At 53.3% G+C, this 283,833-nt stretch overlaps 2 protein-coding genes and 1 long non-coding RNA gene across 12 annotated transcripts in view; 2 read left to right on the top strand and 1 right to left on the bottom strand.

The window, feature by feature from the left end:
* The window catches only part of LOC131811714 (uncharacterized), a 15,575-nt gene extending 11,732 nt beyond the window's left edge, over window positions 1-3,843 (top strand). Inside the window, exons 4-9 of one of the 4 annotated variants that reach the window (XR_009346087.1) lie at window positions 155-448; window positions 604-731; window positions 1,355-1,531; window positions 1,690-1,815; window positions 2,001-2,148; window positions 3,065-3,843. This is a non-coding gene — a long non-coding RNA (uncharacterized LOC131811714). Of the gene's footprint in view, window positions 1-154; window positions 449-603; window positions 732-1,354; window positions 1,532-1,689; window positions 1,816-1,997; window positions 2,149-3,064 lie in introns of all 4 variants that reach the window. The other 3 variants (XR_009346088.1, XR_009346083.1, XR_009346082.1) reach the window with 3 other exon arrangements.
* A 69,834-nt stretch (window positions 3,844-73,677) lies between these two features.
* TP53I11 (tumor protein p53 inducible protein 11) lies at window positions 73,678-90,237 on the top strand. 2 transcript variants are annotated; one of them, XM_059140500.1, is made up of 8 exons: window positions 73,678-73,926; window positions 83,873-83,946; window positions 84,697-84,856; window positions 85,459-85,517; window positions 85,755-85,803; window positions 86,168-86,264; window positions 87,249-87,350; window positions 87,868-90,237. In XM_059140500.1, the coding sequence occupies exons 3-8, from the start codon at window positions 84,728-84,730 to the stop codon at window positions 87,999-88,001; spliced, it is 570 nt and encodes a 189-aa protein (XP_058996483.1). In that variant the 5' UTR covers window positions 73,678-73,926; window positions 83,873-83,946; window positions 84,697-84,727; the 3' UTR covers window positions 88,002-90,237. The 2 variants fall into 2 exon arrangements, with proteins under 2 accessions (XP_058996483.1, XP_058996484.1); XM_059140501.1 differs by lacking the exon at window positions 73,678-73,926 and adding an exon at window positions 74,471-74,611.
* TSPAN18 (tetraspanin 18) lies at window positions 90,161-268,395 on the bottom strand. 6 transcript variants are annotated; one of them, XM_059140438.1, is made up of 11 exons: window positions 268,088-268,395; window positions 237,337-237,415; window positions 146,551-146,688; window positions 117,378-117,460; window positions 109,603-109,675; window positions 106,830-107,024; window positions 100,532-100,606; window positions 99,270-99,368; window positions 98,673-98,855; window positions 95,475-95,558; window positions 90,161-93,408 (listed from the first exon to the last, which is right to left on the bottom strand). In XM_059140438.1, exons 5-11 carry the CDS (start codon window positions 109,663-109,665, stop codon window positions 93,361-93,363), a joined length of 747 nt encoding a protein of 248 aa, XP_058996421.1. In that variant the 5' UTR covers window positions 109,666-109,675; window positions 117,378-117,460; window positions 146,551-146,688; window positions 237,337-237,415; window positions 268,088-268,395; the 3' UTR covers window positions 90,161-93,360. The 6 variants fall into 6 exon arrangements, with proteins under 6 accessions (XP_058996421.1, XP_058996439.1, XP_058996428.1 ...); XM_059140456.1 differs by lacking the exon at window positions 268,088-268,395 and adding an exon at window positions 267,992-268,087; XM_059140445.1 differs by lacking the exon at window positions 268,088-268,395 and adding an exon at window positions 267,130-267,255.
* Window positions 268,396-283,833: the final 15,438 nt, after the last annotated feature.

Here is a 283,833-nt window from a genome sequence, read left to right as displayed (position 1 = left end):
CATAGAGCTCTGTGCACAGCAAGCACTTGGTTGGTGGGGGCTATTGTGAGAGCTGCACATTCCTGATTCCAGCCCACCGTTCAGGGACCCCTGCATCTATGCTACCCTACTCAATGCTCACAACAACTCAATGAGGCTATTTGATTTTTCACAGGAAGAGAAACTGAGATTCAGAGGTAAAGAGACGTGTTCAAGATCATCCAACCAGTACACAGAAGAGATCCAATCCCGCTGCTCTACCTGCATCCACTCCTGGCACTCATGCACACATAACTGGGTGCCTAGTGTGTCCCCCACTTGATTCTGGCAAGGACTGGCTTCCAAGCTTTTTGGTTACCTTCTCTTCTGTGACAAACACTGGAGCTCTATTTCCCACCCCCTCTTCCAAGCACGCCTCTGCCATAGGAGTGAGAAAGCTACACCCTCCACTGCGCAGACTCTCTACTAGGTAAGGATGGATCTGAAAATCTGGATGGGGGAGTTGGGGGAAGCAGTAGTGGGAAGAAGATTGGCCCCTCAAGGAAAGCTTTGAATTCCTGGTAAAGAGCTCAAACTCCACTAGTTCACGGATCAACTTCTACTCTCTTCCTTCTTTAAATGTAGATGTGAGCTCTGGAGATGCAGCAGCCATCTTGTGACCAGGAGACCTCAAACATAAGGATGAAAACCAATAAGCGAAGCATGTCCAAGAAGACAGGTTGGAATTCCAGGTTCCCTGTGGCATTATTGAGGTTGGAACTACCGCTTAATCTCCCTACCCACCCACCCCAACCCCTATATGTTTAGGGGCTAAGTTCAAGCCAGTGGTTCTCAAAGTGTGGTACTTCCTTGAACAGCATCATCAAGATCACAAAGGAATTTGTCAGGAAAGCACATTCTTGCCTTTCCCCCCTAACGCCCAGATCTGCTCAGTCAAAAACTCTGAATGATCTGGGTTTCTAACAAACTGAGTGACTTTAATATTTAGGAACCACTGGCCAAGAGCCTTGTTCATTCAGAACCCGTTTACTCGAATCTGAGTGCAAGCCTCCTTGATACCACACCTCTGAGCTTCGGCTCAAAGTCTTTTCTCTGCCTAGAATGCCCAGTTTCTTCTTTCCTCCCTCTCTGCCAGTCTTTTTTATGAAGTGAATTAATTTTAATCATAGAAATCCAGAATGGCAGAAAATTCTGCTGTTGCAGTTTGGCAAGGTACATGACTAGTTTTTGGATTAGGTCTCGACCGTCTCGGAGGGCTGGAGAAAAGCAGAAAGCTATAAAATTGTTCCATTAAAAAAAAACATGTCCGCTTCCATCTGGAAAACCCAGAATCGGTGTTTTATTGTTTCTCTCTCTCTCTCTCTTTCTATATTAGGCCGGAAGGAGTGATCGGCAAGCCCCAGTATCCTGACTTTCAGCGATCATGGACCCTGAGGTCCCCGTCCTGACGGGGCCACAGTCGGAGCCCGGAGCTTGTCCACTGTGGCCGCCAGCATGTGGGGGCAGATGTTGTCGTTAGACTCTGCTGCATGACAGACCACACCAGATCTTGGTAGCTTAGACTGACTATTTTTTTTCCCCCAGATTCTGTAACTGACTGGGTAACACCACTGCTGGCTGTGTCTGTGGTCAGCGGAAGGCCACCTGGGGCCTGGGCCCTGCCAGGATGGTGGCAACACCACTTCCTCCTCCCTCTACATGGTCTTTCAGCCCAGATATCTTCAAGGCCTGGTCGGTGTAGGGCACAGTCCCAAGAGGGCCAAGACAGAAACCCAAAGGCCTGAGATCCTATGCCTGTGCTTCTGGCAGATTCTGTTGGTGGTAGCAAGTCCCAAGGTCAGTTACGTGCAGGAGGGTGGATTACCAGTCTCTATCCCTGCTGGGAGTCCATATCCCTACTGGGAGACAGGGCCGTCATGCAGAGGGGTGGGTACCCTGGCCTGGGAGGAATTTGCATCCTCCATAAAGAATGTTCACATCTGTCTTCCAGCCACAATTGATTCACTTTCCTTCCTCAGCAGGTCCTGTGTGGCCTGCTCCCAAGACCCTCAGGGTTTCCTCCAAGGGCAGCATCAGGTTGAGCATCTGGAGTCTTGTGGTCTAGGTCAGGTCCGGATGTGGCTGGTGCTCCACTTCACGCCGGGCAACTGATCTACCCTCACACACCGGGTATGCAATGCTGAGACAAGATAGACTATTTCGTTTTGAAAAGGCAGGAACAGTAGACGCATGGCGATGGCTGGTCTGTAACCATCGCCATGTTCTGGAATCCAGCCAGGCGCTTGTGATCAAGATGCTCTGCTCTGGGGACAGAAGACAGTCCTTGATTAGGGCCTGGTTCTGCCCCTGGGGGTGGCCCTGGGTCCATCATTCCCTTTGGCTGTTGGCTCCAACCCTGGGCTCTGCTGTCTCAGAGGGTCTCCCTTTCCAGAAGAACTCTTTGCACTGACTAGCTTTCTTGGTCTGCTTCCTGTGTGTAAAACTCACAGGGCTCTTTTCATTTAGAACTGTTTCAGGTTTTTTTAGTCCAGACTAGGGGTACTCTGCTTAAGACGATTCTCTCAAATGTTGTGGGTTTCTCATGAATCACACCTGGGGATCTTCAATGCCCCAGAAGCCACTTCGTTCTTTTTGAGACAGATCTCTACCTTGGGTGTGCCATAGTTCAGCATCCATAAGATTCTTAGAAACTCTTTCCTACAGCGGAGAAGGCTACACAGCACTGCCTTAGACAATTTTAAGGTCTTAATAAAGGGTTATACAAGAGTGCCTGGGTGGCTCAGTCGGTTAAGCATCTGACTCTTGATTTTGGCTCAGGTCGTGATGTGAGGGCGTGGGATGGAGCCCCACATGACGCTCTGTGCTCAGCAGGGACTCTGTTTGGGACTGTCTCTCTCCCTCTGCCCCATCTCTGCTCACACTCTCTCTTTCTCTCTCTCAAATAAATAGATTAAAAAAAAAGAAGAAGAAATGGTTTTATTTTTCAATGCACTACCTTCTGATGGTTTCCTGTTGTCTCTAAATTCTGCTTGCAAACAGAACAGAGCTCTCTTAAGCTCATCTCTCTCTTCTTATATCTTATCAGGAAGGAAGTCCATTGGCAGTCTCCTCCACATTTGGCTTGGAAAACTCTCTAGCCAGACCTGTGAGTTCATTTGGTGCATGTTCCATAATCCAAGTATCCGCAGGTAACAGTCTTGCCAATAGTTCTGCCACAGTGCAGCACGTCCCCCTTCCCCAGGCTCCAAGAGCAATTTCCTCCCCGTGGTTCCAGCTCCCACCGATCATTCCGTGACTGTCCTTCCAGCCTCTGCCCATCTCCGGGGCCCCTGGACCCGTGCACATGAATTAGCTCTGGGTTTTGGAAACAGCCCAGGCACTGGTATTGATTTCTATAACTGGTATCAGCTTATCAGCATAAAAAAATGTGGCCCGCAACTTAGCGATTTAAAACAAAGATCTAGGCTAATTCCTGACTGTCTGAGGGGACTCTCTGCTGTGTCTGCTGGGCTCGGGCACACAGCTGTAGTCCACTACCGGCTCAGCGGGGTCGGAAGGGCCTGGGCGCTCACTCCTGCCACTGGCCCTGGCGCCGGCTGTGGGCTGAGCACCGCGGCCCTCGGCGTGGTCTCTAACTAATCCTTCAGGAGGCCAGCCCAGGCTTCTGGACAAGGTGGGCTCAGGACAGAGTCCCAGGAGGGCAAAGGCAGAAGCCCAAAGTCCTCTCGATGCCTGAGCTCCGAAACTCACATGACCTCACTCCAGCCAGACTCCGTTGTCTCAAGGCCAGCCTCGATTCAAGGGGACAGAGAAACGGGCTCTCCCTCTGGCTGGGACTCAGTGAGGTCATACTGCAGAGGGGCGGACACACTAGCATGGGAAGAATTCGTGGCCCTTAAACAAGCTACCACAGGACTTCGTTTCTGTGGGCGCTCACGTTGCTTCGATGCCACAGATGGCTTCGTGTCTCCTCGGAGACCTCATTACTGCAAGCCCGTGCTTGGCTCCTATTTTTCTGTCAGGAATTGTTTAGTTGCGAGGAGTGGAAATCACTCAAAATAGCTCAAAGGAGGCCGGGGCGATACAGATATCATGGAAATGACACAGGGTTGGGCCATAAAACCTAGAGCAGGCAGGGAGAGAAAGGGATCGTTCTCTCATGTACTTTATTTCTCTCTTTTTTCCCCAGGGTCTTCCTCCTTCTCCTGCTCCTCCTCCTCCTACTGCTTCAGGTCTACTTACTTACTCTGCATCCTTGTGGCTTCTTTCCTCCCCTCTAATTTTGGTCCCAGACATGGAAGCAAGAGTCCGCCCATCTGCGGGGAGAGGAGGCACGAAAGAGAACCTTCCCGACTTTGCTTCATGTGGGGTACAAACTGGCTCCAATTCCACAGGCCCCTACAGACCCAGAGCCCAGCGCTTGTTAACTGGAGATTTCATGTCTGTTGGCTCCTATTTTTATGAAAGAAAAAAATGGGTCTCTGGCCCCAAAGCGAGCTGACTGCCCTGGAGTAGCTCTCCAGTCTTCGTTCCGTCCATTACAGATGTCAGTAAAGACATAATACAAACGTGGCTCCCCAGACGCACCCACACTGTCGAGCAGGGGCTGCTGGAAATCAGTCTCGACTTATTTCCCTGGGACCCAGGAGAACCCTCCAAGCTGTCTCCTGGAGACCTAAGTAAGGGGCCCTCAAGGAGACACAGCTTGCCCTGTCAGCCCACTCCTCCTCCCCATGAGGACCTTTTCCTCCAGGTCACCTCAGAAATGGCTGTTTTGCTCCTGGAAGGACAAACCATCGCTTCCTCCCGTCGGAAGCGCTCTCCAGCCAACATGGAAAAGGTCCTCCCTTTCGTGAACCGCATGACCATCAGCCTCCATGTCTCCGTCGGCGGGGTGGGTGTGGCGTCCCCACCTTACGCAGTGGGGGAGGGTCAAGGGCAGCAAATGCCTAATACAGGTCATGGTACTGGAAAAACTAAGAAAGAAATAGCAATATGATAAGGCTAATAATGAATAACATATATGAATAGTAACTAAACTCCCTTGGCCTGAGTTTTGAGAGCTTGGGTAGAGGAGTAGGATCCCCTCAGTCCTGGGGACACGATAAAGGGTATCAGGTATGTGGTGACTCAGTCAAGTGACTCGATGCTGTGCACGTGTGTGGGGGGGGCAGAGGTGTGGACAGCAGATTCCTGCGCACCTACAGCTCCCACCATCCCAGCTCTTTAATCTGCCATGGCCTGGGGCGAGGGGTTCCCAGAGCAGGTTGTAGCAATGTCCCCGAAGCAAGGTTTCCCTGGGACCGTGCCCCTTCCTCTCGAGGTCAGCTGGGTCCCCGTGAGGCCCAGGACCCGGCAGCCTAGTCCGGGGATGGTCCCGCTGAATCCGGGGACAGAGAACCCCCTGATGGGTTGTGCGGGTCTGTTTTCCCTTTGCTCGGCTTTCTGCTTTGTGGCTGTCGTCTGCTTGGAGCACCTCTGTCAGAACACGAGGTCAGGATTGGGAATGGTGAAATCCAAGTCTGCGAACCCAGTTCCCAGGCAGGGCGGCTGTGTACAGCCCTGGCAGGAAGCTGAACCCCTCACTTGCTGCTTTCGAGTCTGGGGAGCTGAGCTGGCAGCCCTTGACCATCCTTCCTGAATGAGATTGGCTTTCTGCCCTTTGTTCCCAGGCCTGGTGAAGTCCCAGAGCTTCTCCTGTACAGTTGCTAATTCCCAGTGGGGGACTGGGACACTCCTTTAAGGGCCCTCTGGAACGTCCCTCACTCACCCTGCCATGGAATTGGCTCGATTTGGAGAAAGGCAGCAACGACACACGCATTTACAAAATACTCGTGAATCCAGGATCTTCTGCTGAAAATTGTTTGGAAAACCTGGGGAAGGGGAAGGGGAAGGGGTGGGCGGAGCCTCATCCCAGAATGCACAGTCCCACACCTTTCCCCTCTGCCTCTCTCTGCTCTGACAATGTCGCGCAGCGTGGATCTGGAGCAGACTGCCTGGGTTCGAACCCCAGCTTTGCTGCTGCTTCCTAGCCTCCCAGTCAGGGGACACCTTCCCCGCCTCCCAGTGTCTCTATCAGATGGGGGGACTAAGGTGCCTGTTCCTGGATGTTTTGTTTTGGGGCCAAGACAAGTTAAAAGGGTCTGTAGTAAAGTACTTGGAGGAATGCCTCACTCAGAGAAAGTTTGGTAGCAGTGGACGGCAAAGTTTTACCCCTGATTCCTAAAGATCGGGGCGTCACGGTGCTGATCTCAAACAGTGGCTCTGAGAACAAAGAATCGACCTTAAGTGGGTGGTGGACTGTTTTTTTGTTTGTTTGTTTGTTTGTTTGTTTGTTTGGCTTTTTTGGGGGAGGCTTGCTTCCAGGCATCTAACTTGCATCTTCTAAGGGGAGGAATTCTCTCTTTTGTGGTGTGGGTAGACCAAGTGGTCCTTTCCTTCCACAAAAGCCCTTGGCCATTGACGCCCAGGCTCCTGACTGTGCCTCTGCCAAAGGAAACCCTCCTCTCCAGATTCTGATGCCACAATGCAAGAACAGATGGACAGTCCTTCCCAGCGGCAGCAGTGGAGACAGGCTCCAGCCAGCCTGTCCCTTGGCTGGGACGGGGACTGTGTCCACTGTGATGCAGGGCCACTGTGGGCTCCGACCAGTTTTCCAAGCCTCCCCACCCATCCTATTTGCCCCCTAACTTCCGTGTGCGGCAGAGATCCGCAGCTCCCTCCAGGAGCATGGCCTCTGAGCCCGTACTGCCAGAGCATTTGGCTGGGGCCATGGCTGCTTGGAATTTAGCTGTATTGCCCAGCCCCCGTTGAGACTGGGGTGATGGTGGAGCAGGCTCTGGGCGATGGGCTGTGAGCGGAGGCGACATGTACACCTTCTAGGAGGTGTCCCTTCAGTGAAAGGACAGTCCTCCCCTCCCCTCATTCCCCTTCCCACCAGCTACAAGTCCGAGATGCCAGTAAACCTTCATGCATTACATGAGAGACTCGCGCAGAACCACCATGATGTTCAGGGGGTCATGAAATTCCTGACTTATCCGAGCCACCGTTGCTTCTGGTCTCCCCTTTCCAGAAGCCCCACATGCCTTCTCTATAGCTAATATACCTTCCAGCGGGTTGTCTGCTTGGCCTCAGGCAGCCCCAGATGCTTTCCTGGTCTCCTCTTGTGTCTTCTCACCCACCTTCTCTTTACCTTTAATCCTTTTGAGTTCTTTCTCCCTCTATCTGTTCTTTCTCTTCTGCTTGGTAAGCAAGCACCTTGCTCGTTGAAGAAGGTGGAACAGAGTGTGCCCATTCCTCACGTTTTCTGGGCAGATCAGGGCATCAACTAGGATTCGTTACGATTCTCTCCGTGGCTTCTCCCCGCTGCGGTCCTGGATGGCCTGGGAGCTGCGAAGTCTCCCTCCTCCCGAGGCTGTGTCCTTTGGTGCTCTGAGGCTTTGGCCCCTGGTCAAGTTTTTACCTTCCTCTCCAGCACTTGTCAAAATATTTTTTTCCAAACAGTGTTCCATTTCCTCCTACGGGGAGCCCTGGGGCCAGCTGGGAGGTTAGTAAGAGTTCCTCGACTCTGGTAGGTTTGTTCTGTTTTGTTTTGCCTGCGAGCCTAGCATCCAGTTCTTCCATTTGTTTGATCTCAAGCTGGAAAACAGAACCCAAGGATTCTGGATGCACAGCCCATGGAGAGAGGCCTGTGGGGTCAAGGTCAGCCTCCCCTGAGTGGAGCTGCAGCATCGAGTGGCAAAGCAAGAGGTTGTCAGCTCTGGAAGGGCCCTGAAAGGCCCAGTGGGGTAAAGTGAGGCTGTTGCCGGACACCACGGGTAAGCCAGAGGCCACAGCAGGGGTCCTGTGTCTCTTGGGTCATCCCTGTACGTGTGCGCTCGAGACCCAGAAGAATCACTTACGGGTCCTCCTGGGTTCCTAGTGACTCACAGCTTCATAGAGTTGGCTCCCCAAAGTCAGTGCCCTGTGGCAGAGAGTGACCATGACTAAGAGGTCTGGGGGCATTCAGGAGGGGGCCTACTTTTCTCAGAGGGAGCCCAGGGAAGCTTCCTGGAAGAGGGGGGATTTTAGTTGCTTCTGGATGAACAGTGAGATGAGGACCTGTGACCAGAGAGGAAAGCTTTCCAGGGATAAGTATGGCTCATGCCACGAAGGTTGATTGTGTGTTGGTGTTTCAGGGTTGAAGGGTAGAGGTGATCCTGCTTCTAGCAGCTTATTATCATCCAGCAAGGGAGACAGGAAGTGAGCCTAATCCCCCAAGTTAGTGTCTAGTTACAACCGCAACGGACGCTGCAAAGGATAGGATCGGGAGGCTGCGGGATGGTCTAGTGGGCTCTGATCTGGTTGGGGTCTTCGCTGTCACCTCATCTGAGATTGGGGGAGTGGGGTGTCAGAGAGGGGAGTAGGAATTGTTACAGCAGAGATGGGGTAGGATCTCAGGGAGACATCACCAGCACAAGCACAGTGTGCAAGAGGCTCCCGAAAAGGAGTGTGGGATGCCCAGAGTGCAAGGAGAGGAGAGAAGGTCCCGGGGAGGCAGAAGGAGGCTGCCGTGTGTTCTCTGCAAGGGTATGAGGGCTAGAATGTCAACTCAAATGTTTGGGCAAGAAAAAGGATGGCCAAGCCTGCCGGTTGCTCCTACTCTCAGTTCTCCTTCTCTTAGCTGAACTCAGAACTTCAGTTTTTCTGCTGGGCCTGTAAGCACTCAGAATAAACATACTTCCCAGTCTCCCTCCTAGCTACGTGTAGCCATGTGACTAAGCTGTAAACATCAGAGTGTAAACAAAGATAGAATGTGCAAGTTTAAGGAAATGTCTTCAGATGGAGTGAAAGAGGACTTCTTTCTAACGGCTGGAGGGGAGACATGATGGCTGGAGCTCAAGCAGCCATCTTCAACCATGAGTTGGGAGCCCCATGTTAAGAGCAGTGAAGTAACAAGGTAGAAAGAGCCTGGATCTTTGATGATCATGAGTGTCATGGATTTGCCTCTAGAGAAAAACCAAAAACAAGCAAAGAAAATTTTTTCTTATTTAAACCACTTAAAACTGAATAGGATCTATGTTGATAACATGAATTTATTAGAGATGCTGGGGTAGCTCATGCAGTCATAAGAAGAGCTCAGAAACTGGGGAATCTTCAGGGAGAACATGCTAGGGAACAGTGGAATTCAAAATAATTCTAGAGAATTCTGTAAGGGGGCAAATTAACTAAAGGGGCACCACAGGAACCAAGAAACAAGGACCACAACAATTATTAGCTCTAGAGAAAACCAGAAAGTCCAAGAATGGAAATATAACCACAGCACTCTACTTGGTCCAACAGTGAGTAATATTTATTTGATCACAATTATGAAACTCTGATTATGGATTTAATTGAAAATGGAGATGAATTATTTTGGTGGTAATGTCAGAACGAGAAAAGGGACCAGAGCTGCCCCTAGTTCTTATAGTACCTCCGGACAATTAGAGAAACAGGCCTCTTCCTCGAGAAGCTTTGCTGCCTACTGGAAGGAAAATTGTCAAAAGAAGAATGCAAATCCATAATGCTTACCATATAAGGGAAGTCTCCAAGAGATGTGTTGGGGGGGAGTCCTGCAGTGGGGGTGTCTGGGAGCAAAAGTCCTATCTAGCATAAGTCAAGGGGTCGGGTCTAATACAGATGAATCAAGAGATAAAACATGGTGCAAGTATTTTGAAGTACGGAAATAAATACCCCCAAAAGTAACCAAAATGTTCCAAGTAGTTGCTTCTGAAGGCAGGGATGAGAGATGGGGAGGAGGAAGCCAGAATTTGCCTTTTTTTTTTTTTTTTAAAGAAGCACTATTTAATTTTTTAAAATTATACTTTGAAAATATAAATTTAGGAAAACCCTGACTTCTCCATGGTTGCTCCCTCTTTTAAAGCCTCAAATCAGGGCACCTGGGCAGCTCAGTCAGCTAAGTGTCTGTCTTTGGCTCAGGTCATGATCCAGGGGGTCCTGGGATCGAGCCCCACGTTGGGCTCCCTGCTCAGCGGGGAACCATCTTCTCCCTCTCTCTCTGCCTGCCACGACCCTTGCTTGTGCTCTCTCTCTCTCTTTCAAATAAATAAATAAAACCCTCAAATCACCAGGAGAGTATTCTCTGCAGGTGTGTCAGAGTGGCTGGCTGTGGTTGGCGTGACATTGGATCCTGCGGGAGTGACTGTGTGAGCCCCCGTGTCTGCATCCGTAGAATAGGTATATGAGTGTTTTTCCACATGCTGCTGGTAGAACTGCTGCAGGAGGAGGGTTGGCTTGTGTCTGATACACAGTCCTCTGGGGGCCGTTTGCCACACTTGCTACTTTATTTGTTGTGCATCAGACACTCACGAACTTGCCTTAGCTCCCTCCTGCAGTGGTTCGCAAACCAACGCGGGCATGAGTCACCTGGGGGCTGGGGAAACACTGCCAGGCCTCCCCCCTCCAGAGTTTCTGATTCAGTAGGTCTGGAGTGAGGCTGAGAATCTGCATTTCCAACAAGGTCCCAGGGGATGCTAAGGCTGATACTGCCGGCCCAAGGACCACACTTTGAGAACTGCTTCTCTAGAGCATACGCTGCTTTATGATGGACACAGAGTTGATCTTGGCAAGCAGATGTGAGAGAAGGGAATTGGAAGAGCTCCAGCAAGGCTTCTTATGGGAGAATCCAGAGCTGGCGGAGCAGGGCCTTTGCGGGGCTTAGGATGGAAGAGGGATGGGGGAGGGTTTCATAAAAGATGTAATATTCCAGCTGAGCCTTGAAGGAGCAGGAGAAACGTGCCAGGCTGATGGGACAAAGAGCACCCCCAGCGAGGTAGGAAGGCAGGAGCATGACAGAGAATAAAGCACATTTGAGAGTCGGTGCCCATTTGTGCCAAGTCCCATGACATCCTGAGACAGTGCAACAGAGTCAATGGGGCTGTCGTGGGTGCCCTTAGAGATCCGAAGGGCTGAAATGATGAACGGCACACCCCGTAAGGGGCAAGAGGGTCCCAGGCAGGAGATGCTGCTAGAACCTTCTAACGGCTGCCTTCATACCCTCCAGACAAGGCATCTTGGATGACGCTTACAGATCTCAGTGATCTCACACACACAGGGAGAACATCACAGAGACCCATAATGAAGACTTTCGTCCCAGGACTGCCCGTTCCAGGGATGTATTTTCACACCCTTGTGGGAGACATAGTTGGCCTTTCCAGGTTGTGCTTGTGGGGAGCAACAGGGCTGATGATCTAAAACGAGGCCTGGACCGGAAAACCCCGGTTGCAAGCTCACGGGGGACACAGACTTCCTCTTTGGAAACCTCCTCCCCCCCCACCCACTACCCCCAGCCCCTTCTCCTTCTGTCTCCATCATGCCTATCACCGCTGGCTGTTTCCTGCTCTGTTCTAAATCTCATCCCAGAGAACCCCACCACTCGCCAGTAGCAATTGCCCGACGGCCGGTCAACAGGTGATGCACGCAGGGCGTTTCCAGGTGTCTGAAGGTGGCCACACCGAGCTCAGGGTCCCCAGGGGCTGCCGAGGCCTCACACCTCCCTGGGGGAACAGCAGGTTGGAGGTCCCGAACCGTCTGCATCCATGGCCCAGGTGAGTTCAGCCCTGACTGTGGACGAGTCTCCGGGCTCATTGCCGCAGGGGTGGCTCTGTGTACCCCACGCAGTGACCTCTCCTGTCGCATGCCCATGCAGGGTCCAGGGTCCAGGGCGTCGCCACACCTTCGTGCTCTCATCTGTTCCTCCGATTTCCTCAGGTAAGTAGGCACTGCTAGTACCCATTTCATAGAGGAGAAAAGTGAGTTGCTATCAGCTTACACAGGCGAGAAAGCCAAGGGGAGGGTGGCGTAGGGGTTGAGAGACCAAATGCTGGAAGCAGCCTGCCTGGCTCAGGTCTCGGCTCCAAACCTGCCAGCCATCGGACCTTGGGCAAGTCGCTTAACTCTCCGTGCATCTGTTTCCTCTGCTGCAAAATGAGAGTCTCTTCGAGGGTCACGTAAGTCAGCATATGTCAAACACTTAGAACAGCAGCGGCCAAGTACATGTCCGGTCTTACTGTTGTTAAGTGAATTCCCAGGCACCAAGTGGAATGAGCCAAACAGGTTCTAACCTCCTGTGCGCCTGGCTGCCCCGAGGCTGGTTTCTGGGAGCCGGGGGAAATGAGACTGTGGGGGCTCCCCCTGGGGCCTGCACCCCATACTCCAGACTCACACTGACAAGGGTTTGCGTGACCTTGGTCAATGTCCTGCCTCTCTGAGCCATCGTTTCCGTATCTTTCAACTGTCAGTTCACGAAGTTGTTCAAGGAGTAAACAGGACAATGGCAGCTAAATATAACAGTGTCAGGGTGAAGAGCCAGGCTCTGGAAACTTGCCACCGGCCAGACATTCTCTCTTCTAGCACATTCCAGCTGCGTGACTTTGGGTAAGTTACTTTCTCGCTCTGTGCCTCGGTTTATTTACCCGTAAAATGCAGATGATTAAATAGTTCCTACATCATAGAGCTGTTGGAGGGAGGAATGTGCTGTCCCTCGAGGATACACTATCCAAGTGTGTGCCAAGATCATGCTGCACACCTCCGCCCTGGGTCTGGTATACAGTAGGCGCCCAGTGAACAGCAACAATGAGGAGGGGAGGAGAGGCTGCAAACTCAGCCTTTCACCTTACTAAACTGTAAAGTCGCCGGGCCAAGAATTCTCATTCCTGAATACACATTAGAACATAGTGAATTTTTTAAGACCCCAGCACCCAGGAACCCACAGAGATTTTTACTTAATAGCCTATACAGGGCCTGACAGCTAATGATTATTTTTTTTAATTCCCCCAAGTGATTCTAACAAGCAATCAGGATTGAGAACCACTGAGTTAGAAAATGGAAGGAGATATTTTAACTAGGTAGATCTGTCTGGGCCTCTTTGAGGAGGTGATATGCGAGCTGAGGTCTGAATGGGGAGAAGGAGGTTGCCGGACAGTGACCTGGGTGGGGTGGGAATGTTTTAGACTGAGCACAGAGTAGGTGCAAAGGCCCTGAGGCAGGCATGAGTTTGTTATGTTGGAAGAAGAGCCAGAAGTCCAGAGGAGCAGAGAGGTCCACGTGTGCAGGGAACAGCTGAGGACCCAAGCCCAGGGCAGCAAGGAGGGGAAACTGAGTTTCCCTCTGGCCAGAGGGGCTGAGGTTAGCCTTTAGCCTGGGCAGAAAGCAGTAGGAGGTATTCACCACTCATGTCCATGGCCAATGTAAGTCAAGTGTCCTCAAATCAGAGAGCTAGGAATTCCTTGGAAATCTCTGTTGATCCTAGCCTCAAATTCCTGAATGGGTTCCATTCCTGGCACCCACACCAGCTGGCCATCAGCCTAAGAAGGATCCTTTAGGACAGTGAAGTGGGGAGTTGGTCCAGGGTCTATCGAAGGAGGAGGGAGAGAGAGGCTGGGCCAAGTGCCCCCTGGGGCCCATTATAAAGGCCACCAGGACTAGCTGCCACACGGCTGCCAGGAAAATGCCAGCCTCCTGTGAAGGCTTAATTAGTCTGCTGCCCTCATGGCTGAGGAACAGTTCCTTCTCTTCTCAGGTCCTGTGATGCAGACAGTGAGGGCAGGGCCATCGGTGGCAGTGGTTTCTGAGCTCTGGGTGTTTGCTATAGGGAGCATCTGTTGTCTGTGGGATGTGCCCGTGTGTCCCCTGATCGCGTCCAGCTGTACAATCATGTGTCACCTTCTCACAGGGGAGAGCGTCCTGCTACCTGGTACATGTCTGTGTGTCTGCGTTTCCTTCTGTCTCAGCCATAGCAGAGCACGCGATGTCTGAAGCTGTCTTCACCAGGTGTGGTCGTGCTTGTGTGTGTGTGTGTGTGTGCGCACACGTGAACACGTGTGGACACATACGCATCCACATGGAGGACGGAATTTGGCTCTCAAGCCCCCAGTCCCCCCTCTGCAGTCCATGACCTCTGCTATCACCCGGGGCCACAGATCTCATTCTTCAGGAACCACACAGCACTTGCTGCCGTGGGGAGCTCAAGAGGAACACTTCTGGCCCTGCTCCTTTGTGGGCAGGGGGACTGGCCACTCCCCACCGTCACAGTGGCTGAGACGCTTCCTCCTGCGGGGACCGGTTGTGGGGGTGGGCCAGCTGCATCCCGGGGCCGGGGCTCTGACGTGGGCTAGGACCCCAAGGCCTGGCTCTTGGCCGCCGGGGCCGCTGTGAACTGTCTGTGCGTGCGTGTGTGTACCGCCCACACACTCCTGTGGCTTCCCCAGCAGCTGGGGCTCAGGGAAGGGGCAGGGGAAGAGGAAGGAAGTGACTCTCCCCACACAATCATTCTCAGCCCCTCCCCCTCCAAGCCAGGACCCGAGGATCTGAGACCTTAGGAGCCTCTCTGCTTATCCACAGGGAGCACGATGGGAAGAGCTTATGCCTGAGCCCCTCCCTCATGGGCCACTCTTCCAGCAGAAATGGAACATCAGCTCTGCTCAGGCCTCAAACCCGGGCTGATGTCAGCAGCACCACCTCTCATGATGGAGTGGGCGGCCGCAGACCCCTCTCCCAGCTCGCAGAGCCTCTGGGATCCCCAGCCTCACCCGCCTCAAGCCTTTGCAGGAGCTGTGCCTTCTTGCTAGAACACCCCTTCTCCTGACTGCCGGGGACTGGCACCTTCTCTGCATCCAGGTCTCCACTTGGAGGTCACCTCCCCTCACCGAGAGAGGCCTGCCCCGCGTCCCTCCGTGTCACACTTCAGTAGCTTCCTGTCACCTCGCAATCTGGAACTTGTATGACCATCTGCCACTGTGTCATTGCTGACGTCTCTTCTGTCGTCCCCTGTGTGCACAGAAGCTCTGGGAGGGCAGAACCCCTGTTGGGCTTACGTAGCCCCAGAACTCCAGGATCAGGGCCATATCCAGGAAGTGTTCACTAACCATTTATGGGGAGTTCAATAAACACATTGGACACTCGCTGTGTACCGGGCACTGAGTATTACTACTGTCTCATTTCAACCCCTCAATAACCCATAAGAACCCCTGGTGCGAATTAGTAGCCCAGCCCTGTCTTACTGATAGAAGACTGAAGTTCAGAGAGGTTAAGAAACCTGCCTACAGTCACAAAGCCAGTACGTGGGAGAAGTAGGACTTTTGTTCTATCTGATGTTACCGCCCACTTTTAATACTTTGTCCTGTCGTAATCAAGAGACAGGAAGAGTAAGGAAAGTCTGGTCAGGGAGACAGACAGACAGAAAAGTGTATTAATTATCTCTTGCTGTGAAAAAAACCACCCCCAAAATCAGGGGCTTAAAACAGCAGCCATTGATTACTCCTGACTTAGGGTTTGGTAATTGGGGCAAGTTCAGCTAGGAGGGCTCTTCCTCTCTGCTCTCTGTGGGACAGATTTTAGACGAGAAGAAAGGTCAGCCAACAGGCAGGTTGGAAGCTGACTGGTGCCAGGCGGGCTCCCCACTTGTCTGGCCAATGGCTGGGGCTTTCAGATGGATGCCTCAGTTGCCCTCCGTCTGGCCCCTCCAGTAGGCTAGCTCCAGCTTCCCCTCGGTGGGACCCCAAAAGTGGAGGCTGCATGGACTCTTGGGAGAGTCAAATGTCATTTCTGCCACATTTGCTCGATTCCAGAGGCAGCGAATTCGACTCTGTCTCTTGATGGGACATGCCACAAAATTTCAACTTTAATCTACCACAGTACCCCACTTTGACCATAAGGGTTATTCTACAGGCAAAATGCACTTACCTTCTCCCAGGACTTTCCTAGTGTCTAACCATGTGGGTCATCGGAGCCCAGGATACTGCGGGGCCTCACACTCCAAATCCTTCCCTTCTACCGAGGACGCCCAATGAGACCAACAGCAGACATTCCCTCGGCTTCTGGTTTTCAGGCATGAGGCCTCTCAGTCCCGGTGTGGGACCCCATGCTGGAGTCCGAAGTCAGCCACCCCCTCCAGACGCCTCAGTGCTGGGCGGATGTGAGTTGTTACTCCTCCCCTCAGCCTCCTTGGAAAAGAGGAGGGGGTCTTCCTTCCTTATTCTACAGCTGGGGGGGTCCCCCGAAACACAGGGTTTGAATGACATCCCTGAATTAACAGGAACATTCTCACAGGGATCAGAGTAGAGGTCAGGAGGGCCAACATCTCCGCAGAGATTGCTTGGGTAAAACCAAAGTGTTCCTGAGGGCCACGCAAAGCCCTTGTCCCAGAGAAAACATGAAGTGGGATGAAAAATAGATACTCATTCATTCATAAAATTCTTCAGTTACAAACTTGATTAAGCGCCATTGATCGCAATGTACCAGGCCTGCTACATGTCTTATGAACCGAGTTGAGGGTCCCTGTTCTTTTACAACTTCTAATCTTATGAAGTAGACATGCATTAAACACAGAATGAAAGAATAAAGATGGGATTTGAAGGAGACGAAGGGGATGCTACACGAATGGCTAATAGGGGTTAACACAGCCTGAGAGCTAGTTCTGTGATGAAGTGTTGTTTTAGCTGAAGCTTGAAAAATGAGTAGGAGTTTTCCAGATTTAAAAGGGTTTGGGGGGGGGGGGGTAGTGTTGTAGGCAGGAAGAACAGCAAGTGCAAAGGCCCTGGGGTTGGGCTGTGTTTGGTATATTGGAGGAGTAGTACAGCAGCCAGGCTGATCACATAGGCTGTGGCAGGAAGGCTGGGCTTCATCCGGTGACAGCAGCAAAGGCCCTGCTGCTTTGCTGCTACTGAACAAATGCCATGTGCCAGGTGATTCTGGTATATTACCTCACTTAATTTTTCCCACCAGCCTGTGCAGTGCATTCCATCAGCCTTGCTTTACAAACTTGGTAAGCAGGGCTCAGAGAGACTGAGGCCCTGGATCACTCACCAGTGCCCGGTGTCTGAAACAGGGATGAGAAGTCGCTGTCCCCCTTCCTCCGAACCTCACTGGACAGGAGCAGAGCCGAGGAGGTCATCTCCTCCAGTGCCTGCTCCTGGTTTTGCAGGCCTGGGAGGCAATCACTGCCCTGTGTGTGCAGACCCATATGGGTACATACTGACCCGTCTCCTAGGCCTTCCTCCTTGGGTGGACTTGACCTCCATCTGTAAACCACAGTGAGCCTGCCTCATCAGCTGCACCCACAGGGAAGTGCTCCTTCCTTCCTCCTACACAGACATATCTGAATGGCCCTTAGGTCATTTTCAGTTTCATCTCTGTGTCCCTCTGTAAGCTCCCTGAGGTTAGGAGCCATATCTGCGTGGTTCTTCATTATAACTCAGACCAGACCCATAGCCAGCCTCTCATGATTGCTCAGTAAATAGATGTTTCTGTGAAGCCTGGAGGATAGGAAGATGCCCAAACATTAAAACTAGAGCTACCCCTTAGACCTCACTAAATCCAGCCTCCAAATGGGTCAGAGGAGGAGACTGGGGCTCAGAGAGGGCAGAGTCTCACCTTGGGTCACCCAGCAAATGAGCAGCAGGAGGGAGGCCACACTCCCAGTCCAGTGTCCCTGGCTAGGCCAGGAATCAGAGAGTGGAAGGAGGGACCCCATGAGCCAGATATCCATTGACATCTCAGGAGTGTCCCCCAGGCCCCTGCAATCGCTTAGGGGCTCTGGGAAAAAGAAAGACTCAGTCTCATGACCTCTCCAGCGGTCCCGGTCTGTCCAGGCTGCTGTAACACGCTATCACGCACGGGTGGCTTACACAGAAATATATTTCTTCCCCATGGTGCTGGAGGCTAGGAGTCCAAGATCAGGTGTAATCGCGGTCAGGTTCTGGTGGGGGCTGCCTTCAGGGCGACCGACTGCCCAAGTCTCACTGTGCCCTCACCTGGTGCATGGGCTGAGGAAAGTCTTTCTGGGGCCCCTTTATAAGGGCACGAATTGATGGCCTCTCTGCTCTCATGGCCTCATCACCTCCCAAAGGCCCACCTGCCAATGCCAGCAACCGGCTGCCAATATACACATTTTAGAGGGACACAAGTGTTCGATCAAGAGCAGTAGCCTCTAGCTCGCTCCGCTGAAGACCAGACTGGCCCTGGGCTCAACCCCACACCTGCCCTCGTCCCTCACAATGGTTGCAGGTGTGAGTCCAGACACCACCGGAATCCAGACCCCAGAGGACCCCACCCACCCTTCCCCCACCTCTAATCCCCTCCGACTCAGGATGCACTTGGGTCCCCCTGCTAGACGGTGAGGCCGCTTCTCAAAAGTGCTCCACGGGCCTGTCAGGCGACTTTCTCACATCAGATCTCTCTCGTCGTGTTCATGCCGATGGCCGTCTCCCCTGCTGGAGCAGCGACTTCAACCCATCTCTGTGCCATCGGCTTCCACCTTGACACGCGGGCTTGGCAAGTGGTCGGTACTCAGTGAGGATCCGGGAATGTCCGATCACACCCCGCAGTACTACGGCAAAAGCTGGAAGGACTTGGGTTTTTTTTGTTTGTTTGTTCGTTTAATTTAAATTCAATAAATTGGCACAGTTCATTATTTGTTTCAGAGGTAGAGTTCAGTGATTCATCAGTCTTATATAACACCCAGTGCTCACTCCATCAAGTGCCCTCCTCAATGCCTATCACCCCTCTACCCCATACCCCATACCCCCCTCCTCCAGCAACCCTGTTTGTTTCTTATGATCCAGAGTCTCTTATGGTCTACCTCCTTCTCTGATTTTGTCTTGTTTTATTTTTCCCTCCTTTCCCCATGTTCCTCTGTTTTGTTTCTTAAATTCCACATGAGTGAGATCATACGATAATTGTCTTTCTCTGATTGGCTTATATCACTCAGCATAATACCCTCTAGTTCCATCCATGTCATTGCAAATGGCAATATTTCATTTTTGATGGCTGCATAATATTCCTCTCTCTCTGTGTGTGTGTGTGTGTGTGTGTGTGTGTGTGTGTGTGTGTGTGTTAATACCATATCTTCTTTATCCATTCATCTGTTGATGGACGTCTAGGTTCTTTCCATAGTTTGGCTATTGTGGACATTGTTGCAATAAATATTGGGGTACAGGTGCCCCTTCGGATCACTACATTTGTATCTTTGAGGTAAATCCTTAGTAGTACCATTGCTGGGTCATAGGATAGCTCTATGTTTAACTTTTGAGGACCCTCCATACTATTTCCCAGAGTGGCTGCACCAGCTTGCATTCCCAGCAGCAGTGTAAAAGGGCTCCCCTTTTTCCGCATGCCTGTGGAAGGGCTTGGTTTTTTTTGGCGGAGCCCCACTCCAAACCCACATTGGCAGTGTTCCCAGGCCAGCCTGACCCCTTCCCCGCTGTGTGATCTTGGGCAAGCTGCTTCACCACTCTGGGCCCCCGTCCTTCTCATGTCAATGTCAAAGCGGCGGGGGCTGACAGTACATTGATTTCCAATCTTCACACTAACCTCCATCTTCTGGAAGAAAATGAGTCTCAGGAAGGGGGATCCTCTTGCCCAGCCACAGTCTGAAGTAGATTTGGGGTTAGGCTGCCCTACTATTGAAACTCAGAAGGGTCTGATTCCAAATCCAATTCTTTCTGCCTCCTTCCTTCCCATATTTCTGCCTCAGTGTGGGGAGGACTGGACGAAAAGATAAGGCAGCAGGCACCACTCAGCTTCTGGGCCTGGAGGTGCCCCACTCTGGCTTTCCCACCACCCCAGCTTCCCGGGAGAATGTCAACAGAACAGGTTGGGGGGTGCCTTTGCCAGGTGCTGCTGCCGGCTGCATGATTATGGCTCATTGTCCCCAGCAGGGACTGGCAGGCATTCATCTCCTTTTAAAAGGACAGTGTCAGCGGCATATTTATCATTTAATTTTTGTTTTCTCCTCCACGGCTCCCCCGGAAACTGCTGGAGGCGAGAGAACACATCAGTGCTTGCCTGCCGCCTCCTTTCCAAGTGACCAGGCAGACATCTCCTAGGGGCTCCGGCTCAGGCTCCCATGGTCTCCCATCTTGCAAGCGTCCTGCTTCCTCGCAGAGAAGGGCTGCGGGCCTGGGACCCCCAGATCTGCCACTGGACCCAAGTAAAGATGGCCCTGAGGGTCCTTCCTCTGCCTGGGGTGGCTTCAGGGACAGCGTCTTTGCCTACCATAAGGGTTGTTTGTTTCCGGCACTTTTTCACCAGAAATTGTTTAAGACACATGAAAATAGTGCTGAGTTCCCAGACCCCTTTTCCCCAGCTTCCACTGATGATAATATGTAAAGTAACCAATGGACGTGATCAAAATTGGGGAATGGCATTAGCACGATCTCAGTAACCCCGGGGGCACACTTCCCTCAGCTGTCACCAGTATGTATGTGTCTTCCAACTGTACTGGTTTTCAGTTCCAGTTTGTGTCAGTCAACCCAGCTCCTGGTTGAGGGGGTCTGCTGGTTTAGGGAGTGAGTTAAGACAAACTGTGTTGACACCTTCTTCTCCAGAATCGGCCCCTTTCAACTCCTTCCGCCGTGACTGCTGCTCCCCGTGGCTGCTTGGTGGCTGCGCGTGGCTGTGCATCTTTCAGTGTTAGGCGTTATCCTTTGCTTTCCTGCTCTAGGGGGCACAGTTTTTAAGTCTCTGTTCCTCTGCCCTGGCCCCACACCCTTCCACCCCTCCCGTCCTCTTCAAATAGCCAGGTCATCATTTGGTGAGATTGGTATTCAGTGCTACAACTCTTGTGATTTCTTCATTTGCTTAGTTTTCTGTGCACTGATATCCATATATATATATATATATATATATATATATATATATATATATGGTTTAGGGAGAGGAAGAGAGAGAATCTTAAGCAGGCTCCATGCCAAGCACTGAGCCGTACGTGAAGCTTGATCTTGTGACCCAGAGATCATGACCTGAAGTCAAGAGTCAAATGTTTAACTGACTGAGCTACTCAAGCACCCTGATAATTTTATTTATTTATTTATTTATTTATATTTCAAACACTTTGGGATGCCCGAGTGGCTCAGTAGGTTAAGCATCTGCCTTCAGCTTAGGTCATGATTCCAGCGTCCTGGGATGGAGTCGCACATCGGGTTCCCTGCTCAGCAGGAAGCCTGCTTCTCCCTTCCCCTCTGCCTCCTACTCCCCCTGGTTGTGCTGTCTCTCTATGTGTCAAATAAATAATTTAAAAAATCTTTAAACCTCAAACACTTTACTAAGTGTCCAAAGCTTCCCAGGTACTGTTGTTCATAGCTGACTTTCTATCAATTCCATCATCTTGAAAGCAATCTCTCCAGAACCTTCTAGCATTTCCAAAAGGAACTCAGTGCCCTCCATGGTGGGTATTCTGGGCTCTCCCTTTCCCACCAGTCTGAGGATCCGTTCACTTGTCTCCTGAGCCGGATTTCCTGCTTCCCAGATTCCACATCTTCCTCCTCCTTGATCACTCCTCATTGCCTTGGGTATGGCTTCTGGCAGTTTCCAGAGGAAGAGGTGATAGGTAAATTTCTCCAGACCTCACATGTCGAAGGATATCTTTATTTTTTGAAGTAGAACTCTAGGTCAGAGACATTTTTCTTTCAGAATCATGCAGTCTTGCTTTTTTGTCTTCTGGCTTCCAGAGCTCCGTTAAGAAACTGAAAGCCACTCTGGTTCCATTTCGACCTCTCTGGAAGTTCATTGGCTTTTCTCCATGCTGCCATGTCCTAAAATCTCCCCCTGATTTCTCCTGATGGAAATCTGGCTTCCAGCACCATGCTAAACACCTGTGGGTCCTTTCGGTCTTGAGATTCATGTCTTTCAATGTTCGGGAAATTTCCCTCAACTATTTTACTGATCTGGCCCTCTCCCCACCATCATGTTCTTTCTTGTTCTAGAATGACCATGATGTGAGTATTAGAGCTCCAGCTCTCTAATCTTCTTATCCTTCATCTCCTGTTCTCAGTGATTTATTCTGTTCTACATCCTTGAGCAATTTCCTCAATGTTCTCTCCCAAATCTTCCACTGAGTTTCCTATTTCTACTGTTGAATTTTTTTTTCTCCCAAGACCTCTTCTTGTTCTCTGTGTTCCCTTTTTATGGCTTCATGTTCTTTTCTCATGGATATATTATCTTCTGTTCTCTCTCTTTGGATTTAGAGGATTTTGTTTTAATTATTATTTTTTTTTAATGAATTTTCTCCATGCAGGCTATCTTTTCCACTCCAATTCCTCTGGTCTCTGCGTTCACATTAGAGGCTTTCACCAATGTCTCATGATCCTTTGTTGTCTGCTGTTGATGAAGAGCCAACACCACAGTAGCTGGGAGTGTTGAGCATCTGGGGTTGGGGGGGGGGTAGGATGGGGGGTTGGATAATGGATGTTGGTACCTAGAGATCTTTCCACTTCATCTGTCAACTCCCCAGAGAAGACTCTTGTATTCTCCTGTCTGGAAAATAGCGGTCTGGCTGCTAATACTCTTGATGATAAATTCACTTAACCCCCTATTTTGAGGATGGTGTCCCAGCCTCCCTTGTGCTTGGAGCTCTCCAGGGCAGGCACTCCTGCCTCATAGTCACCAGGAAATAAACATGGAGTCCTGTGTTGAGTGGGGAGGGACAGTCATCTCATAGCAAGGAACCTGGGAGAAGATCTGGGAGTGTGTAACAACTTCTTCAATACTTTCCCTGACTGCCTTTTCCTCTCCCGGGATATCCCTCTGCCCCTTGCCTCCACCCCCAGGAGCCTAGAAGGATGTGTCCATTTCTTCCTTCCCTCTCTGTTCCCCAGACTCGCCTAGATTAGGTCCAAGAAGCAGAAGAGGCTTCTTGGAGTGCACCAGGCCAGAGAGGGAGCTCCAACCCCAAATGAAGACAGGCTTCCTTGAGCCTCACCCACATGTCCTCAGGCGCAGGGAGATCTCAGGTGCAAGTATGAGACCTCTGGGGCTTTCCTGAGTCTGTAAGTCCCCCACAGTGCCTCCTATCTCCACTTAATGGGAAAATATTAAAGGACAGACAGAATCAGAGCTCTGAGATTAGAATCTGCAGCTCTGGGCACGAGGATTCTCAGTTGTGGGGAGCTGCCCACTGAATTGTAGGGCACTTGGCAGCCACGCCAGTCTCTACCCACTAAGGCTATTACTCTGCCTCATCCCCGTTACTACAACCCGCAATTCTCTGCCTAACATAGTGCCAGAGAGAAGGAAAACAGTTGTGTGCATGACATGAAGATTTTTGCAGGAATGTTCGTAGCAGCATTGTTCAAAATGCACCAAAAGTAGAAACAATCCAGGTGCCCGTCAATGGATGAACAGATAGAAAAAAATCATGCTATCCCTATACACGGGACTATTGCTTGGCGAAAAAAGGAACAAACTTTGGACACAAGCTACTGTGTGGATGAACCTCAGAAACATGATTCTAAGTGAAAGAAGTCAGATGCGGCTTACCACACAATGAGTGATTCCATTTATGTGAAATGTCCAGAAAAGACAGAGCTATAGACACAGAGAGTTCATGAGTGGTTGCCTAGGCTGGGAGGGAGGGTGCTGGTGAGTGACTGAAATGGACACGTGGGATCTTTCTGGAGTGACAGAAGTTTTCTAAAATTCTCTTGTGGCAGTGGTTGAACAACTCTGTAGATTTCCTGAAAGCCGTTGAAACAGACATGTAAACTGGCTGAATTGTATGCTGTGTCCACAAACCTCAGTAGAGCTGTTCAAGTGGACTGTGAGAAGCAAAAATAATGATTACGTGTTGTAGGGTAATGATATATGGAAATGAAATGTTTGACAAGGCTATGATGCATTGAAAGAGTGTAAAATAGAAGTATAATACTTAAAAACCTTACTTTATAACTGAAAATGCATACTATCTTCTGAAGGTAGCCCACGGTGATTAAGGATGCACGTTTTAGGGGTGCCTGGGTGGCTCAATAGTTAAAGCCTCTGCCTTTGGCTCAGGTCATGATCTCAGGGTTCTGGGATCGAGCCCTACGTCAGGCTCTCTGCTCAGCAGGGAGCCTGTTTCCTCCTATCTCTCTGCCTCTCTGCCCACTTGTGATTTCTGTCTGTCAAATAAATAAATAAAATCTTTAAAAAAAAAAGATGCACATTTTAATCCCTGGAGACACCCCTAAACAGAAATAAAACAAAAACTATAGCTTGAAGGCCAATAGATGAGATAAAATGGAACCCCCAGAACAACATGATTATAAAGAGGAGACAAATAGTAAAATAGTAATGAAAGAATTAAATTCAACTTACTGAGCATTGTAATTACATTAAATGAGCTCAGTGCTTCCTTAGAAGCAGAGGTTGTCAGAACACGTGCAAAAAGCAAGACCCGCTGAATTCTGTCTGCAAGAAACCTATTTGAAATACAAAGACAAATAAGGTGTAAGTAAGAAGCAGAGGAGTGCTACCATACACAAACATGGAGCAGAAGCAAGCTGACTGTATTCAGATCTGACAAAGTACAACATAAGACACGTCTGTGGGATACGGGAAATGGTAGCAGGGGCATTTCTTAATGATGAAATGACCCATTATCAAAAAGACAGACTAACCCTAAATGATTATCACCTAGAGACAGAGCTTCAGAAATGGACAGAGTCAGAGAGAGAAATAGGGAAAACCGTAATTATTGCCGGGAAATTAACACTCTTCTCTTAGTGACGGCAGAGTGTACATTCTATGTCAAGGACGCATGGAACAGTTATGGAGGCAGAGCCTGTGCTGGGCCAAAAAGTCGTCAAGAAATAGCAGGGGATTATAATTAGTTCTTATAAAAATTTTTCACAATAATTCAAATTACACAGACACTTTCTTTATGATGCAGCAATTGTTTTAACTAGGTACCCAAGAGAAATGAAACATTTGAATGATCTATACATTTATTTCTCTGTCCATGAAATATACCTTGATTTTTAAAGAGTAATCATAAAAATAAAATTATCAAGCATTATTAGGACCAGGTACAGACCCAACTGGTTTATATGCATTAACTCACAAAAGCTTCACAAATCTTACAATTGAGGAAACTGAGACACCAAGAAGTTCTGTCACTTGCTTAAGGCTCTACAACTCCCCAACGGCGCCCAAATACCAATAAAGGGTAGCTTTGTTATCAACAACTTCATGAAGCAGGAATCATCAGCCCCATTACACAAAAGAAACTGAGGTTCGGAGAGTGACCAGCTGACTTCTAGAAAGTGATAGAGTCGGGATTTGAACCCAGGTCTGTGTGACTTCCAAGCTTGGTCTCTCAAGCTTCCTGTGTGCAGTCACTCCCCTGCCCACTCTTGGGAGGCAGGTGGGATCCATGCGCAGCCCCTCACACACAACCAGGTGAGTTTTAACTTTACACCTGCTCCTTTGGGTGATGTTCCAACGCTCTCTCCAGGACCTCGCCTCCTATCATCCCATACACACTTGCGGTGTAAGGGTGAGTGATTTCCGCGAATATGGTGAATTTCAGGGTAGGGAAATTTAGGATTTCTCAATTTTTCAACAGTTCATTCATTCAGCAGATCTTTGGAAGTAGCCGTGATGGGGCTGTGGAGGCAGCAATGAACAGAATAACAGAGCTTACATCCTGCCGGGATGAGAGAGACTATAAAGGCGATGATGGATACATCATATAATTTCCAACAATGAGATGAAAAATAAGAACAAGGAAAGAGAGATGGGGTCAAAAATGGCCTCTCTCAGGAGGTGACAATTGATGGGGTGACCGGGGAAGGCGCTGCAAGCAGGATAAGTGGGCAAGACCACACCGGGGGTAGGGGAGATACTCACAACATGCCCGGCTGGGAGGATATATCATCCTGACCAAGTTCACTTGAGGTCTCTAAGACAATAAGGGGAAAAGGAAGACATCAACTCTGGTCAAACCAAAATTAGGTCATGACTGAGAAAGGACCAGGCTTTCTGTAACAACGACAGAGAGACTTCCTTCCCTGCTGGCCCTGAGCACTTCTGAGAGCCCAGGGCTCCCTGCTCTCTCCCAAGCATAGAGCACTCAGAGAACTCTCAGGCATCAAGCAGGTCATCGAGACCCTACTTTGTTCTAGGCACTCCACCAGGGGTTGTACACACTACTTCACTAAATCCCCGCAGGATCTGTAGGTAGAAAATGCTGACTACATCTTACATTTGAGGAAAATGAAATCCATTCATCACTGGAAGGGGTCAGAATAAGAGCTTGAGCCCAAACCTATGCAGAAGGCAGGTTCTCTGTATTCCATGGTGATAGAAAGACCAAGAATTTCAAAAGGAATTACACAGGCTGCAAGGCAAGAAGGCCAGAGCCTCCTGAGCCTTTGTACCTACTGACTGATGGATGGATGGATGGATGGATGGATAGATGGATGGATGGATGGATGGATGGATGGGAGAGAGATGGATGCATAGATGGTTGAGTGGATGGATGGGTGGATGAATGTGTGGTTGCGTGGAGAGATGGTTGGATAGCTGGGTAGATGGATGGATGGACGGATAGTTGGATGGATGATCACACAGACACAAGTAGGCAAGCAGACCTTTTGCTGTAACTTATGTGCATGCGTTTTCAAAACTTGTATTGCTCCTTTCTGACCTTCAGGGTCTTTATCTTGACATTGAGAGGAATGGACTTGAGCGGTTGTTTTCAAACTTGTTCTGGTAATAAAATTCTATCTTCAAATGTTACCTAATGCAGAGAGTTAAGCATGATAAGAGAGGAAAAGAGGATAGGGAAACAGGTGGGCAGGGTGCCAGAAAGTCTTGCCCTGCCTCTCACCCCCATTCTCTGTAGGAGCGCCAGAGACAACTTTGTTTAAAACCAAGGAAGGCCTTGGACCAAGGTGATCCAGAACATTCTAGTTTCTCAAACAAAGACAGACCTATTAGGGAGGGGTGGAAGAGAAATAGGAGAGCTTGGCTAGCGAAGAGCCAAACCCCACGCCTTTCCTGCAGACATCAAATTGCACTACCTAGTGGGCTTATGAGGGTCCGCCCGCAAAAGGGGTCCAGGGGAGCACAGGGCTGCTTGCTTCTAGCTCTCCTGAGCATGTACAGATCGGGGAGCTGGGTGTTATCTGAAACCCTGCCCAGTCACTCACTCAGCCCGCAGGGGTGCTGAGAAGAGCAAGGAAGTCTGAGCAGCCTCTGCCCCCATCCCGTGTCCTGTTTGTGGATCAGACCAAGGGTGGGAGCTGGTCAACATGGCCCATGTCACTCATGAGTGATGGGTTTCTTTGGGCTCCCAGACCACAGGCCTGGCCAGACCAGGCAGAACACTCATTTGGCCCTTGACAGAGCCCCAGTCAAGGTGGGATGACATTTCTGCCTGTTGGCCGGGACCTGGTGCCAGGAGACAGGACTCTCGGTTGGAGTTGGTCCCAGAAAACTAGAGAGAAAGAGTCCAATCTATGGCTACTTCCATAGAGTTCCTGGGAGATGACTGAGTGTGTCTGTTGCAACATTGCATTGGAAGCGTAAGGCTGAATGCTTAGGGCAAGGGAGGCAGCAAGACCCGGGCTCCAGTCCAGCTCTGTGTTCACCAATCAGATGCTCCAGCAAGCTACCCATCTTCTCTGAGCCTTAGGACACAGAAGGGGACCCCTGGGGCTGTCTGGGCCAGCTAAGCCCCGAGTTCCTTGGGAGTCAGTCGCAATTGCTTGGCAAGGACAGAGCCTCAGGCTACCCCCACCCTCCCCCACCTGCCCTCACTCTCCTCTTGCTGGAGGCTCCCTCTGAAATGCTCTTCTCCCTTTCCCCTCTCTTCATGGGGTGGATTCTTTAATGAGCACCCTCGGCTGGAACAGATGAACTCCCCACACCCGTGGCTTCAGGTGACAGAACTTTATTTATTGTTCTCGGGGCAGTTCAGAGCAGGTGCTCCTGCCGTGCGGGCGGCTCTCCTCCCCGCAGACTCACAGAGTCGGAGATCCAGACTCCTCCTTCCTGTCTGCGGCTCAGCCACCCCATCCGCCTCTGTGTCCTGATGGGGGAGGAGAAGCTGGAGAAAATGGAGAAGACACACCTGCTTCTTAAAAGCCTTAGCTCGGTGACAGCACATGTACCTTCCACCGACGTTCCACCAGTGAGCTCTTGTGGCCGACCCACCAGTGAGGGCAGAGTGGGCTGGAGGATGCAGCCCCTTTCCAGTGACAGCTCTACAGCATCCAAGGGTGTGTGTGTGTGTGTACATTTTGAGAGACAGCTAGCTATCTCCACCATATCTGGCTCACTTCCCTTCATCCTTCAGGTGTTCAGTGAAATCTTGCCTCCTCCAGGAAGCCTGCCCTAAGTCTCCAAGTGTGGGGATTAGGTGTCCCTCCTTTGTGTAGTCAGCATCTCTGGCCTTCTCTGTATCATACTGGATTATTTTCTTGTGCCTGAAAATAGAACAGAAGCACCTCGGGGTCAAATTACATACTGACCTGTGCATCCCCGGGGTTCCTGGCACACAGCGGGTACAATAAATTTGGGGGTGGGTGGATGAATGAATGGGCAGACAGGTCGTTCTCGCACAAGCCTTCAAGCTCCCCATGCCTTAGCCGCTCCTTGGTGCTCTGAAAGCTGCCAGCGGGTTGGCGAATCCAGGCTGCTCATTCTGTGGCAGCCTGCAAAAGCCCTCTTGCCGAAGACTGCACCTGCCACGTCCCTTCTGCTCTGAGAGCCCCGGGGGGTGCGGTTGCCCCTGCATCTCAGCCTTGAACCTGCTGCACCTCACAGGCTGGCTCCAGTCCAGATAGGTTCTCGAACACCTGCTTCCTTTGCTCTCTGCATAGGGAAAGCTATGTGAACACAACCAAATCACGCCCTTTTTGCCCTCAGCTGCTTGTTTCTCCTCCTGGTTCAGCCAGATCTCCCCAGTGCCGTACTAGGCTCATTCTCAGAAAGAAACAGTGTTGCCTCAGCTTTGCAGTGTCCGGTCTGGGGGACCAAACCCCCACAGTAAGGAAGAGGCAGGACTGCACCTGAAGACTGGGGTCATTCCTGGGGACAGGGACCAGGACCAAGTCATGGCTCCTCAGACCCAGAACCAGGAAGAAGGGATGTGGACTGAGGGCAAGGGCTGGGAGTGCTCTCATCTTGTCCAAGCCAGCGAAATGCCCCAGATGTGGTGAGCATTGAGACAATGTCATCCGAACAGAGATCATGCAGGGGCTAGGAAGCTGAGAGTCCAGGAGTAGGCATGCAGGGGTTCCGAAGGACAGATGGAGCCCTGCGCAGAGCTTGCTCTGGGAGGTTCAGACCACCTTGGGGGAGCCACCTGGTGTTTATTTCCCTGTCCTCTTCCTGTGGGGTTTGGTGCTTTTAAATATTCCGAGTTTCAGAGCTGCTGGTAGAAGTGTTCGTGTGCATCCTGGTACCGCAGTGTTAAAGGGGCTGGATAGCAGTTGTGAGTCGTGGAACTTGGGAAGAAGAAAAAGAACCACAACCACCACAGCAGCTAAGATTTATTGAGCACAGGGGCACCTGGCTGGCTCGTTTCATTGGGCATCCGACTCTTGATTATGGCTCGGGTTGTGATCTCAGGGTCCTGGGATTGAGCCCCATGTTCAGCTCCACACTCAGCAGAGAGCCTGCTTGAGATTCTCTCTCTCCTTCTCACTCTGCCCCTCCCCTGCTCACACCTTCTCTCTCTCTCTAAATGAATAAATAAAATCTCTTTGAAAAAGATTTATTGAGCACCTACTGTGTACCAGGCAATACTATTCTAAGCTCTTCACTGGACTAACTCATGTAGTTCTCACAAGTACCCCATGAGGCAGGCACGGGTGACATCCCCATTGACAGATGAGAAAACTGAGGCAGAAAGATTTGACAACTTGTCCAAGGGCACCAGCTGGTTAGTGGCAGGGCTATGATGTTACCCCGGATAACCCCATTACCCAGAGGTGGGTGAAATTCAGGCCTATCTCAGTGTCTGGCCCTTCCCCCCTCAACCCCAGGAGGAATCCTTCCTGGAGTGCTGGAAGTTCCGGGTTTTGTTGTGTTAATGCAAATGGTTTTCCTTTCAAAGCCTCGCTGCTTCCCCCCTCCTTTTTTTTTTTTTTTTTTTTAATTGTTGAAGTATAATTTAGATGTAATAAAAGGCACAGATCTTGAACTGCAGGTCAGTAACTTTTTAACAAACCTGCTTTTAAAACACTGCAATCAAGATATGGAGCATTCCTGGGGCACCTGGGTGGCTCAGTGGGTTGAGCCTCTGCCTTCGTTCGGCTCAGGTGATGATCTCAGGGTCCTGGGATCGAGTCCCGCATCGGGCTCTCTGCTCAGCATGGAGCCTGCTTCCCCCTCTCTCTCTGTCTGCCTCTCTGCCTACTTGTGATCTCTGTCTCTGTCAAATGGATAAATAAAATCTTAAAAAAAAAAAAAAAAGATATGGAGCATTCCTCACCACCCCCATGATGCCCTCCAGTCGAGCCAACATTGCTAGAAGGGACCACAGTCTCATGTTGCCTGTTCTGAAAGTTGATCTTAATGGGATCAGACAGGGCACCCTCTTTGGCTCTTCTCCCTTCATCCCTCCTTCGCCCCCTCCCTTCCTCAGGTCAATGTCTTCCTGTTCTCAGGGCTTTGTTTCACACCTAGCTGTAGGGAACTGAGCACACAGCCAGTGAGAACCCGCTCCACAGCAGACATCACTAATCCATTAACACCCTCATTCTCCCCGGGCCCACCTAAGGCTTCCGAATCCTTCACGCTGTGGATTGTGATCTGGAGACCCCCCACCAAAGGACTGCAGTTGGCACAGGAGCTGAAATTCACAAGAGCCAGCCCAAGATGAAAGTCAATCCCTATCTCCTGGCAGGAGCTACATTTTTTTTTTTCCACTTTTTAGTTTGAACTAAATGGAGACTCACAAGAGGTTGCAAAATTCACACAGGGTCCCCATATACCCTACATCCAGCCCCCAATGCTAATAACTCATGGAGCCATAGTCAATTTTCAAAATTAGGAAATTGACACTGGTATCATCCTGTTACCTAAACAACAGATCTTACTTGGATTTTGCCAGCTTTACACGCCTATTTGGACGGGAAGTGTGTAGTTCTATGACATGTTACCACGTGGACAAAGAAACTCCCCGGTGCTTCCTCTCCCCAGCCACACCCGTCTCCCCACCCCCACACGGTTCTTCCCTATGTCTCCGTGTCTCTCCCTCCCCTAGTCTTAGTCCATCTTGATGACTGTAGCTATGAAATAAAAGAAGCATATTTTAATTAGAATTCAAAGATTGAGCTAAAAGGAAGAAGCTCTAATAGTGAAATTCTGTGAAAGCTGCATTCTAGGCTTGACTCTGCGTGACCTTGGGCAAGTCACTTCACGATTTGGAGCCTTATTTTTTGGCGAGTAAACTAGGGATAATAATAATGATGACCTTTATGTTGTACAGCTGAAATGAAGAATCCAGGAAGTTATAAATAGGAATATTATTTGACCTGTCAGGTGTTGGGGTTGTTTTTGAGGGGGCTGAGAAATGTCTCCTCTATTCTCTGAATTCTGAACCGATTGAGAAATAAGACAGAAATGTTATCCTTATTACAGTTAAGACTGACAATGGGAAATGGAGCTTCTCTCCCTGGGAAAAGGAGCTTGCTAACGCTGAGCCCCAGAGTCAACGGTGCGCCCCCACCCGGGAGCTCTGTGTTCTAGGCCCCCTTTGGACGGCTTGGGCTAGCGTGTCAGGGCTGACACGCAGACAAGCGGGCGATGCTGGGATGACTGGAGGAGAAGCTGACAAGTTTGCTGATGGATTGGATGTGGGTGGTGAAGAAAGGGAAGGAATCTCCTAGGTTTGCAGCCTGGGGAATCAGGGAAGTAGGGGAGGTCGTGTCATTTAGGGCGATGGGAAAAATGGTAGTTGGAACCAGTTCCCTGGAAGGGAACACACCAACTTAGCCACAAACTGAGTGATAGTAACAGCTCACCCCCTCCTGGATAGGCCACAGAGGGGCATCGGCCCTAATTAATTGGCCCCTAACCCGGTCACTCTCTGAGTCCTGTCTCCACTGATGTCCATGAACTTGCTTTGGTGTCTGAGGGTCCATGGATGAACCAGCTGGAGGGGGCGAGACCCCAGGGGCACCATTCATGCCCCTCTGAGAGGTCAGCTGGGGCGGGGGCTACACTCGTCATAGCCCTGAGCGCCTCCCTACCCCCCACACTCCATCTTTCCAAGGCAAGGACACCGCCAGGGCTTCCAGTGCTCCAGGCCCTCTAGCAGGCCCCAGGGACCACAGACAAACAGAACACTGGTCTTGCCCTTCAGGAGGGGACAGCCTGCAGGAGATGCCCACCCATGCTGCAGTCACCTTGTCTCAAAGGAGGCTGAGTGACCCAAACACAGGTGTCCTGACTCCCCATCCAGTGCTCTTTCTATCCGCCTCCCATTTGGCCTGGTCCCCTTTCTGGCCAAGACAACGCAATTCCCAGGCCGTGCCCTCTCTCCTACCAGAGGGGGCAGTTGTGACGATAGCCCTCTGGGGACCTGGGTGATGCTGACTGTGATTTCACTGTGCTCTCGGTCTCATCCCAGGCAAACTGTCCCAAGGTCAGCCCCAGTCACATACAGGGTATGCTTAGGAAAACATTGCTCTCTCCCAGTGGGGAGCCTGGTGTGCGCCGAAGGCTAGGGTGAATGGGGTGGGGTGTGGAGGGGCTTCCCGCTCTGTTCTGAACTCAGCCCTAGGGGGCAGAGGGAACTTCCTGGGCGCTGAACCACCAAGGACAGAGGCCCTGCCCCCACAGGAGGAAGAACAGGTGGCCCTTGGCCACCTGGTCCCCACTTTAGCAAGCCCAACCCACCCAGCTGGCAGGGAGGAAGGTCTTGTGAACCGCAGTCAGGAAAAGCAACTGCAACAAAACCAGAGAACCACCTGGAAGGTGCCCTGAACGTGGAGGGAAATGAGTCCAAGTTCAATACCTAGATGGTTCCCCGTCTCTCACCTGCTCTGACCTTGCCCAGCCCAGGCTCCAACTGGGAAATTGCACCAAGGTCCCCACAGTCAGTAACCGGAAAATGCAACAGACTCTCTGGGTGCATGAGCCAATTAACAATTTATTTGCTTATGATTGTTTTTAGTGAATAAAATAATGTCACCTGTGGAGAGCTTACTCTACTCCAGGCGCCATGCTAAGTGCCACTTACGCTTCAGCTCACTGAATTCCCTCGTCCACTCTGGGGCCATTATTAGCCTTGGTTGACTGTCGTAAATTTAGTGGAGATAAGTAGATAAGCCAAGGTCTCACAGCTGGGGGTGGGGGCCGGTGAGACTGAACCACGTTTCCCCACGCGAAACCCGCTCTGTTTTCATTACTGTTGCTTCTTGGCACGTTTTGGTATCGAATGAGGTAAATCTCATCACTGTTCCATCATTATGCTGGTCCAAAATTTTCTCAGGTATTCTCAAGCCATTAGTCTTCTAAACGAACTTCACATCCCCACGGCCTTGGTCCCGGGAATGCCACTATGCTTATTAATTGTGTCAGCGAGAGTTGACATCTTTACATTTTGACCTCCTTTCTAGAAACAGGAATGTGTCTCTATTTCTTCCGACACTCTTTTGCTTCGCCCCTGCAGGAGAGCATTCATAGTTTCCTCTGAATAGCCCTGGCGGCCCTTTATATAGAGCAAATTCCGGAGAAGAGGTGTTTCAGCTTTTTGTTGCGTTTCTGCATGAGACCCGTCTTTGAACCACACTTCGAAATGAAGCCTGGAGACCCGATGTGTGAGTTACTCACTTTCACCCAGTTCTTGTACCGGGTTCTGTTACCAAACCCTGCCGGTGCTGCTCGGTCCCACCCCAGCAGAGCTGTTTGGATTTTTCGAGGTAGGAAATCACATCATCAGCAAATTGTTATCATTTTTGCCTTCCTTTCCAATGTTTATCATTCTGATCTGTGTTTTCTTGTCCGTGGGACCACCTGGAACATTCTCTCCTGTGCTGAGACAGGGGCCGGGCCACAGTGAGGTCAGGGCCAAGACCGCCGTGTGTGTTGCTGGCTGGATCTTCACAGCGGTCCCTCAGACGATCAGTAACCGTGTGCTTAATGACTCCCATGGACCAGGGGACGCGAGACATGCGTTTCTCATCTCGGTGCCCTGCACAGTGTAGTGGGAACCCAGGAAGCCAATAATCACACAGACTTATAAGTAAATGAAACACAGGCCAGAGAAAAGTATAAAGCACCACCCCTTCCATCTCACAGATCAGAAGTCAAAGACCAGGATGGGAAAGTGACTTGTACAAGATCTCACAGCAAACAGGCAGCTGGGCCGAGAGGCAAAAGGCAAATCCTTTTTTTTTTTTTTTTTTTTTGCACCTAGAGGCTAGAAACGACCTCCAACCTTTCTCCAGCCTGTGAATATGGGTCTTGGGCCCAGAGGGCCGGCTGTCCTCCAGGAAGGGTCGGTTCCCTGGCAGAGCCCATTCCAGCTGGCTGAGGGCCGGGTGGGGACAGAGCTCTCTGCTTCCTTTGACAGCTGGCCAGGGAGCAGAACGTTTGGCAGGGATTCCTTTAAGCCCTGCGGCCAGCCTGAAAAGCCTTGAACCCCACAGCTGTTGCCACTTGCCTGGCACTCCCCACCCTCAGGGTCTGCCCCGAGGCTGAGCTCTGCTTCCCTTCCTGGAAGTCTCTGCCCAGGAAACGGAGGTCAGGCTACAGGTTGTGACCTGGTCACGGCACCTGTGGCTTCAGGCCCAGCTGAGAACGGAGACAGGCCAATGTCAGGCCTTCCAAAGTGGGAAAGAGCATGGCCATTGCCAACGAGGTCTCATTTGTCTGCAGACTCCCTGTGACTCCACGGTGGCTCAGAATATGGTGGCTGGGATAGAAGCTTCTATGACTCCACTTACAGAACTCGTTCTAAATGTCCCGCCCTTTGGGTCTCCTCCAGCTGGTCCAGGCTCATCTCACCCTCTGCCGTCTTCACGTTGAAGGCCACATGGTGCTTTTCTTCCCCAGCCCACTCCCTCTGTGTGTTTTCCCACTCTGTCCCCTCCTCCAGGAACTCTGCTCCCCTCTCCCATGAACCCCCGCCCCCATCCTAATGTTTCCATGGCCAAATCCTCCCCCTGCCATTGTGCCCAGACTTGGGTGCGCCCCTCTCCGGCCAGCTGTCTCAGCCCAGCCCTGCTGGAGGTGACTCTGCATTCTCAGAACTCCGTGTCAGACAGTGTCCAGTCGTCCCAATGGGGCAAGTTGCCAAAACTCTCTGGACCTCAGCTTCCATAACTGCAAAATGGGGAACCTGGTCCAATGACCTCAGGAAATCAGAGGCCTCGAAGATAAAACAAAGACAGCCGTGGACACACACTGCCTATACTCGTGCCGAATACTGTGGGAAGTGCTTTACGAAGGTTGGTGTTCTTGGTGTCCCCAGTCCCTGGAGAGAGAACAAAGACATAGGGAAGTGAGGGGACACGCTCCAAGCCTAATTGGCAGCCAAGCAGGGGACGTGCATGGGCAGCTCCTCGTGTTCGACTTCTGGGGATAAGCATGCATCCCTGGGGGTATGCGTGTACCCGAGGGTGCCGGTGCCCTCGTGCCTGTGCGTGCGTGAGAAAGCTTACAGCACGGTGTCTGACACAGGGGGGGAATCGCTCAGGGAGCATTTCCTTTCTGTAGCCCTTTATCTCTGCCCCCATGAACTTGGCCCTTCAGCTTGGTTTTATAATTCCATGGCTCACTGCCTACCAACTGTGAGCTCCTGGAGGCTGGGGCCTGACCCTCAGCCGAGTCCGAGTTTCCGGAGCCTGACCCGTGGGACCCGGCACCTGTGGTCCCCTAGCAACTCCCTCTGACTTTCCTAAGCAGGCACACCTTGCTAGCCCGCAGGAGGGGTCCTTGCTCGGCATGCAGCCCCCCTCCCCAGCACAGGAGGGCCCCTGCTGCAAGTGCCTGTCTCCCATCACCCAAGGGCTGCTTCCTCCTCTTCCTTCTGTCTCAACCCCAATGTCACCTACTGGGCACTCTTCCTAAAATGGCCCGATTCCCATTGCTCTGTTTTAGTTCCTCCATAGGACACAGTCATTGGAGAGTGTCTCATTCTGGTGACTTATTTGCTTGTTTCTGTCTCCCTCCCACTGGCATCTGAGCTCCGTGAGTCACAGCTCCTTGTCCCTGGGGTGGTTTAGAGCAGAGCTTTTTACGCTGTGCTCACAAGTCACCTGGGAATCTTGCTGACGTGGTTGATCCCTGCACTTTGAGTGGCCGAGCACCAGTGCTGGGGTTCTCAGCTCCATGGAGCTGGAAGACTGGGGGTGACTGGGGCGTGGGCTCACGTGTGCACACCTCTCTTCGAGAGCAGGGTTAGGGTCCCCAGCCCTGGAGCCAGCGCTGCCTCCATCAACTGTGGCTACACTCCCTTGCACCTCTGTTTTTCCAGTTCTGGAATGGGACAGATGGCAGTCCTTTCCTCCTAAGTCTGTTTGAAGACTGACTTCACAGAGGTAGCTCTCTGTCCCTGCCCAGGCCAGTGGCCTGGTGAGTGCTTGGGCATCAGCCAGAAGCTGTCAGCAGGAGACAACGGGAGGGGAACCCAGAGACGGCACCAGGCCAGGTGTGTCCTCCCCAGCCAGCTGTCTTCTGGGCTCACGAAGATCCCTGTTTTCACTGACTCCAGAGCTCCAGCAAGACTGGTGCACAGCTGACCCAAGCACTGAGCTTCACCTGCTTCCCAGCATTTGGGAAGGGCCTGCCATGTAGGAACCAAAAGGTCCTGGGTGGCCTATGATGACCCCTCTTGGAGGCTTCCTGCAAGGATGCTGGCTGGGGATTTCTCGGGTCTCGGGGCAGCATGAGAGACAGCTCCATCACCAGCACGATGCCCCACACTTCACTTCCATGCTCTTCTCCCGCCAGCCTCCCTTAGACATGCTTTAGCCTATGTGCTGGGCCTCATTATTCCCATTTTACAGACAAGAAAACCAAGACTCTAGAGGGCTCTTGGGAGACTCTGTGAACAGAGCTACCTGGCCCTGAAAAATGGGGAGTTTAGAAGGTCTTGACCCAGAAGAAAGGAAGGTCCACATCCCCTACCCTAGGGATCACCATGCTTTGCCCATTAACCTTTGCAGGCTCAGGGATCAAACCCAGGGCTGCCTTACCACCTTGTAGCTTACAAAGGACCACAGGCCCGGCCCTGGAAACCAGCTGAGGACCATGAACAGTCAGACTGAGACTTATTGGCTTGAGAAGGAGGTGACCCAGGCTGTCACAAGTGGTCGATGACATGGAACCCTTCTCCCAACCCATCTGTCTGGTGAAGCCTGCAGACCCTTTCTCACACATTTGTTTCTAATTCATAAATTACAAGAGTTATAAAGAAGCCCCCAAATGGTGCTATAAGAATATACCAGCTATGTTATTGACTCATTGAATAGCAAGATCTAGTGGCAGATGTAATATCAATGTGATTTCAAAGTAGCGATGAGCCAGAATGCTCCTTCAAGATGCCTACCATGCCAGAATGTAATCTGAAAATACCTGTGATTTCTCTTGGCAACAGAGTCACAGGTGCCACTAATCACTGTGTTTGTTGCCTACACACGCTGGAAGGAAATGCTCAATTTCAAAGAATAAAGATGCAATTCTTTCCCCCCATTCAAATCCAGGAACCTCAGTCATGTGCTCAAGTAAGAGGGAGGCTGGAGCCCGCAGTAGAGCCCAGGGAGCGATGGCCAGGTGGAGCTGCGCTTTAAGTGGAGGGAGACAGAGCTTTGGGAATGCCCTCTGCCCTGGACTGTCCCCTGTGTGCCCGTCCCAGGCTGAGCACCGATCCTCAAATCCTGTATTTCCTACGGCTTAATCGACTATCTTCCCACTGTAGTCTTAGAGGCCTTTGAAATGTCCATCTGGGGAGAAAGGGCTCCCAGGGAGAGTCTACCCCTAGGTGCATTCCCAGGGTTTTTCTCTCCTGGATTTGCACAGGCTGCCTAGCCCCCACTGCCAAGGCCACTGGCACCTAGAAGGACCAGTGGGTGAGGCAGAGAGAGCCGATCACTGTACTGCTGACTGAGCCCATCCTTGTTGTTTATGGGGCTTTCCTGCTCAGGATCCCATTACATCTTCACCATCCTTCTGTCCGGGAGACCTGCCGTCTCCGCTTCGCAGGTCAAGCTCAGAGAAGCGGAACATTTGCCCAAGGTCACAGAGCCAGGAAGGGGGACTTTCCTCTGTGGCTGCTGTCCTTTGTTTGGAATCCCTATTGCTCTGAGAAATAGAATGCGAGTCTCCAGTATGGTTGTAGCTGGCTGGCTGGGAAGCTGGAGTTTGTATTTTGTATCTGGTTTGTTCATTCTTCCATTCATCCTTCTATCCTTCTGTCCTTCTGGCTGACAAATAGGTACTAGACCCTGTGCTAAGTAAGCCCAAGAAATGTCACAAGAGCTGGTACCACCGGGCCCCCGGAACTTACGGTGTGGGAAGGGGAGCAGAAGGGGGAGTTTCCTCAAATAATGACACAAAAGAGTGGAAATGTTGAACAATGCCCAGGCTCTGAGGCAGAGATGTGTAGCGGGGAGGGGGGATGTCTGCTGGGCTTTAGCAAAGGGCAGGGAGGGCCTTCCAGAGCTGAGATCCGAAGCATGAGCAGGAGACCACAGGGGAAGAGAAGAGGGGCAGCGGGACCCGCTGGGGGAGGCTGGGTAGAGAAGGGGCTAAGGTCAGCCTGGGCTTGTGATCCCGGGGGAATCACCGACCAGCTGTGCAAACATGATAAGCCCTTCATACTCGGAGCCTCAATTTCTTGAAAAATCAGGATTATAGTAAGAATCCCCACTTCTCAGGAGTGCCGGGAAGATTTATTGAGATGAAGTGAGTAAAGCTCTCAGCACGGCGCCCGGCCTCCCGGCCCCAGGCTCTGCCTCCATGCTTCAGCTCCTCGGAAGGGCGGACAATGAATAAACCAACCCAGGAGTGCACTTAGGAGGAGAGCTGGCCGCCGCCCGGACTGAGGGGTTGCGTGGTTCACCTGGCTATGACCTCATCTCAATGGCTTGTTAGGATCCTGTGGGGGCCTTGGGCACATTGATTAAATGACCAGCTCTCTGAGGGCGCGTCTGGCATCAGCAGACTTTAAGCCTCCCCAGGGGAATCCGACATCCAGCCGGGACCAAGAGCCATGGTCTGCGGGGATGGTTTCGCTAGCAGGGTGCAGCGGGGAAGGGTTCCTGGGGCACTGGGTGGTTGGGGCACCCCTAGAGCATGAAGATTTAGATGCACAGAAAAGATCAGGAAGGGAATTCCAGGCTGGGGAACAGGCGGAATGAAATCTTGGAGATTGAAGTGGAGCCTGGAGTCGGGGAAATGGGAGGCAATGAAGGAGGCCGGAGACTGGGAGCGGCTGATGGAACAGGGCGATCGCACAGAGCGGCGGTCAGCTGCTGAAAAGCCTTGAGGGTTAAGAGGGGCCTTTGGTCTGGTGGGACTGGGATGTGGTTTGCAGGTGGATGGGTTTGGAAAACTCTCATCTGCGGGGCCGGATGGCAAAGGGGTGTCATCTTGATTAGAATAGCTGCTTAGAGATTTTGTGTTGAGAAGGATTCAGAGCCCCGATCTGAGTGTGGCAAGTGACCGACCATGGCAGCCGAGGCCAAAGGTGTGGGGGCTGACATGGCAGCACCCGTGCCAGACACTTCCTGTCTTGGCTGGGACCAGGCGGAGGCTGCTGCAGATGGGCGGTGAGGGTACAAAGTAGGGATTGGTTCTTCCTTTCCTTCTGTGGTGGTTTCCCTGAAATTGCTTCAAGAAAGAGGACTGTCCCTACACCTCGATGATTAAGAAGCCAGCCAGAAAAAGGGAGCTCAGTCTGTACCAGATAAAGTACAAGGCAGGAAAAAGGTCAAGAAAAAGGGGCGGGTGGGCTTAGAGATTCTTAAGATCCCTTCAAGTTGCAATACTCAGTGGAGAAGAAGTCCCCCAAAGACCTTTGAGAGGTAGTGAGAATCTTGCCACTGGAGGCATTCAAGGAAAGAAAAGCTAGAAGACCAGTGAACTGGACAGCAGAGAGACTCACATCTCCAGGGCTGGTTGAAAGTACCTCTTCGGGGTTCTTAGCGTGGTGAGTCTGTGATACGACACAGCTGATAGGGGCTTGGGTGGGGGGTGGCTGTAAACATGACTCCTTCCTGAAGGCATAAGCGAGGACTGCATAGAGCTGGGCCTGTGCTTCAGAGGCCAGAGACCAGAAATTAGGACCCAGAGGGAGAGCAGGGAGAGAGGAGGAGAGCTTCTGGAGCCCACAGCCTAAGGAAAGTTGGGCACACTGGATTCACCCCCTGTCCCAGGCAGACTACCCAGTGATCCCCAAGTGCCTTCCTCTCCACCAGCTCTTGCCTTGGAGCTATTTGGGGCCTGGGCTGCTCTCCCAGGAGTCTGTGTCTTGGAGGAGAGGCTTGTAGACATATGCTCTCATCTGCTGTTCCAACAAACACGTCCTAGGACAGCCAGCTCCACTCTGCCTGGGTGCGTTTGCAGAGCCGATGGAGGAACGGGAGAACAGAAAAGGCAGTGCTGCCTTTGGGCTCTGTTGGGGTCATGATGACCTTCCAAGTCCTTTCTGCAATGGATTTGGGGAGGCCGAGGCTATAAGACAAACGTTGACCACTCAGTGCCGTGTGCACACTTTGAAGCACGAGCTCAGCCCTCCAGCCCCGGGATGTCCCCTCCGCTCTGTACTTCCTCCCCGGGACAGCGGAGAGCAGAGGTGAAGAGGAAGCATGGATAGAGCCACCTTCTAGACAAAACCAGACTGCACGCGAGGGCGCTAGCTTCCCACTCGGGTAAAGCAGACATTTTAAATACATGTACGCTCATGTACACTCTATCTCTGGAAGGGTATCTGAGAAGCAAATATGTGTGCTGAGTACTTCCTGGCAGGGATCTGAGCTGGGAGGGAGATGGGATTTTCTTTACTTAACTTTTTGGCTCTTTTTGAGTTTGGGACCATCATGAGTTGACTCTTCAAAATGAGATAGATTAGGCACCGTCCTGCAGGGAGACTGTCTGGGTTCAAGTGTTAGTCTTGAGCATGTTACTTAGCCCCTCTGTGCCTCAGTTTCCCCTTCTGTAAAAGCAGGGAGGTTGTCAGCACCTGGCTCGGGTTGTGAGAAGAGCCGGGCTAGTATGGCGTGGTGACTGTCACGGTGCCTGGAGTGCAGGAAGCTCTGAATGGTCAAGAGCTGCCTGGACGACAGTTTCTGATGGGGAAACTGAGTCTCAGAAAGGTTAAGCAGCCTCGCTGTCAGGAGCCTGTTCTGCATTTGGGGACAAATGGCACGCTGTCCCCTCGTGTGTTGGAGGGGGTGTGTGTGGCGGGAGGTGAGAGGCTGGAGGGGACACACACACACACACACACACACACACACACAGCTGCACCCCTGCCAAGTAAGGGCTGAGACAGAGAGGAGAGCCAAGGGCTATGCAGATGCAGAGAAGGCAGCCACTCATTCTTCCCAAGGCAGGGGAGGCCACCAAGGGAAACACAAGAGGGACACAACTGACCTGCAGGTCGGCAGGTGTTTGTCACCGGTAGGCAGGTGCTCTCCATAGAAGACACAGCAGGAACAAAGGCTCAGAGTCCCTCCAGTTCGGAGAAGGGTAAGCCCCAGAGATGAGGGTGAAGGGAGGTGGAGAAAGAGAACTGAGGACCTGTGGATGCAGAGGGATTAGCCTGGGTGGAGCGGGGAGGAAGCCAGCAGGAGGGGAAGCCCAGCCGAGCTGCACAGGGTCCAGGTCGCTGGAGAGGAACTGAGCCAGGGCAGAAGGACGAGAACATCTTCCTCTCCTCTGTGTCCATGTCCCTCCCTCCCCCACCTCGGAGGGAGGAGCAGGTGCTCCCCTTTGCACATGCACAAGGCTCGCGTGCACAGACGCACACTCGGCCTTCATAGGTATCTCGCCTGGGGTTTGAGAGCCAGCCACGATCTGGCGCTGATTTTATTGAAGCAAATTCAAGGACATCATCCACACACGGGGAGATGAAGCAGGGAGGGGACACTCAGAGACCAACGTCACCACCTCTGCAGGGCCGTCCCTGACTGAAATCTCAGCACCCTCTTCCACAATCCCATCCGGATCTAGGGCCTATCATTGCGTCTATCATCATCCAAGCTTCCGAGAATCTACTTATTGTTTATTATCTATCTCGCTCCTCCAAAATGAACCTCTGTGAAGGTAGGGTGTTCGTCTTGTTCTCTGGTTGCTGCCCAGTACCTGGACCTGGGCCTTCTTGCACACAGCAGGTGCTCAAATAACTACACTCACCATTGGGGGGGGGCAATTACCACATGCGAAACGCTTCCCTTGCATACTTTGTTTTATTAATTTTCACAATCCTAGACTGCCAGGTGGGCATTATTATTTTTTATTTGTTTTTAAAGATTTTATTTATTTATCTGAGACAGAAAGAGAACGCGTGAGGTGTGGAGAGCAGCAGAGGGAGAGGGAGAAGCAGGCTCCCCACTGAGCAGGGAATCTGATACGGGGCTCGATCCCAGGACCCTGAGATCATAACCTGACCTGAAGGCAGACGCTTAACCAACTGAGCCCTCCAGGGGTCCCCAGCTGGACATTTTTATTCCCATGTTACAGAAGAGAAAACTGAGGGTTGAGAGCGATTCAGTAAGCCGCCAAGCTTTGATTCCAGTTCGCTGGGAGCATTTTCATGCCGCTCAAAACCTGGGACAGAAGTGTTCATGCCCTTGAACGGGCGTGCTTCCCTCACCCCACCCAACCTGGGCTCAAAAGCCTGTGACTAGCCACCTTCAGTCCTGCTGGGGTGACTCACCTCCACCAGGGGACCCCTTTATCCTGGCAGCAGCCCCCTCCCTGAGAGGCTGGAGGCAGCAACCCCCTGGGTCGCCGCACCTTCTGCTTGAGTGGGAAAATGGGTCATAGAGAGGTAGGTAAAATAACCCATCACTGTTTCTGACATATACGGGTCATGAGTCAGGATCCCACAGGAAACACAGGGCACGTGCAAGGGTTTGACGGAGGAGAATTTAAGGGAAAGTGTATTTGCAGGGGTGTGCTCTGTCTGTTCCCTATGGCTGTCTCACAAATGTTCGTGGCTTCAAACAACACAGACTTACTCTCTGGCCCTGGAGGAGGGAAGTCCAGAATGCTTTTTCCCTCTGGAAGCCCCACGGTGCAGGGATCTGTCCCTTGACTCGTCCCGCATCTAGAGGCTGAGGGCTTTCCTTGGCTGCTGGCCAAACCTTTCCACCCTGTTTCCATTATTGCATAGCACCTCGGCCCTCCCGATTTCCCCTTACAGGGACTCTAATGATTGCGTTATTGTGCCCACCCAGAGAGTCCAGAACAATCTCCCCATCCCAAGATCCCTTAGTCACCTCAGCCAAGTCCCTTGTGCCATGTCAGGTAACATATTCATGGGTCCCAGAGATTGAGGTATGGACATCTTGGGGGCTGTTATCCAGGCTACCACTCGTGGAAGGGGACAGAGGGTGGCCAGAAGTTAGCATCAGGGGGAGCTAATCACTGCCCCAGGCCTGAAGCATGGGGGAAAAACAAAAATTGACCTCTCTCCTCCTGCCCATGCCTCCCGCCTGCTGGAGCCTGACCAGAAGCCAGAGGTGTGGAGCAGAGCATGGTAGGAACAGGGATAGACAGAAAATCAGCAGCACATAACTGAGGCCACTGCATTTGAGGCCTGGCCTTCTGGAGAGGGTCCAGGAGCCAGGGCTGCCTGCCTCTGTCCCTGGAAAAGCCGAGCCCTCCCACGCCATCCCAGTGCACTGGGATCAGAGTCTGTTCCCCCCAAACCACCCTCTCAGGATCTGGGGCAAAAAAGCTGCCAGGGGAATTTCAAAGCCAAAGAGCCAGCTGGCTCTTCAAAGCCCTCTCTACAACAAAGGACAGGAGAGGAGGTGGGAAGACAAAGACGCTGGCCAGCAGGAGGCCAGCTGAGCAGCTGCTGGAACAGCCCCCAGAAAGGTGAGCTGCAGGAGGAAAGCAACCAGAGCTGCACAGAGGGTCTGATCTTCCAGAGAAACCGCCTCCCTCACTCTGACCACTGCTGGTTCTTAAACAGACCCCTCCAGCGAGCTGGAGCCTAAGCAGTGAGGAGCAGGGAGCCCAGGACTGGCAATGTAAAGACTAGGATCTGATCTGTCACTGACTCGTTATGTGACCTTGAGCATGATAGTCACCCACCCCTCTGCACCATAGCATCCTCATCTATAAAATGGGAATAATGGGACCCAGCGCCCTAAGATCAGGTTCTCTAGATGCAGAGCCTGAGACAAGGATTCTGGCGTGCATGTGATTTATTCCAGGAAACTTGGAGAGGAGGAAAGGACACAGAATAGGTGAGGCAGAAGCCAGGCAAGGCTGTGGGTGCGGTTGGAGCCCCCAGAAAGAGCCTCAGGGTTGTTCCCCTTGAGGACAAGCCAACAAAATGGGGGAGGCACATGTCCAATTCTTTCCCTGCTCCAGTAGACTGAATAATGATCCCCCTGAAAGATGTCCACATTCTCATCCCCAGAACCTTCAAATATGTTACCTTCTAGGTAAAGGAGGACTTTACAGGTAAGGCTGTTGAGAAGGGAGATCATTCTGGGTTATCTAAGTGGGCCCCCTATTATCACAGGGTTCTTACAAGGGGAGACAAGAAGGTCAGAGTCAGTAGCTGGGGTGGGGGTTGACAAGGGGAGCAAGAGGGTGGAGTGATGTGAGGGAGAGGCCAGCAGCCAGGGAAGGCAGGTGCCTCCAGAACCTGGAAGAAGCAGGAAATGGATTCTCCAAAGGTCACCAGAAAGAACTCAACACAACAACCCCTTGATTTCCAACATCTGACCTCCAAAACCATAAGAGAACGCACTTGTATGGTTTAGAGCCACTGAGTGAGTGGTATGTTGTTAAGAGCAGCAGTAGGAACCCAAAACTCGGGGCTCCGGGACAGCTCTGTCGCTTAACTCAGTCGCTTAAGTGTCTGCCTTTGGCTCAGGTTGTGATCTCAGAGGCCTGGGTTCAAGTCCTGCCTGGGGCTCCCTGTTCAGCGAGGAGTCAGCTTCTCTCTCTCTTTCTTCCTGCTGCTCCCCTGCTTGTGCTCACACACTCTCTCTTCCCCCCCTCAACCAGGCCGAGTAAATGCGTAAAATTATTTTTAAAAAAAAAGAAGCCATTACACCTGCTGAGACGGGGCGGTCACACAACTGGCCTGGGCTCAGGGGCACAAGCAGTCACTGCTCCTGTTCAGTGAGCACCTTCTGTGTGTCATGAAGGTGACCCCAATCCCTTGGATCCTCTCCCTGATTCTGGGTGCCCTGCCCCACCCCCAGCTTCTCTGTGCTGGGGCCTTCAGCAGCCCTTAAGCCTGGAGCTGCTTTGACCTCGGGTCCAGAGAGCCAGAAGCTAGAGTGACCTTCAGCTAGTGACTGATGGCCTTGCCTTGAGTCTGACCAACTCGAAGCAGCAATTCACACAGGAGAGCCCCCAGGCACTGGGTTCTGGCTGGCCTCCTCCCTGGCCCTCTCCTGCCCTCCCCTGCCCTGCCCCCAATCCCTCTGGTTCCCCTGGGAGAGTGTCCTTAATGTTACAGGAACCCTAGTCTCAAGGCTCTGCTTCTGGGGGCCCAGCCTGAGGAATCTTCTCTATCTGGTCCCCACAATTAAGCCCCAAGGCGGGGAGTATGCGGATTCTTTTTGCAAAGAGACGCAGAATCTGAGTCGCTCGCAGTAAAAGGTTAAGCTGAAATCTGGATCCAGACACGGGATGGTACTTTTAATTCCCAGACACTCATGACGGCCCCCCCTACCCCCCCCCCCGCCTCTGGGCCCCTTCTCCATCCCTCAGGGATAATCATCTGCATTTCCTGGGGGCAGGAAGTGGTTGGAGCAGAGCTGGGCTCTGTCAGTGATCAGCCTCCTGGATCCCCAGCCATCTCACACCTCAGGTCCCAGCCGAAGTCCCCACAATGGCATAGTGGGTGGGCGGAGGCCTGGGAAACCTACTGGACCCCGAAATGTGGACGTCAAAACCATGGCTCGCTGAGGTCATCCATCATTGAAAATCACACAGGTTTTGTATTGATTCTTAAGTCAAATTCTGGCAAATGACTTATCCCCTCTCCCCTCATATTCCTCCTCTATGAGACCAGGATAATAAACCTGTGACCAGGATGGAAGAAATAACAGATGGGAACTTGGCTAGGACAGAGCTTAGCCCAGAGGGAGGGAGTTCCTTCCTGCTTCATTAATCTCACAGCCTCAGTTTCTTCATCTGTGAAATGGGAAGAATCACACCCCCCGTGCAGCCGTAAAGAGCACTGTCCCTAGAGCTTCTGGGGAAGGGGCGAGGTTCTGGTGTACAGACTCTGGGGTCCCAATCCTAAGCGACCTGGGACTAGTCACTGAACTGCTCTGTGCCCCCTTGTTCCTCCTCTGGTTAGTAAGAACTGTGTGAGGGAGTAGAGAGGAAGACCTGTGAACAGAGCCCCACACACAGTAAGTACCATGGTAGCTCCCATGAGAAGGCCTTGGCCAGTACCTAGTGCGTTGTAAGCACTCCGTAAACAATGGCTGTTTTGTTCTAGTAAGGAGGGTCACCTCCACACGCCTCCCCAGCCCTCTGGCTTCAGCCTCCAAGATACAGCCCCACCGGTCTCAGGTGAGTTGGATGGAGTTGACCTTGTAAGGAACGTGGGCCCCGTAGGACCCCCGCCCCACCTTTGGGGGCCTGTTCAGGCCTCCAGCTCTCCCTCCAGACACACCCCTTCCCTCCTCTTCCCTCCCCACCTAAGGGCCGGTCCTTCACCCACCTTGCTCCCCACCCGCATCAGCTAATTGGCGATGACTCACGGTGTTGCTGGGGCCGAGGCTGCGTGGGTGATCTACCCTTCTCCGAGCCATTTCCCTTCCCACAGCCCCCGAGAGCATGGCGCCTGCCGTCTCAGAATGCTTTCCAATCCCTGGCACCCCCTTCTCTCTAGAGAACTTTCTGACATGGCAACCCATTCCAGGAGGCCAGACATTCCCCCAAGATGTCCCAAAAGTCCTCCCCTGCTCCCCTAACTCCGCGTGTTGGCGTCCGTGCATTCCTGCCTAAATGGGAAAAAAGCAGCTTCCAGTATTCTGTCTGATGCCTTCTATAATGAGAACAGCAGCTGTGGGGGCTTTACCTTGCTTTTTCTGGACTGCAGGCTTCCTTTGCCTCCCTGCCTGACGCTCAAATGCCCAGGACAGACAGAGCAACCTGGAGTGGGACCGAGTGCCATGAGCAGGGGGTTCCTTCCACCCTCTGGCCTCTGAGCAGCCGGCCTGGGCTTATCCTCCCTCCCATCAGATAATCCAGAGGCCAGGCCAGAAGCCCCTCATGGGGCCTCATGGCTTCGTGCGCATCCAGGAACTCAGCTGGGCTCTGGGCTAACCAGTGCAGGGACCAGAGGCCAACCCATGGTCCATTTTCAAAACTACAACTGGGAAGGCGAGGACGTGGGTCTACACCCTAGCCCGCTCCTTTGTTAAATAAAACAAACCTAGAACACAGAGTGCACACCTCCAAGCCCCTGCACGGAGCTCGGCCAAGCCCAGGTAGAGTCCGAGCAATGCTGACGACCTCGGCAAGCCCTGGGCTGGGCCTGGCCTCTGGGGCGAAGCCATACCCCCCCACCCCTGTGACTGTCACAGCCCAGTGGGGAAGAGAGACTGAAGGGACTCCAGTTCTGGGTGAGGGTAGGGGTGGCTCAAGGCGCTGTGCCAGGGAGGACCCGGGACCCAGGGTACAGACACACAGTGACGTTTGGCTGATCCCCCTTCCCCTTTGGAACCCCCTCTGACCCGTCACTTTTGCCGGCTTCTCCCGGAACACTTAGGGTCCTATCTTTCCTCTCCCAGTCCTGGAAGCAGCCCCCAGACTCACTGGCTGCAGAGTTCTCGCCCCTAGATCCTGCTCCCCAACACTTCTACACCCCACACCCGCCTTGCATGACTTGTTACTTAAACATCCCGCTTCCCCCCACCACCACGCCCCCGCCCCCCAACCTAGGGACCCAGCTAGGTGCTGTTCCTGAAGGGGTGGGTCATCACTCCCTTGCAGACAGATTACCCAGGCTCAGTTTCAAATTAAAAGCAGCTCAGCTTTATCAAGGGCTAAACTGATACTGCAGGTTTTAAGCTCAAACGCAAGGCTTCAAAGGCATTTCCTGCTAATGAGATTAAATGAGATAATGCGTGTGGAGCCGGGTGGACTTTCAGGAACAGCACGGGGAATCTCGTTGGCTCTTCTTTGATGTTAGGCACTTGAGAGGGAAAGTTCCCAGAGCTGTGCTGCTCCGGCATGGAAGGGGCACCAGGAATGAGGTGAGCAGCAATCTCAGGCACCAGTGTGTACAAGGGGGTGCATATGAGAGCATGAGGGCACATGACTGAGGGGCGAGCTCGGAGATGCGTGTTGTGGGGTCCCGCCATGTGCCACTGGATCTCCTCTCTCCCGTGGGGTCTCACTCAGTAGCTCTGTCTTGCTGCCTCCGCCATGTTGGCCTCACCGTGGTCAACACAATCCCTTCTGGCTTGGCCTGAGCCCCTTACCCTGAGTTCCCTCCAACTGAGCAGAGACTGATTGCCATTTCCAAAATGATTTTGCAGGAAGAACCACATAGGGCCTATAGTGATGTCTTAAGGCCAGATTTCAGTTCCAAGAAACTCCAAGGGAACAGCAAAGACTTTTTGAAACTCTGATTCGCCACTTACGTTAGCCACACGACACGACAAGTGCCCATCTGGGCACACAGGGATTGTTCTGGACTCTCTCTGCTGCCTACCGGCCAACTGTGGTCTCACCGAGCCAGGCGAAGGGGACTTCGTACCTCCTCCCTCCTACTCTGTTCAGGACGGTGCTGGGGGCTTTGCAATGTTAACTTACACATTCTGAGTAATGACTTTGGAAACACAGGGCCCAGAAAGCTCAAGTGCTTTGTCTAAGGTCACAGAGCTAGTAAAAACAGCTTCAGTTACGGAACATCCTCTGTGCTAGGGGAAAAGCCAGTCCGCATTGCATACGGGCCATCACTGGACCCTCCCAAAGGACTAGGACAAGCTCAGGTGCTAATCGCTAACCATATTGTCCCCCTTTTACAGATGAAGAAATAGATGTTAGAGAAGGGAAGTGATTACTCCACTGGGACCCTCCTAACTTTCTGAGGGCTTTGCCCCGGTCACTCCAGCAAATTTAAGGATTTTCAAGCAGTCACACTCCATCGGGGCAAGAAGCAGGGGCTTGGGGGCCCAACTCTGCCTGTGTCCCCGTGGGGCTGTGGGGTCGTGGGGCCCTGACTCCCTTTCTTGGACTCAGCTGGAGAAGGAATTTTGCATGCTGGGGTTCGCTAAGCCTGTGCCAAGCCCCCTTCCCCCTCCTCCTCCACCAATCCCTGAGTACCCCCTTTCCCTCGCAGAGGACTAGCTCCAGCAGAGTTCCTGGGTCACTTCCTGGGACTCGGGGCAGCCCTCCCTCCTGGTGCTGAGTCCCCTTTTTCTAGCACCCAGCAGAACCTCCGTTGTCCTCTCCAGCAGGGTGGGCTGGCAACCGTCAGGGGTCAGGACCCTCGGGTTTTAATCCTGTGTGACTTCAGGTGCCATAACTCACCTCTTTGAGCCTGTTTCCCTCCTAAGATGCAAGTGACGGGAGTACTCCCTTCAAAGAGATGACTGAAAGCTTTCTTTACCCTTCCCCTCCTTTTCTTGTTCTCAGTTTTCCCGTTCAATGATCACTATTTATACAGCATGTACTCTGTGCCAGGCACGGTTGTAAGCACTTTGATTTCTTAATTGAATCCTTGTAACAGTCTTGTGAGGGAGGCACCGTTATTCTCGTATTTGAGAACTCCGAGGCACAGAAAGGTAGCAGAACTTGCCCAAGGTCACACCGCTTTAAAAGAAAAACAACAACAATGAAATGTAACTGATGTATAGCATTATCTGATGCACAGCTTTTAAGAGGCAGAGGCAGGAATCAGACCCAGGCAGGCGGGCCCCAGAATTCACAGTTTTCACTTCCTCCTCTCCACCGAGATAACATGTATAGCTTTTGAGCATAAAACGCAACCGAAAGGAAATGCTTCACAAGCAGCCACTAGAGTCACCGTGTGAGTTCAAAGCCGGTCATCGTACTTCTGTGGGTCTCTGTGTTTTTCGTCCCTGCCATGGGACCTGTGACAACGTCCCTGACAGATTTCCATAGGATGATGGGTGTGAAGCGCCCACCACAGATCTAACACAGATCAAGCCACGGGCTTCCTCCTTTCCAGAGGGGACAGGTAGAGAGAGCTCAGGAGGGACTTTAGTTAGACACATTCATTGAACCAGCGAGTGCAGGTGTGGAAAAACCTTGTTGGGGGGGGGAGGACAAGTGAAGTAAGAGATGATGCAGCAGATGTGCAAGAGTATAGAACACCCGGGGGTACAGGCCAGAGAGGGGGAGGGCAGGGGGTGGGGACCACGAAGAAGGCTTGTGAACTAATGGGGCCAGCTAATTCTCGCACTGAACCCTGAGCAAACCAAAGTCTCAGGGAGGAGACACAAAAAGGCCAGAGCTCAAGAAAGAGGGGACAATGGGATTTGCATCCAGGACAGGTAGGTGGTTCCTATCTCTGCCAGACTGGCCTTCCTCGGGATGATGGGGCCTCAGCTATAAGGTCAAGGTCCAGGTAAGGAGTTAATGTTTCCTACAAAGCTCCAGCAGAAGGAATGTGAGAGTCCTTCCTGAACGATGGTCCTAAGTAAGCAGGGGCTCCCTTGGGACATGGGGCTGAGGAAGGTGAAGAGGCCTGGCTTAGGACAGGACAGGCAGGACAATGAATCAGGAGCAGGGATAGCTCAGTCCTGCAAGCCGGCAAGGATCCAGCTGGAGTTTGAGGGGGAGGATCCCTGCTGGAATCCAAAGAAGGGCTGAGAGTGCACCCCTGCCGGAGAAGGCTTTCCCCAGGCACAGGTCGCAGAGCCACCTGTCCTGGGACCCATGGCTAGAGGGTGACAGGAGCCCTTTCCAGGGAGGCTGTCCTTTGTCCTCAGAGGCAGGAAAGCCACTTCCCGTGGGCCCAGCCATCCCTTGAAGAGCCAGGCCAGGCCCAGCAGCCTCTGTCCTCACTTGAAACTGGAGGAGGGCTACAACAGACTCACCCAGAGCCATGACCCCAAGGGGGCAGATTCCTTTTTTTCTGGAGAGCTCCTTCACAGCGCCTCCATTTCCTGTCCAGAGGCCCCACAGTGAGGTCACCCCCGTGAGGTCTGACCTCAGTGTTGCCATGGGGACACTACCGATGCCACCGCCACCTGCCGAGCTGCACCTTTCTTCCAGAAGGAGTGGGAGGGGCAGCGACTGATGTTGACTATGTGTCACCCTGCTCCTGGTCCGCTTGCTTCCCGCTACCCCCCCTCCCCGGACATAAATGGTCACAGTGGAGGGGGTGCAGGGAACGCATGTGGGGCCTGCTGGCTTCATTGTGTGTGTGTCTGTGTGTTTGGGGCATGGGGAGAGGGATTTATGAGCCCTCCCGGGGTGCCTCGTTTTCTTGTTTTCTTGTCTCCCTGCCCTGGGCTGGGATGCAGCTCACTGAGCTCCTCATGGGCCCAGCCTGTCATTCACAGCAACCTGGTCTCCATAGCAACTGGCTGTGACATCATGAGGAACCTACAGACCCTGTAGTTGGGGCAGAGGAAGTGCGAATGCATCTTTTGGGCGAAAAGCTCCAGCTTCCCCATCGGAAGCCCCTCCTGTGATCGAGAAAGCGGGCGCAGAGAACATCAAGTGGGAGAGGGTTTGTCCTCGGAAATACGAGGTTTTTCTGTGAGAGGCAAACTGAGGCTTCTCTGGAGGCTTGTGTGGAGTCTAAATGAAGTCTCCTCCCCCACTTCCTCCCCTCTCTGTCTCATCCCTGCAAAATTACGTCTCCATTTCCTCAACCGTAAAGTGGGGATAATAGAAGTCACTCTTCATTGAGTGATTATTATGCGCCAGGCGCTGTGGACTTTCTCATTCGCCTCGTGACAACCCAATAAAGTAGTTTTCCTTTTAGAACTCTTCCTTTTATAAGTGGAGGAGAATGAAGCACTGCAAAAGGATTTGAACTCAGACAGTCTGGCTCGAGAGAGTATTCACAGCCTCCCCGGTGCTCAGCGGCACCTCTATTTCCAGCCACGCTCTGCCAAACGGTTCCACTCGAGCTTTAACTCACTTTGCACTGCCAGCATCTCGCCTCGTGTGAGCACAAAGACTTTTTTCTTTTTTTTTTTTTTGCCCTGGAGTTTGTGCAGTGCCCAACATGGACTGCTGGCAGGAGCGTGCTCAGCGTAAGGACATGCTGAGGGGGGTGGTTAGCTTCCACTGCGCCAGCCTCCAGCGGTGGGGCATGGGAGGTTATAAATGGGTGCTTCTGTCAGTCTGTCATCTGGCTGATAAGCCGGAGGGTCCTTCTATTTACCGTTGGGAAGGTCCTGGTAGCACTGAGCCCCAGTCACCCACAGCTGTGACCTGGAGATACCCCGTGACGTTAGTTTTTCTTTTTTCTGCTTTCCTTTTCTTGCTTGTGTCGGTCCCCCATTTCTGTTCCCTGGGATCACCTCCAAAATAAACTCCCTATATACATGTCCTTGCATCAGGTTCTGATGGTGAGGGGCCCCCAGGACAAGACAGTCGGCGCTGTCACAGCACTGTGAGCAACACCTCAGGGCGGCATTCCCGACCTTGACTCCTCGCTGAGATCCCGTGAGACCCCTGTTGCGGGGGATGGGAGGTGGGGACAAGCTCGGGCAGACAAGCATCACATTTATCAAGACTGTCTCTCCCGTAGTGAGCTGGCACAAGGTGCAGGTGGACGGTGAAGTATGGGGTTCTGGGAGAGCTCCAGCATCTGAACGACGTGGGGGCAGTGGTAATGACAGTGGGGTTGGCCGGCTGCTGTGAACTGCTTTGGCATCCTTAAAGAAAGAATATATCATGTTTGGGTGCCTGGCTGGCTCAGTTCATTAAGTGTCTGCCTTCGGCTCAGGTCATGATCCCGGGTTCCCAGGATCAAGTCTCGAATCAGGCTTGTCCCCAGCTTGGGAGTCAGGGTCCCACACTTGGCGCAGCGGGGCCCTGACCTTGCTTAGGTCTGTCCGGGCTGTGCCTTCCTCCCCTTTGCGGCCCCGCTGCACCAAGTGTGGGACCCTGACTCCCAAGCTGGGGACAATTGGGTGGAACACAGTGACCCTTCCTGGAGGCAGCCCAGACTCGGCGCCTTGCCCCAAAAAGCCAACAAGTGCTTTGCTGGGTGGATGGTTCTGAAGACCCTGGAGGCCCAGGGCCCTCTGAAACTTGAAGCGCGGGACTCCCAAACTCAGCAAAGCACTTGTTGGCCTGTTGGGGCAAGGCGCCGAGTCTGGGCTGCCTCCAGGAAGGGTCACTGTGTTCCTCCCCTGGCCTGTCGCCTGGTCAGGGCCTGCCTGAAGACAGCCAAGGAGACCCCAGGTCCACGGCTTGCCTCATATCCAAGGAGGAGGAGACTCATTGAGTCTTGAACAGAAAGACAAGCTGGGCAAGTGGGGACTGCCCTCAGCCTCAGCTTGGCTGGCTCTGGGTTCTAAATGCGCTCGGAGCTGAAGCAGAATGCCGCCCCGACCATGCCTTCCGTAGTTGGGACCCTTTGGGGAAGTTCATGGATCCAGAACACACCATCAGTAACTGAGAGGGCATTTCCACTGGGCACTGCTGCTCTTGCTCTTGCACAGACCAGCGTAAGACAGATACGTACAAACCAGCCAACTACCAGTCCTGAGTGCTTTTGGAGACATCCCTAAATGCTAGGCTTTGTGCTGAGTTCTTCTGATACCAAGTGTGATAAGATCCATCAACCATCCCAATGAGGAACTGTGGCACTCCCATGGTACCAAGGGAAATGGGGCAGGGTTGAGATTTGTACCTGGCTTACCTTACTTTGAAGCAGGTGCTCTGCCCTCCTACTCGGTCTGTTTGGAGTGGGACAGCCCGAGCAAAAGACCTGCACGGCTTGATGGGGTAATCCAGGAAAGCTTCCCAGACTGGTGCCAAGGCCATCAGCACAGCCAAAAAGCAGAATCAATGTCAACTGCGGTTAGGTCATTAGTAAGCATCGACTGTGAGGGCTCACATTTTTGGAAATGACTCAAGACAACCCCGATCAAAGCCAGCATGCGCTTGAGCCACTGCCCTACCCTCAAATAGGGAGGGAGCCCCGGCAGCTCCCCGGGTTCCAGAGCCCCACCTCTGCTCCCAGGATCCTGGGACTCCCAACACTTCTGGCTCAGCTTTTCCTCTCTCAAAGCCTTTCTGACGAAGGAGGCCTGGAGGATGGGAGTCCCTATCGAGGTGTATTTTGGCCTGGAGGGAGGTGGTACCATATGGTTGGGTTCCAGAGATTTGCTTTGGACAAAACCACTCAGGTTGGGTTCAGCGACAAACAGGGACTCATTTATGAGACCCGAGCAGTGTCTTCCAGATTACTCACCCCAGGCTGGCAGGAAGGGGAGGATCTGGGGAGACTAGAGCTGAGGCTGGGGGCCACTGGCGCTGGCTCTCTTTCCTCATCTGGACTCCTCTCTGCCAGCTGGCTTCATTCTGCTGTCTCTTTGCCAAGCAGGGCCTTGCATTCTTCAGAGGCTGTGGCTGCCCAGAGCAAGCGGATCCACTCTCCTGGCTTGGGCCCAGCCATGTAAGAGACCAAACGGCTGTGTCCTGCCTTTCCTCCCCTTCCCAGAGCCAAATGTTTGAGAGAGAGAACTGACTGGTCCAGATTGGGTCACGTGTCCAGCTGTAGTCTAATCCCGCATAGCTGGAGTGTAGTGAACTTCTTGGAGGGAGGAGTCACCATACATAAAGGCCTTTGGTTTGTAGGCTGCACTGACTTCCCCCAAAGTAGCCATGGCCAGGGACCTACCTCTGCATCTACCTCCCATCTTCTCTCCTCCCCACCCATGCCTGATGCCTGCAAGGAACTTTATCTATCTCTCTTCCTTCCCTTCCTTTCCCTCCCTCCCTTCCTTCTTAGATTTTATTTATTTATTTGTCAGAGAGAGAGAGAGCACAAGCAAGGGGAGTGACAGGCAGTGGGAGAAGCAAGCTAAGCTCCCACTGAACAAGGAGCACGATGTGGGACTCAATCCCAGGCCCCTGAGATCATGACCTGAACCAAAGGCAGACACTCAAGTGACTGAGCCACTCAGGCATCTCGCAAAGAACTTTCTTAATGTTCCATTGACCCTTACTGTCAAGCAATCTGTAGGTCATCAGCTAAAGCTCTCTCCCAACAATAGAGTTAATAATGTTTCCATCCTTATAATTGTCATTATCATCTATTACTTATCGAGGCTTTCCTATTTCAGGCAGTGGGCATTGCCCTTTATTCTTACTACTTCATTTAATCTCTATAAGGACTCTATGAAGCAGATACCATTATTATCCTCACCAAGGCCCAGAAAGGTAAGGCAACCTGCCATTGTCACCCTGAAGTGGCAGAGTTGGAATGGAAGTGGTCTGCACTGATGAGCTCAACTCCAGGCTGGAGGCTGTGGGGACATGTTGCTGTGTGGCTTCTGGTTAGTTCCGGAGGCCTCCCCTCCTTCCCCCTACCACACACAAAAATCTCAGGGCCAGGACAGATGATAAGAGGTTGTGGCATGGCTGGAAGGGATCACAGGAGAGGGAGCGCAAGTTTCCTGCAAGGTTGGACTTGGGTCTCAGAGGACAAGTCATATCTGGGCAGCAGAGATGCAATCAGGAGACAAGGTCAGGAAGGATGAGGAAATGTCTGGATGGTGGCCCAGGCTGGCTGTGGAGCAACATCATCGGCTGAGGTTTGGGTGGGTGGGCTGACACCAGATGCCAGTGGGCCTTCCTTCCTGCTGTACCCCTGGAACTAGCGCTGTTGAGCACACGTGGATGCTCCTATCACCAGTTGAATTGAATTGACCTGAAACAGCAGGTCAAGTTGACCCAGAGTCAACAGGAAGGGGATTTAAGCTGCACCTGAGCGAGACCAAGTCCTTCTACGTCTGTGCATGTAATTGCTGTCTGGGTGGGTCCCCACAAAGTCAGTCATGTTGACAAGAATCATTCTTCGTCACTTCCAGATGAAGAAACCAAAGCACAGAGAGGTGGAGCAAGTCGTGCCATGTCACACAGCACGTGGAAGCTCATACTCAGTCCTTACTGCAGATCCCAGATTCCCAGGAGGAAGGGGTTTGGAGCAAACCTGGGGACAGGTTCCTCATGTCTAAGATAAATCATGAAACACTAAAACACTGGCCTTTAGAGGCAGAGGGAAGAGTTTGGGATCCACACACACCTGTATTTGGATCCTGGCTCTCTTAGTTCCTGGGTGACCGTAGGCAAGTCAGTCATCTTCTCCACGAGGACAAAAGCTGTGCCTCCAAGAAGACTTTGGAGGACTGGAGGACTCCGTGGATGTATGTGACCCTCACGGCAACTAAGCACTCAGTAACTATGAACTGTTGCTTATTACCATGAACGTTGCCAAAGTTGCTTAACCTCTAGGTCTCAGTTTTTTCAACTGGGAAATGGGGGTGATCTTCAGGAGGGATCTGAACAGGGCGGTTGGGAAGACAAAATGAGACAACACACCCAGGTCCCATCGCGATGCCTGGCTTAACACGCTTTTCTTCCTTCCTCCCTTGTGTCAAGTCTATGCTCGTAGCATAAACGATGTGCCGGTCTAAGAAAAGCACCACTTGTGAACTTGAACGCACAGGCGTGAGCTGAGGAAGCAGAAAGCACTTTCGCTCTCCCCCGGTGCGAGAGCCTCCATAGGCTTCAAGGTAAAACAGTCGTGTGCTGAGTGGGTGTACTTGGTGCTAGAGGGATCGTACTGGATTCTGCTTCTAAGATTCCCCTCAGGGCCTGGAGATGCCGTTCAATGGGGCAGAAGCAGCCAGGGCCGGCCTTACATCTGGGCAGTTGGGGCATGTCTGCAAGGAACTCCTTTAGGCTGGGTTAACCAGAAGTAGAGCAGAATGTTCTGTATTACAGGACAGGAACCACATTCCCTTCCCGAAGACTGAGCAACAGACTTGAACCCCCATTTTTTTCCTTTTTAAACAAACCACCAATTAAACAAGTACTAATTATGTTCCAGGCACTGTGCTAAACAGTTTATATCCACCCCAGCCACGGCATTCTGTGCAGCCTTGGGCAAATTACTTAACATCTCTGAGCTTCATTCTCCTCATCTGTGAAATGGTTTTAACAATGCGCCCACCTCGGGATGGTGACGAGGATGAAGTGAGCTCATACGGTAGCCGTCTTGGCAAAGGCCAGAGACGAGTTCTGCTGTTGATTCCATATGCTCCGCAGTGTAATCTTCCCAAAGACTCTGAAAGTAGGAACGACTGTCCTTTTCCTCTTCCTCATCTCATGTCTGTGTGTGGGAGGGCAGGGGGGCAGTGGTTGGAAAAGGAAAGCCGAGGGGTTAAATTAGTGGCTCCTGAGGGCTAACCTGAGCACGTGCAAATGCCCATGGAAAACGTGGTAAGTCAAGTTCTGGAGCCCGAGTGTGCAGAGAATGGCTCCATGAGTCCAGAATGGACAATGGACCCAGGTGATTCAGAAAAGAGGAATTGGTTTGGGTGACTGGGCAAAGCCACCCCGCTTGTGAGGGGCAGAGGCAGGGTTTGAATGTAGAGGGAGGACCCTAAACGAGTATTATTTATACAAAAGAATGCTCCTCACTCTCTTCTGCCCCCTACGGCTGAGGTGGAGTCATGTCCTCATCTGACCCTCTCTCTGAGGAGGAGGGCTGGGGGGACTCTCTTGAACCAGGTCCTCCAAGAGACCATTGCAGGCCATACCCACCCATCATGGCTTCCTTTCCCCAAAACTGACAAGCGATCCAAAACCGCATTTGGCGGGTTCTGGAAGGTCTCAGCAACAGCCAGGGAAGCAGGCCCCGTTGGCTCTCCCCTGACTTCCTCTCCAGCGCTTGTCTCCACCCTTGGGTGCCACTGGGCATTCAGAGAGCCTCTGGCAAACCTCGGGAGCTGCCGAAGCATTTAGTTCCTTTGATCATTTTATTAATAAATGTGTACCGATGCCAACAACATAGAAACGGCTGCCTGGGAACAGGAGTGGAAACACACTCTGGGGAGTTTTCTGGCTGGATGATGGCGACATGAGAAACAGCCAGGGATCTATGGGGAGAAGGGAGCCAGGCAGCCAGCTGGCCCAATTTAGGGCATCTCAGGGCATTCAAGGACCTCTGAGGTTTGTGAAGACCTTTTTGGGAGAAGGAGAGTTGAGAGGAACTAGTTGGGAAGGAGCCTGGTGTCCTGACCCTCCAGCCAGAGGACTTCGGAGCCCCTTGGGGCTGGGAGACTTGCCTGACCCAGCTGGAGGCAGCCAGACCCACTTTTTCCCCTAGGGCCAGCTAGCCCCTGGGTGTGTGGGGGAGGGACAGGGGTAGGTGGCACTCAGATCCCACAGAGGATCTGAAACCGCAAAGCTACGGGAAGGGCAGGGAGATACACGCCCCTGAGGGGCGGCCACACTGATGTCGGGCTCCGTAGGAAGAAGTCTGAATCGTACCTAGGAAGTGGGGGGCCCAGGGGCCAGGCACACAGCAGACCCTCCGTACACACGGCTAGCATTATCAGCACCTTTCCAGGATGTGGTCAAGAGAAATACTCAGAAACGATGTGCCCAATAATGACAGGCCAGAAAAGTGGGTCTTGGTGTAGAAGTAGCTGGCAGGTAATGTCACGGAGGGCAAGCTCCAGGCCTCCAGGCTCAGCCCGTGTGTGGGCACCAGAAGAGTCTTCTCCTCCAGCCGGGGTGTGTGTTCCCTTCTATTACTGGCCAGTGAATAAATAATCGGAAAGCCTTGCCAGGACCTGCCGTTTACCCTTTAAGGGAAAGAACTTCTGTTTCATTTGGAGAGTTAAAAAAAAAAAAAAAAAAAAAAATCCTCCCCAGACAAGAATCTGGGTTGGGGAGAGTGTTTCTCTCAGTTTCTGACCCCGAGTGATCCAGACAGATGGCATGGATGGTGATGGGAACCTGAGGATTCCCGGGACAGGCTCCCCTCACCCCTGTGGCTACCCCGCCCTGCGCAGCTGGCACCACCTGGACATGACCTTCTTCAGAAAGCCAGCACTGCGCATGCGGGACTGAGCGCACCCAGGCCCTTAAAACAGCAAAACATGGAAATACACTTACTCAGTATACACCTGACTCAGTGTGTATAGATCACTCAATATGTTCATTCCTTCACGATCATTCCTCACACGTTCATGCGTTATCGAGTAACATACTATGTTATCAAACACAACACTATAGATTAAAGGTAAATTAAATTAGAGTAAAGTAACATTCAGAGTCGAGTCGAGTTATTACGGCTGGTTTCCTGCCTTCATTAGCTATGATCTCCAAGCAGAAAGCCATAGTTAAGGTTAGGCTCATTAGTTACAATGGTAGATATAAATTTTTCCAATTGTCTCCTCACACCGATGTGAGACTTGGAGACCACGTTCTTGTCAGACCCAACTGGACAGTCACTGTCTTTGCTTCGCCTGCAATGGTCTGACCCTGCCGCGGGGATCTGAGTGGCCAGGCCACGCCTTGTTCTGTGCCTACGCCCTGTTCAGGGTTTTCTTACTTTCCCTTTTTTCCTCTTCATTTCCTGCTCTTTTTTAAGTCCCTTGTCCATTTGGCGAAAAATCAGGTAAAGGATATTATCTTCTATAAAGCTGCTGAACTCTACTCACTTGAAGAGGAAAAATTCTTTAAAATGCTAAAAACCAGGGCAAAGGCCTGACGGCAAGCCTCTCTGTGTGGTCCCACTCCCACTGGTCCCTGGAGTAACATTTGACATAAAGACCAAATATGGGCATCAGCATCTATCTATAAATATGGGTGAGGTTTGATTCTTTTTTTTTTCTTTTTTTATAGATTTTTTTTTTTAAATATTTTTGACAGAGATTGCAAGTAGGCAGAGAGGCAGGCAGAGAGAGGGGGGGAAGCAGGCTCCCTGCTGAGCAGAGAGCCCCACTCGGGGCCATCCCAGGACCCCAAGATCATGACCTGGGCCGAAGGCAGAGGCTTTAACCCACTCAGCCACCCAGGTGTCCCCGAGGTCTGATTCTTAATTCTATTTCTAATATTGGAGATAACAATGTCTAACATCCCTTTCCCCTCGAGGAGCTGCCTTGCACACTTCTTGACATCACTTTGGAGATTTCTGTGTCAAGCTTCTTACTGTCTCCCTCTCTTCTTCTTCTTTTTGTTTTTAAAGGATTTTATTTATTTGAGAGAAAGCATGAGTTGGGGCGGGGAAGAGGGGAGGAGGAAGAGAGAGAAGCAGAGGAAGAGGGAGAAGCAGACTCCCCACTGAGGGAGCCTGACACGGGGTTTGATCCCAGGACCCTGGGACTGTGACTTGAACCAAAGGCAGATGCTTAACCAACCGAGCCACCCAGGTGCCCCCTTTTCTCTCTCTCTTCTTAGCCAGTCTGTACTACAAACAGTTGCCAGCAAGAGTTTATGAAAATGTGGAAAATGTAGATGTGATTAAGCCACTGTCCCTCGTTGCTTCCCATGGGACTTGGGGGAAAAAGTGAAGCTTCTTACCAGGTCTGGCTGCTCGCAGCTCACCTGTCCGCCACCCTCCCATCCTCCCCTCCTCCACCAAGTCCCTCAGGGGGACCTCATGAGCTCCTCGGTCCCCTCCTGCGCCTCCACCCTGTATGACCTATGACTGCCTTCCTCTTATCCTTCAGGTCTCAATTCTCACGTTACCCCTCAGAGAGGCCAGGGTTGGCCCTTCATCTAAAGAACATCCCCTCCCCCAACTATCCCCTATCTCAGTACCCCAGCAAGCATCAGTCACATTTTGTCACAATGTAAATCCATTCGTCTTCTCTGCTGTCTCCTACCCTCAATGACAAGCTTGGGGACCCCTAGGTAGGACCCATGTCTGCTTCTTTCACTGCTGTGTGCCTCGAGTCAGGTACTCAGAAGGTGCTCAATAAATGCACGGATAATGAAAAGAATGGGTCAGATCGGAAAGGATCTACAGATGTTTTCTTGCACTGGACTCACCTCTTGGCCACAGCTAGAGGCTCCTGGATATGGGGAAGCAGCCTCCCACCTCCCAGGGCTCTGACCTCTCCAGCCTCCCTCACACCAGGGAGGCCACAGGTACCCGTCCAAAGTGCTCAGAGAAAGCCTGGAGAGGTTTTCCAGGTGTGGAAGAGGCTGTGGAGAGGGAGATGTCCACACCCCTCCTTGAGGGCTGTGAACCTAGAGCGTCAGAGAGGGATAGCATTGTACCTAAAGATACACAGGACGGTCAGGACAGAGAGCTCGGCCAGGAATGCAGGTAAAGAGACAAATTGGGGTTTTCTTGGTCAAATGGACTGAGCTGCCTAGGGGGCTATGTGGTCATGGGGGGCAGGAGGGCTGTCACAGGGCTGGGTCTCTGAGGGGGCAGGGCTGAGGCCTGACTTCACCCTCTCCGGGTACTGGAGTCTGGGCTCCCATGATCCTCTCAGGGCCCTCTTGGGGTGTTCCCACAGCCGGGTCCAGGAGGCACAGATCCCACTGAGAGACTGGTCAGAGCTCACACAGGTAGTGAGCAGTGGAGGTGGGGTCACATCTGGGTCTCCCATGCACAACGGGCTCTCACAGCGGGCTCTCATCCCCCTCCCCCTCCTTCCCTCCTTCCCAGCCTCCTCCCTCTCCTCTTCCCACTCCCCGAGGCCTCCCCTGGTTCAGGTCCAGCACAGTTGTGAGGCACTTTGCAGAGCTTGTTCACCCTGTGATTACTGGGATTCGGGGAGCAGACAACCACTGGTCTCATCTCGGGCCGGGGTGGCGAGGGGCGGAGGAGTGGTTGGCAGGTGTGGAGGCTCCTGGGCTCCAGCCCAGCTTCTCCTGCTCCGTGTCTGCTTCTGAAAGCAAATGAAATCTGACCGTGTGAGAAAGACTGGAGAGAAAGCAGGAGAAAAGAACTCATTTCAAGGACGGGGCCCAAAGGGAGCCTGGTTTTACTAGATTCCTTGAGCACCTCTGTGAAGTGAAGCTTTTAAATAAATATATATAGACAGACAAATATAATATATATATTTATATGTATATATAGTTTAAGATTATTTGTTTATTTATTTGACAGAGACAGATCATAAGTAGGCAGAGCAGCAGGCAAAGAGAGAGTGGGGGGAAGCAGGTTCCCCGCTGAGCTGAGAGCCCCACTCAGCTCAATCCCAGGACCCTGAGATCACGACCTGAGCCAAAGGCAGAGGCTCAACCCACTGAGCCACCCAGGTGCCCCTAAAATATATTTTTAAGGAAAACTGAAGCCGAGAAAAATGACTGGGCGGCTGGCAGGAGGAGGTGGTAGGGACCCTTTCTAAACGTTCTTCCCTCCTTGGGTCTCAGTGACTTCTTTACAGGGAAGGGAAAGGCCTTGACAACCCAAAGCCAACAGCTCGTGGGCCTCCTACTCAGAACGTTTAGGCTCAGAGGACAGGCCGCAAGGTTTCCAGAAGGCGGGAACTTGGTTTGGGTCTTGAAAGACTTGCAGGAGGAGGGGCGAGAGTGTGCATGGGTGGTTGGTCACAGGTGGTTGGCCGGGGGCCAGGTCTGAGCAGGCAGCCCAAGGCCTGACTGCAGGGGAAGAAGGGGAGGGAGGCTGTCCGAGGGAGGCAGGGCCTGTGGCGGGGAGAGCCTTAAACCAGGAACCAGGACCTGCTAGCTCTGCCACTGACTTGCTGGCTGATGTGCAGCGAGGTCTCTGCCCCTTCCTAGGCCTCAACTTCTCCACCAGCAAAACTGCAGGGAGAGGTTTTCGCTGGGGGGACTCAGCTCCCCTGCCCTGCTGTGGCTCTTCCAGCCCCTGCGCAGTGCCCGCAGAGGCTGAAGGCCTCACTCCCCTCCCGAGGCCCTCCCACTGCTTGTTGTTGGGCCGCTAATCCCCCTTAAACCCATTTCCTCCAGCGACTGCCATCAAGAGGGACTTGTGGGGTTCTCCCCTTCCAGGAAGAGGGGACTCTGGGACTTGGCAAGGGAGAAGGGGGGCGGGTCTTATCTCCCTCCGCCCCCTCACCTGCCAGGGGCCCCCAGGCCATCTGTTCCAGGCTGGGTGGCAACAGAGAGGCCATTCAGCGCTCCCTGCCTGTGCCTCCCCCCACCCCCACGCAGGTCTGAGCAGATGGCCTCTTTGCCATCCCTCCACACAAACCAGGGAGCCCCGAGGCCCAGCTGGAGGCGGGGGTTGGTGGGCTCTGCCCTTCTCTCACAGGATTGGTCAGCACCCATCTTCAGGCCCTGGACCCCCTCCTCACTGGGCTTTTGTTGCCACATCAGGCACCTTCCCCACCTGGCGCTACCCAGCCAACCCCCTTCCCCCATTCAGAGAAGCATCGGGGAGGGCCACGCCCTCAGATGCCACCAAGCCGGTCCCGGGGTCCAGCCGGTCCCCTGGGTCCACACACAGGGCATGACTGCACCCGTGAGGCCGCACAGTTCCTCAGAGGACAAGGCCAACTGGAACCCGAGTCTCTGGCCCCTGGTGAGGGCCCGCTGCGGTCTTTAAATCGCAAGGGCACAGGGATCTCTTGAGGGGCCGGGAGGGGGTTGGTTAGATTCTGGCCCCAGGAGGCCTGGGGAAGGGCCTATGAATCTGCATTTCTGATCAACTTTCCAGAAAATTCCCAGGTCTCACAGGCCCTGCCAATCTGTCCCCTGTGTTTCAAGTCTGAATGGCAGTACAGGGTCTGAGAGGCAGGCAGGACAGGAGTGATTGTCCCCATTCCACGGATGAACAGACTGAGGCCCCAAAGGCGTGCAATTTCACATGGAGCCCAGCAGGGTCCCGAAGACCTCTGGCTCAGTTGAGGGCTTCCAGATGACAGGCCCCTGCCATCTCCCCAGGGAAGCACAGGAATGACCCTTAGATCATCTCTGCCCTTCCTCCAACTCCTCCCAGTTACACCACTTAAAGGTCCCCAGTCCTGGAAAGACAGTGGTTTCTCCCCTGATCCCCGGGGCAATTCTAAAGACAAGCACTTAACTTCAAAATAACTGTAAGGTGTCCCATGACGGCAATAGCAGTTTGGTGCATTTAAAAAATATATTGAATTCTTTAAATTCATTTTATTGGTGGTTCTGCTTCTGCGGCGCCCAGAGCAATATCTCTGATTCCTGAGTGAGCTCAGTGTCCCTGGGCCCCATCCAAAGTAGGGTCTGGGTGAGGAGCCCGCTAGCTGCCAAGAGCCCCCTCTTTCCTGGACCTGGTCCCTTCCTGTCTCCCCCTCCCCAGCCAGTCCCTCCAGATTTCCTCCCTCAAAGCTGGAATGCACCAAGTGGGGGAACCTGCATCTCCGGAGGGACCCTGGAGCTGCAGACTTGTGGACGGGCCCTTGAAATGTGTGCCTCTTTTCTCCTTGACCATCTGGCATCCCTGCCTGGGGGGGCTTTGAGGGAAAGCCCAGGCTCCCTCCTCACCCCTCTGGGGGAAGGGCCCCCCCCCACCTAGCCATCTTTAGAGATGAGAGAGAAGGGCAGGCATCCCAGGGATGCAGCCTGGAAGTCACTCACTCCTCTGGGAGTTACGCCAGTGTTAGATGCTGCTGAAAATGCAGCAGCTGGGAAGGGCAGCGATGGCGAAAAGAGCCACCTGTGTTGGGTGCCTCGTAAGGCATTGAAGTTTCCTGGACCTCACTAAGGTAAAACAGGGTCTACACCCTAATATCCCTTCATAGGATTATTCAAAGATGGAAAGAAACAGCATACACTCGCATAAGGCATTTAGCCAAGAGCCTGGCTCACAGGGAGCATGCAACCCACTGCCCTTATTGTCATTATGAACTACTTGGACATCCTAAGAAAGAGCACTGGAATGGGAATCAAGCTACTCACATTCCTTTTTCCTTTTCTTTTTTCTTTTTTTTTTTTTTTGAGAGAGAGAGCGAGAGCACAAAAGCAGCAGGAGCGGCAGAGGCAGAGGGAGAAGCAGTGCCTGGCTGAGCAGGGAGCCTGATACAAGACTCGATCCCAGGACCCCAGGATCATGACCTGAGCCAAAGGCAGAGGCTTAACAGACTGAGCCAACCAGGTGCCCCCAAGCTACTCTCATTCTAATTTGGAGTCTGCCACTAATGTGGGGGGGCCTTTAAACAGATCCTATAGCCCTTCTTGGGGCCTCAGTTCCCTCTGATGATGATGGCTCTGATTTTCCATCACTCCATCCCTTTCCAGAGCTCCCATGTGTCCTTCCTGACTCATGTAAGTGCCAGCATCTCTAAGAAGGCTGTCTTGAGACCCTGTAGACCGTGAACATACTGGTCACCCCTCCAGGCCAACCTCAGGCACTGGATTCCTCCCATCGGCCCCAAGCAGGAAGAGCGGGTCCCTGGAGGGTCCCCACACCGGTTGTGTGTGCTACCTCAATCTGTGATCTGTATTTCCAGGGAGAATCAGGAGATTAAGGCGACACTTAGTACCCTGAGGCCGATATTCCTCCCTCCATTTCACAGACAGGAGACACTGAGGTCCCGGCTAACATACAGGCCATGCCACACAACTCAGGGAGCCTTCTGCATGGTCCCCCGCAGTGAAGGAGGGCTCCCACAATCATCACAGCAGTGAGTGCTCTTGAAAGTGCTGATTTGATACTGCCATGGGGGCCTTTCTTTTTCCTTTTTGGTTTGCATTCATCAGCTGGACTGAGCGCAAAGCAAAGCAGAAGGACAAGACAGAAAAGAAGAGTGGGCTGGAGGGCTGGACAAAGGAGAGGCCAGGGTAGCCGTGGTATTTCTCACCATCTTCCAGGCTGCCCTGGACCCCTGGTGGGCTGGGGAGAGCAGGCAGAGGGCAGGAGGCAGGAGGCAGAGGGCAGGACCAGGACATCCACACCCACCTCTGCTCTCAGATTCCCCCAATCCCCCCACTTCTCAGACACCCCTATCAGGCCAGCACTGTGCAGGGCACCAAGGTAGAGCAGCAGCAATGAAGCACAGCCTTGTCTGGACGGAGCTCTGGGCCAGCCCAAGACACTTGGAACCTAGCTGCCAAATCCACTACAATGTTTTGAGGGCGCTGCTGGGGTCAGCTGGTAGGAGGTGGGGAGTGGTGTCTGTGTGGCCCAACCTTGAGTTAGAGGATGGGAGCACGCAGCTAGGGGGGTCGGGAAGGGTCTCTAGAGGAAGGAGAAGCATGAGCAAGAGCCAGCTCATGAAGACCGGGGCATGACGGGGGAACAAAGTCCCAGCAGAGGAAACAGCACATAGGACAAGTCCAGATAGGGAACAGAGTGGTGCACAAGAGGGCAACTTGGAGTAGCATCTGCTGTCTTCAGTAGAGTCTGTCTTCAGCAGATTGCAAGTTTCTCTGATGCAAAGGTGGAGTTTTCCTTATCACTCATTATCTATCTATCTATCTATTTGCATGGCTTCATTTTTTTTTTTTTTTTTTTTTTTTTTTTTTTAAGCCAGAACAATACAAAGTTTATTACAAATCATGCAGAGTGAAGTGGCATAAAGATCTAGGATGGCCTTTACCCTTGGGGCTGCCATGTACTGTTGCACAGGCTGTGCACTACAATGCTCCCTCTGAGATAGGAGTAATGCCCTGTGGCCCTGCTCTCCACCATTGTTAATTAGTAGTAATTCTTCTTCCCCTGCCTCAGCTTAAGTAATATGTATAGAGTAAGGTAGGGGGATACAGTGGTGAGTGAGACAGATAAAGTCCTTACCCTCAAAGGCAGTATATTCTAGAGGCGCCAGGTAAAAGAAACAGGTAAATTTTAAAATGTAAAGGCAATCTTAGATATGATACATGCTCTATGGGCACAAAACAGAGTGAAACAGTTGGGTGACATGATCTACTATGACTTGGTGATGTGGGAGGGCCTCTCTGCCCTTTCAGCAGGCACCAGGGGTGAGAGAGGGACAGGCAGCCTGGGGATGGCCTGAGGGGAACAGCATGGTAGGCAGAACGAACAGCATGTGCAAGGGCCGGAACTGGTAATGCTAAGTGGATGCAAGGCCTAGGAAGGTGGACTCCGTGTGGGGAGGGGGACAAGGAAAAGCCAACAGAGACAGGGTCCCACTGTCTAGCTATTGTGACAGGTCTGGAATTTACCTGAAGCGGGAGGGAAAGCCATGCTTCCTAATCCTCCATCAACTTTTTGGAAGCTTTCTTTGAAAGAGTGACTTGGAGGAGGCACAGCTGGGAGCTGGGGACCAGCAAGGAGGAAAGATGGCCGTCCCAGTGGGAGCTGACCGTGGCTTGGGGTTGGTGGGCTGGATGGCCTGCTGGGGGAGATGGTAGCAGCCAAGTGGAGAGGCCCGGTATCCACAACAATAACACTTAACACGAACATGTTAGCATTCCCGAGCACGAAACACCTTTCAGAGCACTTTTTCTCACCTGGGGAAGCAGACAGGACCCCAGTAACAGGCCCCATCCCAGTTGTGTAAACGGAGGCTCTAGGAATTGAAGAGTACCTCTAAGTTCCCATGCCTGGTGGAGGCCCACAAGCACTCTCTCAATGCCTCAGTCTCCCCACTGACACCCACACTCTACGGGCCTGGCGGGGGTCCCCCACAGCAGGGTGGCGAGAGAGCCAGGCCCCGTGGGTTCCTGTTTACTGCCTTGGGCTGAAAACACATGTGGGCAATTGGCAAAACACAGGGAAGCTACAGTTCAACATGCTTAGATAGGCAAATGCAATGTGCCCTTTCCTTATATAAGGACATAAAACAATAATTTATTTATACTCAGAAGCTGGAACATAGTCTTCTGCCAAAGCTTCCCGCAACCCCCTCCTCCAGCCCCATCCCCATTGAGGGGCTCCCAGAATGCCCTGGTGTCCGTGGGGATGATAGGGTGGGAACCAAAGGGCTGCCCTGGGACCTTTCCAGTGAAGGAGCAGAAGTATAATTGAGCACCTACTATATGCAGGTCCTTAATTATTTCTCATCTGATCATCAGAATCAGAGGCCTGTGAGCAGTAGATTAGAAACCAAGGAGACAGGGACCAGGATTTGAATCTGGACTCTGCCCCTTATGGGCTAGTCATTTGGGAGAGATGTTGATCTCTAACGTGAAGCTAGAAACAGCTCCTACCTCCTCATGGCTGCCATGTTGAGTCCGCAAAATCTCCTGCCTGTGTAAGTGCTCAATAAACACTAAGCTTGTGAGCCTGGGGCTGTTACCCCAGTTTACGGTTGGGCAAAAAGAGGCCCAGGGAGGCTACCGTTCAAAGCCACACAGCTAGGAGGAAAGGTTCCTGATCTTCGGGGGCAGTCGGGGTGTTGGGAGATCTCCCAGAGAGGACCCACTGCATGGTGGATGGGAGGAGGGCATTCCTGGAAGAGGGCCCCGACTGGCCAAAGTCCAGTAGTTTTGCAGCATGGGAGCGCTTGGGGGAATGGCAGGGGCTGGTTCTCAGGGTCTGGGCATGGCGACAAGGTGAGGGCCAGGCCTAGTGGGTCGGTCCCCACTAACCCAAACGGTCATGGCGTGTCCTGGGCCCCATTGGTTCAGTGGACACGGGCTCCAGGGCTGCCTGCACCAAGCCTTCTTCAGGCCCCCGAGACAGAGATGTACACAGTACTTTCCACCCTGCTCACTGCCTTCTGCCACTGGGACCCCTAACGGAGCACTGAGACACCAGTGGATCCGTGGTGGTTAGCAAGACCCGTTGTGGGGTGCAAGGGAAAAAACGTGGACTCTGGACCCATTTGGGGGTAGGAATTCTTGGTGCACGAAGCCAACCCTTTCTGGACCTCAAATCTCCATCTGTAAAATGGGTCACCCCACAGAGGTGAGCTGGATTTGCAAGCCACGCCTCTTGCACCCACAACTTGCTCTCTGCGTTGCTCTTTTCTCTCTCCCTCAGCTCGGAGGTGCAGTGGTGAGTGGGGGAGGGGAAGCCCTGGTTCAGCCTCCTCCAAGGGCAGAGGATCTGCCTCTGAGAGACCCTCTGCCCCAGTGGAAGGCTACTGCCAGCCACGCAGGGGTTAACCTGCTTCCGGTGTAGGAGGAGGAGCGCGAGGGGTGAGGACTCCTTTGCAGGTGCCCCGGAGTCCCCCAGCCTGCCCTTAGCGTTGGACTCTGCGCTGCTCCTCCGAGCCTTTACGTAATGATGCCCCCGGAGCGCGGAGGCCGGCCGCCTTTGTTGCTGAGATCCGCCTCGGCAGCGGCCCCGTGAGTATTAATAAACCGATCACTCAAAATGGCAGGCTGGGCTTTATTTATGTAGATTTGGGCTGGGGCACCTCGCAGGGAACAATCAACACAGCCCGCCCTTCTGTCCCCCCTGCCCCCCCCCCCCCAGTCCCTCCGCTCAGAGCCCCGCCCCCCACCTTGGCCAGCACTCTGGTCTAGAGAATGCAAACACAATTACTCCGGAACCACACTCGGTGGGTTCCAGGCCCAGCTCTTCCACTTCCCTGATGGGAAATCTGGCAAAGGGAGACTCAGTTAGCTTTACCTGTAAAATGGGCCGAAGACTACCAAGGCGTCAGTTTGAATGACAGAATCTTAAGAATCTGCTTTGCAAACTCTGAAACCATGATTCTCAGACTTTTTAGCTCCTAGGAGAATCAGCTGGAGGGCCTGTGGGAATGCAGAGTGCTGCCCCAGCGACTCCTGCCCTCCAGAGTTTGTGATATGAGGTGGGACAGAGAATTTGCTTTCCTAACATGCTCCCTATAACCCTGCTTTGAGAACCACTTCTCCAAGGCAGATTTTTTTTAATGAATCGGAATCTATTTGGCATGGGTGACGCCCTTGTCCCAAACTTGACCGACTATGATGGGTAGGGTGTGGGGCACTGCCTTGCAAGAAGGGGGGACATCCTGGCCCCTGGTCAGCAGCACAGCCAGAACCATCTGGGGGCACCCCGCCGCTCCCCCTCCTGATGGTTGTCTCTCCCACAGGTGAGAAGCAGGTGGCAATGATGATGATTCACACGAGGGAGGGCAGCCTCCAGGGAGTGGGGTGGAGGCAAGGAGGCTGGAGGCAGGGTCCAGGCAGTGTGTGGGGGGGGTCCTGCCTCAGAGTGCCTGCTCCTGCACCTGCTCCTCTCAGTCCTAGAGCTGGGCTCAGCCTGTGACACCCAGCAGTGGTGAGGAAACCCCCAGAAGGTCTTACCAGGCAGGGTCTCTAACCCAGAAAGAAGCTCTAGAGGAAGTGAGGGGAACCAGGAAGAGGAACCCGTAGGGGTTATGAAAACTCGACTCCTCGCCCTCACTCCCTGGGACAGTGGCCCTTTCATTCTGGTCCAACACAGTGCTCCTCCTGGCAGCTTCAGAACAACCTTTACAATTTGCAAAAGCACCCGCTCCTGTGGAGTCCCTCTCCCTCTCTCCTTCTGGCTGCTACTACCAATATCAACAATAATGCTTCTTCCTTGCTAAGAGCTTAACATCTGTCCTCTTGGTTAAACTCCCAGTAACAGTAGGCTCTATCCACTCCCCCCCCCCCCATTTTACAGACCAGGAAACTGAGGCTCCGAGAAATGAAAGCACTGACCCATGATTCATAACTAGGATTTGAACCCAGTCTATCTGCTTTAAAACCCCTGGGTTCAGCCACAGGGGTCTCTGACGATAGCCTCATCATCTCTGTGCCCCACCCCCATCCCAAGGGAGGGGGTCACTGCTGAGCCCAGGCCCCAGCCCCAAAGAATAGTCCAACTGGGCATTCCCCTAGCCTCTCCACCCCCTTTCCCTCCACAGGTACCAAACACTAGTCCCACTGCTGCATCTTCCAAATCCAGTTGCAATTTCATTCCTCCCCAGGGATTCACAATCCACAAGTGATTTCAGGCCATAGACACTGGCATTTCCTGTGCCCACGCCACCCTCCAGCCACACGCCCACCCACATGTCACCCATCTGCACAAATGCACATGTGCACACACACAGGTGCAATGGGGGTGCTGCTGCCCCTGCTGAGGGCGCCCGGGGCTGGCTGTTCCTAGACTCCAATGGGAGGCTAGAGGGGACTGACCCTCCCCAAGCTGGCTGGCCCTAGTCTCCACGTCCACGCCCCAATTTCACAAAGAGAATCCCAGTAAGCATGATCTTAATAGGAATCAGCATTTCCAATCAGCAGATCTTTCTCATCTAATCCCTCACTTGACGATGGCGAGCTCCCAGAGGCAGGTGTTTTTGTATATCCGTTTCCCAGGTGCAGCAGAGGGTCACACAGCTAGTTGGGAGTGGAACCAGGGCCGTAGTCCCCTCATCTTGTCCTCTTCACCAAGGCTCCTCTTGAGCTGCAAATAATGACACATCATGGTCAGCAGCTCCGAGCACCTGTCCTTGCCTAGCGCTGTCTTGTTCTCATCTAGCACTTGATGGATGTCAGTTTCTAGTTCATGACAACCCTGCAAGGTGAACTTTTTTGGTGCCCAGTATAAAGATAAAGATGAGGTAACGGAGAAGTTAAGAGCAGAATGGCAATCCAAGGAATGTTTCTGGACTAGACGCACATCACTTCAGAAAACTCTATAGGAAGGAAGAGAGCATGAGTGTCTAATGGGCGCTTTAGGGAGTGCAGATGTGGGGGTAATGGATAGCTTCGTCGCTGTCCTCCTGCCCACCCAGCCCTTAGCCTGTTATCAGGAGCTGTCTCCATGGCTGTTTGTGTGTGCCTCTGTCTCCCAGGAGCTGGGAGCTCCCCAAGGACAGGGACTGGGTCCTGTTCACTGCCAGGGCCCCAGAACCCAGCACCTGGCCTGACACACAGGAAGGCCTCAGACAAGACTGCCTCCTTAATGAGAATGGGGGGACAGTCTGTGCTCCCAGGTTCCCTGCGGATGGGTTTGAGAAACAGAGAACACAAAATCAAGACCCACAGGGCTCAAAGCTTATCTATGTTCTTTGCCACCTAAGGTGTGAATCCTCCTCTAGCACTGTCATTGGTTCTTCCCTGGCTTCTGTTTGCATGCTGTTAGTGGCAGGGTGCTCACTACTACTAGAGCAACGCCTCATCACCTTGGGGTGATTGTTACAGAGCTCCTCCTTTGGATGGAAGGTCAGGGACTTGAGTATATACAATGGTCACACTAAAGGCAGCACTGGCAGTGCCTCCATGTCAAGGGAGACAATCAGAGGTGACACTTCACAGTAGTGAGGTCGGTACCTGCCCGGCAGCAACCCAGAGCCCTGCATGCTGGGAAGACAGAAGAGGCAAAAAGGAATTCATCTTCCCAGCTTGAGCTGGCTCTGTTGAGGCAGCGGGCTGAGCCTCTGAGTTGTTGCAAAGACTGAAGCCTCGAGTCAGGGAGATCTTGGGTCTGTGATTCACCCAACACACTTAGGAGCAATCCTGATCTGTAGTTCTAGTCATTCATTCATTCGTTCATTCACTTACTCATTCATTATTGGCCATCACTGCCTGACGGGTTCGTCTGGAAGCAGGGCTGGTGGCACTGGGGGCTACAGAGGGGCCTCGGGATCAGAGTTGTTCCCTTGGTAATCAGGACAGCTCTGCCGCTGAGAGCTCTTGCCAGCCAGGTAATGTTCCCTTTACTTCCGTGTAAAGGGCACAGCCTCTCCCACCCAGTCCCAGCTCCCGGGAGGGCAGCGAGAGTCTTCTTGGCAGTCAGTGCTCAATAAGTATGTGCAGCTGCTGCTCCACAACCAGGGGCGTTTTCTACTCTGGGACACCTCATTTTGTAGGCGGAGGGAACAAGCCATGGAGAGGTTAAGTAACTTGTCCCACAGTCACCAAATGGCTGAGGTAGGATTTGAATCTGGGCCCTTGGTCTAGTCCCAGAGACTGCTTGATTAACCCTTCAGGAACTAATGTGGAAAGAGCTCAGACCCAGAGTCAAAATGCCCACCTCGCTAGAGACCCAGGGCAACCCCTCACCTCACCCCCACCTGCCCTATTTACTTATCTCATGAAATGGAGCCTGTCATCAACCTTGCCCTTCTGTCCCCACCCCCACAACCATCAGATAAGATGAAGAGAACCAGGCATTTTTCTCAGAAGGAGGGTGCGTGGTGGTGGGATTTGGGGTGAGAGACACATTACTGGTCACAGGGGGCTTAAATGAGCCCAGAGTGAGTGGGGGCATTGTTTGTAGGAACCTGGTTCTTTTAGGCTGAGGGGCTCCCAGAGAGCCTCCAGGACCCCCAAGCCACATCCTCCCCCTCCTCCCCCCACAGGATGTGTAGAGATAAAAGGTCTGACAACCATGCCCCCCACCACGTGTCCAGGAGTCCCAGATAAGATCTTAGTCCCATGACAGTGCAGTTTAGGGCAACATCGTGGAGACCAGATTTTAGGGTGGAGGATGAAGAAAGTGGGTGTGTATGTGGAAGGGGTGGCTGTCCTATGGAAGGGGAGAGAAAGGTGGGTCAAGGCTGGAAGCCCAAATCAAAAGTCCCTGACCATCATCTATAAAATGGGATTAATCATGCCGCTTTCGTAGGTTGTTGTGAGAATCAAATGAGTTAATGCTCGAAACTCCTTGAGCACACGGTGCCTGGCACGGAGCGGGCGCTCAGCAGATGGTGACCATTGTTGTCACTGTGTTCCCTCCACACTTGGGCATCTACCAGCCAAAGCAGTCCCTTCCATTTTAGACACTGGCCTAGGCCCCAGGGGATACCCCGAGGATATTTAAGACAGTGTGGTTTGCCAACCTATGGGGGTGTTGAGAGTCTCACGAAAAGGGGCGCAGTCGTCAGAACTTGCCAAGAAAGTCTTCCTGCGCGGCGATTCTCCAGCGCCTTCTCCCGGGGCCTGAGCGCGCCCCCCACAGGCAGTCCCTAGTAAAGCCTCGGCCGGGGAGCCCCGGAGCCCAGTGGCCCCAACCCCTCTCCCCCTCCCCCCGGGCGGCCACCCTCGGGGGCGAGGCAGCCGGCGCGTGGGAGGGGACGGCGCGCCATTGGCTTGCGCGCGGGACCGAGAGGAGGGACCAGCGCGGGCCGCCAGACTCGGGTAAACCCCGGCCGCGCAGGACGCCGCGCGCAGTCCCGCCCGGCCCGGCCCTGCCCTGCCCTGCCCCGCGCGGGCGGCGCGATGTGAGGCTCCCGAGGGCCCGAGCGTCCCCTGGCTCGCCAGCTCCGCGCAGCGCCGGCGCCAGCATGCGCTAGGAACGTAAGTTCTGTTCCCCGCCGCCGCCTCCGAGCCTCGCACGCTCCCCTCCCGCCGCCGGCCGGTGCCTGCGCAGCGCAGCCCAGCCCGGCCCGGCGGGGCTTCTGCCGCCCGCAGGGACCGCGGCAGACCTGGGGACCCCGTGCGCGCCAGCTGGACGCCCCAGGACCTCTTGACCCCGGCGGATAATGCCGGGAATCCAGGGGTCGCCTCCCGCCCCGCCCCCCCCAAAAGGCGCAGCCCCGGAGCCCCTTCGGTTACCTCCCTTGGCGATCTCCACTCGCACCGCCCCTCCCTCTGCCTCGGTTTCCCTTTCTACCCCGTCTTTCTCCCTTCGGTGTCTCCTCCCTGTTGGACTGTTGATTTCCCCCCCTGCCTCCCCCTCAGCTTCGGAGCACGAGAGAAAGAGCCAAGAGCAGTTTCTGTCTCCCTGGGGTCTGACTGTTGTCCCCGCGCTCGGTTCTCTGTCCCCTCCCCCCACATCGCCATTGTTCCCCGGTCCGAGGAGTGCGCGGCACAAACTTGCGAGTGCCCCTCCTTCTGCCTTCGCCCCCGCAGAGCCGCGGACCGCGGTGGCGGAGTTCCCGCTGGCAGGACCTACTGGTTCGGCGGGCTGTGGGGGCGTCCGGCAGCCCGGAGCTCCCCGCCTGGAGTCCCCCAGCTCTCAGGCCCGGGTCTCAGAAAGTGGGTGAGTGCCTGGAGCTAGGAGATAAAGGACACAGTGGCGGAAGAAGAAGCCAGACCGGGAGAGACCCTGGTCTCCCGGGCCTGCGAGGGAAGGAGGGATTGGGGGTGGGGGGAGGCAGAAACCGTGGCCGCGCCTAAGACCCAGTTGTTGGGTGGGAGGGTCCGGGAAGCACAGGTGGAGACGGACGCTCCCCAGTCTCCCCTAAATCGCGCGCTCAGCGGGAAGGGGGCAGTGTGGGGCCATCGGCTTGGCTCTCGGTGGGCTGGGGGGTCCCTGCCAGGAGCAAAATAGTCGCATCCACCTCGGGGCGGGGTGTGTGGGGGTGTCTATCGAGGAAACGCCGGAACCCTGCGCGCATCCCGGGCGCGCCCCACAGGGTCCGGCGCTTGCGTTGCGTCCCCTAGCCCCGCCTGCCCCGCCTTCCCCGCCCCCACCCAGTGCCCGGCTCCCGCCGCCCCCACGCGGCCTCAGGGGAGCGGGTTTCTTCTCTGGAGCAAGGTGGGCGGGGGCAGGAGTGGCCCGAGGCCGGGAACTCGGGGCTCCTCTGGAGCCCAGCGCGGACGACCAGTGCCACCTCGGTTTCCCACCATCGCCCCGCGCTTTCTGGTTGATTTCCTTCAAACTTTCCCTGGTGGGGCCGTCCTGCTAGGAGAAGGCATCACGGCCACAGGGATGCCCACCCCAACTGGGCGGCCTCTTGGACCTAAACCTCTGGTGGCCCGTGCAGAGGGGGTCAGGACCCTCTGCAGACCCTCTCTTCCTGCGAGCTAGAGATCCCAGGGACACAGAGTGGAATGGGGTGGGAGGTGCTGGTGGAGCGCCAGGAAGGAACACTGTCCATTCCTTAGCGGAAGCCTCACACTAGCCCCACACTCAGCCCAGGAAGAGGGAAAGTTTTTCTTGTTGGTTGTTAGGACATAAGGAACTGTATATTCACCAGGTCTCTGTTTTCCTGTCTACAGAATGGGCTGCCTGGTCCCGGAGGTCCCCTCTGACTCCATTAGCTGGAAGCAAGCTGCCCTGACCTCTCTTTTTCTGCCCACACGCTGTAGGTTTAATCAGTCCTTATAAATTTGGGGTGGAGGGCTGAGGCCCAACCAAAGGCCTTCGCCCATGTCTGGCTGTCAACACCTGTTGGATGCCTGCCTCCAGGCTCCAGCTGAAGCTTCTCCAACTCTGTACTTTGCTGCCTTCCCTCTCCCCAAATCTGAGGATAGGCCCCCACCAGCTCTGGAGAAAGGGCCTGCCCCTCACTGTGTGAGGGTAAGAGAGGGATGAAATTAGCAGTGACCTCTGATATACATAGTTCAAGACTCTTCTTTACTTTCACTGATTGAGCAAATTGTGGGCCCTATACCAAAGGTGGTTTAGTGAACCGAGTGCTGGACAGTTCTGGGCACTGGGAGACAGTTGAGAACAAAACAAAGACTCTTTCCCTCATGGAGCTGACACTTAAAAGGTAGAAGGACAAATAATAAAGTAAATTATTTAGTGTATTGGGAGGTGAGGTGGGGGAGTTGACTGTCTGGAGTACTGATGCCAGGGGTGGGGTTTCCATTTTATTTATTTAGTTTTTTTTTTTAAGATTTTATTTATTTGACACAGAGAGAGAGAGAGAGATCACAAGCAGGCAGAGAGAGGGAGGAAAGCAGGCTTCCCGCTGAGCAGAGAGCCTGATGCGGGGCTCGCTCCGATGACCCCGAGATCATGACCCAAGTGGAAGGCAGAGGCTTAACCCACTGAGCCACCCAGGTGCCCCGGGGTTTCCATTTAAAACAAGGTGGTTGAGGAGGTCTTCCTGAGGAGGTGACTCTTGATCCAAGGCTTTGAAAGCATGAACTGTGGAGATAGCTTGGGGAAATAAAGATCCTGCAGAGAATGGTCTGTGCAAAGGCCCTGAGGCTGAAATGTGTCCGCCATATTTGAGAAACAGTAAGGAGCCACTGTGATTCTCGTGGAGTGAGGGGGTAGGGCAGAGCTAGGAGGCAAGGCTGACTGAAAAGGGGTGATGCATGCCGCTTTTGCAGTTGAGGGAAGTGGTGCTCAGCAATGACATGTAAGTCACCCCAGGACATGAAGCAGCAGGATGGGGTACCTGAGGTTCTGCCTCCTGGCCCATACTGTTTGCACTTTCTCTGTATCTCAGCTACTCACTGGGAACACCGATTTACATCCCTGCCAGGGTCAGGCCTGGCCAAGTGCCAGTAACGTGGAGGGGAGCCATGCAGTCTTAGTACCTCAAGGGGATCTGCAGCCTTGCCACCCATCCATCAGCCATCTCCCCAGTCTCCCTGCCTATCCGTTGTGAGCGCCTTGGGACAATGTCTTTCTCCTGACACGAGTGACCCTTGTTCCCTTCCCATTTCCTTCTTAAGTCCACCCCTTGTAAACACCCCATTCTGCATCCGCATACAACCCAGACTGAAGCTGGTATGGTCAAGGGGGAAACTGAGGCAAAGAAGCTGAGTCTCTTAGCCTGAGAATAATACCAACAATGTTATTACTGAGCATTCGCTATAAAACGGTTGCCATTCTTGGTGTTTTTGTGCATCTTCTCATCAGTAGGTGGTAGGTGTGCTTATTACACCCATTTCACAGCTGAAGAAACTGAGGCCCAGAGAAATGGTGTCACTGGCCCAAGGCCATGCAGCGAATAAATGGTAGAGGCAGGATTTAAGCACAGGCCTTTTGAGTCCTGATCTACTCCTTTGACCCTGAGCCAGAGCCCCAAACCCTAGGGGAGATGGTTGGCCCTGGACTGTAGTTCTAGCCCATAGCATCCTCGGAAAAGTACAGGGACCTTTCTGCCTGCCTCTCCCAACCCACCCAGAATTTTAGAGAGAGGTAGGAGGCGCGATGGTTGGGGGTGGGGGGGGATGGCGTGTGTCTGCTACCTCCTCACCCCAGCCCTGGCCCCAGGGCAGCCAGAAGTCAGGCTGTCCCCATGGTCATGGCCCCCATGGGATTTGGAAGCACCAGCTGCCTTTGAGAGCCCTGACATGGTCCCTGGGCTGGTGCGGTTGGGGGGACGGGCCCATTCCCGGTTGAAAAGAATAGAAATTCCCCTTGTGCTCACCCTCTGCGTCAGCAGGGATAGGGAAAAGCCCCCCCCCCCCCATGACATCTGAATGGTGACAGCTGCTGGTCAGGGGGCTGGATTCCCCCTTTCCCACCACCCTCAGACCCTGGGGTGTGAGGCCCAGGGAGGACCCCTCTTCTGTTCTGTCTGTCTCAGCCTTTCTGGCGTGCAGGCGTGTTTACTTTCAGTCCCTGAAGCTCTGGAGATGTTTATTTGTGATGAAAAGTTTGGGCTTCCCTCTGCCATTCTGGCAATTAGGCACCTTCAAAAGAAAGAGAACAGTAGATAAATCCTGTGTGTCCCCGGGGGCAGCCAGGCAGCTGGAGCTAGGGCCTCGTGTCCTGTTGGTGTGTGGATTTCAAAGCCACATTGTTGAACGTGATGGAGACCACACTCTCAGTTTTTCTTAGATGAGGCGACTGAGTCCCAGAGTAGGGCCCTGGTTTTGCCGTGGTGGTAGACAGACTCTCTGGGGACCTCAGCTGTCCTGTCTCCCCACTGGGCACCATGCCAGCTTCCGTGTACCTGGACATTCTTGGAAATGGGACATGGAGTGCCTTCTTTTTCTTGAGTCGGGGTTTTGTCTCAGGGACCAGGTCTGTCCCCACAGCGGGATTCAGATCCTGCCCCCTCCTCTCCACTGCCAGGGCTTGCCTGCTGCCCTGCCCCGCCCTTCACATCCACCCTGAGCCCCAGGGGTGGGGGGTGGGAGGTGGGGGTGAGGCAGGTGATGGATGATGCTGGCAGGGCTCGTGGTCTGCTGGAGAGGCAAGGCTGACTCAGGCGGGCTCAGCCTTTAGAATAAGTCTGCTCTCGAGGGACACACCGCCAGGAAGCTCTGTGGCGTGTAGCCTCGCCTTGGTTTGGTGCTGTCGCCCCGAGACCCATGTGACCAGACCCGCACCTGGGGGCCACTGCGATGACGTCAGTCATGACGCCAGTCACGCATTAGTGAAGCAAGCCCCCTTTGTGTCCTGTGACTTCCTAGCTTGGCTGTAATTCTGCCCTCGTAAGTCAGGCAGCGTGACCCACATTTATAGCACAGGAATGGAGGGTCTTCAGGCTGACTCGCCCCACGGCCTCAGGCTGGTAATGAACGTGGGTCTATCCACGCCCACACCCCCTCAGCACAGCCTTTGAGATGTGAGAGTCACTCTGCCTGAGGGCTCAGGCTGGCGGGTTCTGAGTTGGAGGTCTTTGGAGGGGCCTCTGGGCCAAGGAGCTGATGGGCCGCCCCAGGAAGGGGCCACGGGGGTGGATGACGGGGCCTCTGGACCCTCTAGCCTCCCTGGCCTCCCTGCTGGCCCTGGCTCCTTGCCTCCGCTCCTCTCGCTGCCCCCTTTCCTCGTTGCCCTGTCCCACACCCGGTTTCCAGCTATTTTACACCACCGTGATAAGAGAACAATGGGTCTCCCTGCAGCCCTTCCCTGGTCCTGCTGGGGTCACAGGGCCTTAACCCAAGGGATCCTAGACCCCAGGAAGGAAGGAGTTCAGATGCTGGCAACCTGCCAGGGGCTTTCAAGAGGCCGATGTGATGAGGAAGATGGCTTAGGGCTTAGTTCTTCCTAGAGGTCAGGTTTACCAAAGAGCACCCCAGAGCCTGCACACACACACACACACACACACACACACACACACACACGGGCTTCTCTCAGGATGTTATTTACAGCGTAGTTAACTCGCTCCCAGTGTCAGCTCTGCAGCTCACCCTGAGAAGCTTGAGTAAGTCCCTCGGGCCTTAGTTTCTTCCTCTGTAGAGTGGGGATGACAACACAGCCATTCTCACAGGGTTGTTGTGGGGGCTGCCATGAATCTCTGGTCTGGAAGTACTTGTTCCCTGCCTCCAGCCCTCGGACAGATGCTCTCGGGGGCAGTGTCTACCAGATGGGGAGGGATGGTGTGGGGGGCATGGTCCCTCCAACAAAGGGTCTTATTGGAAAAGGAAGTCGTTCTTGGCTGTGACGCTCAATGCAGCAGCAACTCCCCCCTGCATCACCGGGAGGCTTGGCAGCTGGTGGGTGTGCAGGGCCTCGGGCCCCCTTCCTCCGCCTCCACCCTCCCCCCACCCCCCCACTGCTGGTCAGGTTTTTAAGTCAGCCCTCATGGGCACAGTCTCCATGCCTGATGGTTTCTATGGAAACCAGGCTTCCTGGGAAGGCTGTAGTGGGGTAGGGAGAGGTCCTTTAGGACCAGCAGGGGAACCGTGCTCCTGCCCCACCCGACCTCCTGCCCTGGCAGGGCCTAGGCAGCCTGTCGCATAAGCAAGGACAGCAAGGAGTCTGCAGGAGGGGCCAGGCCCCTTGACTGCCCTTGCTCAGCGCCTCGTCACAGCCCTGTGAGCTAAAAACGAGTACCGTGGTTTCCACCAAGGCAGAAATGGAAGCTCAGAGTGGTTAGGAAACTTTTTGAGGTTACAGACAAGAGAAAAACTTGAAGTTTGAGCCCAAGTTTGCCTAATCATTGAGTATATGCCCCCCTGTTCTCCCCTGACACCCACACCCCTGGTAAGCCTCTCTGTTCCTGGCCTCTTGTCTAGTCATGACCCCTCTGTCTTGCTGCCATGGGGAGCTCTTTGGGAATGTTCTTCCTGGGCTCAGATGTCCCTGTACTTGATGAGAGGGCAGGTAGGGGCATGTGGGGGGGCAGTGCTGCAGGGAGTCAGACCTTGGCCAGCACCGGGGAGGGGCACTCTCCACCCCTTCCCCAACTCATGACTTGGTGACAGGTATTTGGTGAGCTCCTCACACGCCGGGAAGTGTCCCAGACTCTGTGAGCAAGACCTACAGAAAGCCTGGCCCTGGGATGCTGGCCTTCTAGTGATGGCCACAGCGTTTTGCGGAGGGGGCATGGTGATGTCTCACCACACTGTCCCCGCCCCCGAGTCCTGACCCCCACATTTCCTGGGCACTCTATGGGCCAGACCCTTTGCCAAGACCATCTGTACCTACTCTCCTATGCCTTCAGCATTCTAGACCCACGGATCTGAGGCCACGGGCCAGGAGGAGAGGTCAGATTTGAAGCCAGCCCGCCTGATTGCAAAGCCCCTTTCCTGCCTGTGCCTGCCACTGGCTCCTATGTGGCCCTCTCTGGGCCTCAGCTTTCTGCCTCGTCCAGTGTGGGTTTGGAGCCGAGCCTCCACTTGGGCCCTGCCCCATCTGAGTGTGATCCCCAGTGTTCTGGGTGGGTCCCACTGCTCCCTATGGCCCAGATGTCACTCACTGGCCTGTGCTGACCGAGCACCCCCCATCCCATCCTGTGTGCAGAGATGCGGAGGGAAGATTCTTGGGCCACATAGCAGCCCTGCCTTCAGATCACGGGGTCTCTAGGAGTCAGGTGCCTGTGACAGGACTAGGGATATGGCCTGGCAGTGGGCCGTGGCCGTCTCCAGGAAGACCCAGAGAGTCCAGGGGAGGGAGAGAGAGGCTGTGTCCCGGGAAGGCCCCTGAAGAACAAGGATGGTCGAGACCGGGAACAGAGCGCCAGGAGGACCTTCCTGGCTGGGCAGTGGTTTTAGAACTGTAACAGCTCTGAAGAAGAACAGGGACTTGCTGGCTTTATTGGGAATCAAGGTGAGAGAGGCCGGCCAGGAGCAGAATGTAGAAGGTCATGAACTTGGGCTCTGGGAGCTGCAGCTACATTGTCCTGGTTCCTTGCTTGGCAGGTTCTCCTCCACCCTCCCCTGCCCTTAGCCTCTGGCAGCCTGGCCTGGGGGAGGGGTGAAGCCCCGAGGGCCCTCCAGAGGGCAGCTGGAAAGGAAGCCACAGCCCTATCAGGCAGGCTTTTTCCATTGTGCACCTCTGAATGGCTGAATGAAGAAAGGGAAGTAGGAGTGGGGGGAAGCAGGCGGGGCACCCCAGGTGTTCCCTCTCCTTAGCCTCCAGCACTTGTGCAGAGAGAGTGTTCTCATTAACCCCATTTCCCAGGGGCAGACACTGAGTCTGGGAGAGCTGCGAGGAGCAGCCCGAAGCCCTGCGGCTGGTAAGAGGGCAGACTCAGGACCTCAACGCACCTCTGGTCCAGCTGTGGTGCAGGGAGTGGAGCGGGGGAGGTGCCCTCTGTCTCCACTTAGGTTAGAATGAGGCCGGCCTGAAAACACCTGTGGAGCGGGAAGGGGAAGAAAGTTCAAGGACAGATCGGAGGGGGCCGTGTATGTGGGTTGCCTTGAGGGGCCTGGCAGGTGCGTAGGGTACTGCAGCGGCCGCCCTAGGCTTCCTAGGCAAAGCCTGGTGCTGTGGGTGAAGAAGAGACAGAACTCAGTGCTCAGAGTGGTTAGCTGTGCTGAGACAGGTGCTGGGGATCATACTCCCTGGGGATTCCACTCTCCTCAGGAGGCCTGCCCTTTGGGGGTGATAAGCTCCTTGTTGGGGGCTGGGCTCCGTAGGAGACCACAGTGGGCCCCACCAGCCCAAGTTCCTGATGGAGGTGCCTGTGGATAAAGACTGTCCCTCCTAAGAGTCTTGCCGGTGTCCGATGGAGCCCAGGATGCTACAGTCCCCTTGCCGTACCCTGTCCCTGGAGGCCGGCACTGCCAACCCCCAGAGCCCTTGCTTTGCAGATTGAGGCTTGCAGTGAAGAAGGGAGTATCCAGTGTGTGTTGGTGTGGAGGGCTCTTTGGGCAGAGGAAGGCAGCTGATGCTTTGAGCAGGGGTCCCTGAGACAGCCTGGGATCTGGTGGGCTTGATCCAAGTGCCACCTTATGCTGCAGGATGGAGATCTATGCGTAACTGTCAAACTCCGGAAACAACCCAGATGTCCTCCAGTGAGTGACTGGATAACCAACGGGTCCATCTACTTTGTGGAATATTACTCTGCCTTAAAGAGGGCCGGACAGGGGAAGGCGCCCAGCAGCCCCGATGAGCCCCTAGCGTTAGGTGGAATGCAAGAAGCCGGTCTCAAATGGTTCTAGTCTGTATGAGTCTATTTATAGAACGTGTTTGAAAAACAGAGCCGAAGCTAGAGGGACGGCCCACAGATCAGTGGCGGCGAGGGGCGAGGGGGGGGGGGAGAGGGCCAAGGCAGGTGTCCCAAAGCGCCGTTGGTCGTTCTCTGCATCTCTACACTGGCTAAAAGTCTTGTAACTGCAAAACAGCAAAAAAATGTTGGTTCTGCAGTATGTAAATGAAAAAGATGAAAGGCCAGAGGGGAGGCCGGAAAAGGAAGGGGGGCGAGGGCCGGGCTCCCCGGTGCTTGCTTGGCTGAGGGCAGCAAGGCCCGGTGGCTCCCAGCTGTGGCTGGCCAGCTCTCATGGGCCATCTGGAACTGGTCCACTGGGCGGCGGGAGGGACGCCGGGCTTGTTGTTGCCTCTCTGGAGTCACAAGAAGTTGTGGGAAGTGCTGAGGCATGGGGACAATGCCTGTTCCCCTGGGGAACAGTGTGGTTAAACCCTGCATTCTCCTGTGGGGCTGGTCACCCCCGCCCCCATCAAATGGCCTTGGGCATTGGAACTGCCTTCATCACCACCACCGGCCACCTCCGTGGCCCCGGTGGTGTGTGGGGAGGGGACCGCATAGCGACCCCTGCTTCATAGATGAGAAACTGAGGTCTGGGGGCTGAACATCACTCAGCGGAGACCCCCGAGACTGATCTGTGTGGTCAGTTTCAAACTGGAGCTGCTTAGCTACTCCCAGGCCTTACCCAAGTCTAAAGCCACATTTCCCAGGCCCCCTACAGCTTGGTTCTATGCCCTGGGGTTTGTTTGGGTGCTTTGTTTTGTGTTAAGACACTGGGAGGCTAGAAAACCAGAGGGGACCTGAGGCCATCTCTGCCTCTGGCAGCCCTGATCCAGGACTTGGAGGCTGAGACTTGGTTGGGGCCACACACCACTAAGGTGGCAGGGTGACTGCGACCAAGGTCCGGCAGGCCCAGCAGAGGGACGCGTGATTTCTGAGCCTTGTCTGTAAGTGAGGGTAGTGTTCCGGCCTTCCGGGAGGGTGGCTGTGGGCTTCTATAGAATGAGGTGCCAGGCATGGAGTGCCGTGGGGGGTACTGGAGTGACTCAGCCCGTCTCTGTTGGACTTCGTTGAGCTTGGTTTCCTCCTCTCTGGAATGGGTGTAAATAGTTCCCATCGCCTGCCAGGGATAGGGGGGGGTGCTATGAATAGAGGAGCCCAGGGCCACCCCTGGGCCAGGTTTTGGAAGCCTTTGGCTCACTGGGGTCAACATTTTTGTCTCCTTCACATAGGTTTTGTGCTGATTGAAGGTGAGGACCAGCAGTCAACTCATCTCTGTGTCTCCCAGCCCAGTGCCAGGCACACAGTAGGTGCTCAAGTCCCAGCCCGAGGTGGAGCTGGGGGGTGGCTGGGAGGTGGGGATTGTGGGGGATCATGAGCAGACCCGGGGTAGGGAAGAAGCCGGTGGTGGGTGTCCCTGACAGGAAGGGGCCCAGAACTTTTGCCAGCACGCCAGGCCATCCTTCCTCTGGCTCCGTTGGGCTCTGGAGACTTTCAGACCTGGCAGGTTTGAAGGGGGTTGTCTGCGTGACAGGGAGGGAGGGCTTGTTGGGCAGAGAGATGATCTGGGAAAAAATTCAGTGTGGTGCCTGGACCCCAGGCTTTGGGCAGATCTGCCCTCTTCTGGCAAGACCGGCCCGGACTCCTCTTTGCCCCCATCTCCCAGGAACCTTTGGATGTGGTCTCCTCTGGGGCCTGAATGCCTTTCCTGGGCCCACACCCTCCTCTAGGGCCTTCTGTAAGGCTCCACCCCACCTGATTACTCAGGGTGTGCCGTGTCCATGGAGGCCAGATGGGCTCACACAGCTGGAACGGCTTTCGGGACATGCTCGCCCACCCATTTTATAGATGAGGAAGCTGAGGCCAGGGAGGGGAGAGACTTCCCCTCACAGCCAGCTGGTTAGAGAGCTAAATACCAAGCCTGGGCCCCCCAGAGTTCCAGCTGCTGCCCCAGGCTGACAGGGGACGTCTCCGCAGGCCCAGGGGTCAGGTCTGGCTGCCTCTGAGGTCTGGAAGCTGGACAGGACCTGTGGCTGAGGCAGGTGTCTCCCCTCAGCCCCTCTGCAGACTCCAGCCTCCAGGGCAAGATGGCGACCAAGCAGCCCCCTCCTCTCATGAAGAAGCACAGCCAGACGGACCTCGTGAGCCGTCTGAAGACCCGCAAGATCCTCGGCGTGGGCGGGGAGGATGACGACGGGGAGGTGCACCGCTCCAAGGTGGGCTGAGGGGTCCGAAGCCGTCCTCACCCTGCGGTCCGCCTCTGAGCCCCCATCTGGGGAGGCGGGTCCAGCCTGCCATTCGGGAGAAGAGCAGACGCGGTCTGTGAAGCTGTGGGAACCCCGGGACTTGGCTCATTATTTTTTTTCTAGGAACTTCATGGAGATATCAGGGGAATAATGACGAAAAGAAAGATCATTAGAATGAATTTCATGCTTACTGTGTGCCCATTGCTGCGCCTGTTGGTTTATAAATCTGATTTAATCTGGCTAGTCCTGGGAGATAGTTATGAACCCATTTTATCGATAAGGAAACTGAGGCTCAGAGAGGTCAAGGACATGTGCGAGGCCACCCCAGGCAGGGGCACAGCCAGGCTTTAAGCCCGTGTCCAGCTGAACCCTGAGCTTTTATTCCTACCACCATATTTTCAGTTTCCTGTAAGCTCTGGTGTCAAGAACAGGCAGAGGGAGGGGGCCTCAGTGTGACCCTCCCAGCCTGGGTGACACTTTGGCTAAGTGGAAGTACCCAGGTGGGTCCCAGGGGGGCTCAGGGAAGGGAGTGAATGGGCTGGGGGTGCCCCTGACCCCCTCTTTGTCCACAGATCAGCCAGGTCTTGGGTAACGAAATCAAGTTTGCCGTTCGGGAGCCTCTGGGGCTGAGGTGAGCGTCCAGGGTGCATTTGGGTGGGTGCCTGGCTATGGGGTGGGGTGCTGCGTGAGGCCCCGCCTCGTCAGTTTCATCCCTGTCTCCCCATGCCCGTGACTCCATCTCATCTCATTCCCTCTCTCTAAAGCCAGCCATCGCTGGACATCTGGCTGGGGAGGAGAGGGTCCCCTGGGCCCTGCGGGTGGCAGTGAGGGGGGCCTGGCTGTGACTTTTCTCTCCACATGTCCCCAGGGTTTGGCAGTTTGCTTCCGCTGTGCTGTTCTCCGGCATTGCCATCATGGTGAGCCCCCACCCCCGCCCTCACCCCTGGCCCTGGGACCTGGCTCTGGGCCTCTTCTGGAGGTTCATTCCCCGTCCTGGGGCCCCTGCTGCCTCTCCCCCAAGGCCAGCATGCTAAGGCCCTACCTGTCAGGGCTCTCTAGCCCCCTCCCGAGTCCCAGTCCTTCCCACCTGAACCCTGCCTGTTCTGGAGCATCCTAGATCCCAGGACCCATGTTCCTGACTCTGTGCCTCTGGGAACCTAGAGCCTTCTGTCCTGGCACGGGGGTGTGGGGGAGAGTCAAGGCGCTTCAGCCTGGCTTCCGGGGGGAAAGATGTCCAGGAGACATTCCAACTTTCCCCTGAACTGCCCACCCTGTCCACAGGCTCTGGCCTTCCCTGACCAGCTCTATGATGCCGTCTTCGACGGAGCCCAGGTGACCAGCAAGACCCCCATCCGTCTCTACGGCGGGGCTCTCCTCAGTGAGTGTTGCTGGGGCAGATGTGAAGGGCAGCTGGGGCCCCACAGAGACTGAGAGGAGCCGGGGAAGCCTATCTTGGTGGGAAGGGGTGGGGGGCTCCCCTCCCCTTCTCAGCACACACCAACCCCCTTCAGCCCGAGTCTAGCTCTGCTGGGTGTGTGCTGCCATCTTGTGGCCACTGCTGCAATGTACCCAGTGCACGGGGTGGCGTCTTTGACATCATCTGGGCAAAGGCTTCCTGAGGGCTTACTCCCTAGTGCACCTCCCCTCATCAGTCATCAGGGTGCAGAGATGAATGAGGTCCTGGCCCTGCCCTCCAGGACCTTGCCGCCTAGAGGAGGAGACAAAATCAACACAGTGCAAAACCTCTCCCACTCTTGGGTCTCTCCCGTGAACCATCCTGTTTCCTTTCTGATTTGAGTCACACATGGTGCCTGGTAGGAAGCTGAATTACAGCTTTTAAGGCCTCATCCAGGTAGCATTACCCCCTCCTCTCTGAAACATTATATGGCTTCCTTTTGCCTGCAGAATAAAGGCCCAGTCCTGTCACTTGGCTTTTGGGGTGGTCTGTGGTGTGGATCCAGTCTCCCTTTCCAGCCCTGCCTCCCTCAGATCCCACAGTGGGCCCCAACTCCAGCCCCATCTCATGATGCCCAGCCCCCCCCCCCAATGTCGGTAGGCCATGCCTCTGTAGATGCAGTGTCCCCGACCTTGTGCTGATGGCACTAATATCCATCCCCCAAGTGTCTGCCCAGGTACCAGGGGTGGAGGGCAGGGCCTGGCAGCAACTGGGATACCTTTAAGCCCTTCACTCAGGCAGTGGGAGACCTAGGGTTATAAGGTTAAGCTGGATGATGGATGAGTTTTCATTTGGGGAGTGTGAGTAGGGATGGAGGATGTGGAAGTCTGGGATCCTGTCCTGGCTTTGAGGGGGTGGGTGGCTCAAGCTGCCTGCCCCCAGCCTGCTCTTTGCCCTTGACCGCAGGCATCTCCCTGATCATGTGGAACGCTCTCTACACGGCCGAGAAGGTTATCATCCGGTGGACTCTGCTCACCGAAGCCTGTTACTTCGGGGTCCAGTTCTTGGGTGAGTCCCAAGGTGGACAGAGAAATGGGGAGACGGATGGGGTGGGGGATATGGGCAGGGCCGCTTGGCCCCTGGCTCTCCAGCTCCCCCGACTTGGCTTCCAGGAGGGGATGGAAATCTGAGGGGGAGGGGTGCACATGGCCGTGTTTACCCGTATGTGTGCACCCCTGTGCTCACACACCTGAGACGTACCTGTACCTTTTTGAACACACACACCCACATACATACACACACACATACATATGTCCACAGCTTCCCACACGCACGTGCACCTGCAGCTTTCCATAACCCATCACTCCCTTGTGTACCCAGCATAGGTGTGACAGCGCACACCCAGTGTGGCCCATGTGCTCCCTCTCACCCCAGCATCTGTCCCGCAGGGGACTTGGGACCAGATGTGTTCTTGAGGCCCGGCAGCTGGCAGGAGACCCCAGCGCAGCAGGTCATTCTGTGTTGGGAGTTGTGACACACACCCCTCCTCTGACCTCTGTCCCTTCCCGGTCTTTCTCTCTCGCAGTGGTCACCGCCACGCTAGCTGAGACAGGCCTCGTGTCCCTGGGGATCCTGCTGCTCCTGGCCAGTCGTCTCCTTTTTGTCGCCATCAGTGTTTACTACTATTACCAAGTTGGCCGAAAACCCAAGAAAGTCTAGCCCGTTGCTGGGCTAGGGGGTCCCCGTGGGGCAGGGAGACCCTGCCTGGGGCCTCGGTTTCCCTCTGGCTCCTGGAAGGCAGGAAGGACCCTGCCCTGCACCAGGCCTGCCCTAGGCAGGTGGGGCCGCTCGCCTTCCTTTCCTGCTGGGCACCCCCACATGCTGTGATCTCCTGGACTTTCAGGCTGAGGGAGGGACAAGGCCTCGGCACCTCTGCCCTTTGCCCCACACAGCAGCACCTCCCTTTTTTTGGGCTCTCTTGGCCTCCAGATCCCGTGGATAGACACTGACCGAAGAGCTTGAGTCATGGGTGTTGGGCTAAAGAGCGGATTCTGGCCCTTCTGCCAGGACACCCTTCTTTTGTTTGGGAGGGGTGCCCAGCTTCCCTGTCCTCCCCGCACCCCCCACCCCCACTCTAGTGCCCACACAGCTGAACGTGGCTTCTGTGTATGCCTCGAAGAGCTGGCCACTCAACCCTGCGCCCATCCTCCTCGGTGTGGGCCCTCCCCACCCATGGGAGCTGCCGGCCATCCCTCCGCACACATCCCTGCCCTTCCCACCGCCCCACTGCGGGGCTGACAGGCAGGGACCCCTGAGAGACCGGCCACCTGCAGCTAGAGCCCTTGCCCAGCCCCAGCCTGGCCACCACGGGCTCTGTGCTAGGGCCTTGCTCTAGGCTGCTGGAGGCACTCAGGAGTCCCCTCCCTCCAACTGGCCTGGGTCCAGAGGCCCCCAGCAGCCTCCCCGCAGGCCGGCCCCGGCAGTGGGCATTAAGGACCCCGTGGAGGCTCCCGTGAGTGACGGGGTTTGGAGAGGAGGAAGAGAGAGAAGCAGCAGCAGCATCTCCTGGTCCCTTGCTGTGTCCTTCAGGGTCTGAGGTGCACTTGGCTCAGCCCCTCACCTACCCTCAGCCTCTCCCCGGGGTGCTGCCCCCGAGACCCGGCGAGCTGGGACTGGGTGTCCTTCCAACTCAGCAGGGAAATGAAACAAATATTTCCACAGGCCGCGCTCACGTCCCCCACCCCAAGTGCCCCGGAGGAGGCTGACCGGCGGCTCCCTCAGAGCCGAAGACCCTCCTGTCCTGCCCCCGCCCACCCCGCCCCCATGTGCGTGCCCCTGTTGTCTGTCACTTCCCCTGCGCTCCTTCCCTCTGGGACACAAGTGCGTTCACTGGGCATGGTGGCCCTCGTGTTCTGGTGACAGCGTGGACAAAGGCAGCCCAGGGCCCCACACTTGCTTCTCCTCTTGGAATCCAGTGTCTTGGGTGGGGCAAGGCAGCTGGTGGGCAGGGGATGGCCCAGCTCTGGCTGCCGCCGGCTGCACCTGTGCCCGGGAACCTGGCTGTGCCCGCAGCCACGCATCTGGTCCCTGGCACAGCTGCGGGGCTGCTGCAGGTCCACAGCTGAGGGTCAAGGCCAGGCCGCTGGTGACCAGCTGAGCAGAAGGGAGAGGCTGGGCTCTTCCCTGACCTCCGTCTCCTGCCTCTGTCGCGTGGTCCGCTACTCAGAACCCAGCTGCTTGCTTACGAGCCCTGACCAGGCAGGGCACCCGCTGCCCCCTGGCCACACTCCTGTCCTCAGTCCGACCCCAGCCTTTTAAGGCCTGTCTCATCCTTTGACGGCAGATGGGTGGTTTGTCCTCGTCTCCAGTGGGCATGATGGATCGGTGTCCCCGGGGTCGATGGCAGGGAGGTAGAAAGTTCCAGCTTAACTGTGGGGCTCTGGGGGCTGTGCTGGCCTCACCCCCACAACCCCCCCTCTCCCCGCTGGGGTGCACCGGGGCAGGCTGGAGGGCCGAGCTCAGCCTTGCCCCTTGGGGTTTGGTCAGGAGGGCCTGCTGGGATGGCTTGTGCTGCTGGCTTAGACATCAGAGCTGGGCCCAGGGGGAGGGAGCCTGGCAAACAGCCAGTGGTCTGGGGACATGGGGGGTGTGGGGGACACTAAGCAAGGAGCCATTACTGGGATGGGGGCAGTGACAATGGGGAGGGGGGCCCATACATCTGAGGAAACCCAGGGTGGGCCCGTGCTCCACCCTGAAGGTTTGTGGAGACACCCCCCCCCCCCCACAGCCCACCACTCTCTATCCTTGCCCCTGGAGCCCAGCGCCCTCCGGCCAAGCTCCCTCCTCTGCCTCTCCCACCCCGCCCAAGCAAGACCACCTTTCTTCACAGTCACTATTTATTCTTCGTTCCTTCTTTTTGTAAGAAACGGTCACAAAAACCAGTGCAAAACCATCAGTGTGGGTGTCCTGTTTTATATTACAAAAAAATCCTCTTGATATAGAATATAAAAAGGGGGGGGGATCACAGGAAATAAACATGATAAATTAGCGAGGAACATTTACAGTTTTCAAAATAGACTTTCGACCTAGGACCCATGAGGGAAAGGGAAGAGGGGGCTTCTGGGAGATGGGATGCTGGGGCCTCGGCTGGTTTAGGGTCTCCGGTCTGGGCCCCTTAGGCATGGAAGAATGAGAGGGACAAGAGAGCCTCCGAAGCCCTCAGACGGCTTCTGTTTCCCAAGACGCACGCGCTCTGGAGCAGAAACCTGGCTTTCAGGCCAGGCTGTGTGTGTGTGTGACCAACAGTGGGCCTCTGCAGCTTGGCTGGAGGAGGTCTCCTTAGAGAGGTATCCCCACCCCCACAGCCCCGTGGCCCTGCAGCCAGACCACCGCAAGCAACACCTGTCCTCGATGACAAGTGCTGAGTCTGTATATGAACCGGCCCAGTTAGATCGAAGTGCCTGGGAAGGGGGCAAGCCTGGACTGGGACTGGGCTCTGTCCTTCGCACCTCGGACCGTCTGCGAGGCAGCCTTGCAGACGGTCACGGCTGGAGACTGCCCGCTCTCCCTTTCCAGCCCCTGTGTGGGCAGTGGCGGACTCGGTGCTCCGTGGTACCTTTCTGGAAAACTCTGGGGGATGACGCTCACCATTCGCCCTTGAACCTGCCTCAGCCTGATGTTCCTCTGGGATCTATTCTGCCTCCCACGGACCTTCCCGGGGCCGACAAGAGGTGGGAAGAATGGACACGACTGGAGATGGGAAGGGAGTGCATGCCAGAGGCCAAGCCCTTCTTATCTTGAAGGTCCCAGATTCTCCTGGCTGGTAGGGGACTAGAGGGGACCAGGAAGCCTGAGATGCCCCCAGACTAGAGCCACACAGCTGCCCCACAAGACCCTGAGTCCAGCCAAGCCAGCTGTTGTTACTTTTGCTAAGCTCAGACCAGCCCTTTGCCTCTGCCAGGAAGCTGGAGCTGAGCATGTGGGCGGGGGTGTGGGTCTAGAGAGGAGCCAAGTCCAAGGCCCTGCTCGTGCTGGGCTGGGCTACCCGCTAGCTGCAGGGGGCTCTGGGGAGTTCATGGCCACACATCTGGAGTTCCAGGGATAATATGGAAAGCCCCTGCTTGGAGACCAGGAGCAGGGCCTGGGACTGGGGGACGGGGGCAGCATAAGGATGGGATGGGGAAGGGGAGAGACGGGGAGGAGGTTAAACCCGATCTTTACAGCAGGCACAGAGCTCAGGGCTGCATCTGTAAAGGGGGCTAGTGGCAGAGCCAGGAGGCATGGGGCTCCAGGCACAGCCCTGCCTCTCCTAGGGGCTGGCAGGCTGGGAGGCTGGAAGCGGACACAGGGTCTGGGATCCAGAATGGGTTCTCCCCAAATACTGAAGAGGGACTGTGGGGGAGGACAGCTCTGTGTTGCCCCTCCCACTGCCATGCCGTCACTAATCAAGCCTTGATTGTCTGGCCAACACCACTGATCAGGATGATGCTGTCCTTCCCCCCTCCCCCAACCGTCCCCAAACCTCCCATCCTCTGAACAGGCCTGGCAGGCAATCCTGATTCACTGGGGTGGAGGGATCTTGCGATACAGTTGCCGACACTGGTCTAGAATGCACAGCCTGTGTTTGAGGGACTGGTCTGTGGGTGCTGTGTGGGTGTGGGTCTAGGGGAAAACACCTCCCTACCTCAGCCTGGAAGAAACACTCAGAAGTGTGCTAGGGCCCATGAAGGGACAAGAAGCCATTTGGCAGCAGAAATGAGGTGTCTTGGAGCTCTTTAGCCTGGAGAAAATGGGGATTGGGGGAGGCACTGTGTGGCCTTAACGCTTTGGGGAGTGAGGGCAAGTGGAATGCCACAGATGGAAGCAGAGAAAAACAGAGAACTCTCATGTGCACTGAGCTGACGCTAAGAAGTCAAAGCAGTCCAAAGACAAGTCTGTCTCAGGAGGTAGAAAGCTCCCCGTCCTTGGAGGTATGCAAGAAGAGGGTGGTGAAGTCTTGGCAGAAATCTTGTGGAAGATATCCAAGTCTCAGTTCTGGGAGGGGAGAGGAGAACCAGATGGTCTTGGGGATTCCTTCCAGCCCTGGGAGTCACAGAGTTTTGGGGGAACAGGGAAAGGGCTGGGCTTGTGGGAAGAGGTGGGCAGTGTAGAAAAGTGACTGTAGTGTGTGTGTGAGAGTTCCGTGTCCCTGGGGGCTTAGAAAGAAGTATGGGGAGGTGGGAAGGGAGCAGGGAGGACAGTCCAGAATTTTCTTAGCTGTGGAGCTGGTAAGTTCTTGACCAGCTTGCTTTCTCTCTCCTGGGGAAGCCAGGATGCTGAGGCCAGGGAGGGGTGTGAGCAGCAGACCTGCTGGGACCTACAGAGCCCTGGAAGGTGCAACAGGCAGCCAAGGGACCACTGGGTTCTTGTTCAGAATTGTCATGCATATACTGTGTGACTGAATGAAAAATGGCCCCTCTCTGGGCTTTCTGGATTATGTGATCCAACAGATGAGGGAAGCAGGGACTCTGCCAGCTAGGCCACACTTGGATCCAGTGTCTGAAGCCCATTCTTGACCCCAGCCCGAGGCAGGGACAACGCCATCAGAGGACAAGAGGTTGAACGTAGGTTCCGAGTTCTTAAGGACAAGGCGACCGAGTCTCCTTGGGGCTCTGGGGGGCTTTGTCGACCTCTGAGAGCTGCGTTTGTCTTTTGTTGGCTAGATCTGCACTTTCTTGGCACCTGGAGCTGAGGAGAAGGCCCAGGCCTGCGACTGCCAGAGGCTGGTGGGACCGAGGAGGGAACCTGGCCCTGGAGTTCCTTTGGTCTCTAGTGCAGACAGCTTCCTGGGGTTCAGGCGCCGGGCCCCTGAAAAGAGCCCATGGCACCCACCCGGAGACCAGGCAGGGTCTAACAATCGTAGTTTCATCTTCATTTTCTTGTTAAAAAAATAGCTATTTTCCTCTGCCCCTTCTCCTGCCCACTTATGGTGATTTCACCTCCTCCCCTGGGGCCAAGGGGGCAGGGGCGTGGGGTAGGGGAGGGCGTCGGGGGCTGGGCAGTGGTGGTGGGTGAGGCTTCAGGCTCCAGGCCACGCCCTCTACTGGATGCCCCGGAAGAGACACATGGCAAAGATCATGGTGAAAAGCTGCAGAAGTAGAAGTTGGCTTGTCAGGCTGGGCTTCCAGCCTGGCACGCGGCTGTCCCCTCCCAAGGGGAAGTAACCATCGGCCCAGCAAGGGGGCTCACCCATCAATGGGCACACTCCTGCGGGAGGATCCCTGGGGGCAAGCACCTTTTGCCAGCTACTGGCCCTTGTTGTGCAGCAGAGTCATGGAAAGAAGTGGGTTTTGGACATGGGTTCAAATCTAATTCCTCTATTTGCTAGCAGCAACTTGGGCAAAAGGTTTCCCTTCCTGAAGCCTGAGAGCTTCCTGTGCACCCAGCCCAGTCCTAAGTACTTTCTCAGAAATCTTCAACAGAGCGGAGGCAAGACACAGAGAGGTCATGTGACCCACCGAAGGTCACACAGCTGCAGGTGGGGGAGCTGGGGGTTGGGTCTATGCTGTGACCCTGCAGCCCATACTCAGAAGTTCCGTGCACTCCCCTTTCTAGCTCTCAGGAGCGGGGGAAGATGTAGCCCTTGCCAGAGTTGAGAGCACTATGACCCAACACCGCACTAGGGCCCTGGGTGGGAGGGGGTTCGGGGGTAGGGCAGGCAGAGACCCAGATTCAGGATGCCCCTCTGACTAGAATGGCTGAGGCCCCCACAGGCAGGGGTCTTCTTGCGAGTAGCAGAAGGGACAGTCCCCAGACCACAGACTCAGGGCCAGATCTCTGGTTGGGGAAGCGGCGTGGGCAAGGTGAGGCTGGGACAGCGATACAGAAAAAGTCCTTTTTTGGGAGCAGATTCCTGCCTCCCTTCGGGGTGCAGCTAGGCTTGTGGGCCGGGGGTGAGGACAGCAGATCAAGAATACAGACATTGTCTAACAAGACTCTAGAACAGCTTGGCCAGGCATGGAGTCCCCACCCTCTGCCATCCTTATGATGCCCAGCCGCAACCGCGGCCTGGGAACAGAGTAGTAGTACCATTTTGCAGAGGAGTCCTCTATAGCTCAGAGGCCCCTCTGGGGAGAGGCAGAGCTGGGAGCCATCCCCAAAAAGCCCATGTCCTTCCCCAGCGGGACACATGCCTGCGATTCCCGCAGTCCCAGCAGATTTATCTGTCCCTTGTTCATTGTGTCCCCCTGCTCTATGAGAGACCTGCTTTACCTGGAACGATGCTGGCATACAGTAGGGGCTCAATCTATGCTTGCTGAATGAACGAATAAATGACCCCTCCTCCCCCACATCCCTGGTAGTCTCCAAAAAACTGCTCCACCCGGGGCTGGAGGACGCCCTGAGAAGCTGAGCAAAGTGACATTTCTGGTGAGGGGCATTCTGGACACCTACTCTCCCCCCTCCCCCCACCTGTCTAAGGAGGCACAGGGAGGCTGTGGCTCGGGCTGCCTGACTTTGTTTCCCCGCCCGCCCAGGCCTGGCTGAGGCCCAGGAGTGGTCTTTCCTGGAGATGGTCAATGCCAAGTCCAGGAGCTGGCGGGAGAAGGGAGGGGCAGCTCCGTCCGTTGGTGGAAGTGCCACCTCGTGGCGGTGGTCAGACTCTGCAGACTCTGCAGCCGCCTCCCTTTCATTCAGAGCTGGGAGTCACCACTGCCCCTGGCCAGGACTGGGGCGAAAGGGGTTCATTAAGACTGCCCTTGTGAGGTCTCAAGGCCCCAGAGGCCCTGAGCCTCCCACAGAGAAAGGGTCTGATCTGGACGCACAAGCCGCAGCCCCTCCCACAAGGCAGTAGTGTTGATTCTCGTTAAAGGGTTCACTCTGGACCTTGGGGGAGGCTTAGCCAGAGAGGAACAGGGACGGGATGGGGGGTGCAGCGGGCAGTGGGAGGAAGACTGTGGGATGACTCTCAGAGCCTGCCAACTCACTGCTGGAGGCTTGCTCAGATGAGCCCAGAGTCCAATAGTGACTCAGGCAACAGACAGACTCAGCTGGGCTTCCCACACCACAGTCCCTGCAGTGAGGGACCCATTGGGTCCTAGATTTAGGATATGGAGACTGAGGTGGGCTGGGAAATGCAGGTTATGGGGGATCTCCCCAAGACCCTGTGTGTGCCTTGCTTTTGGGGAGCCAGAGAAATGGGGGGCTTTTACTTACCTCGATGGCCAGCACCCCTATGGCGAGGGCTCCAGCCAGGTAGACGTAAGTTTCAAAAGTGTTGAGGATCACTGTGTAACAGCCCTGGGAAGGAAGGACCAGAAGAGAGGCCATAACTGGAGACAGTCTGGGGTCAGGGGCCAGCATCAGGACCGAAGTATGAAGCCTGGGAACTCTCCTGGGGCCCCAAAACTCGGGCAGCAGCAGGCTTACCCTGTCAAACCCCTGTTGGCACCATTGGGTGGGCCTCCCCCAAGGTCCAGAGCCCCTCACTCCAGGCCCCTCTAAGCGGATGGATTCCTGTGCTATTACTGATCTCTTAAGCAGTGCTGGGGATACACACACTGAGACAGAGGTGGATATAGACACATGGAGAGAGCGGGAGTGGCCCTTTTATTGCCCTCACCTTGAGCTAGTCTTGCCCTGCTCACTGTGCTGCTGCCCTACTGGCCTTCCTCTGTTGGTTCCTGGAGCATCCCATGTTCTTTCCCACCCCAGGGCCTTTGCACATGCTGCTCTTGCTCTCTGGCTGGAATGCTTTTCCCATGCCAGGAAAATGAGGATGTAGCACTTTATTTGGACAGTTACAGCAGCCCCCACACTTACAACCTGCCAGGGAGCACGTGGGGGAGCACTGGGGATAAAGGAGAGAAATGTGATGCTGTGGGGAGAGAGGGCTTAAGATCACCCAGAGAGATGGGGAATATGGATGGTTTCCTATTTGTGGTCACCCCTCTGGCCTGGACTCAAGCTCTAGCAAGGTCATCATCTACTGGGAGACCCCCTGATTCGTTTCCAGCAGGAGAACAAACACATCCCTGACCTGCCCAGGTGATCGTCTTGACCCAGGGAAGGCTGAGAAGAGCCAGAGAAACTGCTCTGGTGGGTTTGACTCTGAGTATTCATCATGGGTCACCTTCTTGAGGGATTTCCTTATTTGTGCTCATTAGAGGTCAATGGTAAACAGTGGTGGACTAACTCAACATCCACAGAGGAGTGCCTTCTGCTTCGGCCCTTGGTGGCCATGGAACCAAGTCCTGGCTATCCAGGTCTATACAGATGTCCACTGGGGCTTTCTGGGAAAGACAGTGGTGCCACACTTTCCCTTCTCTCTTGTCTTAAACATGGGTGGGATGTCTGGAGCCATGGCAGCCGTTTTGCCACCAAGGAAAGTCCACAAAGATCATGGAGGCCAGGCTTTGACAGACAGGACAAAGCTACTGATGTAATGGGGAAAGCCATTGCCTTCCAGAATTCTTGCTATGTGTGAAACACAGAGGGCATCTGCACGAGCCCCTTGAGGTGGGCTTTGGTGTCCTTGCATTCAGACTTTTGTTTACTGATTCAAGATTGTGATGGGGATGCCAAGGAGAAAAGGATTCCAGAAAAGGATCTCATGAGGAACAGAAGCACCACGAAGAACTCAGGAAGCTGCACAGGGACCTTCCCAAGGAGCTCGGATTCCAAAGTCATGCCCGGGAGACGGAAGGGGGTGTCATCATCGAGGATGAGCCCAGAAATAGGAAGCTTACGAGGGTGAGACTCTACAGGAACAGGGCCCATGAGGAGCCTTCCAGAACAATCCACAGGTGGCCTCAGGACATTGGTTTGGCTCTGGGCGCCGGGCATCCCAAACAGCAGGGCCTTAGACAAGCTAGATGTTCCTTTGCCTTTTGTAGGAAGCTGAGGTGGTCCATGTGTTTTGTGGAGCTGTCCGTGGCCCAGACTCCTCTCATAACGCCCTGACATCCTAGGGGGACACCCTCCTTGGCCAGGTCCTGGGGCAAAGGAGGAGGGACAAACCCAGGGCTTTAAGGACAGGACACAAGTGGTACCCTTGTACCACTTCTGCTCGCCTCTCCTTGGCCACTGCCTGGTCCCCTAGCCTCGCTGCTGAGGAAGTAGGAAGTGCTGCTTTTCCCTGGTGGCGATGGCATCACGCCACCTTTCCAAAGAGGACAGCCAGCTGGCTCTGCGATGGTATGAGGAAGCAGAGGTCCAGAAAGGGTGTCGTGGTCTAGGCCTGCTGGACCTCAAAGCCTGAGCCCTCCCCTGCCTCCCCTCCTTGTCCTGAAGCCTCTCTGGGAGGCTGAGACCCAAGCCCCTTGGTGGCCTTCCCTGCCCCGAGCTCACATGGCCTGATCCCAGGGCCCCTGAATGTCGTCGTCTGACACCACATGTGCGGGGGGAGGGGTGCTAAGTTCCAAGCTGAAGCTAGAAAGACTTCATCAGAGGGCCAGGGGCAGGCCTGAGCATGTGCCCCCCCCCCATGGGGCTCTCCGAGGCCTGCCCTGTGGCCCCCATCCCAGTCCCTTCCAGCTTGGCATCTGGTTTTCTTTTTTTTCGTGATCATGACCATGTGAAATTACTTCTAGTTTGCTCCTTGGTTAGCATGAGCTTCCTTCAACAGAACGTGAGCCCCTTGTCTCCCGCCTCCTGCTGTGTCCCCTGCATCTGGAAGTCTCCCAGGAGAGCCTCAAGAGAAGCCCAATCAAGGGAGGGGTGTGGGGCGTGTCCTGGGCTCATCCTTGTTCTCCCCCTGACTCCCCCTGCCTGGTCTCTCACACCCACACCCACGTGTTCCCCTCTGTGGGAAGGAGGCACCAAGTACAAGGGCACAATTTGTCTCACAGCGGGAGTGGGACGAGGGGCAAACCAGGTGCCGTGTGTCCCCCAGAGATGGCACGTGCAAGAAGGAAAAGGCATTCCTCCCAGGACCCAGATAAAGTCCTCGGGTGGCAAGAGATGCAAAGAGTCTGATAGTTTCCCTGACCTTGGAGGGGAACCTTGCCCCCTGGGGGTCAGAAGGGGCTTCTATATGGCACAGAAGGTGAGCTTCCCCCAAAATAAGATCTAAGGAGTCCCCTCTCTGTAATTCAGTTTGGGCTCCCAACCAGCACTGTCAGAAGCTCAGGGAGACCCCCGCCTGGAACACAGCGGAGTCTCAGCTCCCCTTCAGCCCCAGACCAAAGGCCCACTCCTCCGGCTGGGCCAGCGCAGCCTCATCTGCTGCACTGATCCTTCTACTTTGGCTGGATCCCAGGGGCTTCCTGGCCCCACTGAGGAGTCACCTACGGTGACCCACCTCTCCAGGCGATGGCTGGGGTGCTCCAGGGCCCCGTGCCAGCATCTCCCCCCCACCCTCCACCCAGCACTGGCCATCCAAGGCCCCCTGCCTGGGGGAGCAGGGCCTGGTACCTGCTTGTTCAGGAACAGGTCCCTTCCCAGCAGACACTCCTCCCTGCTCAGCAGGACCCCATCCCGAGTCTGCGGTTCTCTTCGACAGCAGGCCTCGGGCACCTCGTCACTGTCCAGAGTCAGCAGTCGGAAAACTGATGCAAACCGGAAGTCTTCGGGCCCATTGACGCCACAGCAGCCAAACTAGGAGGACAGCGAAGGGAAGAGTCTGGGAGGGGAGGTGGTGGGAGCTGGGCCCAGGGGGCAGAGGTGGCCAGACAGCCTCCCCCGAGACTCTCATAAGGCAAGGAGCAGAGTCAAGACTCAGCTAGGGGCTGACTCTGTCTGCTGCTCCTGTGTGACCCCGGGAAAGGTACTTAACCTCTCTGAGCCTCCAGTGCCCTTCTGTGTAAAATGGGGGGTGATGGTGACAATGACGGCCCAGAATGCTGCATGGATGGCGACTGCAAGGCCCAGGCTGGGCTCATTGCCCAGCCCTGATCAGTGAGTGATATCTGGTACAGGTCCATGAGCCAAGTGGGCTCTGGAGGCGGGACGTTCGCTGTGCCTGGCATCATGGCTTTGAATGCTCATGGCATCCCTGGGGGCGCCACTCACCGTGATCATGACCGAGTTCCAGGTAGCAGAGAAGACATCTGTGTCGTTGTTGCCCTGGTAGTGCTTGGTGAGCTCCTTGGTGAAGAACTCACGGGTGAGCTGGAGGGAGAGGCAGAGGGGGGGATTAAGATCCCCCCACTCCCTCTCTACCAGCAGCTTGGGGCACCCCAAGAGACCCTGGCCTGGTCTCTTCAGCTAGCTGCTTCTGGAGAGGAGGCAAGGCCTCAGGGCCCCAGGGTCGGGGATTCTCCCAAGCCACTACCTTGGGGTGGCTCCTGAGTCCCCACTCCAGGGCGTATGCCCCCCCCCCCATCACTGGGATTCCTCGGATCACCAGCTAGAATAGGAAGTCAACACACCCACCTCTGGGCAGCGAGCCCAGAAGCTCTCTCCACCCTGCAGCTCTTCTCAGAAGCAGGGTTTATCCAGGGTGGGGGGCTTGCCCCTCACCCCACTCCCTCCCCTCTGAGCTGTTCCTCAGAGCCACAGGTATGCCCCAGGTCCCTGGCCCTGAAGAAGGGAGTCTGCAGATCTGGTTTCCAAAGGTCTTGGGAAGGCGCTCCCGCCCTCCACATATTCTCTTCGGGCCTCACCACGGTCCTCCCTTCTATCCTCCCTGCTGCAGTGAGAGGACCAGGCCCCATGTGGTGCCCATCTGGAAGGCTCCATTCCCGGCACACAGAGTGGCTGCCTCTTCCCCTCTGTCCCTGGCTTGCCTTCCTGCTCCTTCGGACCAGCTTGTGTGTCTGGACCCCTCACCCCTCTTTCCCTCCCCTTCCTGCTTCCAGGCACCCCCCACCGTGCCTGGCTCCTATAGACTCGGGACGGGCTGGTGCCCTGGGTGGTTGGAGCTCCTGGAAAAAGGCGGCTGGTGAGGGCAAGTTGCCCAAACTGCATACTGGCCGGGACCTCAACCGAGAGGGCCCTGCTCTGTCCTCCTGCACGTCACATACCCCCAGGGCCTGGGGACAGCCTCGCCAACTAGCCTCTGCCAAACGACTATTGCCGGGCATGGTGTGGGATGGAAGACTCCAGAATCAGGTGTGGGTTGTATCAGGTGCTTTGGAAGAGCAGAGACTCTAAAGGACCTTCTGATTCTACCTTCTGGAAACACCCTCGCAGGAAGAGGGTCTCTGAGGTGGTGGGTCATGATTTGAGCCGGAATTGCTGGCTGAGAGGCTACCGACTCTGTGAAACCCTGTCTGAGGAGGGGAGGGGCTGGCCCCCAAGGGAGGCCGGGGCAACAGGAGGCCCACACTTACATTTTCCCTGAAGATGAAGGCCAAGATGGCCGCTGAGAGCTCCGCCAAAAAGATGATGAGGATAAACAGGAAGAACTGTGAAGAGAAGAGGTTTGTGAGCCCCGAGGGTGGTGGGAAGGGGGCAGGCGACTGCTCGCTGATGCCCCCGCCCATCCGTCACGCAGTTGACCCAATGTACCAATTTCATGAGACGAGGGACCCTCACTGCCCTACCTCAGACATCTTTTCATAAGCAGCCTACCAACAAGTCATCGTCAGAGTCAGCAAGCTTATAATACAAATAGGAAAGAGTACACAAACAAATATGGCTTCCAGGCAAATGGCACCCCTTCCACGATGCCCCTTGTGCAGTGTTCAGCCTGAACAACATCACCTCGTAGCCCTGGAAGGTGACTGAAGTTGACCTGTTTGGGCCCTCTCCTCATGGAAATCTGGAGTTCCTTGGAGACCCCAGACTGGCTCCCCAGCCTCCGTTCCCCCAGCGCTGCCTCTCCCTGCCTGGCCACCTCTCCTTTCCATGAGCAGTGAGGAATTGATGGTGACCTTCAGGCACAATAAAGGAGCAAGACGGGAGGGGAAGTGACAGGCCCATGAACATCGGGAAACCCAGGCGCTGGAGTCTGAAATCTAACAGACCCCTCTCTGCACTTCTTGACGTTCTCCAAATTGTCCATAATGCCTGGCGGTCTGTCTGGCGGCCACCCCTCCTCTGCCAGGAAAGCTCCGCCCTTCCTCGTCCACCAGCTCCTCATTTTCCAGACCAGGCTCAGCCTAGCCCCTTGCCGGGTGGGAAGCCATTCCTGGGGTCCCCCACATCACAGTGCCCCCCAGAGATGCCTGTCCAGCAGCAGCTGCACCCCCACCCCCCCAATATCACGAACAGAAGCATTCCCCATGCCTGCCAGCGAAGGTATTGGTACACGGCTGCCAGATGGACAAATGATCCCGGACTGACCCGCTCACCCTAATGACCTTGTTCTCCGCCACATCGCAGACCATGGTCAGTGTGGGCACTGCTTTGGCTGAGAGCCATGGGCAGAAGGAACGAGATGACTTTTTCTTCATTACTCTGCGTCGAGGAGCCCTCGGCATTTCTGGTCTGTGGCCAACCCGGAGCTGTCAACCCACCTGGAGACCACCAGCAGAGGACCAGATCCCCACCGCCCAAAGGTCCTGCACACCCTCCCAGCCCCCATGGCCCGGCTGCCCTGAGATGTGCAGGGGCCGGAAGGAGGCGGGAGTCCTGCCCTCAGTGTCAGGACAACTCAGCCTCCTTGCCTCCCTTCATGTGGCTTGGGATAATCAGGAAAACTCCTTTGAGCCTCAGTTTCCTTGTCAGTAAAATGGGGATGCTCACATCTGCTCCTGGGATCATCATGGGGAATCCTGAAATAAGGGGTATGCAACTTTCTGTCTGTCGTCAGAAGTTGAGCAAAGCTTGTCGCTGAGGCTCCTCCAAGTGTAGAAGGACCGCGGAAGCCAGCTCCCATGGGAGCCCCGGAGGGCCCGGCGGCTGTCAGGCTTTCGCTCAGCGCCGGCTTCCCCACAGACACCCGTTGCTGCTGGCAAGCTCCTGGTCCCCCTCCCCTGGACCGCATCTCTTCCAGGAGGAAGAAGGTTTCTGTCGCTTCATCCCCATCCCAGGAAGACCCCAGTCGTGTTCCCTCCCTGACTTTGCAGCTCTAACAGCGGCCGCCCTGCGCAGGCCCTGGGGTTTCTCCGAACTGCTTGGGCTGCGGACAGAGAGCCTTGGGATGGATTTCTAGATGGTCTATCCAGGGTGGGAACAGAAAACAGTCCTGAGACCTGTCAATGGCTTCATTTGTTTTTAAATGTCCCACCCCAAGAAGGACGGCTTCACTCCTTGTCCCTAATGGTCTCCTTCGGCAGGGGGCTCACTGGTCAAGTTGCTTCCCACGTGGGCTCCGGCTTACAGACGCTTGGTCGGTTCTAGAAGCCGATGCCCATCCCATGGCCTTTCTCTTTAGCTCCCACACTGGAGGAAACAAGCCAGAGAAGGGAATGACTATTCCAAAGGTGGGCAGCCCGAAGATGCCAGAGCAAAACTTTTCCTCTTAATCTGGCAATCTGTTCTGCCTCTTCTCTCTCTGCCTGAAAGCACGTTCAGGACTGGCCTGAGGGATTGACTCTTCTGAGCCCTGGGGGGCCTGCTGGGGGCCGAGTCCCCACCCAGAGGGGAGAGTCCCAGAGGGCCTCCTGTGCCCGGGGCAGGCTGCTCCCCATCCCCGGCCCCATCGTACTCCCACTGTCCATTCTGCCAACCCTACCAACCCCACTTCCATGAGAGTCTGCCGGCTCTCATCCCCAAGACAGTGAAAGGCCCCAGGCAGGCCTCCTGGCCCTTCCGTGTGGTCGGTGATGGATGGTGCCGGCCCTGTCTTACATGGTCTCCACGGGACCTCCTCCCTGCCCTTGCCCTCTTGGTGGAGTCACTGGCAGTTCCCAGGCTCACAAAGAGCAGCCCTGGAAATGGTTTCCATCCTCAGCGAGGCGACGGAGCTGGCTCTGGCTACGGATCACAGCTGAGATGGTTAGAAAGTGCGGATGAGCCAGAGCCTAGGCCATGTGCATGTCGCATGCTCACGTCCCGGGAGTGTGAGGCCCTCCCGGATGGTGCGGCTGGGGGCTTTGCACAAGGCCGAGGCCGGCACAGCAGAGATCCACTCAGAGGGGGTTCAGAACCAAGAGGCAGGCGCAGCTTTCCCGAGGGCGAGTGCTGGTGCAGCCAAGTCCTGAGACATTAATGCCCGCCAGCCCTACTGAGAGCTCACCACCACTGAGGTGCCGAGGACAGTCCGAGGCTCCTTTCCCGAGGTGCTCTGGGCAGCCTGGTGAAGCCGCCATGGTTACCACCAACCCCTCCGGTTACCTGGGGGTAACCTGGGACCCAGAGTGCGTAGCACATAGACCCGTAAGAGCCTCCAGGTCTGAAGACTTTCCGATGGCCAGTAGGGTTTCCCGTGGACCAACCCAATACTTTCAGTTTCACATTTGTCAGGTGCTTGCCTGTGCTGGGAACAGAGTTAAGCAAGATACACATTTTCTCCTTGAGCCGTGATCACAACACTGTGGCTGGGAAAGCGGTAGCATCATCTCCATTTTAGACAAGAGGAACCTAGGTTCAGAGAGGTTAAGTAACTGCCCTCAGGTCACACAGCCAGGAAGGAGCAGAGCAGAGAATAGAATCTAGACTTTTCTGACTCCAAAGCCCATGCCCTTACCACGCCTCTAAGACCACCTCCTCTCTGTCCCTTTATTCCAGGGCTACTCATTGAGTACCTACTGTGTACCAGGCGCTATGCTAGGTCCTGGCAAACTCATTTACACAAGGCATATGTGGTCCCCATCAGCACGCAGCTTACGTTGAGCCGAGGTTCATGATTCCTGAGATGAAATTCAAGAATGAGCCTAGTAACTCACTGAAGGAGAAAGGAGGGCTCTCCCGAGGGGGTGAGGGGCTGCAAATCTCCATTGCCATCGCCATTGTCCCCTCCTGGAGTATGGTTTCCCCAAGCTCTAGATGCTACTTCTGCCCTCTGGCCTTCTCCCCAGGAAATGACTTCCTCTTGCTTATCAGGGTTGCTGCTGGTTATCTGGAGAGGCTCCCCCTGGATCCGGCCACAGGGCTTGTCCTGACACCCCTGGCCTTCCTGGACTTCCCCTCATGAGGCAGGGCCTTTCCCAGGAGTTTTGAGTTAATCTCGCCTCACCCATTTGCCTAAGGACACATTTGCCAGTAATTCCCGAACCTCAAATGTTCACCATTTTGCTTCGGATGGAAAAATTAACGAAGGGACGGAAACTGCGATTTTGCCTCCTCCCGCAAACATTTCCAGACTTTTCTAGCCTATCTGCCCATGGGCACATCTAGTTTCAGTTCTCATTTCTAATAAATGTTTACCAAATTTACATCCTTTTTGTGTCATTCAGCTCATTTACCTCTTCTAAGGACACACATCTCATTTTGCTCTTCTCCTTTCCGACCTAGCGTCTTGGTCATCAAAATATTAAAAAAAAAAATTGTTTTGAATCTTCAAATAAATAGATTAAAAACATGCTGTGAACGACTCCTAGGCAAGCAACCATGAGAAAGGGATGCCACAAAATGCCCATTACAGGCTGAGATTGTCCTATTGTATGTGAAAAGGGTGTAAAATTGATCTACGGGAGCGTTTGGAAACTGTACCTTTAGAAAAATTGATCATTAGGTGATGTGGTCATTAGGCTGAGGGTGGTGGGGCCCTGGGGTTTCAGCCTCAGAGCGGGGGCAGGGGAGGGCATGCTCTGTTACCCCCACCCCAGCTCTTCCTATCGGCCCAGCTGGCCAAAGTCACTCCCTCTAGGTCCTGTTCATGACTAGTCCTCCCTTCCTGCCCGAAGGCTGAGGAGCAGCGCTGCCAGGCTTCTTGAAGGCCCCTGGCAGCCACGAGGGGTGGGACTTGGTGGCCCTCTTCAGCGGGGACCACCACACGGCCAGTCCAGGTCAGAATAGAGAAGTGGTTCTTCTTATTTTTTGAAGTCGTGAGTCTTTTTGAAAACCTTCCAGAAGTCGTGGCATCTCTCCCCTTTAGAAACATACATGCTCACACAACATATACACACATATAGACACACACACACACACACACACACACACACACACAAGGCTCTAACGTAATATTTTGCACATAATTCTAGGTGAATTTCAGACATGTGAGTCTGTTTAAGGCTTGAGACACGGGGGACGTGGGTTCAAGAGTCCCCCGTCTGTGACTCGCCCTGAGATCTCAGTCTAATAGGCGCTGGGCTTCAGAGAGGTGAGGAGAGGGACAAAGGCGAGGGGAGAGGACAGGGGGGAGTAGGGAGAGAGGGGCAGAGACGAGGAGAGCTCAGGAGAGGGGTAAGGAGAGGCAACAGGAATAGAAAGCAGGAGATAAGAGGCAGAGAGACAGAGGTAGAGAAAGAGCAAGAAAAGAAAAGGATGAACGTAGGTGGATCTCCTAGACCTCGAGACTAACAGAGAGAAAAGGGAAGACGGAGAAGGTGGCAGAAGAAGGGGCTGCCTTAAGGGCGGGGCCCTGGCCACAGCCGGGACTCAGCTGTCCCTTGGGGGGGCTGGAGGGAACCTCAGCTGGTCCCTGGGTCTCGGTCTTCTCCACAGGGACCGATGTGCCCATCTAGTGGCCGGCTCAGAAGCTGCCTGTTTATGGGGATGAATTTTGAGACCCCCCCAGCCTGCTCCCAGCGCAGTGCCCGGACTCGCCCTCCTGTCTTGGCTTCAGGGATGAGATGCAGGGGGTAGCAGAGCTGAGGCGAAGCGGGAAGAAGAGGGACTGGCATGACGTGGGACCCACATGCCAGCTCCTATTAAAGTCCCCAAGGGCTCCCAAGCCTCCGTGGGCTCTGGGGAGGGGGTGGGCGCTAGAGAGGGCGTTCCGCCAGGGGGCGCCCACAGGTTTCTTTGTTTCTCTCCAAATGCAAAGTTTGCAGTATTCAGGCCGCTGAAGGCCAAAAGGGACAGGGGTTCCAGAGTCACACATCTCACAGCTGATTTCACTTCCTGCCTGGGATGTGGGGAAACTCACTGTGACATGAATGGAGGCCGTACAGACTGCTCTAATCTGTAGGAGAGTGGGGAGGGTGCATGGTTCCAGATCTCCAGTTCCCAAAGCCCCAGGAACAGACACATTGTCCTCCCGCTGACCAGCTGACCAGCCCGCCTTCCTGATCACCTAACTCCCGACCCCTCCCCCCACTCACCCACAAGGAGCACCCGCACCCTGTCCCGCCCCCACACACTTCCTGAAACGCGCTGTGTTCCCCTGGCCCTGTAGCGGGACTGGGCTCCAACTAGAAGCTCTCCAAGCCCTGGGCGCCCACAGGCCCTCTACTGGGGCGGGAGACCCATCCACCAAGGCCAGGAAAGTAGGCAGAGCCCCAAAGACACAGCCCATGGGAATATGGAAGGCCAGAGAAACAGACCACCCACCAGTGGCCTCATTTGGTGCCAGCTAAGCTGTCCCTTGTTTAGCAAGTGAATTCACCAAAGCTCAGGGAAGCTAAGAAACCAGACCCAAGCCCCATCACCAGGTAGGGGACAGAGCAGGACGCACACTGAAACCCAGGCCCGCCTGCCGCCCTCTCATCCCTCTGCCCCCACCCCCCCATGCCTGTCCACCAGGGACACTCCCAGAGGACTGCCTACCTAAAGTGTGACGGCTGAGTCTCTGCAGTGTAGATACAGCCCCCCCACTCTGCCCCGGGGCACCCATCGATGGGGTGAGGGTGGGCTACTCACGAACAGCAGCAGACACTTGTTCTCGCGGACGGCCCCGCAGCAGCCCAGGAAGCCCAGCAGGAAAAGCAGGCCGCCCATGGCCAGGAGGATGTAGGCGCCCGTGATAAGCAGGGGGTTGGCGGCCACGATCTCCCGGAAGCCGGTGGGGTCCACCATGACCCAGATGCCGATGCCCAGCAGGCAGGCCCCACCCAGCTGCTCCCAGGGTGGGTCAGGAGTGGGGAGAAGAGGCAGACAGGGTGGGGGGGGTGGTTAGGCACTCCACATGCACACCACATGCGGCCTCCCCCCGCGTGAGGCCCTATGGTATGCCAGGGAGCCCCTAGGAGCCCCAGAGAACTGGGCAGAAACCTGATTTGCCAGAGACCAGTGTCCAAGCAATGCTTTTCACTGTTTTGCATTTTCAGGGTTACCCAGATCTTAAGGGCATCCTCTAAACCCAACATCTGATCCACGCCACATTGTGGGCTGCTGGGGTTCATGTTCCGGGGAGTTTATTTGCCACTTTTAGAGTCTCCTTAAATGTCAGCGCTGCAGGATAATGAGGTCACTAGTGTAAGCCTCTGATTCCACACTAAGCGCCAGAGGGGGCCCATGACTTGCTCAAGGTCACACAGCAAGTTCACGGCAGAGCCAGCGCTGAATCCCAGGCTTCTCTGACACGAAGTCCACAGCACACCCTCTGAGGCCTCTACCATGCTAGGGGCTGGGCAAACGTGGACACGAGCTGGCCCCTTTGCCCTCAACAGGAGCTCTCATCAGCATGGGCTCACCACACTCAAAACAGCTCCTTGAAAGCCTTCTTGTTTACATCTTTGTGTCTAAGGCCCATCCCTCCAGGCCTTACTCATCTTTGGAGAGAGGCAGCTTAGTCCAGAGAAAGGGTGGTGTCTCTTGCCAGCTGTGTGACCTTGGGTAAGTGGTTTAGCCTCTCTGAGCCTTAGCTTCCTCAGGGGTAGAAGAAGATACAAACTCCACCCTGCCTAAGGTGACACCAAGGAAGAAAGGCCAGTGTGGATAGGAATGTGCTTAGCAAGTTTCAGTAAATATCCGTTCCATTTTCCTTAGGGACAGACAAGAACTGGAAGCAGATCTGTTACAAGAGAACAGTTTGGCCTCATCGGGTTTTGAATGGGGTGAAGTATCTGAAATCCCTGTGTGGTGGGAGGACCAGAGGCCCCCAGAGGTCCCCCAGAGGTCCCCCAGAGGTCCCCCAGAGGCACGCGCCAGCAATGCCAGGCTGTGGCTAAGAGCAAACTAGTGAGCTCTGGGTGGTTGAGAGGGGTCCGCAGGCTGGCGAGCGGAACTGCACAGCTTGGGTCTTGGAGCAGGAGACAATATTTTTAGTACAGGGGTCAGAGCAGGGGAGTGAAGGAGAGGCTGGAAAGACCCATCACTGGGTGGGGAGAAAGGGAAGGCCCACAGGGACTGCTGATTACACAGTGCCCAACGGTCGCCCTGTGCCGGGTCTCACCTTTCTCCTCCGTCCCTTACAAATGCTCTGATAAAAGTTGCCTTCCTGCTCGTTGCTCTTAAGGTTTGGGGGTTCAACAATTGTGTGCTGCTTCAAGGACACAGACTGAACTGCCTGAGGAGATACAGCCCCATTTCTGGTGGGGACCCTCAGCCTTGCCCAGGGCCAGCCAGCTTGGAAGCTGGGTCTGGAATTCACATCTGGAAGGCTCCCTGTGCTTCAGGATTATGGGCAAGGGAAGGACTCCACGAGAGTTGCTGGGATGCATGAAAAAAACAGAAGGAAGAGAGAGAAGAGAGGCAAAGAGAGTCACTCGTGACCAGAAAGGACCTCTCGTTCCCAGCGACCCTGGCCTGGAGGGCATCAGAGGACTTTTACTCACCCACGACCTGGCTGCACTAAGGTCAAAGGTTGAGGTGGGGTCAGGAGAGCTGGGATGGGGGGTTGGCTTAAGACTCCAGGAGTGTGGCTTTGCTCCTGGGAGAGGCCAGGGGCCCAAGCAGAGCCTGCGGGAGTGGGGGGTAGGCTGCTGCCAGCAGGTGGGCTGGGCTGCAGGGCGCTGGGCTGGCCCTCTGAGCAGCTCAGAGTCTCTGGGCTTTCCAGTACCGAATCCATACGCTGGATGCCGATGGAGCTATGCTAGAGAGTGCTGGCACATTCCAGGCACTTCCTAAATGGATCTTGCTTAATTTTCAAAAAAACCTGTTGAGGTAGGTAATGAAGGGATGAAGATACTGAGGTTCAGAGAGGTGAAATGTGTTTCTGATCACACAGCTGGTAAGATGCAGAGCTGGCTTTGAACCCTGGCTGCTCCCAGCCCCAGAGAGGTTTCAGATTACATGGGGGGGGGGGGCGGTGGGTCACAGCAGCTCAGACAGTCCACTCTGAGGCCCACAGCTGCCCTGGGGCTCAGGGTTGAGGGGGGCTGTCTCAGGATTGAGGGGGGCTGTCTCAGCTGCCTTCTTCTCCATTCCCTGCTTCTTCCCAACTCTCCACCAGGGGTCTGATCCTGAGGCAGCCGCCAGGACGAAGGCTCCTACCCTTTTGTCAGAGGGCCTGAACCATCCCAGGGGCTGTACCAAACATCTCTCTGTGACCATGGGCTCTTCAGAGTGGGGCAGGCGCCACTGGGGGCCTCTCGTCCAGGAAATTCTGGCTGGCCGGGTCCATTTGCTTCTGGCACTGGCCCCTGTCCTGCCCCCAGGACTCTGCCCAGTGTGACTATTTCTAAGCCACGATCTGTTCTGCCCGCCCAGCAGAGGCCTCAGGGGACCCTGGGCACGTTCCAGCAATACTTACAAATATGAAGAAATTGAAGACGAACATCAAATACTTCATGCAGCTCAAACAGTCGCCTTCCATGGTGTTCTACCTGCAAAAGAGCAAGCACCTCAGTTTCCCTGCTGGGAGACCCCACCTGGGAAGAGCCCTGGCCCCTACCCCCAGGGGTTCTGAGTGGTCAGCCCTGCCCCTGTGGCCAGTGTTTACTCTCTGGGAGGTAGCTCTTTACCTCGTGGGACCAGAGTTAGGAGTGAGAAGCTCACTCCTAAGGAGTGGAAGCCACCCCGCCTGGGTTCAAGCCTAATTCCTCCAGTCATTTGCTGTGTGGTTTTGGGCAAATCACTCTACCCCTCTGGAGCTTGCTCTTTCCAACCTGAGGAAGGAGATTAAAAAGAGAAGCCTCCTCCCAGCCGAATCGCGAAGGTTCATGGAGATAAAGCTGTGGCACACTTAGAACGGCGTCTAGCAGGTGCCAAGCATCCAGGAGGTCTGCCTTGAGACCCGGCCTGATGGCAGAGGAGAGCCTTCCCTCAGGCTGAGAGCTTTTAGGAACTTGCTGAGGCCATGGAGCCAGATCAGAATCCGGGCCTCATAAACTTCCTGCCGCCCCACACAGCCTCCAGCCTGCAGGACGATCTGGGGCTGTTCCACGGGGCCAGTGGAGGGGTGTCACAGGGGAAAAGGGGGGGGGGGTGAGCGCCTACCTAGGGGTCCAAGCCCTCTTCCTGAGGCCAAGCCCTCCTCATGCCCTGACTATCTCTGTCCTGAGACCTACGGCATCTCACCTCCCTAAGGAGCCTTCCCCGTCTCTGCCTAAAAGTTTGCCCCCAGTAGTGAGTCACTGCATATGATTCCGTTCAGCCAGCATTTACTGTGCATTGACTGTGTGCCAGGCGCCGGAGCCTGAAACCAACAAGATGCAGCCCTTCCGCATCCCCGGGGGAAGCAGGCAGCATCTGCTCTCACGAGTCAGACTTCAAGCCCATAGTCACGTCCATATTCAGTAGTCCGTATTGCCATACTTTCTTCATGACGGCCCCCGGGGGGTTAATAAGAGAAGCTTCCTCCCAGCCGAATCTCAAGGATAGGGGAGTGAATTGGGACAGGGGTCTGAGGTCCACAGGAGTTGAAAATACCCAGGCCAACCTCCCCCAGCTGGTAAGGGGCACGGCTGCAGCTCAGCTTGTTCTGAGTCCCGCTCCAGAAGACCCTGGAAGGTGGTCTGCCCTTCTAGGACAGGACGTGGTGCAAAGGGTTCTGGGAGTACGTGTTGGGTGGTGTGAAATGTGGGGGAAGATGGCGCTTTGTTTCTTTCCACGGTTTTCCATCCTCCCTCTGGAGAGAACTGGGCTCAGTGTGCCTTGCCCACAAGTAAGCCTGATAAGTCCTGCTTACCCTGGTTGTCGCCAGGCTTATTAGGATTAATCTATACCATCATAATCTCCATTTGGGGAGCACCTGCTGTGTGCTAATATTGTGCTGAGTGCTTTCCACCTATGATCTCATTTAAATCTCCTAACGGCCAATGAGGTGTGGGCAAATTTTATGGCAAATTTTCAGGTCAGCCTGGCAAGGTGTATGTGATTATCGGTCACAGAGCGTGCAGGAAGCAATGCTAAGATCTGACACCGAAGCCCATGCACAGTGCCTGGGACACAGCAGGCTCAGCAAATCTGCCCTCTGCCAATCCCAGACCATAACCCGATGCCCTCCCAGCAAGGAAAGCCTCATAGATGGAGCTACACTCGTCTCCTGCATTCCTAGCTCACTGCACTTGGTGATGACAGGACCAGCCCCACGTGGCACTTTGGTCGAGGCAAGCAGATTTTTAAAAAGTACATTTGAGGGGCGCCTGGGTGGCTCAGTGGGTTAAGCCGCTGCCTTCATCTCAGGTCATGATCTCAGGGTCCTGGGATCGAGTCCCACATCGGGCTCTCTGCTCGGCAGGGAGCCTGCTTCCTCCTCTCTCTCTGCCTGCCTCTCTTCCTGCCTCTCTGCCTACTTGTGATCTCTGTCAAATAAATAAATAAATAAATCTTTAAAAAAAAAAAAAAGTACATTTGAATCCATGCAGAGAAAAGCAGAGGCAGACCCTGCCGTTGGGGAAGGGTGTGCAGAAAAGGCTGGTGCCTCTCATCTCCTCTCCTTGTGGTTTTTGCTGGTGAGCCAAGCATTGACCTTGGCTGGGCAGTGGCCATGGCACCACTTTAGGCACCTGGGAGTCCATGAGGAAGGTGCTGGGTCAGGCAGGCAAGGGCTCTGGGGCCCAAAGGCTTCCCTCCTTTCGTTGCCCAGCTCCTGCCAGCTGCTCTGCTCAGCTGATCGTGTCCGATTGAGGCCAGAGCCGAGCAGGGGACACTGAGGCAGGGCCTAGAACTTCCGAGCCAGATGCGCTTTCTTATTTTATCGGGTGGCAGAACCCAAATGCATCAGGAGACACCATGACGAACCCAAGACCGCTCCAAGAGAAAATCAGGCAGTGACCCTGAGCCGAGGGATCCAGGCTTGAAGCCTTTGGGCTTCCAAAGTGCCTGGCCCAAGGGCTTTTCTTAGATCAGGTGAGAGAAGGGGAACACAGGGTTCCTGGGGTCACCTGGGGTCACCCGGCTGGTCGCCACCCCTGGGAATAAGGACATGAGCATTTAGTAGGTGTAGGGCCCCATCCTCCACACTAGACACGTATGAACTCACAACAACCTACGAGATTAGTACAATCATCATTCCCATTTTCTAGAGAAGAAAACTGAGGCAGGGAGAGGCTAGGCAACTTGCCCAAGGCTGCAGCTGGTGAGTGGGGAGGTTGAGATTTTAACCCAGGCCGTCTAATTTGGAAGAACAAAGGATGGAGGGCATGCATATGTGTGTGTGTGTGTGTGTGTGTGATGCTTCTTTCCTTCACTGAGCTGTAGCCTGACTTCATGAAGTGCCATCTGCCTCCAAAGCTAGAATCTGGTGACCCCACCCACTCCATCCCAGGGATGTTTCAAGCGCCCCCAGCCTCTCTGCTCCCACCTCCTCTCTCTCACCCACATGTGGCCTCGGCCCAGGCCTGGTCTCCCTACTTCCAGCCACACCCATTCCAGCCAGTGATCCCAGAGGGGCCTTTCAGCAAGGCATGTCCAGCCACATCATGTCCCCCGCGAACCGCCTAGGCTCTCCAGGAGACCAGCCGCCCCTTACCTGTGGACAGCGAGGTCCTCCAAGACCCCCACAGCCACCTTTTTGTTCTCCTTGCCCCATCGCCAACATCAAAGGACAGTCCCCGGAGCTCACTTAGTGCCTCCACTCAAGCTAATCCCTTCTGCTGGGATTGCCTTGCACCTCCTCCCTTCCCACCTAATCCCTGTTCATCCCTCAAGGCATCACCTCCTGCCCTGACAGCGCCCCCTCCCCCCAGGCCTGTCCCTGCCTTCCCAGGAGCTCCCACGGCCTCTGCTGATCTCCACCGCTGCCCCCTCCACACACACACACACACACACTGTGTGGCATTACGTCACCAGCCTGGAGGCGTGGGATGGCAGCTGTGTCCTCCTCCTGGGGCGCAGCAGGGATTGGTACGTGGTCTGGATTGCACAAAACCTGGCCACATAGCGAATGTTAATTAAACAGCCTGGGCAGGAAGCCTGGTGCGAGGCTAAGGGCTTTGTGGGTAGCGCGTCTTTGTGTCCTCCGACCCCTCCAGCAGTTAGAAGGAGGGGGGCATGAGGATCCGCACAAGCAGGGGGGCTCCCAGCTACCTCCTTTCCTCTCTCTGCTCTGCCCTCCAGAGTGAGCACAGTCCCCACGTGGCTCCTTCTGATGCCCCATTGGCCTGTCTTTCTCTCCAGATCTCCCAATAGGCAGGATCAGGAAGACCTGGCCCTTCCTTTGTCCTGGGACCCACCCTCCCAGTGGGTAGTGGGAGGGCTGAGATTCCTTGGGGACCCCCAGGTCTGGCTGGCCAGCTGTAGAGCCAGCCTGTCTTCCGATTGGTCTGCGCCGGGGCCCACCTGTACTTGACCATCTTGACCCTCATCCTTAACTGTGGTGATCTCTGTCTCCTCCATCAGCCCTCAGCTCAGGCTCTCTGCCTCCAGGGCAGCTCCCCAGGAGGCAATCTCCAGGCTCACCTACAGCGGTGCCCCATCTCCAGCCTTCTAGAAACAGCATGTCACCTGAATTTAAACATCGTGGTTCTGAGCATAGGCTTTGGAGTTGAACACACCTGGGCTCCGATCTTGGTTCTTCATCTTTCTACCACTGTGTCTTTGCTAAATGACCCAAACTCTGGGAGTCTCAGTTTCCCCGCCTGCAAGAATGGACATCAAGGGCCCACATCGCAGCATGTGGTGAGAAGTCAGTGCCTTGCTGGCCTGGAGCGGGGTGGACAGCTCTTCCCACGGTCACACCAACCCAGCAGGTATACGGGACTCTCTGAGCTCAGGACCCCAGGACAGTGCCCTAAACCCTAGGTCCTGCATTCTGACCCCCCTCTTCCTTTGGTATCAGGCTGACCCAACTCCACACGTCTGCTGAGACTCAGCACTCTCATGTGCCAGCTCCACGGAGTGCGTGCCCGGACTCTTTCAATGTTCCCACAAAGTGAGAAGCACTGTCCCTTGTACAGATGAGAACACCGAGGCTCAGGGAAGCCAAGCACCCTGCCCAATATCCCAGGGCTTGTAAGCACGCTGCTCAGCTCACTCCACATCCTGTGCTCCACCTGGCTCTGGGGGCAGCTTTCAGATAGAGAGAAGGGCAGAAGGAGCACTGGACTGGGAGTCCAGAGCCCGAGCCTCCTACCCTGCAAGTCACTTCCTCTCTCTGGCCTCAGCATCTCCCTCTGCAAAATGATGGAGCAGTTTCACGACTTGTCAGTTCCTTCCATCAGGCTTGAACTTGAACTGGATGGGCCTCTGGAAGGCAGAAGGGACAGCCTGACTAAGACGCTGGGTGTCTGCAGGGGTCCAGGCTCTAGCAGACCCCTCCTCAACCCACTGAGGCAAAGCTGCTCTCCATGGCTTTGTAGCAATTAAGGGGCATAATAAATATGGCAGCTCATAAACGGGCTACCTATATTTATTACGTACCGCGCTCATTACAGATTACATCTAATGGGTAGCTTGCGGCGTGCTGGGCTCCTAGACATATGTAGTAAAGGGAGTGTGTCTCCTGGGAAGAAGAGCCTCTGACAACCTCAGAGGTGAGCAGGTAGAAAAAAAGAGATGATGGGAGCCAGAGGGCTGAGGGAGATCCAGAGGCCAAGTTTCCACTCCAGGGTGAGGGGTGTGAGTGCAGAGAGGGTGTTGGGGCCTGACCAGGGATTGAATCCCACCCCACCAAGCCTAGCTGGTGGCGGGGGGCAAGTTCCTAAACCGTATACATCTGCATTTCTTTGTCTTTAGAATTAGTATAAAAATGATGGTTTCCATGCGATGCATGGAAAATACAGAGCGCGGGGCTCAGTAAAATGACAGCTGATGCTAGAACAGCCAGTTATCAGCGGGCGGATATTAAATTCTTACCATGGGCCAACGGATAGGCACAATCTCAATCCTCCTAAAGTTCCAGGATAGAGGTAATGTCATCTCCACTTATCAGGTGAGGAGATTGAGGCTCAGAGAGGTACCATCACTCATCCACACTGTGTGACTCATGTCACACAGCACAGAAGTGCCTGAGTCAGGATTTGAACCCATGTCTGTCTTCATCATCATTTTCGATAAGTGCTAATTCCCTTGCCCCCTTCACCTACTCTTCTCCACGATTCAAGCCTGTCTTCATACCTCCAAGGCCACCTCATTTCTCCCTGTCCAGGGCAATCAGCTTTCTGGGTCATTAGCCACCGCCAGGGTGAAATCACAAGACCGATGCCTGTCAGTTCCACCTGCCACCAGGCGTTTCTGAGTGTGGGACACATCTCCTGAGCCAACTAGCAGGACAAGAGGGACGGGAACCCCTGGTACCTGCCTGGGTCCTGTGAGAGCTCCAGTCACCCACAATGCCTTTGGAAGTTAAGCGAATCACAGCCCAGGGTGGGGACAGAGACAGTCTCCGGAAGGTGAGCTGGGAAGAATCATGAAACTATGAGGTCCAAGGGCTTAGCTGTTTCTCAGAAATGATGTTCAAAGGCACTTATGAAGGAGCAAGGGAGGTCTCTCTGCTGAAGGGAGAAGATACACCCTCCCTAGGGCCGAGGGTGAAAGGCCCACTGGGGTTTCCTCAAATCCCTGGAGGTGACAGGGACCTGGTGGGGAGCCTGGCCCTTCTACTTTCCAGCCTCGCAGCCTTGGACAAGCACAGAGCTTCTCTGGGTCTTTCCTTTCACATCTGTGAAATGGGGCCAGGAATGCTGGCCTCCTCAGGAAATCTTCTGCACCGAAGATTGAACGGGCACAGACGCAGAGCTCCTGGCACCACGCCCGGCACTCGATGGCTCTGTCCGTTCTTCCTTCCCTGCCCCCCAACCCCCCACCGAGGTGGCTCCTCTCCCTCCTACTCTCCCAGACACCAATACATAGGCCAAGTTCCCCATAGAAGGACAAGAGAGGACTCAGATACGGAGGAGGATTTCTGAGTGGGGAGAGCGGTTCTCAAACGGGATTCCCCGAGACTAACAATTTCCTAAAGCTATTTTCAGGATTGCGAATAAACACTCAGAAACCATCTGCTCGGCACCGGCTGCCTCAAGGGGCAAGGAGCTTGGGTTTGGGGGGCAATTAAACCAGCCCAGGGTGGGGACCCTACTTCTTGGGTTGTTCAGAAGTTCTGGCCCCCCGCTATGTATGACTTTGCCGTACAAAAATGCAAGAGAAACTGCAGTGTATACCCAGGAAATGACTGGTAAAGGCGGCACTGTTTGCTAGAGAAAATCCTTTTATGTCTTGGGTCCCAGAGGGATGAATTGTGGGAGTCGATGTTTTAGGCAGAATCTGTTTCGTGTGCTTTCAACTCCCCACGTGCAGGGGAGTGGGCGAGGAGCTGCGGTCCCAGCTGCCCTTCCACGCAGGGGTCCCGCCCCAGGGTGAGCATGGGGGTGGGCGTGGGGGGCTTGCTGTCCTGGATTTCACGGTCTCAAGGCTCCTATTATGGTGTACCCTCTCCTGGCCTAGTGACGGCTCTGGGCTCACAGACGAGTGTTTCATCGTACAACGTGACCCCAGACACAAGTGACCATTTCTCGTACAATAAAACCAGGTGGCTCAGAGCTTTAAGGGGATTTAAGTGAAACTTTTCATTTCCCTAACAGAAGTTCTTGGTCATGAGCTGGTAGCGCAGCTCTGACCAGTCAGCTCCCCTCACTTTGGAAGCAAGAAAAGAGGCTGAGAAATGGAAAGAGGGTGCGGCCAAGTCAGCAGACCAGTTAGCGATGGATGTGAGCCAAGCGCCCCGGTCTACAAAGGCCAGGTCAGGGCCCTGGGAAAGCGCTCCTGGCTCAGTCCTGTGCTTGCTGATCTCGGTAGCATGAGTATCCCCTTGTTAGAACTCATGCTCCTTGAAGACGGGGACTTGGTTCATCCACCGCCTGATTTCTAACTTCCTGAGCAGTGCCTGGCACACAGTGGGTCCGCCATTCAGACGTCTGAATGGGTGAATAGTGGGAAAAGAGAAACTGAGACAGAAAACAGCGCAGATCTTGCAAATCAGAGAAACAAAGAGCGGTCAGAAAGAGAGGGAGAGACAGAGAAAGGCAGACAGCAGGCGGTGACGTGGGCCAAGACAGACTGAGAAAGAGCTGAGGACGAGGCAGGGCATTGTCAGGGGACAGGGCAGCGGTACACAGGGAGAGCGGGGCGCCAGGGCTGTCTTCTTACCTGGGCAGCGCTTTGGGCGTCAGCAGGACAGAATCTCCCGGTCAGAGGGGCTCTTGTGTGTTCTTTTATTGGCCCAGCTTGTCCTAGAAGGGGAAGATATTCAATTACTATAGGAAGTCAGTAAGGAGCAGCCACGTTCTAGAAGCTGTTTATGAAAACCTGCCCTAAGGAGGCACACAGGGCAAGTGTCTTGCTAATCTGGGTCCATTAGCGCTAATGAAAAGCTCTTGGCATCTGGGCCCACTCCAGCTGGGGAGGCCTGCGCGGGGTGCCTGCCCTCGGCCCAGAGGGGGAACCACAGCTTTAAGACACTTTCAGCGTCTGGCACAGGCTCGGTCTGCACTGACACACCGCATGCGGCCAAGGCACTAGGAGGACAAGCGGGCGTGGTGACCCACACACCTGGACGTCACCTGGGCACCTGTGGGGAGGCCCCAGCAGAGAGTGCCAGCAGGGGTGTGTTCCGCAAACCCCCCTGCCCCAGAAATCCTGGCTCCTGGCGGAGAAAAGCAGATGCCGGAAAGCGTTGCTTCGGGCTCACAGAGGACTTAGCCTTCTGGCCGGAGCCAGACCGCAGCAGTGGAAATAAGGGTTGCTCTCAGTTGTCCAAATGGGCCAGATGGAGGCTCGTGTCCAGCCACACCTAGGGGAATCCCATGGCCTGGAAAAGTGAGGCTGTGGAACTTGGGCGGCAAGAGGCATTCTCATGGCGGGGGTTGGGGGAGACTTGGGGGTCTCGGGGGCCCGCTGAGATCCCTTCCCGTTCACATCAGCGGAGGGCTGGTGGACGAAAGACTCCTCTCCATCCACACCTGTACCAGCTCAGGAGACACATTTGAGCACCTACTGTGTGCTGGGTGCCATGTTAGGAACGGGGACATGTGTGAGCCCCCACGGTTGGTGGTGTTTGGGACTGGAGACGCCAGTAAGCTCGCCCTCTGTGTCGGGTGGTGGAAGAAATTAGAGGAGACAAACAAAGGGAAGACAATAGGGCTGGGAACTAACTAGGGGGACTAACTGTCCACGGGTGTAACTCCATTCCACTAGGGGCAGCAGGGCGGAAGAGTGGTTCTCAGGGAAGGGGCGGCCCAGGGGAGCAAGTCTCCAGGAAGCATGGAGGTGAGGCCAGGCAGAGGCCAGCAGGGACCTCCCTCCCTCCTGACAGCTTGTGGATGCCCTGGGAGCCGGTACCTTGATTTGGCTCAAACACACCCACATGGCAGACTTGTCACCTGCCTGCCTCTGGATCTGCCCCAGAACTTTGGGCTACAGGTCACATGTGAGCTCGCTGGGCGCTCACGACACCTGAAAACAAGGATCCCACAGGCATGGCTGTTTCCCAAGAGGAAGCCCTGCCTCCTTGTCATGGGTTATCCCTGCCCCATTGTATGGTGGCTCCTGGTCTGAAATGGGCTCACCCCTCTTTGCGGTTCCGACTGCCCTGAAGAGCCTCCCATCTCTCTTTGCCCCTCTTGCTCCCCCAGCCCAAAGCCCGGTGCCTAACTTGTTTCCTGACCCAGCAAAGAGCTGCATGAGGGGATGCTGGCAAAGGGTGGCTGAGGGATGCCTGCCACATGTGTGCCACCACAGCTGGGACGGCACCTGCCTCAGCTGGCTCCCTGGAGACCTTCAGAAAGTCACTGACCCTCCCTGAGATGCCAGGCTCTTCTCTGAAATCTGTGATTCTTGATTTCAAAGGGGGTTGTAAGCATTCATGATATGGGGGCAACCAGGGGGCACCGTCCGTTAAGCATCTGACTCTTGGTTTCAGCTCAGGTCATGATCTCAAGAGTCCTGGGATCGAGCCCTGAGTCTGGCTCTGCGCTCAGAGTGGAGTCTCTCTCTCTCTCTCTCCCTCTCCCTTTGCCCCTCCCCCCTGCTCATGCTTTCTCTCTCAAATAAATAAATACATCTTAAAAAAAAATTCGTGATATGAAGCTTGTGAAATTGACTGATATGATACAAAAACCCTTGGAAACCTCCGAGCACTCTTCCCATGGGTAGCTGGTATTACTAGCACCATCATAAATCAGAAGTAAGTGGAGTCATCAGTGGAGGTGGGCATAGGTGAGAACTGTGGCAAATGGTCTGGTTGGGATGGCTATAAACATCTTTCCCCCAAGTGGCTCCAAACTCCGCTACAATTTGCGGTAATTGGCTCTAACGGTAACTCACAGTGCGGTGTGCTAACCACGTAGCAGCGTCTGCTAAGTACTTCTCCTCTGTTCCCCTGCATGCTCCATGCCTATGAGGTCGGTGCCGCTACTATCCCGTGTTCCATACGAGGCAGATTGAGAGAATGGAACGAACTGGCCTGAGTTTGTTCCCATGGCCAGCCAGACATGGCCACGATTCAGGCATAAGCCGCTGGACTCCAGACCAGAGCTCGCGACAAGACACCAGCCCCTGGAGAGGGCACCCGAAAGAGGAAGAGCTACGCCTTGGGCTTCAGAATTTCCAATCTGGGGCTGCTCTGTCCTGAATCAGGCAACCAGGCAGACTCCCAGAGAGCCAGCCAGCATTGTTCCCTGTGCCAGCTGGAGGCCCCAGGGGGATGACCCAATCCCGCCACCTCTTGACAGATGGGAGCCCTGAGGCCCAGAGAGGGGCAGAGACGGGTGAGGTCACGCAGCAGCGCTGCGGGGTTCTCCTGTGCAGGCCCCTGCCTGGGCCAGACAGCTTTATTAACCTTGCCCCTCCTACCGCCTGGGATGGCGGCTCCATCCCATCTGCACAGTGCAGGCCTGGGAGGGATCCTCTGATTAAGGAGAACAGCTCAGTTCATAAATCACTCCTTTTACTCTCACTGCCCTCGGCCCCCCCGGGCATAATTTCTGGAGAGAGAGAAAGAAGGAGGCAAGTGGACATGAGCAATGGAGAAGCCTCATGGGAGGAAGCAAAATGCCGGTATGGGGTGGGTTAGAGAGCCCAAAAGACTCTTGCAAGAGCCCTGGCCAGGTGAGGCGCTGTGAGCTAGGGCAGAGCCTCAGTGTCCCCCTGGAGCCATCACACCTGCAGCAACCTAGCTTCCCCCCCAGTAGGGCTCTGCCCCGCCAAGCTGCGAGACCTGGGCCAGTCTGCCTCCTCAGCAATTGTCTCCTCACCTGCAAGATGGGGGTTTTCAGAGTTGCTGCAGCCCCGGGTTGGCGGGGGTGGGGTGGGGGGGTGGGGGGAGGGGGGATGATGGAGCTGAAAGCACTTTGGTGGCTGCACACCCAGTTCCTTCCTTCCTGCATGGCAGGACCCCGCTAGTGCCAGCCCTGGGCGTGGTCCCAGGCACAGACACCAGTGGCTTTCCTTCCGCAAGGGCTGACTCAAATCTAGTGCCTGGTCACAACCCCACGCTCAGAGAGGAATGTTAACAGCCATCCCAACCAAGCGTTTTGGGCCCCCCTAAGAAGCAACGGTGGGGCTGGAGAGGGCGTTCGGAGCTGGGGAGGCCAGGGTCCAGGGAGCACCGGGCCCTGATAAGGCACTGGGTCACGGATGTTTACCTAGAGCAATCCTACTCGATCCCACAAAAGGCGCTGCAAAATAGATGATGCCACCGTTATGCCCCTTCACAGCCTGAGAGACCAAGGCACCTCGGGGCTAGAAAGTTCCCGGAGCCAGAACCGATCCGAGATTTGCCAGACTCTGAGACCCATGTTTGTTTCCTTCATCAGGACACGCACGGGGCAGAGGCTTGTCAGGAGAAAAATGATTCTTGCCATCAGGTTCAAGGATAAGGGGGGTGGGGGGGGAGTTATTTGCTCGCTAGCTAGGCCCGCTGGGCCTCCTCCCAAGACAGACAGTCTCATAAACAAGCAATTGGCCCGAAATCCTGGCGTGCCTAGTGATGGCACAGACACGGGGACATGGACACAGCTGAGCGGGGGCTCAAATCTAATTAGGCTCCTGGGGGCGGCGCCATGAAGGTTAACCAGGCACAGCCTTCCAGGGATGCAGTGGGGTCCCAGAAGACAGCCAGCCTCCCCTGTTCCCCAGACTCACAGAATCCTGGATGTCGAGGGGACAGAGCCTCTGATCCACAGGGTCTGGGAAGGCCCCATGTCTAAGGTGTGAATTGAGTTAGGCCTGGGTGCTTGATCCCTGCTCAACCCTTTCCCCTATCCCAGAACCCCCATGGGGCTGTTTCCATCAGAGACTCTTCAAAGAAGGAAGTGCCTCAGTGAGGGTGACCTCCAACTGCCTCTTTTCTCAGTGGATGCTGAGGCCCAGAGAGGTCCAGGGTCTTGCCCAAAGTCACACAGCACAGCTGGAAGCAGGAGCTCCTGATTTTAAGTCCACCGCTCTTCCCCGACCCCAGGCAGCCTCCCAAGACTGACACCTGAATTCATTTGGCTCCTGAAAGGACACAGCGCATGCCACGTGAGTGAATCCCCCCATCACCCAGGAGATGGGCATTTCAGCTCCACCAGCAAAGAAACTGAGGCTCAGAGAAGTAATCTCAATGGTCCAAAGTCACACAGTAGGTTGGAAGAAGGGTTAGGACAGACAAAGCAGGATTCCTTGTCCTTCTGCCCTGGCTGTCTTCCGGAGGTGTGGCCCTAGGGACTTTGGGCCTGCTGAGGCCCATAGTAACCTTTGCCACAATGCACACTTTCCATTCCCTCCATGGATCTGGGCTGGACTGAAGCCACAGAAGGGGTCATGCCAGACACAGGACAATGGGTCCATCTTCCTGCCTTGGTGCTCCAACGGCCTGTTTGCAAAGGCCTCTGGGGACAAAGGTGTGCACCCTCCTGCAGAGACTTTCACTTGCCACAGTCAAGGGGCTAAAAACAAGGCAACCATTTTGAACCTGGGCGTGAGCAGAGAAGAGTGGTCATTCAGTGTGCCAGCCACAGGATTTGGCCTTAGGACACCAGAGCCCAAGGGCTGGGAGGAACAAGGGCAGGACAAGTACCAAAGCCAGCCCTCCTCCCAAAGTCCTGCGCTGTCCTTGGGCCTCCCTGAGCCCCGGGGAAAGGTTCCCTGACAGCCTGCCCTGGGATCTGGGGAAAGGGAGGCAGGAGGAGGAAATGAGAGGGCATTCCAAGCAAACAGCAAGGCTCCCAGGCCCCAGGGGACATCGTTGCGGGACGGTGACAGGGACACTTGGGTTCTGAGAGATGGTGTAGGTTCCAAGAAATGAGGAAGAAAGCCAGCCTTCCAAGGAGGGAGCAGCCAAGAGATTTTAATGATCTGGAATTAAATTCTGCCTTTGGAGAGAGCCTGCAGCTTGGTGGGGGCGGGGGGGGGGCGGGGAGGCCACATCTTTCCTGCTTCCCCCAGAGATCTGCGATGGAGATCTAGGAGAGTGGTCAGTGTCCCCTGGTCAGGCGCGGGTGCTCTGGGCCTCCCAGGCGCCCCGTCCCCCACCCCTACCCCACCAGCCCTCCGGTCGCTTTCAAGGAGCAGAGTCTACACAGAGACCAGGAGGAGGCCTACAGGCCCAGCATCCTAGCCAGGCTTGCTTCCTGAGGGGCACCCACAGGAAGAAGTGTTGGGGGAACAGCCTCTCCTCTCAGTTTTCTAGTGTATCCCGTGCTGTCTGGAGGGACGCTACTCCAGAAAGGAGGTCAACCCCATCCAGTGGCCAAGGACACAGGCATGCGGGGCAGGGATGCGGGGTTGGGGAGGGGACCTGTCTAAGGGCACACAGCACAGTCAGGGGCGGAAGACATCGTCCGGACCCCCCAGCTTGGATGGTCCCTGCCACACGTTGGGAACAGCCTTGCCACACGCTGGGAGTGGCCTCGAAACTCTGCCCGGGGAAAGCCCACAGGAAAGGTTGAATGTGGCTGTGGCTCCACGACAGGAAGGGGCAGGGAAGGGGGACACCAGACGTGCTGTCTGAACATACCACTGTTGCCGAGCCTCTCCCACAAGACAGAAGCCCTTGGGTGGCCAGAGCTGTGTCTCCCGCCTCCTCTGAGTCCCTGCAGGGGACACACAGGGTATTGGCTGGGGTATTACCGATCTAATAACTGCTCCTGCTTCCTACGTGCCAGGGATGGTGCTGAGCCTGTTCCCAACATCACCATCAATGGGCCAACTACTCCCAATTCATTGGGGAGTGCGGAGAAGGTGAGTGAGCTCAGAGAAGCTGAGTGAGCATCCCACAGTGGCCCAGCTGGCTTCAGACCCCCGAAGGCGCACTGCTAGGGGCTGAAGCACTGACTGGCTGATGGGCTCTTAGACTGCTCGGGGCAGAGCCAGTGGTGAAGAGAAGGAGCCGGTGGGCATGAGGGAGTCCTGGGTTCAAGTCCGGAAACCCTGTGTTGCCTCCCCTCTCTAACCCATTTGCCACAGCCAACTGCATCTCTAAGCCTCAGTGGGGAGCAGGAGCCCCTAACCCTCCCTCCATTCCCACATTTCATCCCCCTTCAGGGCCTGGAGCTCCAAGAGACCCCTTGAAAGACTTTGGTAATCCATCCCAAAATATGCAGGGCTGTTGCTGGGGCAACCTGGCTAGGCTACACAGACCGAATTTAAATATTTAATAGCTTCTGGGGTATGAAGGGGGCCTGGGAACAGGGCAGAAAAGGGCACAGGTCTGAAGAGGGGAGGAGGGGTGTGGGGGGAGGGGGGAGAGGGGGAAGGATCAGGGGAGCCCTGGCATCTCCTGCCAGATAGGACCCCCACCTCCCAGGAGGGGGAGGGTGCTGAGGGCTCCAGGCTCTGTGGCTGCCGCTAATGTCCCACAGGATAAAGCAGACTAGGACTGGGAACCAGGCAGTGGGTGAGACCCAGAATTCCACCAGCAGGGGAAGTAGGGTTAATGAGGGCAGGTGCAGGGGGGTTCTCTTGTAGGTGGACAAGAGAAACTGACTTTTTAAAAAATAGGGCCTACTGTCCAGTGGCCACCATGTGACATTCTTGCCTGCTCTCCTTTGAACTTCACTATCATTCTATGGGGCAGGCCTAGTATTGGTCCCAAGTCACAGCTGAGAAAAGTGGGATCAGAGACATGCAGTGACTGGCCCAAAGCCACACAGTTGCCAAGTGGCATACATGAACTCAAGGCAGTGGGCTCCAAAGCTGGTGCTTTTTCTGCTCCATCTATCGGGATTCAGGGCCAGAAACACTGCTTCCACTGGTAGCAGCAACGGCTAGCATATACGAAGTTCATTTTATGGGCCAGGCAGCACATTAAGGGCTTTGCATGCCCTAATTCACTTAACTCTTATGATGACACTGGGAGGTAGGCACTGTTAGACCCATTTCACAGATGTGGAAGCTGAGGCCTCCAGGGGAAGTAAGACAGCAGCATCACAGGTAAGCAGGGGAGGCAGGATTCAGGCCCGCCGCTCCCGGTCCACTCTGGAGCTGGTTCTTTTCATCCAGTTCTCTTACCCCACATTCAGAAATGTGTGTAAGAAAAACAATAAATGAATTAAAATCAAACTTAAAGTCCTTTTTTGTTTTGTTTTTTTTTTTTTTTTGCCCCGGAGCTTTGACCGCATCCTCCAAAGTTGGATAGGATGGCAAGAGGAAATTCTTCCAACGACTTAGCAATATGAGCCAGCTTGAGGCTTGCCTTCACTGACTTGCTCTCCACACAAGGCACATGTGCAGAAACCCACACGGACCACAACGCGACCCAGCCACGCAGACCTGCGCTCACAGACAGACACACGTGCTCGGACACATGTACAAATAAATACCCAGACAGATAGAGCTACGTATACACAGACCAGAAGGCACACGTGCACACACACACACACACACACACTCACAGACAGGTCGACTGGGTCCTTTCTGCCTGATTGAATGAACTACAGTATCACAAAAAAGACAACCAGAGTCATCTGGCCCACACCTCTGCCAACGTCAAGGATAGCTAAACAGGCAAACCGAGCTGAACTTAGTCTTAAAGATCTTCCATAAGGGGCATAAACCCGTGATTTTATTCTGATGTCTCCTCAAGGAGGGAAGTCCCTCCTGGCATCTAAGGAAATTCTGTCCGGCTTGACATCAATCACAAGCACAATGCTTTCCCTCAATACCCCGCTTTACCCCTCCCAAAGCCCTCCCAAACTTACGCCCTTCCTTCTTCCTCACAACTATCCAGCAAGGCAGGCAGGGTGGAGATGATTTTAATTTACAAGGAGCAGGGTTCAGAGGAGTTAAGGAGATGATTTTAATTTACAGAGAACTGGGCTCCCTGTAACTCCCTGAGCAGGGCTCAGAAGAGTTAAGGAGCTTGCCTGAGGTGACACAGCTCCTGTTCAAGGTGGGTGTGGATCCCAGGTGTGGTGCCTTCCCTTTGGCGGCCATTATTTCAATGACCTGGGTTGCTGTCAATGTCCTATCAATTTCGCTTTGCTCCTCTCTGCCCTGAGCTTCTTAGTATCTCAGCCTGTGTGTTCAGTGAGGGGACTTCTCTGGTCCTGGCTCATGTCCATCCTGCCTATGTGATGCCTGGTGCAGCATGGAGGGGAGGCCCCTCAAAGCTGGGTTATCCCAGGTGATCCTGAAGCTTCCCTATCCCGAGTTAACGGGTTTCCTGTACTGGGGCAGACTGGGTGAGGCTCCCCGCTCCTTCTCCCCCAACGGGGTGAGAATCCCTGAACTCCCCTGTATCCCCTCCCCCCCAAGGCCCAGGAACTGTCCCTGGAGCAGAAATCAAGCCTGCTCCCTCCCCCTCCTAGCCTCCTGTCCAGGGCAGTCCTTGCCGCAGTTACATTTGCTAGGCAATAAATATTAGAGGCACTGGGTCTTCCCAGGGCAACTGCATTGAGTCTAGTCACCTGGCCCGAATTAGGGCGGCCACAACCCCTTCCCATAAGGAGAATGACTATAGGTATGTGCAGCTCAAGTTTTGGAGGGCAAACACCCAAAAAACCGAGAGAGACCGTGTCAAAGCTCCTGTCTGGCTGAGAAGAGCCTGTGAGGAAATGAATCAAAGAAAAACCTGGGGCGGGGCCTGAGCAGAGGGACAGGCTGGAGTCAGAGAGCCCTGTTTTCTTTCCTCCCCATAAAAAATTAACCCAGCTGCTCCTCGGAGGAGGGTCCTGAAGAAGGATGCAGGTCAGGGGTTGGGGAGGGAAAAGGCTGGGCTTGGGTGGAGACAGGGACCGGGGGTGTGGGGGGTGGGGGCTCAGACAACGGGGAATGAAGGCATCCTCCATCCTCCACAGAAGCCCGTCACCAACCCCACCAAACATCATTACTCTCAAGCCAGAAAAGATGCTGGCAACCTTGCCCGGAAGCTTTGGGGGTGAGCAAGCATTCGGTCTTATGGGGCGCCCCAAGAGGATTTCTGCTTCCTTCTGACAAAATCCTAATAATGAAAAATAAAACTTCATCAGGTCCTGGTTTCTCCATCTGTCCAATAGCATAGAAATCCCCACCTCGAGTTCTTCCCATGAGCTGGTGCTGGGCAGGATGGAAGACCTCGGGAAGGGGACAGAAGAGGATCTGCCAGGAACTCATCTGAGGCAGAGGTGGCAACTTTTTCCTTAAAGAGCCAGACAGTAAATATTTGAGGCTTTGCAGACATATTGCTTCTGTCACAATGATTCAACTCTGCTTTGTTGGAGAAAGTGGCCACAGATCACATGTAAAGGAATGGTCATGGCTGGGGGCCAACCCAAGTTTATTTATTAAAAAAAACAAGGCAGGATTTGGCTCACTGATTGCAGAGCCCTGGCCCTAAGGAATATTTGGGGACTGACCTTGGGTTAAAACAGCAGATTAGAAGTGAATGTGCCCCCCCCCCCCCGCAACTGCTCGGCAGGGGGCAGAGAATGGGAGGGAACAGGGCCCAGTGTTCCGAGAACTGGGTTCCAGCCCTGTGTCCAGGCTAGGCAGCTGCTGTCAATTCATAACACCTCTCTGAGCCTCAGTGGCTTCACTGGGCACACAAGGATAAAGATGGAAGCAGCTCCAGGTTATGGGGAGGGCCCAGGATATGGGGAGGACCTAAGCTCCCCCTAAGGTTATGGGGAGTGCCTAAGGGGGCCCGTGTGGGTGGAGAGCAGTGCCCTCAGCAATCAGCAAACCCTGGCCTAGAGGCTAAGTTAACCACAGCAAGCAGGGCTCTGGCTGTGCCTCTGGCAGCTAGTCAGGGGTGGCATGTGAGGGTCTGAGTGTCTGAGGGTCTGAACAGCCCTTGGGGGAGCTTTCCAGCTGAAGGGGCTGGAGGAGTTGGAACTGGTCACCCTCTGATGCACCTGGCCCTACTGTCTTGTCTGAATCCTGGAATGCATCCTTTGTCAAGCACTCTTTGGAGTGGGGCTCCCCTGCACCAGGACTGCCAGAGGACCAGGAAGGCTGACCCCATGGACTTGGCCCTGCTACTGCTGAGTCCATCACATGGAGATACCATGTCTGGCCAGCCCTGGTGGGCCTGCCTGCTGCAGGTCTTCTGCGGTTCTAACAAATGACAGATGACCCAGGCAGAGCCTATTCTAAGCCAAGGATGCGCCCTCTGATTCACCTCTTGTGCCTGGGAAGGCCTAACAGCAATGAGAAGTGGCAGAGAGGCTGGTCGATGGTGTGGCCAACTCTGAGCCAGTCATGGCCTTTGCATCCCCAGGGAAGGGAGGAAGGGGTTGATGATGGCGATGATAAGCTAGCATTGACAGAGTGCTTACTACATGCCAACCATACGTCTCAACACTTCATATCGATTAACTCATGTCATTTTTGCAACAGTCTCTGAAGCAGGCACAATTATTATGCCCATTTTACAGACAGGGAAACGGAGGCACAGAGAATTGGAGTAACTTGGCCAGAGTGGCACAGCTATTAGGCTGGCATTAGAACCCAGGCAGTTAGTTCCAGCATCTGGGTTTAGAGGGTGTCTAAGATGTCTCAGAGCTGGTGGGGTAAGCCATGGAATTCTCCAGAATTAAGAAACCCACTAGAAAAGAGGGAAAAGTGGGGGGCTCGGGACCTAGGCTTTGCTTTGCCACCAGTCAGCAGCATAATCTTGAGCAAGTTACTCATCCTCTGTGGGCTGCCCTAGGGAGGCAGTGGCCAAAGGCATTAGAGGGACAGGGGGACTCCTCTCTCCCACTCACTACCAGTGTGGCTGTGCCCTCCATGAGCCTCTGTGGACCTTGTAGTCTCGTGGTCACGGGAGCGCCGATGAGATCACTCTGCCTGAGACATGAGAAAGCTCTCGAGAAGCTAGAGCCCTACCATCATTCATCTGGAAGCCACACCTCCTGTTCGGCCAGGCCCGAGCCAAGTTCATGGCTCTCAGCGCCAAGGCTGAGCACACATCTAGGGATCATGGGCTCCACTTCTGGGTAGAAAGGATTCAAGGATCGCCCTTTTAGGAACGGAAATGGTGGTCTGAATACGTGACACACAGACCCCATCATTTATAAACATGCAAACACAGCCCAGTCCGCAGCCTACAGAGGAATCCAGGGGACAGGGTTTAGGAAGGCTGGCTGAAAGCAGCACTTGGGGAGCAGAGGAAGGTGGGACCCACCCCTTACGGACACAGGATCACAAGTGCATGAGCTTGGCAGTGAAGGCCCCATGCTCTCTGTGCACACTGGGGCTGCTCTGTGGCACACACAGCAGGTGTGCCAGCACCCCCCACCCCCCGTGTGTCCTCTGCACTGTGGGGGTGAAAGTCCTCAGAAGGGGCTTCAGGCTGAGCTCAAATCACCTGTTTTGCAGTTCCTGAGGTCAGGATAGAAGGTATGTCCTTGGTCCTGTTATCTGGGTTCAAGTTCCAACTTTATGGCCAGCCTCTGCCTGTCCATCTGAGTCCTCTCTCTGCCTCTGTCTGCTCTCTGTCCCCCTTCTAAAAGTGAGGGCGAGCGTGTATGCACTCGCATACACACACACACACACACACACACACACACACACACGCACGCACGCACTCTGACCGTTTCCTGGGGAGGCTACCTGCTTATGTCAGCTGCCACACTCCCCTAAAAGCATACCTCACCAGGCCTGGACACAAATCCCCTAACCCTTGCCCTGGAACTGTGACTCCCAGCAGGTGGCGGCCACAGTTAATTTAGAGGCTCCGCATGTCTGAGCCCTTCTACAAAGCTGGCTTGCTGGAGGTAACCTCAGGGCCTCTGGGGCCCCGCTGGGAGGAGGGGGTCTTAGGGTGCCTCCTTGCTGGGAAGAGGAAGAACCCGGCAGGTGTTTCATTTCCCCCCTGGCAGCCCCATAATTAAGAAAGGAAGCCTCAGCAAGTTCATGGGGCAGGAGCCACAGAGGGATGGGGCGGGGGCAGGGGTGGGGGTGGGGGCACAAGGAGCAGGCTTTACAAGGAGGCTGTGTGACAAGGAGGCTCCAGTGTGACCTTGAGCAAGTCACTTCTTGTCTGCGCCCCTCTAAGGAGACTTTAGAGCCACCAGGCCCTGACCACACGGGCAGAGCTAGGTCACGTCTAGGCGGACCCAAACAGCAGGATATACGGTAGCTATCTAGAGCACCGGGAAGATGATTCTGAGCTTCGCTTGAGGCCGTTATCCCATGGGATGCTCCATCCTTGGTGTAATTCTGAACAGCAAATGTTGGAGAAGAAAGTCCGTGGGAAACCGGTCTCCTGCAGAGGCATCATACGGGGCTTTCTAAGGCAGATGTTCCAGTCAGAGCTAACCCCAAAGAGAAGTCGGATCCCATTACCCGAGGGACAAGAGGTGTCAGGGGTGGGAATAAACCTTCTCCTCACTGTGTGCCCCCCGGGACAGGCCGTGCCTCCCGGGTCAGTTGGGGTGACACAATGCGCGTGCACTTAGAAGCAGGCCCAGCATGCAGCAGGGACCCCTGCCCCGGGAGGGCCCCCTCGCATGCTGGGCTCCACGCGCCTTCACCTGCACCTCAGCAGAACCTTCGGCAACATTCTGAGGTATGGATACCTTGGATGCATGAACTGGAAAGCCAGGCCTTTCCAGCCCTCTCTCTGCTACTTTGCAGTGACCTCACCCCATTTTAAAGTTGGGGTTCTCTCTGAAATATGGATTTAGGGATCCTTGGGGCAACCTTAGTGGTGATGCCCAGCTGCCCGGCTGTGCCCAGAGGGGACTGACCTTCCCAGGCAGCAGCAAGCCCAGGACTGCATGATCAGCCAGGGATGTGCAGCCCCAGAAAAGTAGGCAGCTTCTCCCTCTACCACTCTGTCTCCTTCCCAGCTTCTCCCCCTGGGCAAGGCTCAGCTGATGGGGCTGGGATGGAGCAGGAGGCTGTCCAGTCAGAGGAGGCGAGCCATCCCTCAGCAACAGTGGAGAGCCCGGCCCGGATCCTCCTTCTCCCTCACCCCACAACAGCCATACTGGTCTCTTGCACATGGCAGGCACATTCCTACCTCAGGGCCTTTGCACCTGCTGGTCCTTCTGCCTGGGACCCTCTTTTCCTCAGCTATTCCACATGGCATAATCCCTTGTTTTTTTCAGGTCTCTGATCATATCTTCAGGGAGACCATCCCTGACCATCCGCAGCCCCTCTCCCACCAGCCTGAAATGGTCCCTCTCCCGAGCCACTGTCTGTCCCTTTGTGGTTCCTGTTATTTATCTTCTTTCCCCTTCCTTCTAACGCGGGAGGGGAGTAACTCTGTCCTCCATGTTCATTGCTGAGTCCCAGCTTCTGGTATGGTGCCTGCTGCAGAGTGGGTGCCCAGTGGATGTTTGGGTAAGGCAGGAACGAAGGAAGGGAGGAAGGAATGAATCTCTGTGTGGGCCTCTTTCACAAATTTCCGATTTAACTCTTGTTTAAAAAACCACCAAAAGACGCAGGACCAGCTCTAATCTGTGGGACCCAGTAAAAATGAGGGACCTCTTAGGCAAAGGCTAAGAATTTCAAGATGGCAACAGGAGAGCATTAAGCCAAGTGTGGGGCCTCTCTAAGCATTGGATGCCCCCCAAACCCCCCAGCTCTGCAACTGCCCTGATTGCATACTCTGACTCCGGTCCTGGGGACTTATTACCACTGCTGTTGTGCAATTCAGAGAGAAGAGGATCAGAATGGTGTAGGCGCTGGGCTGATGTCACACAGCATTATGCTATGGCTTAGCCCTTACAAACTCTTAGTCCCCAGTTCCTGCAGTAGCTACCGAAGAAATCTCATTATCCCCACCCACCTAGAAACCCGGGGACCCAGCCCAGAGAAGAAAGCAAGAGAGCAAAACTGCCTGTGAATCTCCTATTTACCTCACAGATTCATGATGTATATGTGTATCAAATATCACTATAAATACACACACACACACACACACACATATACATATATATGGGATTTCATTTCAAAATATATCCACGGTTATTTTAATATCAAAACAAAGTACTGTTTTCCAAATCTTTGAGGAGTACTGATGTTCTATTAGGACATATAGGGCTAATCCTGAGAGTCTGGGTGCCCCCTGCTCGGCAAAGGATGCCCCAGGCTCCGTGGGTCCCCACCATTCAACTGAGAAAGCATTATCCTGGGCAGAAGACCCCAGGATAGGCTCAGCAGCTCGCACTACACAAAAAAGGCTGGCTTCCATCCCTCATTCATTCCCTCCCGTCCTCTTGGTCCAAAGGGAAACCTCTTCCAGGGTGGCCACAGACCCAGACGGCCAGGAGCCTTCCACAGGCCTGGGTCGGAGGCCGGATCTCATTATTCCAACAGAGACAGAAGGGAGCCCGGCTTGGCTCATTCCTCCTGGGGAAATGTGCCTCGGCCTGTTAGCGGGAAGAGGAGAGTGTTATTACCCTGCTCAGCCAGCCAGGTTCACTTGCCTCGCTAATTGGAACACGTAATGGTTTGTTAATACAGTCTGATTTTGGGAGGCTGGCGCACAGGGGTCTCCGGGGTCGGGGTGCGGCGTGGGGGCAGGAAGCCTCTCATGGTATCGCCGAGGAGGGCTACGAGGGGGGACTGAAACGCTGTTTGGTTTTCAGTGTTTGTCTTGCACAACGATGTCTTAATCCACCAGCCAAGGGCTTGAAGTCGGTTCTATTGCGGTGCGCGCCTGTGTGTGTTGATATGTGCATATGCACGTGTCTGAGTGTGTCTGGGTGCACACGTGTGCCCACAGGGAATGTGATGGCCGGCGCGTGTGTGCCACTGTGTGCAGAGCTCTAGGACCATGAGGAGGGGGGAGAGAAGAGAACACGGCTCCATCACACCTACGGGCAGAACACAGTGGTCTAATTTTGAGAACGCAAACAAAGACATCTATTTTCCCAGGAATGGCTCACCCAGCCCCTATTAACACTAATTAGGAGGTCTGGGAATTCCCCATAACTTCGTAATTAGTGTTAACAGACTTCACAGGGGCTGTGAAGGAAATGGAACACCCCCGTCCTGTCCTGTTTTCACAGCCACGGTGTTGATGGTGTGGGTGACACCATGCCCCCCCACCGCCCCCATAAGGCACCAGGGTTCCCCCAGGGGGTCCCCGATGTCCAGACTGCCCAGGAGGCAGTCAAAGGGGGGTGGGGGCACCCTCACGGGAAAACCCACTGGTGTGGGGTGGCTGGAGGAATGTGGGCAGGAGTGCAAGGAGGACATGGACATTATCTCAGGACGAGACTCCGAGTTGAGCTTTGGGTCTGGAAGTGGAGAAGCAGACAGAGCACTCCCTGCCCAGGCCAACAGTCCCAGCCACCTGCCTTCTCAGTGCCTGAACATGAGGACGAACCATAGTTTAATGGCGGCTCCAAAGAGCTGGCAAGATGGCAGCCATGACCTCCCAGTGTCATCAGGCCCCCTCTGCGGCCTGCGGCGCCCTGCAGCCAGATGTCTTAGGAAACCACAGCAAAGCCATTATGAGGACCCCTCAGCTGCTTGGCGGTGGTGGGGTAGCCACTTCTGGCAGCTGACAGATGTGGGGCCTTCCCAGAAGCAGCAGGGCAGGGGCCCTGCCCACAAGGCCTCATTCATACACACAAAGACACCCCCCCTCCACCGGCCTCCACTCCTCAGCCCCCCGCGGTCCTGCTGCAGGCCTTGTCAGGGTCTGTGGGGGAGCAGGCGCCAGCGCTGTCCCACTGTCCCCTGTGTCTGCCCCCCTATGCCTCTGCCCCCACTGGCCTGATCTTCCAGCCCCCACCCCCAGGAAGCGCTGTCTGTCTATCTGTCTAGCACTCTGGGCCTGACTCTGTTTCTAGAAGACAGCTCTTTGTTCTTTCCTGCCTGCCCAGAATCTGAGATTCTCCATCTAGGAAGGAGCTGAAAGGCTATTTTCTTAATCATATTAAAAAGGGTTGAGATGGTATCAAATACTAACTGACTTTTGGTGATGTTTCATTTATTCTTGATAGTCAGGTGACTTCAATTTTTTTTTCTCACAAGAAACATATATATTCATGATTATTCATTCACAAATCATTGTGAACAGGCCATTTAAACCCCTCACTCTGAAGCTGCTGGCTCTTTCTCGGGCTCTCTCACCTTTTCTCCTGTTGTCTGCCTAGAGAACTTCTTCTCGCTCCTCAATACCCAGCTTGACATCTCCTCCGCCATGAAGCCCTCCCTGATTTCTCCAGTCTAGGCAGCATTTCCTTCTGTTTGGTTCCACATTTTGGAGATGAGAAAATGAGGCCCAGAGAGGGGCAGGGGCCTTGCCACTCCATACAGCTAGGTCATGACTGGTGAAGGCTCCGCTAGAATCCAGAAGGGCTTTTGTTTACAGCCTCCAGGGTTTGGTGGGAGATTGGCAACCTCCCCCCGCCTTGATTCTCAACACCCCCTTCCTTCTCTGGAGCCAGTGCCTGCCCTGTCGGGGACAGCCTTGACCTCCATCTTTGTTCTCCTCAGGAATGAGCCAGGACGTTCTTCTCTTTGCCCTCCAGGGGCACAAACCAGTGAGGCAGAGGATGAAGAACAGAGAATGGCCTGGTTGTTGTTCCACAAAGGGGAGCGGTGACAGGAAGCACTTGGGGCCCTTCCTCCCTCTCTGGAGCTCAAGGCTGTGTCTGCCGCCCCTTCAAGGTCCTGGCCTGGCCCCCCTGCCCACCCAGCCACCAGCCCGGCCCCTTCCTCACTGGTCTATTGGAGGCCCGGCTTACACAGCCCCGTGGCCCTGGGTCTGAGTCTCACTTTGTCCCTGAATGGCTGTGGTGCCACATACCGGACCTTATTCCCAGCAATTCGAATAGTTCGTATGACAGCCTACCACGGATTCAGCAGCACGAGGAGCTGGCAACCGGACAGGTGTTTCATATACGCCATGGCTCATCTTCACAACCCCACTTTCAGGCACCCCGTTAGTGCTCCCATTTCACAGGTAAAATGTCGCCACTTCCCCAAGGTCAAGAGCTAGGAGTGGTGGAGCTGGGACTTAAGCCTGGACCTCTGCAGGGGTTACAAGCCCGACTCCCCAGGAAGTTACATGGATTGGATGAGATAATTGCACAGGCTAAGCATTCCGCTGATAATAACGCATTGAACATTACAGCTTTCCTCATTTTCATTCCTAATGAGAGCAAACACTGTGGTGAACCAGCCGGGCTGAGCATTGATGGGTAGGCAAGGCTTCCTGGGGACCCCGTAAGGGGTGGCAGAACCCCTGAAGGTTCCTGCCTGTGGAAACCCCGGGGCCCAGATTGCTCCTAGCTAGAGCGTATTATTTGAGAGTAAATATTATCTTACCCTCCAGCTTAATCCAGACCAAGCTTCTCTTCCCCACCGAAAAGCCCGCAGCCTGGAGAAGGTTAAGCCCTTTGCTTCTTTCCTAATTGCAGGCTTGCAACTCTGCTGGGCGACACCAGATCTCTTGGAAAGCCTGAGAATTGGTCTGGTATTTGCCAGTGGCATCGGAGAAGCTGGCTCTGGGCTGGGCTGTCCGGCTTTCCAAGCCTACGCTGGGTTGGGGGGCACCCGTGGGGGAGAAGGCAGGCTGGGGCACATTCCCCTTCTGCACAGGCCTGCTATCGCAGCCCCAGGGCAGATCTAGCTACAGAGGGCATCGGGGACATGGAGCCTGGCCTCCTGTTTCATGCTGAGTCCCACTTGGCTTGCAAAGTAAAATGGGTCAGTGGACTGCCAGACCATCCTTCTCTTCCAGTTTACGCCACATCTGTTTCCCTCCTGCCTTTTCCTCCGAAACGTGGGCAGAAGTTGTTCAGACCAGAGGCCCTGACCCTCCCCGGGCGCCCAGTTTCTCTGGGGTCACTAGATGGGGAGCAGTGCCAGCAGACTCTATGCTGTTGAGGGTTGGGGATCCTCAAAGGTCCTGGGAGCCAGCCTGGGTCAGCCCCACCCCTGCCCAACCCCTGCTCAACCTCTCTCTTGCATGCTCTCCACCCGTCTGTCCCCTGAAAAGTGCTGGTGGGGCTTGGAAAGTGGTCACATAACTTCTCAGATTTAGGACAAACCATTGGATCCTACCTTGAAAATGAGTAAATTTCATAGTATGTAAATTATACATCTATAAAGCTATTAAAAAACCCAAACAGCAACATCAACGACAAAGTTGAGAGGGGCCAATGCATGGTTGGGGGTGATGCCCACACCCTGGGGGGAAGCGTAGCAGTGGCAGGCTGAGGCCGGAGGTCAACGCCAGTTTCGAGACTCCTTCACCACCTGTGGGTTCACAGGTTAGTTTTGTTATTTCTTATCCTGTAAGAGAAATTTTAACAGACCCGCCGGTTGACCTCATGAACATCCGAAGTGAAGCCCCAGGGATGTGAGAAGGCAGGTTCTGTGGAAGGATGGGGAGCCTGGGAAGAAAGGGGCAGCAGGAAGAAGGAGGCCTACTGGAGACAAGCCTTCCAGAAGCTTCTGGAGGCCAATGCTGGAGGGTGGCTCAGGACGTTGTATAGCTTGGGGGCCTCTGAGTTAGGATGAAAGCCCAAGGCTCAGCCTGGCCTCATCTCTAAGGCACTGATGGGTCCCCCTGAGAGAAGTGAGGATGGCACCAGTCCTGTCCTGAGCACTGCTCCCTGCCAGGGAAGGGCTGACACGTATCTGGGGGATATGACACCCTAGGGTCTACAGACAATCAGAGGAGACCTGTGCCCAGAGTCTACTGAAGAGAGAGCTAAGTTGCTCATGGTTGCTCCAGTGCAAAGCAGGAAAAGAACTTTACAAGTGATCTGAACATTGCTATCTTGACTAGTAGTGAGCTTCATTGCCGGTAGTATGTAAGCAAAGATCAATGAACACACCTTTCAAGGAGTCAAAACAGATGGCCTTGAAACCCCTCCCAGTCCAGACAGTCAGTGAGGCCACAAAGGCTTGCCGTTCATTTCCCTCGAGGGTTAAATCTGTATTCAGGATAAAACAGAAAGGCCTGAGCCATCCTGAAGGAGGGGCCCTGGCTGGCACCTCTCTCGAACCACAACTCCTCCGAGCACTCACCACAAATCCCGCTGATTCTGCTTTGGGCTAACGTGATACTTGAATACACACAGGCCAGGCCGGGGCAGGCACTGCCGGGCTCCTAACGAATGCCCTTGAGCCTGAACTGCTCCAGAGGTGGGTGCCTGGGAAGCAGGGGCTGCCAGCCCAAAGCACAGGGGCTCCTGTCTGGCCCTCCAGCCAGCGGCCTGCAGCACACCTGCCCCGCCCTCCAGCTCACAGCGGGCCTCCTCTCTCCCTAGCTCCGGCCTCCCCTAGGGCTCAGGATCCTGGCTGTAGTTTGCATGTTCCCTCCTCTCCACGCCCAACTTACCACTGGATGAACTCATCAGAGGCCCCTTCCCAAACAAGAGCTCCAGGCCTGGGAGAGGCCCCGGTTCTCTTTCATGTGTCTTTCTGGCGCTGGGAAGGCCGGAAGGGAGGCTGGGCCCTCTGGAGGAGCCTGGGCTTCTGAGGAGGAGGTGGGGCTGGGGGCTTCCATGGGGCCGGCAGGCCAGCACTGCGAGGTAGAGGCCAGGGACCTCCTGAGCCAGTCCACCATCCACCTGGGCCCCTCTCCGCAGCTCCCAGCCTCCATCCAGCTCCACCCTTAGAGGGGGTCTGGGCTGCATCTTGCATTTCTTAGTGCCGCTCCTCCAGCTCTGGAACCTTGACGTGCAGACCTAGTTGTAGTCTCCTCTCCCTCTGGGGATGGAAGGTATGAACGCCCAGACTAATTATAGTGCTAGACAGTTACAGAGTGTTCTGGAGAGACCAAGAGCTGGACAGAAGAGGGCCACCTGGGTTTCAACACTCAGTAGGTGTGGCTCCCTGGTGGGAATGTTCTGGCAACAGGGCAGACCCAGGATATCCCAGCCCCATCCTGCCCCTGGCTCCCCATCCACCACAGGCTCAGCCCTGCCTTCCAGAAGATAGCCCAACACCTGTTGTGGTTCAGAAATCCTTGATCTCAACCACCCATCTTCCCAGGGTGCAGATCTTCCCGCCCCCATGCATAAACCCTTTCCTGGCTCTCCAGCACTGTTGAGGAAACCCAGCTCAGAGCACAAGAAGCCCATTGACTAGCCCTCCCCTCCCCCACCCCTCCTCCCCTCTAGCCCAGCATGACCACTTGTAGGTCCTGAATGCTTCTGCTCTAGCATGCCCCAGGGACTTTGCATGTGCTGATCCCTCTGCCAGGAATCCACTCCCCTCCACCAAGTCAAACACAGATTTCTTTGTCTACCTCGAAATAAGTCATTCATAATCCAAGCCTTCCTCGGCACTCCCCCTTCCCCAGCATGAGCCCCATCACCCCCTCCATGTACCCCTGCATCAGTGCCTTAGACCGCCTGCCACCTGCCCATTGCGGTCTGAAAGTCTCAGATTTGAGCTTGCATCGGCATCCCCTAGGGAACTTGTCAAAGCCCAGCTTGCTGGATCTCACCCCCAAATCTCTGATTCATTAGGTCTGGGGTCAGAGTCTGCAGAGCCGCATTTCTGACAAGTTCCCAGGCAATGCTGATGCAGGCGGTCTGAGGACCACACCTGCGGACTGCCGTTTAAACCCCGAGCTCTTTGAAATCGATCGATCAATCTTGTCTGATTTTTCTTTCTCCTCCAGTCTCGGAATAAATCTGCATTTTAGTGGGTGCTCAGTAAACAAATGAGTGAGAAGGACTGATTTATTGGTTACAGCCAGCGCGGGTGGTGGGAGAATTTACTGAGACAAGTTTTCCTGATCTGTTGGCTCTGCTGCAGGATCTCCTTTTCCCTTTTCCCAAGACGGTGGCCAAGTCTTTGGCTCCCATGTCTTGGGGGCTGCTGACTTCCAAGATCAGGCACAGAGGTTGCTGGAAGATGTCTAGGAAGACAGCCCATCTTCTGGGCCCTAGAAACTTCTCGGAGGGCATAGGCTAGGGCCCACAGAGGTGGGGGGGCATAAGCCTGGTGGGGGGCACGTAGAGGCAGCATGCCCAGGGAGAGAGTCATTGTCGTTGAACATCTCTGGATATCAGCAAGAAGTAGACTGGCGGGGGGAGGGATGGCGGGGGGTTCCAAGAGCTACAGGCTCAAATGCCTTGATCCTGGGAATAGCCTTTCCAAAGTGGTGACAGAACCTCCATGGGGCCACCCCGAGATGCCTGGGAGAGACTGGGCGTCTATGCACCCAAACTCATAGCCAAGAGCTGTTAAGCAAGAACACCAAGCTGGGCCCACGGTGGCACAGAAATGGCCACTGACCACTTGCCCTCAGTGCACCCCAACGCTTGGCAAAGGAGCCTCCCATTAGTGTTCTGGGCCACAGGGAGAACACCGAGACTCCTATAGGATCATCGCGGGCAAGAATCCCTCCTCCCCAACATGCCTGGGAGGAGATGTCCTTCAATGGGCAGAGCGGGCTCCACGGCGGATGGTGGGATCTGAGGAAGTACAGGCAGGCAGTGTAGATCGCACTTGGGTGTTGGTGTGCGCTTAGCCCCAATGCTATGGGGGCCCGGGCGAGGCCTGGGGCTCTGCCTAACGAGGGAAGCTGTGGGGCACCCCAGGGCACAGACCCGGACGGGCAGTCTCTCAGCAGGTGGACAGGAATGAGCAGGTGTCCTGCCAGGAGCATGGAAGGCGGGGCGGGACTGAGCTCGGGGCTCCCTGACAGAAGAGGCAGCCCAGCACAGGGCCGGACATGGTGTCTGTGAATGTGTCCCTCCGAGCCTGGCCTCGATGTGGCATACCCCAGGCCCCCTGCCAGGACTCCTGGACACTGGAGAGCATCCAGACTCACAGCAAACTGTAGCAGGGAGGCCCGGCTGCCCCAAGGACGTGGGCTGTATGCGTCCCCCCGCGCCCAGCCTCTGCCCTTCCCCCACCCCTCCCTACCCCCTACTCCAATGGGACCACTGAAGCCCTGACAGAAATTCAATACAACAGCCACCTGGCCACCATCCCTACCTGAAGGCACACCCATCCCCTGCTCTTGGGGAGAAAAAAGGAAGGAAAGTTCCATACTTGGAAGCTGTACATTAAAAAGAAAAATGCAGCTAGGAAAGGGAAGGAGCCTGCTGGCGGGGGGGGGGGGGGGGGCGGGGATTTGAGATTTGCTTTTTAATTTAAACCCTTCTGGATCATTTGAATTGTTAAGGACTGTGTATTACTTCTGTAACACTGACTTTTTAAAAAATAACTTTTGTTTTAAAAACGCAAAGCCGTCTGCAAGAATCTGTTTGGAAGAGAGAAGTTTAGGCAACAAATAGCGGCAGGGGTCTTTAAATACACCATCATCATCCTTCTGGTGTGATCACCACGTGCCCAGAGCTCTGCTCTGTGTTTGTACACCCATTATTTAATCTAAGCTCATCACAGCCCTATGTGTTGGATGCTATTAGCGCTATCATTTTCCAGATGAGAAAATAGAATTTGAGAGAGACTAAGTACCATGGCCAAGTTCACCCAGCCTTGGAGTTGGGCTCTGAACTTGGCTGTGAGCGGCGGCAGGCGAGCTCCCACCTTAGATCAGGACTGCGCACTGTGCCGCCTCCTGCCATCCCGCCGCTAAGAAACTGACAAGTTTACAAACCACTCGTTCTGAGTCTGCTCCATGGCCTGAAAACCATGATGTTGCCCAGGAGCCAAAATCAAACTGTCACAGGCAAACGAAGCCAGAGCCTGATGTCTCCAGCCACCTTGGAAACTGGACAGAGACTAGGCAAGCATGTATTATAGGCAGTCTCCTGTCATCTGTCCATCTGTCCCTCAGTTCACCGGTCGCTGGCTGAAGGCCTCGCGTGCCTCACTCTGTCCTGGATGCGGGCGGCCAGACAGCCACCAGTCACCAGGAGAGGACCAGGTGAGCATAGGGCCCATAGCCCACAGCCACCAGGATAGGACCAGGTGAGCACAGGGCCGATTGGTTCCCCTGGCACCTTCCAACTTGCAGGCATCATGTTCCCCAGATATTTCCAAAACCTCTTGCAATTCGGGCTCCAAACAGGCATTAACGGGGCTGCGAATGAAACACAGCCATGCCCAGCAGCAAGTCCTTCTTCTTCTCCAAAGTACTTAGTTTGCAGAATGCTGAAGCAGAGCCTGGCAATCCAAGCAGACGGTCTGGCCTGGGTGCGGTGCTGGGTCAGCTATGTTATGTTCTTCTGCTTTTCACCCAGGCCTTAGCCCCCGGATTGAAAGGGAGGGGTTGTGAAAGCTCCAGGAGCCTGGGAGGTGGGGGTGGGGTTTCCCCCAGGGCTCCAGCCTGCAGACCTGAGCACAGCCGTCCTGGGCATGAGGTCCTGCAGCTGATGGTGTCTGTAGGGCCAGTGGGAGAGCAGAGGCTGCCTCAAATGTAGACTGGGCCCCTGAGAGCAGGGAGTGTGGCTGAACTGTTCAACTTTCAGAGGCCCAGGCTCACAGCCGGTGTTCGGTTAACATTTGATGATTGAGTAAATGAATGTGACTTTGAGGAAGGCCGCTCTACCCTCATCTGGAGATGGGAGGGGTAGGACCTGGCCTGATCACCATATTTTGGGGGACATGGACTTAAGCAGCCCTCTAGGCACCTGAACACCTAAGACTCTACTGAGGATTCCTCCCACAGAGGCATAAAACTGAAAATATAAATAATAAGAACACAAAGAGCATTATTATAAGAAAATATAAATAATAAGAACACTGACCCTCTGGCAGGCACACTGATAAGCACCTTCGGTCCCTTAGTCATCTCATGAAATCTCCACATCAGGCCGGTGAGATGGACAGCATCATTACCCCCAATTTATAGATGAGAACACTGAGGCTCAGAGGGTCATGGCCATACTACTAGCAGAGCTAGGATCTGCACCCAGGTGTGACTTGGAAGAAAACCCTAAAGCTGGGAGAGGCCTCCCCCTTATTTTACAACCGACAAAGTATAGGACAGGGAGATTGGGGACATCAGTAGCAGGGCTGGGACAGGAGACCAAGTCTTCTGACTTCCAGCTCTGGCCCTGTCACACCTTATGAAGCTGCAGGTGAACATCTTTTCTCCATTCTACAAAGGACCTTGGAGATGGAGGAATTCATTCCTCTCAGTCCCTGTGCAGCAGCCCCTCTTTCGAAGGGCCCTCCACAATTCCCTTCCTGAGGCTTGGGAGAAAAGGAGGAAAATGGAAGAGACACTTGACTCTAAAACCAGGCTGTGGTTTAAGGCAGACTTGAGAATGGCCACAGGCCTGCACAGCCAAGCCTGGAGGCCAGCAGGGAGGAAGCAGTCTGCCCTCATCTCATTTCCTGCCTGGCACCATCTTCCAAGCCCCAGGGTCTCACCTCCAGGCTTTTACTCTCACTGTTTCCTTTTCTGGGATGCCCTTCCCAACATCCTTGCGGGTCCCGTAGCCCATCCCCGTTTTCAAGCCCAGCTGGAATGTACCACATTCTCTGACTTCCCATCGCCGTCACCGCCCAGAAGTGACCTCTTGATCTGGCCCTGGAACCAGCAAGCCTTCCTTTATCATTCCACTCCGAACCCTCTTACGCTCTACCTTATAGGTCAGGGATTTGCTTTCATGTCTGTTTCCCTCTCACAGGCTGGGAGCCCCTTAGGAGGCTGACCTCTGAGGTGTTTTCGATGCGTGAGGTATGGCGGGAGTGAAGGCTGGCCAATTCTTTCCATTTACTGGAGAGCACTCCCAGATTGGGTCTCTAACCATGGCCTCCCCTCCTCCAGGACCTATCGCCAGCTGCCTCTTACACTCTGGAGTCCTGGACAGTGAGAGCCAAGCCGTTTCAATATTTCTGCGGCATCCGTCATAAGTGGGAGCTTTGAAAAATAGTGTGGAAAATAAGCAACCCACAGACACTCACCAAGTTCAGCTGTGGTTCAGCACTGAATGAGGTGCTAGACAAGGGATGGGGGGGACAAGACACCCAGAGGAAGGGTCCTGCCCTCAGGGGATCTACCAGAGGAGAGAGCAGGGACCTTCCCACTTGGCTCACTCTGGATCCCCGGCACCTAAAACCACGTTGGGGATGTGGTAGGAACGCACCAGCCCCCTCTGAAGAAATGAATGAACATTCATTGACCCAGCAGCACTGAGCGCACCATATAAGGCTAGGGGGTGCTGAATGCTGAGCTGGTCTGTGTGGTGAGTCAGAGCTGCAGAATCCACAGGCGAGAGACACTGAGAAAGAGAGAGAGAGAGAGAGAGAGAGAGAGACTGGGAAGGGCAAGGAGGTTTGTGGTTGACCGAAGTCAAGCAAAGGAGAGAACATAAAAAGCACTTGGCCGCGGCTGCCTGGGAGGCAGCATCGTATGCTGTGGTTTTAGATCTTTTTCCTGCAGAACGCTCTTTTTTCTAATGAAATCATACACCGCACCCTAAATGCATAACAGAGCAGCAACGGCGGATGTCAGCTGCTGCGGAGAGGACCGCCCACTCTCGGGTACCCTGGAACCCCATTGAGGCCCCTGGGCTTCCCAGAGATGGGGCTCCTGCTGGGTCAGAGGCTGCCTCCTTCTCCCGCCCCCCTCCCCGAACCCCCACGCCCTGAGTCACCTTGGAGTGGCCGCGGCTGAGGGGAGGGCTGCGGTTGCTTGTTTGGGAAGGAAGCCTTGCAAGGCTGGGGTCTTCTGGGAACCCATTTCGGGCAAACACCCGCTGAGAGGAGCTTAAGAAACTTTCCCCAGCCACGAGGAAGTAGGAGGAGAAAGGAAAATGTCCTCCCAGCAAGTGGGGGGGAACCCAAGGAAGCCAAATGTGGGGTGGTTGAAACGCGGGGGGCTGCTAGGGGGCACCCGGACTCCGTGTGGGAAGGACTTTCGGGGACAGTCCTTCCTGAAGGTGAAGCGTCACCTGCAGATACACGGTGTGTGTGAGTGCATGAGTACCTATGTGTGAACTGCGCGCACAGATCGGGCTTTCAGATACCAGATCCACAGAGCCCGAAGTACGCCTGTCACAGAAAGGCCACCCTGGTGCTGCGAGCTACAGGAAGGACCCGTTTGCTCCGCATCTCCCGCCCCCTGCCATGACACCAACAGGGTCATCTGTTGTTTTCACTGCCTAACGCTTCTTCTTCTGTCAGGAAACAGCACCGGGGTTTTCCCTTTGGGGTTCCTGTCCTCTCCCAAAGTCAGGCCAATTCTTTGCCCACCACCCCCCAACAGCACACACTGCCCTACCATGACCCACTCCTGACCCAGTCCGGCCAATCAGTGCATTCTCTCCTCCTTGTTTCACTAATTGGTTAGAATGGTCACGTGACTGGAGACTAGCCAATAAACTTCAACTCTGGAACTTTTGTTGGAGCTCCTGGGAAAAAGACCCTCTCCTTTCACAGGTTTGGAAATGAGCGGGCTGTGCGTCTGGAGCTGCTGGTCACTGCCCCACCACCCCGTGGGGTGTACATTCCCCAGGATGGAAAACCCCAAGGAGGGAAGCAGAGGACACAGGCAGGGGCACCATTTCAGCCTTGGATTCAAGTCTGCCTTGAACACCAAATTATCAATATATTGGAAACCAATAAAAAGCAAATAATTTGCTTGTCTTGCTTCATCAGGTTGAAGTTGAGGATTGGTTCCCAACTGAGGTGGCATCTGACCTCAGTCTGGCATTTCTCCCCTGCATTTTTGGTCCTTCCCTGGTTCTTGATGATCTGGGCGGCAGCTCCAGCCTTCTGCAGTTGAGCCTGGGGGCCCTCAGACTCAAGGACTGGCCAGAGGCCAGTAGTCTGGCAGGACTTGCCTGCATCCCAGCCTTCCTGGCCGCCTGGCCCCCTCTTAGGGTTGTATTTTGGCTCATCTAACTTTGGCTCAAGTCCACTCACTTTGTCCCCAGCTCTCATTGCTCTCCCTCATTGACCTTGGGCTTGGGTAGGGATCACTGACACTAAACAATGAATAAGAGCTCTGGAAAGCAGCCATTCCTGACCGTGGGGCAGGAAGAATCACCCCAGGGCTTTGGTCCGTAGTCTCAGGGAGACGGCCATAGGCAGAAGCCCAGGGCAGGGGAGTGGGGAGGGCAGTGGGTGGCAGGAGAGTATTGGACTCACATGTCAAATAGGCTGGGGAAAGTTCTGGAATCTCTTATCTGCCTTACCACTTTGGGCAAGCTGCCCCTCCAAATTTTATAATCCCCAACTCTAAAACGGGGTCATGCCACAACACATTTGACAAAAGGACCCAGATGCACAAAACTGACAGCAGCGACTGCTGATGGGAATGTGGAGTGACAGGAACTCTCATTCATTGCTAGTGGGAACGCAAAACGGTGCAGCCATTTTGGAAGGCAGTTTGGCAGTGTCTTAAAAAGCCAAATATATTCTTAACTTGCTCCAAGGTGCTGCCCCAATGGGCTCACACTCATATCCACACAAAAACCCACAGGAGACTGAAAAGCACCTTTAGTTCCAATCACTTAAAATCGGGAGCCACCAAGTTATCCTTTAAGAAGTGAATGGGTCAGTAAGAAGTGGTACAGGCAATGGAATGTTAAAATAAAAAGAAATGAGCCATCAAACCATCGAAAGACATGGAAGATATATATTTTTTTAATTTTAATTTTCTAAATAATTTTTTAATTAATGACTTTGTTTATTTAAGAAAGAAAGCAGAAGCAGAAGGGAGAAGCAGAGGGAGAGAGAAGCAGACTCCCTGCTGAGCAGGAACCCCCCCCCCCCAATCAAGGCTTGATCCCAATACCCTGGGATCATGACCTGAGCCCAAGGCAAATGCTTAACCAACTAAGCCACCCAGGCACCCCAGATATGGAGGAAATTTAAAGGCACATTGCTAAGTGAAAAGAAGCCAGTCTGAAAAGACTACCTACTTTATGATTCCAATTATATGATGTTCTGGAAAAGGCAAAAGTATGGGGATGGTAAAATGATCACTGGTTGCCAGAGAGAGGAAGCAGGGAGGAAAGGTAAATAAAGGGGTGGATCAAGGCAGAGGGTCCCTCAGTGTCCATTTCCCCTTCTTCATTTGAAATAGAGCCGCAATTGAGCAGACAGCCACCCAGAATGAAGACTATAATTCCCAGCATCCCTTGCAGCTAAGTGGGCCATGTGACTGTGTTCTGGCCAATGGGGCATGGATGCAAGTGGTGTATGTACCCTATTAAAGGAAGTGGCATCCTCTCCTCTTCTGGTTTCCTCCTTACTGAGTAGAATGGAGAGGCTGTCTTGAGCCATCGTGGATCATGTAGACCAGCGATGGTGAAGCCCCAAGGTACAGAAAGCTGGGACCCTAATGTTTCCGTGAGGAAAAATCCTCCTAGCTCAGAATTTTACTTAGAGAAAAATCAACATCTCTCTTATTGAAAGGACTATTATTGGGGGGTTTTGTCACACACAATCAAACCCATGTCCAGACTCATGCAAGGACCTTCAAGGACTGTCCTGAAGGTTCTGCATAAAACAGACAAGGCATCTTCACACTGTCATTCACTCAACAGATCAAAGCCAGTTTACCGTGCTGGGATCTGGGGATTCAACTAAGAATTAGGTAGATGAGCCCTTGCCCTCATGGACTTCACCTTCTAGGGCAGGAGACAGACCATCAACACGAGAAGGAATGAATTACAATTAGTAACATTTAGCATTTCTTGCATTCCGAGCTTACTACGTGTCCGTCCTATTCTAAGCCTTTTCTGCCTATAACCTTATTTTATCTTCACCACAAACCCAGAAGGTGGGTGCTGTTGCTTCCTTGTTTGACAGACAAGGAAGCTGAGACACAGAAAGGCTGAGGAACCTGCCCAAGGTCACACAGCTAGTAATTGATAGTTCCAGGACTTGAACCCAGGTCTGCTAGACTTTAGAGCCTAAACCCGTGGACTCTCCTGCTAATGAAGGGTATGAAAGAGACCACTGTGATAAAGAACAACAGGTGCCCTGCTGATGTTTCTCTTAGCAACACTGACAATAGACACAGTCACAGAACCCCATGCTGGACAAGCCCGAACTCCCTTACCTGGGTGGCCGGTGTTGAGAGGTCTGGAAAAGGATCAAGCCTGTTTCTAGGTGCCCTAGTCAAAGGTTTCAAGTCACTCTGATGATGGTGTCAGATGGCCTGGCCACTGCCAGCTCGGGCCGTCCAGGAGATGCCCACCTGTCGCAGAGAAGCAGATCAGTCATTAACTGCTGGGTTGGGGGCAGACCTCATTGGCTTGTGTTGCCCCGGGGGTGGGGGTTGCTTTCTGTTTGAGATGCTCTCTGGGCCCCAAGGGGGCCACGTGGTGGGGCAAAGATGGCAGGAACCTGGGGCCATGCATCAGGATAGAGGTCTCAGCTGAACTTGCCTGGAAACCCATCTAAAACACAAAGATATGCATATGCCTGTGTGTGTACGCCCTGAATAAAAATACATAAGCATCACACCCACCGTGTCTAGCACAGTGCCCTTTGCAGAGCGGGGAAGCTCGACAAATGTTTCACGGTTTGCTTTGATGGAAAACATAAATGTATATGTTGAAGTGAGTGGGTGGAAACTCCACGAGAGTTTGAGTGCATTGGAGGAAAGATCCTTCCTCATGGGAAAATGCATTCTTGGGATGCTCCAGCCAGACAGAACAATGGCTTCATTTTTCCAATGAGGAAACTAACATCCAGAAACAGGGGTCCCCCGAATACCCTGGGCACAAGACAGCGGTCTGCCGCAAGCTATCAGGTGGGTGGTGGTCACGGATGAGAGCCAAGAATTGTTTCCCGGGTGTATCCAAACCCAGACAAGGAGGAAGAGGTGGTGCCCTCAGTGGCCAGAAGCATGGTCTTTGGAGGCAGGTAGATCATCGCCACATGCTGGGGCCATTTTTTTCCAGAAGTGGACCTGGGTAAGTCAGGGGTCCTCTCAGAGCATCGGTCTCCTCGTCTATAAAGCGGGGATAATAATAGCATCTCTCTTCAAGGATTGCAGGGAGTCAAAAATGACTTTCTTAAGTCTGTGAAGCCCACAGCAGAGCCTTCACTCAATAGATGTTGGGGATGTGATGCAGAGGAGGATACTGTGAGCGCCTGCAGGGGGAGGTGGAGCACTGGACCGGGAGCTGCTCAGTGTCTTTTCACAAGTCTTTAGGCAAAAATCTCTCCATTCAACCAGCCATTCATTCCCTCTCCCCCACCCCTGACCTTGCTTCCCCTTCTCGGCCTCTCCAGCATGGGTCCCCAGCCCTGCCTCTCCCTGGAGGCTGCAAAGGCCCCACCTGCCCATGGGATCCCCACACCCTAGCCCACATTTCAACAGCCAGCAAAATGCAAATGTCATTAGCACACTCTGCGAGAGCCGGTGAGTGCTAATGTCACCCACTGGGGAGGGTAGAGGGGTGTGGGAGTGAATTTCCCAGGAGGGGTGGCATTCCCAGCTTTTTGCAGAAGGGTGAGATAGAGAAATAAATAAACGGCTGCCGGGAAGAGGGGATGACAGAGACTGCTTGAGCAGCGTGCTATACAGCGGTACCGTCGCTGGGGCTCCCCTCACAGGGCCTGTGGTCCCCGCTTCGGCCCCCCATCGGGATCATGGCTGTGTCTCAGTCTCTCTGGGCCTCTTCCCTGCACACATTTGATGAAGAGGCTCATCTGGGGGACCCCCAGCTTCCACCTTTCATTCCCACCCCAACCCATACTCCATCAAACATGCTGAAAGAAGCAGACCACCCACTCAATTAACAGACCCCTGGCAGGGGGTCACTCCCAGGAGGAGGCCGCCACAGAGGACCTCCCAGCTCCCACCCAGGATTTGCAGACAAGAGTCATGGGTTCCAGTCCCGATGCCACTCAAACTTGCTGGGAGCACTCAGGAACATACTCTTGTGTGTGGGGCCTTGGTTTTTCCATCTGTGAAAGGGGATGTTGGGCCCACAGGCAGTCCTTACAATCTCTTGTGGTCAGGTCTAAAGCCCAGTTCTAGTAACTCACAGGTGGAGATACCAATCTAAGCACACACATCCCCCCTCCCCCAGAACTTCCTGATGACAATGTCCCTGAAGACCCCAGCAGACATGCTGAGGCTTCCTGGAGGAGGGGGCAGATGGTGTGTGTGTGGAGATGACAGTAGGGTGCTGTGGGCAGTGGGGCAGGGTAAGCAAGGGCATGGAGATACCCAAGTGGGGAGCCTTGAGCCAGGGCTGCCTGTCAGGGCAGAGTGGGAGACGAGATGCAAAGATCCTGGGGTCAGTGCTTTATGTGCAGTTCCTCATTTAGTCCTCACTGTGCTATCATTCCCATTTTAGTGATGAGAAATGGAGGCTCAGAGTGGTTAAGTAAGTTGGCGGACACATGACTGTTAAATAGCACAGATTAGATTTGACCCACAGCTGATTTAAGAGCAGAAGCTCTTGATCACTGTGGGATACCTCCACCACTCCCCCCCCCCCCCCCCATCTAGCTGGTTTAAAATAGAATGTGAACTAGAGAAATCTAGGCTCCTGTGTGTCGTAAACACCCACAGATAAGCTCACAGTGGCACTGGAGGGTGGGTCCCACTGTGGCCTGGGGAGGAAGCTCAGTGTGTGAACGTGTGTACATTGTCAATGTGTGTGAGTCACTGTCAAGTGCAGCTCCAGAGGGGTCCAGGCCTAGCAATGCCAGCTGGGCAGTACATGGCCAGGGGCCATCTGGCCCAGGCAGCCAGAAGGCCTAGGCCATCCCACAGTAGCCCAGGAAGCCCTGTTCTCCAGGATGTGAGCTGGCCTGGCCTGCGCCACCTTCCCTGGCTTCCATGTGACCAGAGGCCGATCCTCCTGCTGCCAGGGAGAGGGGCACCTCCTGCCCTTGGCCCACATCTCCTTTGGCTTAGTCTCTCAGTCCCAGCCAGGGGAACAAGACATGCAGACAGAGCCAGACAGGCACACGGGGCCACCTCCTGTAGGTAGAGAAGCTGGCAGGCGATGGCACCAGCTGAGGGCTGGCCAGCCAGCCCTGTCTTGCAGCCCCGCCTCCGCCCCCAGCCATAGGCCTTGTCATCAGGACATGCAACCTGCCTCTCTGAGCCCCAGTGAAAGCTGAGCTGTGGAGATGACCAACTACCTCAGGGAAAGCACATGCAAGCTGTAAAGTGCGGAGCCCATCGATGCGGTTGTGATTTTAATTCCCATGGCCAAGACAGCCCAAGGAGTCAGAGAGAGTCCCCAGGGAGCATTGATTGAGAATCCAGCCAACACCTTTATGTATGTCCCCTGTTCCCCTCTCCTGGGTCTCAGTTTCCCCATGTGCAAAACTGAGGATCTTGAGCCCAGATACAGAGTGGTTTCGCAGTCTCCAGGGTCTATCTTCCTTTGCCAGGATTCGCCACTAACAAAGTATCCGGGTTTCATTTGCCAGAAATCAGAAGACCATTCATGCAGCAATCAGCTGAGTACAGGGGGCTCAGGACAGGGACATTTTGATGGGAGATAAGAGGAAAATGGTTGACCTAGAAGGAAAGTGACAAATCTGGGAAGATGGAAGGAAACTTGCAGGAAAGGAGGGAGGCAGAGCTATTGACGGGTAATAGAACTCGGGCAGGGTCTTTCCCTTGAGTTTGCACTGGCTGGTCCTGGAGGCCACAGAGAAGACACAAGGAGGTCTGTTTCCTGGGGATCACTAGCAACACAAGCGCTCATTGAGTACCTGCTGTGTACCTGGGACTCCAGGATGACAGAGATGAGCAGGGTTCATCACACAGCTCACATCATACAGTTCAGAGGAAGGAGAGGTCCTTCCCAGTGTGGGCCATGGGGAAGGCTTCCTGGAAGAGGGGGCCGATTTAAGTCCATGGAGATGAGAGGAGGGTGCTGTGGGCAAAGGGGGCCAGGGTGAGCAAAGGCATGGGGGTACCCAAATATGGGCTGGGTATTCAGGACCATGAGCCAAGGCTGCCTGTTGGGGCGGATGGGAGATGAGGCAGGAAGGGAAGGCAGGGGTTGCCTGGGTAAGGTCTTCGAATGCCAGGCCCAGGAAGATGAACTTTGCTCAAGGGTAATGGGGAGCCACCGAAGGTCATAGAGCAGAGGTGTGCTTCAGGTAGATGAAAAGCAGGAAGGAGCCTAGGCAGTTGGAAACAGATAGTGAAAGGATGGAAGTTCAAGGGGCCCAGGCAGGTCTTTTAACCTCTCTGAGCCTGGTTCCTTCTCTATACAGTGAAAAACAGAAAGCCAGTTTAGAACGATGTAGGACTCAAACAGATAACATGAGAAGCACTTGGAGTACGGTAAGTGATGGTTGGCTGCTTGCTTTCTAAAATTTAAGCATCGATGGCTTTTATTAATGAGTGGCACCTTTCTCCTGTGAGGACACCAGAGCTCAGAGTCAAATGACAGGCCACTGCCAGGGGTGCTGGGCCTCAAATCAGCAGAAGCAAGTTATGAGCAAATAAACCTGGGCTGACTCAGAGAAGAGTCTTGATTTTAAAATATTGCTAAGGAAGAGGGCTGCTTTATGACTTTTGCACTGTGTGCTTATTAAACCCGAGCTATAAATGTGAACTAATAAGTAAAATGAGTTAAGTTAATGAAAAAAATCAACCTTCAGGATGAATCCATATTACCTAATGGCAGTCCATAAACATAAACATAAAATTTTAAAATACAAGAATGAATTGCAATGCCCAGCAGCTCGCGGAATCTGCAATTTCTCTCTCTGAAAAATAAAAGCTATTGATTTTAGCTTGGGTTCTCTTTGCTCATGAGTGAGTCTTTGAGAAGTCATAAAGGAAGGAATTATTTCCAATTGTTTACTCACTAAGGATCCGATGTATTGAATTTAAATCGTCTCCGATTCCTAATTAGTGCAAACCAAATTAGAATCTGAGTACAGAAGAACTGGAAAGGCCCTTGGAGGCCTCTGAGCTCAGTTTTCTTTGTTTTACGGACCTGAAGCCCAAGGGACAGAGAGGGCAAGGGACTCGCCTAAGAACACACAGCAAAAGAGGTAGGAGCCAAGCTAGGACCAGGGCTCCTGGTAGCCAGGTTGACATCTTGCTCTTGTCCATGCAGCCCCTGGGATCAGCTCATTTAATCAGGTCTTTTGGGTATGCTGGGTGTTACGTTGGCCTCAGCCCAGATGGCTCGTACCCTAAAAACTTTCTCCCTGCTGCTAGGAGTACTAAGACCCTGTGGCTACTGTCAGACACAGAATCTGGTTTCAGCCACAAAGAAGACCCACACCGGGCCTTGGCTTCTGTCCTGAGGGGGCCTCTGAGTGGCACAGCCCCAGGCCCAGGGAGGCTGTGGCACAAAGACCTCATTGTATAGTGGCAGAAGGGAGGGGGCTCTTAACCCGGCTTCACATTCTGTCTCTCTCTCTTTCACAAACACACACACACACACACACACACACACACACACACACACACACGTGAATGAGCACAACAGGAACCAGGGAGCTTTGCCTGTGGCACAGGCACATGTGCGTGTTTGCACGTGTGTGCGTGTGTGTGTGTGCATGTGTGTGTGTTAAGTTTCGGCCCGCATGCAATTATGAAGCAGATGTTTAATTACTACCTGAGTGTTATTAATCAACACGATTAATACACAACCCATACCACATAATTACTTTGCAATTACACCGAAACGAAATATTTTATTGCTGAGGGTTTGCTAATTACCCGGCCTTGCCAAAGGACAGGTATAATGGGCAGCAATTTTTCTTCTTTCCTTCCCTCCCTCCTCTGCCTCCCCCTGCCCTCCCATGAATCTCCAGGGCTGATGTCCCCACCACACAGAACTGGGAGCTGACACAGGCTGCCAGCTCCTTCCCAAGGCGCTGCTACGGTGCTCACCTCTGTTTTAATGGGAACCCTAAATCGTTCTGGTCCTCTCCTCTCAGCAACCCCCCACCCCCCAACCCTGGGGGACTTGCAAATGCACATCCTTTCCAGAACTAAAGACAGTCTCCTGCAGCCCTGCCACTGGGCCAGGGGTGACCTGAGTGGCTCTGTTGGCAGCTGCCTGAGGCTAAATCCTAGCTTCACCAGTAAGCGGCTGTGAGATCCCAGTCACATTAACTTTGCCTCAGTTTCCCCACGTGTAACATGGAGAGGATAACAGTAATTACGTTGGGGTTTCTCTTGAGCACTGAATGTGATAGCAGGCATAAAGCACTTAGCACAGGACCCAGTGCAGAAGAAGGCTTCAGAAATAGCTATGATTGTTCTCACTTAACCAGAAATGGCCCCTCCCCTAATCCTCCCAATCACTGGGTCTTCTAAAAGATCAGGTTTGTGGATTCCACTCTCTTTCCCTCCTCTACCCCAACAGCTCAGTCCTATTTACCTAGAAACATCTCACATTGTCCCCTTCCCACACTGTGCCAGCTCCAGGAGTCTCATTTCCCTAATCCAAGCTTTTGTCCTCTCCTCTAGCCCACAGCCAGAGCCTTTACCTGGCCCCCCCACTTTTCCCCCCACCCCATTCCATCTCCCACTAGGAAGGGAGACCTATCTTCAGGAGTGGAGCTAAAACCAGGTCACTCTCTCACTCAACAGCCTTCTGTAGCTCCCCATTGCCTGTGCAGCAAGGTTCACCTCCCTCTCTGGTGTTCTAGGTCCCAGAAGATCACATATGCCCCCAAGTTCCTCCTTCATTTCTTAGGGCATTAGCATAGCACAAGCAACTAAGTTTTTGGTGACAAGTGAAGAACTGTCTAGCTAGATTTTAAAGGCATCCATGTCCGCCAAGCTGGAATGTCCCAGAGCATTTCATAAGCCTACTGTCTCCACAGACTTGGGGTTTATCCTTCCCTGTTCACATTCACACCATCCTGGTTTCTTCCTACTTCCCCTGACAAACATCCTCCCTAAACACAGCTACATTTAAGAACGGTTGATCTTGGGCGCCTGGGTGGCTCAGTTGGTTGAGCGTCTGCCTTTGGCTCAGGTCCTGCTCGCAGGGTCCTGGGATCGAGTCACATCCGGCTCCCTGCTCAGCAGGAAAAGTCTGCTTTTCCCTCTCTCTCTATCCACCTCCCCTGCTCATGCTCTCTCTCACTCTCTCTCTCTCAAATAAATAAATAAAATCTTAAAAAATAAAAAGTGTCCCATCTTTCAGGGCACAGTAAATATTCTGCTAAGCAAACAGACTATATAAGGATGCTCAGATACAGGGCTAGCGGGCAGTCTGCTCGAGAGATGAGCCCCAGGCACATCAGACAGGGACGGCGCCTGTCTGAGAAAGAGCAGAGACAGAGGTGTGCACCATGTGCATGGGGGGCACATGGAGGCACAGGGGGGCTGGGGTGGCTACTTACGGGTGTGCATCGACTCTTTCAGTTACCAGAATATTAAACAGTGTGGGCCACTCCAGCCATCACTTAGTCAGTGTAGGATGTCGGGCTCTGGAGTCAGACCCCGTGACACAGTCCCATCTCCACCTCTGGCTAAGCTGTTGACTTTGGGCTCATGCCTTAACTTCTCTGAGGCCTCAGTTCTTCCTCGTCACATGGGGCTATCACAGCTCCTACTGAAACCATCACCGTGAGGGTGTCATGCACACTTCGGTCAGTGCCTGGCATACAGAAAGAGCCAGGCCGATGTCAGCTATTTTGTTATTAAGAAGGATAACAGATCCTGGGAATACAGAGATTCCACGCCTAGAGCAAAAACATGGCAAGCCGTACTCGATCAGCAGGTGGAGAAGACGCTGCAGAAACGTTCCAGGGCAAGGCGATGAAGTGATAGCCCTTGAGCATTCATTCATTCGCACATTCCCTCAGAGTACAAATCACTGCGTCAGGCACTGGGCCAGGCAGAGGGGGTGTGGAGCTGTCTCTGCAGTGAGGCTGAGCAGAGCTGACCAAGAGCTGGGGGAGGGTGGGGCCTGGGAAATTTCGAAACCACTCCCTGCTCTCTCCCTGAAGCCTCAATTGCCTGTCACACCTGGATGTTAAATGAATGGGCAGCTGTGCTGCTGAAGACGGCAGGGGCAGGTGGGGGGGGCATGCACCTGGGTGGGTAAGTTCCGTTCCACGAGTGAGGGAGAAGAGGAAGAAAGGCACGCCAAACCCCGGGCACAGCCGAGGCATCGGCACAAGAGCCTTAACTAGAGGGACAGGTGTGGGGCACAGCAAACAGGCTCTGCTTGGCACTGGCGGGGAAAGCACAGAGGAGATGGGGTGGAGGGGAGGCCCGGGGCCGGGGAGAGAAGCCTGGCCCAATGGGGAGCATTGAAACCACAGAAGCCTGCGGACGTGGACAGGGCCAGGGGGACCATCCATGTCCTCAGTTTTCCTCCTTTGTCTGAAGTTCAAGCTTTGCTCTTGGGGGTCTGAAATCCCCTACCTGGAAGCTAATGGAAAGGTTTCCTGGGAAGCTTAGGGTCCCCCAGTTCTCTGGCCTGGGATTTGCCTAAATCTCCCTGCTCAGCCACAAGGCAAGATGACAGGTGAGCTCTGGGTGGCAATGGATGCAGGACAAAAAACAGGAAGCGTGCCCACTCCAGGTAGATGCAGGGAGGGGCACGCACGGCCAGGATGCCATTGTTTTCCCTCTGGGGCGACCCAGGGGCGGCCACTCCCTGGCTGGCAGGCACTCAGGCTGCACGTGAAGAAGGCAACTGGGAAGGGGACCTTCCTTCCATTCCCTGTGGGCGTCCCATGCCCTCTCCCCCACCCCCCGCCTCGATCTGGCTGTTCACTCACACCCAGGCACACACTCACGCCCTCTAGCACCCTGCCTCCCTCAACGGTAGCGAGGCTGATTTCAAACATCCCTCACTACGTGATGACCTGGACGCCCTATGTGAACATGTCTGAGCCTCAGTTTCTTCATCTGTAAAGTGGGGACAATGGCACTTCTCGTTCCCAGAGTGAAATGAGAAGACGCAAGGAGATAGCCCGGCCTGGCGTCTGGGGCCGAGTAAGCCTCGCTAAGGGGAAGCTATTATTAGCATTATAATTATAGCTCCAATCACGTCCTGGGAAGACCTCAGCCACGCAGCTTCCTGGGCCATCTGTGCCATCCTCCCACCGGCAGGGACCCTGGGAAGTGACTGACCTTCATCCTGGTCCTCGGTGGGATGGTGTGAGGTCCTCCTAGGCCCCTGGCAGCCCCAGCCCCAAAGGAGGACTGTTCTAAACCCCTCCCCCCACAGCCACACACAGACACGGCTCAGGAGTTGACTTGAGTTTTCTGGGTGCACAGTGGTCATTCCTTGGAGCCATGGGGAAAGCAGTCTGGCATCATCAGGGCTCCTAACTGCACCCCCCCACCTGAAATGTGTCATTTCTCACCAGCAAAATGTGTTCCTATATCCCTTGTGAAATCACAGTGGGAATAAATCATTCACTCGGAGACAGCCGCCTCTGGGGAAAATCCTGGGCCTTGACTGACCCCAACATCGGAGGCTTTGGCTGTGTTTCTCATTGCTAGAGGAAGTGAGTTGAGAACATTGGCCTTTTCCTCTCTCAGCCCTAGGGACAGAGGTTATTAGGGATCAGGTAGTCTACGGGCCTGTATGAGGGAAGGAGCTCCTTTTGGCCAGGCCAGGCAGGAGACACCCCGCCCTGGTCAGGTCTCCAAGCAAGCCAGGCAGTGAGCACAGTGACCCCACCTGCCGAACAGATGCCGACGGCCTACCGTGCGCCAGGCCCGATGGAGCTGCTCTCCGCATGGCACCTGAATGAAGGTCTCTCCTCTGAGGCCCCCTTGGTAATTCAGCGGCACAACCTCAGCCACTCGGGTTCCACCCAAGGACAAGGGACAGCGCCTCAAGGAGACAGATATGGCTCCTGCCGTCATGAGAGTCACTGCACAGCAGAAGTCAAATTTGAAACACCGAGCGACCCTGAGACGATCCCTTTGACCACGACCGTTGCTCCCCCGCCCCACTGCCATCAACATCGAGGGTTTCCGACGCGCTGTGCAACCCACTTTTGATCCTCATCTCATCCAACGCCAGCCACAACCCAGCCGGGAGGGTCTGTGAGCTCTCATTTTACAGATGAAGAAGCCAAGGACCTGACGGACGACACTTTGCCCGAGGTCACTTGCAATTCACACGCAGCTGCACTAGGATTGGAACTCAGTTCTGCGTAACCGCTGGGCCCCAGCTCTTGCCTCCCACCGACAAAGAGCACCTGAATACCACGGCAGAGAGGAGGGGTGGGAAAGCCCAATGGTAGGGTCCTCCCCTGGGCCAAGCTTGCGGTCCCCATCTGCTACCTCATGTGACTCCTGGGCCATGTGGCTGGGGGAGGGAGCAACTGAGAGAAGGTAGAAGCGGGAATCATTGGTGACTGCCTCCCTGGTGCCACCAGAGCCCCTTCCCACATCCCCAGCCTGGGGCTCTCTCCCTCTCCAATGAGTCTCACGGATGTGGGCTCATCCCGCGCCTGCCACCCCCAAGTCCCATTATGTCTCAGACTCTGCAGCTCAGCCAGGCGGGTAACAGGCAGGGAATGGGAATTTTTACCTTTTAATTTGTTCCTGAGCCCCTGAGGCTTGCCAAGCCTGAGCAGCCCCACAGCAGGTTTGGAGAGGAGGAGGGGAGAGAGGGAAAAACAGCAAGTGGGGAACACCGCATAGGCAGTCACTCGGGGCTCTGCTGTGGGGGCAGGGGTCCGGGAGGGCAGGGGAGCCAGGAAGAACATCTGGTTCCCAGGGCACCCGCCACCTGCTCAGTCCACTCCATTCTAGGGGGAAATACACTTCAAAGAGCCCAAAGCTCAGGAGAGGAGCTGCACCCTTCCTGGTGCAGGTTTCCCCTGCCCCTTCAGCCTTCCTTCCCACAGCCATCAGCCCTCCTTAACACGGACTCTCCCTCGTGTATCTGGAGCCCTCGCTACCCCGGGCATCGTGCACCCTTTAACTCTCAAATCCTTTCCCTTCCACCCTGCATCAGGTAGTATCATTAACATGCCCATTCCACAGATGTAGAAACTGAGTTTTAAAGAGGGGATGTATCCTCAACGAATTCGACAAGGCCTTACTGTAGGACCCTGCCATCCCACTCCTAGATATAGACCCAAAAGAATGAAGACACGGACTGACCGGACCTGTCACGCATGTTCCCAGCAGCCAGAAGGTGGCAAAAGCCCAAATGTCCAACAAGAGATGAATGGATAAACAGGTAAATGGGATCTAGCCATGTGGGGGAATATTATTCGGCCAAAAAAATGGAATGAAGGCTAGGATTGATACATATTATTATAATGTGGATGAACTTCCAAAACAAGATGCTAGGTGAAAGAAGTCAAGACACAAAAGGGCAAATAGGGTGTGATTCCATCTGTATGAAGTATCTAGAATAGGTAAAACATTACAGACAGAAAGCAAACCAGTGGGGGCCAAGGGCTGGGAGGAGGGGTCTTGATGGGTACGGTGTTTATTTTTGGGGTGATGACAATGTTCTGGATCTTGAGAGAAAGGGTGGTTGCACAACACTGAATGTACTAAGTACCACGGTGACTGTACTAGGTACTGCCGTGAATGTACTAAGTACCACGATGAATGTACTAAGTACCACCATGAATGTACTAGGTACTGCTGTGAATGTACTAAGTACCACTGAGGTGTTCACTTCCATTAACTTTACATGACTTGAGTTTTGTCTCAACTAAAAGCAGAGAAAGGAAGAGTGGGGGAAGAGGTGAGGTAACGCTGAAGGTCATGAACTGGGAAGCATGATTCTAGCTTCAGGCTTGGGTCTCTGGGGCTGCAGAATCTGTGCCCTTGGCCGCCATCTTCCAGTTGCCTGCCATGAACCCTCTTGCCTCTCGGCCTTTCCTTCTGCTGTGGTCTTGGCTGGGAAGGCCCTCCCTCCTATTTTTGCTCTCAGCATCCAACTCATTTTTCAATGGCCTTGATTAAAAGCGACTCCTACAGCCGTAGCCCTTCCCAGTCTCCTCAGGGGTCTTCCCCACCTTGGAGCCCCAGAGTCCCATGCCCCTCCCCAAGCCAGCTCCCCCTTTGGCCTCCTGCTAGACTTGGCATTGTGCAGGCCTTCTCTTTGCCACCCACTGGCCTCAGAGAATAACCACACAGGATTCAACAATATTCATGCCTGCTGAGTTCAAAGCCCTGCACTTGGCATACAGTAAGCACTCAATAAGTGGAGGTTGTTAATGGACTGGGTTCATTCCTGAGGGGCTGGGACCTGCTGATGCACCTCTGTTTTGCCGCACAGACCCTGCTCCTGGGGGAGCTCCTCCAATGAGAGTGGATGGAAGGGGAGAGACAGACAAACGCCCCTGACGAGCGGGCACTTTCCTGTCTGTTTTCCTGCCAGGCAGGGAGCCTGTCTGGGCTCACAGTTTAGGATAAATGTGACATCAGTTCCTCTTGGCCAGCTGTGCCCCCGTGCAAACACACACACCCAGAGCCGCTGTTTCTGCTCAGTGTCTGAGGCTTCTTGGACGAGCCAAGCCCTGACTGTGCCTGCGGTTTAGCTCTATAAGGTGCTTCTACCACGAGGCTCCAAGGGTCCAGAAAAATCAGAAATTCCAGCCTCTTAGGAGATAGCCCCCCCATCAGACCTCTCCAAAATCCCAGCTGGCCGGGACACTGACATTCGTTAGACAGACCCTTGTCAGACACCTGAGCTGTATGCTGGGTGGCGCGGGGACAGAGTTGTGAACACAGGACCCTGTTGGCTTTGAGCTGGAATGGTGGAGTCGCATGGAGCTGAGACGGACTGGGATTCTGCCACTTCCTGGCTTTGCTAGACAGGAAATGCTGGACAGGTCATGTCATCCCTTTGACCCTCAGTTTCCTCATCTGTAAAATGGAGACAGTAAGAGGACTACACCTCACAGAGCCACTGTGTAGTTTAGAGGAGGTATTATTGGATTCAAAGCACTCAGCATGGCACTGAAACAGAGAAGAGGTTCCACCAATGTCATAATGATGGTGGGTGTTATTATTTCCATTTTATAGATGCAACAGCTGAGGCCCTGGAAGGTTAGGAAGAGTTCTGTGACAGTCATAGAATCCCCAAGCTGATGCTTTACTCCTCTTAGCAAGCCTGTGTTTCATTTTTTTTTTTTTTAAGGATTTTATTTATTTGAGAGAGACAGAGGAAGCATAAGCAGGGGGAGGGGCAGAGGGAGAGGAAGATGAAGAAGCAGACTCCCTGCTGAGTGGGGAGCCCAATGTGGGGTTCGAACCCAGGACCCCAAGATCATGACCTGAGCTGAAGTCAGATGCTTAACCGACTAAACCACCCAGGTGTCCCAAGCCAGTGTTTCAGATGAGAGGCACTTGGAACAGTCACTGGTGCCTTGGCAAACTGCCCTTGGGGTTGGCACTGGGGACTGCTCACCTTCAGGGTAGAAATACCATACAGGCTCTGTTTACTCACTCACTTCTGTGTGGACCATGTGCTGAGGTGAGGGTCAAGGGGGAGACAGCATGGTGGGCAGAAAGAACACAGGGTTGAGAAGCCGAAGACCTGGGTTTAGGCGGGGGCTCACCCATTTCCTGGCCAGGTGACCTTGGGTAAGTCACAGATCCAGGCTTCTGACCATGCAGTTCTGTTGGTTTGAAATGCCATATTCCACTAATGAACTCCTAGGTATACTTCAAGACCCAATTCACATGTTACCTCCTATGTGAATTGAAGCCTCCAGGTCTCCCAGGGCAAGGTGGCCACTCTTACGCTTTGCCCCCCTGCATTTTCTTCATCTCTGCAAGCTCCAAGGGAAGGGATTGTGTCTGCTTTGCTCTCTGCAATGTCCACTGAGCATGGTAAATGTCCACTCAGCATGTCGTAAAAACTCACCTAAGCATGAATGAGTCTCTATTCTGTGCCCCCTGCCTAGACACTGACCGGAGACGCACACCTTACTCAACAGACTTCGAACGGCCCAAGCATGAGACTCATTCAACTGTGTCTGCCTGCCTGGTACAGAGTCAGTCTTCTGCAAAATTCAACCGAACATGATCTCTCTCATAACTGGTGCCCTACTTACCTCGCTGGCTTCAACTAAGGAATATGCAGTAAGACAACCATCATGAAAGCCCTTTATCAACTAAGGGAGTTACATACATTGACGGTGTTAGCCTGAAGACTAATTCCAAATAACCAGATAGTGCCAAGTTTTTCAGTATGCTTTGCAAGTTCTTTTGAGTCTGCAATGGAATGCGAATTAGTTGGAGATGACAAGAAATCCACTCAAAACAAAACATGGTGGCCAAATTAGGAAAACATGGTGGCCGAATTAGGAAGTCCCCACACAGGGGACAGCAAGGAGACATGGACTTCCCAGATCTCACCTCTCTACTTGGCTGTAGGTGGTGACTCGGACAGGGTTGGGAAGGGTGGGAACCTCCACTCTCACTGACATCCAGAAAGGAAAGAGGGGACTTTGGGACCTGAGAAATCCAGTCCAGCCCTTTGCCAGCCCGGAGATCTTTGGCCAGTTCCTTCTGCTGGTGAGGTCAAAGAAAGGTGGAGGTGATGATGCTCAGCTTCCTGAGGGGTGATGAGCATTAGGGAAGGTGAGATAGTCAGACGTGTGGAGCACCAGGCTGGGGACAAAGAAGGTCTCAAGAAACATTCATTCTCTTCCTTCTTAAACTATTCTTGGGCACCATGAATTCAGAGAGTGAAATAGGGGCACCTGGGTGGCTCAGTTGGTTAAGCATCTGACTCTTGGTTTCCACTCAGGTCATGATCTCAGGGGGTGTCTGCTTCCCCTCCCCCTCTGCCTCTCCCTCTCCTCACTCTCTATTCTCAAATAAATAAAATAAATCTTTAAAAGAAAAAAAAGAGAGAGAGAGAGGCGCCTGGGTGGCTCAGTTGTTAAGTGTCTACCTTCAGCTCAGGTCATGATCCCAGGGTCCTGGTTTCGAGACCCACATTGGGCTCCCTGCTCAGCAGGAAGCCTGTTTCTCCCTTTCCCACTCCCCCTGCTGTTGTTCCTTCTCTCACTGTGTCTCTCTCTGTCAAATACACAAATAAAAATCTTTTTAAAAATTTTAAAGAAAAGAGAGAGAGACTGAAAAAGCAAACCATAGACTGGGAGAAGTATTTGCAATCCAAATGTGTAACAAAGGACAAGTATCCAGAATATATAAAGAACTCCTACAAATCAATAAGAAAACAACCAAACACCCCAGTTTAAAATTGGGCAAGACAAGCTTCTAGGCAGAAGATACCCAAATAGCCAATGAACATATGAAAACTTACCCCCATAATTACCCACCAGGGAAACACAAATAAAAACCACACTGAAATGTCACTATCGGCCACCAGTTGATTCAAACCAAACGGATGATACCAAGTGTGGGGAGGAGGTGGAACAACTAGAACTTTCCTTGCCTGCTGGCAGGACTGTCAAATGGCACAACCATTCTATTTGGCAGCATCTATAAAAGCTACATATTGCCCTCCCTGTGACAATTCAGCATGCCCAGGCTGTCACCTACGCAGAGAAAGGCCTGTGTGTGCCCACAAAAAAACGTGGGCTTGAATGTGTATTGCAGCCTTATTCGTAAGCCTCCAAGGGGGAAACAACTCAATGTCCACCCATAGAAGATTGGACAAATAATCTAGATGGGGGTCACTCAGTATTAAGGAAACCATTGAGCTATACAACAAGGATGTGTGTACTTTGCTCTCTATATATTGTAAGATATATATCTATATCTAGATATATCTATGTGTGTATGTATAGATATAGATAGATATATATATCTAAATAGATATCTAAATAGATATCTATTTAGATATATATATCTAAATATATATCTATTTATAGATATATCTATAAATATATCTATTTATAGATATATCTATCTATATCTATACACACACATATATGTATATACATATATATATTTAACATCAAAATAGGATTTTTAAGAAATTGCTAGAGTAGATGACAAATTGGATCAGGCCATCTCTAAGATCTACCATCCCATTTATGATCCTCTGAGTCTGGAGAAGGATTCTCAGGTTCTAGTGCTGGAACTTGGGAATTCTGTGCTCCTTCTCATATCTCTCTTCCCTTCACTGTCATCTGGCTTGCCCGAAGGGGCCCCTGCTCTTGCTCCCTCTCCCTCTCTGACTCTGTATGACTCAGTCAGCCATTCTTGGCCTCATCATACCATCTGTTTAAAAAAAAAAAAAAAAAAAAAAACAGGGGTCGTGCCGCCTGGACTCCCCTCCAAGTAGAGAATCATGGTCATGCACAGAAAATGCTCCGTGCATCACAGAGCAAAAATGCTAAATGCATTCCCAGAATTGCTAGCAGATGTATCTTTGCAAATCAGGCAGAACTGCAGTCACTATGGCCAGGGTGTGGTTTGGAAATCAAGCCTGGTCCTCCTGTGTTTCGGTGGCATGAAGAGATCTAAGACAATGGTCATGGAGCAGAAGTCATCATGGGAAAGGGACAGCCCTGGGATTGGCCTGGGAGGGCATGGATGCTGGCGTGGTCCCTGAGGCTGTCAGGCCAGAGCCATACAGGGCTCATCCTTGAAGGAGACAGAGGCGGTGCCTGAGCCCGGGCCTTCTGCCAGCCCCTCAAAGAAAGGAGCCTAGAGGTCAAAGTCTAAGATCCTGGGTTCCAGGCTGTCTTTGCCCTGACGTGCTGTGACAAGTAAACCTGCTTCCCATCTCTGGGGCTCACACTCCCCTCTTCACAATACAGGGGAAGGCCAGATCATATTGAGAAATCGTTCCAACTCTAACTGTTCATGTAGCTACAAACTGCTTACTTCTTACCACCAGCTCACATCATGTCTCTCTCGGCTTAAAACCTTACCTATGGTTTCGTGTCAGGGTTCGAACAAAATGCAAACTCCTGAGCAAGTCCTCCCCCCTCCATCCTTGAACCCTTGAACCCATTCCTGCCCCAGGACGTTTGCACACATTGCCCTCTCAACCCCGAACTCTCCTCTCCCCAGTTCTGCATGGCCAGTCTTTGCTGGCTTTGCGGCCCCTCCCCAGGGGCTCCTCCTCAGATAAGCCTTCCCTGACCAGATAAAGCAGACCCCTCTCCTTGCTGTTTCTTTCCCCACCTTCCCACTTAGATAACTTGTAGCCATTTGATGAATTCGTGGCTCCCTTGTTAAGTTCCATGTAGGCAGCCACCGCGTCTGTGACCCTTAGAGCCTTTGGCATCTACACAGTAGGTGTCCGATAAATTTTTGTGCTTTTTTAATCCTCCTAGGCAGTGCTCTGGAGCTCCTGCCGCCCTCATATTGCCGCCATCATATTGAGGGCTCCTGTCAGAAGGAAAGAGAGCACCTGGGTACCGAGGGCCTATCACAGATGATGGGGGATTCCAGGCTCCCTGTAATCTTGTACCAACTAATTCCTACTTATAACCCTTGGACACAGAAGTAGGAAGGAACTGAGGCTCAGAGCAGCGAAGATAGGTGGCCACAGTCACATACCAGTACCCAGGAGGCCTGGGCATGGAGACAGCCGGCTCTGTGCCACGTGCTGGCCTGTGACTCCATCCCTCCAAGCTGGGCTCTCCTTGTCTGCAAAGCGGGGCTAAGATCTCCTGCCCGATCTACGAGCTGTGTCATGATCAAGCAGGATAATTAGCACGTGAGGCTCTGCGTGCTGTCTGCAGCGCGCAGCTGCCGGGATGTGGACTTGGAGCCAGAGCCTGTCTGAGGTTTGCTTTGTCCGCCTGAGTCTGCCCCTGCCCCTCGGGGAGGCAGCCGCCGCATGCACCCGGTGCTTTGGGGAGCCAGCTGCCCTGGACTGGAATCCCGCTCCATCCCCTCTCAGAGCTGGGTGCCCCTGGGCATACACATTATTCCTTTGAACTCTAGTTGTCTCCTCTGCAAAATGAGACTAATTCCCTCACCCCGGGGCTGTTAGGAGCATTAAGGGAGATCACCTAGAAAAAGAGCTTTCTTTATTCCTTCCAAAGCACAGTGCCAGTTTTGCTCCTCTTTTGATGTTTGAGGACATCTAGCTATCATTCTATCAGTCCCCCCACCCTCAGTAGAGGCACCTCCCTGGGTGAGCGAGGCAAGGACGCTCAAGGCTGCCCCTTCCCACCCCACTTGTGCAGCCCTCAGTGCAGGCCAGGCTCGGCAGGATGCCTTCTCCAGGCAGTCTCCTTCATGGCTCAGCCCCGAGTCAAGCATCACCATCAGCCCCACTTCACAGCTAGGTAGACTGAGCCACAGGTTGTCTGCGTAACCTTGTTCAAGGTTCCCTGGCTGTGCAGGTGGGATTTCCTTCCCATGGAGGATGTGGCCAGTGCAGCATCTTTGTTTCCGGTAGCGAGAACCCCCACTTAACGGGGAGTTACACTCACTTTTGAGGTAACCATGCAGTCTGGGGAAGGTTCTGGCCGTGCGCTTCAGTCGCAGCTTTGCGATGAGACCAGGATGGCCACCCGCCATGAGTGTGGCATTCAGGGGCCGGCACACAGGACAGGGAGGGGGTGTGGGAGGACAGGACTCAGCTCCGGGCCCAGGAGAACCATCCAGAGTGCGGAGCCCAAGGAATAAACCCACCACACCCACCTTGGCCCTCCTAGACAGTGACTAGCCTCTCTGCGACAGACATTGGCCCTGGCCTCTGGCTGCCTCCCTGCTGGGAAAGGCCCCCCAGATCCCTCAATGGCTCCTGAGTATCAGGCCCCCGTCACGCTGTCAGCCCCTTCCCTGCACGCTCAGTTCTGGGGGCGGTGCTGGTCTTGGCAAGCAGACAACATTAGTGGGACTGAGAGAAGGCAGGTGGGGGGTGGCAGAAAGGGACACTCAGAGCACAGAGACCCCAGGGGGTGGGGAGAGAGGGAGGCAGGGAAAGGCAGGAGAGGGCTAGATGAGAAAGAAGAGTGGGTAGAGGGATCTGGATCCAAGAGAGGTCGTGCAGGGGGAGACAGAGACTCGAGGCCACACAGGAGGCCACAAGGGAGGGAAAGAGAGGGGCCCCAGAGCCAGGAAAAGGGAAAGAGGAGCTGAGAGAGGAACTCACGAGAGGGAAAGAGGCTGACACCGGTGTCTTTTGTTTGGCCTGATCCCAGACAGCAGCTGGGAAGCAGTGTCCCCTCGCAGGAGGCAAGGGAGGCAGCCTGCACAGAGAGGGGACAGGACAGAGAGCCAGGATCCCGGGGTCCGAGGCATCCTGGCTCTGCACGGCAGGGCAGCTCCCCTGGGAGGTAAAATGAGCACACACACATGTGTGTCCATGGTGGCCCTGTTCCTAACAGCCTGAAGCGCTTGAAGTCACCTGTCGTCCTGGGTTTTCCAGAGAAACAGACCACGAAGAGATCCACATGCACAGACGTCCAGAGAGTTCTCTGAGGGAAGTGGCTGGCATTACTGTCAATCAGGGCAGACGAGTCTGGGATCCGTGGGGGAGGCCAGTGGGCTGAAAACCCCCGCGGGAGTCAAGGCTGTGGTCTGGGGGGAAACTTCTTTCTTTTCTCAGAAACCTCAGTTTTTTGCTCTAAGGCCCTCCTCCAGGACCCAAAGTCCACAGACTGAAGTCGTCAGCCATGTCTGCAAACACCCTCACAGCAACGCCGAGATTGGCGTTTGGGCCAGAAACTGGAGGCTGGAGCCAAGCTAAGCTGTCACTCATACCACACCATGTGTCACCTATGGCTGCTGTCAAGGATTGTCGCAAAACAGCGCACGCTTATTACCTTACGGTTTTGAAAGACTCTAGGAAGATTCCTTTTCTCTGCCTCTCCCGGAGTCCAGAGGCTCCCCGGTGTGCCTCCTGGCTCCTTCCTTCTCGAAGGGCAACAGTGGCACCTCTGCTCTTTCTCCCGCTGGATCATTCTGACACTCCCTTCTGTCACTCACCCTCCCCCACTCCCACCTCTTGTAAGCACCCCTGTGATTAGACTGGCCCCACCCAGATGATCCAGGGGAATCTTCCCCACAGGGTCTTTAATTTGATCCCATCTACAAAGTCGCTTGAGCCAGGTCAGAAACTGTATCTACCAGGCCCAGGAGGAGGACTTGGCTGTCTTGGGAGGGACATTACCCTGCTGCCCGCCACTCTACCCAAATGCTGCTCACTGGGAAGGGAGTGGACACATTTTGGTGGCATCCCCCCCCACCCCCCAACAGTGAATTCCAATGCTGCCATAAGATGAGAGTTGCGGGTCAGGTCACACCTGGGCAAGAGATTCCTTTCCCAGCGGAATCCCATCCCTGGGAGTAGTCCAGACCCCCCGGGAAAGCGTGACAAAGACTCTCAGGAAAGAATAGTAAGATGTTGGCTTAGAACTCCAAAGAACTGGAAGATCAGACAAGGAATCAACCTACTCCAGCGCTTACACTGTATGACCTGTGCATTTTCAGGACAAGTCCTAGCCTCTCTGTGACTCTTAGCTTCCTGCTTCATTTTCACGAATGGCCCCCGAGACTGGCCCCCCTGTCCGGCACACTCAATACACACTAGCCTTGAGCTTTGCCTACTGCAGCGACCCCTGCCAGGGACCCCTTCTTCCTCAGAGGGCCTGCACCTACCACTCTTACAGGAGGACTGCCTTTGGGCTCCTGGAGCCCTGTGTCCTGGCCCCTGGGAGCCAGAAGTGCCTGGAAGCTTACGTCTCTCTCCACCACACTCGGATGGCCCTCAGCCAGAGTCTGCGGGCGTGGAAAGATGAAAGCTGCCCTCCTGGTCTCGAGTTGAGGCAAACTCTTCCAGGGGGCAACTTAGGGGTCAGGCCCATCCACTGTGTCTGCCGCTGCTGTCTTCCTCGGCTTCCTCTCTTTCCTGGTTCTGTTCCCTGCCAACCCTCATATTGATTCTTCTGGAACTCACCCCAATAAATCCTCTATCCAAGAATGCTAGCCTTGGGTCTCCCCCGGGGCATCTGGACTATGATCTTTAAGTTAACCCCTTTAACAGCAGTGCTAAGAGGGGAACAATGTGATAATTCCCATTTCTCAGATAAGGAAACTGAGGCCAGAGAGGCTCAGTGATAGGCCCAAGTTACAGGGCACCTAAGTAGCTGAGCATGATTTGAAACCACACCAAGCCTGCATGCTCAGCCTCTTCTCTATGACTCCCCCGGCTCTTTGGAGGCATGAGACAGGAAGGAGGGGTGCCTGGGAGAGGCATTTTGGAAGGTCAATAGATGAAAACACCCTGTGGGGCCTCAGAGCCCATTAAAGTTAAAAAAAGAAAGAAAGAAAGAAAAAAGAAAAGTAAAGATTCATCATTTGCCAACTCGGGCAGGCATACTGTGATTTGAAACCCAACCCGAATGCCTCACCCTGGGGCTGCTTCCTCCCTTTCCTCCAGAGAAGGAACCTGGGTGACTCTCCCCCTTGGAGCTCAGAGCTTGGGTAGGGATCTGTTTTCTCATGGGAGGAGGGAGGCTCCAGGGCCCGCTGCAGTGGGGTTCCTTGGGTCAGAGCAGCTAGGCACAGGCTGAAAAAGAGCCAATGGCTGGCCGTTCCGTGGCCCCATCCCCTGGCACCACCTCCCCATGGTCGTTTGAAAAAAAGAGGAAGAAGAATCATATAAAGCCCCTTCTTTGCTCCTGGAGCTTGTGGTTCCTGTCCAGGTTTAAGCCTTGGAAACAAAGGCTGGTCCCTGGGCAGCTTGTGGTCGGGCAGAGGGGACAGGAGAAATTAACAACTGCCCAGCCCCCACCACAAATTCCTTCTCTGCACATTATTTGCCTGCCCAGCAGGTTCCACCGGGATGGGTGATGGGCCAAGCAGCCTCCCCTCTTTCACAGGTGTGAGCACTTCATTGCAGATTGACTGGGAATGGGGAAGGTATGTCTTTATCCCCCTGCAGGTCCCCAGATCCCAGAGACCCACAGGGTGACTTTTAGGAAGGAGAAACCAAGAGCCCAGGTGAGGCAGGTATCAGAGTTCGGGTCTGCACATGGGCCGGAAGTGGCGGCATCTTCTTGGCTCCACAGCGTGGCCTGCCTCCTCCCAGCTCCACTTCCCTGCTGGGCACACAATGATCCGAGGTGAATCTCGCCCCAGCAAGCGAGCTCCTTGAGGTATGAGGACGTTATTCATCCTCGTAAGCCTAGTCTAGCATAGAAGAGAATATCACTCCACAGCTGCTCCAAGGGCTCAAAAGTGGTCATTAAGGAAGGGCTGCTGGTGGTGATAGAAAGGTGGGGGCGGGGGGGGGGGACAACAAAGGCCAGGAGGTCAGGGAGGGAAGCTGATCCTCTTGGCATCAAGGCTGCTAGAGGCAGAGGAAGGCTACTTACTACCCATCAGCCTTCATTGGCTCTCTGCCAGCATGGAGCTAGGGGGCCTTTCTTTTGTCTCCAATCATGAAATGAACCCAGCAAGGCAGTCCTATTATTTTCCTCTACAGGTGAAAGGATGGGGCTCAAAGAGGTTAAGCTACTTGTCCAAGGTTGCACAGCCAATAGGGAGGAACGTTAAGATTTGAACCCAGGTCCTTGTGTCCAGCCCCAAGTCATGGACAGCCAGGAACGGGAGTGGACACTAAGGAACACACAATATGCTATAGAGTTCAAAGTCGGGAGCGTGTGTTTCTGTTGAAGCAGTAGAGGCTGGCTTCCTGGAGGAGGTGTCTTCCAAATGTGGGAGCTTTAGGTAGCCAGAGAGGGGAGGAGGGTCATTCCTGGTGGAGTGGCCTGTGTAAGCAAAGGCCCAAAGTGTGAGTGCAGAGTGGTGTATAGCCTTATTAGAATGATAGCAAAGGGGCATTGTTGGAAAGTAAAGGCCTGAGGGTATCCAGGATATTCAGGCCTATGCTCTATCAAAGCCTTGAAACGTTAGTGAAGACCAGCAGTGGGCCACACTGAGGTTCTTTGGATAAATGAGCATCTCTGAAGTGGGGGAGGTGGTGTGGAGGCTATCCACTGAGAGAGGAGCCAGGCCGCAGGCTGCTGCTGGGCCAGGGAAGAGCAGGTGTCTTCGGGACCTGAGAGCACAGGGAGGGTGAGCAGGCACAGCTCTGGGAGGCCTGGCCACAGCAGGCCAACAGGATCTGGCTGTGTGTTCAGGGGAAGGAGTCCCTGAGAGAATGAGGATGCCACGGAGAGAACTAGATCTTTCTCGGCTAGTGTGGTCTGGGGGGAAAGGACAGGCAGGTTCCAGGCACATCTGGCCGTCAACGTGGACAGAGCAGCTCAGAGGTGGGAAGATTCTTCTGGTGCTGGAGGTGGGTCACACTCGAGATGTGGAATTGGAAGTTCTTGGGTAGAGAACTGGAAATAAAAGCTGGGCTGGGGAGGGACAGAAGGAGTAGAAGAGAAGGAGGGGAAAAGGAGAGAAAGGGAATGAAGGAATCATCCATGCATTCATTCGTTCACAACACTGTTGGACGGGCTAGTTGTGCTGGGTACATGGATGTTGGTTGGCAAGATGCCTTGAACATGTGGATGAAAAGGAGCAGGCGGGTTGTAGGGGTTGAAATCCTACCCGCTGGCCACTGAGGATGGGTGCTAACTTGGGGCATATGACTTGACCTCTCTGTGCCTTATTTCCCTCCTCTGGACAAGTGAGTATAATGACATGTATGTCAAAAAGTGGGGACTCCAGTGAGATGTCCACAAGTCGAGGGCTCAGACAGGTGGACAGCATCCACCAAACGAGAGGAGTGATCTTCTTCTGTTTTCCTTCTCCCTCCTCCCCTTTGATCAATGCCCTCTTCCCTATTCTTGGGACACCCCAAGATGCTCCACCACGGGTGGTCTGGGCAACTTTTTCCCTCCACTTGGAATCTCTTATCCCGGATCTTCACTCAGCTCCCTCCCTCATTCCCTACAGGTCTCTGCTCAGATGTCACCTCCTCCAAGAGGCCTTCCCAGACCAGACTGTCTCTGGCACGCCAGTCACTCCCTGAAAGCAAGCTCCGTAAGAAGAGAGACTTTGCTCAATGTTTCCCTAGCACAGAAAACAGCCCAGTGCCTAGTGGACATCCATATACCTTTGTGAAGGAATGAATGAATGAGTAAATGGATGACCCAGACACTCGATGACCCAGACTTCTCCAATAGGACAGGGGAACAGCCAACATGCTGTGTCAGTAAGCAAAGTGACATCCAGGTTTGGCTCTATGGGCCTGCCTGCTCCAAAGCCAAGTTTTGGGGGCCCCAGGCCCCTAAGGGCTTGGGTGAGGGATGTTGAAAGCAAAGGACAAAGGACTATAACAACACTTGACAGTTCTAGTGTACCATGAAGCCCTAACATCTCTCCTTTGGGCCATGTCTTTTGTCTGAGTCCAGAGCTCTGAGCATACATTATCTTTTCATCAGTTCCTGAGGTAGAAGACAGCCTTTCAACAGGTCTGATGGGGCAGGACAGAGCAGGATTCCCAGATGACCTCCCCTGCTTTTCTGCTTCAGTCCGAAGCCAGAGCTTGAACCGGTGTCTAGTGGACCATAGCTCTGTGGGCCTCACACAGCAGCAGTATGGTGACATCTAACAAAAACATTTTCCTAGGTGCCTGGGTGGCTCATTAATTAAGCATCTGCCTTCAGCTCAGGTCATGATCCCAAGGTCCTGGGATCGAGCCCTGTGTCAGGCTCCCTGCTCCACAGGAAGCCTGCTTCTCCCTCTCCCACTCCCAGTGCTAGTGTTCCCTCTCTGGCTGTCTCTCTCTCTCTCTGTCAAATAAGTAAAATCTTAAAAAAAAAATTTTTTTTCTTAATTGTGACACTGTTGGCAGCATTTAACAAATGGGAAGCATTGCTTTAAAAATAAGAGTTTTTGGGCGCTTGGGTGGCTCAGTGGGTTAAGCCGCTGCCTTAGGCTCAGGTCATGATCTCAGGGTCCTGGGATCGAGTCCCGCATCGGGCTCTGTGCTCAGCAGGGAGCCTGCTTCCTCCTCTCTCTCTCTGCCTGCCTCTCTGCCTACTTGTAATCTCTCTCTGTCAAATAAATAAATAAAATCTTTAAAAAAAAAAAAAAAGAGTTTTCTTTTTTCTTTTCTTTTTTTTTTTTTTTGAAGTCTGGGAGATCTGAAAACACTGGGGCCACAAAGTATCTTATGTCTTTAGATAGACAATGTGTTGAAGTGTGCCACAGTCCTTGCCGCTCCCTGGCGTCTCCTAAACCAGAAAGCCACGGTTTGAACGCCCATCATCATTCAGCCTGGACTCCTGGTTGGTTTGTCTGTCTGTCACTCAGACTGCTCACTTATTTGTGCTAGCTGTCTGGCCCCTGTAGGAACCTGAGTGGTCCCCGAGGCTAAGCTCGTTCTGCCTCAGTTTCCTTACCTGTCAACCACATGATCTTCTCTCCTAAAAACCAAGAAGATAATGAACCTGAGTGTGCCTACAGACTAAGGCTGATATTGACATGAGGCTCAGTGAATAGTTCCCCTTCCCTCTCCTGCCTGGCTACGTTGACTCGGCCATTGGCTCTCCAATCGCTAAAATAATACAGAGTAACACCTTGATGCCAAGTGCCCTACAAGACATAGGGATACAGGTGGTGAATGAACAGATGTGGTTCCTCCCCCCATGGCACTCACAGACTCTTTTTAAAGAAGTAATCCAGCAAATCAATCTGTAATTCCAGTTCGAAATATGTGCCATGAAGGCATTAAATTGAGTGGAATGAGAGAGAAGAAGAAGGTGTCCCCAAGGAGGTGGGTCTGAGCCGAACATTGGAGGATGAGGGTGCAGGTGTAGAAGGCTGGGAAAGTGCTCTAAACAGAAGGGACAGCCTGTGCAAGACCCTGATGCAAGAAAGGGCCCTCACTGTTCTAGGAAACGAGGCTGGTAGGGGGTGGGTAGGATGATGTAACCTGGAGAGGAGAAAAGAGGCAGATTATCGAAGGAGCAGCAGTTTTATTCTCGGGCCAGTGGGAGGTCAAGATGCTCAGAGAGGCAGGGGTGATTCAAACTGCCTTTTCCCAAAAATGTCTGGGCTATAAAACTATAAGAAGATATTGCTACAAACTTATTAAAATGGCTAAAATCCCCCCAAACTGATTAAACCAAATGCCGGCGAGGATGTAAAGCAATAGAGACTGCCAGTCATTGCTGATGGGAAGGCAAACAGCACACTTCGGGAGAGGACTTGGTTGTTTCTTACAAAACTAAATATATTCTTACCATACGAACCAGAAATCACCTTCCTCGGTGTTTAGCCGAATGAGTTAAAATTTGTGCCCACACAAACACTGGCACACAAATGTTTACAGGAGCTCTACTCATGATCTATCCATGATCATCATTACCAAAAAAACTGGAAGCAACCAAGATGTCTTTAAACGGGATAAAGAAACCTCAGAACTGGGCGCCTGGGTGGCTCAGTGGGTTAAGCCGCTGCCTTCGGCTCAGGTCATGATCTCAGGGTGCTGGGATCGAGTCCCGCATCGGGCTCTCTGCTCAGCAGGGAGCCTGCTTCCCTTCCTCTCTCTCTGCCTGCCTCTCTGCCTACTTGTGATCTCTCTCTGTCAAATAAATAAATAAAATCTTTTAAAAAAAAAAAAAAAAAAGAAACTACAGAACTTCCATACAATGGGATATTATTAATCGGCAGTGAAAGAAATGAGCTATCACGCCAGAAAGAGACATGCGGGAACCTTAAATGCATATCATTTAGTCAAAGAAGGCAGTCTAAAAAGGCCACATACTGTGTGATTCCAACCATGCAACATTCTGGAAAAGGAAAAACAATAGAGTCAGTGAAAAGATCAGTGGTTGCCAGGGGCTGGGTAAGGCAGTAAGGACAGGGAGGGTGGGAGAGATGACTAGGCAGAGCACAGGGGAATTTTAGGGCAGCGAAAAGACCCTGTATGATATGTACGGTAATGACAGACACATGTCAGTATACCTTTGTCAAAACCCATACAATATACAACCCCAAGAGCAAACCGTAATGTAAACCACGGATATTAATAACGTGTCAGTATCAGTTCATCAATCATCACATTATTGTTCCACAATAATGCAGATGTAAATAACAGGACAAAGGAGTGTGTGTGTGTGTGTGTGTGTGTGTGTGTGTGTGTGTGTGTGTTTTGGGAACTCCATACTTTCTTTTTTTTAAGGATTTTTTTTTTTTTTAATTTATTTGACAGACAGAGATCACAAGGAGGCAGAGAGGCAGGCAGAGAGAGAGGAAGGGAAGCAGGCTCCCCGCTGAGCAGAGAGCCCAATGCGGGGCTCATCCCAGGACCCTGGGATCATGACCCGAGCTGAAAGCAGAGGGTTTAAAACACTGAGCCATCCAGGTTCCCCAACTCCGTACTTTCTGATTAAATTTTTTCTAAACCTAAAATTGCTCTAAAAAAATAAAATCTGTAAACTAAGACATAAACATACATTAAAAAAAAAAATGTCTGGGCTGCAGTGGAGAGACTGGATTAGTGGGAGTGGCTAAGTGAAAGCAGGAGAGCAGGTGTCCACATGGGAGATCATGGTGGCTTCCAAGAGGGTGATGATGGAGAGGAGAAGGGTGGACCCAAGACTTATTTAGGAGGAAAAATGCACAGGACCTAATGATGATGTGATGCCTGATGGGACTGAGGAGGAAGCGAGTCCCAGAGGATTCCCTGGCCGTGGCCTTGACGGCGGGTGGACTGAGGTTCCCTTCACTGCAGTCTGGCTGCAGAGAAGCTTCAAAGCCAGTACACAGAGTGTGGAAAATCCAGATACGGGGGATGGGGGTCCGGAGTTTTGGCAAGAGGTCTAGCTGTAAAGTCGGGAATCTTCTCGCTCATATGAGAGTGAGCTCATGTCTGTCAGTTCAATTCGGCCAGCCATTCTGGGGCCCCTCCTCAATGAGGTGACACTGTGGATGTCCCCATGGTGACCTCAGCCTTGCAAAGTCCTCGTGGCTCTCCCATCCCCCCACAGAGAGGAAGCAGGGTCCCAGAGAAACCAGGAGAATTGCCAGAGGTCTTCTAGCCAGCCCAGGGCAGGGTGATCACGGGGCTCCCCTCTCTTTGCCACTTTCTCTTGCAGGATTCCACACTGCCCTTTGCCCCACGCACCTGTCTCCAGAGCCCCGGGCACACCTGGGCAAGGCTGTGACAAAGATGAACAGAGGTGACAAAGCTGAAGCCCTTCCTCTATTCCAGGGCAGACATGCAGAGTCCAGGACTCAGAGGGACCAAGGGACAAGGAACTACAGCAGAGGAGGGAGGACAGAAATGGGGGACGGGAGGAATGCAGTGGCTGACAAGCTGATTGGGGTCCCAGGATGGGGACGGATGCTCAGCCAAGCTATGGACAAGCGCATCCTGTCTCCTCGTTCCTTGCTTGTTTCCCACCGACTATTCTAGCCCCCACCCCCAGAACACTGGGTCTATTTCTGCCTCAGTTCCCTCTCTCCGTACTTCTCCTTGAGGAGACCCTCCCCCCGACTCCTGAAGTTTCAGATCAGGGCACATAGATGGTGTGAGAGACATTCATCATCTAATTCAACTCTCCCACCACATCTCTCTGTTTCACAGATGAGGTGACTGAGGCTCTGGAGGGAGGGGGTGGGAGGTGTGGAGTGGTCAGGGACTTCAGAGTCACCTGGCTTCAGGGTCAGGCCGAGAGCCAGGTCTCAGATGTCAAGGTACTGCTCCCATCTCTCTGCAGCACACACCACCCGGCCCCCCAACATGAGTTCAGCATCAGAAATCTTTCAAGACAGCAGCCCTCCAAGGGTGAGTCCTCTCCTGAGCCCTCAGAGCACTTGACAATGACACTGAGCCTTCTGGTCTTGCCACACTGGGAGCCCTGACCTGTTTTCATTCCACGGATCTGGAAGAGCAGCCCCAGGGCTTCGAAGTCACCAGATGGGATCTGAGGTCAGAAGGTGACAGCCAGCCTGGGCAACCATCAGGCAGTGGGAGCAGTGCCCTATGGAATTCTGCCCACAGCTCCCGCCCGGTCCACAGGGACCTGTCCCCCAGGCAGGGCCCTCACTAACCAAAGGCTCCAGGGCAGGCCATATTAGGGAGCACTCTAGCTAGCATCCAAGCACCTTCAGGTGGGGAAGAGCGAGCCTCCCAACCAGGGAAGGCTGGGCTCAGCTGGGCACAGGAGCCCAAGGCACAGGGGTGGGGAAAGGCATCTAGAAGAAATGAATGACCTTATGCAGAGAGTAAAACCATGCCTTTCCTCCTGCTACAGCCACACCTCCTGCTCCGCTCAGATTACCAGTGCCTGCATGTGTCTCGCTGGACATGAAGAGGCTGACTCACAGCATGAAGAACAAGCCCTGGCTTTTGGAGTCTGACGCTTCTAGTTTGAAATCCTGGCGCTACCGCTTGCAAGCTGTGTGACCTTGGGTAAGTTACTTAACTACTCTGTGTGTCCGTTTCCTCATCTCTAAACTGAGTGAGAGAAGATGGGGCACGTAAACTTTTGAGCTCAGTGACTGGCACCCAGTAAGCTGAAGGACTATGGCTGGAGATACAGCCAACAGACACACGGACAATCCAAAAATGCCTCCTGTTTATGTGCCAGTGGAGGCAGAGTTTTTTTTTTTTTGTTTTTTGTTTTTTTGTTTTTTTTAAATCTATCTATCCATCCATCTATCTACCTAGTCTTCCCTGCTCCAGGGAAGCCCTGGTGGAAAGCACCCTCGTTTCCAAGGCCACTTCACCTTGTGTGTGCTACAATCCGAACCAAGCAAGCACCCCAGTCTAAGCTCCCTAATGGAACACCAGCCAGCAGGGTCTCCGTTTTATAAAGCAGGGAAGTCTGAGGGTCCATCAAATGGCCTTGTTTTTGTTTTTGTTTCTTAAGATTTTATTTGTTTATTTGACACAGAGAGAGAGAGAGAGAGATCGATCACAAGTAGGTGGAGAGGCAGGCAGAGAGAAAGGGAGAAGCAGGCTCCCCGCCAAGGAGAGAGCCCGATGTGGGGCTCGATCCCAGGACCCTGGGATCATGACCTGAGCCGAAGGCAGAGGCTTAACCCACTGAGCCACCCAGGCGCCCCCATCAAATGGCCTTGTAAAAGAATCCAGACCTCAGGTGGTAGGGACACCCAAACAAGCCAGCCTGACATGTTTCTATCAGGCTCAAGTGCTGCTCCAGAGACCTTCTGGAACCCTGACTCCTGTTTCCTGTTCCCATGCATCAGGAGCCTCCCATCCCCACACCCATGCTTGGCCATATCCAGTTGTGCAAGACCAGCCCTGCCCTAGGAGGGGTTCAGCCTCTGTTGGAGCCCGAGAACTCCGCAGTAGAGACCCCGAGAGCAGAAAGAGTGACAAAGGATGGCAGGACCCTGTCTGTGAGAGGCGAGGGGGTGCTGGGGTCAGGTAGACCTCCACACAAAACCCCCATGTCTCCTGGCACATGGAAGGTGCTGGAAAAACAGTAGCACCTACCTCACTGCCTTCTAACAGTCTTTTGGTTTGGAGTCGGACCCTTATAAGCAAAGGAACTCTTTGCCCACCTTTGATACTCAGGAGGCACCGAGGGCCTTCGGGTCAGAACATCTCTGGTCTCCCAGCATGAGGGCCTGGATGGCACCCATGTCCCGACAGACAGTCAGTCGGCCTCTCCGTCCTCAGCACCCAATCTAAAGTGCAGGCACACATGGTCTTCTTTTCCTGGCCTCACTGAACGGTGCGGATCTGTTTGGCGCTTGTCTCTGGGACCAGAAAAGACGTCCTTGAAGACAGGGGTAGGCGGAAGTGGATATGTATATTCCCAGCCCTGAGCAAATTTGTCATCAGCTAGTGCCAATAAACACCTATGACATGCATGGATGGGCGGATGGATGGATGGACAGACAGATGGATGGACAGACGGAGGGATGACAGCAGTGTCCCTGCAGAAGCATCAGATGCCCAGACTGTCTTTGCTCAGGCTTCTCCAGAGAGGAAACAATTATTTCAACAATCACAGCACGGTAGAAACTGGCCCTACAGGAAGCCCAGTAAACACTACCCTGAAATCTCCTCTCAGTGGGGGCAGCAGCCGGCCTCCAAGTCCCAGGCACAGACCCCTGGGCCCTGGGCTTTATCTCTGCGCTTTCTCCTTCCTCCCATTGTCCTGCCGGGCTTCCCACAGCCCCAGGCCAGGGGCCGGCTTTGTTTGGAGGTCACAGAGCCACGCTGATTGCCCAAGGTAGAGCAGAATGACCCATTCCCCTCCTGGCGGAATATTCTTTTCAGAACTTTCTCAGGGACCCTCCCCTCACAGCTTGGTTTCCACAGAGACACTGAGGCCACCACAGACAGACAGCTCCTGTCCCTGTCTCTTTTCCCAGTCAGCCAGTGGTCAGAGGTCCCGCCAGAGAGGCCCGAAGAGAAGTCAAAATGGGGAATAGACAACACTTTCCCACACCAAAGAAGTCACCAGGACCAACAATTCTGAGTGCTAACTAAGGACAGCTAGAGGGGGTGTAGATTGAGGGGCGCTGACCCAACCTTCCCGAGCAGAGAGGGAAGAACTCGGAGCCTAGAGATTTCTTGGAACTCAGCTAAACTTGAAGAAACCCAGAAGCCTTAACTCCAAACTCTCAACTGTGACAGTGAGGCAGGTTTGACAAGGAGGGAAGATGCTGGAAAGCAGGCTCTGGTGGTGGTGATTGTCGCAGCAGTGCTCAGGTTGATACCAAGCCTTATGTTCCAGCTGATTTGCAACAGCCGGCCACAGAGCAGAACTGCAGAACTTGTTCTTAGAGCCAAGAAGGGACAAGCCCCACACATCCTGGTCTTGCCGCGTGAGTGGGGCAGAAAGATCCAGTGCGGCCGACTCCTTCCTCTTCCTCCTCTCCAGCTACGGGACCAAATGAGCTCCTCTAATGGTCACAGAAAGTGATACAAGGTGCTGAAGGCAAAAATATCTCATGGCAATGTCAGCTCTGTCCATCCTGCCCTTGAACCTAAGTGGTGACCTTCCCCTGCTGATGATATAGTGATACTAACAGCGGCAGGTCATGTTTACTGGGACCTGACACTATGTCACGGGTGTCTTGTCGATCCTCCCAGCAAGTCAGGAAGGATTCAGAAAGGTTTGAAACCTGCCCATGTCACACAGCCAGGGAAGGAAAGAGCAAGTCCTCAAACTCAGTTCCGCCAGCTATGCTAACCCTTAGCTCCTGCAGTCCCTCACCGTGGTCTGGCAGGACTTAATATGATATAGCAGGGGAAACTGAGGCCCTGAGCAGTGATTTCTCTATCTCTTGCTCCCAGGAGGAGGATCCTGGTCTTCATTTAGGGTCTGACATTTTCCAGTTAGACTGTGTCTCCTCAGGTGGTTGGCAAGTACTCCTCAGACAGCTGAAAGGGGTTGCAGTTCCAGGGCAGAGAGGGTGGCTGTCCTTCAAACATTCCTGCTCCCCTTCCAGAATGAAAAGTTGTGGCTGGGAAGGGGATGGCTAGCCAGGAACTACATTTCCCAGCCTTCTTGACACCTGTGTATCCCTGTGACTCATTCTCACCAATTGGAGCGAGCATAATGTGAACCCTTCCAAGCCAATGTGATGAGGAAGGGGCTGGCCATCCAAGAACTACGTTTCCCAGAGTCCTTTGCACCTATGTGGCCATGTGACTCATTCTCACCAACAGGAGTGGGAATGATGTGATGAGGAAGCGATGAGCCTTCTCAAGCTTTTCTTCCTCCTTCCATGATGATCTTGGAAGCCACATGTTGTAGATGGAAGGAAGCAGGGGCCCTAAGTACTGTGTGGAAAGCTGCCCTCCACTTTCACTGAAGAGTTATCAAGCGGAAATAAATTTGTGTTGTGTGAATCTGCTGAGACTCATGGTTTACCCTGTGTGGCGCCTAGCAATATTCTAACCGATTCACAGTCCCAGGCTCTTGGTTATTATGAACTTTCTCACCCACAATTATTGGGAACCCTGAGGAAGACCCTGAATGCCCCCAGAAGTCCATTTCATCCAGAGGACATTTCCTGAGTACCCTCCATACCAGCCCCTGTCTCATCGATATGCAGAAGTTCGCTGGTATCCCCAGCCCTTGACCTCGCCCCGATGCACAGCTGTGATTCTCTCCCTCCCCTGCCTTTCACAACCAGACTTCTCTCGAAAGCACTGTCTGTGCTCTTGTCACCGTTTCCAAATCTTCCATTCGTGTTTCAACCCCATTTCTCTATTGTGCTTGCAGACTGGTGTCTCTGGACTTCTCAGAAGCTTGGTTCTGGTATCAGATGCCTCACCTTTCAGGAACAGAGCCATCCACACAGCCTGTCTATGCACCTGATTTGTTCGGACCCTCGCGACTACCTCAAGGGATCATTATTCGGTTCCTTTCTAGACATTTCTGCAGATACCTACTACTGTGGGCTAGACAACGTTCTAGAAGAGGAAGAGAGGCTAAAGGAGAAACCATGCTTGCCCTTGAGAAATGTTTGGTCCAGGTAGGGTAATGTATCCCATTTTTCAGACGAGGAAACCAAGACTCAGAGACTAATTATCCAAAATAACACAACTGATTGGTAACATCTTGCCCACTGACCTAACACACAGGAATCATTTGAGAAAGATGATCGATGACGGTAATATACTTCAAAAGGTTCAAACCCTTGTATGAGTCTAACTTGGCATGCCCATGGGGGACAAAGAAAAGAAATAAAACAATACAGGCTCATCTCCTCTTCCTCCTTACTGTATTACCTGTAATATTCTAATTAAAACTCAAGTGCTCTTAATAATCCCCAATGAGACCTAAGGAAATATCTTGGTCTTAATTTTAGCTCCATGCCAAATAGCCCAATAACATATTAGTCAAAATTACTTGACCTGCAAAAGTTACATCCCCTCCCTATGCTTCAACTTTCCCAGGTGCACAATTTAGATGGTTCACCTAGATGATGCCTCGGGCTCCCTGCAGCCCCCAGTGTCTGTAACTCTAGGACATTCTTACTCATTGGACACCGGGAGCTGCCGCCCCCGTTCACTTGAACCTCCTACTATGCTAACATTTTACTGGGTCTGGGGAAAACTGGGTGGCTCAGTTGGTAAGGCGTCTGCCTCCAGCTCAGGTCATGATCCCAGAGTCCTGGGATAGAGTCCCGCATCAGGCTTCTTACTCAGCAGAGAGCCTGCTTCTCTCTCTGCCTCTGACTGCCACTCTGCCTGCTTGTACTCTCTCTCTGACTAATGAATAAATAAAATCTTAAAACACACATACACACACAGACACACACACACACACACATTTTACTGGGTCTGTCACAAGGTCGAAGTCATGGATCTTTCATAACAACCTTATGGAGTAAGTGCTATCATCTTAGAGGTGAGGATACTGAGACACAGAAAGCTGAAGCAAATTGCCCAAAGATGCACAGCAAGTAAGTGGCCAAACCAGGACTCAAACCAAGCAATCCAGCTCTGCAGGGTTATGTTGACCCCTCCCACAGTCTCGTTTATTTGCAAAGGGTTCTGTCCCTAGCTCCTGAGGAGCAGACATTGGACTCATGACCTTGCCCATTTACCACCACAGTTGATTGGACCAGGAAGGACACCTGCACCCGGGGCAGCCCATCCCTTGACCTTTGGAGGGGAAGGCATGGGCTGGTGTGGAAGGTACTCAGTCTTGCACAGGGAGGTTCAGGAAGCACAGCCAGTTGGGTCTGTGGTGCTGACCTGAAAACCACGAGGACTTGGGTTCCACTCCCCAGATGATTATGGTCAGAATAAATTACCAGACCATGCCAGTCAAAGTAGAGAAAGCAATGAGCACCAGGGGGCGGTGGGGGGAGGGGATCCTGACCAGAGATAGAATTCCCCAGATGGTTTTCTGGCTCCAGGAGCTCAGAGGTGCCCCATTTTTGCTCCTTGGATTTCCGGGAGCCCCGAGTGTATCTTGGCAGCAAGTGCGGGTGGCCCTCTGTCCCCCATAGTCCCAAAGAACTTGCTAAAACCACCTCTGAGCAAACTGATGTCCCTTCTCCTTGCCAGACACCTCTGCTACGTCTGAATGCACCTTTACCAAACTGATATGCTCATAACAAGTAAGCCATTGGCTCAAGCTCTGGACTCTTCTGCAGTATAGAGATTTGTGCTGTCACAATATTTACTGTTACAGGATGTGACAAATAGAGAACTGGTGTGAGAGACAGTATGTATAAAAGGGGCAGGGGGTGGGTGGGAAGAGAGATAGTAGGTTAAAAAGAAAAAAAAAAAACAACAAACCTTCCCAGCTCAAGAAAATGGAAAAAGCAGAGTGCATAACAGAGGGGAGAAAAGTCAATTAAATCATGATAATTACTTCCACTGCCGTGCCCAAGAGCAGCACGAATGTCTATTAATTAGGATTTCCATGTTGACTGTGGCCATTTGACTTCAATGAGGCTGCCAGTATGCTCAGTGAGAACGTTCTCCTGGAGAGCGAATGTGTGAAAATATTTTTACCCTGACAATTAGCGGTTTTAAAAAACCCTAAACACACACACGCCCACCCACACACACAGAGCCAGGTTCCCTGGGCCCCCGTGATGGACGTGAACCTCGGCCCTCTCCACAGCCCTACCCCCACTCCCTGAAGTCCAGATACCCTGACCTCACCCATCATAATTACCAGCTCCTCCCAGCTCTCCCAGGAGCACGAAGACACTTGGCGGGGTTCAAATTCCCACACAGAAGCTCAGAACAGGAGCCTGAAGGGTTATCCTGTCCCGCTCCTGCTTCTGGAAAGATCAGCGCAAACCGCTCAAGAGAGGAGTCTGTCTGGGGGTGACATGGAAGCGGGGGTGTGTTCAGGACGAGCTGATTCCATCTCTAGGACCAGATTCCCATCTAGAAACCAGAAGCATTGATGGCTTGGGCGCCAGTGGATGTTCTAGGCAATCCATCAAACTTGGGTCTGTGAAGATGATCCTTCCAGTTCAGACAGGCAAAGGCCTGCACTGTTTGCTCAACTGTCAGGCTCAACTGTGGATTATCAGGGTCATCAGTGGTAGAACAGATCAACTGGGCCACTTGGCAGGCAAATAGGGAAACTGAGGCTCAGGGAACTCAGGCGGTGTGCTCTTAGCAGCAGGGCCAGGATTCGGGGCTAGGCCTTGAGCACTAGCCAGGGCTCTTCTAGAGACATTATAGGCCAATCTAGGACACATTTTATATATACATATACATATATATATTTTATACAATATATATATACACAATAAAAATTGTATATATATATGTATGCTATATTATATATATTATATATTATATTATATTAGTATAATAGCTATTGCACATGAAAGGAGGGCAATAAATAAAAATACTTTCCTCCTCCCTTACCCTGCAAGGATGAGAGACATTGGCGGCCCTGTTTTTCAGCCCTGGGGGACTAGGCGGAGGATGGAGGAACAAGGGGGAGGGTGGGTTCTCCAACTCTGCCCCCAGGGAAGCTCCCTCAGTTCCCTCCACAGGGTCTGGCAGGACTTAGTATCATACCATTGGGGAAACTGAGGCCCAGATCAATGATTTCTCTCTCTTGCCCTCGGGGGCAGTGTCTTCTTCTCTTGCTTCTCAGAGGAAAGAAGCTGGGAGCCGGGTCTGAGACAAATGCGGGACCCTGGGCCAGCAATCCTTCAATAAAATTAGGACCCCCTCCTTGCCTGCCCCGATCAGCTGCAAATAGAGACCCCAGGCCGCAGGGGGTGGTGGAAGGCGAGGAGAAGGGCCCTGCTGAACGTTCTCCAGCCAGCTGGTGGGGCTGATCGCGGAAATCCTCTGGCCCTTGGGCCCAGGCTCTCCCTGGCCTCAGAGCCGGGGGTGGAGGAAGGTCAGGGTCAGGGCCCAGGAGGGCTACGTCCTGGAGGATGTATAGAAATAGCGTCCTCTGCACGGGCAGGGCGGCCCGGGCAGGGCTCTCGGAGGGAAGTGGGCCTTCCTGCCATTCACCATCGGTTCTGCAGCCGCCAAGTTAAACAACGGAGATTGCCCACATCACACACCTAGCCAGCGGCAAAATTTGGATATCCTGATTTGCAGGCCAGTGCTCTCTGCTCCCCTGGCTTAATAAAGGTTCAAGGCTGAAGGCAGCAGATAGTAGCAGTCAGCATGGAAGGAATCAGAGGTCTACAAACAGAGTCTCTGGCCTCCCAGCTGAGGGATCTCAGCTATGGGACGCTCCTCTCTGGCCTTAAACTTTCTAACTACGAGGCAGGAGTGACGGCAGGTACCCCTGGGCACTGTCGTCAGGCTGGATGTAAGAGAAGCCACCGTGGGACAGTATTTGGACCATAGCGGCTAAGGGTTCGAACCCAGAGTCAGCGGCGGGGAGGGCCCTCTTATGATCTGGTCAACCATCATAACGGCATGTCCCGGTGGTCCCTGCCCCTGTAACCTGGGCCGCAGGAGAACCCCATGAAGGGGAGACCACAGTCCCCAAGGAGGAGAGAGACACACAGAGCAGACTCAAACCCCACATGCAGCCAGAGCCCAGAGCCTGGAGGCCAGGCCAGGCCAGCCAAGGTGCAGTCGACCCGCACGCAGCCCTTGAACATGAGAATAAACATTGCTTTAAGCCACTGAGCTTTGGAGTCCTCTGTTTTGTGGCATTATTTTGGTGATAAGTGCTACAAGTCCCATTTTACTAGGAGGGTTAGAGGGTAAATGACTTCTTTACGCTCAGGGTGCTGGTAGACAGCAGGGCCAGGCCCTGCCCAGAGCCTCGGGTACGCCCATAGCTGCCCCTCCAGCATGCCAAGGCAGTGAGGTCTGTGCGTTGCCTCCCAAAAGGGTTGCCAAGCAGACCCCAGCACCTGCCCCTCCGGCCTCACACTTCCCTGAGTAGCCCCATCTCACCTGGGTGGCTCAGTCAGTTAGGCCTCTGCTCAGGTCATGGTCTCAGGGGCCTAGGATCAAGCCCTGCATAGGGCTCCCTGCTCAGCAGAGAGTCTGCTTCTCCCTTTCTCTCTCCTTTGCCACTCCCGCTGCTCGCACGCACTCTCTCTCAAATAAATAAATAAAATCTTTAAATATAAATAAATCAAGTGGCCCCATCAGACTGTGCCTGGGGCTGCTCCATCCCATGCCCGGCTGAGCCCAGCATCCCTGCCCTAAATGTCAGCCACACCTGAGCCTGGGCACATTCGGATGTCTCTCTCACCTCCTTATGCTTCCTGGGCAGGGTCAGAACTGAGGAGCAAGGCGGGGGAGAGGGAGATGCAGACAGCGGCAGAAAGGGAAAGCTGCCAGGTTCTGGCTGGGCTGGTCCGCTCTCTGCACCCAGACGGCAGGCGGCCCGGGAGCCAGCTCCTTCCAGTAAATCTATACGCGCTTTGGTTTGGAGGCAGAATTCACTGGAGACCGCAGGCTCAGGGAGAGCAGTAAGGGACAGGAGAAGCAGGCAGTCAGCATCAATCTCTCATCGACTCATTCCCCAAGTGACTCGCTGTCGCGGTAGAGTCTCTAATGCGCGCCGGGCCCTCACCTTCTCTCAGGAGGCGGCTATTACAGCAGAAAGAGTTGGGAGTTTGCAGTCAGATGGGCTCCAGTGCTGGCTCGTTGGGCCTCAAATCCCAGAGAAAGGACGTAAGATCCGCCCCCAGGGCTGCTACGAGGACTTCCTCGGTTCAAGCACCAGGACCTGGTATAGACTCCAAGGAAAGGCCTCTCGTTAGCCGCTGCTGCTCTGGTGTTGGGCTGTGCCAGGTGCACACACTCAAGAAAGTCCATAGATCCCGAAGACAGGTACAAGCACAAACATACTCGGCATGGTCTCCTGCCAAGTTCAGTCCACAGTGATCCAGAAATGGCAATCATAGGGCCTGCCCGTAGCCCTTATGATTTTGTCTGTGGCAGACATCACTAATCAATTACAGCACTCTTGGCTGATTAGCCCAGAATGGACCTCAGAAGGCTCTTAGGTGCGTTGGCAGGTGCTACTCGGAGTCAGCACTAACAGGAAATCCATTTACTACCCTTGCCCTCGTCCAGCCCAATTTTCTCTGCTGCAGCACCCAACCCCCATTACGTTCCTGCCATATGCAATCCTGTTCCCCCCTCCCTCAGCCTGGCACACGCCCCCTCCTCACATCCCACGGCTGGTGGCTCTCATGCTCCATGCCCAACAGCTCCTCTTCGAAGAGGAGTCCCTCCCGACTACGGCTGCACACCCCTCCCTCCACCACGATGCCCCGTCACCATCTTTATTTTCCTCTGCACACCTACCATGGGCTGTGTTCTTCGAAGGTCTGTGTTTAGTATCATCGCCCCAGCATCCTTGGGGCCCAGAACAATCCCCAGCATCGAGGAGGTACTCAATAAATTTTGTCGAGTGAATCCCATCAGTCCTCAACAATCCAGACCCCCCTTCATTCACTCACACACACACACACACACACACACACCCACACCGCCCCCCCCCACCAATGATAGCAGAGGTGATGCCTCAGCTGGGCAGGTCTCTGGACCCCACAGCCTAGTTCTAGGGGTGCCCCCTGAAGCCCAGCAGCCCCTGGGAGGGGCGGGTCAGCAGTGCTGCTGGGGGAGTGAGCCTCTGGCCTCTCGTCATTCCCAGTCCTTCCGGGAATGGAAACAGGTTTATTTTGGTGCCTTGGTTTCAGACCCGAGAAGGACATTGAGAGGACAGGAGAGATGCTCCCAGGCCCTGATTCACCCTAGTCTGTCCAGTTCATGGGGCAGGGTAGAAGTCACATCCTAGCTGGGGGCCAGGAAGCCCCCCGCTGCCACATCAGAGTCTGAAGTCCAGGCAGGTTTCCATTTATTTCCACAGTGGCCAACCATCAGGCAGACCCCAGTGTGAGGTCTCCTGAGCACCTCTGGCCCCAAGGGTCCATGATGAAGCCTCTGCCTGCTCTCACCTCCCCCTGCTTCACACCCACGGGCCAGCACACTGGAACCGTCATGTGACTGCTCCCCAAAACAATGCCCATCCCCCTAAACCTGATGTCCTCTCTCTGGAATGTTCGACTGCCAGCTTTTTGCATGGCGAGATTCTTCTCACGGTTCAGTCCTTCACACAACTCTCACCTCCTCGGAGACACCCCCGACCACCCGCCATCTTGTTTCACAACCCCTTCACTTTTACTCCCTGACATCATCTTGTTTATTCGCTTCCTTGAATTTTCCTCTTATATCTCTGCCCATCAGACCTTAAACTCCATTAGGCCGTACTTTGCCCCATTCATAGTTGATAATCTTAGTTGGCTGGCGCTCTGCAGTGGCTCAACAAGCTATTGGTAAATGATTGAATGAATGAAGGAACGAATGAATGAATGAACAAACGAACAAATGAATGAATGATGCTGCCCACGAGTCCCTCTGGGATCCCGCCCTCCTAGATGCAATTTCTCTCTGGAGCTACTGTGCTAACCAAGGCATGTGAATTGTAGGCAACAGACGGAAGTGTCAGCCAATGAATGAGCTATATAGATTTCAGGGCCTCAGATTCCACACCTGGAAAAGGAGGCATCACAAGTCAACACTTCTCAAACCCTATGTCAGCAAAACCTCTGGAAAGGGCTCCCACCTGCCATTTTGCTACCTGCCAATTTCAAATCAGCCAATGAGCAAACTCAAGATGAGTCCTCCTGGTAACGCCCTGTCCCTCCCATCCTGTCCTGGCACTAGAAAGGGGCAACTCTTTCTTCTATGAAATAATGGGATGGAAGATGGTAGTTGACTTTTTTTTTTTTTTTTAACATCCTTACTCTCCAACAGGAAAAGGCCATCAGCCAGATGCAGATGTCAGTTCTGACTTAAAAAGAAAAAAAAAATTTTATTGGTAAAGGAAATGAAGTCTGGGACCCTCCACCCTGGTGCTCTGCTGACAGGCCACAAACAATGAGGCATTTTCCACCACACAATGAAGAATTAAACCGCCTGAGGACTCCTTTCTTTGCTTTTGTCTGTTTCCTATTTTGGGCTTCCTTTGAAAAAGTGGTTTTGCTGCTTTATAAAGTTTGATGATATCTGAAGGATCTGTCTCCAAGGCCCCGTTCCCAGGGCCTCTGCCCCCTTGATTCTTCTGTTCACGTCTCAGCCTCTGCTTTGCTTAGACTTTTCTCCAGGTCGGGGTGTGCCCGCATCCTGGGTATGCAGGGCTGGGCGAATGGGCCCCGGGGAGCCAGGATGGCTCAGTCCAGCGAGCCCTCTGGTGATGGTTCGCCGGTGGCCACCATGCTCTTACACACACACTCCTTCCCGGGCCCCTTAGTGCTGGATCTTAACAGATTTTGCAAAATAAATAAATAAATAAATAAATAAATAGAGGCAAAAATCACAGCACTGGCAGCATATGCCACGTATGCCATGAGGCCAGGGCTGGGAACCATCATACAGCCCCCATTTTCAGCCTTGTTCAGAGAGACTGGTGTCTTGTTTCAGGTCACACAGCAAGGAGAGGCCCAAAGGCAGTTCTAAGAGGTCTTTCTCCCAGTTGTGCCTGCTGAGTAGAAATTTCAAGAACGCTTTGCCAGGCTGTCTGAGGAGCGAGAAGCATAAACCTGTCTCCAACTTACTCAGCCCCCTAGGTGTTGAGCACTGGGGCAGCCCCACAGAGACAAGCATGTGTCATGCTCCGCACTTTCCCCCCGTGGAAACTGAGGCTCAGAGAGCTTGAGTGCCCATGATCACACAGGGAGTCCTAAGCGGACAAGATGGGAAAGGCTCCCACTATCAGCTCCAAGTGCAGCCTCTTTCCCGTGTGTCTGTCCCCAGGTCGTGGCCATGGGTCTCTGCCCACAGGGCATTCAGCATTCAGCTGGCTTTTCTCTGCTCAGGGTCATATCTCTGATGCAGCTTGATAGAGCCCCTGTCTTGTGGAAGAAGGAAGCCCCAGGCTGCGGAGGTCAGAAGCAGGCTGGAGGGGATGGAGAAAGTCCTGGGCAAAGGTCAGGACCACTTGGAAGGAGTGAGGGGGCTGAGCACAGGAGACCAGGGCTGCGGTGAGGTGAGGGGTATGTGGGGCATCTGAGGGGCAGGCCTAGTGCTGGAGGGCTCCACAGAGATACGGCTGTGCTCTGTCTTTTCACTAATGAACTCACACACAAGGAGTACGCATCTCTGTCAGAGCAAAAGAAGTCACTTGTGCGCTGTGTGTGGGGGAACAGATTCCAGCTATCCGGGGACCCCAGAGGCCCCACGGTGCCAGAAGCAGGAGCATCACTGGGCGAGGGGCTACCTGTGCCATCCCCTCCCCCTCCCCCAGATTCCCCTTTGGCTAAGAACCCATCAGCCCCTCCTCCAGCCCATGAAGCCATTTCATGAACCTGCCGTGTGCCTCAATGATGATGACGCCTGACTTCCTCAGAGGGATGAGTTTGGTGGGGAGACGTCTGGAGAAGTCATTCTGGCATTTCCTGAGCTCCCTGTTTCCTGTGGGGTGTCCTTCCCTGAACTCCCTCTCTGGGCGGGGATTGGCTAGTTCTGAAGGGGTACAAATGTCAAAGTCAAGGCTACACTTTAACCCAAGGCTGACGCTAACTTCTGACCCTAATTTACGACTCACCTTGGGCTGTATGTAGCTATGAGAGTCTACCTTAGGGGCGCCTGGGTGGCTCAGTGGGTTAATCCGCTGCCTTCGGCTCAGGTCATGATCTCAGGGTCCTAGGATCAAGCCTCGCATCAGGCTCTCTGCTCAGCAGGGAGCCTGCTTCCCCCTCTTTCTCTGCCTGCCTCTCTGACTACTTGTGATCTTTCTCTCTGTCAAATAAATAAATAAAATCTTTAAAAAAAAAAAAACACCCCCCCACACACACACGTGCGCGCACACACACACACAAACACACACACACACCCCTCAACCTTCAGGACACCTAGAGCCCTCCAGCTGTCTAACCTCAGACCATGCATCTCACCTTGTCTAAAACACCTCCCACACTGGGCCCCCACCCCGGGAATGCGGGGGGAGGGTGCCCCCCCCCCACCCCCGTCTTCTCCAGCAGATCAGTTCTCTCGCCTCTAGGAGCCAGATTAGGGAGTCAGTCTCTGTGAAGACGAGTCCACAACCCCCCTTCAGTCCCCACTCCATCTTCTAGCAGCATGCGATCTGCCCTCTGTGTTTATTTGCAAGTTTCTCATCCCCGTGGACCATCTTTCATGAGAGCAGAGGTGTCCTTTAGCTCAGCCACAGCTTCTATCGTACATCAGAAACAGAAAATGCCTAGGGGCCACCCAGGTGACTAGGGTCCGTTGAGCATCTGGCTCTAGATTTCGGCTCAAGTCATGATCTCAGGATCGTGGAATTGAGCCTTGGGTCAAGCTTCGAGCGCAGCGCTGAGTCGGCTTGTCCCCCTCCCTCTGCTCCTCCCCCTGGCCCCACTTACAGGTGAGCACACAAACTCTCTCTCTCTCTCCCCAAAATAAATAAATAAAATCTTTAAAAAAAATTTAAAAAGAAACAAAATGTCTAGCAAGGAAGGAAAAGGTAGAGTAACAATAATCACAGAACCAAGCCCCAGATAGGAGCCAGGCACCTGGCAAAGCACATTACAGTCACCATAACGTTCTAAAGGAACTGAGGCCCAGAGACATTAAGTCACTGATCTAAGGTCATCCAGCCAGGAAGTGGCCAGATCTGAATGCAAGTCTGCAGATCAGCAAAGGACATGCCAGTGAGGTCTGCCAGGAAAAGAGAAGATGTCGCAACCTGGAGGCCCTCCTGGTGGAGACCCAGGATGTTATTCTGAGTCATCCTGGAGAGCGGTGGGATTCTTCTCCAGGGGCAGCCTGGAGAAACAAGCCAATGACAACACATGGTGTGGACAGCCCTGCCCGTTCACGGAGTTCAGTGACAGCTGTCATCCCAGGAAGCCAGCTGACCCTCCTAGCCTCCTCCTGGGGCTTCCTCATTTCACCTCCAACAGCCAGCTTCGCGCAAGGGCTTGTCAGCATACCGGAGTAATGTTGTGACTCCCTCACTGAGCACACCTTTGCGGATTTCCAACTTTATTCTCAGCACGAAAGGACATGTGTTTTAAAAAGCATAAAATACGGTACAAGCCGTCAAGGAGTTTATCACTGGATGACAAATAATGCTTGTATTTCCAATTCTATTTCCAAGACTAACTGTAGAGCATGCCTCTCTCTCTCTCTCCTCCCATCCTTGGAATGGTGTTGAGTGCCTAATGGAGGCAGTTAAAAAACCAAAACATCAGATTATGTCAATAAACATCAACAGAGACACAGTCTCCCAGTGGGACAGCTACCAGCGGAAAAGCAGCAGCTACCATGTGAGAAGGCTCAGGCCCACGTGTGCACACGTATATATGGATAAAATTCTACTGACCAGGAAAGTGGAGGTATTTAACATCATTTGCAGGCACCTGAGTGGCTCAGTTGGTTAAGTGGCTGCCTTTGTCTCAGGTCATGATCGCAGAGTCCCAGGATCGAGCCCTGCATCAGGCTCCTGGCTCAGCAGGGAGTCTGCTTCTCCCCCTGACCCTCCCTGTCTCGGGCTCTCACTCTGCCCCTTTCTCTAATAAATAAAAGCTTCAAAAAAAAAAAAAAATCCATGTTTGTAGAACAGGAAGATTTTTCATTTTTAGAGATGAGAGAGATATGAACCACATTTTCCCACACCTTTTATTTTATTTTTTATTTTTAAGTAGGCTCCGTGCCAAACATGGGGCTTGAACTGACGACCCTGAAATAAAGGGTCACAGACGCTACTGATGGAGCCAGCTGGGTGCCCCCAGATATTAATCAAAGTTTAAATTATCCATGTCTGCTGGTTTATTAATATTCTAAAGTGTCAGTGCAGCCCGTGTCTCCGTCATCCTTTAAAATGTAGGGGGGCGCCTGGGTGGCTCAGTGGGTTAAGCCTCTGCCTTCAGCTCAGGTCATGATCTCAGGGTCCTGGGATCAAGTCCTGCATCGGGCTCTCTGCTCAGCAGGGAGCCTGCTTCCTCCCCTCTCTCTCTCTCTCTCTCTCTGCCTGCCTCTCTGCCTACTTGTGATCTCTCTCTGTCAAATAAATAAATAAAATCTTTAAAAAAAAATTTTTTTTTAATGTAGGGAAAGTGGTGTGTACCCAAATGATTCAAAAATAGGTACCCAAACAAGTGTAAGTACACGCATACTTGGAGCCCGAAAAGGTGGAAATAACCCAGATGTCTGACAACGGATGATGGATAAGCAAGTTGTACCAGATACAAACGGTGGACTATTCTCCGGCCACTAAAAAGTAATGGAGCACAGACTCATCCCACAATGTGAAGGAACCTCTAAGATTTCATGTTCCAAGAAAGAAGCAGGATACGAAAGCTTCATATTGCACGATCCCATTTATAGGAAATATCCCTCAGAGGCCAATGCTTGGAGAGAGAAGGCAGATTGATCTCGGGGAGAGGGGAAGGGAGGAAAAACGCTTTCCTGGGTAAGGAGTCTGACTGCGGAATGATGGACATTTCGCGAACTCAGTAGGTGGTGAACCACACTGGGAATGAACGGAACGCCAGCAAAGCCTTCACTTCCAAATGCTTCATTTTATGTTACGTGAATTTCACCTCAATAAATTATTTTATAGTACTTTACAGATTTTTTAAAGCCAGCCCAAGCTTTCCCAGCATTAAAAGGCAGCAGCGTCAGGCAGGACAAAGCATGGGTTTATGAGTCAGGAGCCTGGATCTTCTCTCTCTCCTAATCCTGGGACTTAAGGCTATTGCTTTCCTGCATTCTCAGCCTCAGTGTCCCTCTCTATAGAAGAGGGCCTCGGCAGGCTGTGGGAGGACCAGCAGGTACCAAGAGGGACAGTGGTTCTGAAAATTCAACAGTGTTAAGCTAACATTTACTGAGGATTCACAGGCCAATTACTATGCTGTTCTGGTCAACGATTTTCACTGTTCATCTCATTTCATCCTCATAATGAACCCATTTTACAGAACAGAAAGCTGAGGTTTAAAGAAGTACAGTACAGCCTTATTTTAAGCCCTGGCTGCTCTCCCCACAATACCACACCGTCTCCCCACTAAGTACAGCCGTTACCAGGGCTCTGGAGAGCGGCTTGATGCCTGCCATGCTTACATGGAGATAAACACCCGAGCACCAGCTGGTCCCAGACTCACGAACCCCCCTCAGCGGCACACCAATGTTCAGTCCTGAGCCAAGGAGCTGGGTCATTCTGCCCCACATCTCACCCATGGCTCTCTGTGTCTCAAATTGCTGCTTTCTTAGTTCTTGGCATCCACCGATGCGAATTTCCTTGAAAGTGAACTTCAAATTCACATCCTTTTATTACAAAAACAACATTATCGTATGCTCTTCATGTGCCAATTGCCATCCTGGGTTCTGGGACTACAGAACTGAACAGGCTTTTGCCCCGGTTTCAAAGAACTCACCACGAAGAGACATCAAAAAAATAAACAAGAATTTTCAACACCTTAAGCTCAGGGAGAGACGTCTGCTCAGGGTGTGTGGGGTGTGGGTCAAAGGAGTTCACAGGAAACAGCATGGCGCAGCATTCAGAAAGTAGGTCCGGTTCCAATCCTGCTTATATCATAGCAGTGCTGTGTGATCTTGGGCAAGTCACCCAACCTTTCTGTGTGCCTCATTTGTAAAACGAGACCAACTGCACCTGGCTTAAAGAGCTGTGCCGAGGACTAAATAAACTGAGGATAAATTAACATGTGAAGCTTGCTACATAATTAGTGCTAGCTCTTATCATTGCCATGGTCTCTGCCTGTGGAAGGTGTCTGCCTGGGAAGCCGTGAAGGCATGAAGTTCAAGAAAGACATCCAGTGCACCATAATACCTCCAGATGCCAAACCAACTCAGGCCTGTTTTCAAGGGCAAGTCCACGTGGAAATGCAAGTTTTGTATGCATAAGGGCAATTACAGTTATCACCAACCATGGCGCAGCAGACAGAACCCAGAAGACTGTCCGCAAACCCAGACCCGTCGGGAAGTGAGAATATCAGTTTCCAAGAAATGTTATATCCCCCTCCCTGCGTCACTGGCAGGCCCCAGGGAGTAATTTCATGTTCAAATTGCTTTTTAATCCCACGAGATTGCATCCCCCAAACCCCCACAGTCTCCAGAGGATGCATTTGGACAATTTCACCTGCTTTGATGCAGCAGAGAAATGTGAAAGCCACAGATCAGGCAATGATCCCCAGGGTCCCCTTTCTACAAAGACAGGTGAAATGAAGAGCATAAGCCTGTGGGATGCCGTTACCTAGGGGATCCTTAGGTATAAAAAGGTGTAGGATTTTGTAGTCAATTTCCAGTTTCCTCTTCTGTACCGGGCCCGCCCACCCTCACAGCTGTTCTCTGGATCCAGGTTCAAAACGCCCACCCCTGGAGCAGGAGGAGCAGGGGATGCCTAGCAGGACCGTGGAGGTGTCCAGTCCTCCCTCCATCTCTTCCGACTGTATGCCTTGGTCAAGTTACTTCGCCTCTCTAAGACTCAGTGCCCTCATCTGTAAAATGGAAATAATATCACCTTTCTCATGGGATTTTTTACAGGAGCAATAAAATTTCAAGGGAAGCACCAGGCACGTAGTGGGAGCTTAAAAAAAAAAATACAAACACAAAAACAAAGCTTCCTGAATTGTGAAAACGAAACATACAAAACAGTTCTCCTCTTGGGCCCATCCCAGCTTCAAACCTGCAGGAGGCTGCCTCCCGGCACCATACCCCAGGGTCAAGCATCTAGGTGACCGCTCCAGCTCACAGTCCTGGAATATAACCAGTCCTGCACTGACCCTGTCTCAGATGAGTGGACTCTGGGTCTTCCAGTCTGGATCGCACTGGAGGCACACAGGTTGGAGCCACATCCAGCCACATGAGCTCTCCCTGGGTGCCTGGCACCCCACACTCCACAGGAATGCTCCCCCCTATGCCTCAGGGGTCCCACCACCCTCAACTTACAGATGGGGAAACTGATTCTCCAAGGCACGTAGTGCCTGTGGCCACCAGGCTGGTAGGCAGTGTAGCCAAGATCCAAACACAGGTATAAATGCCAAACACTCTAACCCACTCAACCAAACATGCGTGTTCACCAAACATGAGTCATTCCCATATCTCCCTCAATGATATTTGCAATATCTCCCTGCATATGACCATCGCTGGTTTCACCATATCCATATCCTACCTGTACTAGTCATTACTGAATCTTGTTCTTCTGAATGACTTAAAACCAACTCAATTTGTAAAAATCTAACCTTGTCTTAAGTAATACTAACTAGGAAACCCTGGGTTCGATGTGTTAAATCTATTTCATCAAATACTCATTTAATTATTATAAAACCATTAAATAAAAAGCATCCCAGTTCATACAAGTTCCACCTAAAATCAGCTGGCTTGTCACATGCTGCCAAAGGCTGATACGCTTCCTCCCCCTCTGGAAGTGTGGAAGGAACCGGCCTCCCAAAGCTATGTTGGATTTAGGTCTGCCAAAGACTTCCTAGATTATGCAGCCAATGTTCCAAAAACTGTTGGATTGAGGGTTTGCGGAATCCGAAAGTGTTCTTCCAGCCCCGAGACAAGTTAGACAGATTTTTATCATGGTACAAGTGGCCTAAAAAGGAAAGCTTAAACAAGCTTCTGTTGACATCCAAGCAAGCTGGAGGTTGTCTAAGGTGTAGTCAAGCTGCTACAGATCTTAGGGAAAGCTCTGGACTCTTAGAAATCCACCCCCCTACCCCCCAACAGGCCTAGTGCAAGTTCAACTCACGCGGGCTTGTTATGAACAAGGCAGACAAATCCAAAAGTGTCTTACTTGTCTTAAAATAAAATAAGCCCCCTCTATCCAACAGGCACTTAATTATTTTTTTATGAACAACATAAGCTGAACTTCAAGAAGTATAACCCCTTAAAGGGGGAAGGAAGGTATGTTGGGTTGAGCACTGTTCTCCTCAAAATTCACACTCTTCATTGAAACTTCTGACTGTGTGTGGCCTTATCTGGAAAAAGGGTCTTTGCAGGTGTAGTTCATTAGGATGAGGTCACAACTCTCTGAGGGAGGTCCCTATATCCAGCAACCAGAGAGAACACACAAGGAAATAAACAGGAGGAAGACGGGCCATCTCTAAGATGTCCAAGTTCAAGATGGAAAGGTAGGGCTGGGGAGGACACCCAAGATGGCTACCAACTGTCAGAAGCAAGCAGAAAGAGGCAGGAAGCGTCCTTCCCTAGAGCCCTAGATGAGGTGCGGCCCTGCCCACACCTTGATTTCAACCTTCTGGCCTCCAGAAATGTGGAAGATTAGATTTCTGGTGTTCTAAGGCTCTGGGTTTGCGGGTGATTGGTTACAGCAGCCTGGAAACTAACACAGAAAGCGGGCATGGAGGTCCAGAGAGGTCCAGCAGCTGAGCTAAGTTTCCACGGTTGAGTTCATCTCCAGACTAGAACCCCAGCCTCCTAGCTGGAGGCTTAATCTTCTCTTGTGGGGAACAGCAGCTTCCCAGAAACAGTGGCTAGAACACCAGGTAGGCATCAAGAGCCCTCCCTGAAACTTTCCCTAATTTAACACTGGGAAAATCCCCAACATATACTTGCCCCAATGGAAGCAACTTCTTTTTTCCTTTTTTTAACTTCTGCATCACAAAGAGCTGGGTAAAGTGGCCAGAGAGGCCACCTGTCATGGGCCAAGTCTCTGGGCATATTCTCACCGACTTTCCGGACAGACTGATGCAGACATCCGCAGCTCCCATTTCAAGGAGCCCCACCCAGGCATCCATCAGAACCAACCCTCAGGAAAAGCAAGAGCCAGCCAGGTCTCTTTGGTGGGGACAATGCTGGGCTGCTTCACCCTGAGGCCTGGGGGACCTGCTCTCTCTCCCAAGGTGCTAAATAGACACTGCTGATGACACCCCCTTCAGGTTCGCTGCTAACAAGCCAGCCAGAAGGAGCTCTATTATTTTTCCGTAGCCCGCAGGCTGGGCTTGTTGCCCACCCCACTTAAACACCCCACTAGCTCTAACCTCCCTCCCAGAAATCACCAGGGGAGGGGAGTGAAGAGCTCCTCTTGCTTTCTCCTCTTTTTCTTCCCTCCTGTCCCCACCGCTCCCCCGCACCCCCCTTCCGCAGAAATGCAGTCTACTTTGTTGTTTTCGGCTGGGGTTTGTCAGTGCCTTTGGACTTGAAAGAAACATTGCAATCCACACCATAAAGATAAACACACCACACAGCCAGCAAAGCCGCTACCAGAGGGGAGCTCGGAAGCCTCAGGCGGCAAGAGATCGCACACCCAGCGGCACCCTGGTGCACGAGACTTAGCTCAGGGCTGCCAAGGGCTAGGCTCTGTGCTGAACTGAAGTGAGTAAAGCAGCCTGCTTTCCTCCTTCCCTCCCTTCCTTCCCTTCCTTCCTCTCCCGCTCCTTCCTGCTCTCCTCCCTTCTAGTCAGATATTTTTTTTTAAAGATTTTATTTATTTATTTGACAGAGAGAGATCACAAGTAGACGGAGAGGCAGGCAGAGAGAGAGAGAAGCAGGCTCCCCACCAAGCAGAGAGCCCGACGCGGGACTCGATCCCAGGACCCTGAGATCATGACCTGAGCCGAAGGCAGTGGCTTAACCCACTGAGCCACCCAGGCGCCCCTCTTCTAGCCAGATATTTGTTGAGCTTGTCTATTGCCAGGTACTATGATGTATTCTGGGTCAAAAGAAGTAAAAAAAAAAAAAAAGAAAAGAAAAAGAAAAAGAATCGACTTGGCCCCTGTCTTGTGGCCCTAAGTGAATTTGACATCTAGAAGCAGAAAGAGGCAAGCAGGATAGTGAAGATGAATAACACTATAATCTGATAAAGACCAAACAGACAGGCTCTGGTTGGCAACATTGTATTCTTACTTTCAGGGCTTAATAAATGCAGGTCAAACTTCCATCTAAGTACAGAGAGGATTCTGTTAGAAAGGGATTCTGATGTAAGAAGGGTGATGGAGTGAGAATCCTAATTTCTTTTTCATCATATCTCGGTCCCCTTCAAACTAGCTGTTTCCCAACCTCTGAATTCTTCTCATTTTTCTTGGCAGCCCTGTCAATCTCATAGGAACCTCAGCTCAAAGACTCAGACACATCACCATTTCTGTTCTTGCCCCATCCAGTTCCTTCCAGAGTCCTGTAGAACCTTCCACTCCCTCCTGTGATCAGCCCCTTGTCTCCACCTCAGTGTTCCTGCCCCACTTGAGGCCTGTATCTTCTGTTACTTGGACTTCTGCAGTAGGCAAGGCATTCCAGTCTCTCACCTCTTCGGTCAATCCCCTGCACTCTATCAGAGCAAAAGCCCTGGACCACTGGCCTGATTCAAAGCCTTCAAAGTCTCCCCAAGGCTGAACAATTAAACCCAAGCTCAGCATTCAAGGACTTCTATCACCCGGCCCCAGTCCATCTTCCCAAATAATATTTCACTACGTCTCTACACATTCCCAGGGTTACCACCAATGGGGATCATTCCTTCTTTGTTGAAAATATACACCCCATGCTTTCCCATGGCCAGGCGCTGGCAGATGCCGCCCGGAAGCTGGAATGCCTCCCTCCCACCGCCAGTCCTTAACCTCACCTCAGTCAAAGCTTACTCTGCCCCATCCCACTTATTCCCTAAAAACCTACCCTTGTGGATTTTGCTTCTCACACCCTACTTTGTATTCACTCTCTCTATTTTCTTAGGCAGCTGAATCCCTAGGGGGCAGGAGTGTAATCTTAGAGACCAGTGAATCACCATTAATGTCTAGCAGGGACAGAAAACAGTGCGCCCTCAATTACTGGGTAGTAAGCAAAACCACCTCCATTGTTTCTCTCCTCAAACCTGTCCCCACACTGTCCCTTACCATCAAGGGCCTGGTGTGCACATTGACCATAGCAGCTCCGTGTTAAGATACCAGCACTGTTTATAATAATATTTTCTATTCCTGATAAATAATAACATTACAAAGAACACAAACAGCAACACTAATAGCATCACTGGGTTTGAGCAGACCCAGGAGGGTTTCTACTGGCAAAACCCTCCTTCATCATTTCCTCTTCTTTCCCACTATTATGGGGACCAGTCCGGACAAACTGAGGCTTCCTACCTCCCAGGGGCATGCCCTAGGGTCCGCCGCCGCCCCCCGCAGCCACCTCTCCCCCAGATTCCTGAGTCCATCCTGATAGAAACAGGAGGTGTGTGTCTGTGTGTACATGTGAGTGTGAGTGCGTGCGTGAGCAATGCCCACCCCCAAACAGCTCCTTCCTGGGGAGCAGTCCTGACTTCTATGTCCTGGCTCCCCCTTTCACCCTGTAATCCATTTTCCATGCAGCAGCCAGACAGACCTATTTAAAATGCAAATTAGAACCTGGAGCTCCTCTGCTTAAAACCCTCTGAACGTTTCTCATTGCACTTAGAATAAAATCAGGGCTCTTCAAAGGCTTGAAGCCCCCATCCCCACCCCCCAGTGCTCTTTATCCACCGTGTTCTCTGCCCCCCCCCAGCCACATACAGCCTGGAAGTCAGGGTCCTTGAGGACAGCTCAGAGCTTTGGGTTTGCTGTTCCCTCTCCTGGAGGGTTTGATGCCCCTCAAAGTCCCCTGGGGGCCTTCCCAGCACTGGTGCTCCCAAACACTTCCTCTATCACCTCTTCCATGCATGGGGGGACCTCTCCCCTTCGGCAGGAGACAGCTCCAGGACCTAAAGGGGAGTTTAAGTAGAAAGGGAGGGGAGCGGGGACATCTGTCTTTGTTCAACCCTTGACTGGGTGCCAATAATGAGTTATCATTAGGGGTTTTGAGTCTAAAGCTGGCTCCTGGGCCTGGGTTCAAATCCCAGTTTCACTTCTTACTAGCTGTGTGATCTGGGCAAGCTGCTGCATCTTCCCATGCCTCGGTTTCCTCATGGACACAGCAGAAATGAAGAGGCGCGCTCACATCTGGAGGGGCACTGAGATGACCCCACAAATGAGACCTGACCCAGGAAGGGCCTGGGACGCGCTCAGCAAGTACCGAGGCCACCAAGAACTTTTAGGGGGACAGGGCTTTCTGCAGCTTGCATGCCGTCAGACGTGCTTAGACAGAGCGCGGGTCTACAGGGCACCCAGAACATTCCACAGACCTCGTCCCTCCACCACAGAGCTGGCCCTTTCCCCCATGAAATTTCCTTCCCTCACGGCCACACGGGAGTCTGGGATGGGCCCCTCAGGCCTGCAGAGGTACAAACAGGCTCTCACAACTGGAATGGGGACGGGGGTTTGGGGGGGCTCTGGCCCCAAGTCTTGTCGTAGGAAGAGACCGAGCCAGCCTCCAGTCTGGACCTGCTGGACTCCTGCTTCGTCCTCCAGTCCAGGTGCGGAGGCCCCTGGAACGCATGTCTGAGAGCTGTCCCACCGGCACCCAACCCAGCTCAGACGCCACAAGCCTCCCCCAACCCCACCCCTCTGGTCAGGAATTTCTCCTTCATCGCTGAGAGGGGCAGGGGGCCCTTTCCTGCCAGAGCCGCGCCAACAATGAGAACCTTCTGCGGGGAGGAGAGCAGGGCGTCTCCCAAGTCTGGGACCCCACGAGGTGACACGGTCCAGCCCCTTCCTTCAAAGAAGTCACCCACAGCCCTGCTCCCAGAAGGCAGCCAAGGAGGCCCAGGATGGTTAGATGGCACTCCCACGACCACTCAGGGGACAATCAGGGGACCCGGGGCCATGAAGTGAACCATCTGCCTGGAAGTAGCCCTCAGGACAAACCAGGCCCCCATGCAGCACAGAACCATCCAGAAGACCGCTCTACAGGTGGGGAACTGGGGGCTTTGAGCAAGTCGGAGACTCCCCCAAGGTCACGGGGAAGCTGGAGCTGGGCCTCAGACCAGACGGTTTCCTTCTGTCTCCTGCACTCGATCGCTGCCCTTAGCCCTCAGACTCACGGAGACACTGTTCCCTTTCTGCCACACCTGCGCCTGAAGCCACTGTCCTTTCTGCAGATGCCACATGGATATTCCTTAACTCCCGGGTATTTATTGGATGCCTTCTGTATGCCTCGTTCTGTGCTAGCACGCGCGCACACACACACACACACACACACACACACACACACACCAGTCCGCAGAGCCCACGCAGGAGCTCACACTTCCCTGAGACATACATGTAAACCGATGAATAATAAATGACCTGTGAGTTATGCTAAGGTGTATGGAGGAAGCAAATAAGGAGCCCTTGAGAAGAATGAAATCTACTCTTTTTATTCAGAGAAGGGCTTTCTGCGGAGGCGACATTCAGTTTTATTGTCTTAACTGATCATCTGGAAGCCAACACACGGGTACCGTGAACCTCTGGGTACTCATCCCTTGTCTTCAACGATCTGCCATTCTCATTTAGGTGCTCATTTAAAGAAAATAAGCACGTGTGGTTGGAAAAGCATCAGACTGGGGGGGGGCGGGTACAAGATCTGAGGTTTGGTCCTGGTGCCACCCTCAACTGGTGGCGGGACCTTGGGCTGTGTTCAGGCCCCCCCGCAGCCTAGGTGGGGTGCCCACAGGGCAGAGAGCCATGGAGGCGTTCGGGAAGTCTGACCAAAGGCCTGAGAAGTCCCAACCCTGGGAATCATCCCTCTCAGGGAGGGGCCACGAGAAGCCTCGGGGGGTATCTGGCCCAGGTGGGCAGACCAGAAACCCGCAAACAGGTGTCACCAAGAATCCTGCCAGAGGGGCGCTTGGGTGGCTCAGTGGGCTAAAGCCACTGCCTTCGGCTCAGGTCATGATCCCAGGGTCCTGGGATCGAGCTCCGCATAGGGCTCTCTGCTCAGCAGGGAGCCTGCTTCCCTCTCTCTCTCTGCCTGCCTCTCTGCCTACTTGTGATCTCTGTCTGTCAGATAAATAAATAAAATATTAAAAAAAAAAAAAAAAAGAATCCTGCCGAAAACCTTGGAAGAGGCTCCTTGGGGAGCTCAGACAAGAATGCACTTTGAGCAAAGCTTCCCACCATGGTACAAATATGAGCCTATTAGAAGACGATTTAACTCAGTCAGGAAAAGCCCTGGACAGGTGGCTGGTTCTCCCAGATAGAGGTGCTCAGCTACCCTGGGGCGCGGTCCCTGGCGTTGGATGGCCTTTCATTCTCGGTGTACGTATTGAGTGTTAATGTTGATGTTAAAATTCAGCTGAGCCCGAGGTGGCTCCAACCCCAGATCTACCAGATCCACAAGCTCTGGGGCCCCTGACAATTTCCTTTACCTCTCTGAACCTGAGTGTTCAGAGTGTCGCCTTCATCCCAACAGGCCAATATTGTAATACCCGAGTGGTCATCCTGAAGCTTGTGATCCAAAAGCGAGTTCTGGATCTTAAAGTACATGCCCAGGGGGTAGGGGTGAGGTGGGGAGACCATCCCGGTAGGAAGAGTGCCCATCTCACAAACACCTGCTAGGCGTCCTGACACAGGCAGTGGTGGCGAAGATCAGCTCTGAAAGCAGCCTGCCTGGGTTCGAACCCTGACCCTGCCGCCTGCTGACTATGACCTTGGGCAAGACTCGTCCTTCTCCCTGCCTGTTTCCTCTTCTGCGGGAAGGAAGTACTAGTAGGAGCTTCCTCTGGGGATGCTGTGGCCAGACAGATCATCACTGGCACATAATACACACTCACTAAATGTTCCTCCTTGTGACATGCCCAGCAATAGCCTTCTGCGTGGTTCCACACCGCAGGGCCTCCCCTACCCGCCACCAGCCCAGCAGCCGCGACTTGTTCATCGCTGTTGTCCCACGCATGTGGGATGGAAATGAAATACAGTGGGGGCTGGCCACCCCTAAAGGAAGAATGAACTGGCTGATCTAATAAAACTGGTGAAGCTGAGGCTGGCGTCTTGTCGTTGTGCTGTTTGGATCGTGGGTGTGCGATGTGCAGGGGGGCGGGGCCCAGGGACAGGCTCCTGGGGCTGAGAAAATCCTTCTTCCCGGCCAGCCAAGTTCAGTCTGGTTTTCCAAAGGGACAAGGGTTCAGAGAGGTCTGGGGCAGGGGAGAGGAATGCTCTGCAGGGCCCCTGGGGAGGGGTCAGGAGAGGCCTACAGTCTCACAAGACTTCCATTGTGTCCTCCCCGCCCCGGCAGCCCCCCCCCCCACAGTGGCCCAGGCCCTGGGGAGCTCCTGCAAGAACAAAAACCAAGGGAGGGGAAGGGTGTGGAGGGGCAGGCACAGGCTGAGACAGAGCCTGAGAGAGGGGGTGGCGGCGGTGGGGGAGGGAGGGCCAGACATGCCAAGTCACAAAGGCCTGGGTGGGAGGTGGGCTTCTCTGCACGGGCCCCTTCCTCAATAAGGAGGGACAGGAGAGACGGGAAAAGCAGAAGGCAGCCAAGCCTGGACAGGGCTGAATAAAAGTCCTTTATTTGTCTTCGCAGTCCTTAAACGCACAAACTTGAAACCCTAAACCCTCCCTCTTTATTTCTTTTGGATGTGGCTGGACCTGGCAGAGCTTCTCCCTCTTGCCTGAGCTCCTGACCAAAATTATACCAGTTTCCTGTTTAAAATTCTCCAATTCCACGGACTTCTGAGATGTTCTGCATCAGCTCCGGGGCGGCTGGGGGTAGGGCAGAGGGTGGGCTCTGCCCAAGGGCGTCCAGACTCAAGCTAGGAAGGCAAACACCAAATGGAGGGCCCCCGGTGTGGCTTGGCCAAGGTTTGGGATGGATGGGGAGGGTACACAGTCCCTACCGGGATATAGTAGTGGTCAGGCTGGGAGCAGAGGATGTTCTGGAACCTTCTGGAGACTATACCCCCTGTTCTGTTACTTTCCAGCTGTGTGACCCTAGGCAAGGCACCTAATTCTTCCAAGTCTTGCTTTCCCCATCTGTGAAAGGAAGATGGTGATGTTAGCACCCATGTCCAAGGGCTGTTTTGAGCTCTAGGGGAAGCGTGGAAACTGCATAGAACAGTGGCTGGCCCGGCTCAGGACTGAGTCAGGGATAGCCATTATTATGATGCGAATGGTGGAACCATATTCCGAGCCCTCCTCAACTACGGAGTGATTGCCTAAGATCTCAGTACAGGAGCAATGCCCCTCCAACCCTCTTCAGGGACAAGGAGCTACATATACTGAGCGCATATGAGGGGGGCTAGCCTGAAGGGCCTTTCCTGAACTATGTTCAGGTGTTAATAAGCCAGCAAAATAAGCTCTCCCAGTGAAGTCCGGGAAATGCTGGCTTAACCCAAGTTAAATAGGGTCTTTCATGCAGGCCTTTTCAGAGCCTTTATTTGACCTTATGTGCATCTGAAACCTCCGGAAAGGGAGGCCTCACTGATCCCTAAACCATTCTGCTGCACAACTGCTTAGAGCTGAGGGTTGTCGTTCTGTGCCAGCCGCTTAGGGAAAGGCCAATGTTATCCCACCCTGGGCATGGCGGTATTACTCCCTTACTTATCCACACTCCCCTGTCCTCCTGAGCCCTTTCCCCTCCTTCATCCACATTGCACGCCACAAACCTCATCCTGTCAGGCCCCAAATGAGGCATAGGGTGGTAAAGGGATGAACCTGGCACAGAAACAGTCCTTAAGAATCCCTAGTCCTATCAGGGAGGCACTACAGGTGTGTGTATTCCCTCCTACACTTTCCTTTCTCTCAGATGCTCAGATCCAAAATCTACTAGTTCCTATCCCACTTGTCCATCATCCTTCCCATTCAGGTCTACCCAAAGACATGTCCCAAATCCAAGTACTATTCACCGTTTCTAACTACTACTGCACTAGTCCCAGTTTCCATCATCTCTTGCCTGGATAAGGTGGGGGCCTACTCAGTGACCTCCAGCTTCCACTCTTACCCCATCAGAGTCTCTTCTCCACGGAACTAAATATAATCAGACAAGCTGCTCCCCAGCTTAACACTATCTAACAGCTTCCTCTCACTAAACCAAAACCAAGTTCCTTGCTCTGTCTCCTAAAACCTCCCTCACTCACCAACTTGCACAGAACTCACTCTGCTACTCATGATCCTCCAGCCATGCTGGAGGTTCCCTTTCAGATCTCACCCAGGGCCTTTGCACTTGCCGGTCACTCTGCCGACAATACTCTTTCCCTAGAACTTCGCCCAGATGTCAGGAATCTGCTTCACTGTCCAGTTCCTCAGCAAGGCCTTCCCTGACCACCCCACCCAAACTAGCTCCTCCCATCCCAACCAGTCTCTATCACATTTCCCTACCTGTCTCCTTCACAGCTCTATCTCCGCTTAGAAGTTTTATATGTCACCTGTTTCCTTGTTTATGTTCTGCCTCCTCACACCAGACAGGAAGAAGGCCTACGAGGAAGGGCATTGTCTCAGGTATTGTTCTAGTCTCAGTATCTATGATAACGCCTATCCATAGGAAAGCTTCCCAAAATATTTGCTGAAAGGACGAATGAAGGCGAACGTTCAGTAGACAGTGGTGGGGAGAGTCACTGAGTTGTGGCATCATGGAGGTCCCTCGTACCGGCCCAGCCAGGAAAAGTACCCCCACACCCCCATCACCCCAGGCCTGTCACACTTAAGGTCAGATCCCAATTCCTCGCCACAGGCAGGTTCCAGCCACCACATCTGCACCATATACCTCCCCTGCTCCCCCTACTCCAGCCAGACCAGCCTCCCTAGGCTTAGCACGCGGGGCCAGTCTCTGTCCTCACAGCACCAACTTCCAAGAAAGGCTCAACAGCATCTGGCAGATGTTGCTCCCAGTCCCCTAGGCCTGTAGTTGGCACGAGTCGATGCTGACGATGCCCGCACTGAGGCCATTCTGCCAGAGTTCAAATCCAGTGTCCCATTGCCCATGATGAATCATGAGACAGAGGGTTTTTCGAAACCTCAGCTTCTTCTTCTGTAAAATGGGCACAATGAGAGCCCTGCCTCTACTCATTCATTCATCCTGCCAAACGGTAGGGCAGTGGCGTGAGCGATGGTAGTCAAGATCAGACATCTACTGAACTTCTGGTAAGTTCCACACGGAGTAAATGCCGCCTCCTTCCTCCTGCTGCCTCCGGTGGTCTAAGTCCCCAGGGCCTGAGACCCCATTTCATGCTCTAGGAACAGGGAGAAAGGTGGGCTCTCTCTCCCCAAGCCTCCTGGAAGAATCAGTTTGACTTCTTGGAACTGATCAGTTCCTAGGTGCTTTGGGGCCATAGGTCATGTAGCTGTGGGACACACCGATTTTCTTGTGGGGACACACAGAGTCACCTCCATGCCCTAAGCCCCCAGCAGACTTGCTCCATGGGCTTCCCATGGCTCTAGAGACATCTAGGATGGACCAGAACCCCTATCCCTAGACCTGTGGCCGCAGCCTGTCACCAGCACTGCCCACCCCAGGCCACAGGAGTAGGCCATGGCTTACAGGCTATGGACCTGTAAGTCCTTTCTGTGCCCTCCAACCCCCTCCAGCACCTCTCCCTTGCTCCTCCACATCATGCCGCATGTCCCTCATTTGTCTCAGCGTTCAGGACACCCTTGTCCCTCATCAGCTCCTACAGGACAGCCAACTGAGAACTCACAGGATGACAAGGGGGAGTAGAGAACGGAGGCTCCGAGTCTTTGCTAATTGACTTTGACAACTGTAATTTCATTTTAATTATTTATGCTCAGGCTTCCGAGTTCACTGGCAGATACCAGAGGTGTGTGTTTTTTGCAGTGGAGGAAGGACGGAATAAGAGACCCGTTTTCAGCTTTTTCGGGTTTTTGTTGATGATGCATGGGAAATGGATGTCAGGGTCCTCTGTCCCCGCCCCCACCCCAGGGAGAGGGACTCCTCCTCCATCACGGAGGAATTATCCTATTTTCACACCACAGAGGTAGAAAACAAGAACCCAGCATTCAGGGTCACACGGGCTGGCTAAGCCGCCACCCCTATTCCTGGCTGGGCTGTGCCCCCCTGGATTTTGCTGCTACCCTCTCTGGGGCGTAGCCTGCTCACAGTGCCCACAGTGGAACTTTGAACGTCGGGGGCAGGGGAGGGCGGCGATGACTGGTCTTGTCCCCTTATGGTGCACACAAGGGAGACAATGACCAGAAAAGAACAGGGGTGTCCTCAGTCACACAGCAACCAGCAAACCATGGACCTGATGCTCCGGGTCTGCTGCAAGCCTGCCCACCCCTCCTCTGCTCCCCGCTCCCCAAACCTGCGCCAGCTGCTGGATTAAAGCAACACCATGGTATTTGTTAACACGCATGTTCCCGGCCCCCAGCCTGAGCCTGCAAGCACATGGTCATTCATGGGACGCTGGCACTTATCTGAGCCACGGCTGCCGGGTTCCTTTTGTTACCAGCTCTGAGGGTGCCAGGAATCTCCTCCTGTCCCCAAGTACCATTCTCATCTCGCTTCTGGTATCCCCAGACTTCCAGCTCTAGCCCCGAAGATGCTTCCCCTGGGGCCAAGCATCGTCCTCAGGGTTTCTTCCAACATGGATGCCCTGGGAGGAGCATGCCCTCAGTCACCACCCTCCCGTCTCCTCAGCACAAGACACTGTCACCCATCCGATCCCCCACAGGATCCCAGGAAGGCAGACAAAGCAAGGCTCACTTGGTCCATCTTCCAGATGAGAAAGCGCAGGCTCCAAAAAGTTGACTTCTCCGAAGGCATGTGGTTGGCGAGTTCACAAACCAGACTCTGGACATCTGAGCCCCACCGGACCCTGCTGGGGGTTGGGGCTGGTGAACAGGAGCCTAGATGCTGGGGGGCTGGGGGAGTGGGAAGGAGGAGGGAGAAAGAGAGAGGCCCTGCTGGTGCCGCCACACCCCCATGGTTTCCCTCCCCATTGTGACAGCCTGGAAGGTCCATTCATTCATTCACACATTCACTCATTCCTCACAGCGTCCCGAGGTGGGCTGGTTCATAGGGAACGACCTGTTAGCGGTCTGCTGTTTTGCGGACTGACTGTGTGACCTCAGCTATAATTAGGGGGCAAAACCTACCTCTCAGGGTTGATGTGAAGGGTTTTTAAAGTTACCTCCCACGTGTTAAAGGGCCTAGTACAGCGCCTGGCCCACCGTGTAGTCTCAGCTACAACTCTGCATGGAGAGCAGACTCCCGGCTGTTTGCTCCTTGCCCATTGTTAGCCCAGTCTACGGTTAAAGAAATTGAGGCTCTATCAGGTTAGGGAGCTCCATATTTCAGCCACTGGCAGAGGCAGAATTTGAACCCTATGTCTATCTGAGTCTGAGTACAGCATCTGAATCCTTAATGCTAACTCCCACCCTGGGCTCTACACACACACATACATACATACACACACACACATGCAAAGCCCCCGGCTATTTGGGCTTTAACTCTAGGAAACACTCAGTAGGGGTGAAGCTGGAGAGGGCTGCAATTTCTCAAACAAAACTTGACTGTGGTTCCTTCTCTTTCTTCCTCTCACTGTGCCTCCAGAGACAGTCCCTGTTCCAGCCCCCAAGCTGGGGCGCCAGGGGAAGGGGCCCTCTTCTCCCTCCTCTAACAGCTAACGCTCATTCTCGGATAACGCAATCAGAGCTCGAGGATTAATGGACGTGGCTCCTGCTTTCAAGTCCCCCCCGCTGACAGATCGCCTAATTCCTCCCCCCCACACACACCCGTTCCTGAACCTTGCAGGAAAAAATACAGGCGGCTTGCTTATCTTAGTGTGGGGTTGCCGTGGAAACGGCATCCCTCGTGAGATGCACTGTCATAACATTTCAGTGCTGTTCAGAACACTTAAAGACACAGACTCCCCTCCTCTCCGGGGCCTCAGTCCTCCGGCAGGTTGTCAGATGCTTGGGGAGGGGGTTGGGAAGCAAAGAGCTAGGAGGACCCCTGGCTTTGGAAATGTTGGCTCATATCCTTCTAGGGCTTGAGATCAGCTGGTGTCTGGCAAGTGATGGGAAGGGCTTAGAAAACATTCTTCAAGTGGCTTCTGGGGTGGGCACTGGGCTCTGCTTGGGATTTTCATGACGAATCTCACCAGCATCCCCGCAAAGTAGGAGTGACAATGAACTCCATTTTACAGAAGAAAAAACTGAGGCTTGAGGAGGTAAGGTCACTGCTCTGAGCACTGCTGGTGTTCCAGGTGACCCCCCTCGTCCCGGCTTTAGAACTCCAGGTCTCGCATCCCACGAAACCCTTCAGGCCCATGGCTCACCTAACCTTCACCCACTTCCCCATCTTTTCTCTCCATAGACACAGCTTGCATCCCGCTGCCGTTGGGGGCTTGAATGCCCGCACCTGTGACTTCTCTTCAGCAGATGGGCCCTGGGCCCCTAGAGCAGCTCTGCCCCCCAGCAAAGAGCTGGATATGCTCTGAGCCAGAGGTGGCCCTGAGCCAGTGGCTGGCAGGTGTGGGAGCAGGAAAGCCTAGCTCCTCTGCCTTGAATGGGGATAAGCTCTGAGCCCCACCCCCACCCCCCACCCCCCTGTGGAGTGAAGCTTTAGCCACCATCTGTGGGACGTTTCCTGGGACCACTTGGCTTGGCACCTTCGCCTCCCTTAGCGGCAACCCTGGGAGCAGATCCTTGATGTGCACACAATCCCTGTTGCAGGGTCTGCTTCTATGACAGCTTCACACGGTAGGCCATGCTGGGCTCCCCTCACTTCCATCCCCCCCTCCCAAATCCTGGAGTGCCAGCCACACTGAAAGACCCCCTTTCCCCATAGCCATGCCCACTGTAACCCCGGGGCCTTGGCACAGGCTATCCATCCACACTCTGCTCAATGCCTCCTTCCCAGGTTGCCCCCGAGTGGAGGTTCACTTGTCCCTTGAGAGCTAGCTGAGGCATCTGCTGCCCAAAGGGGCTCCATGGGGCCTGGGGACTTCACTGCATCGACGTCACTCCCACACACGGCTCCACACAAGGCCGTGTCCCAGGGCCGGCCTTGAGTCCTCGTGCAGGCCTTGTGCTTCCGTCTCGGTGCCCCCACAACCCACTCAGGGGCCATCACGAGGTGCTGACAGACACTGAATGAAGGAAGGAGAAAGAAGGCTGCGGGAGCACCTACTTTGTGCCAAGCAGTTGGCAGGACTTACCCTCAGGGCCCTACCTGACCTCCACCTCCTTCCATTTACCTGCACTGAGGCCCCTCCAGTACCGGGGCTGAGAACCTCTGCGTCCACAGTCCCCTGTGCCTACAGCTCTTTCCCAAAGAGGCTCTGAGCGTGCGCACTGCCTTGCTCCGGTCTCTGCTTGAATGTTCCCTTCACAGAGGTCTCCCGGATCTGTCAGCTGTCCCCACTATTGTGCACCGACTCAATACATAATGTTTATGTAACACAGAAACGAATTCACGTTGACTATGTGCTTAGTTGTCTGTCACTCCCACTAGAGTGTGAGGGCCACAGGGAGGGACCTTTGTCTACTACTGTAGCCCCAGTACCCAGAACAGCGTCTATGGCACATTGTAAGTATTTGATGAATATTTTTTGAATGAATATACAAAATGGTAGCCCCTCGTGGACTGCTGACAAACAGTCCCTTGATGCAACTACTATTATGAACCGAAGCTCACTGGGAGAAAGGACTTGTCCAAGGCTGCACAGCCAAGAATCAAGGATGCCAGCCCTCAGGCCTGACCTCCGGTCTTGACCTTGAACTTCTCCAGCAATGCCATACCCCACAGGCTGCTCTGGCTCCAGAGTCCCTCCCCTCATTCTGGAGCAGCTACATGGACTTTAGTGACTGCCTCCCCTATGGCTGGGATGCACTGAGGACCAGGCAGAGGAGACGGTCCACGTAAGGGATGACCAGGTTGCCTCTTGGCACCCACGAGAAGGAAGTGGGGCACGTGGCAGCCTGGGCGGTAAAGATTCAGAAGGGACACAGACTCTCCCACCAGCTCCTTAATTACCGCCCTGGCCTCCAGCCTCCCCACACTGGGGTCCAGGTAGAAGCTCTCCAACCTCTTCCGGGACCTCACATGTCCGTCACTGATGAAACAGACGAGCCAATTAGTGCAAAGTGTAAATGGAAACCATTATAACATGTTTCGGGCATCCCGAACCTCTTCTTCAAAAAAGTGGGAGGAGCCAAATGTTATTAGTCCCACTGCTCACAGTGGAGACCCTGTTGGCAGTGTCTCCGAGGCCACGCCTCCACCAGGCTTGCGGTGGCAATGGGGACTCAAGTAGATTTCATTTTCTGAGAGCCTGGAGAAGGGTCTCTCCAGCTATGAATAGCTCTTCTCACCCCACTTTATAGACAAACAAGCCGAGGCGCAGAGAGAGAACACAGGATTCTAAACCTCGTGGTGTCCTCTTCTGGGGTACCCCACTCTGCTCAGTCGGGCTGTGGACGTCCTATCGCCTTTCCTGCTCTCCTAGAGAGCTCAGAGCAGGCAGGTAGGCACACACTGCAGATGCCTTCTCTGGCCCCTCCGTGACTGACTAAAAGCTGTGAGTTCGTGATGTCTGAGGTCTTGGACTCAGGGACAGAATGAGGACACCCTCAGATGGGTGTCCTGACAGCCTGGGAAGCCTCAAGACACCCTGCTCCCTGGTGTGCCTGTCAGCATCCCTCTGACCCACATGCCACTTGGAGAGGGGGTGCCGGCAAGAGGCAAGAGCTCTGGCACTTCCAGCCCTATGCGCCCTGCACAGTCCCACACAGACCAGGGTTGGGAGGAGGTGGGCAGGGCTAAATTCTGAATACAGACTATATCATTGTTTTTCCTTTTCCAATGCTCGCGGTGTCCTGCTGACAGACTATGAAAATAAAGACTCATTTCCTACTGATCTGGGGTCTTTTTTTTTCTTCTCATTCCACAAATACCACAGTTCTGGGTTTATGGCACACAGCTCACCCCTGCCTCGCTCCTGGAGCAGCATAACTAATCTTGAAGCCTCCTCACGAGCACATCTCTCTCTGCCGGCCCTCTGAAGGACCGACAGAGTCGCTGCTTCCCAAAACCAGCCCCTCTTCCCTCTCACAGCATTCCCACAAGCCCCCCACAAGTATCATTGTCAGCCTTTGTGAGACAAGGAGACCGAGGCTCAGAGAGGTTAAGTAACTTGTCGTGGGCCACACAGCAAGTCACAAAGGAACACATAAATCACGGAGAAAGCTTTTTCCTCAGCAGACATAAGTGCTGACAAAGCTGTTTTCCTACCCGAAGGGCACAATTCAGACAATGTAACCCCAGTGTTGGCTATTGATTTGAAACGGCCCACAAGACCCGACGCTGTATGGCTGTTTTACTCCCCTGCCTGGGACTTATTTCTATGGGGAAGTGAGATCCTTAGCTTCCCTGATGATCTCAGCTCTGCCTCATGTAAACATTCATCAGCTGTGAAAAGAACTCATTGATGAATTCATGCAACATGCTCTTCTCCGTTTGCGGGTAAATGAATGAAATCTAGCGACTAAGGCAATGGTGTCAGGGTAAGGTCGCCGCGAGGGGAAAATCTGCACGACACGACTTTCTTCCTCTGCTGTCCCCCCTCCTCCTTAGATGCCCCGCGCAGCTCTCACCAAAAGCCAAGGAGAAAGGCTCTCGGCTCTTGGCCACCCATGGGTGCGTTCCCAGGTTTGTCCCACCAGCCAAGTCCCTCCCCATACCATGGCCTTGTCCACAGAAAAGCAGAATCAGGCCAGATACATGGGTTCTTCCTTTGACGTGGCCTCTCTCTTGCCTCCAAGCAGAGGGGAAGGCACACGTGTAAAATCAACACTGACACGTGTGGCAGGAGAGACAAAGCCACCACCAAAGGGCCACCAGCTCTCCAAAGTGGCAGCCGCTAGCCATGGGTGGCTATGTACATTTAAGTCAATAAAAATTAGTTTAATTAAAATGCCAGTCGCCCTCTGCCACACTAGTCACAAGCTAAATGTTCAAGGTGTCCGGTGACTCTCATGTTGGAAAGCATATATACAGGACATTTCTGTCTTCATAGAATGTTCCATGGAACAGCACAGTGGACAGAACTGTGGACACTGTGGTCAACACTCTGCCAGGGGTCCCATCTGTCTGGGGAGTGAGGGCCCTGGAACACAAGTCGCTCCCTGGAGACCCTGCTCTCTGAGAGCCTTGACTTACCAACTATTTGCAGACAGTCTCTGGGCCCCTGCCTGCTCTCATGGAAGAAGAGGTATGAGAAAAGGAGACCCAGCCAATTCCCATTTCCGTAGTCCACATTCTCTGTCTTTTCTCCATCTGTAAAATGCAGAATTGTACCTGTTCTGCTGGTGAGAGTCAGTGAAATAGACCTGGGCGTGAGCCAAGCTCCCCATTGGCCCATAGGGTGACCCCCTCCCTGGACTGTCATCAGGGACTTTAAGGCAGACACACAGCCTAGGAACAGCAAGTGAGGTGAGCAGAGACACCAAGGGCTTCCTGGAGCAGTGGAGAATGGCCTCAGCAAAAAAGATGCCGTTACCAGTACCGCAGAAGCTTCCCAGATGAGCTGGCCGACAACTCAGCCCGATCCCTGGGTTTATCCTGGACACACAGTGTTCCCACCTGCCAGTCTCTAGGCAGTGTTTGCTCTGGGGCTGACCAGAGGCTAAATGTTTTATAGGTCTGAACCCTCATAACGATTCAATGAGATCAGAAATTAATTTCCATTTTATGGATGGGAAAGCTGAGGCCCTGGGAAGCTAGAAGGCCATTGAATGTGGCTCTTAACCCCCATGCCAGTCGCCCCACTCTCCCCTTGTCTTTAGAACAAGGGGAGTTAAGTGACTTGCCCAAGGTCATGCTGACACTCATGACCTTCGGCCGCGAGTCCTCTGCCGGCCACAGGCGCCTCCTTCCCCTGCCCTCTGACCATGACCATCCCCACGCTGCAGCTGCACTGAGACCACTGCTCAGCCTCTGGCAAGGGTGAGAGGCCCCAGGGCCCCCAGCTCTGCTCTGCCAGGTCTCGTCAATGACCCGATGAGGACAGTGGAAACAGGCGGGGTGGCCTGGTGGCTGTGGGCGTGCAGGGGTAGGGGGCCCCCCCACTCCGGACAAAGGGAACACTATTAATGGTATGATCCACCTTGCCAAAGCCACAAATATTCTGTGGAAAAAAACCACAGTGGGCTGCAGTGTGGGCCAAAATGCAAAAAAGGCACTTGAGGGGAAAAGCTGGCTTCGGCGGGTGGGGGGGATACACACCACCAGGAGAATTTTTAAGTCAGAGGGCAAATACACCATCACCTCTCTCTCTTCCCCTGTAGAACAGCCGTGGGGCTGCAGGGGTGGGAGGCTCTACAAACATTTGCTGAATGAATATATCCACGAAGAGAACCTAGTAAAGGAAAGGATGTGGGAAAATCATCAAAGAAAAAAAAAAGGACGAGAGGATGATAAACACAAAGTCTGGAGTGGGAGGAGGTGGGCTCAGGCAGGCACTGGGTCTTGGGGGGCCCTGGGTCTCAGCGGTGGGTGCTCATGTATGGGGCAGATCCCCTGCAATTACTGTCCACATATCTTTGTGCATCTCATCAGCATTTCATGGATGAACTATATCGAGCTCCTATGAAACACCTGGATTTGTACGCCCGCCTTGCCCGTGTTTAGAATCGTGTGTTGTCTCATTACCATCACTAGGGATGATTAAAATCGCCACAGATATTTTTAACAGCACCTTTTATCTATACAGCGCTCCCCGCGTTGAGAGCATTCACTAGTCGCATTGATGGGTTTAGACTTCGAAGTACGGAGTGCAGCCATCCCACAGCAGAAAATGCTAGAAACCGGAAGATCTGCCCTTCACTCATGACCCTCCCTCTTTCCAGCTGCGAGACCCTGAAGAAGCCATTGAACTTCCCAGAGCCTTGGTTTCCCCACTGGGAGAATGGGAGAATATACCTGGGCTGACCATCTTGTCAGGGGGTGGCTTGTTCATCCTCACTGATCGGCCAAACATTCATTGGGCAACGGCTGTGCCAGGTGCAGATCTGAGAGCTGAGGACACAGCAGGGACACGGCAGAAGCAGCAGCTGCCTTCACAGAGTCTGCTGTCCGGGGACAGACAGTGGACAAGGCATATGACAGCGGTATCCCCTTCTATGGAGATGGATAAGAGAAGTGACGGCACAGGGCACCCAAGAGAACTTACGACAAGAGGTTCAACACAGTTGAGAGGCAGCACTGAGGGTATTAATGCCTGAACACATTCTCATAATCTGTGGCGTTGCCAGCAAGGTAGTGGGTCAACAGGATTGTTGTAAAGCCAGGAACGAAAATGCTTTAGAGAAAATAGGGAAAAAGCAAAACCAGAAGCCAGGACCAGGAGCCCCAGTACATACGAGCCCAAGTCCTGCCTTATGTTGGCACTGGTTGGCAATGAGCTGTGGCTCTGGGATCTAGTCTAGGTTCCAGCAGCTGAAGGGGAGGGACATCTGAACCAGTGTGATGACGAGGGGCCACTCCAGCTGATCAGGGCTGCATCCACGCATCCTTAAACCATTCTCTTTGTGCCCCAGAGTCAAAGGACGGGGGTTCGAAACTGCACCCCAATCTCTCCCCACAAGCCAGCAGCACAGGTTGTACCCTGAGCCCTCGTTCCCCACCCAACCCGCCGCAGCAGGATCAGGCTGTGGCTCTGGAGTCTGAGGAAGTTTCCCTGATGAAGACACAAGGAAGAGGAAGGCACTGTAGCTGCGTGAACAGCCAGGAAAAGTGTGTTCTCGAGCAACAGCCTATGTGAAGGCAGCTCTGAGGGGAAAGAGTTTGGACACATAGCCCTGGGCCAGACAGCGAGTGGGAGACAGCAGAGCCTTGAGGCCACACGGAAGATACCAGGATCCATCCTGGGAGTGCAGGAAGTGACCCACGGGCGAGCCACGACCCGATGTGCGAGCCACAGAGAGCACTCTGGCTCAGACGGGGGCGGCATCTGTGGGGCCTCGGAGGATCCGGGGAGTGCCTGGGGTAAGCAAGTCCCCAGAAATGGCCATGCCCCATCCCAGATACATATGTGCTGTGTCTATCTTCTTCGTCTGCAGCTTTCGTGTTCATTTTCTCACCTTTTTCTTTTTTTAAGATTTTATTTCTTTACTTGAGAGAGAGAGAACACAAGGGTGGAGGGGGGAGGTACCGGCAGAGGGAGAGGGAGAAGCAGGCTCCCCACTGAGCAAAGAGCCTGATGCAGGGCTCGATCCCAGGACCCTGGGATCCTGACCTGAGCCAAAGGCAGATGCTTAACTGACTGAACCACCCAGGCACCCCCATCCTATTCGTTTTCTTCGCAGTTTCTTTGGATGAGCAGAACTTTACACCTCAGTGAAGGCCAATTTTTCAAATTGCCCTGTTAGAGTCACTATTACTAATGTCCCATCTAAGACACCTTTTCCTACCAGAAGGCCACAGAGATATTCCGTGATGTTTTCTTCTAAGAATTACAGAATTCCCTCCACTCTATAATAAAAAGAAACAACCCAATCAAACCTGGCCCAAGGACTTGAATGGCTATCTCACAAAAGTAGATATTCAAATAACAGTCAAGTGCCCAACGTCATCACCAGACATGCAAGTGTAAGTTAAAACCACAGTAAGAGAACACCGCACAACTACAGAGCGGCCGAAGTGAAAAAGCTGACCGTGACTACACTACATATAGAGCAGGCTGCAGAGGACCCCAGACTCTCACACCTGGCCGGAGGAGGTGGACCCCAGGACGACTGTTCTAGAAAACAGTATGGCGGTTCCTTAGAAATCAAACACATACCTACTGTATGATGCAATCATTTTACTCCAAAGTATTCATCCAAGAAGGAAAAAAAAAAAAAAAAAGGCATGAGTCCACACAAAGGCTTGTACTTGAATGAATGTTCATGTAAGTTGATTATAAAGCAGCCCAAGATTGGGAACATCCAAATGCCATCCAAGGATGAATGGATAAACAAATAATTTTATGTGTATACACAGACAACTCTAGGATTGAACACCATGCAGGGGTCAAAAGTAATGAGCTACTCACGTAGGCAACAACACGGGTGAAACTCCGAAACATTCAGCCGAGTGAAGGAAGTCAGACACCAGAGCAAGCACGGTAGAAGTGGGACATGTCTAGGAAGTTCTAGAACAGGCAGAGCTAATCTACAGTGAGACAAAGCAGATCTGTGGTTGCCTGGGAAGGAGCCAGAGGGAGTGTTATCTCACCGGGAATGTGGATTACATGGGTATATACGTCATCGAAATGCAGTGGATGGACTGGATGTCAATTGTGCCTCAATGAAGTTTGTAGTTCCTTCCAGGGGGAAAAGAGAAGAAGTTTCTGGGTGTAGGTTGATAGGGTCTCCCTATCAACCTAGGTGATGGATGTTAAGTGTTGAATCACTATCTCGTACCCCTGCAACAAATACAATCACACTGGATATTGACTAACTGGAATTAAAAGAAAAACTTGCAAAAAAAAAATAATAAGAGTATGTTAACTATTTTTTAATTAATTTTTAAGACATGCTTCTGTTCATTTATTTATTTATTTATATTTATAATATATTTATAATATATTTAACTTGCAATATTGTGTAAAGGTAAGGGCCACAACACGTTGATATGATACATTTATTTATTTTTTATTATTTTTTTTAAAGATTTCATTTATTTATTTGATAGAGAGAGCGCACAAGCAGGGGGAGCAGCAGGTAGAGGGAGAAGCAGGCTCCCCAATGAGCAGAGAGCCCAAGGCGAGGCTTGATCCCAGGATCCTGAGATCATAACCTGAGCCGAAGGCAGACACCCAACCGACTGAGCCACCCAGGCGCCCAGATGGGATACATTTATAGACAGTAACATATCAACTCACATAATCCTCCCTTCTTTCTCATGGTGGAAGTAGTTACAGTCTAGTCTCTTAGCTGGTTTTTTGACGCTGATGCAATCTTGTTGTCCATATTCACAATTCTGTGCATCAGATCTCTAGGATTTATTTGTACCCTTCAAGGACATCTCTTCTACTCTCCCATTTTCAAAAAGCCCTACAGTCTGGCATTGTTACCAAGCATGCCAGGGACGTGGGAGCAGAGAGAGAGAGAGGCACGCACAGGCTGCTGGAAGGTTTCCTTTCATTCATCATCCCCCAAAGATCTGTTGACCCCTACTATGTGCTATTACAGCCTCTGAACAACAAAGGCCGGGAAGATAGTGTCCCATCCTCCTGGGAGCCAACAGTCATTATGTATGTGTGTGTGTGTTCATGTGTCACACTTCTCCAGAAGTTAACCTCACCTTTTCCAATGACCAACAAAAAGTGTTACAGTATTTAAAAAAAGAAACAGTCACTCAGCCACCTCTTGGCTCCCCACTGTCCTAGCCCCTGGTAGCCTCAACACTAGGATCTACATTGAGGAGTCCCTGGCGGGGAGCCAGGTGAGGCAGGGGATGGTCTCCAAGTGGACTCCGGTGACTGTGGGCTGGCCTCCAGCAAGGCCCAGGGTGCAGACACTGGCAAGGTTTCCCCCAGCCCGCTCCAGGCCTCATTGCCTCTTTCCTACAGGCCTCTGGCACAGCCACATGATGCCTGAGCTGCTAGTTTCTGGCCACGTTTGTTACCTTTTGCACAAACCCCAAGAGCAGCCAATCTCCTTAATGTGTGTCATAGCCCTGTCCCATCTCACTCGCTTTCTCTTCAACAGACAGAAGAACGACACGACCAACCTTAACCTAAAAAGCAGGCATTCCACCGACAGGCTCAAAGACCCGCCAGAATGCTGAAACTCTTCACCAATGTCCCCCACTTGTCACTCCAGCCCTAGGAAGCTGGCAGGTTGCAGGGATTTGCTTGGCCCCATTTTGCCCCTGCTGGAAGCAGGGTCTTGAAGAGGGACATGGAAGTTCCCAAGTTGGGGCTTGTGGCTGCCATCTGCAGGGCCAAGAGCCCTTCCTGAGATTGAAGCATTGGGATCCCCATTCTACAAGGGGGGAAATTGGAGCTCAGAGATGACATGACATGACGAAGGCCATACAGTGTGCCACTCGGCAGGAACTGGATTCCAGAGCTTCTGCATCATGCCATTTTCTCCTTAACAGACCTCAGAATCATGAAGGAAATGCCTGGTTTGCTGCAATCAATATAGACTGGAGGGAAGGAATGAATGAATAAGTGAATGAATGAATGAGTGAGTGAATGAATGAATGAATGAAACCGGAGGAGGTAGGAAACACACCCAGCTTCAGAAGGCATTTGCACAGAGCCCGAGATTATTCCCTGACTCAATCTCCCCACTTTCCCTGGAGCCTTTGCTGGGCTTGGCATTTGGGTCAAGGGGTCCCAACTAATCCAGAGTTCTGTAGGCCTGGAGCTGGGGAATAAGCAAGACCATCCAGAAGTCTGGTGCAGCACGTGTGTGTGTGTGTGTGTGTGTGTGTGTGGTGGGGAGGGTGGAGAGGACACTTTGGAGTGAGGGGATCTGTAGGAAGGAAGGAGTGTGCGTAGCCAAGGACATGGGGATGCTAAGTGGGAATGGGATAGGGGCGTAGGAGAGGTATGGGTAGGGTGTGAAAGTGTGGCGTGGATGGGTGTGTGCAGGAGTCTGCGGGTGCGAGCAGGAGGGTGGAGGAGGTATGCAGGTAGGCAGATGCACGCGAAAGTGAGAGGGAAGGCATGGTATGCAGGAAGCCAGGGTGGGCACTTTGAAGCCGTTGGAGGCAGTCCGGGTCTTAGCAAGGCCGCCATGGTGTGCTCCGTTCACTCCCTGGGAGGACTAGTTTTAACCACAGCCCTGATCCTGAAGGCTCCCAACCTGGGAAGGTCACTGTCCCCTTATTAACTTTCTCAGGATCTGACCCAGCTGCCCTGCCCACTCCCTCCTGCCCATAGCAGGTCAAAGAAGGGCCCTGTCTGGACACAAAAAGGGCACAGTGCTTTTCTAAGCATCTGAGGACAGCCAAGGAGGCTCTCAACAGTTCTGGAATTTCCACTCTCTCGCTGGCCCCACTGCAGAATCCTGGGGGTGAAGGGCCGGTCTTACATTGCATGAGTAAACTGAGGACAGAGCCCACAGGGAAACTGAGGTGGGGAGGAGGAAGGTTGAGGAGGAACATGCAAAGCTAGAAGCAAAGTGAGCACAAAGGGACTTCTCTCTGCAGAGAAAAGCCCAGGCAGGCTTCCAGGACAGACACAGTGAGCCTGTGGCCATCACGAGGCCCACGGTGGCCTGACCAAGTCCTCCCCTGGGCTGAGCTCCACTGCCCAGACTGGACCTGAGAGCATCGGGCTGGGCCTCTGCAAGGATGTCCCAAGGGTCGCCCATGCCCTCACCCACTGGACAGACAGCCACTGCCCGCTGTTTGGGACAGTCAAGGCCAGCCCTACTCTTAGTCAAACAGATGTCCACAGTCAAGATTCTGAGAACCACAAACCAGAGGACCATCAACTCAGACCAGGACTGAGGGAAGGTCTCGGCTGCCCGGCTGGCCAGTGTATTCCCAGGAATATATTCCTAGTGACAACGCTCTGTGCGGAGAATGATCGAAGGAGCGGATTGACAAATGCGGGGTGGCCGGCACCGAAAACTTCCTCAGAAATCAAGCGGGCCAGCCCTCTCCCCACTTCCCAGGTGAGAAAACTGAGGCCTGGAGAGACGATGGCACTTCATCATCACAAACCCATTGCCAAGGCTACCACGAGGGCCGGCCATCCCCTGCAAGGCCCCCACTTCCCTTCCGAGGGCTGGTTAGTGAGAACTCACTCACCAAGCATTAGTGTGCACCTCTGTAAGAGGCCATTATTTTCCAACTTAGTCCGTGACAACGGGAGAGTTGTCAGCCTGGCTAGCTGTGGAAACGAGGCAGCCCTTCTTCCATGTTTGGTAGCCCCCTTGCCCACGCCCCTCAAAAAGAGGAATGATATGGCCCAACCCACATTTCTAGCCCCTCCTCCTCCTTCCATAGCACTATGCTCTAAGCCACCAGAAGACACCCCACTCCCAGGAAGACCCCTGGTTCACACCTTTTTGGCTTTGTGCACCTCCCTCTGCCAGAGCTACCCTTTCTTCAGGAGGTTAAAAATCCTTCAAGGCTCAGGACTTGTGGCAGCCCCTCTGACCAGCCTTCCCCGGAGTCCTACCGACAGCCCATCATGCCCACTCCCCAGCCCCCTGTGGGTCACCAAGTGAGGGGCTCCTCCTCAGAGCTCCACTGTTCTTTGTCCACAACCCCCCTCCATACGGAGACACAGTGCTCTCCCCCAGCTCCTGAACCGGGGTTGGAATACAGTAAGTGCTCAATAAATGCACGGGGAATTACACTGACACCTTCACCCAGCCCTCTCTTCTGGAGCTGGTATAAAGATTAGAAGCGGGGCAAGGAAGAAAGGGGAGGGATGTGGGAGGCAGGCGGCGGGGAACCACAGCGTGATCTGTTAACAGTGGGAGAGGAGAGAGAATGAATTCATTTCCTCCCTGTAGGTAATGTGCCTGTAAATATTCACAAACCACGCAAGTCCTCTTAGCCTTCCCATTAAAGATAAATGCATAAATAAACTGGTCTACCCAGGGGCTTGGCACGCAGGCTGTTCTTCCTGTCCTAGAATAGCAGGGTGATTATTTATTTAGTTGTACCCCTCACCGCCCGCCACAGTCCTAGAGGGTGTCCAGAAGTGGGTGACCGGGAGAACAACCCCCACTTTCACTGGGAGGTGGGGGGGGGGTCTCTCCAGAGCAGAAGTGGGTTTGCCGGGGAGTTGCCGACCCCATGGCGTAGAGGCCAGAACAGGTGGCCTCATTTGCCAAGCATGGGCTTGACCGAGTGTGCTCCCCAGCCCCATACCCCAAACACCCGGGCGCCCCGTGGAGGGTCCACAGGTCACACACAGAGAGGCCTTTGTGTTCCCAGTGGATCCCTTGTTAAGGAAAAAACAAATGGTTCCCAGAAATGCTAGAGATGTATGACCTATGGAGAGGGACACTGAAGGTCCGAGACAGACACGCCATATGGGGGCCAGTGTCCCTGGGGCAGTGGTAACCAGGTCCGTCCTGAATAACCCACAGCTCCCTTCAGCATCTTCTCAAAGCACACAGGGCAGGGTAAACATCCAGATGGCAGCAGGAAGCAGGCTCAGGGTGTGTGGGGCACTCTCCTTTCCCAGCTGATAGCGCAAGCTTCTGCAGCACCAACTGGGAGCTTGGAGCCGAGGCCCAACCCTGTCGATGGGCTCAGGACATGAACCAAATGCAGGAGAGTGAGGATAGTCCGGACTCACTTAATCGACTCCCAGAATGACAATGGCAAACCTCTTAAGAGCACTTGCCCGTGGAGGAGCTCGTTTGCTTTTAATCTTCATGGCAGCCAGAGGTGGCAGGGGCCTATTTATCATCCCCATTTTACAGATGGGAAAACAGAGAGGGACAAGCAGACTCCACACTGAGCATAGAGCCCAATGTGGGGGGCTTGATCCCACCACCCCAAGACCACACCTCAACCTCAAATCAAGAGTCAGATGCCCAAACAACTGAGCCACCCATGCATCCCTGTGCATGCCATTAAAAAATAATAATTATATGTATATATATATATATAAATATATATACACACACACACACACACACACACGGGTGCTGGTGTGCAACCCACGTGCATAATTACCTTACTTCATCTCAACAGCTGCTCTGGAAGGTTATTCCAGAGGTTTTATTGAGGTTATTACGCCCAATTCACAGATTAAGAAACTGAGGCTCATGAATCCTAATGGTCTTCTGGCAGGCTGGCTTTCAAATCCAGGCCAACTCATCACAGCTACTTCTGCCACCTTCAAGCTCAGATTCTCTATTAGCTGCACAGACTGGGAGCAGTTTCCTTCACCAGGCAGACCTCAATTTCCACGTCCATCAGAGGTGCCTCCCTGAGCCCCACCTCGCCCAGGTGGCTGGGAAGAGAAAGGTGGCAGCCGATGTGAACGGCCACCACAAAGCACACAACCCCCGCCTCAGGCTCTCAAGCCCAAGCACCAGCTGCACATAGAGGACTGACATTTACAACAGCGCCGCTCAAAGCCCCCCAGGAGGCTGGGCCAGCAAAGAGATTCAATTATGGTCATTATGGTGCACTTAGGAAAACCAGGGAGCAGTCTAATACATTTTAGAAAGATTTGCAACAACAGAGGTTGAATCCAAACGAGTTTTCTACTTAACCCTCAGTTAAACAGAAAATCCATTTAACCACAAGGCAACACTGTCTTTCTGCTCTGCAGTCAATCACTTTGCATCTTACTGTCTGCCGTGTAGATGTATATTTTTATCACCCTTAAGCTGCCTTGGAATAAAAAAATAAGTTGGAATAAAAAATAAGTTCATTGATGGAGAGAAAGATGTCAGAAACCTCTGTGGGTCTAAGCCCTGTCTCAGCACCCTCCAACCTATTACGTCCTCGGACAAGGCAAGAAGCGATTGCTTATACTCATCACTGCCGAAGACGCTGGTGGTGGGCTCCCTCAGAAGCAGCTCCACGGGGTCCCAGGGGAACATCTCCCTCACCTTCTCCCCCTGGCAGAGAGCAAACCTCTGCAGTCACTGGAAGCTTCCAGAAAGAGGCTGGAGAAGGGATGTTCTTAGCGTGAACCACAGGGACTGGATTCCTTGAGCATCCCGCTAATATGGATGGGACACACTTAAACCAAAAGAATCCTTCGCTGTCTACACGCAGTTCCCATTAACTGGGCAGCCTGTGGCTTTGTTTGCTACAAGCCCTGTAGCAACCCGTTCCAGGGGGCACACAGCTGACAGTGGGCAGTGGGAGCCCACAGCTGGCGGTGGTCGGGGAGGGGGGCGCCCAGGCCAGGGCTGCTCTGGGAGGAGTCCACAGAGCTGTTGTGCAGCGGGGTTGATGGGAGCGGAAAACAAGCAGGAAGCCCAGCCGACCTGCTCTGGAGGTACCTCTGCAGACCACGAGCCTGAGTGGGAACAAAAGCAGGAAACAAATGGGCCTCTTGTCCTGGGGTGGGGAGACGGGGGATCTGAATGATGTCTCTTCCCTCCTTTCCCAAGCTCTGTAACATTGTTTTATTGTCTTAACAATAACAGCGCACACACGCACACCAAGGGCTCCACTTCTCTTATCTTTGGGAGTATTGGGTGGTTCGATCAGATTTCAAGTTCATTGAAATGGGGGGCACTTGGAGAATTTTTCATCTCTGTATCCAAGAGGGTGTTTAGTTAATGACGGAGCGAGGGAGAAGGGAAAGGCAAGGGGGGGAGGGAAGGAGAGTGGGGGGACTTCTGAGCACTTCTGAGGGCCACAGGACCTCCCAGACTGGGGGAGCCAGACTCTACTGCCCCAGGGGTCCTCGTTACCCATCCTGGGTGGGGAGGTCCCTGCAGGCCTGGGTGCTGTTTGGACAGCCAGCAGCACAAAGCCCAGCCTCGGGTCTGAGGCCCCCTGCGTCCCAGCCCTCTTGCATTCACCCAGCACAGGGACCCACTGCAGCTCACAGGGACAGGTCCAAGGGAGCTCCCCGCAGGGACAGAAAGCAGATTCTGCACCCTCTGCTCTGTCCCGGCCCTCTCTCACGGGACACACTTGCCTCTTGGTTCAAGTCCAGTTTAAACAGATGTTGTGTTCCTAAGAAGTCCTGCCTTTGATGTCTGGAAGAAAATCTCAGCTCCAAAGGGACATTTCCTACCTAAAAGGCTCTCCGGGGAGTCTCGGCAGAAATAAAACCCAAAAGCCCTGTATTTTTATCTCTCGGTATTTATGAGGTTTTTCATTAGAACGGCTGCCTCCGCAGACCGCTCTGTGGAAAAGGAACAGAAGGAGTGAGAAGGAGGGAGGCAGGGCAGGGATCTCACCAAGCAGGGCTGGACGCGTCCCCAGGAGGGAGACAGCCTCATAGCCACCAGGGAGACCGCCATCGGAAGGATAGAGCTTTCTAGAATGCCGGACACCGTACAAAGCCGGTTCTCAGAAACCGATGAGCCAAATACCTACCTGCTCGGGTTCTGCCCCACCTCCTGCCTCAGCCTACCCTGGACACCTGGAAGGCCTGTCTACCCCAATCCCGCCTGCACACTACCCCATCACACAGGAGGCGCCACCACCACGTCTCCTCCAGAACATTCCAGTCTCCTCACAGCCCCTCCCAGCAACACCCTCTTGGAAAACACCTCCCTACTGGTGTCCAGTGGGAGCGGTTGGGGCAAGGTGTGGGTACTAGGGCACGAATTGTTTGTAGGGTATTTAAAAACCATCAGAAAACCAACCAAAAGCTGAGGATTCTAAACAGTGTCAGGGATAAATCGTTCTGCCTTGGGAAAAAAACAAAAAACAACAAAAAAAAAACTTTGATGTTCTAACAACTGCTGTGGTCGTTCTGAGTTCCCATCTTTCCTCTACAACTGGACTGGTTTCCATCCCCGTAACTTATTTATTCCCAACAAGGGGTCTGTACCTCTGAACCCCCTTCACCTCTTGCCCATCCCCAACCCCGTCCCCACTGGCCTCCTCTGGTTTGTTCTCCAGATTCATGAGTCTGTGGCTGCTTCTGCTTGCGTTTGTTTGTTTTTAGATTCCACGTGTGAGAGAGAATGTGTGCTGTTTGCTCTTCTCTGACGTCTCTCACCCAGCATACCGCCCTCTAGATCCAGCCACGCTGTTGCAGAAGGGAGCGCTCATTCTTTTTAGTGACTGCGTGATAGTCCAGCGCGTATGCGTGTGCGCACACACACACACACACCCCACATCCTCTTTATCCACTCATCTGTCAGTAGACACTTAGGTCGCCTCCATATCTTGGCTATGGCAAATCATGCTGCTGTGGACACAGGGCGGCAGACATCTTTCCAAAGCAGTGTTTGTGTACTCTTTGGGTCAACACCCAGTAGGGCAATCACTAGATCACATGGCATTTCTACCAGTAATTTTCTGAAGAACCTCCATAGTGTTTTCCGGAGTGCTTGCCCCCAGTCTGCATTCCCCCCAACAGGGCATGACGGTTCCGCTTTCTCCACATCCTCGCCAACCCTTGCTGTTTCTTGTCTTCCTGATAGTAGCCATTTTGACTGGTTGTGAGCTGATGTCTCACTGGGGTTGGGATCTGCGTGTCTTGCACGATGAGTGAGATCAAGCATCTTTTCATGCGTCCGCTGGCCATCAGTATGCCTTCTCTGGAAAAAGCCTATTCAGTTTCTCTGCCCATTTTTGAAATCAGAATAGTTGTTTCTCTGGTATTCATTTTTATAAATTCTTTATGTCTTTTTGATGTGAACCCCTTATCAAATATATTATTTGTAAATACCTTTTCTCATTCAGGAGGCTGCCTTGTCGTTTCATGGATGGTTTCTTGGCTGTGTGAAAAAAGCTTTTTTTATTTTTGTGTTGTCCCAATAGTTTGTTTTTGTTTTTGTTCCACTACCCCCCCCACCCGGCCTGAGGAGACAGATCCATAAAAAAGTTGCTAAGGCCAATGTCAGAGAGATTACTGACTATGATTTCTTTGAGCCTTTTGGTTTCAGGCCTCACCTTTGGGTCTCTAATCCATTTTGAACTTATTTTTGGGTGTGGTGTAAGAAAGTGGACCCATTTCATTCATTTGCATGTAGCTGTCCAGTTTCTGCAACACCATTGTTGAAGACACTGGCTTTTCCCCATCGTATATTCTTGCCTCCTTTGTCATAGATTCATTGACCATATAAGTGTGGGTTTATTTTTGGGCTCTCTGTTCTTTTTTTAATTTAAATTCAATTAATTAACATATAATGTATTATTAGTTTCAGAGGTAGAGTTCAATATATAACACCCAGTGCTCATTACATCACGTGCCCTCCCTAATGCCCATCCCCCAGTGACCCCATCCCCCACCCCTCTCCCCTTCAGCAACCCTCAGTTTGTTTCCTGTGATTCAGGGTCTTCTATGGTTTGTCTCCCTCTCTGATCTCCTCTTGTTTTATTTTTCCCTCCTTTCCCTATGTCCCTCTGTTTTGTTTCTTAAATTCCACATATCAGTGAGATCATATGATAATTGTCTTTCTCTGATTGACTTATTTCACTTAGTATAATACCCTCCAGTTCCATCCACGTCATTTCAAATGGCAATATTTCATTTTCTGATGGCTGAGTAATAGTCCATTGTGTGGATAGATAAGCCAGATAGATAGATAGATAGATAGATACCACATCTTCTTTATGCATTCATCTATTGGGGACATCTGGGATCTTTCCGTAGTTTCACTATTGTGGACACTGTTTCTATAAACATTGGGGTGCCGGTGCGCCTCTGGATCACTACGGTTATAGGGGTTTGGGGTAAACCCCTAGTAGTGCAGTTGCTGGGTCATAGGGTAGCTCTATTTTCACCTTCTTGAGGAACCTCTATGCTGCACCAGCTTGCATTCCCACCAACAGCACAGGAGGGTTCCCCTTTTTCTGCATCCTTGCCAATTTCTGTCATTTCCTGACCATTCTAACTGGTGTGAGGTGGTATCTCACTGTGGTTTTGATTTGTATTTCCCTGCTGCTGAGTGTTGTTGAGCACTTTTTTCATGCATCTGTTGGCCATTTGTATGACTTCTTTGGAGAAATGTCTGTCCGTGTCTTCTGCCCATTTCTTGACTGGATTATTTATTCTTTAGGTGTTGAGTTTGAAAAGTTCTTTGTAGATTTTGGATACTTTGGGATCTCTACTCTGTTCCATTGATCTACTTGTCTATTTTTGTGCCAGCAGCATATCTTTTTTATTACAGCTTCGAAGTACATCTTGAAATCTGTGATTGTAATAACTCCAACTTTGTTCTTCCTTAAGATTGCTTTGCAATTCAGGGTCTTTGTAGTTCCATGCAAATTTTAGGATTATTTGTTCTAGTTCTGTGAAATAAACTATTGGTATTTTGATAGGGAACACATTAAATCTGTAGATGGCCTTGTTTAGTATGGACATCTTAATATTAATTCTACCAATCCATGAGCATGGTATATCTTTCCATTTGTTTGTGTTGCCTTTACTATCTTTCATCAATGTCTTAGGTGAGTTTTAACAATATGTGTGTAGTAAAAAAAAAAATATGTATGTAAGCTTCAAATGAGCACATTTTCATAACTTAGAGCTTAATAGGCACTGTGTTTACATGGAAGTTGGTTCAAAGAACACCACTTATAGAGCCAGACCCAGTGCAAGCTGATTCTGCTAAGCACATTCATTTCAAGAATAAGGATTCAGAATCTCTGGGGTTTTCATCTCCTACTCCTATGCCACTAGCTATTCTCCCATGCAAACAGTAGATTTGAACTAACCAATGATAGCATAGTGATTGTGAGGATGAAGACAAAGAAACTGGCTCCATCACCACTGCTGCCATGTCTGCGCAGGTCATCCTCCAGACTGTGTGGAGTTCACTCTTTTCGAACTTTCCCTGAGTATGTCTTTCTTTTTCAAGATATCCATTAATGTAATTAAAAAGTGTGAACCCATTACTTTTCCCCTTTTTGTGCTCTAATGTTTGTTTGTCAATTGGCCTGGTTGTATCCATGAAGTCTGCTAAAAGGAAAGTTTCACTCTCTGTGTTTCTTGTCCAGCTATTATGAGAATTAATTTTATTTCATTGTTATTACCAAAAATAATTTTGTGGCTTACAGGAGGCACACTCTTCCTTGAGTGTCAAATACCCAGCCGCTGCTGTTCTATTTTATGTCAAGCATTGACAGCTTTACAGGGCTTTCCTTCAGAGCAGGCACTATGCCCAGGTCTTGCTCTCAGAACTGCAATCTCTTCCTCATTCCGTGCCACTCAAGAGCTCCCAGGACACTGTGAAAATAAGATCCGTCTGTTCTAGTGTCCGGCATGGGCCACTCACTGGGCAGCTCCAGAGAGCCATGAATGGGCAACTTCCCAGGTCTCCAAAAACTCTGCATCCCCTTCCATTTTCTCCATCTACGCTCACACCCTAGATGATCTCATTAAGGCCTGGGGTTTGAAATACTCTCTTTAATAAACTATGGCTTCCAAATTGGTCTCTCCAGCCCTGACCTCAACCCTGAACTCTAGGTGTGTACCTCCATCCACATCCTTGCCACTTGCCATTTGGATGGCTCGTAAGAGCTTCAACTTAAAATGCCCCAAAACAGAAGTCCGTATGTTCTCCCTTCCCATCCAACCAAAGCCTAGCCCACCCAAGACTCCCATCTAGAGGCACAAACTCTATGGTTATCCCCAACTCCTCTCCAACCCCATCTAACCCATCAGTGGTTCTGTCAGCTCTACTTTCAAAATGCATCCCGAATGTTTGAGCTTCTCAGAACCTCTGCCACCATTTTGCCTTTCCAGATCACCTCCTCTCATGCCCGGATTCTAACATCAGTCTCCCCTCCCTGTCCTCTACGTATGGCCTGTTCTCCACCCAGTCAGAGTGATCTTGGTAACACGTCAGTTGCATCCTGTCTCTTGTATGCTTACTGGCTTCCCATCACACTTAGGATCAAAATGCAAAGCCCTCACTCCAGCTGGCGGTTCCTCTGCTTCCACGCCAGCCTCACTCCAGCACGGTGACCCCCTCGCTGGTGCTCCAACATGTCAGACACCCACCTGCCTAATGGTCCTGACTCTTGCTGTTCCCTTCACCAGGAAGGCTTCTCCCCTAGATGCAAGTCAGAGCTTCACTGTGTTCAGGTCTCTGCTCAAAAGATATCTGATCAGGAAGACCTTCCCAGAGCCCCTTCCTTGAAACAGTAAACCTGTGGCCAATCTGTCCCTTCCTGCATCTCATGCTGCCTGACGTTCAGTTTATTTATTGGTCTCTCTCTCCTCAAACTGAAGATAAGCACTACGAGGATGGAGACCTGGCTGTTTTGTTCACTACGATCTCAGCATGTAGCACAGTACCGGCTACACAACAGGGACTGAACATGTACTTGTGAATCAATGAATGTGGGCTCAAATTTGCTATTCGCCTTCAAACTAACTCTGGGCTAGGTGACGTCACCATGCCCATTGTGCAGATATGGAAGCTAAGAATCAGAGAACAGAAGGGATTTACTCTCAAGATCCCTGAGACGGTAATAGATCTACAATCAAAACATGGGCTCCATAGGACAGGAAATCAATAGAAAAAAAATCAACAAATCAAGAGCTGGTTCTTTGAGAATATTGGTAAAATCAACGAGCCTCTAGCCAGGCTGACTAAGAATATAAGAGAGAAGACACAAATGACTAATATCAAAACCAAAAGAGCAGACATCGCCAGAGTTCCCATGAACGTTAGAAGGATAAGAAAAGAATACAATTACTGATTCTAGGTCCATAAATTTGATAACTTGAATGAAATAGATCAAGTCCTGGAAAGACCCAATCTGCCCAAACACATACAAGAACAGACAACTTAATAGGCCTGGATCTATTAAATACATTGAACTAATAACAAATAACTTTTCAAAACAGAAAACAGGCCAGATTCACTGGTGAGTTCTACCAAACATAATAGGAAGAATGGGTACCAATTCTCAGAAATCTCTTCCGGAAGAGACAAGCAGAAGAAATGCATTCTAACTCAATCTACGAAACCAGCAGTATCCTAATACCAAATCCAGACAAAGAAAAGAAACCTACAGACCCAAACCTACATGCAGATGTTTAGGGCAGCTTTATTCTTCCTTTGGAAGCAACCAAGATGTCCTTCGGCAGGTGAATGGATAAATAAGCTTGGGTACATCCAGACATTGAAATATTCAGCGTGAAAATTCTGACACCTGCTACAGTATGATGGATGTCGAGGACATTATGTGAAGCGAAATAATCCAGGGACACACGCACGTGCACACACATGCACCTGCACACACACAAAATAATCCCAACACACAAGTACTGTGTGATTCCATTTATATAAGGTACACTCAGAGGACTCCAAATCACAGAGCCAGAAAGAAGAAGGGGGGTTGCCAGGGGCTGGGAGGAAAGGGGAATAGGGCGTTAGTGTTCAACGGGTTTAGAGTTTCAGTTTTACAAGATGAAAGGAGTCCAGGGAATGGATGGCGGGGAATGGCTGCACAATAATGTGAATGTATTTAGTACCTCTAAACTGTACACTTGAAAATGGTGAAAGCAGTAAATGATACGTTATGTATATTTTACTAAAATAAAAAACTTGGGGCAAAAATGAGTAGTCGAGTCATGAGAAGACATGGAGGCATATTTCTTAAAGGCGTATTTCTTTTTGTTTTGTTTTGTTTTGTTTTTTTAAGATGTATTTATTTATTTAAGAGAGAGCACGCACTCAAGCAAGCAAGTAACCACCGGAAGTGGGGAGGGGCAGAGGGAGAGAATCCTCCAGCAGCCTTCCTGCTGAGCCGAGAGCCAGATGCGGGGATCGATCTCAGGACCCTGAGATCACAACCCGAGCCGAAACCAAAAGTCGGACACTTAACTGACTGAGCCACCCAGGTGCCCCTTAAATGCATATTTCTAAGTGAAAGAAAGCCATTCTGAAAAAGCTGCATCCTGTATGATTCTAACGATAGGACGTTCTGGAAAAGGCAAAACTGTGGAGACAATAGAAAGATCAGCAGCTTAGTGGGGAGGAAGGGATGAACTGGCAGAGTACAGAGGACTTGTAGGGCAGTGAAACGATTCTGTAGGACACGATCGTGGTGGCTACATGTCATTACACATTTGTCCCAACCCACAGAATGAAGGCACGCCCCCAGCAGTGAACTGGAACGCCAGCTCCGGGCTTCGGGTGGTAAGAACGTGTCAGTGCGGCTTCTGTGGTGTGGGTTGTCCACAGTGGGGAAGCAGCAGGTGAGTGAGAATGTGAGAACTCTCTACACTTTCCCTCAGTTTTACTGTGAACCTCAGACTGCTCTAGAAGATAAAGTCTATTTAAAAAAAAAGTCCTGGGGCGCCTGGGTGGCTCAGTGGATTAAGCCTCTGCTCAGGTCATGGTCCTGGGGTCCTGGGATCAAGCCCTGCTTCCGGCTCTCTGCTCAGCAGAGAGCCTGCTTCCTCCTCTCTCTCTACCTGCCTCTCGGCCTACTTGAGATCTTTGTCTGTCAAATAAATAAATAAAATCTTTTTAATTAAAAAAAATATATATTAAATAAAAAAATCCTTCAGGGCCCAGAGTACACTCTCCTTCCTCCATCCCACAGTGCCCTTCTATCCTAACAGAACCCTGCCCAGACCCCAGGGAGGGAAACACCTTGGCGACCCCCAAGGCCCAAGGGGAGGATGTCACTCATTTCTTCTCACATCAGCAGCTCTGGGCCGGTCATTAAACCAAACCCCAGCTAAGACAACAGCATTGCCGGCTGATCTGGGCTTTTCCCTTTTATTTTTTTAGGCTGTTAATGATAATATATTATTTCACATTCTGAATTCATAAAAGAGGCAGCCGGGCACAGCAGAGTGATCACCAGACCCAGTGGGAAGGAGAAAGACATACCTAATAGCTATGTGACCTTGACATACCTAATACCTAATAGCTGTGTGACCTTGAGCAAGTCACTTTCCCTCTCTGTTGCTGACAGGCATCTGATGACGGTGTTCCTATTCCTCCCTCTTCGTAATGTCTGGCCATTTGATAGTGCTTTAGCTGTGATTCATAGTGTGAATATAGGTCACCACTAAAACAACAACAACAATAATAATAAAGCTTCTTTTCTTTTTTCTTTTTTAATAATAAAGCTTCTTAAGGGCACATTCTGCTCAGTTTTGTGGCAGGAGCAGAAGAGCAATGATTTGCTCTGTCTTTAGATGAGGAAAATGAAGACTTATTAGTATCTCTCCATGACGTTGAAGAGCCCACAGAACGTAGGGGTCTGTCTGGCCTCACTCTCACAGCCAACCATGTCAGAGAGAGGGAACATCTCCCCAGGAAAATCTCCACAGGCTTTGTCTCCTCCCAGGGACAAGGTTGCATCCGGCCCTCAGATGAACCTTCTTGTGTAAATTTCAAACACTTGAAAAAGAAAGGAAGGAAAAGGTTTGGGATGGAAAGGATCCAAGAGGGCAGAAAAAGACCAGGTTGCTGTCAGGAGTTACATATGGACACAGGGCTGGCCTGAGGCCAGAAAGTTCTGGCAGACGTTGGGCTGAGAGAGCAGGAAACTGGGGTGGTGAGAACCTGTCATCCTGTCCCCTCACACACGTGTCCCTGCCAGAGCATGACGGGGAAGCCAGGAGGGAGAGGAGGCCCGGCAGCTGGGGCTCCATCCTGGGCTGAAACTCAAGGCTCACACCCCACCTTGCACTCCATAATGATACCCACCCTTTCTGGAATGTTGCTTCCTTCCCAGGTGATGGGCCACACACCTGAGATTCATCATCTCATTGAATCTTGACCACAATGCCCACAACAGCAGGGACTATCTTCACGTAACAGTAGAGCAAACGGAGTTCATCTGCCTGAGCTCATAAGTAGCTAAACAACAGCCCCAAAGTTCATCTAGTGCCAAAGCTACGCTTTCCCTCCTGCATGAAACTGCCCCCTGATTTATAAATACTAGGTAGAAAATGATGTATGTAGCAAAAGCCAATGAAAAGATGAGAGCTTGAATCCAACTGGGATGCGGGAATCACCAGACCCCATGCCGCGTTGGCTGGATGAACAGAAGTATGAGGTCTGGGCCGAGGGAGGGGCTGGTTCCACCCACCTTGGCGGGGGTCAGAACATGGCCAGAGCTCTGGCCTCAGCTCTGAGGGTTGAACTGTGAAAATGCCCAGTTCAGGCTATAGTCCTCCCAGAGAAGGGTCAAGAGAACAGGAAGTCAGGAGTGCACCGAGACCTGCATAATTGGAGGGAGGCAGCAGTAGTGATGACCTTTCACCATCAAAGGGTAAAGTGTGTGAAGTGGGGATGCCGGACAGCAGCCTGGAGGGAAGGGGGTGATGCCTCTTCTCTGTGGCCAAGCAAATGGTGGGTACCAGAAAATACATTTGAGCGCAGCAGAATAAGACACTTGAACCTGTCACAGCCTGCCCAGGGCAGCCCAAAACAACATAGGTGACAATGGAGGCTACACGCCACAAGTCCATAGAGACAGGTGGGCAGGAAACTGACAACAATTTGCCCGGTCCCATGGGGTAGAGATTCCGCCAAGCATTCAGTTGTCTTCAAGTCCCTCCCAACCTTTGCAGAGCTGACCTGTTGATCCCTACTCAACCCTCTGCACCAGGGGCAGAGGGTACCAATCCACCTTATAGAGGCAGTGAGGGGCTTAGTGATGTCAAACAAGCTGCTCGGGGTCATGCAGGGGAACAGAGCTGTGACTAGCATCCAGATCTTGCTCCAAATCATCCTGGGGGTGGGTAGGAGGTTCATCAAGCTCAGCGGGACCACTGGCTTTCACTCTCACCTTTGGCATCTCCAAAGTCTTTCCAGGATTGGGGAGGATCGGAACATCTCCCTTCCTGACTTCTCTCAATTCCATCATGACCTCTTTACCCCAATAACCACGGCTTCCCTCAGGGCGGCATCCTCTCTATGTTGCACTGCTTTAGATCATTCTGGAAGTCTCCCAACCACCCTCATTTTCCTCTTAAGTTCCAGGGACATTAGGAGGTACATTAGAATCACCAGGGATCTTTAGAATAGACTAGGGGTCCTCTAGGAATTACATATAAAGCTATAAGAATCAAAAACAGCATGGTAAAGGCTTAAGGACACATAGACAAATGGAATGGAACTGAGAGCCCAGAAACAAACCTAGACCCCACGGCAAGTTGATTTTCCATAAGAGCGCCAAGACTAATCAATGGGAAAAGCCCCTTTCAACAAGCAGGGCTAGAAGAACTGGATAACCACGTGCCCAAGGACGAAGTTGGACCCCTACCTCACACCATATACCCAACTTACCTCAAAATGGACCTGTGACCTACATATAAGAGCTAAAAACCATAAAACTCTTAGAAGAAAACAAAGGGGTAAATCTTTTTGACCTTGGATATGGCCATAGATCTTTAGGTGTAACACTCAAAAGCGTGAGCTACAAAAGAAAAAGGAGATAAACTGGAACCTGGATACAGGTTCTCCTGGGGCAGCCAGGCTTCTGTCATCCCATCCTTGCCACCTGCTTCTTGTTGTCAGATCTCAGGATGGGAAAGAGCCCCAGCTTCCTGGAAACTGCCTTCACTAGCTCACTCAGCCTGCTGGAGAGGGCTGGCTGGGGGGATTAAAACCATCAAGGGGACCTCTTTCTCCCAGAGCTCCGAATTCCATGCAAGGCTGGGTGGAGAATGCAGGAGGAGGGCCACAATGAGCGAGACAGGGTGATGCCCTGAGTCCTGTGGGGGGCCTTGTGAATACTATGGGTGCCTCTGGGGGTGCTCTGGGGAGTCACGGAGGGTCTACGAGTGCTGTCACTGGCAACGTGGGAAGCCATCGCGGTGCTGTGGGGAGTGGCTGTAGACCTTGTAGGTGTAGAAGGATGGCTGCCACGTGGGATAGATTTGAGGGCACTGTGGGTGCTGTGGCCAACACAGCATTCTTGGGATAGGAGGCCTGTGTTTAGGTCCCAGTCTGACCGCTTTTTGGACATGAAACCAGAATAATTTACAATTTCTCTGCATCCCAGCTATCCTCACCTATAAAAAACTTATTAACACCTACATCTTGGGGTGTGGGGAGGACCAACGATTATCTACAGAAAGGGTCCTGTAAATGTCATCGGGAGGGAAGTGTAAACCACGGGATAAAGGCTCAGGAAGAACTGTTCACACCCACACCTGGGGTGTGCCCCACACGCCGGGGTGTCAGAACAGAGAGCTGACACAACCCAGGCCCCCCTCTTGGCCCTTTTTTAGACCACGCGTGCAAAAAGAGGTATGTGTCTCCACGGTAACCTCCCTGTTTGGTCACAAACACCCGACTCGTCCATCCCAAGAGCCTAAGCCTCTTCAAGGAGGTCACCTTGGGAGGCCACATGATCCCAGGGCGCTTCTGTTGTTCAGAGCAAGCAGGAGGATCCTCCCCATCACAGCCCCCCAGTGAGGCGCATGCTATCTGCCCATTTGACAGGTGAAAAAACGGAGACTCTGGACACGAGATCACTCACGGGAGTCAAAGAGCTCCCGAAAAGCGGAGCTGGGACCCAGCCTCCACCAGTCCGGGCCCCAAAGGCCAGCAGACATTTCCCACAGTGGTACATGCTTGTCTGCCTCCCGGTGACGGTCCTCTTTGTCCTTCCCCGGGACTCTACACCGATCTGTTTCCTAGCTAACGAGGGGGTTGGGTGGTGAATCCGAATCGCTTTGCTCCCCTGCAACCCTCCTGAAGGCAAACCGAGAACAAAAGCACCCCGGCTGCTTTTCTCTGTGCTAAAGAGGTTCCTGCCTCTCGTACACGGAGGCCCATGGTTTTCCCCTGATGGAGAAACATCCCCAGCAGAAAAGTCCTGGGGAAGTTAAGCTTTTCCTGACTCGCTTCAGCGCCTTCTCCTGATTAAGAAAAGCGTGCGGGATACTGGCTCTGTGATAAGCCAGTGGCTTCCTGTGGGGAGCAGGGCTGGCTGCCAGGAGGCTGCGGGTAAGATTTTGGCCCAGGCAGCCGGCAGGGTGGGGTGAGCCGCACGACATGGAGGCCTCAAGCTCCCCAGCCACTGTCTACCCAGGGCCGTTTGGCCTTGCACTTATCTGCCTCTGGGAGCCAGCCACCATGCCTTGGGTTCCGGCCTGAGACACCGCAGCCAGCTGGCGGTACACTCCAGAAGAGAAAGGATGAGGCAGGTATCAGATCAGTGACCGGGAAAGTGGCCCAGTGCTTCTCAACCACGGTGCCAGAAGCAGCTGGAACCACAAATGCCATCACATGGTGGGGTACGGCACCCCACAGTGTGTACATCCCATCGACCCTCGCACCAGCAGTCTTGGGGTGGGAAGGCGGTGGTGGGGGGTGGCTAAGGAAGGGTCTGTACCTCCCTCATCTCATCTTCTCCCCAGAACACCCCCCTGGGTAGCATGATGCTCCCATTTTAGAGATCAGAAAACCAAGACCTGCAGAGACGTCACAACGAGCCCCAAGTGTCAAAGCCAAAAATCCAGAATAAGGAAACAAATCATTTTTATGTCCTTTCAAGCGATGTGATTTCAAGAGGTGATCTGGCTTAAAGGATTTGGTTAACCTTAAGATTCAAGTCATGGAGGCACTCAAAGGAAAATACACGAGCCTTGTAGGGTCGTTCAGACGGCTTCAAAACTCCACCATATCTCACTCGCTGTTGTGTGACCTTGAGCAAGTCACTTCACATCTCTGAGGCCCAGTTCTCTCCTCTCTAAGATGGAGGCGATTGTGGTGTCAAGACCACGGGGCCCTTATGAGGACTGAATGGACACTGCGGGACCTGTGCCTAGCACAGAGCCTGGCATGCCGAAGTTCTGTTGGTGCTGGTTGATCCGAGGTCTCCCATCAGCCAGGCCTCAAATAGTCCATCTGCCTCTCAGACTCTGTGGTCTTTCCACTGAGGGTCTGAGGCAGCCTTTGGCTAACGCTGGCAATCAAATCTCCTCAGAGCCTCCAATGTCCTTCCTCTTCACAACCTTCCCCAAGCCCCCACCCCCTCTCTGCTTCCCTGCTGCCTCACCACACCCGTCACTTCCTCTGGTTCAGCCTGGGGCTGGGAACCTCAGAAACTGAGGCCCTAAGGCCTGGGACAGAGATTCCAGTCATTGCTGCCCATTCTACTGGTGAGAAAAACAAGGCCCTATGGGAGAAATGACTTCTGAAGACTCTTGAGGCACAATGGTGGTCCAGACTGGGCCAGAGGACAGATGTCCTGGCTGTCCTGGCTCTTCATTCAGGAACCTTCCATGAAGCCACGCAGCCCATCACTAGTCCTGGGATTGTGGGCAGCCCAAGAAGCTTCTGGAACCCAAGAAGAAAACCAAGACTTTTCTATTGTCATTTCCATCCTGGAATGGGAACTGTATCCAAAAGACAGTCCTGAGATGGAGGGTGGGGGAGTCATTCTAGGAAGGTTTTTTCTTCTCACAATCCCAAGACTATGGTGGGTGTGGAAGTGGGGAGAAGGGAAGCGCTCTGCCTTCCCTGGGAGGGCTCACTGCCTTCCGTGCTTCAACCCTCACTTCCTGGACCGACCCTGAGGAATGACCATGATGGGCGGCCCACTCATGGGGCAGACGCCAGCCCCAGTGAGACCCCACCTTGGCGCCAGCCTCTCTCTCCTCACACCTCAGCCATGCTCCCCAAAACTGAAGAAATGTCTGGGTTGGGGATAAGAAGAAAGGCACCCTTTGCCTGCCCTGCCCTCGGGCACCAACCGAAAGCGCTCTCACTTGGCCATGGAGGGTTCGTTGAGTAGAAAGAGAAGAGGAGAGAAGATCAGACTCTTATTTGAAGAAGCCGACGCCATGTTGCCATGTGGCCAAACCATACCTGTTTCAACTGGTATCTGTTCCTTCCGGGAGACTCAGGATTCTCTTGAGGTGTCCTTTCGATGGCTTCGGGATAAATTCTAGAAGAAGAAGAGAGAGACATAAATTTTAAAAAGGCAGCAGCTAGGGGGCTTGTGGCTGCTGGGGGCCACCTCAGTTCAGGTGTGTCCCTGTCGCTTAGGTTCCTGCTCTCTCCTTCTCTCTCTGCAGGTGTAGAAGCCAGATGGGGCAGCTGTGGCCAGAAAGACAGAATCAAGCACCCAGCCTCATGGAGGCTTCCAGGAGGTGTCCCCAGAGCCTACAGACTGGCACATATTTTCAGTTTTCCAAAATCAGCCCAGGAGCCTGTACAGTGTGGCGTGATGACATCACGCATGCTAATCACATGTCTTTGCTTCTGGCTAGAACATTACCAACCCGTTGTAGAAACTCCACTCTCCTCAGGCAGGGAAAAAAAAAGAAAAAGAAAAAGAAAAAAAATGCTTTCTGGGTAATGGTGAAAATGCGAAGGAAAATTAATCATGGCTTAATGAATGCAGGCTTTGGGGGCAGACCAACATTTCCCAGATCTGGTAACCATAAAGAGATAGAAAAGAAGAGAGGTCTTCGGTAGTGAAAAAACAACTCAGCCCCCGAGTGCGAGGGCCAGAAGCCCAGCCTCTCCCCACTTCCTCTCTGTCAGTTTGACGGAGAGCCCCCGGGTCACAGGAGAAGGATCAAATTCGCTGCGTCCAGGCCGCATACCTGCCAGCCCAGGCCGAGGCTAACCCTGGGGGACCGGCTTGTTCCCATGCACAGCCGAGGAACAAAAGAGCAGAGCTGACAGCACAGATGGGATAGCCAAGTCCCCTGACCCCAAATCTCCCAGACTCCCGCCCTTCAGGACCGCCTGCGCCAAAGAAGCTGTGGTCAAGTTTCACGTTGTCTCAGACGCTGATTTTGACGATCCCATGAGCCAGTGTCCCCGCTTTGGGGATGAGGGCCACGAGCCCTGAAGAGTTAAATAACTTGCCCAAGGTCGTCATGCCCAAATGCGGCAGAGCCGGGACTAGAAGGCAGGTCTGTTGGAGGTCAAACCTGGCATCAGTACCATGTCCATGGGGCTGTGGGGAGAGACACAGGCACAAGAGCAACGAGCACCGGGTCTGCTCCACGGATCCTAGCTCAGTGCACATGGCGCAGACAGCAACTTCTCGGGACTCCCTGCAAACTGATGGGGAACAGGGCTTGGCCCGAAGACGTGACCCCAGTTGGTTTTCTTTGCCTCCAAAGTCCACCCAGGCAGAGTCAACCCAGGAAACGTCACATAACACGGAGCACACCTAGGCTACAATCAAAGGAATTCATGATCTATACACATACACATACACATACCCATATCCATCCCTAGACAAAGGCACGGATCTATGGCTGGGGATACAGACGTACATGTACATAGCTTTGACTGTAACTACAAAAGTGAGCATTCTTCCTTATCCATCCATTGTAGTTCATAGGACCACTGCAAAATCTCTGTAACATGCCCCTCTAGGCTTTCTTCTGTGCAATCATTTATGTGTGTGTGTGTGTGTGTGTGTGCGTGTGTGTGTGTGTGTGTGTGTGTGTGATAGAGAAAGAAAGAGAGTGTGCCTGCATGGGCCCCCATGGAGATGGTGGGATTCACACACACTTTCCACAGTTGGGATCTTACCACACACATTCTGCATCCCCAGCTAGCAGTTGCCATGAGGTCTACCCATGGATCCGAGAATACGGAGACCTTCTGGAGTCTTCTGCCCTCCTTCTAGGTGTGGACCATCATTTATTCAGCTCTCAGCTCTCCCACCTTACATACACGGGATACTTCCATTCCCAGCTGCTACAATCTTGTTGCTCCCATCCCCTTCCCACTTACATCACCACATGGGAACGTTCGAGCAAGTCCACAGCCTGGACGCCTGGAAGTGTGTCCACATTTGAATAGCTTCCGACAAACCACTTTCCCCAAACAGCGGATCGATTCCCCCCAGAGAGCAGGACAGAAGGAGTCCCCTTTTCTTGGATGTAAATTTACACCCTGGGCTCTTCTGCCTGCCGAGTTGTCTTTCTGGTCACCTTCTGGTAGCCTGGAAAGCCAAGTCCCCTGGACAAAGGGAGACGTTTATCTCTTGGCTCCCACAAGACGGCCACCGCTCCACTGCCTGGGGACATGTCTGAAGAACTCGGGCCCACCTGAGCCGGGAACTACATTTATGGGCTCAGAACTGATAATGAGCTTTTATGAGCTCTGGGGACCATGAGGAACACGTATTAATGTCAAGCGTGCCCATCAGCCACGCAGCCTGGGTGAATGTCACACATTAACGAAATTAGAGGCTGCAGCCACGTCGGGCGGGAGCTGCGGGCGGCGTGTCAGGCGGTGTGGGCAGAGCCTGTTAATAATAAAATTACTTTCCAGGCTTTGCACTCCTGAGCCTGAAGCCGTCTTCCGTCTTCGATGGAATTCTGCCTTGCTGCAGCCTGAGAGGAGATTAGTTTATTACTGGTGCCAGGAAAGGCAAAATCCAGCACTAATCCTAATTCCCATTTAAGCAAATCTGCATTATGTGAGGGAAACCAGCTGGGCTCAGAATTTCTTCCCCCCCTCCCGCCCAACCCCCCACTTCTCCCAAGATCTCATTCCGGCCCTTTCTTCTCCGGGGAGTGGGGTGGAGGGGGGTGTCACCACAGATGTCAGAGCGGGAGCCCTCCTGGGAGCAGGAAGAGAATCCCAGGGTTTAGGACCAAGAGGGGGAAAGGGCTGGGTAACAAGAGGGGGCTTTGGAAGATGGTGCACTGGGAGCCGGTGCTCACCACTGACCCAGTTGTCTCTGGCTGCCGGGAGGAAAAGCCACCACCTTCTCGGCCAAAGGCTCGTTCTTGCCTTGAACAAAGACGCCTTGAGAGCTTCTGACGGGCTCTGTCACTGTGAGCATGTGACCTCCCTGCTTCAGGCCTCCAGTCCTCATCTGGGAAACCTCAAACAACAGCAGATAGCTCATATGATGTTGTGAGAATCACATGAAAGATGGACAGACGGACAGGACGCCAGAGAGCCCAGCACACACTGCCCCAGTTTCTTGAATTAAGACTCCCAGGCTCATAACAGCACCATTATTCGAGGGCCTCGCTTAGTGAATGATGACGCAACACTACGTGTAGGGACACATCCTGGTTCTGGAGACCTTAAAATAGGAAAAAAATCAAAGAAAGGGTGCCTTAAAATCCATGAAGCAGAGGAAGCGCTCAATCAAGGGCAAGGAACGTGACGACTAGGAGCCAAGTTCTCCTGTTGTCTGAGGTCTAGCTCAAGCGTTGATCTTCTTCCTTCGGAATGAAGCCACGCTGCTCTGTGTGTGGGAAACCAGCCCTCAGTTTGTGAGAAAAGTCCTGAGAAGGAACCTCAGTGTCCTGGATGAGACCCAGCCAAGACGCTGATGTTTCCCGCTCTAGTTTTAAACCAATGTACCCAGGGGTGTGCGTGCCGTGAGGACACAGTCTCCCGAGTCTTCCCAAACACAGTACTCAGATCACAGACTCCTCTCTGGTTTCCCAGCCCCTGTCTCTCCACCATCTCACATGTCCAAAGTCACCCGTGACCTTCCTTCTCCATGGCCCCTGCCTCTCCCTGCCAGGACTGAGCCCTAGTGTTGTCCATCAGATTGCTGCAAAAGGGCTCCTAGCTGGTCTGCTAGGCTGTGGCCTTGTTCCCTCCAAACTGCCCCCTGGTTTGCTGTCAGACGGAGCCCAGAGATATGTCTCTCTCTTGCGTCAGTGGGTCCCCTGGCTTCCCTTTGCCTACATATGGGCCTTTGATCATCATATGGGCCTTCAGGTCCTCACAATATGCGCAGACCCCACAGTCACACTGAACTCACTGGGACCAACATGCCCCCGCACCCACGATGACATGCTTGGCCCAACCTCACTCCTGCTCACTCTGCCCGACAGTCCCTTCTTCCTTTCTTAACCTTGAACTCTACCTCTTCTCCCGCTCTCCAAAACGCCTGGCAAACTCCTACTCATCCTTCAAAATCTTTCTTCAACATTTCCTCTTGTCTGCACAAGACCTGCACAGGCATGATTGGGCTCTGGGCTCCACTAACAATTTGTCTGTCTAAGTGGTCAAGTCATCACAGTGTCGCATGTGTTTTGTTTTGTATGGTTTTTCTCCTCTACCAGACTCTGAGCTCCTCGAGGACAGAGATGGTCTCTTACTTCCTCTGTGGTCTCAGCTCCTGACTCAGCAAATAAAGATGGATGGAGGGAAGGGTGCTAGGAGAGATGGATGGATGGATGGATGGACACATGCATGGAGGGATGGATGACAGCAGGGCAGATGAAGGCAGGGATGGATAAACAGCCGGGTTGAAGGGGAACCGATCTACAAAAGGATGGGTGAAATTAACAACAGCAAGACAGAACTAAGTTAATGGGAGGAGAGAGGGAATAAATGACTCAACCACTTGTATAATTTTCTCTGGACCCCGGGGGGCTGAGCCTCTTGCAGCTACGGGTGATCCCTTGCTTTCTCCCTCTAGAGTTTATGGGTCTATGCAGAGACCACACAATGAACATCGGCAGCCCCCAGCTCTACCTCATCTCTCCTCACTGCCTTAGCTGTGGACCCACAAGATGAGGCCTCAGGAAGGAAGGGTCAGAGTTACTTACATCTTGCCTTGGTCTTGATCCAGGTGGTGAAGACCAGGTAGTGAAGATCAAAGTTTCCCTGTGTCTGAGTCCAGCCCCAGGCTGTGGGGCAGGGGGTTGGCCAGCCATGCGACAGGTCTGCAACAGGCCAACTGCTTGGTCCAGAGCAGATGGATGGCTGATGATGGGGGTTTCAAGCTCCCTTGCAAAGATGCCATTTGGGAGACCCCAAAATGGCAGAAGGGCCAGGCCACATGGACAGCAGGGCATCCTTTGGATGGTTCCCTGAGAGAGAGCTTCTACGAGAACAGATATGCCTCTAGAGCCTGCTGTCTGCCAGGCAGTGGGTAGGGAGCCCTCAGCACCCAACAGTGGGCCACAGACCAGGACTCATGGTCCACAGGCCTGGGTTTCCATCTCAGCTCTGCCACTCGCCCCCTGTGTGACCTTGGCGAAGTTCCTTACCCCTGTAAACCTCAGGTGATTCACCTGCAGTGTGTGGACAATCAGAGCCCCACCCCACTGGCCTGAGCTGGGGGTCAGAGGCACTAATGGGCCACAAGGGATTCCCACGGGGACCGACCCTACCAGGTGCTCAACCAATAGAGGATGTGGGAATTACATAAACAGAAGCTAGTGCTGCTACTTTCCATAGAAGGGACAGTGGCCATGATCAGCGGTTCCAAGTTCTACGCTCCAGACCTGTCCCTCTCTCCCTTGGGGGCCCGCACCAAGAGGTGGAGACCACACTTCATACATACACCCTGACACTTGGCTCACGGCAGCCTGACTTGCTCCTGTTTTATACATCACGTTCCCACGTGATGTTGAAGACCACTGATTCAGAGCTGATGTCCTAGAAATCCAAGTCAGTAGGAGTCTAGGGGAAGTGAAAGGGAGGTCTTCCTGGAAGAGGCAGCAGTGACAGAAGGGAGGGAGGGAGGGAGGTGATCAGATCAGGAGCAAGATGAGGAGTCTTTTTCTCATTAGCTCCTGCCCTCAGTGCTTCCCTCCTGTGCTGTATACTCCCCTTGCTTTACCTCACTCCTGGGGGAACAGGCGTCCTTCCGAGCCCCGTGACCACAAAGACTCTTGATCACATGCCCCAAGAAGGGACAGCATCGTCAGCGGGAGCCTGGAGGCCAGTGCAGCCTTGGTCCTTCTCCCCACAGCGATGCCAGCCTGGGCCACTGCCAGCCAGATGCATCGCTTGTTGACAGATAAAAGTGATGTACTTTCTGGCTCCAAAGCTAAGCCAGGGCTTTGTTTTGCTGTACTGGAAATTGACAATGCAGGGGGGTGATGTGGGGGTGGGCCAGAGGAAGAGGAGCCAAGACAGGCTGGGGGATGAGTTCCTGTTGGGTTCTGTGACTCAACAACAGTCATCACCCCACCCCCATCTAGCACCGCTGCCCAAAGCCCTTTCCCATCGCCTTGGTCTCTAGGTCTCTACCTCCTCTCCACCTGCCCTTGACTCTGCTACAGGAGGGAGAGCTTCTCTGCAGCTGCCTGCCCAACCTGCCCTTGTCATTCAGTCCCATCCAGCTTAGTTTCCATAATGAGTCCCAAAATGGGCCTGCTAAGTGTGCCCCAGGGTCACAGTGGGGCTGACGTGGGAGCCCTGACATCCTCAGAAAGACTGGGATTTTGTTGTTGTTGTTTTTCACTTGGGGAGTAGAGGGCCACTCCCTGCTCGGAACTGGGCACAGCGCAGACGGTGCCGGTACTGCTAGCAAGGGCTCTGGAGGGTCCACCCAGCTGGAAAGGACTCTGAGTCAGTCTGAGCCCATTAGCTCTGGGTAGCATGGGGATGGTGATAGGGCCAGGGAAGAGGGCATATACCCTGTAAGTTAACACGTGAAGCTTATTCTCCATGCAGCCATCACTAGGAATCATCATCTCTCCTGTCCCCACGTTCCCATGACGTCTGGGGGTTCCCGAAGGCGGGCGAGCCTGGGTCTCTCGTGCCCTCCCCGGTAGCACCTGTGAGATCTGGACTCCTCCACGATGCCCACCTGAGCATGAAGAACATGTGGCCTCTGGGAGCCTGAGACCCCTTGCCCCAGTGGGCCAAGCCCTGCACGTGCTCCTCTTTGCCCTGTCTGCAAGCGTTTTCTCATCACCGGAAGGAGGCAAGGACAAAGGCTGTCCATCCCCTGGAGCTCTCTTTCCTTTTGATCTTTGTCCTTCCTCTTACACTCTTCCCATTTCTCAGAGGAGGAAAGGGAGCCTGAGGCCCCACAGCTTTACATAAGTAAACATGGGCGCACTGCTCATGGAAAAAGGAAAACAGAGAAGCCTAAGTCATTCTAGCAACCATGTCTGCCCAGAAAGGCCCACTCATTCTCCGGACGGGTCCCCAGCACCCCTGCCAGGAGAGTGCCCAGCATTCCAGACCTGGGTGTTTGGCACCATAGGGACCTGGAGGAACCTGATGGTTTAAGGGACCCCTCTCTCTCTCTCTCTCTGAGGGGGGAGCCTGGCCCTCCATCCCCCCCACCCCACCCGGCTCCACTGCACCATCCACATGAAGAAAAAAGGAAAGATGTGAACTCTCTAATTCGTCCACCAAGTGGCCAGTGTCCTCCTCTTTCTTAGCAAAGGAAGGAGCTGATGCTCAGAGAGGTCCAGCTGCTTTTCAACAGTCACAGAGCAGAACTGAGCCAAGAGAGTTTGAGAGTCCATGATTTGGTCTGTGTGCAAAGGCCCCCAACCCCCTTTGCTGAATCCAGCCTGCCCTGGGCTGTCCCCATCACATCTGTCCTCTAGAGGGTACATGTGGGAGGTCCTCAAGCCATTGTCTACTTGAGCAAAGATAGCTGGGCTTTCAAAGATTTCAACAACAGCCCAGTGCTTCTAGCCCAGGGCTCAAGAACAGGCAAGACTGTCTTAGAGCTGAAGTGGCCTTTGTGTCTCCACGTGTTCCAGACCTTGAACTCAATGTGGACCCACTGTACGGTCTTATGCACACAGGAACACCTGTCCGGGGATGTTCTGCCTCGGAGAGGAGCAGTTTTCAAAAGCCACAGGACATAGAGATGTTTCCAAACTGGCCACCGTGCTGCTAGCAAGGAAGCCAGCAGCTGAGAACTTGTAATCCGAGCCCAGGGAAGGGGCCCGCCCCATAACCCACAGCAGCTTTCCTCTGAAACCTGGGGCTGGGGGTGGGGGGGCTTGTCATTCAGACTTTATGGCCCTCCAGGCTTTCTTGCGGTGGGATTGGAGGGAAAAGGGCACCCCAGGTCTCTGCAATTCTTCCCAGCTCAAGTCCACGTAAATATATTCTAATGCCGAGAAGGGTCTGCGGGAGGTAAGACCGCAGAGCCATTAGCATTTTGATGGCTTTTCCCAACACGTGGAAGAGCAGTTTAAAATTCATAGTGTGGAGATTAATCCCAGGCACGCCTCTCCCTCCCCAGCTTGAGGTGGCCAAGAACTTCTTACCCCTTGAAGACCTTGATTAGGAAAGCAAGCTAGGAACTCAGTCATGGGAGTCCTATGGAGAAGAGCCAAGATGGCTTTCTGGACTGCCTGTGGAAGACCTTCTAAGACAGAATCGGGGATTAGGGCGGAGGAAATGCTGTGACACTGCTTGGGCACTGGATTCTTCCAGGAGGACCCAGCCGAGCCCAGGAGAGGGGCCCTGCTTGTTCCGAAAGGCACACTTGTCCCCCCATCAGTGACACAGGCCAGGCCTCTTACCATCCACGTTCATTCATTCAGCAAAGCTTCCCCAAAGAATCACCATGCCCCACACAGCAGGTGCTTAGAGGGGAAGGAGCCAGAAGACAGTAAACTCAGCAAATCCCTGACCTCAAGAAATTCAGTCTAAATGGAGAGAGAGAGAGAAAGAGAGAGAGAGATGGAGATGAATCCAAGAAAATGTGATGGGGGGGGGGCAAGAGCAGCTATCCTGGGACCCTGAGGTGGAGGGGGCCTCCACCAGCTGTGTCTGAGCAGGTCACACCCTTTGGGGGCATTCCTGTCCTTCCTCAGAACTTTCCTTTGAAAGCAGATGTGATGTTGCAGTAGATACCAAAGGCAAGATGCGCAAAGATACCGATATTGTTAATGCGGATGATGCAAAAGTGGGAAGCCAGGCGGGAGAGGACCGTCTTTCCAACATCATCATGGAGTTTTGTTTAGCGAGCCCACCTACGGATTGCTTAATTATCCACAGTAGAGGATTCTAGAAGAATCTAACTTTGACTCATGTCAAGTTACTTGTGAACTTGGAGTATATATTTGGGGACAGGGCTGTCTGGTAGAAAAACTAGCCCCGAAGTTTACGATTTTATTGTCCCAAAGGGCATTCGACTGTTTTCTATCGGACCCAGCCCCTACTGCTCCGATGCTTACATAACTGCTAACCGCTGTGTGTCTAATTCTCCTGAGACCCGGCTTCACCATCTCACCGGCTCCCCTGCTCGTGAATTAAATCAATCTTTGAGCCATGTTTATTACAGATTTGGGTGAGATCTTAGAGGATTTCTAGCTTTTAGAAAATTATACTTTGTCAGCACATGCCCGATTACACACACACACACACACACTGCACGGAGTAAAAACTAGAAAGAAATAGAGCAAAACATTACCCATGGATCTCTTTTGGTAGCTGGCATAGGTATGTGAGTGAGTTTCGTAATCAGAAAAAAAAGTGATGAACTCCCATTTTTTTAAAAATGGAGACACACACACACTCATCAGAGATTATCCAATCAATAGCTCATGTAAATTGCTTGCCTAGCCCGTCTGTGGGGCATGGCTCTAAGCACTTCATGCGAGATTATCTCACTAAGGCCTCCCCACTACCCTAGGAGAAAGGGATTATTAGTACCCCATTCTACAGATAAGGAGATGGCAACCCAGGAAGTTATTAGCCTAAACTCCCAGGTGTGGGCCGTCAGAGCTGGATCTACACCCCGGGCAGCCTGGCCCCAGGGCTGCTCCTGTTTAACCACCCTGCCAGACTTCTGCCTCCCAAGTGGAAAAGGAAGAAATAAACACATCTGCTGGGCGGCCAGGGTTGGGCCTGGAGAAGACCGTGTTCCCACCCACTCCCGGAGCTCACAGTACGCTGGGAAGCCAGGCGCAGGCCTCGCCAGCCTTGAATTGAATTCACATGTGTCTCCCCGGCTGGGAACTGGTCTTCTCCAGGCTTGGGCGTCCCATCATCCTGGGAGGGGGCGCCATGGGCCCTGGGCAAATGAAAGCCAACCTCTCTCTACTTGCTCGGATAGCATCGCTCCTAGTGAAACCAGTTTCTGCCCTTGAAGAGCCAGCTGCTAATGAAAAGTTCCCTCCACTCCAATCTTTGCCCACACAGGTCCTACAGAACAGCTTCATTACCTAGATCAGAGAGCGAAGGGCAGCCAGGCTTCAGCAAAGAGGGGTGTTGAACAGGACCTCCAGGAGCCCGAGAGACCACAGACTCTGCGTCAAAGTCATCGCATGACCCTGGGCAAATCACCAAGCCTCCTCCCTGGGCCATGTCTTCTTGCCTTCCAAACAGGCAGCGGTGGGGGGGACCCATCGTGCCCCGATACCAGGGATGTTTGGCCAGCATCCATCTTACTCTCGCTGCCATGGTGTTTTACATTCGGGAGGCGTGAAGCCCACACCAGGAACCCCTGCCTATTGATTCTCACTAAAGCTCTCCACGTGGCAGGTCACTATGGGCTAAGTCTGTGCGGAAATTAGGTTTGGAGGGAGGAAGACCATGTGATCTCTGAAGACCGAACTGGGTGTTGAGGGGGGCGTGCTGCAAAAGGGGGGATGTAGGGAGTGAGTGGGGAAAGATGCTTCATTTAAACAGGACCCTTGAGAGCCCCTACAGATCACAGCATCTGTGGATTCGTGCGGGTCACTCTTTCTTTATTTGAGCCAAACACATTTCCCTAGGTTTCCAAACACCTGCCAACTCAGGCAGGATTATTTGAGTAAACACTTTGTTTCAAAGGCTTCCAAATAAAAAGCCCCATTTTCCTTGATTTAGCAATAAATACCCTTCCAGCCTTTATGTATGGCTTGTGAAGAAGGGAGGGGACAGAATAATTCAGAAATGTCAGCTGCTTAGTCAGTGTCAATATTGAAAGATGCATCTCTAGGTGATTAATTAAGATGGATGGACAAAAGAAACACAGGTGAGCTCTCTTATAAAGACAGAAAATGATCCCGCTAATGAAAATAACGTAGCAGATGCTCCGGCTTCTGATTCCCACATGCGTTACTGCCCCTTTCGGGGTCCCAGTGTCATTATCTACCACCTAATGGTCTGTGATTGTCAAATGGGGATCCCCAGTGCCTCAGAAGCTGTCAAAGTGGCGGGAGGAGATGAGGAGGGCTGAGCAGCCCCCCACGGCCACTCCGATAGGGGAGCTCCATCTTGAAATGATTTCTCAGAGGCTCCCTCTCGAACTTTCTTTGAGTTCTGTGGCTACAAGGAAGTTGAATGCCGCCAAACTAACTCATCCCAGGTCCTTCTCACTTGAGTATCTGTAAGGTTCAAGATGGTATCTTGGTCGGGAAACCCCAGGGCATTCCAGAAGGCTCATGGCAAACCATGGACAACATCGCTTGGGGATGGCATGCCTCCAATTCCGGAACAGGGGACTCCCCATGTCAGGTAACAAGCCCCCATCCCAAGCCAAAGGGTCTGCCAAGAGAGATCCTAAATCCACAATAAGGGAGCTGGCACAAATGGGGGCGTGGCACGATCCCAGGTGCTCCACCCCTCCATCCTCACAGCAACCTCAAGCAATAAGTGTGGATCTTCTCTCCCTTGTTCAGACAGAGAGGCTGCGCATCAGAGAAGTTGGATAACCTTCCTGAGGCCACAAGCTCCTGAGGCAGGATTTAACCACAGCTCACTGACTCTTAATCACTGTTGCAAGTATCCTGCTCCAGATAAGCCATGGAATACCATACTGACCGCAGACTTGGGGTCCCACTGGTCCCTTGCTTCCATTTTCGAATGGGCCACTGAGGCCCAGAGAGGGTAAGGGACTTGCCCAAGGTACGAAGAGTGAGTGTGTAGCAGCGCAGGACTAAAACTCAGACTCTGTCCTAAAATCTCATCTTCCTATCTCACCTTGCCACCAGGAGGCCACTCAGGACAGCATGGTGTGGTGATCAAAGCTTAGTTCAAGTGCAGACCGCTGGCCGGTTGAAGACCCAGCTCTACCACTGACACACCCTGTGACACTTGCCTCATCGTACCCCAGTTTCACTACCCCTACAATGGGAATGACATTCGCGCTTGACCTGTAGGACTGCTGCAAGGACTCCGGGGGACAGTGTATGCCATGTGAGGTGTCCTCAATGAATTCTAGCTCTCTTTATCCATGGAGGCTGGGGAAAAGTGACAGGGGGCCACAGAATGAAATGGATCCTTCTGGTGAGTTGAGCTCAGGAAACATAGGGTCTCTACTCTGATTCCACCACCCCTCCCCCATCAGCAGGGCCAAACTGACCATTGCCCCTCCCTCTCGCCCCCCCCCCATTTCCCCAGTCACCTCTGCCAGGGACATCTGGAAGAAGTAAAAGGAATGGACTCCAAGTGAGATGCCACGACACTCTGTCTCCCTTAAGTCAAGAGGGAATCATCCTCTTGAACTTTCTATTTTCTCCTGACCTTGTGTTAATTCCCAGCTCAAAATAAAATGATTGTCTCTTCAATACCAGGAAAAGGCTATGGAGTAATTTCAGGTCAGCACACAGGCTGTCAAATAAGACTGAATCCACTCAATGGCTCAGTGGGGGAATTTAAGATGCAGAAGAGGCCTTAACTCAGAGCATCTGAGATAACGCAGAAGAAAGTGATCTAAGCGTGAACTGGTAGCTTTCTTGCCTCTGCTGGGAAGCGGGAAATTAAAGAAGGCCCAGAGATGTTGAGTGACTTGGCCCATGTCACACAGCCATGGAACCGGTTGGTAAAAGAGGCAGAGCTAGAACCAGGTCTTCTGCCCTCAGGGTTCTGCTGGTGCGAGGGAGGGGCACGGAGGAGGTGGGGGAGTCTGGGTGAGAAGGAGTGGACACAGTTGAGGAAGCGTCTGAGGCAGAAAGAAAAACAGCCGGATCATCTGAAGTCCCACCTGGCCTTTACCTGGGTGTGAAAAGATGAGTGTGAACGAGTGTGAGGGTGGATGAGTGAGCAAGAAGGATGGGGGGCGGGGCGAGCACGAGGAAATCAGCTGGCCGGAGAGGGAGAACAAGAGGGAAAACATTTGGGCCATTTTCAAATTCCCACAGTTGAATAAATCAAAACAGATTGCTCGGAGACAAAGAGGCCGTTTCAAACCACATCCTTTACCCCAGAGTCAACCCCCAATGGCCCACTGGGTGCTTTCTCGTGGCCTGGAATGACAGCCCCAATAAGTCGGACAACCACAGACAGGACTGCAGAGCTCCGGGGATGAGCCAGGTATGGTCAACCCCCCACTTTCCAGGTAGGGCTCCTGAAGCCAGGTCCGCACACCTCCCTGCCCCGGGGATCTCTGGGAGGCGGCAGAGACCCCACTGGGAGATGCTCTGGGAAACTCTGCATCCCAGAGGGCCACGCCCCGCCACCGCTAGATGGCCGGGCTGCCCTGGCTGCTGCCAGGGGACAAAGAAGGAAGGAGCAGGGACTGACGACAGCACGTCCCGGACGCCAGCCGCCCCACGAGGCGAAATACGTGCTAGCCTGTCCCGGAGTGCCCGGCGCCAGACCTGCAGCATTTACTGTGGTCCTCAGCACGCCTGCGCACCTGGCCCTGCCCGGCCAGAGAAAAGCACCTACCCTTCCAAGTGAGGGGGACACCGGCGCCCAGGGTGGGCCGGGAAGGAGGGCACTGCCAGAGCCCCAGAGAACGGGTTTCCCATCTCCCAACGCACCATTACAAAGGGAACGCTGTGGCCCCACATCGAATCTACCACATCTCCCCTCCCCGCAGCGGGAAGGGGGCAGCACCAGGCCTGGGGTGGGGGTAGGGGCTGGGGAGAAGATGCAGCTCTGCAGGCCTTCAGAGCCACCAAGCCCGTGGTGCACTGGCGAACCATGTTCTTGTCGTAACCCCAAAACAGTCCTTGGATGTCGGTATTAATCTTCCCACTTTACCAATGTAGGTAAACTGAGGCTCAGAGAGACGAAATAACAACAAATGTCACCATGATGATAAATTTAGATACAGAATCGCACCACGACATGACCAGGACACTTTCAGCTCTTTCTAACTCACCCTCCCTCACAAAGCTCTTCCCTCTGATGGAGGCTGGGAGCCTCAGAGGGCAGCATTTTCTCATGGGTTCCAACTAGAAATCCCAACAAAGACCCTGTTGGCCTGGGGACACTCTTGCTACGTGGGGGCCCGGGCTCTCACAGCGTCCCATTTATCAAGGAAAGTGGGGATCTGGAGTTGTAAACTACGTGTCTCAGTATTTCAATGGGTTAGAATCTGCTTTATGTCTTCCGTTGAGTTAATAGGATTTTTAAAATTGAAATAGAACATTTACACGACAAAGTTGAGAGATCTGAAGTGAATGACTATTCACAAACTGAACCTACCTATGAAAGCACCAACCAGAATAAGAGCACAAACAGACCAGCCCCCGGAACCCCTCAAGCTGCTTCCAAGCACTCCCCAACCTCTGCCCAGAAGTTATCATTATTGTGACTTCTAACACCACTGCATCATTTGGCTGACCTTGAACTTCATATAAATAGAACTGCACTATGTAGACTCTTCCACATCTGGTGTCTTTTTTTCTATACTGGGATTCTGAGACTCTTCCAAGTCATGGTCAGCCGCAAGAGCTTATTCTCTGCTGCGTAGCATCCCAGCCCGGGACTACAGCCATTCCACTTTCCGTAGACATTTGCATCATTTCCGGGTATCGCCTGTCTTGGACAGTGAAGTTAGAACATTCTTATACATGCCCTTTGGGGAAAGGCATGAATACATGGGCCTTCCTGTTGCATATATACGTAAGGGTGGAATGGTTGGGTCATAAGGACCCAATATGTCAATGTTGGGTAAATTTCATGCAGCTTAGATGTGGCTTACAGGCCATTGTTTTGCACCTTTGGTCTGTGTGCTTTGTTCCTCTTAGCCACTGGCCAGACCATCTTCCTTGAGAGCATGCTGTCCTGTCACAAATTAATGTTAATAGTAGGGGGAAAATTCTACTTCTCCCCTATACTGATGAGTGAAATGAGCCTGTCCTTCACTGAGTGCTCCTCCATCGGGATGAAATTACATTAAAGTCACGAGCAGCCTCTTCATGTACGTGAAATCTAGCTCAATGGTGAACCATTGCCTTAGGTCATACAGCAATCAACCCCGTGACAGCAAAGCACCTAGGTTCCCCAATTCCTAAAGGCTCTATCCAGCACCCCAGGGCTCCCCAGATCTCCCCTGCACACTAGCTCTCCACTCTCCTCCCATCACAACAAGCATCCAGCCCAACCCTTCTGCTGGACTCGAGCAGGTCCTACCAATCAACCAGAACTGACATTCGGGATAAAAATCACTTGTCATCAGGGACCATAACACGCCACTCCTGCTATTCAGTATCGGCCCAGGAAACCCTTGCTACTCTAAGTGGCTCAGCCTTCTTACACTTAGGATGATTATAGAAAAAGAGGACCAAACCCAAGCCTGGCCTCATTCTTTGGTTTATTTGAATCTGATCCCCCCGACACCCACACTGCTCAGGTAGCTGTGAAAATAATTTGTCTCTGCACTGAGGTGTTTTTGCTTGGTTGGTTTTGGGTTCTGCCCCCTGGGTTTTATAGGTGGCAAACAAGCCCAGAGAGGGCCGGCGCCTTGCCCAAGATCACACAGCGAGGCTGCACCAATGCTAGAATTTGCACCACCTCCCCATTTCTAATCGGAGGTTCTACTGCAGTGGGCCTTTCATAACCAATGAGGAACCACCAGAAAAAGCAGACACAGGATGGTAACTTCTTTCAGCTCCAACCAATCACATCTGTTTCCCTTCTTCCCCGCTAAGCAGTAAACAGTGGGGACAGCGCCCAGGCGGGCTGTGGGCAGGGACCTCAGCACACAGACAAGGGCCCCAGCCAAGAGCAGGCCGGGCAAGTTCCCTTGCTGATCCCTGGGCTGTAAGAAAGAGACTTTCCCCAATGCAGCAGAGAGTGGTGATCTGAGAGCAGAGAACTGCCCTTTTCTGAAGCGATAATGTACACAAGCCCAGGGCGGGGCGGCCACGTGGCCGTGTTTCCAGCCACCCAGGAGGCCCCCAGCTGTCTGACTGCGATCCGTCTTTATTAACATTTGCACAGAAACTCACAGGGCCTCTTGCTGCACATGAAAATCAAGCAACCTCATGTTCCCCCCTCCACCAGGCCACAGGGCTCCTTCTTGCTCCTCACCCTTCCCTCAGGCTACAACGCAAAAAAAAAACAGGGGGTGGGGGGTGGGGGGAGGTTCAAAAATACCAAAAGTTCCTTAACATCCGCAAATCCGCCTTCTGAGGCCATTTTCAGGAACGTGTGTCTGAAACTGCATCCAGCAGTACTTCCTCCCTTGGGAACTGCTTTGTCTTCACCTCCAGTCTTTCTCTTTTATGGAACTTTGGGCCTTCAGGGGGCGGGAGGGGGCAGAGGCAGGCCCCCTGAACCCCCAGCCACCATCCACGTCCACCACCCCAGGCAGGCCTCCAGAAATGGCTGAAGGGCGGGGACACTTGCCAGCTCCGGCACACACCTCTCTTAGAGGTCTAGTTCGCGGCTCCCCAAACTCGGAGGTCTGGCTGCTGGCGGTGGGCCTGGCCCTGGGCAGCCTCTCCTGTACTCCGCTCAGCACTGCGTGTCCACTCCCTTCCTTCAGCCGTCCACCCGCCTCACCGCTGGGGGCCAGGTTCCATGGAAGGGAAAGGAAGAAACCAGAAAGTGGCAGGGCCAGAAGCCACCCAGGAGGGCTGCCCCCCAGACCCCCAGCTCTGACCACCGCTCCACGCGGCTCTCTTCCCGCTACCCACCGAACTGGCTGGGACAGGCCTTGGCCCAATCCTGTTTCTTCTCATCCCAAAGGTATAGTCAGTCATTCAGCCCTTGGTGAGGCCATAAGGCACAGGTCCTACAAAACACACAAAAGTACACACACGTATGCACATACGTGTTACATGTGTGTGCATGCATATGCACACACATAAGGGGTCCTGAATTCTCTGGGTCAGGCGAGGGGAGGGGAAGAGCCCTTCTGTTCACAGCTTCCTGTTAACTGACAAGAGGGACAAGAAGACAGACGTAAGCTAAGAAGATGGCCTGCCCCTCCACACAGGAGGGCTCTAAGAGCAATGTCTTCTAAGGATGGTCCATGGACCAAGGTCTAGGTCAGTGCCTGGGAATTAGGCAGCCTCAGGAGGGTCAGGGCCTTGGAGAGGGTTGGCAGGAAAGGAGGCGAGCTGGCTCTGGGAGAGGCTGTCTCCTCCTCCGCTCTCTGGTGGTGGGGCGACCACACCTGAGTCACCCACACGAGGGGCAGGGGGTCCTCCATGTGTGACCAAGAGTTAGGAGAAACCGAGTATCCCCAGAAGGAGGGACAGAGGGGGCCTGAGCCTGGGGAGGAGCTTGGGAGGGCCCAGCCCAGGCCAGAGAAGTCCTCGTGGTGGCTACAGATCGGGACGTTAAAAAGACCTAGATGAGACTGAGTTGTGCAGTCCTGCCTGGGTGGCTGGCTACCCTCAACCTCCAATCTTCAGGAAAAGTCTAGTGGATACACAAGAAAGGAAAGAAGGAAGGAATGCACGCCTACCCCAAGCTGCACTGGGAGCCCTTTCACATTCCACAGACCTCAGAGCAACACTCCCCTTGGGATGGGAAGGGCCAGCCTTGTGGGATGGTTCAGACAAATCCTCCCATTCCTCATAGCCCCCTCCACCGACTGGGCCATCTCTGGAATTCCATAACCTCATCATCTTGGGCTTCCCTTCCCACGAAATGGGGATTAAAAATCTCCCCACAGTGGGATGGGCTGGGCATCGTATGGGATCACGTCTATGCGTCTGGTGTGTAACCCGGAAAAATTCTGCTGTGCTCCCAGAGGGAAAAGGGCCCAGGTGGCAGGTCGCCCCACACCCAGCTCCAGATGAGACACTTGATTGGGCCTGTGTCCTGGCCTTTTTTCAGATGAGAACACAAGACGCTCAGTTAGGATAAAAAACTAGCCAACCATCACGCAGTGGCTGAGAGCCAGAATTTGAACTCAGCTCCAGGGGACCCAGGAGCCAGAATTCCCACTCACTCACTCACTCACAGACAGCCCCATTCAAAGGCCACGCGGATGCCACGGCTGCCCTTGGAACTCTTCCTTCCGAGAAGAGTGGTTAATTTTAATCCCGTACATTTCGATCCAGCAGACGTGCGTGAACTCAGGCACACACTTTAAATATGTTATTAGCATTGTTATTGTTTGGCCAAAAATATTCTATCGGTGCTGTCTTTCTCTCTCTGCACACCCATGCACCTCTCAGACAGGTTTGAGCAGAACTTTGTGAGCTGTGCGGCTACTTAGAAACAAAAATTGCCCATTATTTAAATTCAATTACATAGCAACCGCTTTTTAAAAAGAATATTTTTATTTGAGCTCATTGTGTAGCCAAGCATCAGACACTTTCTTTCTTCAAACTACTCTGAGAAGAAAAAATTATCAAATGAAAGGAAGGAAATGTTATGCATATCATCCCAGCTACTGAAAATAATGCTGATGGATTTTCCTCTTGCGCTCTTAATTTATTTAAACAACACCCCACTTCCATCAACAACCACGCCTCAGCTTCCTGAGTGCTTTTCTCCAGGGGATTCGAGGCTTTTTGGTCATATTCCCTGCTGGAGACTTAGAGGAGACTGTCGAGTCGGAGGAAGAAGACCCAGGAAAAAGCACCACTCACCCCCCCCATCCCCAGTATGTGGCTGGAGATGTCAGAAGTCCACCACGGTGGGACAGAGAGCTGGTTTGAGCAAAAGTTAGGACTAGACCCCAGGCTCTGATTCTGGACTTTCAGTCCAGTGCTCTCGCGGTCTCTTCAGCGGGGGGACAGAGGAGATAATGATGTTTCACCGGGGTGGGGGGGCAGTTTGGGCTTCAGTCCAGCGCTCCTGGTGCCCCCACCCTGCATCCCACTTCCATGGCAATACCACATTCCAAGGTCTCCTGAGATGCATGAGGCTCAGCATCAGCCTCCAGGGTCCCCATCTGGTCTCTGGGTCACGCATGAGGGGGGAAGCGGCCTGGGCAGCTCCCACCTGTCGCCCCAGCTCCAGCCCCTCTGCTGGGGGACCTCCAGCTCATCCAGCCTCTCCAAGAGCAAGCAAGCAGGCAATGGCTTCAGAGATCGCTCTGTTTGCCTTGGCTCCTCAGCCCCTTTTGCCCAGCAAGAAGCCGCTGGAAAAGAAAATAAAACAACAACAAAAAGCCCTTTGATCTGTCATCCAACCCTCGGGGAAGGTGGAAATCACCCTATGTCATGACCTGCTGGCCTCCCGCCCACAGGGCCCATCCGCAGGGCCTAGGGCTCTCCCACAGACCCCAGCCTGGGCTCCTGGACCCCTTGAGATGAAAGCATCATGGTGACATCTGTGCGGACCCAGTGGGGGAGGGACAGGAAGAGGCCAGAGAGGGCCAAGCAACTCTTCAAGAGGGAAGATGGCCATCGACCCAGCTGGCCACAACACCACAGGTGGTCCCCAGAGAGTGCCCACAGGTGGGGCATCAGGAAGGCGGGGCGAGAGGACTGTCACTGGGAGGGTCCCCAGTTGCCCCCAGCAGTGGGCTACCCAGCACATCTCTTACTGACTCTCCTCCCCTCCCTGGCCGCCCACCTCTCCAGGGCCAACTCATACATAAACAATTTGCAACCAAATCTTTGCTCGGGGTCTGCATGGAGAGCCCCCCCCCCAGCTAAGACAAGGCAGAAGGACAAGTGCTAAGGCAGCCAGGGGACAGAGCAACAGGGACAGTGCGCCCCTGGGGACAGGCCATGGAGGGTGCTGTGCGCACACACACACACACACACACACACACACATGCACCCATTTACCCTGCAAACAATTCCAGAGAAGCAAGAGGCTAGTGACCTAGTGGTCTCCAGGTGAGGAGCCTAGGTTAGGACTGAGAGTTCATTTCCATGGAATATACCCTTGTTCCTGCTGTTAATCTCTTATTACGTTGACTATGATGATTCCCCCATCTTTCACCAGTAAAACATGACTATCTTCAAAGAGCTTTCGAGAGCTCCTGGAAAATCGGATCAATGAACTAGGGAGAAGGAGCAAACCCCGGAATCGGTAACCCCTCCCTTCCTTCCCACCCTTCATGGCCTTGCCTCTCTCTTAGCCTGGGAACAGGAGGTCAGGTCCCCACTCCCACATAGGTTTGCTAGCAGCTGTAGAACAAGGGATTAAGGGCCGCAAGACACAAAGGGCCAAGCAAGAGATCTCTGAGACCCGTGGATCCTGATATCCTCCCTGTTCTGGCTGAGACACAGGCTGGTTCCAGGAGGCGAGACCTCTGGTATCCCCCCCAGAGGAGCACAGCCATGAACAGACCATCTAATGCTTGTGCTGGAGGCCGGGACCTCTTGGCTGTGCATTTCTACACCTCTGCTCACCGGCTGTGTGACCTTGGGCTAGTGACCTAACCTCTCTGTGCCCCAGTTTCCTCAGCCATAAAAGGGGCACAATCATAATACTGAATTAGAAGGTGTCATGGGCTAAACTGCATTCCCCCAAAATTCATGTTGAAGCCCTAACCCCCAGCACCCCAGAACGTGATTGTATTTGGAGACAGGGTCTTTCAAATGGTAATGAAGTGAATGGTGAGACTAGTTGGGTATGTCTTAATCCAATTTGACTAGAGCCCTTATTAGATGAGATCTGGACACCCAGGAAGCAGAGGGGAGGCCCACGCACAGAAGAAAGGCCACGTGAGGACACAGGAAGGCGGCCCTCGGCAGGCCAAGGAGAGAGACCTCAGAACCAACCAAACCAACTGACACCTTGGTCATGAGCTTCTAGCCTCCCAGACTGAGAAAATAAATTTAACATGAATCAATTGAATTAATCCTCACAACAGCTCAATAAATGAGGTGTTATTTTTAGTCCCATTTTATGGGTGTGAAGATAAGGCACAGAGGGGCCGAGCAATTTGCCCGAGGCTGTGGAGTTAGGAAGGAGCAGAGCTGGGAGTGAAAACCTGGATTCTATTGGATGAGCTCAGACCTGTGAGCGCCTGGCACACTCCAAGAGATCAATGCCTGTTAGCTGTGCTCATTCCCCCAAACAACCCAGAAGAGACCAGCCTGCAGGGGAGAAATTGAAGAGAGGCACCAGCTACCCGGGCTCATGTGCCCAGCCTGGGATGCAGCATTGAGCAATGGCTCGGGGGTCGGGGGGAGGGAATCCCTGTCCTGGGGACCTGCATTACAGTGAGGGAGGCAGACATTAAAGAATGACAGTGACAAAGTCAACAAGGGTGCAATCTGAGCCACCAGGAAGATAATTTGGCCCACGCAGGAGTCCAGGAAGGCTTTCTGGAGGAGGTGATGCAGAGGCTGAGTACCAAAGGATGAGGAGGACTCTTGTAGCTAAAGAGGGAGGAAAAAGTATTGCAGGGAGGGGGCAGTGCCATGCGGCGGGGCCATGCTGCTAGTTGGGGGGACAGAAGGAAGCAAGGTGGCAGGTGGGCTGGAGGAGAGAGGCCCGCTTGGGATGGGAGGGTGCAGGGGCTGTGGGAAAGCCTTTGAACACAATCGAGAATCCACAGAAGGGTCGCAGGCAAGACAGCCAGCGCGATCACATTGCACGACAGATGTTTTTCCTAACAAAGTGTGGAAGTCGAGCTTCCGTAAATTGAGTTTTATTTTTAAGGCAGGAGGGAGCAATGGGAATCCGAGAGCTAATCCGTCTGGAAATTGAATGGGGGTCCCCTGGCCCAGCTGGCATTTTCACAGATCTGGGCTGCCTCGAGTGAGGTGCACCTGTTAGGTAAAGATCCTGGAGGAGGGGCACCTGGCCTGCTCAGTCGGTAGAAGGTTTGACTCCTGATCTTGGGGTCAAGGTTGTAAGTTCAAGCCCAGTGTTGGAGGAAGAGTTTACTTAAAAAAAAAAGAAAAAAAAAAACTGGTCCGGGGTGGGGGTGTGTCTCTGCTTGCCATGGGAACACTGGATACCGTAAATGTGGCTCTTCCCACCAGGCCTCCAAATGGCCTGCCTTCCAGGGTGACCACAACCATCCAGGCTCCCCTTCCCCAGTGTCTTCCCATCTCCCCTTCTCCAAGCTTCAACCTTCGCTTGAATCCATGAGCAGACCTATGCTGCTCTTACTCCCGGATGTAAGTGCCTTTCCCGACTTTTCCATAGCACCCAGGGATCCCTACTTGTTTGTTCCATGGTATCTCGGTGCCCCACATACAAGGGGCTTATGGCTAGAGGCCTCAGTGCACAGCAAGAGGGATGTGATTGCGAAGATGCTAGAACGAGGAGTTCACCCATCCACTCATTCATTCAGCACCTACCTATTGAGCATCGATTCAACCCCAGGTGCCAAGCTACACCCCGTGGGGTTTCCCCACCTTTGTTCCGTTGATGGAAGCAGACAATAAGATACCTAGACTAATTCTGGCATTCACTGAATCCTTGAAAGGTCCCACTCAATCCTCAGAGACGTAATCCTATCTTCGTAAAACTCTGGGAAGTGAAATGGTAGCACAGAAAAGTTCAGTAATTGTCAAAGGCCAAACAAAGGCTGTGGTATGGGACTGAATCAGAATTTGAACTGAGGCCCTTATACTCGGAAGCTGAACTCCCAACCTTTGAACCTTTGATCACGTGTTGCCTCCTCATGCCTTCATCTCAACCCTCAACGGCATCAGCTGAACCCCTAAACCCTCTGGGGCTCTCCTGGGGTGGGCTCTGAAGCCCAGAGCTGTCTGCTCAGGCCCCCTAAGCTCCCTCCTCAAGCAGAGAGACCCAGACGTTGGCCCTGGGGAGAAAAGCCCAACCTGCAAAAGTCACAGCGACTTCTGGCACGAAACAGAGTCCGGGATAAAGAGTAAAGCAGGGTCAATTTGTCTCAATGGGCTATTCTTTTTTTTTTTTTTTTTTTAAAGATTTATTTATTTGACAGACAGAGATCACAAGGAGGCAGAGAGGCAGGCAGAGAGAGAGGAAGGGAAGCAGGCTCCCCGCTGAGCAGCGAACCCAATGCAGGCCTCGATCCCAGAACCCTGGGATCATGACCTGAGCCAAAGACAGAGGCTTTAACCCACTGAGCCACCCAGGCGCCCTCAACGGGCTATTCTTAACGTAGGAGAACATGGAAAAGAAGACGACTCCAGAAAGTTGGGCTGGAAGAACATCACTGGCGCCTTCCATTCAGTCATTTCAAATTGTTATTTCTAGAAAACATGCTACTTGTAACTGGTCACAATTCACATACGTCCCTGCTCCTTGAGTCCAGACAGGACACCCTGCCTGTCCCGACAGCAGCATCTGGCAGGTGCTTCGCTGCGGACCCAGTGTGCTTGAATGCAAACATTTTCCTCCTCTCTGCGCCTCGCTGCACCAGGAGGTGGCTGTAAATCCCCTCCTTACTGCTCAGAAAACTGAAATGTACCGAGACCGATTTACCGATCACTTGCCAGTGGTTTAGCTGCAGGAACTTGGGCCCATTCTTTGACTTTCTGGGAGTAAAATGGGGCAATCCTAGTACCCACTTGTTACGGGTTGGATGGTGGACCCCCAAAAGATATGTGGAAGTCCTAACCCCCGGGACCTGCGAATGTATCCCTATTCAGAAATGGGGTCTTTCTAGATGTAATCAGTTAGGATGAGGCCCTAAGGCCCTAATCCAGTAGAACTGGTATCCCCATAGGGAGAGCAAAGACAGACTCAGGGGAAGACAGCGTGGATGATGGGAACAGGCACCAGGTCCTGTCCATTAGCCAAGGGACACCAAGGATTGCCAACAGTCACCAGAACTAAGGAGGAACAAAGAGGGACCATCTCCTAGAGCCCTGCGAATACCCTAACTCAGGGCTTTTAGCCTCCTGAACTGGGAGCAGAGAATTGTCTGTGGCTTCCATGTCCCACCATGGTCGCTTGTCACGGCAGCCCTAGGAAACCAGCCACCTCTTAGGGCCCTCGAGCTACTCCAAGGCCCCACTCCAAGTGTTTCATGTGGCAGAGGCGGCCGAAGTGAGGTCTGGTGGCAGGAGTGAATGAGGTGTGTTTGAGGGATCCCTCGATGCCCACTGCCAGCTTCCGTGGCCCGCATGGGCACCAGTGCTTCTCTGAGAAGCAGGAGGCAGCTCGCCTCCTTAGCATCTTGGCGGCAGCTCCGGCAGAAGGCCACTCTCCTCACCCCCAAGTGCAAGTGTCCACCATGCCCGGGGAGTGGTGGTGCCCTCAAAATCCGGTCTTGAGGTACCACTGTCTTCCTAACCAAAGACACTTCCACGCCAGTGTCCAACCCATTGGCTATTCCTTTGAGGGGGACACTTAATCCCCATTATTCTGGAAGGTGTTTATGGTTGGGCTGGGAAAGTACATCCTTCCCCTATGGGCTCAAACCCACAGTAGAGGAGTGCCCGGGCCTGCTCTGCTGGCAGAGGCCTGGAAATGTGAGGCACATTTGGTCTCCCCCAGGAGACCAAAGCGCAGGTCCAGAGAGAGCAACACTGCCAGGGAGAGTGCTGTCATCTGGCCCAGCCAGGAAGGCAGCAAAGTGGGAGGGGGTGCCCAGCAGTACCCCAGGCCCCGCCCCCGTAGGGTATTTAGACTCCAAAAGATGGGGCCCACATCCAAAGGCCAGAGCTTCAAGTTCTTCTCCCATTGCCAATGAAAGGCATGTTAGTTCAACAGGAGAGCAGAGGCTGAGACCACGGGCAGTTGGGGGGGGGGGGTGGGCATCACCTCCCATCTGCAAGTTGCAGGCCAAGGTGCTGGGCCCGCTTCTAGCCTCTCCTGGGTGCTGATCCTTTACAAGGCATCCCTTCCTTCCTACTCAGGTGGCAGATAAGAGATACACAAACATGTTGATACCAACTACGCACCCGGGCCAGATTAGCCTTATGGCTTCCCATATACTCCCCATTTTGCAGACAAGAAAACTGAGTCCCAGGAGAATGAATGAGCACTAACTGATGGGTCAGGATCCCAATCTGGGTCTGACTGTCTTCCTGCCGGCAGAAAATCTGGGCTGGAGGGTCCCTCTCATTCTCTGCACAATCCCACAAAGGAGCAAAAGGGCCACCGAGGCGGGGCTGCACAGGTGGGACAGGAACCACAGGTAACTCTGTAGGTGATGGCCAGTGGGGGGGTGTGGGGGCGGGGCTCCAAAGCTTAAGAACTGCAAAGTAACTCCCAAAGCAGTGTGTGGGGGCACCGAATGCCCTTGGCTTTGACTGTGAATACCTACAACTAGGATTCCCTCACCTCACCCCCCACCCTTCTCCTTCAGCATCCAGATAGTGCCTGCAGTCTCCCCCGACGCTGTTAGCATATGGGAGGAGCAGCTATCGGAGGTAGGGTTTGGAAGGCCCCAGAAGTTCGCAGGACAGTAAATTTCAGTAAGCCAAAGGAGGCCACGGGAGCGCTAGGCTGAATGAAGGTCAAGGCCCAGCTTAGTGTCCTTGCTGCACACTCACTTGCAAGTCCCTTAGCGCCTCTGCGTGCCACCTCCCTCCAGGGTGTTATGGGCACTTTACCATCTCCCCTGTGATCCCCTCCCTGTACACAGCCTGAAATCTACAAAGAACAACGCATACCACGGATTCTTAGGGAACAGAAGCGTCCATGTTTTACGCGTGGACAACATACCAGGTTTACTCGGGAAGCTTTAAATGCATCATCTCAATTCATCCTTAAAGTGCTCTATTGGAAAGTATAACTGAAGAGTTAGCGCTCAGCAAATCTCCACGCATGTTCTGGCATTCCCAGCATCCCTTGCAGCTGGCTGGGGAACCACGTGACGGATCTGACCCAAGCACTGGAGCTGGTATGAGGGTCACCTTCTGGCTGGGGCAGCTGGGCATCCAAGGGCCTCCCCCACCTCTCTCTGCCCTTCGGCAGTAACTTCGATGCCACATATTCCAGAAGGTGTCGCTACCAAGATGGTGGAATCACCATCCTCCTGAGTCCCTGAGTAACTGTGTGGAGCAGAGACCTGCCCCAGACAAGCCACACGGGCAGGAATTACACCTGCAATGTTAAGTCGCGGAGAGCTGGAGTCCTCTGCGGCGGCGGCTGATTTAGCTGAATGGTTTTATTGCTATGACTGTTGCTCTGCTGCTTTTCTCAGGTAAGGAAACCAAGGCCATAAAGCCAGTCAGGGGCAGAAACAGGGTTCAAATTCACCACTGTGACTCCAACACGCATCCTATTCCAGGAACACCCCGTTGTTGCTCAGTTAGGTCACTGACTTCCCGGAAAGCTGAGAAATGGACAGAGAAAAGAGGGAACCACAGAAGGCTCTGAGCCCAGAAGCCAAGCAGAAGCAGCAAGGAGGGCCTGATGGGATCTCAAAGCTCACGTTCCTGGGGCTTTGGGGCTCACAGGAGGTTCTGTCTGCGGCTGTACGCAAGGAGGAAATATCACAGAGGGGTTTAGAGCCCTGGATGGGCCAACAGATCGGCCTAGGTTCAAATCCTGGTACTACCACTTCTCACTTGATTTTTTTCAGAGCCTTACTTTAACATCTGCCAAATGGGGACAAGATCTAAACCAGCCTTGCGGGTGCAGATGGGATGGAGTCTGGTCTAGCTGCTGGTTGATGGTCAGCATGCCCACAACGTGAGCCACCATGAAGATCACCCCCACCATAGCTCCGAGCACCAACCTTGCCAGGGGGGTGAGGCAAGGGGGCAGCAGGAGGAGGCTGCCCCAGCCAAGGCAGCCCGTAAAGCCCAGAACACACCCCTGGTCTAGCCTCTGTGTCTGCAGCAGACCAAGGGGCAGGGGACAAAGGGGGTGAGCAGGGCCGGCCAGACATAACGCAACAGAGCAGAGAAGCCAGATTATTTGTTTTAAAGTTGCAAGCGTCTTCTAGCAAGACGGCCTTTTATTTGGGTGAATCTGGGAGTTGTTTATCAGCTTAAACTCATTATCTGCACATACGGTCTTCATACTGTGGTTCAGGGTAGGAAACAAAGGATGGAAGGGAGAGAATGGGCAAACACTAGCGGAGGGAATATCATCCCTCAAGTGCCAGAAACCAGGATATTTTCGGTGACGTCACACTGGGCTCCCTGCCACGAGGATGGGGCTATCAGGCGAATATTCACAAGGTTTTAACTCAGGTCCATTCTCAAAGCAGACTTTTCCCGGCCCTCACACACATTCAAACCCAGGCAGCCTAACCACCATCCAAACGCTGTCGCTGAAGAAAGAGCAAAACAGGCTCAGAGAGGGCCAGTGACTCCCTTGAGGTCACACAGCTCCACCTGCAAGAGAATCAGGGCTCAAACACAAGTGTCTTCTCTCAGAGTTTGGGGACCTTCCCCCCACCAAACCCTGTTGCCTCTCGGTCCAGACGCACCTGCGCAGAACCAGTGAACATGGTTCTGCTCATCTCCGAGTTGTCTGATTTATTAATTAAAGCAGCGGTCTTGGGAGAAGACAACGGACAAGGGTGGAACCGTAAGATAATCAGCGCGGACATGAAAGACCTACTTCGCCAGCTGCAGACACTGGGGCTCATCATCTCTCACTGTCTCTTTTCAAAAAGAGTTTCCTTATGGCAGACACACCCATCCCCCGCCCCCCCCCCCACCCCCAACCCACGCTCCTGCCCCGGGATCCAAGCGCTGATTCCGGTCCAAAGTGCCAGCCCGCATAGCAGGAGGAGCCCAAGCTGGCAGCTTTGCTCCATTGCATCAGGTTGCAGAAATATTCGATCGACCGATCATCTGCTCCGGGGGGACCAAAGTGCTTGGTTCCAAGGCCCCCTCCCTTTGCTGCGTACCAGCTGAGCACGAACAAATGTTCCTGATTTTTCCAGCCCTCTGGAAAGAGGGGTCCCTCAAAGGGGCGCCCAGCCACCAACACGGGCTCTCCTTAGGAAAAGGGAGTGAGGGTTAGACAAGCATCCAGAGACAGGCACCCTTGTGAGCCTGCAGACAGACTTAGGGTTCCCAGCAGGCACCAGTTATTGACATTAACTTCTCCGTCCAAAACAGCAGTCTAATGTTGTGCAGGGCTGGGGCGGGATGGGGCAAAACAGCAGGAGAGGTGCCCTCCGCTGGACTCAAGGCAGAGCAAAAGCTGCTTACTGCCTCAAGAAGTTATACCTTCCTGCCTTTCAGCAGCAAGTCCACTAAGATCTCCCAGGCCAACGCCTTCAGGTTAAAGACTGGGGAAGCAGGTTCAAGGCTGAAAGTGACTGTTCCAGAGCCCCCCTGGGATCCAGTAAAGGTCCATTTCAAAGCAGCCCCCACCAAGCCCCCCCAAACCTTGCTGTTTCCTCCCCTCCTTGGCACCTCCCACAAATCCCTGCCATAACTCCTTGCCTCCACACCCCTTTCCCACCGGTCTCAACACCCCCCCCAAACCCCGTGTTCCAGCCGTCCCTCACACCACTAAAACCTCATCCAGGAACTCAGTAGCTCTTTCCAGGCTGACGTGGAATTTTTTAAAGAAGGAGGGGCTACTCCCTAGATGACCCAAAGTATCCTAACTCCAATTCCAGACAAACTTCTGCTTCTAGAAAGTGCCCCAGTAGACTGCCATTTCAGCCTCGGGTTGGAATAAAGCTGTCCCAAGGGCCAGCGTTGTAATGGATTTAGGGATGGGAAGATAAGGAGACTGAATTTCCAAGGCTTGAAATTTTGCTGAATCAGAGATCTTGGAGTTTATACCGGGTCCACACGTGATAAGCTACCCAAATGCAAACACCTGCGAAGTCTCAAGTCCCTCTTCTCCTCAGGGCAGGTGCGGTGGGTCATGAGTGGGCCACAGAAAGAAGGAGCTCACGGCCCTCAGGGGCCCCATGATCACACTGTCCCAGGGTCCAGGCTGTGTCAGGAGGCTTTCTTCCAACAGAGGAACAAGAACGACGAGAAATAAAACACAACCCCAAACTCCTTTTGTTTTCAGGACCCATGATGTCTTGAAGACATACCCGGAGACATCCACTGGGCCTCCCCACCCTTCCCCTGTCTCCTCCTCCCACCCCTTCTGTTCAAAATAAAAATCATGCCGATCTTTCTGGCACCTCTGCCCTACAGCATTTTGGTAACATCCAGCAAAAACATGCGGTGGGCTCTACAGAAAGCCAGAACCTCAACTAACTCTCTTTCGGGGACCCCCCCCCCATTTCCATGAACTCTGCAGGGGACTCTGGGGATGCGGGCGGGGGAAGGGCTGTCCAGTGAGCACACACTGCTGGCCAAGAGACTCAAGAAAACTTCCCACAGCCACTATGAGGCCACCGCCCATTCTTTGCTCATGTGTCCTCTCTTGGGGTGCAGGGAGGAGGGAGGGAATTAAAGAGAGGAGGCAAGAGTCCCTTCAGTCCACGTTCAATGTCCAGCAGGCCCACACCGGACAAAGCTGATACTCTTTAGAGATGCCAATGGCAATCCTGCTTCCCCCAAGGGCTCCGCACAGATACACAGACTCCAAGCACGCAGGTGGGGGGCTGAGGTCAGAAAAAGGGACGTATCACAGGTGTCTTACCAACAGCTGTGAAATGGCCGGATTAAAGTGGACTGTAGACCCAGACCCAGGAGCAGAGCGGCCCTGTCGCAGGCTGAGTAACCCACTTCAGCCTGGACCGCTGAAATCTCCCAGGGCCCTTCATGACCCGGTCCCGTGCCTGCCAGCTTACTTGTGCCCACCCAGGACAGATCTGAAGTGCCCACAAGACAGTCATCCAGCCCATCCATCTGGCCACATGCAGGAAACAAAGGTACAACTTTTACAAGAAGGGCGCATTCAGCAGTTTGGGCTGTAGACCCCAAAAAAACCTCAACAAATTGATCCTCTCATCCCGTTTCTCTACACCAGTTCGCTGTTAGTGTCAAGTTTCTCTTGTTCTTTTTCCTGGGGTGAGTATTTTAATCAACCATACACCTCGCCTGCTCCCCTAGAAAAACCACCCCCTGACGACCAAGCTTTCCCACACACCGTGTACCCCAACTCCACGCTCGGACTTCTCCCGCGCCGTCCCACGGGGGCGGCCGGTTCCCCCGCGCGGGCCTCCGCGCCTGTTGGAGGGTCTGTGGTTCTAAGTCCTGGGTTTCCGTGCATTTGTCTCGCAGGAACCAGGACTCGCCTTCCTGTGGGTGAAAGGGCCGGGGAAGGGCTCCCCCTGGCGGGGGCCAGCTCACCTCAATCTAGCGGGGATCCAAAGCTGGCGCGAGCCCACGCGAGCCAAAGCAACCCTCCCAGAGGACTCCTATTATATATACCCCGTAAATCCGGACGTGCCAGAGAGGCTCGGACCTCACCGAGCACCCACAGAGTCGCCGCTTCGCTTCCCCAAACCGCGCACACCCCGTACGGGATAAGGGGGACCCGGGAGGAAAGCGTGGCGCCCCTGCCCCTCCCGCCCCGCCCCGCTGCTGGGACCCCAAAGGCGGATCGCCTTCGGTGCCCTGGCTGGGCCCAACAATCTTCCCGGCAGGATCCTCGATCCTAATCCCTCGTCTCTATCGGACCTCCTACGGAGTGGCGTGGCCCGCACCCCCGCCCTCGGGGCACAGACCCCGCTGAGCCCCCAACCTTGTTAACCACACCTGCTACCCCCTGCCATCCTCTCGATGCCCCCCAATCACCCACCCAGAGCGCCCAGCGCCGACTGGGACCGCACCTGTCCCGGGGGGAAGCCTCTAGCCCGCGGATTCGGGGCAGGGATCTGGGGCGGGGATGGGGCAAGCGCGTCTCCCCTGCCCCCTCCCCAGGCCAGTTTAAGTAGAACTTGGTTTCTGGGCTTCCCCGGGACCGTTCTGGGATCCCTCCCCCATTCTATCCCCATCCCCGACCGTACCCAACAGTCGCCGGGGGGAGCGCCCCTGGGGTCTCCAAATCCCCGGGGGTGCAGCAGCGGGGCGCACGCAGGGCGCGGAGGTGCGGAGCCCCCTACCTTCCAGCAGCAGCAGCCGGACCCCGCGCCAACTCCCGCCGACGGCCGCGGGGGAAACTTTCCCCAGGCGGAGAGGCGCGCTCGCAACTTGTTCGGCGCCGGCTGCCTTCCTGGCGGTGGCGGCGGCGGCGTGTCCGGGGACCCGGTGGCGCGAGGCGGCGGCAGCGCTGGCTCGGGGCTCGGGGCTCGGGACTCGGGGCCGGGGCTCTGGCGGCCTCGCGCGGCTCCGCTGTGGATCGCTCGGCGCTGCGTCCGCCCCGCAGCCTGGAGCCCCCGAGACGCCGGCGGCAGCTGCAGCCGCCCGCCCGCCCGCCGGCCCCACCTCCCAGCCACCGCTCCGTCCCTCCCTCTCCCCCGCGCTCCCTCCCCTCCCCAAACCTCCTCCCCGCCAGTCTCCCGTCTCCAGTCGCCGCCGCCACCGCTGCCGTGGCGGCCGCCGAGAAGACACGTTTCCTCCGGCGGGCTGCCCCTCGCCTCCTCCCTGCCTCGGTATCCTCCTGCGGTGCGGCCTCCGGGCCATGTTTCGGGGCCCCGGGGCCCACCCTCTGTCCTGCTCCGTCCTTCAGCCCCTGCCCGCCTTCCGGCTCTGCTCCCGGGCCCTCGCTTCGTCCGAATTCGGGAGATAACGCTGGGGATGTGGGAGAGTGGCGTGCTAGACCCGGAGTATTCATTCCGGGGAAACTTTCACGCAGCGCCCCTCCCCCCCATAACCGACTGCAGGGTTGGAGGGGATGACCGTCCATCTGGACCTCGCTGCTTCTCCTGGGCTTCCTGCTGCCCCGGGAGTACCTGTTGAAATCCGGAGGGATTCACCCTGCCAAGGGCTGCTTCCGCAGGCTGCGGATAACAGAGGCCGCTGGCGGGGGTGCTGAGGGGGCGGGGCTGACCCCAGACCAGATGCAAATGACTTGATTGCTGGAGGCCGGCGCTGTGTCTCCAATCTCGGGACTTATCTTTTCATCTTTGTTCCTAGGCCTCAGTCACACATCCCCTCCCCAGCCCCTGACACATGACTTCACTGAGACACTTAACCTCTGAACCTCCTCCGTGGAGAAGCTCCCTACCCCTCCTGCCGCAGACCAACTGAGCCAGCAGGCAGATGGAAGGGGGAGCCCAAGTGAAAGTGCTTGGCTACCCCCAGATGAGTGGGGCTCTGGATGCCCACCCCTCTTCCCTGGGGGGCTGTCTTTTGAGTCCCCCCCCCCCAAGCTTTCCCGTCGTGGAGTGTCTGATGGCCCTGGATAGTCACACACACAGGAGCTCTGCAGGGCACCCCTTGGTCAACTGATTCATACTAAAGGGTGAGTGACTGATAGGCTTTGACCCTATTCCAGTCTTGGGTATGAGGATTGGTAATGTCAGGCCCCAGGGGCTGGAAATCTCTGCCTGTCCTTGCCCACATTCCCAGAAAAGGATATACCCATCTGAGGACTTTGAGGGTATCTGATCCTTTCAAACCGTTCACCTGGGGTATGTTGAGAAAGGGCTGACGGAGAAGAGAGGTGTGACTGGGGGGAGATAAACCTGGTCTGCCTGAATTTTCAGATGGACCCCAATTGAGCAGTGCTTAACCCCAGGGAAGAAAATCTCTGATAGTGCAATTTCTGTAAAACAGGGACAAGAAAACCCTAAAGGGATTCAGCCTCCATGTTCACCCCTTCCGCTGCCAAAACAGGGTTGGGGGGAGGCTGACCCTTTACTCTGAGAAACCCCACAGGCTCTGCGTTTATGGAATGCTGTTGGAAGAGGCTGTCTGTGTGGGCCTCCTTGGACGCGAGGCGCCACATAAATTTAAAGAGGGAAAAGGCTCAGCCCCTAGTGAGGGTACTGGGGCCTGGGAGGTGGAGGCCAGAGACAGCAGGAGCAGTGGATGGAGTTTCGGAGGGTCTGGGGGATTGGCAGAAGCCGGCAGAGGGGAGGGGAGCACCGGCAGGGCAAGGCAGCACAGGCCAGTTGGACCACTCAGCCGCCCAGCTGGGAGCATAGGTCCAGGTCCAAGTCAGAGTTTCCCAGACCTCAGCCATTCTCCTGCTTCCATGAGAATCTGTGCACCAGATAAGGCTGTTTGCTTAATAGCTTTCTTTAAATCAACTCTTGTTTTGTTTTTTTGTTTTTACTTAAATGTGCTTGTTTTTACAAAGAAATGTTATATCATTCCCATAAATGGAAAACCAGCATCACATTACTATAAATAGAAGGTCCCATAAAAATAAATACAATGAAAATAAAACAGTGTTATTAAATTCTAACAATGTATATTTAACCACAATAAAAAATCTCCAGCAAAATACAGCCGCCCAAGGACGCTACTGAGCCCAAGGCCCCACGCTCTTGTAAAGGGAGATTAACAAGGGCTAGAAAGGTGTTAAAGACACTTTAGCAACAAACTGAGATTCCAGGCTGTGATCAAAAGGGTTGAAAGGGAGCAGAAGGGGAAGTCCCCACCTCCAGGTCCTCACAGGCCAGCATGGGTGAACTCCTTCAATCTCCTTGAAGACTTCTGATGCCCCAGGAAATGCAATCTAAGTGCATAGGAAAAAAAGTACTTGTTGGCAGAAGGACCCTAAGAGCATAGCCCTGGGTAGGAGGAGGTGATCCTGGTGACCCACAGAGTGACCCCTGGGATAGTCCTTCCCTTCTCTGGCCTCAGTGTCTCCACCCTACATCCAGAGGCTTGACACATGGTCTCTGGGATCCCGTTTGCTATTCTTCAAGAAAAGCAAGAAAGGCTCTGGGTCATGGCTTATCAGGAAATTGAGGAGGGGGGGGGGAAGGGGGAGGCTTGGAAAGGGAGAGAAGGTTGAGTGAGGCATGGACGAGGGTCAGCACTCCTCGGGAGGGAGGGAATGACATGTTAGGGCCACTGTTGAGGGACTGGAGTCTAGGTCATCCCAAATCCAGAGGTGGCCCAGCCCAGAACGTTCCAGATTCCCCATATGCCCATCCTGGAAAGAGCCTTGTAGAGAATCCATTGTAATCCAACCACTTCATTTGACAGATGGGGAAACTGAAAACCACCACAGACTAGATCTTAGTCATGGCTGGAGAGCTGGGCATCGAACTCAGGCCCTTTTGACTCGCCCCCGTGTTTGGGGTACTAGTAGAAATTGTTCTTTCGAAAATATTCACCTCTACCCACAGGGGCTCACAGACTTCATTTTTTCTCCCACAATTGGGAAAAATCGATGAAATGGCCCGAAAGCCCCAAACTCTCCGGAGCACGGCCAGTGTTGGGCAGCCTGTGTCACTGGACAAAGGACACTGGAAGTGAGCATCTGCATGCCAGCATCTTGGGAACCCTAATGCAGACCAAATGGCCCAAAAAAAGGAGTCCACAGGCCCAGGTTCCAGTCCTGGCCATCTCGACAATTCCCTTCCTGTCCTAGGCTGCCATGTTCCCCTCTGTAAAGTGACACTTTTGGGTGCTCTCAGTGTATCTCAAGATGGGCCGGCAGTCCCATCCCCAGGTGCCCAAGGACTGGGGGCCAGACCCCTCCCAGCTTTCACCCCAAGTGGTTCCCCTTTCATCTTTTTTGTATGATGCTGTCTTCCGTGAGAAAGTTGCTTTCACTTACAAAGAATGTTGGAGTCACTAGAAGTCATGACCTCTTCTTGCTGCTAACCTTTATTAATTTAGGACTCATTAGACTGTGAGCTTCTCAAGGACAGGGGCCCTGTCTTTGTTCATGTCTGGGTCTCTAGGACTTTCTACAGTCGGCGCTCAGAGGGTCGTTGGAGGCCACTTCCTAACTGTGCCACCTTGGGCCACCTGCTTAAACTCTCTGAGCCTCAGTTGAAGCAGCTTTAAATGGGAGTTGGAACCACACCTCTAGCATTGAGGGGCTGAGTTTCTCAGAAGAAGCTCTCAGCCCCACCCCTGGCACATAATAAGTGCTCAACAAAGGGCAGACTTCTGTGTGAATGGATGAATGGAGGATGCTAGAAGGGCCGAGTCCTTTCCCCAGCAGGCGTCTTGACCTTACAATCTAGCTTTTCCAAGGCAGCCTGCATATTAAATATTTAATCATTGCCTCCCTGTTTTTTTTTCCCAAATTGTTTCTTTTTATGTGTAATTTGCAATCATTTCCCCCAAAATGACAGTTCATTAAATGTACAACTGCGTGTGATTGAATCTGTTTATCTTTGTGTTGATTTTCATAGAATAAATTTGAAAATCCTAGGAACATCCTTTGGGGGTTTGAAGAGTATGGTCCGGATCCTCTAGGGCCTCGACCAGCTGCAGGGACTCTCCTGCTTTCCCTCTTGGTGTCCCTCCACCCAGCTGCCCTCAGTTCATGGCCAGCCTCTCCGAGTGTCCTCAGCCCTGGGGCCAAGGGCTTGCCTGCCAGGGTCCTCCTTCACCTTCAGGAATGCTGCTAACTGGGAGCTAGAAGAGAGGGGGGATGCTCCCCTCTTCCCCCAGGCTCTGTAGGAAAAGAGGTAAATTCATTATTTTAATAAACTGCTAGTAACAATATAATACTAATCACTGCCATCAGGGAGGGCTTTCTAAGGTAGAAGCTTGGGTTGTGAGGACAGATAAACCCAGGTCCAAAGCCTGGTTCCTTTATTTAGTTAGCTGTGTGGCTTCGGGCAAGACACTTTGCCTCTCTGTGCTTTAGACTCTTAATCTTTAACATAAGGAGCTTGTACCATGCCAGGCACTGTGATGAGGACTTTAGAACACAGGCTCGGTTAGGACTTCCAACAACTCCATTAGGTACGGGTAGCTAGAGATTCTGTTCTATAGACAGAAATCAGAGTTCAACCAGCAAATGCAGGTTTATATTTAATAAATATTTATTGTATTTAATAAATATTTAAATTATTTAAATAAATAATTGAATATTTAATATGCAGGCTGCCTTGGAAAAGCTAGATTGTAAGTTCAAACATTTCTCTTCTCACTTCCGTGAGAGCAGGAGAGAGCAGTGGGCAGGAGGAGGTCAGAAGATTTGGGGCCAGCTTGGCACTGAACTTGCTAGCTGTTGGCATTGGCCAAGTGGCCTGGTGCTCCTCTGAGCCTCCCTCTTCTTCCTCTTCTCAAGGCGGATGCCCGACAAGACAGTTGTAAACATCAAAGGAAAGGACATCTGCAAAGGGACTTTGATAAACAGAAAGCATCTAACAAATGTAACTTCTTTCTCTTTTTTAAATCACCTTTATCATCCCTGTAGAACTGCTGAGATGACAGGTTTGGAACTCAGGGTCCCCCCGGCACATTTCAGTTATGCAATAAATATTCATGAAGGTGCCATATCTGTGAACTCGCCCCACACCTGGATACCCAAACTGGAATCAGAAGAAGGGATGTATGTGGTCCCTGTCCTGGTTTGGATGGTGGTTGGGGAAACAGTCAATACAACCAGCGAACTTTTAAATTTAAGATTCATCTTGGGCAACAGCTCTCCCATTTTACAGATGAAAACACTGTGGTTAAGCTGGAGATTGAGCTGGGTCCACTTATCCAAGATATGCCGGCAAGTTGACTTCGGAGTTTAGGGGAGTTTGGGTCCTGCTTCCCAAATCAGCTTTCTTCTGACCAAATGTCTTGCCTCATTTTCTGTGCTCCAAGCTTTGGTTCCTCAAGGATACCTTCTCCCCTCGGTGAGAAATGAGTGCCTGCATCTCTGCTCCCCAAGCCAGAATCTGTTGTGTCTCCCGTTCTGCACTCCCATGCCAACAACACCAGGAGTTGCCCCAGAAGACCCTAGAGGTGGGTCCATGGCCAAGGGCTCAGGTGCCCACGAGCAGTTGGACACCTTGTCTAGGTTGCTGTATATCCAGCCAGAGAAGTGAAGGTGGGACTAAGATCAGGCTCTGTGCAGTGCTGGAACGTCACAGCTCTTGGATTCTGGGACAGGGGAGCCCTGAGCTGAAATCTCAGCCCACTGAGACCCTGGGCAAGTCACTTAACCTCCCTGAGGCTCGGGTCCGGCCTCTGCAAAATGGAGATAGTATCAGGCTCTACGGGAGTGAGAAGGTTGATTGAGCTAATACATGGAAAGTGCTCTCAGAAGTTACAAGGCAAATCTGGAAGACGGTTGTGTCTATTTTCCTTGAAGACCAAGTGTCATGGATACACGAGACTTTGAGAGCCTACAGTGTGCTTTGGGGGAAGCAAAGCTATAAAGACCACTGGCCAAGAACTTTTCTGAGTTCTTACTAAGTCCCCAGAACTTTGTTCACCACTATACCTGTATTAATTCCTCCCAACAGTCCAATGAGAAAGCACCCATTATTGTCCCCTTTTACAGAGGGGAAAACTGAGGCTCAGAGAGATTGTTACCTGGTCTCTAAGCGGGTGAGTGCAGAGCTGGAATTTGCACCCAGGCAATCATATTCCAGAGCTCCCAATTCTGTATCCTGACTCACACTACTTCATGCCCATTATCCCTCTGTTTGTCCAAATAACCCAGAGATTGTTAGTATCATCCCCATTTTACAGATGAGCAAAGAGGAGAAGTGAGGTTCAGACAGGTGGAGTGCACAGTGCAAGGGCAGAGCTAGGAAGGTACCAGATGCACTTCAGTGGCCCTGACTGTTGAGACTGGCTGACGGGTTCCCTCCAGGCAGGAAGGGCTGTCTGTTCTGGAGCTAAGTGACTCCACGGGGAGTCATCTCAGGCCACTGGCATGTGTGCTGGGCATGGCGTCAGGAAGGCCAGTCTTCCTCCTGGTCATTGATTTCGATGGCCATTCTGGGGCACCAGTCAGCAGCAGAGAGCAGAGCTGAAGAAGCTGGCTCCGGGCCCGACTGGTTCCGGCCATGTCCCGGCTGTGTCCCGGCTGTGTCCTGGCTTGGTTCGAGGACAGATCTGCGCCTGGCTGCCACAGTGACAGGCGGCTCCCTCGCTGCCTCCAGCCTCCTCTCCCTCCTCCCAACCCCTTCCTTCCCTCCTTGTCCCTCTATTAAGGGTTAAATTTTGTTCCCCCAAAAGATAGGGGTGCCCCAACCCCCACCCCCACCTGTAGACAGGGGCTTGCTTGGAGAGAGCGTCTCTGTAGATGATGAAAGTAATGCGAGTTCATTACGTGGGCCAAATCCAATATGACTGGTGTCCTAATAAAAAAGAGGAAAAAAGTGGAGCTTGAGGAGAGTCTGCACTCCGAGACGGATGGGAGGGAAGACAGAGGGAAGACACACAAAGATGGCCTGACAGTGACCAATGCTGATTGGCTGTGGCTATAAACCAGGGCTCGGAGGCCACCAGCAGAAACTGGCAAGAGTGTGGGAAGATGCTACCCAGCATCTCCAAGGAAAGTGGTGCTGTTCACACCTTGATGTCAGACTCATTGAAGCCACCAGAGAGTGAGACAGACGTCCCAAGGAAACACACAGCCTCCTGCTTCACTCGGTCCTTGCTTCCATGTTCCAAACACACACGTCAACATGACCAGGCTCAAAACTCAGGATCCTGCCTATGTCAAGTTCTCCCTGACAGCTGTGCTCTGTGCCTGCTGTTCCCAGAAAGGGTGTGCACAAGTCTAGGACTCCAGAGCCTTCTCCTCCTGCTTGGAAACGGGCTCCTCATTTACTTAAAATTACAGAGCACTTGTTGGGTGGTAGGTGTATTTTGAAGTGCTTTCCAAATGTTAACTACTGTCCTTATCCCCATTTCACAGAGGGGAACGTTGAGGACAGAATGGCTCAGGGCTTGGACACATTCTGCACGGCTAAGTGGCAGAGCTGGGGCTCGAACCTGGGCAATATGGCTCCAGGAACCAAGCTCTTCACCGCTTTCTCTCTTTGCCTCTAACGATCCTGTTTTATCTGCTAGCCGCTCTGTCAAATGGGAACATACGCTTGCAGGAGGAAAATCACGCTCTCTTCCCTGCCGGAGGATCTCAGTTCCTGTCGTGGAGCTCCCAGGTCCTTGACCATGGAAGGAACGGTGCTGATTGGCTAGTCTTCTGCTTGAGTGTGTGAGTGTGTGTGCTTATGGGTATACATGTAAGGAACATGTCAGTGCTGGCATGTGTGTATGTGTGTGTCTATACTTGTGCGTGCATGTGTGTATAGAAGTGTAAATGTCATGAACTATATCTGTGTGTGTGAGCGAGAGAGAGTGGGGGGATACGTCCCTACTTGTGTGTGTATGTGTGTGCATGTGTGTGCACACGCACATGAGCACTGGTACACATCCACGCTACTTAATCACATCTCTCTCTCTTTTTTTTTTTTCTCAGAGTGATGCTGATTCACTTACTCAAATGAATGTTCGCATCGTGATTGACTCATTTAATGGAAGCAGTTAGTTCATGTGCCTGTGTGGAAACTGACCCTCCAGACCCTTTCGCCAGAAGAATACGGACTGTACCTAGTTCTTGAGCTAACACATGCTGGCCAAGGATCACTTGCTTTTTCCTGCAATGCCTGCTTGCCTCGGGCTACCATTCTGACAAAAACAGGGAGACAAAAACGGGTGTGAGAGTTTGGGAAGGAAGGCAGGGAAGAAGGATCCCCCCCAGAGGAGAGTCTCGAAGTTTATCAAAAGTGACTTTGCTCCAGTGACTGTCTCTGCAGGGATGTGGCAGCCAAGTTCGTCCGCTGATTTGCGGCAGACCTGGTTTGCGGCAGACCTGGGGCCAAGGCCCGTTGGTCCAGCTGTCCACGTCTCTCCTTCTGGTTTTTCTCCTTCCCAGGTGTCTGCCTTTTCTGCCACTGACTGCCTGATTCCTTGCTTTTTATTCCAAATATGTAAGCTTCTAATAAACCTAGAGACAGGCTGATGCCTGATTTATCCCCAGTTACAGAGAAGCCGGAGCCAATTACAAGGTGGATAAAAGGCCCCGTGTGTGGTTTTAAGAACTGCTTCCCCAGCATAAACAGCTTAACTCCGTAAAGCTCCCCCAGAATGTTTGCTCAGTGGTTCCGTTTTTTAAAAGGCTGACCTTTGCTACAAGACCTTGGGTCTGCTCAGATGATTGCAACACAGCAGGTCACGGGGGCTGGCCACCCACTACACACAAACCAGCCCCTTTGGGACAGCCTTGTCCTGTGTTGAATTCACAGAACCTGACACCAGGGAGGGGTTTGAGAAATATCTAGTGAATGAAAGCATGAATTAAATAATCAATAAATATTAGCTTACACAAAACAGAATTAGATGAAATCCTCTGAAGGAAAAAAGTCAGATTGCCTATCCTCCTCGGCTGAAAGAGCTTGTTCTTCTAATCAACTGGGCGGCCACCAAGCAAGCCCTTATGGGAGAGACCAGGCCTTGTTCATGGGCATGACCCCTCCAAGCAGAGGTCCCAGCAGGCCAGTCGCCAGTCGATGGTTCGGAGTTCTGCTAGGTGCGGACAACCATCCTAGGTAAACACTGGGCAGAAGATGGGGGAACCTGACAGATATGGCCTCTGCTTTGACGGAGCTCCCAGCTCCCCAGCAAGGCTGTCTACCTTGGGATTTACTGGGCTTGAAGCTGCCCTACGAATGGGGAAGTGGCCCCAGTCCCTTCCTGGCATCCCAAGGCACAGAAAGACTGCTGCTGGCAGCTTATGGAAATAGGGGGTGACTCACCCCCCCACTTAAGGGGCCCACACCGGGGGAGGGGGGAAGCAACAGTGCTTTATTGGAGATAAAAACCCACTGAACAATCTATACTCTTACTTCCTTAAGCCTGGATCCACTGCCCCTAAAATAAAGGAACTAACAAAAACTCAAGGGAACAGTTTAAGCCGAGAGAGAGAGAGAGCAAGAGCTCTGGGTACCTGCTGGCAGCCTGGGGGAGGGGGATAGGGGTGGGGACTGGGGTGGGGTTGGGGGTGGGGCTGGGGGCAGGGTCTGCCTACCCAACACCCCAACATCAGCAGGTGGAGATTCTAGTTCCAGCTTTGCTGGTGATGCGCTGGTGGCCTGGACAAGGGCCTGCCCTCTCTGAGTGGTCTGGGTTAGCAGACATGAGCCACAAGTCCCTCCCAGGTCATGCTTTCTGCGGCTCTGATAAATACCTCTCTCTCTCCTCCCTGTCCTCCCTGCCTCTCTGCCTGCTGTCCCTCCACGTGGGATGGTGCTCTTGGTGGGGTGGGCGGGGGTGGGGGCATGTATTGTGTCATACTCAGGAGTGTGCCCTCACCCTCCAAAGCGAGTTTCCCAGGGTGCCCCTGGCCACGGGACACACAGAAGACTCAGCCAAGCCCAGGCCTGGGAGGAGACCCCAGCTTACGCTACTGGGCTTAGACGCGACAAGGTGAAGATGCTGGTGCTGGTGGTCCAGGGGTTCGGGAGCACATGGGCAAAGGGCTCAGGTAGACCCAGCCTCTCTGCACTTGGCCTTCCTGCAGCTTGCCAGAGAGGATAATCCCGGCTCTTGCTCTCTGTCATCCACAGGGGAACCCATTTCTACCAGTTGTTTCCCCCCAGAGCACCCTACCCCCACACAGACCCATGAGAACCAGGGTGGACTGCTGATCAAAGGTCAGGCCTGCATTTGTCCTTGTTGTTTTCAGAGGAAAAGCTAAAGTTCTGACAATGACTTATCAGACGCAGCCTCCCCGGTCCCCCACGCTTTGCCTTGTATCTCCTCTTCCCATCTCCCACCTTGCTTACTGTTCTCCAACCATATTGGCTCTTGGTCATTCCTCCAACACAGGCATGCAGATATTCCTACCCCCAGGGCCTTTGCACTTGCCATTCCAACACCCTGGAGTCTTGCCCCAGATATCGACAAGATTCACACGGTCTCATCTCATTGTTCCCAAGCAGCAAGGATTACCCTGGACACGTGGTTTAAAATTGCAGTCCTAATACCACGAATCCTGTGCTCATTTTCATCGAACTTCGAGTCTTCTAAGATTCTGTACCATGTACTTATTCATAGTGGCGGAAGGCAAGTTCGTTGTGGATGGAGGTCCTGTGTTGTTCACTGCTGTGTCCCTGTACCCAGAACAAAGCTTAGCACAAAGAAGACACAAAATGGGGATGGAAGCCTTGGACTGGGACTCTCTGAAAGCAGAGGTGGTATACTCAGCGTCTTTGTTTCCATGTGGCAGACTCTGGTGGGAGACAGCAAAGGCAACCAGAGAGGCCAAGAAAGGCTTTTCATGACAAGTGATGTTCATTGAGGTTTTAAAGTATATATAGGAGTTCACCAGCGGAAGAAAGGGGCCGAATGTTTCAAGTCAAAGGGAGAAGGGTAGGAAAGAATGTGAGACCCCTTTGGGAATTGTGAGGGCTTTATATGATGAAATCATGGGATGTCCAGAGGGAAGGGGGTAAGAAGCCAAGCCAGAGAACTAGGTAGTCCCCCCTGAGATACTAAGCTAAAGAATTTTGGCTTTATGCGTTCTGGAGGCTGGGGGATTAAGTAGGGTAACAAATTCATTCATTCATTCAACAAACAGTTTGAAAATATTTGCTATGGAACAGACACAGTTCCACATTCTGGAATGTATGAGCTGTAAATATCACTCCTAGGAGATGGAGAAAGGGCCTGGCTTAAATCCTGACTCACAGCAGAGGTTCTATGGTCAACTGCTATTGGAATGAATGAATGAATGAATGAATGAATGAACGGACTTTATTCCTCTACCCAGCTCCCGAGGAATGAAACTTTGAAACATTGCATGGAAGCTCTGCATCCTGTTCCTCTAAGCACTCCGTTCTCTTCCCCACCCCTGCAAAGGAATGACAGAGAGAGACCCATTAGGTCCTGGGTAGTCTTCTAGAGGCCATCACCAAGCGCAAACGCCCGCCCATCCCCACCCCCGCAACCTCCCCACGCCCCGCCCTCCTCCCCACAATCAGGTTGATCACTGGCACTGGCAGAGGGAGGCAGCCTGGCCCTGGCTTCTGGGTGCCCCTTCATTCATTCATTCCAATAGCAGTTGACCTGGACCCAAATCCCCGATACAGTAAATCACAAGACAGGAAAGAGGGGACAGGTGGGCTTGTCATTCGTGGGAGGGCTCATTTGGGAGTGGGGCTTGGCAACGGGATTTATTTCCTTTAAATCTTCTTCCATCTGCCCTTTTGCTTCAAATTTCCTCGAGTTCATCTTGTGTTTACAGAGGTCTGTTAGAGCCACCTGGGGACACTGGCAGTCTCCTGAGAGTAAGTTGGTCAGGCAGGCACATGTTTATTGCATGCCTACTGTATACAGTCTCGCCAGAGGGCCGCCCTGGAGAGCACCAGTGACCACTGCCAATTATCAGAATCTGCTCTCAACCAGAAGCTCTGCTCCCAGCTGTGTGTTTCAGTTCATTCAAATTACAGACAGCTCTTGTCAACTACTCCTACTGTTAGAGCCCACTTCACAGAAGAGGAAGCTGTAGCGCTGAAGGGAGGCTTAGCTGTCCGAGGGACAGTGCTCTTGACTGTGGCTCCGTGATAGGACAGGAGGCCCATGCCTGGGGCGGGGGTGGGGGTAGGTGGTTGGGGGCGGGCAGAACAGGGTATGCACTTGTGCACCTGCTCACCGTACAAGCAGAATCTCTTCAGGGACAATGTGCGTGGGGTTGTTTTATGTCCACAAATCCCTTTGAAAGGTGGAGTCTAATTCCTTTCCCTTCAAGTGTGGGCCTGACTTAGTGATGACCCCTCCTTTTTTAAGAATTTATTTATTCATCTGACAGAGAGAGAGAGAGACAGAGCACAAGCAGTGGGAGCATCAGGGAGAGAGAAAGAAGCAGGCTCCCTAGTGGGCAGGGATCCCAAAGTAGGGCTTGATCCCAGAATTCTGGGATCATAACCTGAGCTGAAGGCTGATGCTTAATTGACTGAGCCACCCAGGGGCCCCTAGAGATGCCCTTGAGACAAATAGAATGTGGCAGAAGTGACCACGGATGACTTCTGAGACTAGATCGTGAAAGGCATTTCGGCTTCCACCTTCCTTTCTCTGGCTCTGTCTGTCTCTGTCTGTCTCTCTGTCTCTCTCTTTCATGTCTTGCTCTGGGGAAGCCAGCTGCCACGAGAAGAGGTCCATGTGGTGAGGAGCTGGTCCCCCAGCCAACAGCCATGTGAGTCCGCCATCTTGGAAACGGGCCTTCCGGCCCCAGTCCCACTTTCAGATGCTCGATGCCCCATCTGCCATCTTGATACAACTTCATGAGAGGCCCCACACCAAAGTAACCTGGTCACGCGTCATCAGTTCCTGACCTACAAGACTGTGGGAGAGTTCTTCTCCGCCTTTAACTGTGGGGATGATTTGTTTTGTAGCATCAGATAATTAATGGGAAGAGGACTGGCCTTGGGAGAGAGTGGAGAGAGGCTCCTGGGATCTTAGGGGGAGGGGGGCAGAGAAGGGGGCTCCGTGGTGGGCAGCTGTCAGCTGAGTGGATGGATGGGATGTAGGGGGACAAGGATGATGATGATTCCCAGAGGGGGTCGCCCTACACCCCCCGATCTTCTTATGCATTACTAATGTCATCTTCATAAGAGCCCTGTGGAGTGGAGCTTTATGACCCTCTTTATCTTCATCATCCTCTACTTAAAGATGAGGAAACAGAGGCTCAGAGGGGTCCGTCGAGCTTCCTGAGGTCACAAAGTTCATGCAGAGCACAGTCAGGATTTGACCAGCCTAAAGCTTGTGCCCTCAACCATTATGCCGACCTTTGACGGGGGAAGCCTGGTATTCAGAGGGACCTCAGGGTGGGGGAACTTGAGTGCGGGCTGGTGACAATTGCTGCAGAACAGAAGATTCAAGAGTACTGGAGGGCTAGGAGGTTGGCAAGTCCAGCTAGGGGCAAAGGCCATGTGGGTGGCCGTCATAGGGACGGGAGCATCTTCTCACCATGCTGGATAGCCCTGGAAAGTAGGTGGTTCGGGTTTGAAATTTATGCTTCTGCTGTGGGAACTCAAGGATGACGCATTTGATGGGGTCAGGCTCATCTGGCTCCAAATGACCATGAAATACCATAGGGATGCCTTTCTTCCTCATATAATAGTTCCAAGATTAACAAGTTTCTTCTAAGGCTCTTCCACCAAAGTCATTGTTGTTTGAAAATGAGTCCCTGGCACCGCCAGGTTCTAGCCATGGGGAAGGAGCAAGTGAATGCAGGAAAGGTCCACCCAGGGTCTCAAGGCATGACCTGAGAGTCCTATTGTGACTTCCGCTCACAACCATGGCCACGTCCAGCTGCAGAGAAGGGCAGGACATTCAGCCGCCTCGGGAGCCGAGTACACACCTGCAGCTATGTGACTGTGGAGGAAGAGGACAGGGTCCTGGGAGGTCCACCTGGGAGGTCCACCCCCACCTTGGGGAACCTAGCAGAGTCCGCAACAGGGGGATGGATATGGGATGGGGCTTGACCAACAGATGGGCTACTGCAAGCTTAATCCAGACTGCCCCTTTTTCTTAAACTTTTCAAGGTAGGGAACGTCTTTGAAGACCACGAGAAAGGTGAGGACCCCCGCCCCAGAAAAATACACATACATATAATCAATTGTGGTGGACCAAATGTTTGTGCCACCCCGCCCCCCACTGACAAATGCCTATATATGGAAGTCTTAACCACCAGCTGTGCTGGTCTCTGGAGGTGGGGCCTTTGGGAGGTGATTAGAAGGTGACATCTTGAGGGTGGGACCCCTGGGATGGGGTCAGTGCTCTTAGGAGGAGAGAAAGTGACACCAGAGCTTCTTCTCTCCACCATGTGAGGATCCAGTAAAAAAGCAGCCATTTGCAAATCTGCTGGGACCTTGACCTCAGACTTTCCACCTTCCAGAACTGTGCAGAATAAACGTATGCTGTTGTAGCCACCCCTACCCATGGCATTTTGTTATAGCAGCTGGAGCCTGCTAAGACAATAATTTTGCATGCAAGTTTAGCATCCATGCCCTTCAAGTGAAGAATTCGCGGATTAGAAGCTATTTATAAATGCATTACATTGCAATTCAGATCTGAGCTTCCCATGAACCAAAGCAAAAAGGGCATCCTGGGTTCTCTAGCTCTCCTTTGTCTTGAGGGGCAGGGGAAACCTATTGAGTTATTTGAAAGAGAAAAGTCGCTTTCCTGGCGCCATCCTCTGGAGAGGAATTTATCTTTTGGGCGGCAAAACAGTAGTAGCTTAATTTTCACTCAGCTGGAGTGCAGGTTGCCTGGGAATCCCAACCTGGCAAGAGGGCAACACCACCTTGAAAAGCAAAACACTACCAGCTTCCTTTCCCCAGAGAGGCTGTCCCCCCTCCTCTCCACCCCGTGTAAATGCAGCTCTGGGTTCTGCAGCGGCAGGTTGCTAAACAGATGCACAGGGACACATGGGAGACCCGGAGTGCGCACACAGCTGCCACCAGGAAAGGTCCCTGGCAGCCACCCTGCTGCTGCCATCACTGTCCTTGCAGTCCCCACCCAACAGCCTCTGGGCCCTGGAGACACCCTGCCTGGCTGCTGTCCTGGGGACAGACCAGGGGCAGAGTCCTGATGACCCATCCTGGAGCAGAGGAGGGCTGGCTCCTGGTCTGCATGGGGAAGGGGGTGGGGCTGGAGTCCCCACCTCCACCCCAGCCCTGCCCCCCCACCTCCACCCTCCCCCCCTCTCTGCCCAACTCTCTCCGTTCTCTTTACCTAGTGTTTTGGGGGCTTTTCTCATACTTTTCTCCTCTGCTCTGCTGGTCTCGCTTTCACGGAGGACTCTCTCTTAGTGGGGTAGACCCCTCCCCCCCCCCCCCCCCCCCGCATTTGGCTCCTACCATTTGCTCCTACCCATTTGGCCTACAGGGGTCTGATCTCCCTGTATCAGTCTCACTCTCTTCTTCCTGTCACCCTGTCACCCCCCACCTCTCATTAGCCCTTTCCCTTAGTCTGT

This window comes from Mustela lutreola, chromosome 1, assembly GCF_030435805.1.
Source record: "Mustela lutreola isolate mMusLut2 chromosome 1, mMusLut2.pri, whole genome shotgun sequence".
NCBI classification, from domain to species: Eukaryota; Metazoa; Chordata; class Mammalia; order Carnivora; family Mustelidae; genus Mustela; species Mustela lutreola.
Note: the sequence above shows the minus strand (reverse complement) of the source record. Positions and strands in the feature narration are given on the sequence as shown.

Excerpts from the sequence above, each read along its gene's own strand:
- TP53I11 (XM_059140500.1), top strand. The coding sequence starts at position 84,728 with ATGGCGACCAAGCAGCCCCCTCCTCTCATGAAGAAGCACAGCCAGACG. Across the intron at positions 84,857-85,458 it reads GGGAGGTGCACCGCTCCAAG|ATCAGCCAGGTCTTGGGTAA; the intron begins GTGGGCTGAGGG and ends CTTTGTCCACAG. Across the intron at positions 85,804-86,167 it reads TCTCCGGCATTGCCATCATG|GCTCTGGCCTTCCCTGACCA; the intron begins GTGAGCCCCCAC and ends CCCTGTCCACAG.
- TSPAN18 (XM_059140438.1), bottom strand. The coding sequence starts at position 109,665 with ATGGAAGGCGACTGTTTGAGCTGCATGAAGTATTTGATGTTCGTCTTC. Across the intron at positions 100,607-106,829 it reads ACAAGTGTCTGCTGCTGTTC|TTCTTCCTGTTTATCCTCAT; the intron begins GTGAGTAGCCCA and ends TTCTCTTCACAG. Across the intron at positions 95,559-98,672 it reads ACCTGTTCCTGAACAAGCAG|GGCTGTTACACAGTGATCCT; the intron begins GTACCAGGCCCT and ends CTTCCTTCCCAG.